The sequence below is a fragment of the Oryzias latipes genome, chromosome 20 (assembly GCF_002234675.1).
Source record: "Oryzias latipes chromosome 20, ASM223467v1".
NCBI lineage: Eukaryota > Metazoa > Chordata > Actinopteri > Beloniformes > Adrianichthyidae > Oryzias > Oryzias latipes.
In genome coordinates this window covers 1,549,603-1,837,960 of record NC_019878.2, presented here as the reverse complement: position 1 = coordinate 1,837,960, position 288,358 = coordinate 1,549,603, and the positions used below count along the sequence as shown (strand labels likewise).

The following is a 288,358-nucleotide window of genomic DNA, read 5'->3' as shown; positions in this document are numbered from 1 at the left end:
TATAAATTATATAAAAGCTACTTAGATGCTACTAAAGGGTATAGAAAGCACTGTGTCATGTGGGTGCCGACGACCTCACCAAGATGGCGTCGGATTCCCAAGCGGGCGTGTCTCCTCTAGCGATATAACTCATTGGTTTAGCCAATAAGGAGCTTCAATGGCAGGTTGGTTGGAAAACATGTAGGACACCAGCCTTCAAGGCCTGGAGTTTGACACCTAAAGAGGAACCCTAACAAAACCACAAAGAAGTCATTTCGGAACAAGAAAACAAAGAAATCCAGAAACAATCAAAAAGGAATTGTGAAGAAATCTAAAACCATGAACACACCATGAAGGAAATCTGAGGGAAAATGCCTAAATGGCAAAGTAGCCTTGAAGGAACAAAAACCTTAAAGACACAATGAGACTATCGGAAGCTAGGAAGGACCAAGAAACAATAAATGAATAATGAAGGAATTGTGAATGAGCCATGAAGGTACTGCAATAGGGAAAAATTATGTAACTTTAAAGGAATTCTCACCTGCAGTCTGAGCTTAGTTCCTGTTCTTCCCACCTGACAGTCATCACGATCCGTCAGAAGCCCTGTTTCTCTTCTGTGCATTTTCTGAAGATGTGATGTTGATGTAGAAGAACAAACAATAATGTAGAATTTTAACAGAGAAAATGATTGAAATCTGTATTTTGTTGTACCTCTAATAATCTTTTCATTTCAGATTTTCAAAATTCTTGGTATTTAACCACACTGTCACAAGAACAGGCAGATGGTTGGATCCGAATGCAGCAGCTTTACTAGCTCAGCTAAAAGTCCACAAAGCTGGTGGCAGCCAGGAGTCGATAACAGGCATGGGATCATCAGAGGAGCCACATGGGGGTCAGGATCCAGGCAAGAGTCGGGGCAAGCGACAGGGGTCAGGGTCAAGAAGATCAGGTCCAGATACAACGCTCAGTAAGAAAGGCAAAGTGGCACAAACAATACTTCACACTGAATGAGGCTCAGTACGGTGTTTTAGTATGCTGTGGTTGATGAATGAATGAGAGTCAAGTGTGCAACGCTGGGGTTGCTGGGAGTTGTAGTGTGGCTGGAATTCTGGAGATGGTTCCCGCTGGTGACCAGAGGGGGAGACAGAGCTCTGACAGTATGGAGTTCTGACTTCTGACACACACATGATTCTTTTTCATTTTTAATGTTATTTTGTCCAAATCTTTTATGTTAATCTTGTTTGATTTGATTATGAAATTTGTCTTATTTTTGATAAGTCTTCAGACAAAAGGTTCTGGATTTCTACAAACTAATTAGAGGACTTACATGATGTGAAGTATATAAAGTAAAAAAAAAGATAAAGAATTTAATTCCAATAACAGCAGAAACCTAAAATATTTAAGGAGCAATCAATCACAATCAAAGGTAATCCAACACAGTGAATTGACATCCACATCAGAGTGATAACTCTGACAAAACCTCTGGAGTTCTATCACTTGAATGCTGACATAAACAGGTGATTCTGACAGATTCCTCTTTTAAAGTGCAAGTCCGACCCCAGACCTGCTAACCTGTCTGTCAGGTACATTCTGCAGGTCAGGGGTGGGGGGATGAACCAGGTGTGTCGGGGACCTGTGAGCAGCCTCAGATGTCTCATCTGCAGTCACATGATGGATGTTGTTTCCTTGTCCTGGTTGCTGATCCGCAGAAGGAATGTCAGCTACGTTAACACCCTGAGGCAGGCTGCCAACTGGCTGCTCCACCCACTTGTGATCACATGACCTCAGAGCCTGTTGAAGGAGGTCAAAGCTGCAGATGCACACTGATCCCGGGGGGTGACTGGGGGGAGCTGCAACCCTAATCAAGTTAAAGGAGAGGATTTCTGAGAAGGTTCTGCTTTGGGTCCAAATGTTGAAAAGTGAACTGAGAAACACTGACGGAGCATTGCAGCTCATCCCACACACCTCCTCACTGCCTGAAGGAAAGAGAAGCAAGAAGATCTTTTTGCTTCTGTGCTGCAGCAGATCTCTGTGACGTGACGTGGATAAAGCCAAAGCTGTAGACTGACTTACTCATGCTAACCAGCTAGCCAAAATCCGTGCACTGTAGACTCGACTCCATTAGCAAGGAGATCCGTGACCTAAGAGCTGATGTGAGCGAGTTACAGAAGATGTCAAGAATGAAGTCAACAATTTGAAACAATAAATATGTCGACAACTGGCAACAAAAAAAGTCTGCAAACACACGGAGCCCAAATTAACGAGGCAGAAGAACGCAACGCACAAACAGAACTGTGGAACATGGAGGTGAAGGAGGCCCTCTCTAAGTCTCTAAAACAACAAAGAATATTGTGGGAGAGGATCATTGACATCGAGGGAAAAAGCAGTCATAATAGTAGAGGATGAAAAAAAGATGTCAGCGTCAGACTACTTTATAAAACTCCTCATGGAGAAACTCTCTGTGCTTCCAGAAACCAACGTTCAGGTTCAACGTGTCCACCAAGCACTCACCCGAAAGCCAAATCCCTGCCGAGGTCCATGTCTGTCAATTTTCTTGAATTCACTATCAAAGAATTGGCTCTTAAAGCAGCCGGCTGCTTTAAGAATTGAGGCAAAGGGGATGCAGCTGGTTTTCAACCATGATTACCCGATAGAGGTGCAGCGGAGGGATACAGAGCCCTCCGGCGCCATAAAACTGAAGTTGCAATGCATTGACAGCAATGCACTGGCAACTATTGAGGATGTCATTGAGTGGTGGTGACGTGCGAATTAGAAGACTGGCTGTCTGAGTTCTTTCATTACTCACTACTTAGTGCACTATTTAGTGCATTTGTCATTTTGTGGTGCTGTCCGAATCCACAATTCCAAAATGAAGTCACTAGAAATTTCCCAAAACCCAGTGTGCATCGATGTTCACTAGATTGGCGAACATAGAACACAATGCATTGCATTTGAACAACGTTTGCTATCAATAAACTATCAACAATTTCACCTTCAGAAATCAGTGAATTCATAAATTCACTGATTTCACTGTGAATTTAGATCATGTATTTCTGATCTTAGCAATATTCCGCAGGTGAAAAAAGGCAGTTCTACACGCCTGAGATATGTGAGCCTTAAATGATAAATCCTGGTCAAATAAAACCCCAAGGTTTCTAACTGTGGAATTGGGGGCTATACTTATGCCATCCAGGGAGACTATCTGATCAGACAGAGCATCTCTGAGGTTTTTAGGACCAAGTATAATGACCTCAGTTTTTTCTGGGTTCAAGAGGAGGTAATTAATTGTCATCCAGGTCTTGATGTCACTGATGCAGGCGTTCAGTTTCTCTATCTGGTCATTCTGGTCAGGCTTCATGGATAAATACAACTGCGTATCGTCGGCATAACAATGAAAATTAATGCTGTGTTTCCTGGTTATGTTTCCTAGGGATAGCATATAAAGCATAAACAGGATCGGTCCCAAGACTGAGCCCTGTGGGACTCCATAGTTAACTCGAGTGCACTGAGAGGAATGGCCATTTATATTAACAAACTGATACCTATCGGACAGATAGGATTTAAACCACTGGAGAGCAGATCCTCTGATCCCTATGTCCTGCTCTAATCTATGGAGTAAAATACCGTGGTCGATAGTGTCAAAGGCTGCACTGAGGTCCAACAGGACCAGAATAGAAAGTAGTCCCTTTTCTGAGGCCAATAACAAGTCATTTGAGACTCTAACTAGTGCAGTTTCCGTGCTGTGGTGGGGTCTAAACCTCGACTGAAACTCTTCAAAGTGGCTGTTGTCCTGTAGGTGGCAGTAAAGCTGCTTAACTACAACTCTTTCTAGGATTTTAGAAATAAAGGGCAGGTTTGATATCGGTCTATAGTTGGCCAAGATGCTAGGATCCAAACTGGGCTTTTTCAGAAGAGGTTTAACAACTGCATATTTAAAAGACTGTGGCACGTAACCCGTTTCCAGAGAGGTATTTATCATCGTTAATATGGAATCATTAATTAGGGGGAAGTTTTCTTTAAAAAGTCTGGTGGGAATTGGGTCTAACAGACAAGTTAAGGATTTGGAGGACGTAATAACCCTTGTGCTATTCTATGGGGTCCAGATGACCCCATCCTTACATTGACATGTTCTCCCTACCATGACAAAGGTGGATAAAGGTGGAAAGATTTCATGTAATCCATGGACACCAGTGAAGATCACAAATCATTGAAGAAAAAAGGTTCAGCGCACTGTCTAGTGGGTCTAGATGACCCAACTCCCAATGGTAAAGTGCCTAGGATAGCAGAAGGGATTACTGATGTTTTTTCCTCTTGATCCACAATAGTGAAGCAGTCTAATGTTACAGAGGTTTCTATAGATGCCTTCACTTCTACCGCGTCAGCCTGCTCTGGGCTGATAGTAGGAATAACTTGATTCAACTTATGTCTAATATTTGAGATTTTACAGTCGAAAAATGTAAGAAAATCCTCAGAGGAGAGAGTAGCAGTGCAAAATTGGAGCAATGAATATCTGTGACTATCGTCCTGTTTATATAGACAGGAAAAAGAGAAATACTTTATGGAGATGAAACATAGGAATGTCATGTTTAAAAACAACATTGTGGTGTTTGTGTGCTTTTGCCCACTCTCTATTCTTCTACAATTAGGCTGAGTCAGCTGTCTAGGTGCTGCACTTTGTATGTGATGTGTAGTAGATGTGTAGATGTCAAAGACTCCATGGACTAAGACCTTTTCAGACTCTGTATGTAAACCTACTTTTACTGTCTCCTGGTTCTGAGAGCTGCTCTGTCTGTAAGCCTGTATGTTGTTTGTCACAATTATTTTCATTTGCTGTCGTGTTTTTTGTCTTTGTCTGTTGTTGGTAAAATGACTAAAGACTAAAGATTAAAATGACATCAGCACCAGTCAGCTCTTAAAATAGAAAAATGGCCATGATAAGCATATGTTGTGCATCTTCAGACTAACTATTGTTTATTTCAGAGATTTCTGTAAATTATCCAGAATGTCCAGGCAGTTGTTTTTTTTTATTATTCACAAGCTTTTGACAGTGTCTGAACCTCTTAAGCATCCACAGCCACCTGACCTCCAAATCTGCTGATGCCTCGTCACATGATAATCAAGTTTCTCATCAGCTGACTGTTAGTAAACACAATGGAGGGAGATGCTGGCAAGACCACATGTGGGCACGACAGAAGAAGAGATGAAGGCCGTCTGGAGTCCCAGAAGAATAAAGCTCTGCTTCCAGAAATGACAGCATGTCAGAACCACAAAGGAGAGATTCCTCCAAAGATAGAATTGTGTCAGAAGATTTGAAAAAGCCTGTTTGGTCCACTGAAGAAGTTTTGATGACCTACTGGGACCAGGCAAAGAGAACTGAAGCTGAGGCAAGGAGAAAGGAAAGAACTCGAGAAAAGCAGTTTCTGGAGAAAAAAGAAGACACCCGTGTCCTTTGTATGCTGGACTTGGCTTGGTGTTGTCAAAGTTAATGAGGCAATGGAAAGTCACAACAAGCAGCCTTGTTTGAGCCAAACAATGGCAGCTCTGCTCAGGTAACCTGAAGCTGTGAGACACACCTGGATGCGCACTTGTCCTCGTCCTGTTTGCTGTAAACACAGAGCATGTGAAGTTTCACTTTCTCCTGTAGCCTAGCCTGAAGATGACGTTTGGCTTGAACCTGCGCTATACCACCTCTGTTCCCATGATGCACTGCAGCCCTCACCTGCTCTGTGACACAGCTGCTTCCTAAACTGCTCTGGGTGGACGAGCGTCTCCTTTGTCTTTGTCTTGTGCTTTTTGCAGCTCATGCACCTTAAAAAGAGTCAGGTAAGGGCGGTACGTCCCAGGAAGATAGTCTTCACCAAGAAGAAGATCGTATGAACCTTAACTTCAGAAGTGACAGACAGGCTGCCACAAAGGTGAAATCTGAAAAGTGGGATTTACCTGAAGGGGTTCGAGCTGAAACCTCTGTGACCTTCAGCAAAAACAGGAGGGTGAACGGGTGGAGAGGGAGAGCAGATGGTCTCTGAACCCTCAGAGCAAACATGAGGGCTTTCGACCACAAGGAGGAAGAGTGAAGATGAAAGCTGAGACAAAAGTGGAAAGACAGAGGAAAAGTAAGGAAACAAGAGGAGAGGAAAGGAAACAAGAGGAGGCAGTAGGAGGCAACCGAACAAGTGAAGGAAACAAGTGAAACAGAAATAAAATACAAGATAAGACAAGAAAGAGAGACAAGATAAGAGGGAAGAAGGTGAGATGAGGGTGAGGGAATAAAAGCAGGGAGTTAGAGGCATTGAACTCCCCGCTAACAAGTTAGAGTATGGGGTAAGGAGACGAGAGGGGTGAGGAGGAAATTAGAGACGGGAGGAAACAAGAAGATGAAGACGAGTAGACCCCCCCCCCCAAGGAATTAGCATGAGTAGCACCAAAGAGGTTTTATTCGCTTGTGCCTTCTTGTTTCTTCAATAGCTTATTTTGCTCAATGCCATATTTATATTTTATTTATCAGTTAAAATCACTTGTTTACACGTTTTATGTTATTTAAGCTATACTGTATTTAAAATTTTTATAATTGTCTTTTTTTTGTATTTGTTTCTTTAATTCTTTTTAAGTATTTTGATGTTCAGTTCTATCATGTAAATGGAAAAATCTTGCCTAGGGCACCAAATGGGTTAAAGTGTGGAGGATTGTGCTTTCAGTTCAGGATGTTTTCCATTAGCTGTCAAAATTAATGATAAACTATCCCATAAGTGGATTATGTTCATGAAGGACAAAACATTTTTTCTTCTTTGAACATCAAACGTTTGCATAAACACTTGCAGTTTCACTTATCGCTGATAACTTTACTTTAAGTGATGTTAGCTGATTTGAAGGTTTATTCCAAGCTTTTCTTTCAGAAGTTCTGACCCAGGAAGAAATCAGAGATAAAAAGGTTCCAGGTTACATTCAGGAGAGGGATTTTACCGTAAAACAGAGTAGAAAGACAGGAAGAACAGTCGATGTCTGGGACATCACGGAGGATCAAAAAGGCTGCCAAAATAAAAGCACTGAGTAGTAATAAAACACCCATGAGGCCTTTCAATATTCATTATAAACTATATACTATGGGGTCTGGTTCTGATTACCTGGTAGGTGGACCTGTTTTAACTGAACAGAAATGTGATCCTGGACTGCAGCTGCAGTGGGGATCAGAGTTTGGACCCCCTAGGGTCAACGTTCTATTACGTTGCCTAAAGAAGCCAAAAAAAGATGAAAACATTTACAAGTGTCTGCATGACACATACTGTAACAAATGTAGTTGCTGTCTTATTTCTTTTTTTTAACTATCCTTAATCCCCTTTTTCTTCCATTTCTTTGGCTCATTATGTTGTGTTTGAATTTGTTTTTTGACCTGCTCTGTTTGTATTTTTCTGAAAATGCAATAAGGTTGTCAAAAAGAGGGAGTCTTCACAAATGAGAGCAATGTGGACAAACGATTTGGGACCTTTTATCTCAACAGTTGGTTGGAAATGTGCTACAGCACTGCCTGATGACACGATGGCCTTCTCCAATAACATCCTTTTTGTGTGTATTCCTGCCAGGGAGGACACAGGAGTGATGACACAGGATTCCCAGTGTCCTCCTTAATGACTGCTCCGCTTATGGAGGGACTAGAAAACAGAGTCCTGATGACTTTCCTGGAAACTCCACATTGACGGAGACATGTGCATAACACACAGATTCAAATCCAAACAAGTCATTGAAAAAAGCCTCTCACAGCAACAATCAGATCAAATCAAACTTTATTTATAAAGCACTTTTCATATATGTGCTATACATTAAAACTAAAGAAAATAAATAATAGAAAAACAAGCACAACAATTAAAAGAGCCCCCTCCCCGTACCTACACACATCAAATCTTTGAATCTGAAATCACCTGGTCTTTGTAAAAGATGATTGGGAATACACGGTGCATGCTATAAATTCTGCACATGCCATTATTTTTTGCACATGCCATTATTTTTTTTTGTTATTCTCAAAGGGTAAATGATGGAAATAAAACCAGATTTTTTGTTGACATGTTGCAAGAATCTCTCATCTGTAATCTGAGGCCTTTTGAAGATTTTTCCATGTTTCCTCGGCTTCCTTTTGCACAACAATAGAAGGTTTTAGCTGGGAGCCCAAACTTCCAATCCCCACTGCAGTTAAACCAGCGGGCAGCCTTTCCACACAAACAGGCACAGACTCCTGCAGGCAGATGAAAGCTGCGGCTGATGGAGGTGAAGAGTCTGAGTGGCAGCTGCTTCCTCATTCGCCTCCAGACTAAAACATCCAGCCACTTGTTACACGCCGACACACACACCCGACCTGTTCTATGGAGCTCCTAAAAACATCGCTGTGTACATTTCCACAGCTAAATTGTCTATCATTTTATTCAGTTTAAAGAAAATGACCTCTTTGTTTTGACATTACTGAACAAACATGTCCCTGTGAAACAAAACTGCACTTTTTAGGCTGTAGTTCTGTGACAGAAGACATTCAACAGTACCAGAACTCACAAAAAGAAACACACACAACACATACACACTAACACAGACACACAGAAACATCTGAATTCAAATGGGTATTCAAATACAAATTGTTAAATATATGGGAGTTGAGACAAGAGTGCTAACCACTGCTCCACCAGCCCATTGAATCTGTTTATTCAAATAAACACAAAGCTAATATGGTATAACAACAGAAGGACAGCCTCTGTGGTTAATTTGATTTTAAATTAAAGATAATAACAACATAACTGTTTTTAAAGAAGAAAAATGTAAACATTTTTCACTTTCTGTCTAACATTAACTTTGTAGAAAAACGTACTTCTCGTTTTTTTGGCTTTGTTTTTATACTGTCACATCTTGGTTTTGGGCTTGAACTTTGTCAAATATTTTATTTTGACTAAAAGTAAAAACCCACAAGCAATCTAGTTTTGTTCGGTGTAAATGTAGGATGTTGGCGCCATCTGCTGGGGACCCACAGTTCCTGCAGCTCTGCTCCCCTGCTGCCCCTTACTGTCGATGAGCTGACGTGTGTGTTGTGCATTCACCTCTTCTTATTCACCCCTTTAGTTTTTAAGAAGAGGCTCAGGACCCACCTTTCTAATCCAGCTTTTAGTTGAACTTTTAATACATATTATTTTATGTGTTTAATTTATGCATTTAAACTTATCATCAATTTTATGTTTTTATATTTATCTTGTGTCTTTAATTTTAGTATTTCATCCTGATTTTAGCCCCAGTGTTTCTTGTGGGGATCTTTTCTTCCAGGGCTTGCCGGCTTGGTTGGTGGTTGTTTCTACGGTTGTTGCCCTGGAGTCTAACTTCACATCCTCACGGCTGTGAAGTGGACCCCATTGCTGTCCAGGTGTGGGGGAGCACTGTGGTGATGTTCCTACGGCCAGGCTGGTATGAAGAGATTCCCAAATACTGGATCCTCAGAGCAGAGCCAAGCCTGGAGTTTTGATTTTGATTTGAAATGGTTTATTTCAAGCAATCAAATAGAAATAATACACAAAAACAATATAATCATCAGTCATACATTCATACAGTAACTAATCAAACTTAGGATAATTAGACATAATTAATAAATATTGCTTGAAAGGGAGTGGGAGGAAGCGAATTTATATAATCCCACCCCGATTATACTGTAACCATTTTATTACATGATTTATCAATATCCGGTTCCCAGTTTTTATCAGACAAAATTAATAATCATAAGGTATCAATAAAGCACATGCCAAAGATGAATTACTTAAGTACTACGTCAAAAATAACTAATTTAGAAATCAACATGGCAAATGCAGCACCTGAAATATATGCAGATTATGTTGCTTTTAAAAGCCAGTCATATGAATAAAACATAATACTATATCTGTAGCAGACACAACACTGTTTCAGGAATTTTTATAGCAAAATTTCATCAAGTATCAAAAGTTAAAAACATGTCCAAAATTATGCTACATTAGGAAAGATTTTTGAATCAATTTATCAATTTTAGGAGCTAGTGAAGTAATATCATCAAAAGTCAATCAATTTAACAATTTTCAAAAGTGATTAATCATTTGTTTTACTCTTTTTATATATATATATATATTTGTATTTTTTTTTTTTTTTTTTTTATAATAAAGTAATGCTGTAGGGAAAAATAAAAAGGGTCCATAACTGTCGAATTGTCCAAGGTTGGCATTTCTTCTTTTACTGATAACAGCTGATCTCCTGGGTTCAAAACAGAGTTAATAGTTTTCTTCCATGTTATGTCTGCAGACATTAGATTCAGGTCCATATCCTTCTTCAGCTGATATCAGCTGCAGTGAAAGTTGAGGTCAAGTTTTCTGCAGGTCAGAGCTCTGCTGTTATTCAGGTTACGTCAGACATACAGAGAAAGTGAGGAATCCAGGTGTCATATTTCTTGAAATTATTTGGCTCTTTGATTTATTACTCCACGTTGTTTCAGACGACCGTGATCAAACACTTCTCAAAGTCTTTCATGGTGTTCACGACCAGAACCTTGGCCCGGTCCGGTGGACCGAGTGGTTTGACGTAAATCCTGCAGCCTTTAACCCAAGTGTTCTCAATCTGCTTACGCTTCCTGAGAAGCCGTGCATGTTTTGAGATTTCAGCATTCCTTCTTGTCAGATGGTCGTTCAGATAAGCAGCCGAACCTTTCAGTTGTTTCCTTTGGGTCATCAAAGCTAGCTTGTGTTTGTGATTCACAAACCTGATGAGGATCGCTGGTTCATCTCCTTTCTCCTGGGGAGCAGGTGGCAGGTCTCGATGGTATTGAGATCCAGGGAAATCCCTTTAGATGTGAGAAATGAATGTATTTGCTGTTCCAGAGACACTCCACCGCTCTCCGTATTAGCTAGCTAGCATTAGCAGTGCTAGCTCCAGCTGCATTCAGCTTCGCTCGAGGCTTGATTGGTACTCCAGTGAGAATGACATTATTCATCCTTACTTGCTGTTCCACATCGTCCAGTCTTTTCTCCAGAATCTCGACCCGGTTTTCTCGCTGCTCGTTTTGAGCCCGAAATCTTCGGAACTCTTCCATCATCTCCCAGAGTGGTGTTAGCTTAGCCGACACTTGATCCATAAAACTTTTCAGCGTTTCTTGAATAATGTCAAGAGACTTTTTGAGATCTTCATATTCCTGGGGTTTCTTCGGGGGCATGGTCAGCTCTCTTTTTTGGAGAAAAATCAACTTTTTAAGTAATTTGAAGATAGTTGTATTCGCAGAGAGGCACGCCACGCATCCTGCTGTATAACCCCGGAACCGGCAACCGGTCATCGGGAGTTTCTTTTAGTTTTTTTTTATATTTATTATTATTATTGTTTGTGGGGTCACAGGTCATATGTGTTAAAGTGGGTTGGGTTTTATTGTAAAATTGTGTATGTAATTTATGTTAAAGTGCCTAGAGTTTAGCAAGCCACGAGAAGCGCTTTTTTATAACTAAAGTTTGATTTGATTTGATTTGTTATGTACTCTTAGCTGCATAATGAACGCTGTATTGCATACGGTAGAGGAGCATCAGTTACCTGTAGAATTCAAAATATTGATCCTGTTGTTCTCTTAGTCAGTCATACCGATAAGAAGCAGTTGGATAAAGGTCTGTACTTCACTCGTATCAGCTGTATCTTCAGGGAAACTTTAGCAACAGATCAACATGATAAGAAAAGCACTATCTAAAGTTTAGCTTTTTTGTCTCAGTGTGATGTGGAGATGTTCTAGAGTAGACAAAGTGAGGACTGGCAAGAAGAGACTTGATCCCTCCTTTCTTTTGTCTTGACTCCACTCTCACTTTGACTTATTTTGCCCCTAGCTTTGCCCAATTTTTACGAGATCTGCTGTTGTTCTAGTTTCTGGCTGGAGGCGTGAAGCCTCTTTTCAGAACATTGGAGCTTATTTTTAATGGCTTGGTTTCTTATAAGTGAAGCTTGGTGTGGACAGGTGCAGCTTGGATTTTGAAATGATAAGCTTGGTTTTGGTTTCAGATGCATTCAGCTTAGTTCCTTATGATTGTGAACCATGGCTTTAAATTGACATTGCTTGGTTGCCAGAGGGTGATGTTTTAAATTGGTCACACTTATTCATTTTGCATTTTAGCTTGCGTTAAGCCTGATTTTTGATGGGTGGGTCTTAGTTTCACGTGGATGAGACACATTTTCTGAACAACCAAGCTTGGTCTCATTTGGGTTTTTGATATATAGAGCTTAAATTTAAAGGAATTGTGCTCTTTAGAAAAGGTGAAACTTGGTCCAAGATGGTTTGGTTTTGGTTTTGGGTGGGTACAGCTGAGTCTTGGATAAGTTGCATTGTGTGCTTTTATTTTTATTTGATATCAGATGGGGTTATCAACATTTGGTTGTGTGGGGCTTTCTGGGAAACAATAAATGTTTACATTTAGACACCCCTGCGATCGTCACACTTTTTCCGTTTCAAACTGACCCTGGCCCCCGATCAGAGAATGGAAACGTCATGTGGCCCTCACTGGAAAAAGTTTGGGGACCCCTGCTATAGAGGAATTAAGCTCTGTTTTAGATGAATGAGAGTTTGTTCAAAATCAAATCAAATCAAGTTTTATTTTATAAAAAGCACTTTTCATGCATCACAGCTCAAAGCGCTAAAACAGAAAAAAAAAAAACCAACTATGATTAAACCAATGATTCAAACTTCTGATCTCTAAGACGTTCTCTGCCATCCAGGACTTAATGTCTAGAATACAAGAGTGTTTATGGGTTCAAAGTCATCAGGAGACACAGCAATGTAAAGCTGCGTATCATCAGCATAGCTGGGAAAGGCCGTTCTTGCCCATTGAACTGAATTATTGTAGATTTTGAGGTGTTCTTCAAGTCATCAGTCTTCCGTGGCATTTTAGGAGTAGTTCTTAAGGTTTTGTCTTGAATTGAACCACTGCATCAATGGAAGATTGCAGTCTGTTATTAAAATGATCAAGCATATAATCAAAGGATGCAGGTGAAATCTGAGCAGAAGTTTGTTTAAATATACCAATAAAACTTACAGCCACTTCAGGAGTTATGTACCGTTTCCTCACAGTTCTCACTGAGGCTTCCTGCGTGATTTCACTGGTGACATTAAAAACCCCACAATGGTCTGATATAGTCAAGTCAACAACAGAGAACACTCCGCCGGACAATGACAAGGTTCTCTGTTGTGAGTTGATTGTGGGACAATGTTGATGAAAATCCATGCTGCTCAGAAAATGTAAAATCTCACAGGCAAGTGGTGCTAGTGAGATGGAGAATAATAATAAGGAGTAGGACGTGTTTTCTGGGCTACTTGTTGCACGCAATATGTTTTCATATTATCACCATATTTAAACTTCCAACTCCTTTATTATATCGTTAGACTCATTTTCACACAACCCTATTTCCTTCCTAAACTAACAACTGGACAAAAAATGTCCAACAAGAATGCACGAAGCGTGAAGGGAACAGCAGCGGCTAGCGCTAGCTGCTCAAAACCCAGCAAGATGAATCTGTCTTCGGTGTCTCACAGGGAAGTCAAGGACGAGGATGAACTGAGAGAGCCAAGCTACGGATCACGAGGTCCGTATTACCGCCATGGAAAGTTCAGTAGCGGGCCTCCAGCTTGAAAAGGCAAAGCTACACGCTAAGCTGTTAGATCTTGAGGGAAGAGCCAGAAGGAATAATGTACAAAATTGTAGGTGTTCCGGAAAGGGAGGAGAAAGGGAGACCTACTGAGTTTGTTACAAAATTCATCCCTAAATTCCTGGCGGACAACAACTTTGAAAAGCTGGTTGTTATCGGCACGGCGCACTGCATCCCACAGCCCAGATCCGCCGACGGCGCCAGACCTAGAACTATAATCACCAGAGTCCCCTTCTATCAAGACAAAGAAAATATCTTGCAACTAGGGAGACAAATCAAGAGGGATCTTGAAGGCCACAGGATTTTAATTTTCCCCGATCCTGCATCCTCACCAAAGGGGACAATCTAGCCCATTCACTCTTCAACTTGGTGTCCGACAGGGGGACCCTCTGTCACCTTTACTGTCACCCTGGAACCCCTACCTATAGGAATTAGGGAACATCAACGTATCACAGGAATAAAGCTGAATGGAACTGAGACCCGAATTGCTCTCTATGCAGATGACCACCTGGTCTGTCTGTCAGACCCAGTAACATCCATCCCCATTCAATTCCAATGTATAAACTCTTATGGGAAGTTCTCCGGGTGTAACATAAATTGGGAAAAGGGTGAGTTTATACCATTAGCTGGCCAGTTTACAAATGATTTTCTGAACAACCTTCCCATTAGGATAAAAAATGACTGCTTCACTTACCTGGGACTCAAGCTGACAAGAAACCCAGAAGAGCTCTTCAAATTAACTTTTACAGAGGCCCTAGAAAAACTTAAGGTTGATATTCAGATCTTAAAACTATTACCCTTGTCTATGATCAGCAGGGTGAATGCAATTAAAATGGTCAGCTTACCCAGGTTTCTGTATCTATTTCAAAATTTACCAATATATTTGAATGCATCTTTTTTCAAAAAAAGTGTACTAAATAATACTGCCATTTATTTAGGGCTACAAACCCACAGAATATCTAAGGCTCACCTGCAGAAACCTTCTAGAGATGGTGGCCTGGGTCTGCCAGACTTTAGACACTGCTACTGGGCAGCTGTGAGTATTCTGATGTGGAGAATAATCCCTTATGGGTGCAACTGGAAGCTAACACTGTAGGAAAGTCATCACTCCCAGCCCTTTTGTTTTCAAGCTCTGCCCCAATATCCAAAATACATCAATATAACTTTATTCTAAAAAATTCCCTTCTTCCTACTACGAATAAAAACAGCATGCCAGGCTCTTTGTGCCTCAATGCAGGCTCCCATTTGCCGAAATCATGTATTCACCCCCGCCAACAAGATGGAGCATTCACTGTCTGGAAAGAGAAAGGTTTTAGATCTTTTTCAGATCTGTTTATTGATGGCCATTTTGCTTCATTTACACTCCAAGTAAAGTCCCATTTCTTTCGTTCCCTTCAGGTCAGACACTGTGTAAGGGAGTGGTGTCCAAGTCTTGATCTCCCCGCTACACCCCCCCTCTTTGACCTCCCCTCACTTCCCCCTGACTCCAAGCGAATCAAATCTAAATTTGTGTCTTGTTTTTCTGTGGGTCTCTGGAATGAGGCACTGTCAAAACCTACCTCTGCTCCATCAGTTCTCAACTCAGGTTAATTCAGTTTAAGGTTCTGCACAGACTGCATTCCAAAACGAAGCTGAACGGCTACTTGTGACAGGTGCAAAACATCAGAGGGTACACTGGGTCATTTATTCTGGTTCTGGCCATCGTTGCACAGTTTCTGGAGTAAGATCTTTAAATGCTTTTCTGATGCATATGACAAAGAGATTCAGCCCAATAGCCACCTGACCATCTTTGGATGTTCTTCACAAACTTCCCAACTGCCACAACATACCGGTATACAGACAGTGCTGCACTTGGGAATGGTGGTGGCCAAAAAGCTTGTTTTTCTAAACTGGAAATCAAAAACTTCTCCCTCCTTTTGAACATTAGCCGGCTGAGATCACATATGCCATCGGGCTAGACAGGTTGAGGTTCTGCAGATTTGGCTCACAGTATAGATTCAACACTGTTTGGAAAACCCTTCTGGCTCACTACAACATAACTAGAACTACAACACTGAACAACATGACTCCAATTGGAGAGGTGCTGGATCTGGGTCACAAATGTAATTTTGCATCTCTTTCTGGTAAAACTTATGTCTGACTGCAACATTTATTTGTGGATTTTTCTTATGGGTCAGTATGGTAATCTGGCAAGCTTTTTAATATTTTTTTATTTTTGTTGTGTTTTCTACCATATTTTCACTTAAACTTCAAAATAAAATATATAAAAAACGGATTAAAAACTCAGGCATAGGCAACATGTAAATTAAAATAGCTGGTTATTAAAATCCCCTTTGTACCTAATGTGAAGATATGATTAAAAAAAATCAGAAAATTCTTCAACAAAACAGGAAGGAGGGTTCGGTGGTCTGTACACTGTGACAGCTAAAACTCAAATGAACAATATTTGCTGAGTGCAATATTTTCAGATGATCAATATTAACGCTGAGAAGATGGGAGCCACTATTGTTAGGGTGTAAACCGTCTGCTTTGAAGAGGTATGGTCTCAAACATGGGGAAGTTATAAATGTATGGAATACTAATTTGAAAGCAGTCTCCTTTTTTGTAGATTGGAATCACCGCTGATGACTTCCATGCACTTGGAAATATTGATTCAGATATGGATTGATTGTCCATGTCTATATGTTGATATCAGATGGGTAGTGCTATGTTTCAGAAGCTTTGAGCTTAGTTTCAGATGAATTAAGATTTGTGATGCGTAGTTGAAGCTTAGTTTTGGTTTGAATAAGAATAATATGATCAGTAAATATTCCTGCTGTTCATGTACAGTGTTATCACCAAAGCTGGAGACTCAGTCTTAGGCTTTCCAACGCAGGAAGAAGACCATAGAAAAAATGTGTTCCCCTAACGAGAAAAAGGAATGTCTTTTAAAGCTACAATCTAAAATCCTACTGAAGATCGGATGGAAAAGTTTGAAATTCTGTGTTTCATCAGCTGCTTCTCTTTCCGACAGAGCATTCCTTTTGGATCAACATGCACATGTCTGCAAAGAGTAACTTCAGCCAATCAAAGCTCAGAGCAGCTGACCGACAGCAGCAGCTGGGAGCTCCTTTAAAAACAGCCTGTCCTCTTCAGAAAGCTTCAAGGGTGGAGATTCTCAAAGGGGTTGCTCACTGATCGACTGATACAGACATAACCCGTTTAGCCTTGTTCTCTCTGGTGGTGAGTCCGGCTGCTCTGAGCGAATCATCTGGAGGTAAAACTGTTTTTGGATTTTCAAAGTGATAGCTCAGTGAGCTAATTCTGTGGCTGACGGAGAGAGCGTTTCTGAAGAATTTTGGCTACTTGCTTTTTTATTATTGTTATTTGTTATTTTGTCATACTGATTCTTTTCCCTAAAGGATCCTGGATGTGTTCAGACTAAAATATGCCCTCAAACTCACATACAAACTTCCCGAAGATGAGAAATGTTTTCAGATTGTATAATGAGTCTCTAGTGTTGGACAGACTTTGTTTTTACAGTAGAGCGGATCCAAGGATCTACTCCACAAGTCCCATGGATAATTTTGTGTAATGTGCCTTTTTCTTTTTATGTATGCATCATTAAAAAACCCTAAAGAGCAGAAGAAGTAGAGCTAAATCAGAAAAAATAACAAGAGCTGAGACTGATATGTTTACATTAATGGTGGTTTATTTGTTCCCACAACTGAAACATATGTGTATGCAGTTTCACACAGGCAGGCACTTTATGCTGCCTTCACAACCAACAGGATTCGCCACGCCACTTCAAATACCTGAACTTTGGTGTCAACATTGTGTCAACCAATCACAAGCGGCTGGGATAGGCTCCAGCAGCCCCGTGACCCTGAAAGGCACTTGACGGCCTAGAAGATGAATGAATATATTTATTGGTTTTTAAACACAAACCAACCAAACAAAATACAACACTTGGCCCATGAATGCTAGGATAGACTGCATGTGCAAGGAGTCATAATAAAACGATACAGAAAAATGCAGGAAAATGTGGTAAAGAAAACAATGCATCTAAAATATATTGTACATGGGTGCAGTTACTATTAATTACAAATGCTCTCTTAAAGGTTTTAGCAACATCAAGTCCAAATACAAAATGAAAGGTGCCCATGTTTTCACAAAAACATCCTCTTTGTGATGCAGTCAACAATAGACACACAGTACACTATAATACCAAGTATTGGTAAGACCATTAACAATTGAATCAACCAATCCCAAAAGTAAAAGCAGAGGGTTGTTATTTAAGTCAGTAGACAGTAGACAGTGGGCCGGATTAAACCATCTGGGCCGTATGTTTGACACCCCCTGATCTATCTTTGCAGTTCTCATCACCTATCTTGATACTAAATTCCATATCCAACCATTCTTGCAAGTGTGCTGTGTTGTTTGCATGATGACCTTAAAGAATATTGTAGAACTTAGAATGCTAAGATTTGGTCAGTAAAAGCTTTTTCTCAATATCTGTACGTCCTGAGACATTGATTGTGTTATTTTGCTATCAACAAAATCCCCGACCTGCAAGTATCTGTAAAATTCTGTTTTAGGAATATTACCTTTTTCAATCAGTTGACTCTTTACATGCCCAAGTATGGGCATGTAAAAGCTTGATTCAATTAACAACTTGAATCAAACAGCTTAAATTTGGTTGAATATATACTTTTATTGATTAATCATTACACCAATAATCTGTGTTTACTGCTATTAAAAAATTAACATTGATAAAACCTGTAGTTCCGGCGTAAACAAAAATTTACTTTCACCCCCGATGCTTGCTGCTTTGTGATGGTATTTTAGCAGCAGCTCTCTCAATCCCATGTATTTGTCTGTCAGAAACCTTTGTCATTCTGCCTTCATCTACACCAGGGGTGGGCAATTCCAGGCCTCGAGGGCCGGTGTGTCTGCATGATTTCCAGATAGTCTTGCCCTACTCATGGCTAATTACCTGGTTCAGGTGTGTCCAGCCAATTAGAACATGCCAGAGCAGGGTATGCTGGAAAACATGCAGGAATGCGGCCCTCAGTGCCCACCTCTGATCTACACCAAACCGTATGTGCTCTGAATTAGCTACAAATCTCTTAATAGTTCGATGATCACGCTTAAGTCTTCCTGAAATAGCCAAGGTTATCCTACCTAGTCCAAGGCATTGAACTATTTCATTTTTTTATCAGCAGAGGTCCTTTTTCTTTCTCATATTGCTTGAAAGTGTTAGCCCGCTTAATAATGTGGAACTATCTTTTTGACACTTAAATACAATTTGCACAATTTGGAATGGACTGTGTGTCTTCAACCTACATTCACATATCCCAAAATTCCGCTGCGCGACAATCCAAATGCAAGTTTTTCAACAATTTCAGCATGTGGTCACGCAGCAGCAATTGTAATTGGAAGGTGGCAGTAGTATTTTTACACACAGCGGCTGCGGACGTTTTACGAAAAATGTAAATTTTACAGGCAGCAGCGCAATAATTGACTGACAGGAGGGGCTCCAAGGTCCCCAAAATTGTCTAATGATTGGTTGATTTCAGACTGCCACCCTCAAGCCACCCCTTTGCCCCCGTGCTGCCATCCCACTGCGACCGTCCGATTGTTAGAACTCTTGTAACAGCACAGCCACTCGACAAGGGCTGTTGACATGACCAGATGTCCATCTGGCGATCCTGGCACCAATGGGTCCTGCATATAAATGGGGAAACGGTATTTATGCTCCAATAATGTACTGATGCTTTTCATCAGATGAAGACTCCTGCTGCAGTTGGACCGCTTAGACCTTCGTTTTTTGGGGCACAGGGGCTTTGCCCTTGCTGGGTTTATTGGGAGGCAAGATGTCTAAAAAATGTAAAGTGACAAGATTATAATGTGTGCTCAAATTCTGAGTAACAAATAACCAGTGGTGCAGAAGGGCCGGCTCTTATATAACCTCAGGATACCAGGTGGCTGGTGGCACTTTATATGGACATTCCCCGTCCAGAGACTTTTCTTTTCTTCTTACTTGTCCGGTCCAACAGCTGGACAAACAGATGAGAGCTGAAGGCCTCTTGTGTTGGACATATTTAACTTTAACAACAGGGGTTATAAATCTTCTGAAAAACCAGAGGGATGTCTGAATAAACCGCACGGAAATGGAAAGGAGGGAAGAAGAGAGAGGGATGTTAGAGAGGGGGGGGGGGGGCAGGAGCGCACCTCAACCCCAGCTCAAAGTTCCTGGATGCCACACACCTGAGTCTCATTTATAATCACTCACAGTATACTTAAGCACTGTGCTGAGCCTCACTCAGTGTGAAGTATTGTTTGTGCCACTCTGCCTGTGTTACCAAGTGTTATATTAGGATCTGATCTTCTGACTTCCTGACCCTGTTTTGTCTCTGATTCTGTTTGCCTGCTGCCTGTCCCGAATCTTGCCTGGATCCTTTCTTCTCTGTTGCCCCATGCTCGTCATTGGCCCCCTGCCTGCCTGTCCCTGATTTAGCTTTGTGGACTTTTAGCTGTGCTAATAGACCCTAATGCAATTGGAACCAGGTGTCTTCCCATTTTTTTACAATTTGTGACTGTAGCATCAGTGTCTGACAGAATCTACGATTGTACTGGTACATTCACTCTCTCTGAATTTGTCTGTTAACTTCTGACCCAATTTTTTCTTTTTCCTCTCCGGTGACCAGCTTTCCTCTCAGAGCATTCATCTGACTAACCTGACCTGCTTCAGATTTCAGAGGTTGTGTTGACTTTGTGCTTTCATCTTACAGGAGATCTTCAGTCTTCCATGAGCCCAGCAAAGTGGTTAAGATTCTCCCTGAAATCATAGGCAATGGATGTCTAAAACCTACCGAGAGTATGGGAGGAAGACTGTGCCGTGAGGAGTTGAGAGAGGAGAAGAAAAGGAGCCCTACCAGAGACAGTCTGACATCATCAGAGAAAGTCAAAAGATTTATTGTCAAACAGTTTGGATACAACGTCCTGAGCCTGGCCCGCCGCGGCCTGAAGGTACACACAGGAGGCAGTAGAGGGAGTTGTTGGTCATTCATGAAGATCCGAGCTTCTTCAATCATCTTGCCTCCTTTGTCATGCAGGAGATGCCGGACGAGCTGTGGGAGCTACTGGAGCTGGAGAAATTGAATCTATCTCTAAACAACCTAAAGACTGTCCCGCCTCAGCTGGCTCTGCTCTCCAACCTGGTGGTTCTGAACCTTTGGGGCAACCAGGTGAGGTCCACTCAGGTCTGGAGTAGTTTCCGCAACAGAAAGAGATAGTCCTGCATCAGCCAAATCTAGACACAGATTAATTTCAGTTCTCAGAGTTTTCTGCAGCTCATACACTGTTCACTTTGGGAGCTTGGCTCACCTGAGCTCTTCAGTGCACCTGACTTAACTGGTTCAAGTCACTTCAAGTAGTACACTTACCCTCGATTTACACTGGTCCGACTTCCTGACCGTCAGTTGGTTTGCATTGTTTCTGTTGCATCTTTGGTCTGTCCCACCTCCCCCTGTTTCCTGCTTCTCCTGCTATTTGGTGTAACGTTGATGCATCAAAGCGTCGTAAATAGAACTCCTACATGAAGCTTGCATTGGGGTGGGGAGAGACAGATGTCAGATGCAGACATGATGGAGGCGATGTAAACATTCAGACTGATTAATTCAATTCAATTCAATTTTATTTGTATAGCCCAAAATCACAACAACAGTCGTCTCGATGGGCTTCGAAGTAAAACATGAAATCAAAAGGATCACGAATACAAAGAGTTCAATAGAAAAATACTAAAATGAACTAACAAACTGACTAAGCTATACTGGCATCCCTGCCCTTAGACCCCCCTTCGCGGTAAGGAAAAACTCCCAAAAAACCGGATTCCGGAAAAAACGAAGAAACCTCAGGGGTGCCTTAATGATTGTTCAATTTTTTTGTGGTAATGCAATACAACAGAGACGGAGTGAAATCAGCCTTTAAGAGTATTTGAGTAACTATATTTGAGTATAAGTATAAACGTAGCAAGTAAACTATGAAGGTGTAGTGCAGGAAGTATACTAACTGAATACTGCAAAGGTTTTGTCCCACTTAGCAATCATGCTAACTCCGTGACACCTGAATTTATTACCAGCTAAGAGAAAAACAATATTGTTTTTGCTTGCAAATAGATGCTAAATATAGCTAAGTTTGGAGCCGAAGTATTTTAATACGCACCAACAGGCGTTAAAGGGTTAATTTATTTCACCCCATTTGAAATCCAATCCTAAACAATTGAACGACATGTGTGGAACCTGTGCTTCGAGTTTAGTGGATGATTAGTCTGTGAAACTCACTTTAAAACATTCATGTCCTGCAACATTTGTGCAGATTTCTCCACAGTTTTCTAATTTTTTGAAATCCTGTTGTTGTGGGTTTCATGAGCTGGAATATCAACTTGTGTAAAGATAAACAAATACTTAAAATCAATTAAACAGTGGGCCCTGAATCTATGATCCATGCAAGTTTAATTATTCAAATGAAATTATGGAAATGAATACATTTTTTTGGAAAGGGTCTGTAAATGAAAAACTCAAATGGAACATTCATACAGCATGTAAAAGCTTTACAGAAGATAAAGACTCAATAAAACTAAGTTGTTGATTTGTAAAGGTTGTTTCTGATTTGTAAAAATGTATTAAAGGCGACACTGCAGGATCTTTTTGATGAAATGTCATTTAACAATAATGATTGTTCGACCTCCTTCCTCCAAGTGGGTGAACCCTGTGAAAGGCGATCTTCTGCATTCGTCTTAGGGAAGCTGGACGTCCATGAAGGTTTTTACCGTGGCCTCCGGACTTCTCCTGCCTCCTCTGGAATTCCAGAGGTGACCAGGTTTTCCCTCATGCTCCAAGCTTGAAGATCCAGGAGGGTTTCTTTGATGGTTCTTTCTCCATGAAGGTCGAGCAGTGTCCCTGCTGAGGGTTTCTAGGGGTCCAGGCCGGTGCGAGCTCACTTACCTGCTGCTGGCTGGACTCCAGACTTCTGCAGGCTTGGAAGTCTTGGTGTAGACCTTAAGCAGATTCAAGTGAGGATCAATGCTGGAGAGCTTTTTATTAACAGAGTCCAGGATGCCGCTGAAGCTGCTGTCTGGAGAAGACAGGGTGACTGCATTTAGAGGATGGAGAAGTGGTACTTGTCTTTCCCATAACGGTTGTACTAAAGCAATCCTGAATGTAAACCTGCAGGTCCTCCCGGCCACTAGTGGGTGAACAATATTTTACAGGTTTTGTTAGTTTTTGGATCATCTGGTGTTAAATGAAATAGGATAAAAATGTTTTTTCAACTCCTTGCATGCCACCATGTTGAACCGCCACGGTTGTCCTGTCGGGTCTTGTAACACTACAGCATCACCTCTCTCTCATGTACTCACTGGCCTCTGCCCCCCCCCCCCCCTTGGGGTGAACCTGAGCTGTTCTCTTTACGGCAAGCAAACCTCAAATAGTGATTGTTCCGGTGTTTTCTCAGCCGTCAGTGCATGTGTCACTCATCACACTGTCATCTTTGTGTTGTTGTTGTCTTTGTGCAGCTTAGCAGCCTTCCACCGGAGATCGGACAGTTGAGCAGACTTCGGGTTTTGTTCATCTACAGAAATAATCTGACAGAAGTTCCTGAAGAACTAGGAGCCTGCACACAGCTGGAGGTAGAGTACCAAAAGAGATTTGTCTGCTTCTTGTTTATGAAGAAATGATTTTTATTTCTACTTTACAGCAAACAAAAATGAAAAATAACTGCATAAAATTACAAAGAACATTGCCATAAGATTGTTTCAGCACATTTAAGGTAACCATTTATTGCATTCATATTCGCTGTCTTTTGCGACATGCATATTATTGCGATAAATTTGCGTATATTGTGCAGGCCTAGTTAAGACGCATTCATTCTATTTATTTTCTTTTACTGAAGGATATTTTTTGTGGAAATCAGACAATGTTAACTGTTCCATTTATATATTTTAAGTTACCAAAATAAAAGCACAATGAATTTGTTTGGGTAAAAGCAACTTAAATATGAGATACAGCTGAGGTGCTTAACATTGTGATCATTAAATGAACTAAATTTGACTATTTTATTACAATGGAAGGATTATTGATATTCAGAGCCTTTTTTCCAAGTTATACTCTTCAAAAGAAAAGTGTTCCAGTACAATACCGGGATACGTATTGAATCGCCAGACTCTTGCCAATACACACCCCTAGTAAAAACCACTAGGAGCTTACAAACAAAGGAAAGGTTTCAACTGAGCTCTAAGATTAACAGAAGGGATGAACGCTTGTTTAGATGGTCCAGTTAACAGCAGTGTTGCTGCATTCTGGACATACTGCAGGCGATCAGTGAACGCTGAGTGACACCAAAGTGAAGCATTACAATAATCAATTCGAAAGGTAATTGCCAGATCACCGTTTCAAGATCGCTGCGGATCAGCTAAGTTTTTGCTTAAAGGCTCAAGTGTAAGGATTCAGTGGTTTGGTTTTCTTTGTCATGTTTTTGGTTTTCTTTTTTGTCAGTCACTCCACTTTCAGGTTCATGATCCACAGCTGTCTTCAGTTCAGTTAATTGCCCTCAGCCTATTCAAGTGTCTTGGTTTCTGTTCATCCTTGTCAGGTCATCTGCTCTGTTTTGTCAACGGTTTGTTTCTCCCCATAGTTTTGTCATGTTTCAGTTTGTGTATTAAATGTTTTATTTCCTGTCACCAAGCTTGGTCTCCTGCATTTTGGATCCTCCACCATCAGTTCATGACAGAATGACCTGAACCATATGGGATGCCAGGGCCTTCTGGAAGTCCTCCTGTTGGGAAAGGCGGGCTTCCAGGCGTTGCAGAATGGCTGTTAAATTTTGCTCTCTGCTGAGTCCATTCTGGCCTGTTTGTACTGACAAGGCAGAACACAGGACTGGACTCAGATGAAGAGTTTAAGGTTATTTTAATTCTCAGCTTGAGAAGTTGGCTAAGCTTTGAGCCATGAAGACACATGACAAACAGGCACTGGACAAAGGGAAACTCCGGCTATAAATACATGAGGAGGGGAGGCACAGGTGGAAACGATCAGGGATGATGAGGCGCTCTCAGCTGTGGGGAAACAAATAGGGCAGGGAGAGGAAGGTCTGAAACGAGATTTGGGTTAAACCTTCAGAATAAAACAGGAAGTGTCACACGACACAACACAAGTGACGGACAGGAACTTGACGAGACATGACATCAAGTGTTAAAAGCTCATTTTGAAAACACTTTCAATCTGTCAAATTTAAACCATGCCCAAGATAACCTGTAGATTTCTAATGGGACGGTCAGCTGTAGAGGTGTCACCAAATGAATGGTAAATGATGTATATTTGCACAGAAGGGCCAAAGCGCTGTCCAGTCACAGTCCCATTCACATATGCACACACACTGATGGCGGCTCTGCTGCTGAACAATGGCGTCAACCTCTAACCACCAGGAGCAACGTGGGGCTCACCGAGGACACTTGGCATATGGCAAGGGGAGGCAGTTTTAAACTATCGGGGGTCAGTCTGGAAGTTCTCATTCTCATGTAACCACGTACTGGGGTGATAGAAGGTTGCAATGCACCTTGGGAGGGGGGGAGGTTCAACAGGGGTCCACCCCTCACATTGGTTGCCACATGGATTTGGACCCCTTTCCTCTCAGTTTTAACTGCACCATAGGCATTTAGGGACCCTTGGTGGGAGGGTGGACATCACTGTGAGCGATCAGGAGATGTCCTCTCAGTGCCCTACCCGCCAATTTTAACTGCCCCCTTTATCACACACATTTCAGTGTGTGTGTGGACAGATCCCACCCCTTTCGACTACCATCTACACCTGACAGTAATGATGATGAACCTCCAGTGTTGTCCTGCCGTGGCGCCTGAGAGCAGAGAGTTTTTGGTTTGGCTACTATAGTGAAATGTAAAACTTTAGTCACATTTATATGGATGTATTTGTGTAGCACAATTAAAAATAAAAGTCAAAAGCAGAAATGCTTTTTCATTTTCTAAATGAAGCTGCATTTTTTGACTCAAAATTGAAATGACAAAGCAATCCGTCAAAATGCTTTTTCATTTTCTTCTTCAACACTGCTTATTCTGTCACTTCATTAAAATGATAAAGAAAATGTCTAATTAGATAATTAAAATGGATTGGCAGAAAGGATTTTTAATTTTCTAAATGTAACTGCATCAAATGACTCAAAATTAGAATGAAAAATCAATACTTCAAATTGCTTTTTCCTTTTCTACCTAAAAACCGCTTATTCTGTTTCATAATTAAAATGAAAATGCAAAGAGGGGATTGCATTTTCATTTTCATGTCCATAATGTGTCGGATAATTCAATTCCTGTCAGAATTTCCTGTGGGGAGGCGGGGCGATGACTTCAGTGCTATCTTCGTGAGTCTGGCTGCTAACAGACACATGCTAGGAACAGTGCAGCCAGGCTTGTAGCTTTGTGTTAGCAGCAGAGGAGGCCTTTAGCTCTCATCTGTTTGCTCAGCTGTTGGACAGGACAAGTTAAAAAAAAAAAACTAATAGGGGTCTGACAGATAGCTAAGCCGAACATTAAATCAGACATCTAATTAAATTAAACCTTTTTTTTTTTAATTTGTTGATAATTCTGAGCGATAAAAAAAATAGATTGTCAAAGAAGAGGAAAAGACCAATCTGGTTAACAATTACGAGGTGTAATATGTGTCATCTGCCAAGAAAGATGTTTCTTTGTCAGCCAGCTCAATTTAAGGTAAGTCAGAGATAACAAAGCTTAGCAGAATACTGTTTTTTTTTGTAATGTGTCCAGACCTGACCTGTCCAACATTCACAATTAAGTTTTAACCATCTACTCCAGGTGCTGAGTGTGGCCAATAACCAGCTGTCCTCACTGCCTGCTTCTCTGTCCAACCTGAGCAGACTGAAGAAGCTCAACCTCAGCCACAACCTCATTGCTCACGTCCCAGGCTGCATCTACAACATGAAGACTCTGGTAGGTCATTCATCTGATGTGTTTTCTTCCCCCTGGCCAACTTTAGGCTGTTTCACACTGTAGTGTAAAATGTATCCCATAGGAAAAATCTGTTGCTCATATGTTGCTTGATCTCGTCTCTTGAGATCAGTTTGAGCGTCTCATATTCGTATCATTCAGTGATCATTTGCTTCTTAACTCTTGCTCCTAAGGGTCCCTTAGGAGCAAGAGTTAAGCTATAATGAGAAAAGACATCACTGAGACAAATGAGGTTGAGTTGAGACAACTGTTAGAGCAATAATTAAGAAGTGGGAGAGACGAACCTAAGACGTTCATGAGACAAATCTGAGAAGAATGAGTCCTAAAAGAGATCTCATCATTGTCTGTCTGATGTCTCTTTCATGTCTTAATCATTTCTCTTAAATGTCTTACCAAAGCCGTTAATGAGAATGATATTTGAGATGTATTTGAGAAAGAAAAGAGAAGTTATTTTTATAGCAGTGGTAGCCAATCCTGGTCCTCAGGGCCACCATCCAGTAGGGTTTAGATGTTTCTTTGCTCCCCAGATGTGAATCAACAGGTTATTAACCACCTCCTGCAGAACTTGAGGAGGCAATTCAACCACTGCAGCAGATCTGTTGGAGCAGGAAAACAGCTAAAACATCCATAACAGTGACCTTCAAGGACCAGGATGGGAGACCACTGATATACAGTAACAGTAAAAACAATACTAGAAATGTAAATGCTTTACACTTTATTTGGGCAGCACCATCATCAGTACAGCATTTGAATTGTGGTAGCAGTATTAAACACTTTTTAAAATATTAAATGCATTAAGTACATGAACCGTGGCGTACTCAATGTGGCTGACATGATGGTAAAGAAAACTTCCATATTTTAAACAACAAACACACTGACATCACTGCTGAGGTACAAGGAAAAAAACAAGATTATGTAACCACATAAAAAAGTACCTGATAAAAACATTCTCCTAAACTTGCAGCCTACCAAATCCATGGACCAATTTGAGAACCAGATTAAGATAAAAAATAAGAAAAAAGATGGAAGAGAAACCAGTCCGCATACTGTAGATCATAGCAGTGGCCTTAGAACCTGCTCTGCCCTACATTTGTTGACAACGGCTTTCTTGAGCTTGGCCTCTTCAATTTGTTCCCAACCAGGTAAAGTGGCACATCTTAGGACATCAGCTGTAAGACAAGAACATTAAAATCTGGCATGAGTAAATTGATAATAGACCGCACATAACAAACAAAGATAACACTTCAAGCTAGAAGCAAACTGTAGTTTTATAAAAGCAGCTGCATAATGCTACCATAAGATTACGTTTCTGTCATCCCTAAAAGCAGCCACACGTCGCCTGAGAGGACATCTGTTTCAGTTAAAAGAATTGAAATGCAGCATTCTATGGGCATTAACTATTTAACAAATAAGGTTCAAATCTGTTTCATTTCATTTTTTATGATACAGTCCAGATCAAACATTTAAGAAATGATCAAGTCACATTTTGCATGGTTGGCTCTTAACAAGGGAAAAATAATACCCATGTCTTAATTGGGACGCTGAGGGCTGATCGTGTCAGACAGCAAACTGTGGAATAAGATATTTCAACGAATATATATTATGGTATCATTAAGAATTTTGTGGTAAATATTTTTTGGATTGTTCAGAATATTTCCATTAGTTTTTTAAAGTAGAGCACTTTGGCTTAGGTCTTTGTTCTGTTTGAGACTGAAGAATTATCCCTTAGTGGTACAAAAGTAAAGATTGGAAAAAAGTCTGTTATACTTGGAAAACTTCATAAAGCCACCCTTTAAATTGTATTTTATTTCTTTTAATGTGACACAATCTTACTATTTAAATCAAATTACCCCAAAATAAGGATTTTCAAAGCTAAATTTTAGGTTAGCCAGGGCTGCTCATTCCTGGTCCTTGGGATCCATCACCCTGACTGTTTTCCAGATCCCCAAGCCCTGCTAGCTGTTGATCAGCTCAACCAGATGTCTCCACATTCTGACTGAATGAACACACCTGGTCCAGGTAATCAGCTGGAAATCAGGCAGGCTGGTAGATCTCAAGGACCAGGGATGAGCAGCCCTGAGTTAGATTAATAAAAGATTAATTAGAATAATTAACTGCAGGTCATGATTAACTAACCAAACCCAAAAATGAATCGCATGACAGCACTCATAAATATGTACCTTTGCAGAAACTCCAGGGTTGAAGCCAGCTCAGTTGGATAATGACTGTTAAAGCAGAAGTAGCTTCCGAACATCAGTCATAGTGCTGCAATGTTGTTGTGTACGATGGAGCGGTCCCAACTCAGCATGAACCTGTCCTAAAGACAGAACAATGGATAAAGTAAACATGTCACTCATGTACAGTGTACAAAGACAAAACCTTTAGAATAATTTAACACTGGAAACTTTACTTACCACATACAATAACAGTTGGAGTCAACGGCACCTGCTGCATCTGGACCTCGTCTGCATCTTCTACAAGAACATGGCATCCTCCTCATTAAAGTAGCAGAGCAGAAGAAAGCGCATCTCTTTAACATCTCATCTCTTCTGAGCAGCCACTCTGCTCTCCCCGCATCATCTGCAGCCTTTTAGAGTTTGGAAAAACGTCTTGCTTTCATCATTTCTGCAAAAAGAGTGCAAACCATTTCCTTCCTTAGTCTTGGGCCAGGTCTCTTTCCCCTCTGCACAAATTCCTCAGAAAACTTACTCCATGGAATTTCAAAGCTGTCCTCCCAGTCAATGTATGTACAGTCCTCGGCTTCTGGAAGATGTGGATGACAAACTTCTCGGTGACTATAACAAAAGTGATGATGATTGTGTTGGTGAGGTCTCAACAGATGACGATGTGCTGTTCTCTGGCGTTTGGTCTGCAACAAAAAACAAACAAACAGTATAAGTGTATTAAGTTTACACTGTACTGTCAGTGTGTTACCATTCATATTCATATCCACTTCCGTGCATTACAAAAACTCATTTGTAATGTTTGACACTCACATTTCAATTTCCAGAGAGCAAGACGTTTCCGGGCTTGAACAGGTCTCAAAGCTGGCAGCAAGTCAGCCTCTTCTATGAATCGTAGATCCTCATACAACTCCATTTATTCCAATGGACTGCAAGTGTTCTTCCAGGATGTCTTTTGTGGCTCTGGTAGGACCTCCATAATGGCAGTGTGGAGGAACATGGGTTCTGATTCACTCATTTTCACGTGTATTTAGATCACCTTGAATCAGAGAGGGGAAAAAAACATCATGTACACACATTTTATACAGCACAAAGTAAGATCTGGAAAGGTTTTTAAATATGATTTATGATTCACTAAAATCCTCGTACATATCAGTGTTGACATTTGTTGGCTTAGCTACATCTGTGCTCTCTAAACATCTTCACCACTGACAGAGGGCTGAGAACATCCCTAATCTAACTAACCTAACTTAACCTAACTTCCCTAATATGCATACTTACATTTTCAGATTATGCTTTCTAGACATGTGAGCAGTTAATGATGACTTTACTTTAAACACATGTCCATAACCAGTTTCAAAAGATGGCATGCCAGGCCAAACGTCTGCAAGATGATCTTTTAAACAAGATAAAAGCTTTTTACAGCGTAAAAATTGAACATACAGTGAAACTGCACATTTTGAAGTTTGGAATAATGGACTGTGGTGTCGTCACACTGTGAATGGGATGAACCCTGCAGACCCTTAACTGAAGAGCAAAATGTCTTCCAACGGTTACTTAGCACTCACGCGTTTGGAAAAATATCGAGTCTCATTCTGTAAACTCTGCACTGCAAATAACTCTTCAATGTCTCTATTTTTTATTACAAAAAGCACAAGTAAACCTTTGTAAAAAGTAATAATTACTTATACAGCCAAAGCCACCGCGAGTAGCCCAGACGTCTGCATTACTGGCGGAGCTAGCTTAAAACACCTTTAGCATTCAACTGAGTTCAGAGTTGGAGGGAAGAAATCGCAAACTTACCGTGCAAACTTCAAAGATTTTACTTGAATCTTTTCCAGACAAGCAAAAAAAATGTTGGAGATTCATCACACGGATTGTTAAAACGCAGAAAAAATACGACAAACGGTCGTCAAAAGTCTCTCGTTCTCTGCACTTCTCCCGCTTGCAGATTCCGGCCCGTTGGTGACGTCAACCACAGAGTTTTCCCTCCCACCGTGATCAGCCAATCAGAAATCTGTGTCAAGTGAGGCTGTGATACAGTTTAAAATTCAAATCGGGTTCCTCCAGGCTTCTGTTTGTTCAATATGATGCAGACTAAAATCAAGAAAACTTTCAGCTTGTAAGGCTGCATGAAGGGTGATTTTTAAAGACAAAGATAAATTAACTCAAACTGAACCCCATAAATCTGTACCGCCCTAAAGTTGATTTATTAATTTGATTATTTTTATTTGTGTATTTTATTTGTTTGTTTCAAATGTAAAATCTATTTTTTGTTCACTTTAAGGTGATCCAAATATGATCCCAAATGTCCTTTATTTAGTTCAGACATCAATGTGTTAAATGTTTTATACCCACCAACATATAAGTGTGCGTATATGCACTTGTGCGTGTGTGCATGTGTGCCAGTGCATGCGTGTGTTTGTGTTTAACTAAACCTAGCATCATTAACCCAACATACATTCTTGTTCATTTATGTTTATCTAAGCAGTCAAAAAAAAAGTTTATTAAATCGACACTGCAACGTTGTCTTGAAATTTCATGTTTTTTAAAAAGTTTCAAAAATGTCTTTTGAGGACATGACCGTCTTAATGATTTAACTTTTTTTTCTTGAAATTGTAATTAAGTTATATAAATATGTAAGCAATAAACAACTTTTTTAAGTTGAACATAAATAAAATAAAATATATTATTTTCTAGAGATGAACTGTAATGGTGTCATCATGAGACTCATTTTAGGGCTTGTACTACTCTAATTTTTCTTTTTGCTGAGACAATAAAAAAAAGGCTAAAACAAGATCTAAATTATTGAGCAACGAGAGACAGAACCATTGATGTCTTTCACTGAGACATAACTGAGATAGGGATTTGAAGTAAGGATATCAAATAGGCTATATGCACACGGAGGTGATGACGTACTTCCGCTAAAATCTCAGCCTGCTAAGCCATTTCCGCTCGCGCTGAGGCGATTGTTTACAAAGCGATATAACAGCAACTACAATATGACTAGTAAGAAAACGTTCAAATTTCAGCGAACAATCTATAGTACAGCCGAGCATTGCTGTGTGCCTCTGTGTCAAGCTTCGAGCAAGTACAACAGTTTACTTAGTTTTCATACATTTCCATCTGACGCGGAAATCAGGCGAAAATGGCTTGTAGCTATCCGGAGGGACAAATTCACAGTTACTCCCCATACCCGAGTATGTAGCCGACATTTTAACAAGGGTGATGTTCGTGAGCCCTTATCAGAGACGGGGAGGCGGCTATTAAACAAGGGAGCTGTCCCAGCACTGTTTGAGTGGAACAATTTCACCCTTCCCACTTCACGACCGGGGGTGTGGGAGAGGAGAGAGCGTCCGCCTCCGATGACGGAGGATGACGGCGACGCAGGCGAGAAAGCTGATATCCCTATGGACCACGACTACGCTTCAGCTTCAGATCCTGCAGTTGTTGATTTAGCCCTTGATGACAACATCTCTCTCAGAGATGAGATTCTCAAGCTGAGGGAACACGTCGAGAAGCTGACAATGAATCAGCGCTTTGGAATTCATCGTTTTGCTGCCTCAGACAAGGACATACGTTTTTTCACAAGGTAAGATATCAGATTGTTCTGTAGTAACGTTACTTTTGCAACAACAGATATAGTTGTGTGTGTGTGTGTGTGTGTGTGTGAGAGAGAGAGAGAGGGAGAGAGGAAGGCTAACAGAGTTGTATATTTGAAATGCTTCCAAGTAATATCATAGTATACACTGATATAATATTTAAATGATTATATCTGAATTGTATTTATTTAGATTTGCATCCTATGACCTGCTGATGAGATTCTGGGCCTTAATAGAGCCATCACTGCCAAATATGGTCAGTGTGACACAAGCACAGAGAGGCACCTTTACAGAGCCAAGTTCCACTGTAGTAAGTAGTTATTTACATGGCCCATACAATAAAACTTAAAGGGATAGTTCACTTCAAAATTAAAATTCTGTCATCATATACTCACCCTCAAGTTGTTTCAAACCTGTATGAATTTCTTTCTTCTGCTGAACACAAAGGAAGATATTTTGAAGAAAGAAAGAAATTCACTGAGTATATGATTTTCATTTTGAAGTGAACTATCCCTTTAACAAAGATCAGGGCTAATAGAGGTTGAGAGAAACATAACGCAAATTGTTTTTCTTTTGAACAGACTCGTTTCCTGCAGCCCATGGATGAGATGTTCATGTTTCTCAATTACCTGGCACTGGGTTCAAAACAGCGTGATCTTGCTGACCGGTATGGAGTCCACCAGTCCACAGTCAGTCGGATCATTACAACATGGAGCAACTTTCTGTACACTGTGCTAGGGTCTGTGAGGATCTGGATACCAGAGGAGAAAATAAGGGCACATCTGCCAGCTGAGTTTAAGGACTATGCAGACACTACAGTCATCCTGGACTGCACAGAGCTAAGGTGCCAGTGCCCTTCATCACCTCTTCTCCAAAGTGAAATGTTCTCAGCATACAAGTCCCACTGTACTCTCAAAGGGCTGCTTGGAGTGGCTCCTCATGGGGCGGTCACATTTATTTCTCAACTGTACGCTGGTTCCATCAGTGACAAACAGATCACGCGTGAGTCTGGAATTCTCTCCCTTTTGAGACCTGGAATGGCCATCATGGTCGACCGAGGTTTTCTGGTTGATGACCTTGTACCTTGCAAGATTTATAGGCCAGCATTTCTCTCTGGAAGATCCCAGATGTCTGCCTGTGAGGTCAGGGAGACCCAAGCAATTGCACGCCTCAGGGTGCATGTTGAGCGCCTCATACGGCGTGTTAAGGAACACAAGTTCTTTGACACAGAGATTCCACTTCGGCTTTTTGGCAACATTAATCAGCTGTATACTGTTGCATGTCTTCTGACGAACTATGAAAACGGGCCTCTTGTAAAGGCTTGGGCAAAGAATCCAGAGTAGCAGCAGTAGAAAAAAATAAAAATTAATAACCTATGACCATTTGTATAACTACTTTCTTTAAATGTACCTTTGTAAATTACTTTGTATAAATTGAATTTTATAATTAATGTTATGTATGCACTGCTGTACATTGCACATACTCTTTGAATAAAGAACTACTGAATTATTTGCATGTTATATGTACTTTACCTCACCAATGCTTTTAAGCCATCTGTAATATAAGAATAATACTTTCATGCACAGTGAATTATTTACTGAATAACATTTATTTAGGGCTCCCAATTTACAAACAACAGTTATAAAATAATATTTTTAGGTAACCAATTATCAAAAAAATTAATCGGAAGAACATGTAACATGTAATTTAATAATAGATTAGTATTAATACAACAAGAAACATAGTAATACAATTAAGAAAAAATATAAAAACTTGAATCAATATATATGTACAAATATTTTGAAATGGATTGAACTAATAAGAGTTACTGCCAGTAAGAGAAATGGAGAAAAGAGAAATTAACAGCACTCTATAAAGAAGTGTGACAGGCAATCAGAATCTAATTATTTAGGGAAGCAAAGAGGTAACAATAAAAATAAAAAAAATCAATTTTTACTTTCATTGTTTTGGTGATTTCATTGTCTCTGGGAATCCTCTGAATAAACATGTCCTCCTGTGTGTAGACAACAAAGTCACACCAGTCTAAACCAGAAATCAACATCTGGCCCTGGATTTGCCAAAAGTAGGAATGAGATTTCCTTAATGTGTGTGTGCCCTCACTGATCTTAATATATGGGCAGTCAACATAGCTTGCAACATTGGGGCATTTAATTTCAACAAGGCCAAACACTGTCTGCCCCTTTGGATCGTACACAAAGTACCCTGTTAAAAACATTAGTTACCATGGATCTTGGCTTATGCCACTTCTGTTCAGTCTCTGTGCAGCTGTGTGTTGGGGGAACAGAGGTGATGCTAAGCTGGCAATAATGTGCAGTCTGGTACAACAGTGCTGCCACATGATTACACACAGCTGTACCTGCCACACAGGTACACTGGCAGCTTTGTAGATGCACAGGACGGGCATCCCCAAGCACAATCTGAAAATACACAAATCTGTTATAATAGAATAAAAGTGCAGTTTTTTAAAAAGAGAATACATGAGTACAGTGAGAATGTTTAACAAAACAAACAAATTTGAACCATCGACATATAATTATTAACTACTAAAACAATTAATAACTACTAAACAATTTGTATGAGCTAAAATTGTAGCCACAATATTATTTATATTATTATTTATCTCACTTTACTCATCATCCCCAACAGTGGACACAGAACGTGTGTCAATGCAGTGACAAAACGGAACTCAGTTTCTGTGAATCCCAGTGATTAGTGTAACTCCCCTCTGGATACATCACGGACACAAGGCGTTCTGTGTTGACGGGCGTTTATTGCACACAGGTGCCATCAAACATGCCGTGAGAACTGTACAAACATATAAATAAATATAAATGAAAATATTCTCACAGAGAACAAATTATGTCAATATACATCACATACATGATATAAACTGATATAAGACTTAGAAAAAACTCAATTGAATAAACTAATTAACATAATCTGTCATACCTCGTTGGCCGCAATACCACAAAGGGGGTTAAAAGACCTTTCTGCAGCAACTCTTGAAATGACCCAAGTCCTTTTCCATGTAAAGGGAATAAAGTTAAACTCTTCACACTTTCTTCTTGTTATAACGTAAATGGATGCTGACACTTTCTCCGTAGTCCATGCGCTCTGTCTGTAGCGTGTTACAACAATAACGGTCCTGACGGAAACAAAAATCAACTCAAAAGTTCCATTAACTGATAACGTGATTATTACCACTCCGATAATAATTACAAGGACTGTTTAACAGCAAATGAACATAAAATATGCATCACTGAAATTAATATGTAAACTTAAACTTAAACAACTTGCAAATGCCGTTGCTGGCAGTTACACTCCCACCAAATCACTTGTGATTTCTTAAAAACTGAAGAAGGTCAAATAAAACACTCAAGAGTTTTAATGTAAGTAGTTTTTACTCATGACTCTGTGTTATTTGCTTCAAGGAGTGTTACTGTTTTAGTGATAGGCCTCTCCAAATATACTGGCTTAGTGAGTCGTTTTCCCTGACCATCAAGTGCTGAATCACTGATCAACAATTGCAGTTTCCTAACATGACCATCTGCACTAGGAAAGACCTTTGTAACTTTAGCCAGTTTCCACGCATTTCGAGGCACGCTTTCATCTTGAAGAATGACTATGTCGTTGACCTTCGAGTTTCTGTGGGCCTTGTGCCATTTTTGCCTCTGCTGGAGATTTAGCAGGTACTCCTTTTTCCACCTGGACCAGAACTCATTCGCCAAAAACTGCACTCTGCGCCATCGTTTGCGAAGATAAACATCTTCTGTCATAAACTGTCCTGGTGGTGGCAAGATGACTGAGGATTTCATTGTCAAAATGTGGTTGGGTGTGAGAGGCTGTGGTCCAGTGGGATCATTAAGCAAGTGCGCCGTTAAGGGCCTGCTATTTATGATTGCCATGACTTCATAAAAATATGTTCGCAGGGACGAGCTATCAAGTCTGCTGGAGGACTGATGGAGAATAGATGTTAAAACACTTCTTATTGTCCTGATCTGCCTTTCCCAAACTCCGCCCATGTGGCTGGCAGCTGGTGTGTTCATGACAAACTCACAACCCAATCGTTTTAGGGATTCTTGGTCCATCTGTCTTACAGTCTGCTGAAGCTCACGTTTTGCACCCACAAAGTTAGCACCCTGATCAGACCGAAGTTGACGCACATTTCCACGAATGGCAATGAAGGCTCGCAAGGCATTGATAAAAGAATCCGCAGTCATGTCATCGAGTACTTCTATGTGAACAGCACGAGAGCATAAGCAAGTGAATAGCAGACCATAACGCTTCAGTTCTTTCCTTCCTTCCTTTATGTAAAACGGGCCAAAACAATCCATTCCACAATAAGTAAAAGGAGGCGTTGTTTCTACTCGATCATGAGGTAAGTCTGCCATTTTTTGTACTTGAGCACTTCTTCTTAGCTTTCTACATTTGACGCACTTGTAGATGAAGGAAGACACTGCGTGACTACATCCAAGTATCCAGATGCCATTTGATCGAAGTTCATTCATTGTTATGCCACGACCCTGGTGATGTACTTGTTGATGATAGTGTTCAATCAACAACTTTGAAATGTGGCTGCTTTTTGGCAAAATTGCCGGATGCTTGATGTATGGATGCAGGGTAGAATGTTTCAGCCGACCTCCCACTCTCATTACTCCTTGTTCATCCAAGAAGGGATTCAGTGTATGCAGCCGCTTAATCCTGTCTTGTGTTGTCATCTCTCCTTTGTGTTGGAGGTTTTGGATTTCTTCAGGAAATGTTTCTCGTTGAACAATGCTTATGATGGTAAGTTCTGCTTCTTTTCTCTCCTCCAGACTCGAAGCTACGTTGTTTCTTAATGACAAACCCTTGAACTCTCTGACACACCGCCTCAGTCTAGCAATGCCTTTGACTAACCTTCTCCAACTGGAAAACTTTGAAAAGCGGCTTGACAATGAGTCCTTTGCAGTCAGTATTTTGTGCACAATGACCTTTCGAAGTTCTGGGTCTTCAACTGTTATGTCTCCCACCTTAATGTCATCACTGGGAAGCTTCTCACACCAAAGAAAATCTGGTCCAGTGAACCAATTGGAAGAAACAAGCCCCTTGACTGTGCAGCCCCTGGATGTATGATCAGCAGGGTTTTCTTCAGAGGTCACATGTCTCCACTGACTCGAATTAGTGCTCTGCTTAATGGCCTGAACACGGTTTGCCACAAATATGTGAAATCGTCTTGCATCATTGTTGATATATCCCAAGACGACCCTTGAATCAGTCCAGAAGAAGTCTTGAGTCTCAATATCCAACTCCCTTCTGAGAAGGTTACTGGTTCTCACAGCAACAACGGCCGCTGACAGCTCGAGCCTTGGGATTGTGGTGACCTTCGAAGGTGTCACTCTGGCCTTACCCATAACCAGGGAGCAATGGACTCGATGTGACACGCTGATTGCTCTCAAGTAGGAACAGACTCCATACCCTGAAGCACTTGCATCTGAGAAATGATGCAGTTCATAACGCTGAACTTGTCCAAAATTGTCTGGAACATAGCATCTCTGAATTTTTATATCAGCTAGGTTCTTCAAGTCCAAGAGCCAGGACTCCCACCGTGGGAGAAGATCTTCAGACAGTGGCTCATCCCACCCAATGTTGTTGCGACACATCTCTTGAAGTATCTGTTTACCAACTAGAATGAATGGTGCAACAAACCCAAGTGGGTCAAAGATAGATGCCACAGTTGACAATACTCCTCTTCTAGAGAGTGGTCGCTCATTCACCTCAACCTTGAATCTGAACTGATCTGAGACTATGCACCATTTGATTCCAAGAACTCTCTCCATTTGTAGCTCACCCAGAGCTAAGTCTTGATTTTGTGTTGTTTCAGCGCACTCCTCCTTGGGAATTGATGCCAGTACCTCAGTGCAGTTTGAAATGAATTTGTGGATCCTTAGTCTGCCAGAACTGCAGATCTGTCTTGCTTCCTTGATCAGCGTTATTGCTTCGTCCACAGATGTAACGCTCATCAACCCATCATCCACATAAAAATTTCTTTCAATGAAGCGAATGGCTGCTTGACTAAAAAATCCACGCCCCTGGGCTGCAACGTGTTTAAGACCATAGTTTGCGCAACCAGGTGATGAGGCTGCTCCAAATAGGTGTACTCGCATACGGTAGACTGTTGGCTCAGTGTGAAATTCTCCGTTGTCCCACCAGAGAAATCTCAAATAATCCTGATGTTCTGCTCTTACATGAAATTGATGGAACATACGTTCAATGTCACACATCACCGCTACTGGTCCCTTGCGAAAACGGCAGAGAACACCTATCAGACTGTTAGTTAACTCTGGCCCAGTAAGCAGATGGTCATTTAATGACACGCCTTTAAACTTAGCGGAGCAGTCAAAAACCACTCGTATCTTCCCTGGTTTGTGGGGATGATACACTCCATGGTGAGGAATGTACCAGGCTGGACTCTTGTTGATTTCATCATGTGGAACCTTTTCTGCATCCCCATTTGATATTATTTCAGTCATGAAGTTTGTGTAATCTTTATGATATTGCTTGTCCCTCTCAAATCTCCTTTTCAAACATTTGAGGCGATGATTTGCACATCCTTTGTTGTCTGGCAGACTTGGGTTGTCTTCCTTAAATGGGAGAGGCATCTCACAGTGACCATTTGATTTCATTTTCAGTCCTTCTTCCATGATTGACATAAATCGGAGATCTTCTTGAGAGAGCTGAGCTTCTTCTGCAGATCTCTCGTTAAAGTCTGACTCAAGCATTTTCATCACATCTGGTGGAGTGATCAACTCTTTGACTTGAGTTCGGCATATGAATCTAACTTCATTTGTGAGTGTAGCAGTTGGCTGAAGATCAGGGATCACCTGTCTTACAACAATCTTGTGGCTGTTTCCAATTGAATCATTATAGTCCGAGCATGGACTGACACAGCCAACTATGCTCCAGCCCAGATCTGTTCTTTGAGCGAACGGTTCATTGTCATTTCCTGACACCACTTCTCTGGGTAACAAGGCTTGTGGACAGTTATACCCTATGAGCAGTCCAACATCACACTCTATCAATGGAGCGAGCTCTTCTGCTAGATGTTCCAGATGTGGCCACGCCCTTGCTGTTTTGGGTGTAGGAATGTGACTCAGGTTAGCAGGAATAAACTCTCTTGAGTAAGTTACTGGGAGAGGGATTCTCTTTGATGAATAGAAGCCTCTAACTTGCAGACCAGTTAATCTATGGCTTGGAATGACTGTGTTTCTTGATGCCAATGTGGATAGTTTTAACTGCACTGCCTCTTTGTGTAACTTCAGCATTTCTGCCTTTTCTTGCAAGATAAATGTAGTGTCACTTTGATTGTCTAGGAGTGCATAAACAAGAACTTCACTCTCTGGATCACTTATGGTTGACAACCAAACTGGAACAACTGTAGATGCATATAGACTGCTTACATCTTGCACCACTCGATTTGAAGTTGCATGGCTTGATGCTTCGTTGATCTGTTCAAACTTGATCCTTTCGCTTGATTTTTCCTTCTCCTTGTAGTTCTTACTCTCTTTTTGCTCTGTCTTTCTGCTCGGTTTGTCACGATCTTCATGTAGACATGTTGGGTGTTTACGTTTGCAAGTAACACATACGCTTCTTCCTTCACAGTTCTTTGAATGATGCCCTGTTCTCAAGCATCCAAAACACAGTTTTTTAGTTTTCACAAACTGAACTCTTTCAGAGATTGGCTTCTCCATGAACTTCCAACATGTTTGAATATCATGATTCAATTTCTCACAAAAAACACACCCCGAGTGTGTACCTTCTTTGGAACTGCTCAATAACACCTTTGCTCCAACATTGTGAGTCTTTGTTGACTTAACCCTTTCAGTGTCGTTAGACTTTAAAGCGTGAAGAGAAGTCACTGGATTGCAAGCTATTTTTGCCTCTCTGCCGATGAATTCAACAAACTGACTGAAGGTGGGAAATGATTTGTTCTCCTCTTCAATCTCCATCACCTTCCTGTTCCATCTGGCAACCAGCCAATCAGGAAGCTTGGTGAGAAGCTTCTGGTTTTCATCACTGTCATTAAGGACTTCCAGGCGCTTTATTTCTGACATTGCTGCTTCACAGCCTCTTAAGAAGTCTGAAAACTCTCTTAATTCTACACTGTCCTTGGGTCCTATTCTTGGCCATGAACTGAGTTTATCCTTGAAAGCTTTAGCAATCACAAAAGAGCTTCCATATCTTTCCTCCAGAATGTTCCATGCTGCCTGGTAGGCAGCATCTGTACTCAAGAGGAAATAACTCTCAATCGCCTTTCTTGCTGGTCCCCCGACATACTTGCGGAGGTAGTAAATTCTTTCATTCACTGAAATTTTCTTTCTACCTATCAGCGTTTGAAATGACATTTTCCACTCGTTGTATCTTAGTGGGTCTCCAGCAAAAACAGTAGGTTCTGGTACTGGTAGACGGCTCACATTGATAGACTCAGCTATTGCTTCAGCGAGAGCTGTTGTAGTGTCCTCTGGAGGTCTTTTAGGTTGCTTTTGGATGATATTGTTTGTTGCTGCCGCCTGCTGCTCTGTCCGTTTCCTTAAACTTGTCACACATTTGATTTGCACAGGTTTGGATTCATAAAAAGACTCAATTTCTTCTTCTGAGCTGATTTCTTGTTCATAAACCTGTAAGCGTGCCTTTGCAGCTTTCATCCTTTTAACAGTCTCTAAGCGTTCTATCTGTCTGCGCTTTTCTTCTAGTGCATTTTGTCTCGCAGCATTCTCTGCTTCCTGTAATGCAATTCTTTGTCTTTCTTGTGCTTCAAGCATTTCAAGTTCTTGCGTTTCACTATCTATCTCTTCTAAAACCTTTAGAGTAGCTTGGTTAGCAGCTAACTCTGCTGCCGCCTCTTGTTTCCTTACAGAGGAGACACTTGAATGTTTTGATCCCATGCTTGAGGTGTTTACTGACCTTAGACTCGGTGAGCTCGAACTGCTTTTCCGGGATAGTGCAGATGAGAGCAAAGAGCCAGCCTCCGCCCAGTCCACTTGTTCTTTATTAACGTCTGGATTCCCCTCCATCTCTTGAAGATGGGAATGTCCACATCCAAGGATTTTCTTTGATACAGCATCGCAGGTGTCCACTCTACGTCGGGTTTCACTGTCTGGAGTTGTGCACTGTCGTAGCTCTTCATAAGCCCTTTTTGCATCTGTTGACAAGGACTGTATCTCGGTTAAAAGATCTTGTAAGATGTCACGTGAGGGAGCACCATCAAGCATTTTCTTAGCTTCCTTGGCAACAACCTTCCACTTCTCATAACTGACAGTAAAGCGATCCTTAAGTTTCTTTGATTTATCATCATAAATTACTTGAGCTTTCTCAGTAAGTTTACGGGTTCTTTGGCTTCTTCGTGGTGCTTCAGAAGAAGCTTGAGGCTCAACTTTAACTTCAGAGTCATTTGATATAACATTCTTGTTGGATCCGCACTCATCCATAATGGGAAATGTTTTCGTGTGCTTAATCTATCTAAAGAAAAATGCAGCTAAATTAACCAGCTTGAGTTGCTTGAGAATACTACTGTAGTAAAATAATGAAAGAAAATAATTATACCTAACGTTACTTCTTTTCTTCAGTTAAAAAAATGTACAAGAAATATAACCAAAATTTTTGCAGCACAAATTAACTTAAAACCTTTTGGCGATAATTTAAGAACACACTTTCTCTAACCAAACTAATTGTGTGCTTGCTCTTTTAAAGTTCAAGTAATATAATAACAGAACTAAGTCAAAATAACTTCAACTTAAACACATGCTGTACACCAGAATACTTATTTAGCACTTATAGAGTTTCTTTAAGCAAGCACTGAGTTAATCCACTTCTATACATTTAACTTAATTTAAAATGCATCTCTTCTTGGATTAGTCATGCACTGCCCTTTTTAACTCTTCTTGCAGCTTGTTAAGATTTTCCGTGTATGTGTCGTCTTAGCCTTGATGCTGATGTACAGACAGCCTCGGGAAACTTGCTTGCAGCTCCGTCAATGGCGGGCTCCTTTCATCACGTTCCACCTCACGCCGAGCGGAATCGAGTTCTCACTGTAACTCCCCTCTGGATACATCACGGACACAAGGCGTTCTGTGTTGACGGGCGTTTATTGCACACAGGTGCCATCAAACATGCCGTGAGAACTGTACAAACATATAAATAAATATAAATGAAAATATTCTCACAGAGAACAAATTATGTCAATATACATCACATACATGATATAAACTGATATAAGACTTAGAAAAAACTCAATTGAATAAACTAATTAACATAATCTGTCATACCTCGTTGGCCGCAATACCACAAAGGGGGTTAAAAGACCTTTCTGCAGCAACTCTTGAAATGACCCAAGTCCTTTTCCATGTAAAGGGAATAAAGTTAAACTCTTCACACTTTCTTCTTGTTATAACGTAAATGGATGCTGACACTTTCTCCGTAGTTCATGCGCTCTGTCTGTAGCGTGTTACAACAATAACGGTCCTGACGGAAACAAAAATCAACTCAAAAGTTCCATTAACTGATAACGTGATTATTACCACTCCGATAATAATTACAAGGACTGTTTAACAGCAAATGAACATAAAATATGCATCACTGAAATTAATATGTAAACTTAAACTTAAACAACTTGCAAATGCCGTTGCTGGCAGTTACAATTAGCGTACATATTTAAATATCGATAAATATTCCAACACACCAGTGTTATTTATGGTATGGTAAATGAAATTTGTCTTTAAAATAACCTTTAGCATTATTAGATGCAATGATTCACAGAAACTTTGATCTGCCAAACGTAACCTGTCTCATGAACCATGAACCAATCTGCGCTGAACCTGCAGTATAACTTTCTCTTACGCTTAAGCTGTGAGGCTTTTGGCTTTTCCTCATAGATCTGTAGCACTCAGCCCTAATCGTTACCTCTCCTGTGCTTGAATCCTTGTTTGAAACTGACATTGACAAAGGCGTTAGGAAAATTGGCTGTGATTGACACATAATAGTAAACATAGCCTACGCTGCACCTGCTGCGCTAGCACTAGATAGCATGCATGCTATGGGCATGTAAACACAGAACACGTCCAGATCTTACCTTCAAAATTGTGGATGTAGCTTGACACATACAATTTGAAGCCCTTCTCTTTCTTGGTTGTCGAAGTGTGACATAACTTTTGTATGATTCGACTCACGTCGTTGACCGTTACCTTTGGGACATCTTGAAGGGACCGAGTGAAAAATGCCATAGTTGTTATTGACGCTATGTGCGCCGTCGACGCCGGATGTAACCTGGCTGGCCGACTTGGAATGCGGAAGTGAGTGTGCATATAGCCTATTGAGACATACTTGAGCGCAACATAATATGGCTCATTTTTCTCTCAATTGAGATCTGGAGAAGAGACAGTTGTGAGAGAATTTTGAGATCTCAAACAGTGCTCACTGTGAGACTTATTTCTCAGGAGAAATGTTTGAGAAGAATGAGAAAAGCAGTTTAGTCTCAAACAGTTCTCATTTATGTCTAGGAGACGTAAATGTGACAGAAACGAGATCTCATCTTCAGTTTTGCTTTGCTATGGGATAACACTATAGAAGTAAACCAGAATCTAAACTGGACCTCCATCTGACAGAATAGGGACTAAACATTGGAAGCATAGTCAAACCACTAATTCCACTTAAAAACGGCTCATTTTAAACCAGACCAGCTCTTGTAAAACACTCACTACCGAACGTGTGGACAATTTAACCCTCAAGTTCTGATGAGTCTCAGACATTCTTCTGTTAATCCAGGTATTCCTGGATCTGTCCTGTAACCATCTGGAGAATCTTGCAGAGAACATCCAGACCTTGGTTAATCTGAAGATCCTCATTGTAGAGGGAAACAACCTTCACTCCCTGCCCAAAGCTGTTTGCTTTCTCACCAGGTAAGGCTGCCCAAAGAAGTGACACCACCTGGACTGTTAGCGGAACTCAGGACAGCCAAACAGTGTTTGTTTATTACGTGACCGAAACCGCATCATTGTGTGGGTGGAGTTTACGTGAGGGGAGCTCTGTGATCTGCATCTATGTTAGATGCAGATTATTAAATCTGACCTTCCTTTATTTAGGTTCTCACACTCCAGGGCTATTCTGATGCATGACGATAGAAACCGATTGACTTTCTAGCCTTTTGACTTTTGTTGGAGACCCAATCTGCTTCCACTTCCTGAGAAGCCTGGCATGTTTGGAGATTTCAGCATTCCTTCTGGTCAGATGGTCGTTCAGATAAGCAGCAGATCACTTCAGATTCTTCCTTTGGTTCATCAGAGCTAGCTTGTGTTTTTGATTCACCAACCTGATGAAGATCGCTGGTTTATCAATCTCCTTTCTCCTGGGAAGCGGGTGGCAGGTCTCGATGGTATTTAGATACAGGGAAATTCCTTTAGACGTGAGAAATGATTCCACTTGGTGTTCCAGAGACTCTCCTCTGCTCTCTGTTTCAGAACAACTGTTAGCAATGCAAGCGCAATTAGCATTAGCAATACTAACTCCAGCTGCATTTTGCTTTACCCGTGGTTTGATCGGTAATCCAGTGAGAATGACATTATTCATCCTGGCCTGTTGTTCCATGTTGTCCACTCTTCTCCAGAATCTCGAACCGATCATCACGTTGCCAGTTTTGAGCACAGAGTCTTCGAAACCCTTCACTAGCTCCGTGAGATGAGCTAGTTTAGCATGGATTTCGTTGATTGCAGCTTTAAAGTCATCACCATTACTTGTTGCTTGGTTTTTTCTTCGGAGGCATGGTCGGCTGTCTTTCTTAGAGATAATCTGCATTTTGTAGTCGATTGACGATCGTTGAAATAACTTTAAGTTGCTTGAAAATCTCTTGCCCAAGGACACTTCGACTCATGGGCGTGCAAGGCGGGAATCGAACCTGCAATCTTACGATCATGGGTCGACCGCCCTACCGCTGCACCACGGCCGCCCGATAGTGGCTTCCACGCTCACTAGTCCTCGGCCTGGTTCCTTGCGGCTAGCATACATCTTAGCATATAGCTTGATTTCATCCATGTAGAGCACATGTGTCAAACACAAGGCCCGCGGGCCAAATGTGACCCGCCATGTCATTTTATGTAGCCCACGAGAGCATAAAAGATTTTAATTTCTTGAAATAAAAATTGGTGTGTATTTATTCATATCTAGGTGGAATTGGACTTGAAATATTGGATTGGGCAAGTATATACCTAACTAACATTAGGACTTAAACACTGTCCATATAACCTAACCTGACAGAATCAAATTTAAAAGGATTTATGCTAGAGTAACAAGCAAACATATGTTTTCTATGCAACTGTAATCATCACTTTAAAAAGTTATAACAAATAAATAGAACATTATTTAACATTAAGGAGTAGATAAATTTATTTTTTATTTACATTTAATAACATGTATAAGTTACATCTGGCCGTTTGAGGACAACCACTATGCTGATGTGGCCCTTGGTGAAAATGAGTTTGACACCCCTGATGAAGAGGAGGTGACTGATGTTGGCCCCATTTCTGAGTTGGTATCCATAGCCAGTCTTGTTGATTATTTGGCTGAGGGGGTTCAGACCTATGCAGAACAGCAGTGGGGACAGAGCATCACCTCGGTATATCCCACATTTGATGGACACTTGTGCAAGTGGTTTCCCATTGGCTTCATGGGTTCACTATCACTGGTTGCGCAGTGATAGCAGGAGGAGTTCTTAGTGAGAGACTCATAGCCAAGCTATATTTAAACTCAGCCATCTGCATATCATCATAACGAAAAGCTTCCTCTACCTGAGACATGAACTCCTGCGCTGTCTTTTGGTCCATGTTGGATGAAACGTACTGTCAGGAGTTTGAGTACTTGGGATTTAGTAAAGGAACCAGAGCTGCAGGGTAATGACTGAAACTTGACACAAGAGGGCATGTAAGCAGACTTGAAGGTGACAGGCAATGGGAGGGGGAAGGAGACGAGGCAGGGTCCAAAGTTCACTAAAGGGGCGAGGATGAGGAAATCCCTTCACGATGAGAGTTTGCAGCAGACAAGTTTCTTAAGTCTTCCTGGAAGAAGAACTTGGCGGCATGGAATGGAGATCACAGAGGGAGAACACAGGCAAGTAAATAGGCTGCTGCTCAGGTGAAAGCTCAAAATCCGGCCTATATTCCCGCCATTTTAGGAAAGGCAGGAATATAGGCTGGTGGTCGGCTGAAGACTAAAGAGCACGGAGCGCGAGAACAGGCTAGTAGTTGAGCAGAAGAGAATCAACACTGACAAGCAGCCGCTGCAAGCCACTGCTGCCCACGAATGTTAAGATCTGAAAGATCTTTTCCATCATTTGGTTTTTTTACACGCTCATAGACCATCACATGATCTCTCAGCTTCTGCAGGGTAATGATGACGGAACCCAAAATGTTATAATAGGGGGCAGAGACTCTGAATGCCATGAGTAAAATCGGGAACAGGCCTACATTGCAAAGATGACATCAGAATAATTATCCAGAAAATATGTATTTCGTGTATGATGTATCCGACTGGAATAATTCATTAGACAATCAAAACAGGGCCATTACCCAATAACTATTCATCACCATCTCCGGTAAATGCCCCCCCTCCAATCTGACAGCAAAATAAGAAGCAGAATATTATAGTTCACCAGCAAAGTTCTTCATTGTTTGGAGGCATTGCAGAGCAAGGGATTTTAGAAGCAACATGTATGATGGCTTTTAAAAGCTGGAATGTGTTCTTTAAAGTGCTCCTGACCTGGTTTTATTTAACCAGGCTATAAATCTGGCGGAATATTGAAATGACAGTACTCCCATCACTCAAGTGAATACTTTTAACAGTCGTAATCTTAAAAAAAAAAAGAGTCTCACAAAGTTACACCGCAAACACAATAAAACATGCAAACATACTCCTGTGATTTAGTGGAACCAGACAAACGACTCTGTTGTGTGCTATGATTTTCAGTTGCAATACATAGTCAAGAGACATACCCATTATCTCATGGTTTCCTGTGAAAGGATGATTGTTGGAGATGGAGCTTGCACCAGAGCAGTAGTCAAACACCTTGGTGTTTGTTAGGAGTGAAAATAATGGTATCTATCTAGGGCAGGGGTGTCAAACTCATTTTCACCGATCAGCATAGTGGCTGTCCTCAAAGGGCCAGATATAACTTATACATGTAACTAAATGTAAATAAAAAATAAACGTAACTACTCCTTAATGTAAAATAATGTTATATTTATTTATTCTAAATTTTTAATGTGACAGTTACTGTTGCACAGAAAACATATGTTTACTTGTTACTTTAGCATAAATCCTTTTACATTTGCTTCTGTCAGGTTAGGTTAAATGGACAGTGTTTGAGCCCAATCCCATATTTCAAGTCCAATTCCCCCTATATATGAATAAGTACAAACCAATTTTTATTTTTTATTTTAAGGAATTAAAAACTTTTATGCTCTCGCGGGCCAACTTAAATGGCGGGCCACATTTTTGGCCCTTGAGTTTGACATATGTCATCTAGGGGAACAGCATAACCTGAATTTAACACTCAGAATACGCCTACTGGGAAGTTACTCAGTGAGTGATTTTTTTTTGTGGGTCACCAGCATTGCCTCTTTCATAGATGACTGTTAACCCTTGTGCGATCCTAGACACTTTACCATTGGGAGTTGGGTCATCTAGACCCACTAGACAGTGCGCTGAACCTTTTTTCTTCAATGATTTGTGATCTTCACTGGTGTCCATGGATTACATGAAATCTTTCCACCTTTATCCACCTTTGTCATTGTAGGGAGAACACGTCAATGGAAGGGGGTGGGGTCATAGGATAGCACAAGGGTTATAAGGCATTATTGCCACCAGGTTATGATTATTCATTGGTAGCCCTTTGAGGACCAGAGATTAAACAGTACACCATCCCTCAAAGTTCATGTGTCACATACATTTCCTTTAAGTAATGCCTGCTGAGAATCTCTTACGTGCCATGCGCATGTTTGCTACAGGATAAAATAGCGCCTCGCCCATAGAGGTCACATGCAGGTAACCAAGGACAATGGGCCAAACCACTTTTGCACTACCATTGAAATTTGGTCACAAACCTGCCCCCAAATCTAGTTACATGAGCATGCAACAACTCCGCCCACTATTTAACAAATGCGTGGTCACACATATGGTAACAACACGTCACATACACACGCAAAAGTGTCCCATGTATGGAACTTGTTTTAACCAAATGTACTTGTACTTCAGGTTGGAGCTGCTAAATCTGGACTTCAATGATATCAAGGATGTTCCCCAGGTAAAAATGTGATTGTAATGATGACAACAATGAGGACTATGATAGGGAAAATGTTAATGACAATGATGATGATAACTATTATTGCACTAATAAAGCGATTGTGATGATCAAATAATTATGAGAAATAAACAAGAGCTTGATCTGTGTTTAGGAGATGCACCAACTGTTACAGCTGCAGAAGCTAGCTTGTCATCCTCTTGACAAAGGTCTCCACATCATCCACAACCCACTCCTGAAACCTGTGAAAGAGGTGCTGGACGGAGGGCTGGGTGCCCTCTTCAACTACCTGAAAGCCGGTTAAGACTAGGCTGAGGCCTGTCCATCCAGCCAATCATGTAGAAGCTGTATGCAAATGACGTCACTGTGAGGAAGGGCTGATGTCTGCAGTGGACTTGTACTGCAGGAGCTTACTCAGAAATTTGCTCCTAACTGAGCAAGAACAGGCGTATTTAAAGTTTTGGGGTTCATAAAGGCTGATCGGGTTAAGTTCAATCAAGTCTGACTACGACAAATCATACATATGGAAAGGATTGCAGCTCAGGATTAGGGATCGCCATGACAACAGGTCAACTAAACCTGAAAATGTCAGCAGAAGAATAGAATTTAAAGTGCTTTTACTCTAAACCTGGACATATGACTTCAAAGCATAAAAAAAACTACTGAAGCAGCAAAGGAAAGGAACATGCAAGCAAATCATGCTGCTTAAATGAACTCATGAAATAAATGCAAGAATAAAGAGTTTTATTTATAAACAACTAAGCAATTTCGTCTGATTTAGAAGAAACAATCCTAAAACTTTGTGGTTTCTGGTTGAGCCATTACAATGCTATTATAAATGGTAAATGGTGTATACCTATAGTAGGGGTGCAGCAATTAATTTCAACAACAATTTGATTCGAATAATTTTTGGTTGATGATGCAATTCATATTGATTATTGGTTCTTTTTAAACAATTTGATTTAGTACCATTCTCTGACCTAAAGTAGATCCAGAACATCTTTATCCCAAACTTCCAGCAGTGAGACTCAGACAGAAATTCCTGCTACTGAACAGTGAAGTTTTCCAGATTCTTGTGTTTCTTCAAGTGGAAATGAAATATGTGTCCAAACAAACAAGTAAACTAGAATGAATGTCAAATCCATTCACATGTTAGTTTCCTAAAGTTCACCACTGTTGTTTTTCCACATCCAATGAATCCAAAGGGAACATTCTTAGAACATTCTAGACACTGGATGGTCACATGACTTTATTCAAAGTCTGTCCACACATTGGACTGGAATGATGGTTGATCAGTTTTTGCTGCATCATGTGTGTCGTCCGCTGTGATTGGTCGTTTTTTCCTTAGAGTAAAACTACTGTGTTTCAATCAAAACAATATTTTCCAATACCAGTATAATCAATTTACTTCATTCTGAAACGATTTTATAATGGTATAGGTCAATCTGATTCAATTTGATCTGCCTCAGAGACAGATTGATCTGGTTGGATGGTAGGTGTTCCGTCTCACCCCAGGGGAGGCAGAAAATAGGCAGCATAAAGAATAAATTAAATCCGGTTGGGTTTAGACTGACAGGGCAGCCGTTTATCAGATGGAGAGATGCGGGAGTGATTACACTGGAGTTAAAGTTGATCATTAGTAAAAACTTATATTCTCAGGCACTACTCAGCAATAAATAAGAAAACCTAAAGTGGAACTTAAACCAAAGGGACAGTACTAAGACAAAAGCATAAATGAAAAGAAGACCACAACCAAGAAGGAAAACCAGGCCTCTTCCACAGGCTCCTGTACAAGTCTGACAGCAGGGAACTGGAACAGGGGCAGCTGAGGCTTTCATGCTTCCTGCCCATCATGGTGATTGGAAGAAGGAAGGAGGCCGCAATCATCTCCTGCAGGAGGTGGAGTCAGACGGCGTGGTGGAGTAGGCCTCTGCATAGGATGAACCCATCCACAAAATACACACAAAAGGCCTGAGGCCATAACAAGAGGAATATAAATAGATTGATTGATTAATTGTTACGCCCTATTATATAGCCCAATCAAAGCATGATTGATTTGGCTTTACGCCTGATGTGCTTCTTGACACTACCCCCTGCTTTTACCAGGACATCAGACTGACATAAAAACACTGGACTGTGGCCCCTTTATGGTTTTAGTTTGTAATAAAGATCACAGTTTTTTGTATTTACTTTATTATTATTGTTTTTTTTCTAATTTTTAATAACAGAAAATAGGTGGAGCCTCAAAAGTATCTTTTTGACTGTTGTCGTTTTTATCTTCACATGTTGATCATGGAGAGGATGATTTAACATAAGAGACCTTGTTTCACAATAAAGACTGTCATTCATATCATTGTCTGCATTTTAGGATATTTATAACAATCTACCTCAAGGTCTATGGACAGACCTTCAGTTGTAATTGTCTTCCTAACTGGCAGACATTGTGTTGAAGGTGTGTAAGCAGACTGTGACTTTGTGAAAACGTCAAAGTGAAATGTATTAAATCCAAAACAAATTTCTGTGCCTAAAGGTTCTTACAACTCTAAAATGTGTTGTTTCCTCATTTCTTAAGACTTGAGACAGACCCATCCTTTCATGTGGATACATTTTTATACCTTGTGCGATCCTAGACACTTTAACATTGGGAGTTGGGTCATCTAGACCCACTAGACAGTGCTCTGAACCTTTTTTCTTCAATGATTTGTGATCTTCACTGGTGTCCATGGATTACATGAAATCTTTCCACCTTTATCCACCTTTGTCATGTAAGGGAGAACACCTCAATGGAAGGGGGGGGTCATAAGATAGCACGAGGGTTAAACAGACTTTGTGTCAGTAGTGAAAACACATGTGGCGTGGACTCAAAGGGAAAGACTGCTGGATGTGTCCGGTTTGAAGCTTCAGACTTATCGAATCCACGGTTTGTTTTCTTTGTTTCCACGTTAGTTTTCTCCTGTGTTCTTACATGCCTTCATAGATGTCTGCAGATGAACGTCTGACCTCACACCAACAGAACATTCAAATAGATGCTTTATGATGCTTTCATTAAATAAAAAATTGTTTGAACTTCACAAAGTCAGTGTCTTAATAACAGAAACCTTCTGCAATATTTTACCATCATTTGACCCAACAGGTTTGTTGTTCACCTTTCAGCACATTCCATGAGAGGTCGGCTCAGTGAATCTGTGGTTTGGCAGAGTGTTTTACTCCAGATGCCCATCCTGACATAAGCCTGAACTTTGGTTTGTTTTTAAGGCAGCAGTGCAAATGGTCTCTTGCCTGAGGACCCACACTGGATGTTTTTTGCTCATTGTGAGCCTGGGAAGCGAACCCCCAGTCTCCTGCGCGCCAGTCCTACACCCAGCCTGTCTGAAGCTACCCTGCAGGAGGAGGCAGGGCCCCAAAATGCACAACATCCATTTATCCATCCATGCTAACCACTTCATATGTTACTCAGACTCAGTTTCTACATTCAAAGTTAGACTGAAAACATTCCTCTTTGGACAGGCTTAGTATCAGACTAGTTAGTATTCAGAGATTATTCAACTTAATGTTAATGTGTTGAAATATAAATTGATAGCAATTTGTTTTTAGTAGCTGCTAGAAGTTGAAGCTGGGGTAACTATGGTGCACTGGGGTTCTGTCCTCTTTTCTCATCTACTTCTACCCTTCCTCTCTTCTCCATTCTTGATCATTATTCATCATTTACTTCTCCATGCCTCTGTTTGGTGCAGTCCGATTCAAGTACTCTCCCTCTTTCCCCCTCCCCTCCTGGGGAGTGGGAGTGCTTCCAGACTCCAGTTGGCTCATCCGTGCTCCAGTTCCTGACCGAGTACCTCGTCTCTGCTCCTGCTCCTACACCTGGCTGTGGATCCTGTCTCCGGCTCGACTCGCGCCCCGACTGTCCCCCCAACTCCATCTGGATGAAGCTCGTCTGCTGGACTTTAAATATGTAGTTGTAGAAGTAGATAAGTTAATTCTTCTCGATGAGTTCTGGTAAATCACCTGTCGGTCCTGGGGGAGGATCCCTCCTTCATGTGGACACCCCTGAGCTTTCTTCGTTTTTCTGGAATCCGTTTTTTTTAGGAGTTTTTCCTTACCGTGAAGGGGGGGTCTAAGGGCAGGGATGTTAGTTTAGTTTAGTTTAGTCAGTTTGTTAGTTCATTTTAGTATTTTCCTATTGAACTCTACAGTGTATGTATTCATGATCCTTTTGAGTTCATGTTTCACTTTTTCAATTACCGATACGAAGCCCATCGAGACGACTGTTGTTGTGAATTTGGGCTATACAAATAAAATTAAATTGAATTGAATTATTAGAATAAAAGATAATTAAAACTGTTCCTCAAATCTTTCACCCATGCATTACATCAAAAACCTCAGGAGGCATCTTTATAAATCAGAGTTTTTTAAATAAACTCCCTGAATAATATTTTGAATTGCTATATCTCTGTGTTATAGTGTTCCTGCAGGATCCAGTTCAATGTGATTTTACATAAACAAAAAAACTTTATGAAATGTTCAAATAACTGCAACATTGTTTGATTGAGTCTTCATTCTGTGTTAAATATTTAGGACATTTCAAACACATTTCCTGTAGGACCCATTTTCCTTTTCCTTTAATTTTATGATGACAAATGGGGGCCAAATGTTTTGAAAACCAAACTAAAAAAACAAAAAAATCTGGTGTTGAAACTAAAATAAATAAAACAAAAAACAGACTTGAAAAAAAAAGGAATGATCACATTTTCTGTTTTTAAGTTTTAAAACTCACATTTTAACTTTCAAATCTTTTTTTCAGTTTACATTTTTTTTAAATGTTATTTTAAGTCAGAATTTTTCAGTTTCAACTTTTGGCCCCTTTCTGGCTTTGATGAAGGACCAATCAGAATGAAGGAAGGACCAATCAGAATGATGAGGCTGGCAGCTTCACTTTCATTGCATTCACTGACAGTGGAAACTTGGATAATTACTGCCAGAAAATGTAAACACTAACTATTCAAATGGTCGTTGTGAACAAAGTGGCCAAAACACAGACAAATTCTTCCTTTATAGTAATTCATCCTATATTTTTCTATAGTAACCGCTAAATTCTTGAAATAAGACGACTCAAACGCTAAACATTTGAAGGTATCATTTCCTACTGTTTTGCCCAAACAACGTGCTGCTCTGCCTAAAAAGGATAAATTAAATACATGAATTAATCCTCACAACATTTAAACCTTTTAAGCAGCGGATACCTCAGTAATCACACGGATTTGTGATTTCCTCAACAACAGAGAGCTTCCCCCGACTGGATTACAGCGCAGAAAAATAAAAGAACGTCACCCAAATGCAACAATGTTGTTGTTGTTACAGACAATGCAAATCGATTAGTGATAGAATAAAAACAACACAGCTTTGAGTCATTCTCTCTGTTTTATATTTAATATGTTGGCAACAAGAAAAGAGAAGTGAGAGCATTTCACTCTGAGGAGATGTCCCGGGCTGCTGCAGCCGCTGTAGCTGCTAATAAAGTGTCAGTAAGTAGTGCTGTTTATTTGAACACTGGGGAGTAAACAGCCATCAGCCCGTGGTGTTCACACCGGACCAGCACCAGACAGCATGGGTAGGGGGGGGGGGGGCTTCTTCTTTGTTTTTTTACCAGCACATGTCTGCCACCCACAGTTGGAGGAGACTTTGTCTGAAATGTCAAAACGGTGTAAATCCACTAGTGACAGCTCTATTCCTATGAAAAACTTAGTGTCACAGAATTCCAGGCAAGCAAAAAATGCAATTATTAACTAGATTTATACCATGGTCCGGCTGAACTCTCAATTCTGATTGGCTGCTGGGTGTGGATTAAAGAGTGATAATGCAAAGGGATAACGCACACCTAAAACAAGAAGTTCCAGTCTCAAATCACTGCGCTGGCACAAAACTCCAAACATACGTTGAGATACATTATTCTACAGTTTACAGCGAGGCAGCAGAAAAGATCCTTGGATGATCTGTTGCCTATCGACTCCTGCCTGCCTGACCCTGATTTAGCTTTGTGGACTTTTAGCTGAGCTAATAAACCTGCTGACTTTGGATCCAGGTGTCTGCCTGTTCTTGTGCCAGGTATACAGCAGTAACCTCACAAGTTAAAAATTGACATCCTTAAAGAATTTTGTCTGTCAAAAATGCCATGGGGTCAATGAGAGAACTCGTTACCTTTTTCTGATATTTGGGGCCGCTGTGAGAAAACAACATGCTTCACGGTTTTTAGAGTTAGATTGCACAAAAGCCAGAAAAATGCCTATGTTTTGATGTAATAACATTTTCTGTGAGGGTTACAATGCCCCAGATTTGTTAAAATGAATCAACTTAACCCTTGTGCTATCCTAGGCACTTTAATATTGGGAGTTGGGTCATCTAGACCCACTAGACAGTGCGCTGAACCTTTTTTCTTCAATGATTTGTGATCTTCACTGGTGTCCATGGATTACATGAAATCTTTCCACCTTTATCCACCTTTGTCATGGTAGGGAGAACACGTCAATGGAAGGGGGGGGTCATCTAAGATAGCACAAGGGTTAAAGCGTTTAATTCCTGTCACTCTTTCTCACTCTTCTGCACTCTCACTGCTATTGAATTTGATTCATAACAGAAAACTGACTTAGAGATGACATGAAGACTTTAACCTTGAATACCTCAAAAACTGTCAGGAGTTCTAAAAATAAAAATACAAGTTGCTTAATATTGAAAAAAATTAATGGTTTCTGTCGCTTAAAGTCTCCTTGGCCATCTTCTTTTCGTAGAGCTGAAAGTTTTTAGTTGAAAAAATAGTCATCATGCTATTTCTCCTCTGAACAGTAATTACGGATAAAACAGTTGGCACTTCAGTGTTTTGAAAAGGACGCTCTCCACACGTCACTACTAAATCTGACTCCCCCAGCCCATGACATCTCCTCAGAGTAAAATGCGGTCACTTCTCCTCTTTTGTAGTGTCCCTTTTCCACACTAAGGTTCTGAGACTTAATCCCTTTTGGGGTTCTTTATTTTGGTTACTGTAAGCCGTAACAGACGGCGTACAGATTGCCCAGCAACACTTACAGACAGACAAAATGCTCCCCAAACGTCTTAATTCCCTCACTCTGGCTCCAGCCCTCTCCATTTCCCTTATTTGTCCAATTGCTGAACCCAATTAGTCCATATGCCTTGGTGAAATATATGGAAACTTTCTGTAGCAGAATTAAAAATAGAAGTCAAAACCAAAAATGCTTTTTCATTTTCAAAATGAAGCTGCATTTTTTGACTCAAAATTTAGATGAAAAAAAATTCTTCAAAAATAATTTTTTAATTTTTTTCTTCAACACTGCTTATTTTGTCACTGATAACTGATAAAGAAAATTGTTTTTGACATTTCATTTTCACAAAGTTCTCTGGTAAATGTGTACCAAAATTCATTCAGAATGGTCTAATTTGACAATTAAAATGAATTAACAGAAATGCTTTTTCATTTTCTAAATGTAACTGCATCAAATGACTCAAAATTAAAATTAAAAATCAATACTTCAAAATGCTTTTTCATTTTATACTTGAAACCACTTATTCTGTGTCATAATTAAAATGAAAACGCAAAGAGAGGATTGCATTGTCATTTTCACATCCACCCTGCGAATAGTGTCGCATAATTCAATTCGACTTAGCATTTCCAGAGGGGAGGCGGAGCGATGACGTCACTGCTATCTTCCTGTGTCCAGTTGCTAACAGACAGACATGCTAGGATCAGCTTTGTGTTAGCGGCAGAGGAGAGGGATTTGTGACGGTTGTGCTTTTCTGATGATTTTATACAGCTTCTCAGGACTGTGTAGCAGCATTTCCGCCTTCCGCGGTCCTCCTTCAGACGCAGCTTTGTCTTCGGACCGGCAGCCGCCTTCGCATAGCGGAGTGTGAAGCCCCGCGATCCTAAGCTCCTGATTGCCGAAGGCGGAAGTGCTGCTACGCAGATCTGAGAAACTCTAAACCATCAAATGAATTTGTGTTTCCAGTGGTGTCCAGAACAAAATAAAGGCTGATGTAATTCCCACATATTTACATCCAAGGTTCTCATTGCCACACTGAGTTTTAAGTACCACCACGGCCCTTAGGTGGTGTGCAGGAGTCACACTTTCTGCAGATTTCTTCCCAGTCTCGATGACTTGGTCCCAGTAGAAGCCTTGTCTGAGCCTGCAGAGAGTTTTGGAGACCCAAAAGTGTCCGGAACCAGGGGCCCCGTGCATAACTTGAAGAACAGTGAGCCGCAGACTCTTTGGCACCACCACCTGACAACTTTTCTCAGCTGCAGCTGGCCTTTTCCAGCCTTTCTGCAACACACCATCACAAAAATGTAAAGAGTTGGACTGGGACCGCAGACCTTTAGTTGTTTGAGAAAGCATGGAGATTTCCTCCCAGGATGGCCTTCGCTGCTCCTCGACCCATGAGAGGACATGCTTCATATCAGCATCTTCCTGCTGTTGACATTTCCACCCTGCGGCATCAACAGTGGTGAGCGTTGTGGCTCCTGTTGAGGGGTGAGTCCACAGCAAAGCACATGTGATTTCAGCCGCTCACTTTTTTTGTACATCTCCGGCGAAAGGGCCCCACACAGCCCCGGTGAGGGAGACCGTCCACCCACCTGTCCAGGCCCAGAGGATGCCCCCCCACGGGGGTATCCCTGGTGTCAGGGCCCCCAGGCCATGGTGCATGCAGGCTCAGCCGCACTGGACGGCAGCCAACGGGGCCACCGGACGCCAAGACGCGAGACAAAGATGAAGCCAGGACCCCGAGGACCCAGGAGCCGCCCACCACCCATCCAGAATCCTGTCACCACAGGCCAAAGGAGGCATAGGCGCCTGCCGCGAGAAGCCTAAAGACCACGACCCAACCACAGCTTGACCCCCACCCACTACACTACCTTTACAACTCTACCACCCCCCTCAAGCTACACCTCCCTCAGTCCACCTCTCGTATCTGCCCCCGGTTTTTCCCCCACCCTACAGAAGGGAGGGTGATCCCCAGTGAGGTAGCCCCCAGGCCTGTCCCCAGCCAAGCACTCTCACACAGATTTTCCTGGTTGCCCCCTGCCCCCCGTCACCACACAGCAACCCCGTCGCCCGACCGACCCCTCCCCGGCAATGCATGCTCAGCCAACTCAGCCCCAGCCAACCAGCCAACAGGATCCCCACAAGCCCGGCTGCGCAGAGACGACCCAGGCAGGTGAAAACCGGCCGCCCCTCCCCGATTCCACCTATGTATTGTAGTGTGGGTGTGCAGTTTGTGTGCTGCAGGTAAAATGGAGGGTCTGTAGCGGGGTGGCAGACCCCACTGCTGCCAAACAGCATAGCTCCCCCCACCCCGTGTCCCTTTTGTGTGTGGTGTGTGTGTTGTGTGTGTGGTGCCAACATGTGGTGTGTGGCGTCTAAAGTGAAAATTTAAATTCATTCAGGGTCATCACTATCTGGAGCCTGGAGGAGCTGGAGAAGATTTTACCCACAGCAGTCTACACAACGTTACAGACTCCTCTGTGCATCTGGCTGTATCATCGTTCTGTTACCACCTGGGCTGCATTTATCTTACCCTCAGTGTGCTCGTCCTTGGGTTGTCCGATACCTCACCCTACTGACAGAGTGAATTACCAAGACAGCATCTATGCACCTGCTGAATAGTTTGTTCTAGGTCTTATTTGAAATGAAGCTGCTTGCTGGCCCACGAGGAGTTACGGACCAGACCAAAACATTCTTTAACTGCTCCCAAAGAGAAAGCCGTAGACTGAAATGACCATTTCGATGAAAATGTTTGCATACTTTTAACTACATTTTAGGAATAAATGTACATAAATAGTTTTACATGAACAATGCCCCTTGAAGACTTTTTACAGTGTAGGTGAAGGGAAGGGTAGATTGTGTGATAAAAGAGAGGAAAGGTGTGTGTGTGTGGGGGGGATGATTAAGGGAACAGGGAGGGTACAAACAGAACAAACCCATTACAAACATGTGTGCAACTGCTTATAAAAGAGACTGGTGGTGATATTAACTACAGTGGAAAACCTTTATGCCCCGTGAGTCATGCCCAGTGCGTCCATCACCTGTGTGAAGAGTGATAGTAGTGTGGATACAAACAGTTGTAACATGTTTACATACACCACATACAAACACACATAGTTTAAATTGTTTTAGTTCAATTACAATTTAAAAAAATATTTCTATTTGCTAAATGTCAGAATAATGAGACTAGGGTTTTTTACACAAGTTTTTCTTACTTTTATCAAAGTCAAAAAGTTTACATATGCCTTTAAACATTTTGAGAAACTCCAGATGATGATGTAATCTCTTTAAAAGCTTCTAATAGGTTTATTGACAGCATGTTACGAGGGGGAATGAGGGAAGCACCCAGGCGCAGAGAGGAGGAGGAGGCAGAAGGTTCCAGACAAACAGGATCTTTAATAACTTAAATTCCAAAAAAAGAAAAGCTACACAAAACTCCACAGCAGCATGCAGGCAAACTCAAAACTTGAATTACAATGACACAGGGACCCGAGAACAAACTATGGAGCAGCACAGGAGGAAGGGAAGGACAGGACTTAAATACATTCAGAACAGATGAGACACAGGTGGAAACAAGGAGGGCAGATGGGGACCAAAAGTAAAACTTGAAACAACACAACAGGAAGCCTTTCAAAATAAAACAGGAAACAAACTCAAAACATGACACAAACAAAAAAGAACCAGAACACAATGGCAGAGAAACTGACACCGTGACACAGCATTTGAGTTAATTAGAAACGAACCTGAAGATTTATAGTGGGGCACATTTGAAACACACTTGCTTGTTTGTGAAGCATCATGGGACAGTTGAAAGAAATCACTAAAGATATTAAGAAGACTATTGTGGATTTGCACATCCTTGAATGCATTTCCTGATACCTGAAGACGCCACGTTCATCTGTTCAGGCAACTGTATGCAAGTTTAAACATCATGGGAACGTCCAGCCATCGTATTGCTCAGGAAGGAGACGGGTTCCATGTCCCAGAGATGAATGTACTTTGGTCCGATATGTCCAGATGTTGTAAAGATGCTGGCTGAAGAGGGTAAGAATGTGTCATTATCAACAGTGAAACGAGTGCTGTACAGACATGGGCTGAAAGGCTACTCTGCCAGGAAGAAGCCATTACTCCAAACGAAACATAGAAAAGCCAGATTCAAGTTTGCTAATGCACACAAAACTTTAATTTCTGGAGACATGTCCTATGGTCTGACGAAACTAAAATGGAACTGTTCAACCATAATGACCATTGTTAAGTCTGAGGGAAAAAGGGGAAAGCCCTTTGGGCTCCCTCCCATGGGCAGGGCTGTAAAACATGGGGGTGGTACCATCATGTTGTGGGGTTGTTTTGCTGTTGGAGAGACTGGTGCATTTCTCATGAGGAAAGAAGAGTATGTGGAAATATTGACGCAAAAACTGAAGACGTTAGCCAGAAAGTTGAAGGTTGGGTACAAATGGATCTTCCAAATGGACAATAGCCGCGGTTACATGGGCAGAATATCTTGATCGGATCAATGGTCGGGTTAAAATTCACCCGTGCACATGGGCACACTTTCGGTCAGAATGAATGATTTGGGCATGCGCAGTAGTGTGAAATCACCCGGATGAGGAAATAGGTCCCGTTGTAAACAAACAGCTGCCACAGACAGACAGCATGTGCAGCAGCTCCGTAATACGAGACGATCTTCCAAACGTGCTTTTATTAATGTTATGAATATTATGAAGCGCCTGTTTGCTCATCCTTATATTTAATCCGTGTGGTCAGTGCTGTTTTGTGGAAGAATTAAGCTGGAAGAAGGGTTAGGGCAGGCTAACACGGGCTACCATCATTAGCCCTGATGGACACAAAATCCAGGACCGTGCGAGAAACGAAGCAATCTGCGTCTTGGCTGCACGTAAATGTGTGAATAACATCAGCCTTTATTTTGTCGGGACACAACTGGAAACACAAATCCACGTGATTGTTTGAACGGTTTCTAAGGACTGAGCGACATTTATTTCTGCTCTGAAAAGTTCACACAGACCGCCCCAAAGCCACTCTGTGAGCTAGTGGCCCGAGCTCTGTTCCAACACGGTTCCTGCTGAGTCCTGCAGCCGCTAACCCAGAGCGGCGGGACGGCTCGCAGTCTGAATTCTCCCACACATAACAAAACAACAAGACGCACACGTAAAAAAGCATCCTCCCCCCCTCAGACACAAAATTATTAATCCGGCTGCTCTGCTCACTCGGGTGCCTGTGGACCGAGTGAGCTTCGGGGGGCACGAAGCGCTCCTTCCCCGCATGTCCCTCGTGAGGGGTGTAAGAGAGGGACGAGAGCGGAGCGGCGCTTTTCACGGGGCGTCCGCAGAGCAGCTGGTCGGTCCCATATGTGCTCCTAAGCTTTCTCTCAGCGAAACACCGTCTATGCATGACGTAACCCAGAGCAGTAGTGACACACGATTGGAATGACCGTTTACATGCACAACGATCGGATAAACGATCGGTATAACCCTTCTTTCTTGATCAGAAATAAATTCTGATCCGAACGAGTCTGATTGGGGCAGAGTATTCCGAACGGCGCGTTTACATGACGCTTTTTCTTTCCGATCAGGCGTTCATTCCGATTACTTTTGCCCATGTAAACGCGGCTATTGACCCCAGAGAGTGTCAGAAGTGCCTGCAGCAAAACTTTAAAACCAAAGGAAAGAGTAGAAGCAAAAGCTAAAACTGAGGAAACAAGCTAAATGTCAGAGCCCTGTTCCCAGAATCCACCCCAAATAGTAGGGGTGTAATGATACACGTAACCGTTTTGGTACGGCAGTTTGTGTTCGTTTTATTTATTTACCGTTTCGGTACGTTGTCTCTTTTTCCCCCCGCATATGCATTGTAACAACCCAGCTGCTTTGTCACTCGTAACGAGCTGCTAATGAACTAGCTGCTAATGAACTAGCTGCTAATGAACTAGCTGCTAATGAACTAGCTGCTAATGAACGAGCTGCTAATGAACGAGCTGCTAAGACTGTCCTTACCCCAAACTCCACACAGCCTCAAAGAGTCTCAGAGAGAGTAGACTGAGAAATAGATTACTCCATCTCTATTCCAGCATTTATTATGAACTCACACGAACAGCGTATCAACATGAACCTCACTTCTCTTCACAGCCCTCTGTGATGGTGAACACACAAGATTTCACACTTCCCATGAGTCTTAGTGGCTATGGGCGGGGCTAACCCCCAGGTCGCCACTGTATTAACTTTGCGCCGAGGCAGAAGTAATGTTTGCCGTGAGTTTCTTCCAAGAGGCTATTAGGTGACGGACAGTTAGCATGTCAACAGATGGCTAATGCAGAAGCCAGGCCAGAGATGAGGACCCCCCCCCCCCCCCATCTCCTTACGCTCTCCTGTGTGTGGGGAACACTTTGGCTTTGTTGTCAGCATCGATGAAGAAAAAAAAGACAATTGGATGAGTTGAATGCTGTGTGTTGACATTGTTACACAAAGATAGCGTATGCCACAGTAACACATCTAATCTGTTAACCAGTGGTGCAAAAAGTCGGTAGGCAGCATATGCGTCCCATAGGGGCGCCGGCCAAAGTGATTGGGCGCCGCAGCCGCTCCTCCCTCCTCGGGTCTAAAAGCGCAATCCAGCACGTGTCCTCGAGAACGTGCTGGATTGCGCTGGAGCGGAGACGTTTGTGACGGCGCGCTGTTGATTGTTTTTACTTGAACTGTGTGATCATCTGATGACAGGATTAAATGGAAAGGCAAAAGAAAAAACAATATGGGATCAAAACAGAAAATGCAAAAGGGACAAAGATGTGGAGTGAATGAAGAAAAGTTTCTCTAAATGGTTGAGAGACAGCAGGTACGTTATAGCAGTGATAAAAACAGGCTTGGAAACATTCAGGTTAAAACTACTATAGCAAAATGGTCACAATTGTCTTGCAGCGGTACTGAGCAGGATTTACTGTATCAATAATCATAAAGAGAAAATAAAGGAGCTTGTTTGGGCTGATTTTGTTTTAAATAATTTCTTTAACTAGATGTACCAAAACAGTGAAAAGGTTTTTATCCCTTGACTGAAACCGCACTAAATGATGATAAAAGCTGCTCTTATGGGCAGAAGGGAGAAGTATGTGTGATGTGGGTTAGATGGTGATTCTGTTTCTTTTAATGTTGTTAAAAGTTTGGATAACGACCGACCGGTACAGAATCAAAGATGGGCGGGGCTTTTTTCGTCACCTGTGTGAAAGCAAAGTCTAAGAGGCCATTCAATTGGCTGAAATCGAGCACGCCTGCTTTGCTGATGAGTTTGATTGACAGATTCATTAGCCAATGGTGACATTGGTTAACCTGCCCATCTTTGATTCATAGATGGGCAGGTTAGCGTGTTAGCTTTAGCATGGCTCCTGTAGGTTTATTGTCTTCGTTCTTTAAAAATTACTGGCTTGTGCAACTTTATTGTGGACTTTGAAGCAAGGCAACAGTGGTTGAATGCAGTTGGCATTGAATGCAGAGAATTGTCTCCTGGTGATGGGATTTGCAATGAATGTTTCACTCAGGATAGATGCTAATACTTCATCCTTATAGCTATGATGCTAGTCATCCAACACCAGTATATATGTTTTTAAAAAAAAATTATTTGTCTGAATTAAATTATTATATATCTTTTACAGAACGATTTGTGTATGTTTAGTCTGTTTTAATGTTATAAAGTTCTTTTTACAATCTTTATGCTTTGTGGTTGTTTGTGCTAAAAAACGTCCACACTTTAGATGAGGTGCTGCAAAACAATTAATAAACTATTAACAAAGTTAATTAATACATTTGTAAAGCTAATAAGCAGTTTAGTAATATGGATTTAGAAGACAATGGTCTGACTTTAGATGTTAATAAATCTTATTAACACTTTCAGGTATTTGCAAGACATCTATAATGCTAATAAATATCGTACTAGCATCTGACACATTAATAAAGCCCATTAATTTGTTAAGTTAGTTAATAAAACTTATTAAACTTATGAACACTTCGGCTTGTGTCAGGCATCTATAATGCTAATAAATATCTTACTAGAACCCCAAACAATAATAATACTTCTTAATTTGTTAACAAAGGTTGTTAATAAATCTTATTAAGCTTATTAACACTGACACATTTGTTAGGCACCTATAATATCAGTAAATGCATCATTAGCATCTTGAAAACATCCTAACAACAATGCTTGTAAATGTGTTAACTAAGTAATTTAATAAACCTTATTAGACTTATTGTACTAATAAATGTCTTACTAACACCCTATAAATTCATTTATAATGCTTGTTAATGTGTTAACAAAGCTTGTTAAGGAATCTTAATATAAAGTGTTACCAAAATATTTATATTTTTTAAATATAGTTTAGTCACTATATTCTTTGAAAATCTTCCTAACACAAAGTTTATATCAAACAGCTGTGAGGATAGAGAGAAAGACGAGAAGAGGGAGAAAGAAGGGCAAAGCCAGTTCAAACCAAGTCAGTCATTTTTAAAGAGTATTCTTAAATAAATAAAAAATGCTTTAGAAAGATGTTTAATTTATTTAACCATTGGGGTCCAGATGACCCCACCCTTACATTGACATGTTCTCCCTACCAGGACAAAGGTGGATAAAGGTGGAAAGATTTCATGTAATCCATGGACACCGGTGAAGATCACAAATCGTTGAAGAAAAAAGGTTCAGAGCACTGTCTAGTGGGTCTAGATGACCCAACTCCCAACGTTAAAGTGTCTAGGATAACACAAGGGTTACAACATGAAATAATTGTAGCGTGGCCGTATGATTTAGTGGAGAAGAACACAGAAAGAGGTGAAGGAGACAGACATGAGGTTGGTGATGCATCTGATAGAAAAGAGAGCAGAGATGACTTCAGGGAGGAATAATTAAACTATTAAAGTCACAAAACCCTAGATGCTCATTCTGCTTTAAACTTCTGCTGATCACCTATTCTGGGAAAACAAGTGCAGACATACATGACAAGTCAGTCCCAACAGAGAAGAACGAGGAGAGAAGTTCAGATGATGATGGAGAAGAACAGAGAGGTACAGAGGAGGGGGCTGGGGCAAGGCATAACTCAGAAGATCCTTCTGAATGACCTTCAACACACAAATTTGGAGAATCATTGAGGCAATAATAGTTGAAAATGGCTCACAAAAATGTTCTGCTGGGTCATATCCAATCAGATAAGAAATAATGAGATTTATACATTTAAACAATAAAAGTGTTGTGTGGATGATTAGATAGCCTTAGAAGGGTTGGATGGGGCTTTTATTATGTGCATTTATGTCTGTGTGTGTGTGTGTGTGGTGGGGGGGGGGGGGGGGTTAATGTGGCCACATACCCCTATGAAATTAGGTAGTTGTGCCCCTGCTGTTAAACTTGAAACGGCATCACCGACTGGAACAATGGGGTCTACAAGAAAAAAAATGTGCAATTTAAAATGTTTAGTTTTCAGGCCAGTGTTAATTTTCCAAAGTTTTTGGTTCCTGGCAGCTAATCCTTTTTCTTATTTTATCAAGCAGATCAGCTACATAGTAGGGCTGGGCAATATGGCCTAAAAATAAAATCTCCGATTTTATTTTTTCTAATTCGATTTCCGATTTTTTCCCCGATTACCCCCCCCCCCCCACTTAAAGAAAGTAATAAGTACAACCGGTAGACAAATTTTGCTTATTTTTAACCCTTGTGCTATCTTAGATTCGTTCATTCATTCATTCATTCAATTGTTTATTTCAAATCAAAACAAAAATTACATAAAATAAAACAAGTCAATACAAGACTTTGAAAATTTGATTTGAAAGGGGATTGGAAGAAGCTTATGACCCCCCCCCCCCCCCTTACATTGACGTGTTCTCCCTACCATGACAAAGGTGGATAAAGGTGGAAAGATTTCATGTAATCCATGGACACCAGTGAAGATCACAAATCATTGAAGAAAAAAGGTTCAGAGCACTGTCTAGTGGGTCTAGATGACCCAACTCCCAATGGTAAAGTGCCTAGGATAGCAGAAGGGATAACCCTTGTGTTTTAACAATGGGATGAATAATAAATAAATTAACACTCTTGGAATCAAAGTCCCAGCTGTGTTTTCAGTCACTCTTTGTAGTCTACACTAAAAGGTGACAAACATTCACCTTGAGAGTAGCACCATTTTCTAAAGGATTAACAATACAGCTCATATCTGGGGTCTAAGGTTATAATTCAATTAATAAACCCCGTCTTCTCCACGGTTTATATGGATACCATGTCTTTGGCGGCAAAGTAATCGCTTCGGTGATTGTTCTCCACCGTGCCCCTTTCCTAGTGATGGGTACCGAGCCCCGGTATTGAACGAGCCCCAGATCAACATTCTTCAAGACCGCAGTATCGTTAAGATCCAACCTCAACGGTTCTACTATCTGTACTGGAGAAGTCACTTTTTTTGGTCTCCCACAAGATATAAAGTAGAGCTGTGACGGTGTGGGATTTTTGATCACCGCGGTGATGAAGCAGCAGGAGTCGCGGTCAAGCGCATCCCCCCACGCCCACCCCACCGCCACCTCGCCGAACACAAAATCTCCTGGTGGTTGCGTCGCAAATTAATACAATTCATAATTGCAATGCAGTAATCTTTATTAACAAATAACAGTAAGAACTAACTAACTTATGAACTAACCATATAGGTGTTGTAGAACGACTATGTGTGTGTGTGTCAGCGCTCCGTGTGTAAGAGGAAAGAGCGCATGCCGGAATAGGTTTGTTGTGCTGCTGCCTTTGACTGTGATGGGCTTTAGGCAAATGTTGCAGCGTGGGGGGGGGGGGGGGGGGGGGGTCGCTTTCTCTACGTCTGTGCTGTGGCAGTAAACCCATTCCAGTTCCAAACTACAGAGGATTTTATTCCGTTGTGAACAAACTTACCACTCTCACTCTCAGCCATGTTGTCGCTTGGTGTTTCGTGTGTGCTATGATGTTGTTGTTTGTTGCTTGCCATACCGCTGTGTGAAACTAACACTACGGAAGCTCTGGGGAGCCAAAAATGTGCCATTACACAAAACTCGATTTAGTTATTTTTTAAATCGCCCGTCACAAAAAATCAAATGAATTCATTCAATCGATTTCTCGCCCAGACCTACTACATAGGTCAAATGCATTTTGAAAGTAAATTTTTTCTACCTTAGCTTTTTGTACCGAAAAAATACCAAAAAATAGAGACAGATAGATAAAAACTGTATTAATCTCCCAAGGGAGAAATTCAGGTGTCCGGCAACAAAACAAACACAATAAATAACAATAAAATATTAGTTCATTAGTTCATAAAATAGCAGTTTATATCAGGCAGATTAGTTAAACTGAACCGAAATGTACCGAACCGGGCCCTATGAAATTCTGAACCGAACCGACTTGAAATGTTAGCGTATCGTTACACCCCTACCGAATATCATCTGTCAATCATAAAACTCCACCCTCTCATTAAGCAACAAAATAAATGCTGTTTTTAAAAAAAATCTAAAAAATTAGAAAAAGAGTCAAATATGCAACCATTGATAAAATGGTCAAAACTAAAAAAAAATCACTTGAAACTGGAAAAAAGATATGAAGGTGAAAACTTTAGTTCTGAAACTTAAAACTGAAAGACAATCAAGGTTATATTCTACTTGCATGAATCATTGTTCACTTTTCCCAAGTCTGTTTGGGGTTTTATTTATTTTGAATTCGATTTCAACACCAGTTTTTCAGCTTTCAGTTTCAACTTGTGGGCTTTTGGTTTTTCAAACTTTTGCCCCCTGGCTTGTCACCATGAAGGGCCTAATTTTCCCTAAATACAGCTGCGGCAGGAAAAGGAAACTAACATCAGCCTCTTAGAATGAAACGGAAACGTAGAGGCAGGAAGAGCATGTCAGACGGTGGGTCACCTCCATCAGCTCTTCTCCAGCTCAGGTCACGGGTCACTTCTTGTGGGAAAGAGTCAGACTTTGTTCTGGTTCTTCTATCCAGTCGGTCCAATTCTACATTTACAGTTTTCCGGATGAACATGCTCTGTCAAAGCGAGGCTTTCAGGTTTTCAGCTTTGCTGCTCTGGACCAGGAGAACAATGATGTTCGCCCGGGAAAACGCAGCATCACGCGGCTGTGACCAGCAGAGGGCAGCCCGCGTGCGCCGCCCGTCTGCGCGCGCTTCCTCTCCTCAGAACCTCAGAGTAACGTACAAGAGCCGAACTGGGCAGAACCCGACAGAACCGCGAATGATCAAGCAAGTCTGTAGTTTAGGTTGGTTCCGACCCGCTTTAAGAGTCGGAACAAATAAACTAAGAAAAGTTTGATGGGGGAGGGGGTGACGCAGATCAAAGGTTCCGAGCGTACAAGAAACTCAGGAGGGGTGGAGCCCCGCCGAACCGAGCCGCCCCTTCCCTTTCTCTCTCTCGGTTCCTCGGTGTCTGTCGCCTCAGTTACTTCACGGCTGCTCAGCAAACGGACTCGAACCGGAGACCAACTGTGTCCGCGCGCTCACCTGGCCATCCAGCGCTGTCCCTGCGCGCGTGACCCCGCGCAGGACAGAAAGACGGAGGAGGAGCGGCGGCGGGGGCTCTCCTCCTCGCATTTTCTGGCGAACATGGAGAGGACTGGAAGTTTCCTGCTGCGCGCGAGCCTCTGTCTGCTGTCGCTGGGACTCACGGGCGCGCGAGCCCACACCTTTAAAGGTAAGACAGCCCGGGTTTGGGGGGTACCGGAGACTTTAGGAGGAGAGGGTACCACGAAGAAAGGAGTTCCTGCGAAGGAATCCAAGTTTCCACCCCCCCCCCCCCTCCCTCCGTCAGCACCGCTACTCTGCCCCCCCCCCCCCCCCCCCCCCCGCACACACGCAACAGTATTATTGAACTGGTTCGACATGCAGAGCCTTAGGGGAACCGGAACCAGCAGACAAAGAAGAAACCGGGTCTGACCCACTCTGAATCTTTGAGGAACCAGCAGAACCAAAGAGCGTGTTCTGGACCAGAACCGCAGAACCCAGAGGGCAATTAGATCAGTCTGGTATTGGAATGACAGAAGCAGTTCTATTCATGCTGGCTGGGTCCAGGTCTGTGTTGTTTACAGCCCGTATGCTGCGTTCTAGATCTTCTGTCTATTTGGAGTGTTTCTTTCCGAGTCAGAACTGCAGGTTCTGGCTCTGGGACTGGCTCTGGGACTTGATGCTGGGCTGCATTCTGTCCTGGCCATGACAAATGGACTCCTTTGCAGGTCCGCACTGATGCAGACCACTTCAGACCAGTCCAGACTACTGCTGACCGGGTTCTGGTTCAGGTTATCTTGGTTCGGTTTTGGATCTTTGACCCTTTTTGGGCGGGCTTTTGTGTCTTTCATGCAGACGGCTTTTTTAGGCTAAAGATGTGAAGTGAGATGGTGTGCTGCAGAATGGGTTTCCTTTGAAACATATGTGAGTTCTGACTCGACCCACTGAACAGTAGTGTTCTCCCAAATTCAGACTGATTTGAAAATGAAGAGTTCCGGTTGGAGACCGGATTACCAGAGACAAAGGTGAGGGGGTGTCGGGGCGCAGAGAAGGAGGCATCCACATTTATGGCGTCCGAGGCAGCTGTAGTGGAAACGGACCTGGTGTCCCCTATAAGACGGGCCAAAGGACAGCTCCTGACCCCCCCGGAGTACACGCTAAAGCTAGGTCTAGATCCAGCCGCAGACGCTCAGCTGCACCCTCTAATAAACTGGGAGGGGTCCCACCAGAGTTTGGACCAGAACATCAGCAACGTTCAAGCTGCTTTATTTCTGTACCTGTCTGTCCCCAAGTCTGGACGTTAGGGCAGCTGTGTGTGTTAGTGTGCTTCTTTTGTTCAAGTGTGTTTATGATTTTTCTGTGACTGTGTATTTGTGTGTGTGTTGTCTGTGTGTCTATTGTGATTTTTCCACGTACAATAAAGTTTTGGTGTTTCCATCGTTTCCAGGTTTTTGGATTAGGTTCATGTTTGGGACTCAGGAACGGTTTCGATTTCAAACCAGATTTAACCCACGAAAAGAAACCCCACAGCTTTTTTTTGATCCGTTCATACATCTCTGAGAGCCTCCGAGAGCCCCTCCCAATCTACAAAAAAAAGGGGGATCTCACATTGTGATGTCACAAAGTGAGGAACCGCCCCTTCCACGAAGAATCTGTTCTGCTAGCCCCGCCCCCAGGCTAACAGACACACCCACTGGAGTTAGTGGTGATCGGCTAGTGGGGATTTACAGGGCCTGAACCTAACTTTTTTAATTGGGGGGGTAATAATTTGCCTCAAATAATTACACTTTGAGGGGGTCATTATTAGTGAGCTTGACAACAAATCTTACTCTGCCTCAGAAATCTTACCTCAGAGTAATACACCGCTTTAATGGGATGTCCTGTCATAATAATGCGTGGAGTTTGTTGAATCCAGGCTCTTTCCCTGCTTTGACCCTAACGACACGGAAACATATTTGTCTTCAGGGAACGCAGTCTAGGAAGAAATTCTACCGCTTAGGAGATTCAGATTCTATTTGGACGTCGAACAACCACATCTGATGCTGACTGTCGTAGTCTCCTCTGGTCAGGGCTGCATCCCTGCTCTTCTCTCATCTCCACGCTCGTCTTCCCTGTTCTGTGTCGCATGCATCACTTTTCTCTTCACAGCAACAGTTTTGTTGACAGAAATTGTACATGAAAAACTCTGCTCATGTGAGCCATGTCTGTGCCGAGTTGCTGCTATCTGCCATCTTTTTCTTCTCCTCTTTGATATTCACTAAATTCCCCCTCTGATGAAAATTCTGGTTTTTTGAGTTGTAGACATGTTCTTGTGGCATTTTTCTTATGACAGAGAACAAATGTAATAAAAAATCATTTGAGGTTTTCTGAACAATTCTCCTTTTAAATCGCTGTCAATCAAACTGTTGCAGAGATACTTTTTCTGATTCAATAAGCTGTTATGACGTCACAGCGGCCCAGGAGCACATGCGCATCGCTCATATTTGAAATAAGTCCTAAATGTGTTCTCTGCGTTAGTGTTCTCTGACTGAGTTTGAAGGCTTGCTGTCCCGCAGGGTAAAAATACAAACAAGAATAAAATCAGGGGACCTTCTTTATCATTGTCTCGATGAAAATAGGAACATTTACCAAAAGTTCTGGAGGCCCGATCAGGCTGGCTCCCCATCGGGCAGCGGTTCCCTGCCTGGCCGCCAGCAGTCGGGATCGCTCCAGCGGCCCTGCGACAGACTGTCCAGGGTGTAACCGCCTTTGCCCAGCAGTAGCCAGGACGGGTTCGGGAAACCCGCTACCCCAAAAGGGAAACAGCAGGTTAAGGAAATGGATGGAAGTTCAGGAGGAGAGTTATCGGATTGATCCACCATATTGGATGTGAAGTTGAGTCCCTGATTGGTTGATGCAACGCAACAACCTTGCCAGAGTTCAGATTTGTAACTCTGACCCCCGCGGCACGCTGCTTAGATCGCATTGGTACCATTGACCCAACATTGAAACGGGCCACCCACCGCTGACTCGCCTCCTTCTTCAGTTGAAACTTATGATGAAATGCAGAGAACTGAAATGTTATTCTTTAGTGTAGACGTCTGAAACAGGGTGGGAAAAGGGCAGCGAGCCGACAGAGACAAAGAGCTGAGCAGAACAGGATCCCAAACATCTGAGCAATTACCTGAGGAAGATTTACCTGAGGAAGACTTAGAGGGCATAAAAGGAGCATTTACCTTCTGTTTTAGCTTTGACCCTTGTGTCAATGATCTAGGACGACCACATTTATGAGGCAGGGTCGCTCAGACATCTGAATTGAAAAAGGCTGTTACTGTGTGTTTCAGTGGAACATCAGTCTGAACAAAGCTCCTTATTAAAATACTTTGATTTCAAAGTATTGACCACCCTGAGCCAGAGTTAACGCAGCAAGGATGCTGTCTTTTCAGGAATCAGCATCAGTTTCCTGTTTGGACACTCAGATGTTCCTGTGACAGACTCAGAAAGACCAGGGGGTGGGGGTGGGGGTTGCCGGAAAACTGCAGAATCCACCTTTAGTGCGACACAGAGGAAGACACGTCTGTAATTACAGCCCTGCTGTTAACTCAGCAACACACAGGCAGCCTTGCTTCCTTCTGACCTGCTCTGTCAGGATCCAGGACTGGACTTTACCGGTTGTTGGACTTGAGTGAGTGTGTGTGTGTGCGCTCGTGCTGTGATGTATAATAATTATAGACGTTTCCTGCACATCTGCACATAGACATCAGGAATCTAACCGTTTCTGTTTGAAGCTGTGGGTTTCTGATCTCCCCCTCCCTCTGTGTTTGCACTCGGTATCTGTCTTTGCGCAAGCAAATACTATTCCTCTGACTACACTCATCGTTCTGCTCTTCGTCATGTGTGCGCTCTCTGTTTGCACTCATCTTCTGATAGCAGCACATTTTCATTTGGTATGTATTGGCACTTTTAAGCTGACTGTTTGCACGTATTTACATGCCTGCCCAGCACCAACACTGATGGGAATTCTTCATGCACATTGCTGCATTGCATGTAAAGTGTGTCCAAGGCTAAATGTTGTTGGTCGCACGTATGGCCCTAACCATAACCCTAATCCTAATCCTTCCTCTGGCCGTGCAACCGAGAAAAAGTTTAGCCACACATATTTAGAAAACTACATATTCATAGTCGACTTGCTGTTTGTGGTTTTTATGATTTTCATTGGAGAGTGTGTGCAAACGACAATCATACTAGAAGTGGCCAGCGGCTTTTATGATCCGGGCTTTTGCTGCCAAGAACTGAGGAACCGGTCTCCTCTTCAGAGTCATTAGGTCCAGACCTGAAGAAACGTGTCATGCCAGTGTTTTGGAGGTCCAGTTTGAGATCAGCCAGCAGGTCATAAGGTCATCAGGTCAGGACGACGACACCTGACTGATTTGATGATGACTCAACCTGCCGGTCATGATGCACAGTGACCAACAGTTTGTTTCCTCAGGGATGAAGAACTGAAGATGAGGGTCTGTTGTGTGTTTGGACTTCCTGACCTGTATTTGTCTCATGTGTCCATGTTGAATGGTGGTGAGGGGAGGCTGCAGCAACTCCAGAAAGGAATCCTGGGACCAAGGCAGTGTTATCAGAGCCAGTGGCCCTCAGGATTAATGCTGAGTCTGCAAACGCCTCTGGGATTAAAAGAAGCGGATTAAGACTCCTTTGTTTGCTGTGTAAAATGAGATAGGAGATGAGGAGGATCAGAATCCTGAGAGTGAGCAGGGAGCATGGAGTCATGGCTAAGCTCTGTCACACTGATTCTAATCAGCTAGGATCCTGAACGCATCATAACACAATGCACTGAGCTCCCGCCACAGACCCCAGACAGGCGGAGGGGCTTCTGCTTTCAATGAAGAAAGCAAAGAAAGGAGTGTGGATGTTCAGGAGGAATATCAGTGATATATTTAACACAGAGACCAGGGCTCTTGCATCCCTACAGTGTGGTTGTTTTTGGCTTTAGTTCTTTAGGTTTTGTCATTTATGTTTAGATTTTTTAAACAGAGTTGATCTTGGATTAGAAAAAGAACCTATGGATGGTTTAATCTACTGTCAGGGTGGTTTAATATGAAAATGAGATTAAAGCACTCATTCTTATCTTCTGCTGAAAATCAGTATTTAGTTGCTGTATAGAAAGGCATTTAACTGAAATGAGTTTAAAAAAAGGATTGTACACCAGTTTGTTCAGTTTACATTTGATATTAGAGTAGGACGGAAAGTGTCATGTTTGGATTGCATTTTCAACTCTGTAACACCAGAGCTTTAGCGCCAGTATTGACATTTTTTGGACTACCACGACTCTTCAGCCGTTGATCCAATAATGGAATCTAACAAATTCTGAAGCTGAGAAAAGCAGCCGTGTGCTGATCTTGTAATGAGTTATTATAATAGAAACTGGGATGAGAAAAAAGACAGAAAAATCCTCCAGATCATGTTAGCCTTTCCCAGCTCATGAAGAAGCCTACTTAGGATCTTATGTTTACCAAAAAGCCAAAAAGAATTAGACTTATCATTAATGAATGGGAACATGATCACAGTGTCATATGCTTTACTAGAAAACAATCTCAATACATTGTGGATCATAACCCAACAAACTAAAAGCCAAAGACAGAATCTGGATTTAGCTAGAAGTGATTGAAATGTGTTTTTTGTTGTTGCCAGCGGTTTCAAACTGTGGATTTAGGGTGCAGGACTGATACACTGAAGCACCTGCAGTCCTTTTGCAGACAGGTGTGTTTCTGGGCTGCGCTGCTCAGACTCTGGACGTGTCCCTCCGGGTGAAGCACGGGGACGGACAGACATTACTTGCTTCACGCCAGCACGGGCAGTGTGGGCATTAGCGCGCCGCCTGCCCGCACAGGGCAGCTGATGGGCAGCCTGAAGAGGCTGCTGGGAGGTGGGGGGGACTCACCACTGCAGAGTCGGTGGGTGAGGGGTCTCTGCCCTTTTCTACAGATAAAGATCCTGGTGAAGGCTGCAGCAATAGTGAAGTGAATGTGAGAGACGGCACCGCTCCTGCCTTCCTTCAGGAGGCTACAGGTGGTGTGACTGTTCGTGTGGAGGATGATGGCAGTGCTTCTAACCACCTTGGTGGTGATAGAATGGGCACAGGGGCGACCGAGGAAGAGGTTGAGCGCGCAGATGGACAGTCGACCATATCTGATGAGGTTTCTGCTGAGCTTCCTGCTCCTGCCACTGCAGACATGGACTCTGACTGCATGTCTGGCAGGATCCCAGTGATGACGTTTATTCCCTTCAGGAGATTCATCACTTCCTTGTTGATTCTTTCTGTAGACCGCTTAAAGTGGCAGACGTGAAAAAGTTTATTCTGACATCACTAACTCTACAGAAATTGGTTGATCTTGATACACTTGATGAGAAGAAACGGTTTAGGTTAAAAAAGCGTGTGACTGCCATTCGTAAACAGTTAAAGGCTGGAAAAGCTAAAAGTTCTAAAGAAATGAATTAAAACCTTGATGTAGTTATGATGTCATAACGAACATGTCACATTTTGACTGTCAAAATAGTTTCATTACTGTAGAATAATAATCAATTTACATATAAGTTTTGGATAAACAGTGTAGATTACCATGTTAAACTTTCAAACTGCTTTTTTGTATTACTTACCATTTTTACTGTCGCTTTTATGTAGGGATGGGTACCGAGTCCCGGTATTGAACGAGCCCCGGGTCAACATTCTTCAAGACCGCAGTATCGTTCTGATCTGACCTCAACGGTTCTGCTATCGGCACTGGAGAAGTCGCACAAGATATAAACGTTATCTGCCATATTTAACTCACCAAGTCAGTCCATTTTCCGTTAATTAATGATTATATTAATTTCTCTATTCTCGCTGAAGAGGAGAGGTCTGTCTGGTTATTTGTGTGCTCGGGGGGCGGGGCTGTTGCTCAGACAGAACGCGGCGAGCACACAGGAACGCCACCAAAGATATACGATGGCAGAAAGAGCTAAACGGTCCAAAATGCGTCTCTTTCCTCCCTGAGCTGCAGATCTCTGTGGTAAAATAACTATCATGTTCTCAGATTGTGGTGGAGCCTTTAACACCGTCAGGTAGAGGACAGCGTTAACGCAGAGGGGGCGTGTCTGCGGCTGTGAATGCCGACCAGAGCATAAAATTAATTAAATTTGCATCATGGCGCCCCCACTATCCTGTCAACTGTCTGCTATGATGACCGTATGTTGAGCTGTCTGTGTAGAACACGCTGGAGGGAGGGGGTGGGTTGCTTGCGGGGGAAAACAACGAACAGGTAGAGAGGCGGGGGCGGGGCTTAGACTCGCCGCTTATGATTCCAGACCCGCAAAAAATTAACAACTGCTTCCTGATAAAAAAAGAGTTGTTATCCATAAAATTAATATCATTTATTGGGTTCACTGGATTTAAAGAAAATAAATAAATAGACAGGAGTCTGCATTAAAGTGAATTTGTTTCCATCATCTTAACTCTGGTGTTTGACAGACAGAAAAGTCTATTCAAGGTTTTGAAAAATGGACAAAAGATCAAAGGAAACATCACGCTCACAAAGAACACAAATAACCCTCCTGTCCCTATTCACATAAATATTCAAATATTAAATAAAATAAACTATGCAACACCGCACAGTGGAGAAATGTTTACACAATCCATGCTTGCAACACCTTATTATAGGCGTGTGCCAAATTATCGATATGGTGATATCTCGCGATATTTTGTCCCGTGATTGATTCTCAAAGCGTCTTCATCAAGTATCAACCTTTTATTTATGTTTGAAGACCCTGTAAAACGGTATATTAATCATCCCTTGGTAAGAAGATTCTTCGGAGGGTCGAATGGGGGCGATCGTTGCGAGATTGGCTGTTACGGACGAAGAAGAACACACATTCAAACAAAGATGGCGGAGGGAAAAAAACAAGGAGAATAGCGAGAGCAGCAAGTTAAAAGAGGTGCCGGCAGCATTGAAGCTGCATCACGCGGAGTTGTGTGAGAACGCCGTGACTGTTGCTGGGCTGAAGCCGACACAGCCCGGCGCAGATACCTTTTTCCAGGTGAAGCTACCGCCGTCTTCTGCCAGAGCAGAGGCAACAAACGGGATTGCTAAATGTGGCTCTGTCCCTGCAGCGAGGTGGAAAACGAGGGATTTGGGTTTTTATTGAATGAAATAGAGCCACGCTTTGACATTCCCTCTCAGAAATACTGAAACAATGATCCCTGCACTGTACGCCCAGACCAGAGCTATGGCTGAGATGGAAACAGCAGAAAGGGGCATCCCTGCCCTTAGACCCCCCTTCTCCTCAAAAGGTAGATGAGCGGCTAAAAGGCCTGTGGTTCTGCAGAAAAGCGTGAACAAATAAACATGCATCACATGCAGCTTTTCTCCAAACGTGTTGTTCACAGAGATGTTTACTTTTAGATGCACTTTAAGTTCAGGTATTTTATCCCTGGTCATTTATTTTGAAAGCAGTTTATGCCTTAATAACTTAAAGGAAAGTTCCTAGCTACTTGATTTTCTTTTTCTGGGAGGTTTTATTTTTGTTTACACCACATTTGCACTAAATGGTGTCATTTATTTTTAACAAAGACAATATAATTTGTTCACAGAATCTGATTTACAGCCATGTTTTTAAAATAATGCGACGGCTATAGCTTTGTTTTTCAAAGGTTAATACCAATGTGCCTGGCAGCTACTTGACTTATTCATTTTTTATTCTGTTTTCAGCAGTTTTGTACTAAATAATGACTGCTTTTCATGTTCACTACTGTTTTAACCAAATTTTACAGATGTCAAAATGAAAATTGTCATTGTTTGTCAAACACAGAGTATTACTGATTTCAGCATTAGCCGCGTTTACATGGGCAAAAGTAATCGGAAAGAACGCCTGATCGGAAAGAAAATGCGTCATGTAAACACGCCGTTCGGAATACTCTGCCCCGATCAGACTCATTCGGATCAAAATTTCTTTCCGATCGAGATAGGTGGGTTATACCGATCGTTTATCCGATCGTGGAGCATGTAAACGGTCATTCCGATCGTGTGTCACTACTGCTCTGGGTTACGTCACGCATAGATGGTGTTTCGCTGAGAGAAAGCTTTGGAGCACATAGGGGACCGACCAGCTGCTTGGCGGAGGCCCCGTGAAAAGCGCCGCTCTGCTCTCACCCCGCTGGCTCTCTGCCTCTCCCCCCTTCACGAGGGGTATGCGGGGCAGCAGCGCTTCGGTCCACTGGCACCCGAGCCCCGGTGAGCGAGCAGGCGCTTCATAATATTCATAACATTAATAAAAGCACGTTTGGAAGATCGCCTCGTCTCGTGTTACAGAGCTGCTGCAAAAGTCTGTGGCAGCGGTCTGTTTACAACGGGACGCATCTCTTCTTCCGGTTTTTTTTTTTTTTACCACTACTGCGCATGCCCAAATGATTAATTCCGACCAAAGGTGTGCGCCATGGGAACGTTTGTTCTAATCGGAAAAAGGTTTTCTGATCCCATGTGCACGGGTGAATTTTAACCCGAACATTGATCCGATCAAGATATTCTGCCCATGTAACCGCGGCTAATGTTACACAGAAGTCTGCAGGGCTCCAGACTGCGACCATTTGGTCGCATTTTGCGACAAAAATTTGAGAGTGTGCGACTGAATTTTACATCCAGTCGCACATGCGCGACCAGTAAATTTGCCTCCCCCACCCTTCGTATTTTTTATACATCAAACGTGGAAGGGGCACGTCAATGATCAATGAAATAATCAATGAGACGCAAGCCACACGGACGCAGGCAGAGACACACACTCGCGCACATACTCATGAAACGCGAGCACGTACACTCTCGCGTGATACCTGTCTGTGAGGCGGCCACTGCGTGAGAGAAGAATAGGGAAAGCCACTGTGAGTGGCTAAAATGCGTGGAGGGGGCGGGGCCTAGAGATAATCGAGCGCGCGTAAACATCTGTGGGAAGGAAACGGAGACAAATATCACAACCTGATATGTGCGTCTGAGCTATGAGCAACTATTGATTCGTTCTTCCGACCTGCGGCTAGTGTACCAGTGCCAGAGTGTACAGCAGGGGTCTCAAACTCGCGGCCGCAGGCTATTTGCGGCCCCCACGATGATATTTTGCGGTCCCCGCCTTAATATGAAGGTTTAATGTTACTGCAGCCCGCCAGTTTGTATGAATGACACTTTTTCATCGTCGTGCACGGAGCTGACCAACCAATCACAGTGGGGTATATGACTCTTGGGGGCGTGACAATGACAGGGTTTGAAAGCAGGAAACCTGACAGCCCCCTCCCTCCCCAGACCACATTAAGAAGTTCCTTACTTTCCTTTTGAACGTATTTATTTGCTCGTTTCTAAATACATGCAGTCCGTGCTGAACTTTTCTCTGGGCCGCACAGACCCGGAGGAAGGTTTAGGTTTTGGTTACGGCGGCGCATCAAACGGGTTACGGCAGCACACCGCTCCCGTCCCGCGGGAGTCGGGTCAGCTGAGGAGAATAAATGTCCCACACCTACATGCGTGACAGCTAACGGGGCTTGAACTTTAAACACGCTCGAGCAAAAACAACATTAGTTTTAGACACACTGAAAATACGTGGGGAAAATGCAACGATAGACGTGTTTGAGATGAACCGGCACCTCGCCTGGATCATTGGGGACACCAGGCGGGGGGGCTGAGAGATGAAAGCGAATCTGCAGCAAGACTGAAGGACAACAGTTGGAGTTGTCCTTAACATTCAATTTAGTTTTAATATTCTTCTCCCCCTTAGTATGATCTGTGTTATTATATATTTTATGATTATTTTAATGTTTTGTGATGTATGTAGCCTTTTTTAATGAATTGGTATTTTAAATTATTTTAATTAATCACTCCACTACAAAAACCATCAGGACACATGTCCCATAATGCATTGTTTTGTAGTCTCTAGTTTCCAGCTGCGTTCGCTCAGGTTTGCCCCTTGCTCCCACCCCTTTCTCGCGATATTTTTGTGATGATTGACAGTTGATGTTGGAGCAAAAACAAAAATATATGTCTCACACCAGGTGATCTGCGCAGCGTTGAGTCCACCTGGGTGATCTCAAACACGCTTGTTGTGCATCTTGGCTGCACCTATTTGGTGTCACAAAGATAAATTTCCATCAGTTTTCTTTACTTATTTGTACTGTCATGACAGCGATGGTGCTGTCAGTTTACCTTCTTGTTGCATCTTCAAAAGTGCAGAATAAAATGTGACACTGCATTTGAAACAGCACATTGTAATTTCTGCATCTATTATTAAAGTATTTATTAGTAATAAAGTGGAAATTAGTAGATTTGGTTAGAATGTTGATTTACGGTATGCGCCCCTAAATTTTCTGGTTGCGCCCCTAAATTTTTCAGTTAGGGGCCACTGTGCTCCTAGTGAAAAAAGTTAGTCTGGAGCCCTGGTCTGTTATTCATTACACCAAATAGAACACAGGTTGTTTATTATCATGGTGTTTAAAAAAAAGGGGAAATATTTTCCAAAAAACTGTTTTTCAAGTTCTTCTTTCTTAAATTTTGATATATCGTGAGTTGTTAAGAGACGACATATATCGATTATCACAATATCACCATATCGTGATAGTATCGTTATCCTGAGCAAAGAATTGTTTTAAACAGAAAATACATACTGTTGTAATTCCATCATTGTAAATTTGGAAAAACTAAATTTACCAATGAATGGCTTAAGGCCAAAAATCCCTCAATCTAGGTGCTGTTTTTTTCTAAACGGTGAAGTGGTGCTTTTTTGGTCATTAAAGCCTCTGTCACAACTGCCCTCAGGGGCAGATACAGGCTGCCCGTAGGTGAAAAAGGGGCAAACCTGTCAGAGCCAAGCGGCCTGCAGGACATTTAAGGTTTGCAATATGAGCCCTGAAAGGTGAAAATGTTCACGCAAAGTTTTTCCTTTTCACGTTGTTTTACTGGCAGCGTCCAGTTCTAGTGAACACTTCAAAACACGTACGGGTAAGTTAGGGTACATAAGGGTAAGTTAGGATAAGTAAGGCTAAGTTAGGTTACGTTAGGGTAAGTTAAGGTAAATAAGGGTAAGTTAGGGTAAATACGGGTAAGTTAGGGTACATAAGGGTAAGTTAGGATAAGTAAGGGTAAGTTAGGGTAAGTTAGGGTAAATTAGGGTAAGTTAGGTTACGTTAGGGTAAATACGGGTAAGTTAGGGTAAATAAGGGTAAGTTAGGGTAAATATGGGTAAGTTAGGATAAGTTAGGTTACGTTAGGGTAAGTTAGGTTATGTTAGGGTAAGTTAGGTTAAGTTAGGGTAAATAAGGGTAAGTTAGGGTAAATGAGGGTAAGTTATGGTAAGTTAGGATAAGTAAGGGTAAGTTAGGGTAAATGAGGGTAAGTTAGGTTAAGTTAGGGTAAATAAGGGTAAGTTAGGGTAAATGAGGGTAAGTTATGGTAAGTTAGGATAAGTAAGGGTAAGTTAGGGTAAATGAGGGTAAGTTAGGTTACGTTAGGGTAAGTTAGGGTAAATAAGGGTAAGTTAGGGTAAATCCGGGGAAGTTAGGGTAAATACGGGTAAGTTAGGGTACATAAGGGTAAGTTAGGATAAGTAAGACTAAGTTAGGGTAAGTTAGGTTACGTTAGGGTAAATAAGGGTAAGTTAGGTTACGTTAAGGTAAGTTAGGGTAAATTAGGGTAAGTTAGGTTACGTTAGGGTAAATGCGGGTAAGTTAGGGTAAATAAGGGTAAGTTAGGATAAGTTAGGTTACGTTAGGGTAAGTTAGGTTACGTTAGGGTAAGTTAGGTTAAGTTAGGGTAAATAAGGGTAAGTTAGGATAAGTAAGGGTAAGTTAGGGTAAATGAGGGTAAGTAAGGGTACGTTAGGATAAGTAAGGGTAAGTTAGGTTACGTTAGGGTAAGTTAGGGTAAATAAGGGTAAGTTAGGGTAAGTTAGGGTAAATACGGGTAAGTTAGGGTACATAAGGGTAAGTTAGGATAAGTAAGGCTAAGTTAGGGTAAGTTAGGTTACGTTAGGGTAAGTTAGGGTAAATAAGGGTAAGTTAGGTTACGTTAGGGTAAGTTAGGGTAAATTAGGGGAAGTTAGGTTACGTTAGGGTAAATACGGGTAAGTTAGGGTAAATAAGGGTACGTTAGGGTAAATAAGGGTAAGTTAGGATAAGTTAGGTTACGTTAGGGTAAATTAGGTTAAGTTAGGGTAAATAATGGTAAGTTATGGTAAGTTAGGATAAGTAAGGGTAAGTTAGGGTAAATGAGGGTAAGTAAGGGTAAGTTAGGATAAATAAGGGTAAGTAAGGGTAAGTCAGGGTAAAGTTGGTGAGTCATTTGAGTCCGGATCCGGTACTTTTGCAACAGATAAAAAAAAAAGAACAAATTTAACAAACAAATCTGTTTTTCTTTTCTGTTTTTATTAACCTTCTTTTATCACTTAACTCTTAAACAGAACACGTCTATGAAGTAGCTTCAACAAGTAAAAATAGTGCAGCTGTAAACTAGAAAAAATAATAACTATTACCAAGTAAAGACTGGAGATAATTAGTCATGTAGAGAAAGTGTGGTGTTAGGATCTTCAGAACTATTGAACATTTTTGATCAGATGTGATTCATATCACCATCAAAAATACAAACATTAGCCTAATGATAATCTTTTTAAATGGTTTTTGTAGCATAAATGTGATGATGAGCATTCAAAACTAGCTCATATTCATGGATCATTTTATTAGGCTAGGTTGCTTTTTTAGAGGATTCTCTATTTAACCTCTTAGGACCTGGCCTCCACACGCATGCTCATCACATTTTGGGTTATTTTATATCAGTAGTTAATTCTGCTTAACTGGGGCTCCGTCAAAGAGAAATAAAAATGTGCCTTAAGACAACCCGATAGAGACACTTTTGAAAAAGACTTGCTTAACTTAGCTTAGTTTAGCTGTTTTTGTGTGCTTTCTGCTCAAACTAGCGCCACAATAACATGTTGTCATACGTTCACAATATTCAAACTCGTAGTAAAGTATTTGTCTGAAATAAGCTTGAAATATGAAGCGCCGATGTTGATTGGGCTACAACATCCGATTTCCATCAAGTCATCGCGTGATCTGGCCCGATCAGGCATTTTAGGGGTACTTATGTATCCATGCACACCCCATGCGTGTGCACGGATCCTCATCTTCAAACATGGTTCCGGAGCCATGACTGGTTCTGGTGCTTTTGCTGGAGCTGCATCTCGTTTGTTTACCCGGATGCAGACTTCTGGATGTGATGCTCTCGACTAGCAACGCTTCCTTCGTGCCCTGCCTGTCATGCTGGCACTGTTCCTCAGGAATCTGGGCAGTTTTGGTTTCTCCAACAAAAAGCAGGATTTTACTGTTGAAAGAAGTGCCCCAGCTGGGGGTGCTGGGTGGGGGTACAGGGAGGCATTTCCCAGATGAACCAAATTATTTCTGCCACATCAGAACAGTCAGATTAGTGTGTTTGTGTAATCCTGTTCAGAGATGTCGGTGTGATTACTGTGGCTGTACAAATCCCTGATCATGTTCATGAGTTGACAGAGAAGATGTGTGTGCAGCATTGAGACGGGGATTAGTGTGTGTGTGTGTGTGTGTGTGTAAGTGTGTATTATCACTTTAATCTTTGTTAAGATGCTTCCTGCCTGTTCAGCAGGTCTCCTCTCTTACACCCAGCCCGGTTCTGTGTTTGTGTCCGTTCTTGATGTTCTGTGTCTCTCTGTTCTTCTGGACTCTGCTCTTTGGACTGGTTTTTGGTCTCTGAACTGCGGTATCTGGACTCTGAAATCCAGCTTTAGTTCTGGATACAGTTCTTGATGCTCTGGTTTCTGGTATGTGGACTCTGAAGTCAGGTCTTTAGACTGCTATCTAAACTCTAATCTTTGATTGATCGGTGACTTAAGGGCCAGGTGCCGTGTTGGGCTGCTGTGGAGTGGAGGGGCCGGTGTTTTGCCCATAGCCTGCTGGGTCCTGCACGGTCCCTGAAGACCGCATGACCCGGGCCTGCTCCAGAACTCTACAGAACTGCTCCGCTGCTCCTGGTCTGGTGGAATTTTTCCTAAAATTTGAGGACTGATGTGAGGCTGCAGCCCCTGATTGGTAAAAAGAGTCAATGTAAAGATTGAGCCAAGGAAAACAGAAGCATCCAAAGCTTATGGCTGCTTTGGAGAGAAAGGCCTCATAACGCCCAGATGAAAGCGCTGAAGTATACAGGAGGGCTGGCTGTTCTGCTTCTCTTAACCAAACCGTCGTCTGCATGATGACTTCATGTTTCAGATCTCGTTCTCTAAAATAGCAGCTGAGATGAAGATAATTTCCCTTGAGCGGTGCGTTTATGTGCAGGTGGAACTGTCACACACGTCTTTGTGTGATTGTTGTCCGGCATGATGAGATGAATATTAATATTAAATACGCTAAGATAGACTTTAATAGCAGAACCTGTCTGTCTGTCTCTCCTGCAGTGAGATGCTGGAAGGAAAGCTAAATATTTTATTGAGGTTTTACAGCGTTCTCTTTTTTTTATCAGAATTATGATAATGATCTGAAATGTGCTACCAGCTAACAGAACTTAAAAGCACACACACACACACACACAGCTTCCTGTGATGTGTGTGTTTTTAAAGCCTTCAGGGACTTTAGGCCCAAGAGCTGCTATTTAACCCAATTTACTACAGTAAATATTCATATGCAGTTAGTGTGTGTGTGTGTTTAAATATTAATTATGTTTCAGCCTCTGAGCTCAGCTATATATTCAACTGTGGGAGTTTGAAGGAGTAACCACACCAGCAGGCCGACTGAGTCTGATTGGCTGGGTTGGTCCAGTTGGTTTCTGTGTTTATGGTCACTCGCTTTGAAGGTCAGTGTGTCTTTGGAGGGTTACAGTAGGGTTCTGTACAAACACAAGGGTCCAAACGGGAACCTGGGAGGGTTGGGTATGGACAGGCTGTGGATGATCCCCCCCAAAGCTGCTAGGTCGTGACCTGACAGAGAAGACGGGGGTGCGTGTTTTGGTAAATGGGAGCTGACGGCCTCCTGTGGTGTGAGGCGTCTTTGTGGTGAGGACGAGCGTCTGGGTCAGTGTGAGTCGCAGCCATGGGCATTGTGGGTACTCACTGTGCACCTTGCTCTAACAACTGATTGGCCGTTTGTGTGTCATAGCGGAACTGCAGCAAACCAAGACTCACAGGTGGGACCAGCCCAGGTGAGAGAAGGTTATGGAGAGGCTCCGCCTCCTGTCGTCCTTGTGCTGCTGCCGTGCCATGAATGTGTGTTCCTTATTTTACTGTGTGGAGCTCTGACCCAGAAACAAAGAACCTGCAGCAGAAGTGCTGCTTGGCACGTGCTGACATGGGCGGGGCTTGTTACAGGTTGCGGCGGCGCCTCCTGCCTGTGTTTTTTGTGCTCTGGATGTCTGCTGTGCGAGGATATCCTTAGCAGGCTGTGTTGCTGCATCTACAGAGGAGCAGACCTTTTCAGCCTCTCTGTGTGGGGGACGGATGACCTTCAGCTGCTGGGTAGGAGGGTTTGAGCCTTCATCAGCTGGAGGTGTCATCCTCGACACGTCCCCCTCCAGTTGTGTGTCGTTGTGCAGGGAAAACCAGTCCTTATTTCTCCTTTTTGTTGTGGCTATCTTGGCTGTGGCCTTAGACGGACGGACGTCCATCCTCAGAACCTGGAATCGGTTTGGTCTGTTCCCTCTGAAACGTTTTAGCAGCCGGTGGAGCTGCTCGGACCTTAAATAGACATTTGAGGACCAGAATCCAGTTTTCACCTGTGGGATGCAGACAGATTCAAAGAAACCAGGACAAGTGGGGGATGGGGGTCAAAGAATGCAGATTAAGATTTCAAGAATTTTCGTGTCTAATCTGAGTGTTTCTGGGTTTATGAAATGTTTTAATCTGCTCCATTGGGATTATTGAGAATTTTAATTATAACTGTCCTCCTACATATCTGTCCATCTGTTGTCTTGCAAATTCTACATCTGTACAGCCAGGAGTCAGTCAAGTCAAGCTACAAGAACCTTCTCACGCATCAGTTAATCTAAGCAGACGTCACTGCGGATCTAAAGAGTCCGATCTATGAGGGTCTTTGGCTTTTTTTCAGAGGAGTCTCTATCTCACACAGATGCATGTTGGGTATTTCCAATTCTGAACTTGATTTCTTCATTTAGTTATACACTCTGACCTCCTGAACTCTACTCTTAACAAACGCCCCTCGGCAGGAGGGCAGGGTTGGTGGTCCATGTTAAACTCTGGGGTGCAACAAAGTCCGGGCCCCCTGTGTCCCCCCCCGGTGTCCTCCCCGGTGTCCCCCTCTGTCTCCCACTCGGTGGCAATGCTGTAAAATTTCTTCTCTATTTCCTTCTGCTGTACTTTCTTTGAAGAAAAGAATTCTTGGTCCATCCGTGCAGAGACTCTGGTCTTCACTTTCTAGTTCTGTGTCCTTTCTCATTAGAGCTACGTCTTTTTGTCCTTTTTTATTGCCTTTTAACATATTTTTAACAAACATAGCAACAAGACTGATCCACAGTTACAATCATTCTTGCAGCAATGCAATCCAAGACAAAATTCTTCTTACAGGGTTTAAAAAAATATCAGTTTGGAGGAAAAAGAAAAAGATAAAAATAAGCAGGGAAGTGGTACTGAAATGCCCCGTCATCAGTTTTTACCGGATCGCTGAGTTTAAGCCTTAACGGTATTGTTAGCGGCGTGGCATCAGCACGTTGGCGGATGGCAGAGGGGCCACCAGCATAAAGGTTCAAAGTGTGGCTGTAATTTTTCCAAAGTAAATGGCGTACACTTATGTAGCGCTTTTCTACCCTCTTTTGAAGGCCCAAAGCGCTTTAGAAGCACAGTTCCATTCCCCCATGCACACACACACACACACACACACATTCACACACTTGTGGCGGCTCCGCTGCCGAACACTGGCGCCAACCTTCCACCAGGCAAGGTTCAGTGTTTTGCCCAAGGACACTTCGACACATGAGCGTGCAAGCCGGCAATTGAACCCGCAATCTTACGATCACAGGTCGACTGACATACCGCTGCACCACAGCACATGCCGTCTCAGATGTGGCTTAAAAAGGCAACACCTCTAATCTGTCCAAACACTACAAGCTTTCATAAACGGTATCTTTTCATCTGCGCCTGATTCACAATGATTTTGATAAGGCAATACTTAGAAATACAGTTTTCTCCATATATGTCCTCCATCATGAGAAAAATGCCATGAAAACATCTTCAAGCACTGAGGAACAGTTCTCAGTGATGTTCTCCAGATCAGGCAGTAGCTCCTCACCTGATCCTGTTCGGTTCTATAGACGTGCTCCGACCTGCTCCAACACCGCCCCCTTCCATGCCCCCCCTTCATGGCCATCTTCGTCTGCTCCAGCTAAAGCCCAAAGGCAAAGAGGAAGAGGAGGGGAAGCAGGAAGGTTTGTGTGTATGTGTGTGGATGTTAGTGGGTAATTATTAGTAATTAGCATTTTATTCTAATACTGTCATGTAGACAGCCTGAAGAACACTGATACACACACAAACTGACACTTACACACGCACCCACACAGCCACACACACACACCCTCACAGACACACACACACACAGCCACAGGCTTCAGGCCGACTCCTGCATTATTCATTTTCAGCCTGAGGCGGGTTATCTCAGTGTGCTAATGCTAAAGCTGCTAGTTACTGCTCCTGCTGGAGTTTATACACACACACACACACGCACACACACACACACACACACACACACACACACTTTGGTATCGGATAACCTTCAATGTGCTTTTTTTTTTTTTTTTACAGCTTCAGTTTAGTTTGTTTCTGTGGACACGAGCACACACAGCCTAAGCTGGCCTTCACCCCTGAGCCACACAGATTCATCTTCAGCATCAGCGAGTGCAGCAGGGAACCCTCCTCCTCCTCCTGTCTGCCTCAATGTTGTCTGTCTGTCACGTAAACTGTTGTGTTCTTGCTGCCATCTTGCCTCATCCTCACTGTCAGCGTGTGTGTGTGTGTGTCCCACCTGCTAAATGCCACCACTGATACCACAGGCAGCATCTGTTTGTCAGTGTATGTCAGTCAGACGTGCACACACACATGCACGCATGACCCAAGGCCCATCGTGAACTGCATGTGTCACTGTGTGTCTCATCCAATCAGGTCTTAGGGTTAGGCTAGCTTCACCTATGCTAACACCAACTCCAGCCTCACGCTCTAGATAACTGAAAGCAAGCTTGTGTCTGTGCATGTGCGCGTGCATGTGAATGACAAAGACAGGAAGCTGAGCCTTTTCCTGAACAAGGAAGTGTTCTGTACGTCATCTCGGTGACCTGAGACCTGTGGCTGCTCACAGCAGGACCGGATATGACAAGGGGGTCACTTCTGATGGAGGTTGCCGCTGGCATTCAGGCCACCACCAGCAGGTTCCTGACTGCGACAATGGAGGCCCTGGCCTCAGTTAGCTCTGTTCCTGTCTGAAATCCAGATGGGCTGAATATGACGCGAAGCTTCTGCCGCAAAAGATGGAGATCCTTTTTTAAAGTTCCTGCTACCCCCAGGTTCTATTCAAGGGGATTTGACCCGTTTAGTGACTGCTGCTGAAAGAAATGTTCATGAACTGTCTCTGCTCTGGAGACAGACACAGTCTGATCCCAGTGGAGACTAGCCCTCCAGTTTTTCTCAGGGTGGAGGAGTGGCCTGTGAACCTGATAAGTGTTGGTGTTTTTCTCTGTGGAAATGCTGAGACATTCCTTTGGTGTGGTCTGCTGTGAATCATGGCACCACAAATAACTAAAGTGGACACAACAGCCTTAAAAATGCCACACTTCTCACAGGTGCCCATTTGGGGGCGCTTTTGTCTGAAATAACAAAAGCCAAGATGGAAAAAAGCTGGAGGAAGAAAAGCAGCTAGTCCTGTTCATCCTTAAATAAGTGCTAGTTCCTCACTACACTGTGGTTACCCATCAGACATTTTCATTTTTTCATGGTTTCTGTTTCTACAGCTTCAGACAGTTCTTGTTCAATGTTTCTGCCTATGTCTATGCAGCTCCTCTCAGGTGTTTGCAACAAAAACCCCAAACGTTCCCTGATGTTATTTTCTAGGATTTTTTGGTGTTGTTGTTGTGTTGGGAGCCAGTGGACCTGCAGACATGTGACTCTGTTCAAACATTAAGTGCAGTGAAGTTAATTTTCCTCTGACTGTTCCTTAACTGTTCCGGTTCCTCGTTCCGGTTCCGATAACAGCTAGCCTCTACATGTCTTTGTGTTTGTGTATGTGTGACTGTGAGACTGTGTATGCATGTTGTGTATTTGTCTGTGTCTATATGTGTGTACATTAGTGAGAGTGTTGTGTGTGTGGCTGTGTCTTTGTGTTGAATAGGTTTGTGTGTTTATGTCTGTTTGTGTTTGTGTGGATCAGTGTCATTATACAGTGGTGGACAAAATAGTTGGTACCCCTCAGTTAAAGAAAGAAAGTCCACAATGCTCACTGAAATGACTTGAAACATTCAAAAGTAACAATAAATTAAAATTTATTGAAAATTAAATAATATAAATCAGCCATTACTTTAGAGTTGTTGATAACAGAATTATTTAAAAAACAAACTAATGAAATAGGGCTGGACAAAAAAGATGGTACCTTCATAAAAGACTGAGAACTAATTACCTAGAGGGTCATGATGAACTCAGGTATGTCCTTTAATTGACATCACAGCTGTTTTCAAACCTAGAATCAGTCAGTCTGCCTATTTAAAGGGAGACAAATAGTCACGTTGCTGTTTGGTGAAAAGGTGTGAACCAGACTGAACATGGACAACAGAAAGCCAAGGAGAGGATTGTCCCAGGACATTAGAAACAAAATTATAGACAAACATCATGAAGGTAAAGGCTATAAAACCATTTCTAAGCAGCTTGAAGTTCCTGTGACCACAGTGGCACATATAATTCAGAAGTTTAAGACCCACGGGACAGTAGCCAACCTCCCTGGACGTGGCCGGAAGAGGAAAATTGACGACAAATTGAGGAGACGGATAGTTGGAACTGTATCCAAAGAGCCCAGAACAACCTCCAAAGACATTAAAGGTGAACTCCTAGATCAAGGTACATCAGTGTCAGATCGCACCATTCGTGGTTGTTTGAGCCAGAGTTGACTTCATGGGAGACGACCAAGGAGGACACCACTGTTGAAAGGAAATCCTAGAAAAGCCAGACTGGAATTTGCAAAAATGCAAAAAAGCTTTTTGGTAAGGCACATCAGCTCTATGTTGGTAGACTCAAAAATGAAGCATCCAACCAAAAGAACACTGTCCCTACTGTGAAACATGGAGGAGGCTCAGTTCTGTTTTGGGGCTGCTTTGCTGCATCTGCCACAGGGTGTCATGAAGTTGTGAAGGTAAAATGAAATCTCAAGATCATCAAGGCATTCTGGATAGAAAATAGCTGCATAGTCTTAGAAAGCTTGGTCTCAGTCTCAGGTCATGGGTCTTCCAACAGGAGAACCATCCAAAACACACAGCCAAAAAACCCCAAGAATGGCTAAGAGGAATGCGTTGGACTATTCTGAAGTGGCCTTCTATCTTCTATCTTCTATCAGATCTGAATCCCATTGAACATCTGTGGAAGGAGCTGAAACATGCCATTTGGAGAAGACACCCGTCAAACCTGAGACAACTGGAGCAGTTTGCTCATGAGGAGTGGGCCAAAATACCTGTGGACAGGTGCAGAAGGCTCATTGACAAATACAGAAACCGTTTCATTGCAGTGATTGCCTCAAAAGGTTGTGCAACAAAGTATTAAGTTATGGGTACCATCATTTTTGTCCAGCCAGATTAGTTTTTTTTTTTTTAAATACTTCTGTTAATCAACAACTCTAAAGTAATGGCTGATTTTGATTATTTAATTTTCAATACATTTTAATATATTGTTGCTTTTGAACGTTTCAAGTCATTTCAGTGAACATTGTGGACTTTCTTTCTTTAACTGAGGGGTACCAACAATTTTGTCCACCACTGTATTTATTTGTGTTTCTCTTTTTCTCTGCATATGTGTATAGATTTCTGTATTAGTGTGTGCATGTTTGTGTGTCTGTGTGTGTTTATCTATGTATCTCCATGTTGTGTCATGTGTAAATGTCTGTGTTTTTGTATTTCATTTTCTGTCCCTCTTTCTGTTTATGCATCTATTTGTGCCTGTGTGTATGTTGGTGAGTGTTTGTGTCTCTGTGTATTTACATGTGTGTGTTTGTGTCCATACCTTTGTGTCAGTCTCTGTTTGTTGCACTCATCTTATCTCAACAGCTTTCTAGAGGTTCATTTCCTGCATCAGTTCGATCAGGAGTGAGTGATTATCACACCCTCAGCTTCCAGCTTCAGACTCATCTCACCCTCTCCTCACTCCAGATGATTCTTATCATACTCCACCTTCAGGATGATCCCCCCTCTGTTCCTCTTTTCATTCACGGTTGGTAAAACAGCCTGAACCTCTGTCGAATCTACAAGTCTTGCTCCCTTTCCATCTGTTCTTTTAAAAAAGCAGGTTATTCACATTCTTCTTTACAACATGGCCCATGACAGATAGTCATATAGTGCTTTTCTACCATGCTTTTAGGCCCCATAATGTTTTACAGTCACAGTCTCATTCACCCATGCACACACACATCCACACACTGATGGCAACTCCAGGACGGGCAACGTGGGAAACCGAACCCGCGATCCTCCAATGAAAGGTTGGCTCGATCAACCTCTGCACCACAGCCGTGTCATGTCTGTTTTTACCAGCCAATGTCTGTCTGTGCGTCCATCCATCCATCCATCCACCCAATCAATCAACTGTCCATCCATCCATCCATCCATCCATCCATCCATCCATCCATCCATCCATCCATCCATCCATCCATCCATCCATCCAATGAACCAACTGTCCGTCCGTCCATCTATCCATCCATCTGTCCATCCATCCATCCATCCATCCATCCATCCATCCATCCATCCATCTGTCCATCCATCCATTTATCCATCCATCAGGTCATCCATCCATCCAATCAACCAACCGTTTCCATCTGTCCGTTCATCCATTCATCCATCCATCAGTTCATCCATCCATCCAATCAACCAACTGTCTGTCCGTCAATCCATCCATTCACCTCACTGTATCGGTGATGCTGTGATCATCGCACGTCACCGCATCTTCCTTTTTTTTGTGTGTGTCTGATTTTAATTAACTGCTTGCCATGTTTCAGTACTTGTTATGTTTACAGATGATGTTAAATTAAATACACACAAACACAGGCATAAAACACAATAGCGTAATTAAAACAGTTGGAGTTAGTTATATTTTAATTGCAAGTATGCCTACGGTAGCTTCATATGGAAGAGGCAATATAACGCTGGCAGCGCTCAAGAAAAATGGCCACAAATTTAGTGTCTAAACCAAAAACTGTGTCGGCTATTTGGGCACACTTTGGCTTTGAGGTAGATGACAAGGCACAGCCCGTGAATTTGGACAAGGAAGTTTTGAACCTTTCCTGCGCTGACTTTTCTCTTTCTGACCGTGGTCGGAAAGACGCAGGGGAGATCCCCTCTCCAGGGCCAGATGCGGATCTTCCTTCGGGGTTCACTTCCCCGTTGGGACCCTCAGAGCCTCCACAGCGGGTTAATAAAGAAAAACGGAAAACTTATTTTATTACCATTCTGCTTCCCTGTAACATCCAACATGAACGCGCACCCCAAACAGTTCCTTTTTTGCTGCACGCGCCCTCTCCTCTTGTTACACATGCACGCACGCGCAGTTTCAGCACATACACATCCTCATTCTACAACAGAAGTTTCCGTCTCGCGAGGAAATACAACAAATTTACTGCGTTGTTATTAATAACTTTTGTTGTATTCATTTCCATTACAAGCTGCGTTCTTATCTTGAGTGGGCAATGCAGATTTTGTGTTGGGGGGGGGGCTCACAAGTGTCCCGTCACCGCGGTTCTTGCTGCGGTGATCAAAAATCCCACACCGTCACAGCTCTACTCCAGAGTGGTTTAACAAGGAATCAGTCACCGATCTTCTGGGGGAAACCTTTTATTACTGTTCTCCTTCACTCCGTAACACCAAACATGAAAGCGCACCTCAGCACGCGCTCTGTTCCTACTCATTCTACAACACCTATATAGTTAGTTCATTAGTTACATAGTTAGTAGTTAGTTGTTACTGTTATTTTTTAAGAAATAATACTGCATTGTATTCATGTGAGACGCGGCCGCTGGGGGATTTTTCGTTCGGCGGGGGGGTGGGGGTGCAGTTAACTGCGACAGCGCGACTCCTTCCTTCATCACCGTGGTGATCAAAAATCCCACACCGTCACAGCTCTAATCTATCCATTCATCCATCCATCAGTCCATCCATCCAATTAACCAACCGTCCGTCCAACCAAAATTGCCGTACCGAAATGGTTCGGTACAACTACGTGTACACCCTTACACCCCTAGTAGCTCCTCCCACATGCGGCGGGAGCGTCTGGTTTATAAAAACACTTTTGGACCAGCAGCGACTTTGATGCGGGTTCAAACAAAGGCTCAGAGAGATGATGTCCGGCAGTAGCACCACTGCTTTTCACTCCATCTCCCATGATGCATTGTGATAATGTGACGGCGTCTCTCACTGCGCTGCTGTAAACTGTCATGAAGCACAAGAACAATTTGCAAATCTTTTTGATAAAATCAGAGGTAAACAGATTTGTGTTAGAGAACAGAGGAATTCCAGTGAGAGATTCCAGAGTTGTTAGTCCAAATCATCTTTAGGAAAGAAACAACTGCTTTCTGATCATGTCTGGTTTGAAAGCCAATCTTTATTTCAGACTCCAGTCACTTTTGAAAACCTTGAAGTTTAAATATAAGTAATAACAAACTAAAAGAAACGACATTAAAGTTAAATGACCAATAGACACATTGAACTAAACTAAAACAATTGAATCAGCCAAAAATAAAGAAAACTTTTTTGTTCAAGTTACATTTTTGATTTAGACAAAAGGATAAACAATTAAAACTTCAGTGTGTTGACATTTTGTGTACAACTGAACTAATAAACATGAGTATAATGTTGGTCTCTTTTCTGTACAATTTATCAAACATGATGTGATTATTTATTCGTTCAAAAACTGCAGTTCCTCATGCGCATGCATAAAATAACATTATTATAAAAGAAAATCACTTTTCAGAAAGATTGTTATTGCTTTTATTTTATTATATTTATTTTATTTTGAGGTTACATAAAACTTCAACTGGAGGGAAAAGCAACTACCTGGGCAAATTGTCAACTAATCGAGTTGAAAATTATTACTGAAAACTTTCACAAGCTTTATCGCAACTTTTTGGAAAAACAGCTTCAGGTTTTTGCAACCAATCAACCCATGCAGCCTGTTTTTAGGAGGAAACCGGCGTGTCTGCAGAAAACCCTCACATTCACGGGAGAGCATGCAAACTCCACACAGAAAGGTTCCAGTGGGGATTTGAACCAGGGCGAGAGCGCTGTCCACTGTGCCACCGTGCAGCCCCTTCCCAAAGTCCCAACAATCGAATTGTACCACACTCTCCCTTGTTTGATCTCTTTGCATTTAATCGGACTGGGGACTGCTGTGGCCACTGGTGACTGCAGTTTTCAATTTGTTCTTAAATTTGCAGTAGTCTCACTAAATGCGCTGCAGTGCAGTCCAGAGGATAAGCGATCTGTTGGTGTTCTTTTTTCTCTGCACTACAGTCCAGAAGGGTCAAATTTAGCCATGATTCCGCTCTCTAACAGGAAGCAGAACCTATTTTTCGATTTCTATTTTCAATCAAATTCACAAACTGACAAAACCTGTTTGCAGTATTTTTGATTTTCAAAAAATGAGAACATGAAGGATATAGAATTCATTGATTCAGCACCAATACATTTGTTTTTGGTTAACAAAAGAGCTTGCATAATGTTAAATATTTACTTCCTATCCTGCTCTCAGTCCTCTCTGACTGCCGCTCTTAGAGGTTGGGGTTTCACATTGACACATCTTGATAGAAGAAAGGACAAAGAGCATGTTTTTACATGGAAATGAGGACTTTAGTCTGAAAAACCTGTGGGGGAAAAAGACTGGCAATATATATAGTTTTGTTTTCATTACTGCGTCCCCTATGAGAGAGCGCCCTGGGCGACTGCCCACATGCCCATAGGTAAAACCGCCACTGCACACAGCTTGGTTAAGTGGTTGATGGATTTGTTGATTGGTTGGTGTTGTTGTTTGTCGGTGGATCTGCCAGGAAGCGGCAGTCAAGCCTGGGGTGCTGGTGTTTGTTGTGTCGTGATCCTGCACCACTCCATCCTCAACCTTTTGCTTCCCGCGTGTCTTCCAGCCTATTTCAGCTCCATGCAGCAGATCTTTGTCACCGTTGGTAAGGCTCAGATTGTCTTCCATTTACTTCCAGTTTCTTGATTCTAAAAAGTTATCAAAAATACAATTTTTTAAAAACACCTGTAGTTTTTCTTTGTAAAACAATGGAATGGTCGATATTTTAGTAGTATAATAGTAGATTTTTTTTTAATCTACCGACCAACTTGTCTGGTGAATCAAAAATGAGATTTTGGTCTCTGGTTGTGACTTCAAACTTGGAGCATCAAACCAAATGCAGCAAAATCCGTTTCAAGGCTGTGGCTCCCAAAAATGCTCTTTCGAGTGCGTTCTAGTATTTCTCTGCATGAGATCCTCAAGCTAGTGCTCGCTCACAAAACATCTGATGCTTTGTTCTACAAACATTTTTACAGCTTGGATTTAGTAGAATTTTGTGCTCAAGTAAAATAGTTTTTGTTAAATCTATTCCATCATTTGTAATTTTAAGGAAAGTTAAGGAAGTAAAAGCAAGCAGAAAAAAAACGCTTGAAATCAAATTTGTGGAAGATTTTTTGTCTTGGCCATACCGCCCAGCTCTAGGTGGAGGATTGTTTTTGTCTGAAACAACAATCCCTTTTCCTCCTTTGGATGTGGGACTTTTTTCCCCTTTCAGATGCTTTGCTGGTTTTCTTTGTTGCTACGGTCTTTTGTCTCAAGGCTCCTGGAAGACGTTCCTATCCAGGACTCGTGAAAATGTTGGCCTTCTCATTTGTCTTACTAGACATTGTGAAAAAGTGGATATCCAGCTGTTTTCTGTGCTTCTACTAGCTTTTTAGGAAATTCTGCTGTACCATTCCTAAGCAGCGTGCATTACTGGGGTCCACTCTCATTTTACATCCTGCCATGGCATGTGAGGGGTTAAATCTGCTGCCTCCTTTACAAGTTTAAGGAAATGAGCAGCGAGTCATTGAGCAGCAAGTTATTGATCAGGCAGCAGGAGAATAAAGAGGGCAGACAATCAATGGCTGTACATTATGATTAATTACTGCTGTTGTTTGTCTCACATGCGTTAGAGCGTGTGTGTGTCCTCGGGGTGCGTTTTCTGCTTCCTGTCATCACTCTGTCATCTCACAGCATCGGGGGGTTTATGTGAGGGTCCCTGGAGCTGCGCGTGTTTTTGTCTCATTTCCTGCTGAGGTGAAGAAGAAAGCCGACAAGCATCTGCTTTGTTTTCCTCCAACCAAACCAGGCCGAGCTAACAGAGCGAGACGGATGGGAGTGCCAGAGGAACCAATGCAGAAATGCTGCTGAGGCTCCAGAGCACTGAGGGCAGAGCCACATCCACACTGGAATGCTCCAACAGAACACTGAGGGCAGAGAACGTCCACATTAGAAACGGCTCTTATCATAGGATGTGTTACACGTGTCACCATGGTGACCACATCCCCAATGGGATGCAGGTGAATGTAGTACTGACGGCTCATAACAGAAAACAACCCAGAGACCCGTCAAAAAAACAGACAGACTGTTGTGTAAATCAATTAATCTGTGTTCTTGCAGTTTTTAGAAGTTCAAATTTGTTGTTAAAAATGTCGCAGACAGGGTCAGAAAACTGCCGTGAATGTTTTGTTAATGTGATGCTATTTACTCTCACAATATATTTGTTACATTACTTTAAAATAAAAATGGTTTATCCAACAGTTTCATGCTGTTATTGTGCTTGGAATTGTGTGTCAAACGTGGAGGCAAACCCAGCAGTTAGGTCATTCCACTGAAGTAGTGCTTCTTAATTAGTCACGCTAATGGCGTATACCGGGGTAACATGTAGGAGTATTGACGAAGACCCCCCAAGCCTAGTATGTTGGTCGTCAACAAGATCACAAAAAAACAGAATAACTTCCTCACCATAGATTTAATTCCCAAATCATAATTTTTTCATTAAGTGAGGGGGTCCTGACAGAAACTCTAAGCTGCCCCTGGTTTTGCTGGATGACAAGAGTGCTCAGACAAAGACACCAGCTTTTAAAAGCCCCTCAGGTGGGCCTATCTGGTTGTTGGTTAGTTTTTGGGCGTTTCAACAGTCAGGGAAGAAAGGAACCGAGTCCCTTTGACTGACTGACATCAAATAAAATGGAAATGATGAAATTCTGTTAATTGTCATATGTCTAAGTCTTTAAAATTGCATATGACCCCTCCCTGAGGGAGCAGTTAGATTTTGGCACAGCCACATTTAGAAACGGTTAAGGGTTTAACACCCCCAGTCCAACAGCTTTTCTTAAAGGGATCTTTCCAATTTAAAGTTGATGCGTGTGGTCAGCTGAAGTTTCAGATGCCAAACCATGATGCATCATTTGCAAAAGTTTCTAAGACTGCTGAGGGCTTGTTTTTGATAAAGTGCTCTATAGGTCTAATATACTGTAAAACAGAAACAAGTTTTACATGCTGTAGTGTGCAGTTGCTTAACCAGTCATTTTCTGCATGAACACACTTCAGAGATAACAGCCAAACACCGACTACTGGTTGACAGACGAGTCGCTTAGGACTGCATGTCACACCACACCAACCTGTGCACTGCCTGGATTGATTACAAGAAAGCTTTTGACTCAATGCCACACACATAGATCACTGAATGCTTGGAGCTGTACAACATCAACAAGACTCTTAGAGCCTTCATAGAAACTCAGGTTTGCTATGAAGGCTGGCCTACAGGACAGCACTGAAGCACTCATCCTGGCAGCCGAGGAACAAGCCCTGGGCACCAGAGCCATAGAGGATCAGATCTACCACACCAGACAAGACCCAAGGTATAGATCTACAACACCAGACAAGACCCAAGGTATAGATCTACAACACCAGACAAGACCCAAGGTGTAGATCTACCACACCAGACAAGACCCAAGGTATAGATCTACCACACCAGACAAGACCCAAGGTATAGATCTACAACACCAGACAAGACCCAAGGTGTAGATCTACCACACCAGACAAGACCCAAGGTATAGATCTACAACACCAGACAAGACCCAAGGTGTAGATCTACCACACCAGACAAGACCCAAGGTGTAGATCTACCACACCAGACAAGACCCAAGGTATAGATCTACAACACCAGACAAGACCCAAGGTGTAGATCTACCACACCAGACAAGACCCAAGGTATAGATCTACCACACCAGACAAGACCCAAGGTGTAGATCTACCACACCAGACAAGACCCAAGGTGTAGATCTACCACACCAGACAAGACCCAAGGTGTAGATCTACCACACCAGACAAGGCCCAAGGTGTAGATCTACCACACCAGACAAGACCCATGATGTAGATCTACCACACCAGACAAGAGCAAAGGTGTAGGCTGTGCAAAGAGTCGCCTGAAACAATCCAGCACATAACTGCAGGATGTAAGATGCTGGCAGGGAAAGCATACATGGAGCGCCACAATCAAGTGGCTGGAATAATATACAGGAAAATGTGTGCAGAATATGGACTGGAAACCCCAAGGTCAAAATGGGAAACACCTACAACGGTTGTAGGGAATGAGAGGGCAAAGATCCTGTGGTATTTGTTTCTACAGCCCAAAACCGTTCAAGCTGTTTGTCATTTGCTAGAGAACACTAAGCTTGGCAAATTCGCCACTGGTGCCCTGTTCTCTTTACAGATGTGAGCAGATGCACACTGAGTACGTATGACAGACGTAACAAAGTCTGGAGACACCAAGGAGAACTTTCTGCTGCTGCGACATCGTCCAACATGAACGCTCTGGCAGTAATGGGTTGGGGTAGTATTTCTTTGGAGGGCACAGCTGTCCATATGCCCAACAGACGTAGCCTGACTGCCAGTAGGTACCCACATGAGATTCTCAGACCCTTTTTGAAACCATCTGCCACCTCATCAGAAGCATACCCAGGCGTTGAAGGGAAGTAATAAAGGCCTGTGGAGGCCACACCCACTATAGAGCCTCATTCTGACTTGTTTTAAAGACATTTATTCCAAGTTTGATTGGCCTGTAGTGCGATTTCCCACATTGATTTTTAAGTCTGGTTCCACATCCAGACATCCATAGGCTAATAAATTTAATTTTAATAATTTTTGTGTACCGTATTTTCACGACTATAGACGCACTTTAAATTCTAAAAACTTCTTCAAACTGTAGGGGGCGCCCAGTGAGGCAGTACGCCCAATGTGTAGTTATGGGGCGTAGAAGAAGGCAGCGTGAGAACGGGGGAGAGTAGTATGGGCCAGCGTAAGTGAGTCTGTAATCGTGCATTCAGTTTGTGTTACCCAGTTAGGGAGAACAGTAAAAAAAAAGGTTTCCTCTAAAGAGCAGAGACTGGTTCTTTTTTAACCCACTCTTGAGGCTCTGAGGGTCTGAACCTGCCCGCGCCTTAACACAGCTGCGCCTTTTGTATGTGTGAAAGACTGAAAAATCCCCTGTAACTGAGACCGCGCCCTAAAACCCGGTGCGCCCCATGGTCGTGAAAATACGGTAGTTGTGTTGTCAGCAAATCTTCAGTTCTTTTATACCAAATTCCATTTTTATCAATGTTTTTCTCCCTGATTTACTTCCTTTAACAAAAATGACAAATGATGGAATAGATTAAAAAAAAACTTTTTTATTTAACACCTCCTTTGGAAATTGGCTCTAACACAAAGTTCTACTAAATCCAAGCTGTAAAAATGTTTGTAGAACAATGCAACACTAGCTTGAGCATCTCAAGTTTGTGTTGTTTGTGGTTTGATGCTTCAAGTTTAAAGCTACAACCCCAGACACCAAAATCTTATTTTTGACTCACCAGACAAGTTGACCGCTAGATAAAACAATCTACCGACTAAATGATTCCATTATTTTACAAAGAAAAACTACAGGTGTTATTAAAAAAAACTGATATTAGCTTAAATGCAATCAGGGACTTTGTCAAACATCTGATTAAAAACAACCGTCTTCATTCTTTCTACTGACTTTATTCACAAACATACAGAGTAAAATGTTAAAACAGCTGTAAACATCAACCAGTATGAACTGTTTATTTATTTATTTTTGTTTGTCGTTTGTAAAAGTTAATTCCGACCACAATTTTGGGTACAAAGCAGCGAAGTCTGTGGGTGACAAGAGGGTATTCCAGGAAGCATGTTTAAACTAGCCTGACTTTAACCCTGAACTCTGGCTGAAATCCACCTGAACTTGCTTACTCTGGGTATGTCGGTTCCAAAAGACCGGATATGAGTTAGCGTAATTACACTCGACTTGGTAACCCTGGGTAAATGCTGTAATTACTAGATAATTACTTAATGTATGACTTGTGATTCGGCGCTCTTTGTTATTATTCTTGTCCTCAGCATTAGGTCACAATGTTTACCGGCATTAAAAACATTAAGTCTCTAACATTTATACCAAATTAAAGATGAAGGTTGAAAATGTATAAAGCAATAAAATATCGTGAAAATCAAAACATTTTTTAACAGTAAATAGAACAGATTATTATTTTCTGAAGGTCTTTTATCCTAACTCAAGAATCAAAGTTTTTCAAATATTACAACCAAAATTACGGAAAAGATTTTGAATGAAGATCACCCGTGTGTTTTTTTATTTTTTATTTTATTGAATCCAGTACGCTTCAATACGTTACCACAGTTTCGTCCATACCAACAGAAACGGTCGTTGATATGGCAGCTGCACTTTTAACGGCAAGCCAGACAAACTTGGATGTATCAAAATGTGTCTTGGTTTGAGTTAGCGGCACCGACTATAATAGTCTGACTGAAACGTGTTTAGTTTTGGTTTTGGAAATTCTGTGAAAGTTTCTGATGTCAAAAAGAAACTGGACATGCTGGTGAAGAGAGCTAGCTCTGTCCAGTTGATGCATGGCTTCAGTCTTGAGTTATGGAAAATATAAAATATTTGCTTTTCAATCATTTTTTATTGTGCTTTGATGTATTTTTTGCTTTCAATTTTTTTTTTTTGCTTTCAAAAACTTTTTTGGTGTTTTTTGCGTTGTGTGAAATCTCGCTTTTGTTCTATCTTTGATTTTTCTAACCACTTTTTTTTTTTTTTTTTTTTTTAAACTTGTCCTGTCCAACAGCTGGGCAAACAGATGAGAGCTGAGGGCCTCTTGTGTTGGACATATTTTATTTTAACAAGAGGGGTTATTAATCTTCAGACAAACCAAAGGTATGTCTGAATAAACCCCTTTTGTAATTGAGGCCAAACTTTATTAATTTCAATCATGTTTGAAAATCTTTGGTGTTGGACCGGACGGAAAAGGTGCAAAGGTGAGCTAACACCTGTGCTCAGGTGAGTGTTTATGTTCTTCTAAAATTGATGGTGGAATGTGAAAAGAAGGAGGAGGAGTGCCCAGCCACCCCCACACCCAGACCCCCGCCGCAGCAGCAGCGGCAGCCGGAATTCCCCCAACGCCATACGGGAACAGGCAGGGAACAACCGCCCCCCGGGCGACCAAGACCGCCACCCAGGCCAGGGCCAGCAGGACCGCCGCGAGGCCCCCAGAGCCAGAGAGCAGGGAGGCGCGGAGGGAAAGAGAGCGCCGCCCCAGCCCAGCCAGGAAAACAGCCCCCCCGCCGCGCCGGAAGAGCCCAACGCAGGGCCCCACCGGAGAGGGATGCCCACAGCCCCAGACGAGCACCCCACCATCACTTTGAGCGTGATTTAACGTGATATGACTGCCACCGCCAAAAACGTTTTTACATGCGTTGTGTGTCATCTCGCTTTTTTCCTATCTTTGATTTTGCAGAGTTAAGGCCCGTACACACCGGGACGAATATTCGCCAGGCGTTATTCGCCAGCGTTTTTCGCCACGTTTTTTGTGTTCACACCCAGGCGATTTTCGCTGATGATGAGTGGAGTGAACATGCAATTTCATTCCCTGACATTAGATGGCGCTTAATGTAAAACAGAAATACTCCTGTACACAAGGTGGCGCTGCGCAACTTTACGCTTCTTAAAGTCGCTTTTCACTCAGAAGAAGAGAGCAAGTATTTACACGCTTGTCAGAATCAAACAAAGAAAACATGAATATTTCAAGCACCAGTAGCTCCAACTGGTGCTTGGTTCGGGGATATTTTAGAATGTCCGTCATTATTTCTTTGCGGCTGTGTAGACGCTACTTGGCGTCTCAGCAAGGCAGTTTTGTGTTTGAGCGCCCCCAAGTTGTGTTTTACTGTAACTTCAGAAGCTCCAGACACGTGAGCAAAAGCGCCATTCTCATTGGTCGAGTAGATTTCGACGCGACGCGTCGAAAAAAAAAAACGAACCCGAGGCGTTTTTTTTTTTTGACGCTTTAACGCGTGGCGTTTTTTCGCGTCGGTGTGCACACTCACATTGGTGCCCTTTGTTTAGTCACGAGGCGTTAAACGTCGGCGAAAATCGCCGGCGAAATTCGTCCCGGTGTGAACAGGCCTTTAAGTTTCAGTTTGATGTGACAAAGCTGCCATCAAACAGCTGCTGATTCGTCCAGATTCTAACCAATCAAATTTATCTAACATGGTGTCTGCTACCAAGGCTCAGAAACGGAACCAGCTCTTTTTACCCTCAATTTTGTCTTTTGGATGAAGATGTTTTTTGTTTTTTTTTTATATTATTTTAACAATGATTTATACTTTCTTTTTTTTTAGCAATGATTAATTTTTATTAAGTAAGATTTGTGAATTTATGGCTGAGGATCTCCTGAAACTGTAAAGTTTATCGGCTGACATTAAATCAACAGATCTGTGAATACTGCAGAGCAAATTATTGCTAAAAAGTGTGATTTTCTTTAAGATCTGTTTAAAACAAAACAATAAAACATTTAAAGCACATATTATTTATGCTGCACACGTGTTTGGGATCAGATGAACAGCAATAATAAGTAAAAGAATGATGGCTCACCACAGTAGAATTAATGTATTTAACAGAAGAAGCATTTTTACATTTTATGTCCATTTTCACAGTGTCTCATGTTTTAGAACTCGTGATCATTTGTCCAAAGTTGAAAAAAATAGTCATGAAAAATGCTATTTTCTCTTAATATTTCAACATTTATTGATTAAAATAAAACAATAGTTCAGATACAAATCTTAAACTTCCTGCTGGACGGAGTTGGAGCTCAGACATTTATTTTTTCTGCTGCAGACATTTTAAACACGTTGGTCGCTACACTGACATGAATAAATATTAAACTCGGTTTTAATTTAGCTGCTTTGCTGCTCCTTCTGGGTTTAACTCTGAGAGAATGGTTGAAAACGGCAGAATCCTGTTTGAACAGAACCCACACAAAGTCCATGTCTGCCTCCAAGCACCGTCAATATCAGAGAGACACCTGATTGGTTGGAATCTGGACCAATCAGTTTGATGATTTGATGATTTCAGTTTGCCACGTCAAACCGAAACTTAACTCAGCAAAATCAAAGATAGGAAAAAAGTAAGATGACACACAATGCATGCAAAAACTTTTTGGGCAGTGGCAATAGTGGCATTTTTATCATGTTAAGTCGCGCTAAGAGTAGTCAGCAAAATCAAAGATAAGAAAAAAGCTAAATTTGACACAACGCATGCAAAAACATGTGTTCTGCAAATGCAAAAAAAGTTTTTGAAAGCAAAAAAAAATATCAAAGCAGAATAAAAATGATTGAATAGCAAATATTTAATATTTTCACTTGCAACTTAGAAAGCTTTGTGTGCAACATGGTGGCAGAAATATCCCTCCATATTGAGTGGCTGGTGTTGGTTTTGATGGTACGTGGTGCCTCAGGATATTTCACCGATTGTGATCTGTGTGTTTATTATGTTTGATGTGAAGTGCTGCCTTGGTTTGTTGTTTTCTGTTCTGAGCAATATTAATAACTTGCCCCCCCAGAAAGTATCAACATCCCTCAGACCAGTATTTTTCATTATGTGACCTGCCCAGTGTTGCCAGATTAGGTGGTTTCCCGCCAAGTTTTTTTCGTTTTTTCAATTTTACGGGTAAATTCTGCTTTGGCCGAGTGGAAAGAAATGGGGCCGGGTTGGGGTCAGTTCGACACTTTTATTGAGATAAATTTCAGCCAGGGACTTGGAAGGTGACGTAGTGCCTCACCTGCCATCTTTGGATGTAAACTTATAATAAAATAAATATGTCTCCACTAATCTGTGCTATAAATGTCATTGACGTGATTCTTACAATTTTAATGATTTTGATTAGTATAATTGCTATATCATGCATATTTCCAGCTCAATTACAGCACAGGCTGTAAGGTGAGGCAAGTTCTGCCCCGCTTTAGATTGCAAAATCAAATGCAAACTGGGTTGAATGCATGCCTTTTGCTAACTCTGCATATGCTAATAACGTAATGCTTTATTGAAATATATTTATACTTTGTTGAAATTTCTATTACCGTAATTTCCGGACTATAAGCCGCTACTTTTTTCCTGCGCTTATAGCCGTGCGGCTTATTCAGTGGCGCGGCTAATTTATGGTTTTAATTGGCGGCCGCGATGTACGTATTTTCGGACACAGTGAATGGTTTGAGTTCTCTATCTAACACCAAGCACAAGTCATTTGTTTTTCAACACACCTCTTAGCAGCCAAACAGCATGGACCTCACTTCAGGTCTTAGACACTTCAGTCATGGTTCAACAAAACGAAACACGCATGCCCGGCCGCATCCCAGAATCCTTTGGTGCCATTAGACCCAACGTGCACATGATCGCCACTACATTATGATGCAGCTTTCAAGTTAAAAGCAATCGTTAAAAGCAGCGTGAAAAAATCCACCATCACCAACGGGTTTGGAAAAGCTGGTCAGCTGCGTGACGGAGAGAACAGCGCATGGAGTGAATTTACCTCTGAGTCATAGTGACTCGGCTGGCTGCACGTAAATATGTGTGAATAACATCAGCCTTTATTTTGTCGGGACACGACTGGAAACACAAATTGACGTGGCCGTTTTAACGGTTTCTAAGGACTGAGCGGAGTTTTGCATTGAAACGCTCACAGCCTCCGTGTGAGCTGGACACTGTGTGTCGTGTGAGCTGCGGGGCCGATGGCAGTCTGAAGGCTCCCACACGTAACAACGCATCCGCCCCTCATACACAAAACGTACAGTATTAAGTCCGATTGCTCTGCACAGACACGATTTGCTCCGTCCACCGGCGCAATGGGGACGAAGCGCTCCTCCCTGTAGCCGCGCTGGCCAGAGCTGTCGGAGTAGATAGGAAGGGGAGACAAGGAGCGCGCGGGAGCGCGGAGGCGTCGAGCCATTCTGCAGGCTGCAGCCAGGGCTTACTCGAGGCGTCCGCGGAGCAACAGTGTTTATTGTGGAAGGAAACTTCTGACCCACGCGCCGCGAGGAGGCGCGCGTATCGCGCTGAGGCGCGCGCTTTGTTAGTCGTCGCTGCTTTATTTTACTAGTGTGTTTTTTAACCAGCCCTGTTACTCCCATAACGCTGCCGCGACACAAGCGGAAGGAGAGCTTTACCCGTTCACCCCTCCATGCACTGCTGATACTTGCTCATTCTTAAACACGTACAACAGAATGGCGAGCCGGGCATTGGCCCCGCCTTTAGCCCCTAAGACTCATGGGAAATGTGGGATCGTAGATGTAAATTTCCTCATCATAACTGAGGGATGTAATGTTGACTATATGGTTACTGTTTGTAATTTTATGTATGATACCTAGATTGTCAATAAGTTAAAAAAAATAAATAAATAAAAAAATGAATAAAAAACCCATAACTGAGGAACTTGTGAACAGAATAGAGTTCCATGCTGTTTGGCATATGTAGATATACTCAAATACATGAGCCTGAGGCAAAGCTGGCTCCACCCACTGTGTGCTAATGAAGCACTCTTAATCTGGGAGTCAGGACGTGATTCGTCAGGATGACAATGTTGCCTAATACTGCCTAATACATGCGGCTTGTACTCCGACGCGGCTTGTGTATGTATAAAAGTAGTTAAACACGTGAAAATGGGTGGGTGCGGCTAGTAATCGGGTGCGCTTTGTAGTCCGGAATTTATGGTATATGTCCTCATTTCAATTCAATAGGTACTGTACTTCACATATGTCTGTCATTTATTTTGTGTTTGGATCTGAAAAAACGGAAGGTGAGGCAGGCAGTAGGACGTTTGCAATAAAGTTCTTTAGTAGTCCTTTTTATGTTTTGCTCTTACTGAATGTAATAACGGTGGATGTAATATCATTCAAAAATGTCTCAAAATAGAACTTCCAATTAAAACCTGAACCATAATGGATGACCGATGTCGGACCAGCACATCGTCATTTAGACTGAGAGACTTCTAAAACTTCTGAAAAGGACTTTTACACCAAAGTCAGAAAGATTTTTGTCCAGAAGCAGAGGAGTATGGACTTCATTTACAAGGGAAGGTTAGACAGTTTGCAGCTTTTGTGTGCCTGTGTGTGTGTTTATTTGTGTGTGAGAGAGCGTGCATCCTTTGGGCTGTGTGCTAATATTATAGTCTGTAGCGTTCACCTGGATGTCTTTTGGAGGCATACTAAAACTATGTACATTTTACATTCTTCCTATATGCACCTGCTATGTTCATAACAAGAATTCTGTTTTGAGACTCAATTAGTAGCTGGCAAATACAGTAGTTTCATATGTTTGTTTCACACTTTCAGGCAAATAGTCCTGCTTAACTTTTGGGTGTTTTTTGTGGGGTCTGGGGCTTTTTAGATGACTTTCAGGCTGAAAAACGGTCCCTCTATCTGTCTAGCAGCACTAGGTCTGCAATTATGTCAAAGAATTCAGCTGCTGTATCTAGGAGAACAATAGAAATGAGTACACAACACAGGAAAGGCTAAACCAACAGCAAAGATTTGACATACAATCATTTACACATAGATAGTTTAAAACAGTGTTTTTCAACCAGTGTGCCGCGGCACACTAGTGTGCCGTGGGAGATGGTCAAGTGTGCCGTGGGAAATTACCCTCATTAATCATTCACTGATCTAAAAACATTTTCCATCTCCAGGAAATCAGCTCTTTGTTCATCCAAACAGGCCCTGATAAAACACTAAGTAGTGAGGAATATAAAAGATCTTAAAATAACTTTTTCTTTGTGTTTATTTGATTCTATTAAAGACATTTTGATAAGAATGACGGTATTTACCTGCAGCTACAGCGGTTTGCGGAAAAGTCTCGCCCCTTTACCTGTCTCCACCAATCATTGTTGAAGGCTTAATCACATGTCAGCAGTCTGACCAATCAGAAGTGGTTAAAGTCTTCACTTCCTTGTTCTTAATTCTGCTCATAAAGTCTCTCAGTTCCAACAAAAATACCATCTAAAGCTCGTCTTTAGCGGTGTAGCTTTCCACAGCGTCCGGTGTCAGACCGTGAACAAAACAATGAAGCTCACAGACGCGAGTCTTTCTGCCCTTTTTCGGCAGTTTTCACACTACATCTCCCATGATGCATTGGCTTAAAGGGCCAGTGTCCCAGCGCACAATGAGTGCGCGTGAAATGTCTAGAAACCTCAACGGACAAACAGTTTCTAAATTTTCTAATTTAACTTTTATTTCATCTCTTAGAAAGAACAGCCGCAACTTCCTGCTTTTTGGGCCACAATTATCACAAAATGCACGTGAGATTGCGGCGGGGGGGGGGGCTGTCGATCAATAGAGACCATGAATTTCTGCTTATTTTTTTTTATTTTTTGGATGCTGGTGTGCCGCGCGATTTTTGTCAAGGTTAAAGTGTGCCGTGGCTCAAAAAAGGTTGAAAAACACTGGTTTAAAACAAAGACAGCATGAAAAGTTCTGACAAACAACAAGACTGCTTTGGTTCGGTCAGGTTCAGGTAAGATCTTTTCTGGTTTCAGGTTTGGAACTGGGTATGGATCTAGTCCGGCTAAGGTTTGCTTTGGATTGGTCAGTCTTAGGTTTGGGTTTGGATCTGGGGTAGTTGAGTCTGAAATGGGTTTTGGTTTACTTTAGTCTGGTTTTGTCAGGCTCTGGTCAGTCTGGTCTGGGTTTGGATTCAGGTTTGGCCAGACCAGACTTTGAGCGGTCTGCAGGTTAGCTACTGGTGGAGATGGAGCCGCTGGAGCTGGATGCTCCTTCACTAGAGAGATTAGAGGATGTGCAAGCCTTCACAGACACAGTGTGTGTTTGTGTGTTTCTCGTGTAGTTGCAAATTCATTGCAGCAGATTAAACAGATTGTGTCTGGTATCAGTTGATGAGCTAACACTGCCCGGCGGGACCTTTGTGTGTGTGTGTGAGTACATGTGTGTGTGTTTAATGAGCCTTCTGCTACAAAGAAAGAAAATGAGCCTTCCAGCTATTTAATGTCAACACTTTTGGATGACACACACGCTCACACAACTGTGTGCTGTCACACGCACACACACACACACACACACACACACACTCTTAGTCATTACACTAAAGAGGCTGACGAGGCGTCAAAGCCCCTGATGCTACAGAATATATTTACACTCCCACGTGCACAGTGCTGTGTGCATGGCCATGAATGGAGGGATTTAGCATCTTTTGAGTCACAGGAAGGAGGAGGGTTACGTGTGTGTGTGTGTGTGTGTGTGTGTGTGTGTGGAGGCAGCAGCACAGAGCATGCTGGGAAATTTAATGAACTGGAAGTGGATCCCTCTGAAGTCTGCAACGTAGCAGCGTTTTCATGCCGGTACAGCTGCGGCTCCGGCCCTGCCACCACACAGGACCAAACGCTCACGCGTGTCTGCAGAATGTGCTGCTGTGACTCCTTTACTCAGCTGGAAGACTCGCACTTTCAGTCTTGAGTCCATCTTGTGATGCTTAAAATTCTCCATGTACTGATTTTGTGATGGACCTAGTTTGTGTAAAGTGTCTAAAATGATGCTTTGTGCTCATTTTTGTTTGCGTGTAGGTTTTGTGCAGAGGCCACTTTTTATACTTTTTTTTTTAAACTTGTATCTTATGTGGTATGCAGTAGACCTGCTAAGATTTAGTGTCATAATTAATATGTGATAATATAGCTGGAATAAAATGCCATTGCCTATGTCCTTTTTATTTAGATTTAAAAATATAAAGGCTAAAAAGAAAGGTTTAGCTTAGTTTCCTCTGTTCCAGTTTTTTGCTGTACCCTCTTGTTTTCTGCATGTTTCTGTAGAAGTATTTGATAATTTTGTTGCTCAAAATAAGGTAATAAATGACGGATTTCATTTTCTGTTCTGCCAAAGTATCTTAGCATCACATTAGTAGTGTTTTTACGACAATATAACAATCTGGCTAATGCTCCTGTTAGTTGAGTTAAATGTGAGAGATAAATGAAGTAGCTTGGTAAAGACCTCCACATTTGTATTTAAATGAATGTACAAGCCTAACATGATGAAAACAACGGTGGTTAAATCTATACAAGGAAACGCCCTCTGCTCCCTGAATCTCAGCATCCATAATCCTCTTTTTGTGTTTTATCCTGTCATTCCAGTTTGTAGAAGAGATTCTACCAATACAAATGCAAATGAAGGCTTTGGGATTCCTATTCAGGCTTCAAACCTCCAAGATTGTTGGTAGAATTTGCAGGAGAAAAAAAAAACATTTTTGTATAGTGATGCTGTTCTGATCCGCTTCCTGAAACAGCAAAACAGACCAGCTTTGATTTGATATCATTGACAACATTTCGTATTCTTTATTGGAAGTTTATTGTTTTTGTGACAAGAAGACCAGTCAGACTGAAAATGGGGGGACGGTTGCTTTAGAGATGAATTCTTACCTTGTATGATAGAGAAAGAACAAAATCTTTAGGAATCATCTGTAGATGAATGCAGATGGACAAACCAAGAAGACAAACTCAAAAGACCTGTTAGCAAGGTTGTAAACGTTCCAGTTCTTACGCTGCATTCACACTGGACATGAATTGCTCATCAAATTTGTGTTGGCGCCTGTCCAAAAATGTGCTTGTAGCTGCAGACGTGTGTAGGAGGAGCTACCGGCAAAAGTATTGATACATGGATAGGTGTCTGTGTATGTCTGATTAAACTGCATGGAAGACACAGAGAATGTTGAGAGATCAGATGTATTTATTTTAAAAAGCTGTACAAAGCATTGATGATCACATCTGCATGTCTTCTCATGAGACGATTCAGCGTCTCTCCCGGTACGGTGAGATTCACTTCTGCTACCAGAGCCAGGTCTGAATGACGGCCCCTTTCCGCCGCTACTTAAGTGTCTCTGTGACCCACTATGATTGCTGGTTGCCGGCTTAGCCAGCAAGCGTAGCGTGCTCCACTAGGCAGCGCATAGCGGACTCTGCTGCCCAGGACCTGGCATAATGACTGTGATCATTTCAGCCCCATGGGCCCCGTGACAGAACAACGACCTGTCCAGGTTGTATCCCGCCTTTGCCCAGCAGTTGCATGACAGTCTCCGGCAACTATGCGGCCCCAGCAGGTTGAAAAAAATGGATGGAAGTTCAGGATGAGAACGCTCGCATTGATTAGCCATATTAGATTTGTATTCTTCCCGCCGATCAAGTCACTAAAAACGTCACATGCCCCAAGCTGAATCCCTGATCAACCTCCCCAAAGTTCAGATGTCTGAACTCTTGAGGCGCTGTGTCTGACGCCCAAATAGCCCCACAACCCTCAAATCAGGCTGCTGCCAGGCTGACAGGCCCGTCCGATGCTCGAATCGCTCTGCAGGACCTTGTCTGTACATTGACTTAACATTTAAACTCATCGTGTCAATGCAGCATTAATGAACTGGCAGGTAGTCTGTGTCCAGGACAGCAAAATGGGTCTTTTACTTGGCCTGCGGGCAGAGTACACAGCAAAGACAGAAGGTTGACAGGTTTAACATCAGTCCACAGAACAAACAAATCCAAACTTTTGAATATGGTCAGAGGCCAGCAACATGACTTTGAATTACCATAAGAAATAAACTAGTTGATCTAAAACGAACTGGTGTGGATGCAGAGAACCAGAGACCAATAAACACTCAGCTAGGCAAATGAGGAGCATGAGCTTGATTTCCTAAAAAGATTGAAAGCCCAGAAAAAGGTTAAGGGAGATCACGGAGTGGGACAGGTTCATGACATTGTCGGACATTTAAGTTGTTGTAGTCGTCTGGGGGTACAACCATTCAACCATTGAATTGTGCTGCAGTGATCAGGTTACAGTTCAATATTAGTTGATGCATGATGACCTCTGGAAGCCTAAGAACATAAACAGAAAGAGTGTCATGACCTTCATCAATGCAACTGGGTGGAGATAGAGGACCCTTCTGACCCGTACATGGAAAGTTCATTGATGCCCCAGAGAGCCCCCTGGGAGTTACAGTCCTTTCTGTTGCCGTCCTTCTTGGTTCTTTTAATAATAGCATCTTTGCTTTTGTCTGTATTTCAGCCTGTCTGTCTGGCCAGTCCCCTGACTGTATGCTGTTGCAGTCCAAAGACGACGACTTTGACTGGGAGAAGGGAGACTCTGGGGACTGGACCACCAGCTCCTGGATTCCTGCAGGTACTGTCTATGGGTCTGTCTATCTGTCAGCTGTAACCAAAAGGCTCTATATTCCACGGGTTTCCTCCAGAGAGCTGCTCTGGACCCTCTAAAGGAGTTCATGAACATGGCTTTAGGTGTGAGCCGCCCCTCGTGAAAGGGAGTCTCCAGTCAATCAGGATTGTGCATGCTCAGGTGGATGGTGTTTGTAGTTTAATGCTGTTGGAACTTCTCGACCCAGGACAGGGTCCTTAGCTCAGCTGCAGTAGTGAGCGATAAGAGCCGCTACCAGGCTGCTTGCTCTGCTATAATGAGGTATTGAACCGCTCACTGGGATGTTTGTACCTGCAGCCTTTGTCTTATCTGCTATTGACCTGCCACACTACCTCTGAGTTATGGACAGACCACGCAACAGACAATGAGCCCCGGCCGTAAAGCTAAGCCCCGTTTGTCACATACTCAGGGAGGTTAGGCTGCTGACGAATGACAATGCAGCACTCTTAAATCACTGAGCCAATCACGCGTAAGACAGGCTGAGCGAGGACACACAAGGAGGAGGAGGTTACTGTCCTGTTCAACATGAGTTACAGAGATGGAGAAGGAGGAGGAAACGGAGGTTACTGTTTTTTTTAATGAGCTAATGTGGGGAGGAGGAGAAGCAGAAAGAGGAGGTTTCTTTCCTGTTCACCGTGAATTATGGAGGGAGATGGAGAAACTTCTGTTCAACATGAGTTATTGGGGGAAGGAGAAGAGGTGGGTGGAAGAGGTTTCTGTCCTCTTTCAAATGACATTTGGGGAGGAGAAAGGGGAGGTTCCTGTCCTATTTAACATGGATCATGTAGAAATAGCTGAGGAGAAGGTGGGATCGGTGGGAATTGCTCTGTTTAGGATGAGTTTGTGGAGGGGAAGGAGGAAGCAGAGGTTACTGTCCTGTTCTACCTGAGTTTAGGGGAGGAATAAGACAATGAAGGAAGAAGAGGTTCATTCACTGTTTAGTCTAACTAAGGAGAGGAGAGGAGGAGAAGGTTACTGTTCTGTTAGCTCAGAGGGGTGGAGGAGAAGAGGTAGAGACGTTTTTTCAGGTTTAACTAGCATGACTGACTGTTATCAGACACGGGTTATGCTTAAACATACCTGACGCGTTCCATGGTCATCAGGTGATTGTGCGTGACGTGCATAAAAACAGTTGATTGTCACTGAGGCGGAGTCACCTGTCAGGTGTGTTTAGACTTAACCTGTGTCTGATAACAAAAGAACCAACAAGTCAGTTTGTAACTACAGACACTATGAACGTGATTGACTATTTAGCATGAGTTATGAAGGGGGGTTTCTGTTCTATTCAACATGAATTAAGCGTGGTAGAAGAAAGAGGAGCAACATGTTTCTGTCCTGTTAAAGTCACGGGAGAAGGAGGCAGGAGCAGGTTACCGTGTTGTTCACTACAAGTTATCAGAGGTGCACAAGGAGAATGTTACTGCCTCTATTCAGTGATGAAAGTCTTCCGGGAATTCCCGGAAATCGTCCTTCGATCGGTTTTTGAGCAAACCGATCGTATCTTCCGGGAAATAAAGACCTGATCACCACGGACAAATCGCTTTCCGGATGAAAAAAATGTCTGAAATCTGCGAATTTTCGCTTTGTTTTCTATATTTCTCCGTGGATTGCTTTCTCTGTGGGCGCGGCTATCTTGTCTTTGTCTTCCCGGCCTAATTGACCAACGACGGGACGTTTTAGTTGCTTTCGGATGAGAAATGAACTTTCTCTCTGAACTGATGCTTTATTCAACCCATCGGGACGATCAGCATATATATATATCGCCAAATCTTGATGCGATGCGCCGCATGACGTAACATACAGTCCGCTTCTTCTGAGTTTTTCTTGATCTGACTGCAGAATAACCGACCACATTGATCAAAACTGAAACATTTGAATACATTTCTCTATCTAACTTATTTGTATTTCCTAATTACCATGATTTAGTTCAGTTTTGCTCAAAAACATTATTGACATCAATTATAATTATAAGTATTTGGTGGTTTGGACCCACACTCCCTTAAAAAAATTTTTTTTACAATGTTTAATTTTGTTTGTATGTTTATTTTGATATTTCCCAGATAACTAAGTATTGGTGTTAAAGAATTGATGTATTATGTTATAGAAAGATAGTTTAAAGCAGATCCCATATTTTGATGTAATTATAGTTTGAGAAAACAGTATTTCTAAAGCAGAAATAATGTATAAATAACTGAGGTACTTTCACAGAATATCATAGTTACTGGTGTTCTTTTTGCCATTTGGGGCTTTGATGTTACTACATTTTAGCAATTGTATGTTTTGCAGCTTTTAGGACAAGCATAGATTGTAGGATTGTGTTACTTTGAGCAATTATCCAAATTCTTTTTTAAGACCAGCAAGTCCTTATTGGCAAGTCAAACTAGGGGTCTGAATGACAAATCATGATGCTCCAATTAGTCTTAGTTTCTTGATTAAGAAGTGAATAACTTGCTGCCAAGACCATGTATTTTTCAAAAGTTTCACTCCGCGCCCGCCATACCGCTCAAAGAAAAGTTCAGGGGTTTTTTCCTTGCCTGACTTTCATCATTGTCTATTGGAGCTTCAGCATCCTCTGACTCCTCCATCAGTTTAGTGGTCTACCACTTAGTGGCCGAGTTGCTGTTGTTCCCAAACTCTTCCATTTTGTCCTGATAGAGCTGACAGCTGACTGTGGCAGAGTAAAGACATTTCACCTCTGGATTTGTTGCACAGGTGGCGTCCTATGACACGCTGGAATTCACTGAGAGCGGTCCATTCTGTCACAAATGTTTGTAAAATAGTCTGCACGTCTGAGTGATGGTTTTCTACACCGGCTATTAGGACACCTGATTCTGTTCATCTGGATGGGTAACCAATACTTTTAGTAATACAGTGTACCTGATGGAGTAGCGAGAGGTTTAGGGAGAGCTGGAAAACAGACGGGGTGGTGGATCTAATGGACCAGTGCTGGGCGGCTGTAGGCTCCATCTTATGACTCCCTTAAACCTAAAGCAAGTAGCTGATTTACACAGATACACACACCCTCACACAAAGATGCACATGCAGTCACACAATGTTCAAAGAGGAAGCTCCAGCTTGCCAACATTCAGATAAACCTTTTAACTTTCTAATTAACCCAAACACACACACTGCAAACACACAATGTTTCTGTTTTTTGTCAGACAAACTTCAAACATCGTCACGCACAGAGAAGCGCACACACCTCTCTGGTTTGTGTGTTCATGTCTTCCTCGACCTCTCTGGCTTGCTCACCTGTAAACACGGCTCATCTGCAGCTGTGTGTGTAATTTGTGTTTTGATTCACTTCAAAGGCGAAAACTTTCTGCGTGTGTGTCTGTGTGCCAGTGTGTGTGCTGATTGGAATTGTAACACACACACTCACAAAGAAAAGTGCTTTTGACCTCCAAGCCTTTAATATAGAAAAGGCATTGTGGGAGTTATCACACTACAGACAGGGAGTGTGTTTGTGTTTATGGTGTGTTTGTGTTAGGCTTGGAGCTACACTTTGTGTGTATCTGTGTCTGTGCTTCCTGTGTGCAGCTGGCAGAGAGCTGATAAGAGCCCTATTAGAAATATTAATACACCCTGAACCCACAGAGACACAAACAGCATTCCTGTGTGTGTCTGGAAATGTCTCTGTCTGGTTGTGTGTGTCTAAATTCCTCTGTGTGTGTCTGTGTATGTTGTGTGCATCTGTTTTCTCAAACTTGTTTTTATTTGCTATGGTTCTCAACCAGAGAAAGCTAGTCGGTCCTCTCTGGGTGGGTGGATTGTTGCTGCCCCGGGTGTGGGAGTTTAAGTATCTGGGGTCTTGTTCACGAGGGAGGGAAGATCGGAGGATGAGATTGACAGGCGGGTGGGAGCAGCGTCCACCGTTAGGCGGTGGGATTGTGTTACCTTCTCCTACCATAGAAGCTAACCGTGTTGTTATGTGTATTTCTGTTCTGTTAACTCGCTGTTTTTGTTATTTATATGTGATCAAGCCAGGCCATGCTTTTACACAAGACCATGTTCTTGAAGATTTGCATCTGGACAAATAAAGGCGTACTTCTACAATAAGAATGACTCCAAGGACTGAAGAGCAAATACAGTCAGGACCATCAATATTTGGACAGAGACACATTCTTTCTAATTTAGTTTCTGTACATTACCACAGTGACTTTGAAATAAAATAACTCAGATGCCACTGAAGTGCAGACTTTCAGCTTTTATTCAATGGGTTGAACAAAAAGATTGTATAAAAATGTGAAAAACTAAAGCATTTTTTAAACACAATCCCTTCATTTCATGGGCTGGTAAGTAATTAGACAATTGAAATAACTGCAAACCAAATGGTCATTCCTAATATTTGGTTGAAAAGCCTTTGTTGTCAATGACAGCCTGAAGTCTTGAACTCATGGACATCACCAGATGCTGGGTTTCTCCTTCTGAATGCTCTGCCAGGCCTTTACTGCAGCGGCTTTCAGTTGCTGTTTGTTTGTGGGCCTTTCTGTCTGAAGTTTAGTCTCCAACAAGTGAAATGCTGCTCAATTGGGTTCAGATCAGGTGACTGACTGGGCCATTCAAGGAGATTCCACTTCTTTGTTTTAATAAACTCCTGAGTTGATTTGGCTGGATGTTTTGGGTCGTTGTCCATCTGTATTATGAAACGCCGCCCAATCAGTTTGGCTGCATTCACCTGGATCTGTGCAGACAGTTTGTCTCTGAACACCTCAGAATTCACTGTCCTGTGTCACGTCATCAATAAACACTACAGTCCCTGACAAAAGTCTTGTCGCTTCTCCATTTTGTAGAAACAAAAGCGTCTAACCTCACTTTTAATGAATCCATTGGTTTTAGAAATGTCTCATATGAAAGCTAAAACCCTCCCAACCCCTGAAGAAAGATTGATCATTTAATGAACACAAAGGTCACATTTTGGCAAGACAAAAGTTTTGTCGCCTGCAGAGAGTAATGAGAAAATGTAACAAATAATTTACTTCAAAAACAAAAATATGTTGCATAACATCAGTGAATTAAGTAGTGCTACTGTGAGATCCATATTTAATATCTTGTATGACTTCCATGAGCTTGAAGGACAGCATCCATGCGGTTTCACAATGATTCATACAATTTATGGATGAAGTCATCAGGATAGCAAAGAAAGCAGTCTTCCATGCCTCCCAGAGTTCATCAAGATTCTTTGGTTTGGTCTTCCATGCTTCCTCTTTCATTGTACCCCAGACATGCTCAATGATGTTCATGTCTGGTGACTGGGCTGGCCAGTCCTGGAGCACCTTGATCTTCTTCGCCTTGAGGAACTTTGATGTAGAGATGGAAGTATGCCATGGAGCACCATCCTGCTGCAGAATTTGACCCCTTTAATGGTTGGGAATGGAAGAGGTAGCTAATACTTCTTGATATTTTAGGCTATTGATATTGGCTTCCCCCCTGCAAATGTTTCGCACACCCCCATACAGGATGTAACCCCTGACCATGATTTTTCTGCCACCAAACTTAACTGTTTTCTGGGTGAATCTTGGGTCCATGCGGGCTCCAGTTGGTCTCCTGTGATGTAATTCAACTGAAGACTCCTCTGAGAAATCCACCTTCTGCCACTTTTCCAGCGTCCATCCTTTTAGCAGGCTGTGCAAATGCCACACGATTTTTCAATTGCCTTTTGTTTAGTGCTGGTTTCTGGGCACTGATTGGACCATGGAGGCCATTTTGAGACAGAATTCTACTAACGGTTCTGGTTGACACAGGGACTTGAGGCGACCAGGCCCGGTGGAGCTCTGCTGCAGTGGAAAAGGGGCTGGCCTTGGATTTTCCAACCAACAAACGGTCCTCCCGAGCAGTTGTCTTGCGGGGTCTGCCGGACCTGGGCTTGTCAAAAACATCTCCAGTCTCTTCAAATCTTTTTCTTATTCTTTGTACTTGACGCTGAGACACATTGAAGGTGTCAGCCACCTCAGCAGTGGATCTGGTCTTCAGCCTCTTGATAATCAACGCTTTGGTCTCAGGGTGAATCTTAGGCATGTTGTCAGAGGTCAAGTTGCAGTTGATGTGAAGGTTCTTTTTATACACACCCACTAATTGATTGATCAGTAATTGATCACAGGTGAGGCTGTACTCTAGGATTGGGTGCATCATATGACAAGGCGACAAAACCTTTGTCTTGCCAAAATGGGACCTTTCTGTGTTCATTAAATGATCAATCTTTCTTCAGTGAAGCAATTTTATTTTAGTATATTGAACATAATTTGGGAGGGTTTTAGCTTTCATATGAGACATTTCTAAAACCAATGGATTCATTAAAAGTGAGGTTATACGCTTTTGTTTCTACAAAATGGAGAAGCGACGAGACTTTTGTCAGGGACTGTCCCAGTGCCACTAGCAGCCATGCACGCCCAGACCATCACACTGCCTCCACCGTGTTTTACTGATGATGTAGTGTGCTTTGGATCAGGAGCTTCTCCACGCCTTCTCCATACTTTTCTCTTGCCATCATTCTGGTAGAGGTTGATTTTGGTTTCATCTGTCCAAAGAATGTTTTTCCAGAACTGTGCTGGCTTTTTTAGATGCTTTTTAGCAAAGTCCAATCTAGCCTTCCTATTCTTGAGGCTTATGAGTGGCTTGCATCTTGCAGTGTACCCTCTGGATCTACTTTCATGCAGTCTTCTTTTCATGGTAGACTTGGATATTGATCCGCCTACCTCCTGGAGAGTGTTGTTCACTTGGTTGGCTGTTGTGAACGGGTTCCTCTTCACCCTGGAAATAATTCTGCCATCATCCACCACTGTTGTCTTTTGTGGACGTCCAGGTCTTTTTGTGTTGCTGATTTCGCCAGTGCTTTCTTTCTTTCTCAGGATGGACCACACTGTTGATGTTGCCACTCCTAATACTGTAGCAGTTTCTGGCATGGTTTTTTTTCTGTTTTCTCAGCTTAATGATGGCTCCTTTCACCTGCATGGAGAGCTCCTTTGACCGCGTGTTGTCTGTTCACAGCTAAATCTTCCAAATGCAGAACGAGTCCTCTAATCAACTCCAGGCCTTTTATCTGCTTCACTCATAATGACATAACAAGGGAATTGCCCACACCTGCCCATGCATTAGTATGGAAGTCAATTGTCCAATTACTTACCAGACCATGAAATGAAGGGATTGTGTTTAAAAAATGCTTTAGTTTTTCACATTTTTATGCAATCTTTTTGTTCAACTCATTGGAATAAAAGCTGAAAGTCTGCACTTCAATGGCATCTGAGTTGCTTTGTTTAAATTTCACTGTGGTAATGTACAGAAACTAGATTAGAAAGAATGTTTTCAAATATTTATTGTCATGACTGTAAATGCCATCTAGTATTATTCTGTTGTCCCTACATCAATCCCCAAAGAACTCATGCTTTGCCTGAGTTAAAAAAAAAATAAAGTTAAAATTCATTCATTTATGTCTAAAACATCCTGTAATTTTGTAAACTGAGAGACATTTCTTTGTTTCTGAGATAAGTATAGCTGAGTTTCATCAGCATAAAATTAAAATGTATTCTGTACTGCCTAATAATGATGCTCAATGTAGGATGTAGGATACTTTATGTATCATTTTTGGACTAAGCAGGAAAGGACTGAGCACAGACGCCTGTGGTACTTTAATGGATTTAAAAATCAACCATTCATGTGTTCTGTTCATCCTTTGTCCATCTGCAGAGGTTTGATTCTGCAGTCAGTAGTCCTGTTAAAACTGCAGGAGTCAGAGAGGCTGAAGAAAGAGAATAGCATGATCTATTGATGCTAGAGAAGTCTGAACTGTTTGCTGGGAAAGATTTTTTCCATACAAAGTTACCTGGGTGCCAAAGACAACTTCTAACCAAATACTATTACTGAAGATCCAAAAACATTTGGCTCTAAGATGGTCTCCAGGACAGACCAGGGCTTGAGAGACCGAAGATGTTTTCTCTTCCGTCTCCAGCAGAGAGGAAGACGACTCTCATGTCTTCCTCTGACCAGCATATACACAGTCCTGCATGATTAGCTGTTTAGTCGGATTTGGTACTATAATGTGCTGCTTTTTTATATCCTCTTTCTTTTTCCTCTTGTAACTACATGAAGTGTGTTTTGAGATTTGTCTGTCACCCCAAATGATTGTCTTAATAATAATAATAAAAATAAATGTAAAGTGCCTTTTAAAACACCCAATAACACAGAAATAAAAACAAGTGTTGAAATAAACAGTTAAAAACAGGAATGGAGAAAAGGATCTTTATCTCATCTACACTTAGATGAAATCATCTGTTTTACAGGGAGAGTTGTTCTGAACAGATGAGTTTTGTGACATCATTTAGAGACAGGAAGTGACAAAACTGAGCTCCCCATGGTGCTGAAGCAGATGGAGGGGGGATCTGGAGAGATGGGGATCTGGAGGAGGTCAGACAGATATTAGGGGAAAAGGTGGTTAGTGGGCAGAGGGATTGTTTAATGTGCGGGTTAACTCCATAGGAGTTCAATTATTACTGGACCTTCTTTTGATGATTACTTTAGTGGTCACTCCTGCTGATTCTTGTAGTTCTGACTGGTCTTTGCATGACGTTATTGCAGCTTGTTGAGGCTCAGGTATTCCTGACTTGTACAGAAACCAGCCTTCTGAATATGCTGCAGATCGTCTCACATCTGCGCTTTAGAGAGTTTGAACTTCCACTCTCATCCTGAAATAAATCACTTTAGAGCAGGAAAGAAAGACACAGGCACATTAGGAAGTGTGCTTGTGAGATGGTCCTCAATGCGATGCAGCTGCCTCTCCTCATCTCAGTGCAGCTCTGGTAATAGAATACCCCCCCCCCCCCCATGTTTGTGTGTGGTTGGTGTACCACAGGCAGGACTGGGCTGAGAATGGGGCACAGGTAAGGGGGGCAGGAGGTTAACAGGACTGTCTGACTGTGGAACACGCACTCTGTGTCTGTTTGTGTCTTAAACTGAATAAAGTCAGCGCCCCGCGTGTCACAAGGTGATGCAGAGATGCCAGCTTCAGGCGTTCAAAGGAAATGCAATGAAAGGCTCTTAAGGGAACTTTCTGTGTGAGACATTTTAATCACAGTGTGTGAATGCACTCATCAGAGATGCTGATCTGCATCCGCCTCTTCATCACTCTGCATTGTCCTCACTGCTCGCCTCTAGCCTCCTTTTCCTCCCCAGTCATGATTGCGCCTCTTGTTTTTCTAATCAAGTCTCCTCAAGGTGCATTGATCCACTGGCACACACATACACACACCTACACACACCCACACACACACACACAGACACACACACATGCACATGTACAAGCATGCACACTGTTCAGGCCAGCCTGTTAAAGCATTGATAAGAGGGAGGTGCAAAAAATGAATTCTTTATCCAAGTACGCTGGGGCAAAAAGTATTCAGTCAGCCACCTATTGTGCAAGTTCTCCCACTTAAAACAATGAGAGAAGCCTATAATTTTCATTATTGGTGACTCTAATCTATGAGAGATAAAATGAGAAAAAAAAATCCAGAAAGTCACATTGTCTGATGTTCGTCTGAAGAAAAATTTAAAGAATTTATTTGTAAATTCCATCCATCTTCTAAACCCTTTTTATCGATTTCGGGGTCACTGGGCTGCTGGAGCCTATCCGGGTCACTTGCGGGTGAAGACCGGGGACATCCTGGACCGGGCGCCAGTCTGTGACAGGGTCACAATCACCCATGCACTCTCACAGTCACACCTAGGGACTATTTAGAGTAACCAATGAATCTATGAAGCATGTTTTTGGACAGAACATGCAAACTCCACACAGAAAGGTCCCCCATTGGTGTTCTGGTTCATGCCCCTCAGCTGGGTCTTGAACTGGGAGCCTTCTTGCTGTGAGGCAAGAGTGCTAACCACTGCTCCACCATGCAGCCTTATATGTAAATTATGGTGGAAAATAAGTATTTGGTCAATAACAAAAGTTTAACTCAATAATTTTCTTGTATATTCTTTTGTTGGCAATGACAGCGGTCAAAGGTTTTCACAAAACTGTTGCTGGTATTTTGGTCCATTCCTCCATGCAGATCTCCTCTACAGCAGTGATGTTTTAGGGCTGTTGCTGGGCAATACGGACTTTCAACTCCCTCCAAAGATTTTCTATGGGGTTGAGATCTGGAGACTGGCTAGGCCACTCCAGGACCTTGAAATGCTTCTTATAAAGCCACTCCATAATGGCTCCATTCATTCTTTCCTTTACACGGATCAGTCGTTCTGGTCCCTTTGCTGAAAAACAGCCCCATACTATGATGCTTCCACCCCCATGCTTTACAGTAGGTCTGGTGTTCTTTGGATGCAGCTCAGCATTCTTTCTCCTCCAAACAGTAGAGTTCTTCCCAAAAAGTTCTATTCTGGTTTCATCTGACCACAGGACATTCTCCCAATCCTCTTCTGGATCATCTAAATGCTCTCTAGCAGACTATAGACGGGCCTGCACATGTACTAGCTTTAGCAGGGGGACACGTCTGGCCCTGCAGGGTTTGAGTCCCTGGTGGTGTAGTGTGTTACTGATGGCAGCCTTTGTTACTTTGGTCCCAGCTCTCTGCAGGTCATTCTCTAGGTCCCCCGTGGGGTTCTGGGATCTTTCTCACCGTTCTTGTGATCATTCTGACCCCATGGGGTGAGATCTTGGGGGGGCCCAGATGGAGGGAGATCATCAGTGGTCTTGTATGTCTTCTATGTCCTAATAATTGATTTCTTCACACCAAGCTGCTTATGTTACAGATTCAGTCTTCCAGCCTGGTGCAGGTCAACAGTTTGGTTTCTGGTGTACTTAGACAGCTCTTTGGTCTTTAGTGGAGTTTGGAGTCTAACTGTTGGAGGTTGTGGACAGGTGTCTTTATATAGATAACCAGTTCAAACAGGTGACATAAATACAGGTAACCAGTGGAGGACAGAGGATCCTCTACAGAAGAAGTTACAGGTCTGAGAGATAGAAATCCTGTTTGTTTGTAGATGACCAAATACTTATTTTCTACCATAATTTACAAATAAATTCGTTAAAACTCAGACAATGTGGTTATCTGGATTTTTTTCTCGTGTTTTGTCTCTCATAGTTGAGGTTTAGCTATGATGAAAATTACAAACCTCTCTCTGTTTAAGTGGGAGAACTTGTACAAGTGGTGGCTGACTACTTATGTGCCCCATTGTATTTCAATCAACTCAGAGTGTAATACATCAAAGTCAGCATCACATTCAGAAATGTATGTTTGAATCTGTGTTTGGAGATAAATGGAAATATTTAGTTCAAGAACGAAATATTTCCATAGAACTGAAATGGAATTGTTTTACCAGTCTGGTGTAGGCGGGATCTCTGTTATCCTACCCTGGTCTGCTGGGGGGGGCACAATTTCACAAAGAAGCTGTTTTGGAAGGCTGCCTCTGTAATCAGCTGCAAACTGGACACTGTTAAAGCAGTGATGGAGAGGAGGACTGTGAATGAACTCGTATCCATCATGGAGAATCTGGAGCATCCTCTCCATCCGTACTAACGAACAGCAGAGCGCCTTTTCCAACAGGCTAAGGCAGCTTTGCTGTCACACCAACCGCTACACGAGATAGTTCCTGCCTCACTCCATTGGACTTTAGAACCTTTCATCCTTAATTCACCCTTTGACACAGAATGGTGAAAGCGGTGTGACATTCAAGAGGTTTTTCTCTTAGAAATGTTTGGTTCTGGCTCCACTGAACACAGAGAGACCATTATGAGGTGCGTCTGTCCCCCCAATACAATCGCATACCTATCTCCAGCTCTAGCTAAGTTTTTCACACTATCCCTAACATGTTGAGTTTATTTTCATCTTCCTCCTGGAAAAAGACTTCTGTTGATTTTTAGTTTTTATTTCTGTTTGTTTGTTTTTTCCATCTTGAAAGGTTTGGTCAACTTTTAATAAGGCACCTTTTTATTCAACTGTAGGTTTACAATAAAAACACTTCTACTTTAGAAGAGAAATGCCGTCATTCTGCCTAAGAAAGACGAAAATGTTCTCTTTTCTTTTTTTCCTTGGTAAACATGAATTGAGAGTCGACTCATCTAAGTTAGCAGAATCCATGTTGGTTCTGGTGTGTGCTGATTCCCGGACTTCTCTGTTGTGCTGCAGGTTCCTCCTTTCTCTTTGTAAACACGTCCAGCCGGTACAGTGGGCAGCGCGCTCAACTCCTGCTGCCACCCCTCAAAGAGAATGATACGCACTGTCTCAGCTTCTTCTTCTACCAGGCTGGGGGCCGCGAAGGAATTCCACCAGCAACCTTAAACGTCTATGTCAAAGGTACCCGTCTTTATTAGATGGAAATTTATAGGTGAGGATGACATAGAATAGTCACATCTACGTTTGTCGTGTCCTCAGAGAACAATAATGCTCTGGGAGTTCCAGTTTTTAACTCTTCTGGTCCTGCCTACCACATCTGGAAGGAGGTGGAGCTTGCTGTGTCCATTTTTTGGCCCAATCAGTACCAGGTAACGCACACATTGACATACATAAGGTGATAGAACACCCCTGTCATCGCAGCAGGAAACAGCAATTAACAGCATCACTATGACAACATCACAGCCAAATGATTAATGACAAAGTCAAGGAGGAGAAAGAAAGGAAGAGAGGAGACGGGAAGAGCACATCAAACACATGATGAACACAGACAAACTCTGAGAAAACGAAACAAAAATAGAGGAGAGAGGTGACAGGAAGTGAATATGGAAGGAAGATGGATTAGGGCTTAGAAGAAAAGCAGGAGATGGATGGACAGATGGATGGGGATGGAGGGAAGGAGGATTTCTTCCTCATAATAGGGCTGAGAATGTACACAAACACACACAGACCATGAGAACAAACATTTCTGTAGGGTCAGGTTCAGCTGGGCTATACAACTGTCTTCATGCTGCTTTACCCTCTGGAGATGAGCAACCGACATCAGGACTTTACCTGCAGAATCCCTTTGACATTTAGCGGGTGCAGCAGTGAAGAGTTTGTAAATAAATGACTTTGGTTCAACGTGGAGCTAACAGGTCGACGTTGTCTTCAGAACGTTCCCCATAAAGATGGCTTTGTTTTATTCTAAGCTTTCTGTTTTGTTTATGTGTCACAAAAGCTCCCAAAAGCCCAAACTCTGTGGGTACATGAGCTTCGAGGTACATCACGTTACCTGGAAGATGCATAGTGGCCCTGCTTTCATGTTTGAGATCATTGGGGACCTCTCAGCAGAATGTGTAGCAGACGTGGGCAGAGCTCTTCATAAAGCTTCACTCCTCTCCTCATGTCTGCTCTAGCTGGTGCTGGAGGCGATCAGCACAGGACAGAAAGGACTGTTGGCCATCAAGGACATCTCACTGCAGGGACATCAGTGCAGTAAGTACAAACGCACAAACAGACACGCTCCGCCCTGCCTTAGTGCATGTTCCTAATTGGTTAACAAGGTTTTCCTGCTTAATAGGATAACCACATCAAAAGTTGTGCATACAGCTACAAGGTCAATGTGTGTGTGTGTGCATGAGTTGTGCTTGTGTGGTATTGCACTATGTGCTTGTGGAGAAAGCAGACCTCATTGAAAAATAAACTGATTAGCATGGACTTTGATCCATCCATCTGTTTTTCTACTTTCTCAACGTTTGAAAGTTTGGTGTGCGTGAAACTTGCATTTCTCGTCGGCATCCCAGAGCTGAACCACCTTCACAACTCTTACTGACACACACACATACACAAGCACACACACGCTGGCATAGACGGGCATCCACACACACACAATCACACGGATGACGTCATCAGCATCTGTAACATGTGCATCCATCCACATGTGTACCCGCAGTGAGAACGCCACACTTCCTGCATATCAAAGGCGTGGAGGTGAACGCAGGTCAGACGGCCTCCTTCCAGTGTACCGTCAATGGACGACCACAGAGCAGCGTGCTGCTGTACCTGCAGGTGAGCCTCCACGTTGTGTCTTTGTGTGAGGGTCAAGCATGGCTAAAACGTTTGCTCCTGGTCTGTAGGGAATGGGCAGCCGTCAAGCTGTTGTCAAGGAAACGAAACCAGTGAACTCTCGCCGATATGTGGCTTCCTTTGACGTGGAAAACACAACAAAGGGCGACTCTGGACGCTACCGCTGCATTGCCCTATCAGAGCGAGGTGTAGGTGTGTCCTCCTACGCTGAGCTCACAGTCAAACGTAGGTATTCTTCCTGTTCTATCAGTAAAGACTTTTGAGCTTGAGTAATGTGAAGGTGTTCACAATTTGTGCATTCCATTTGCATCGGCATTGGATGACAATGTAACATAGATTTAGCATGTTAGCTAACATATTGCAGCAATGAAGTCAACGTGTAAAAATTTGAGTTTTTGAAAGAAAGAACTGATGTGAACTGAAGTAGTCGTAAAAATACATTCAGACAACTTTGTTTGGTCTTTTCAGTCCTCACCCAACAGAGGAGCTAACCTTTCACCCCCCCTCTTTTGCCGTGTTTAGATGAACGGTTTGGTTTGTGCAGTCCAGTCCTCTCCACCGTCTGTGAGGGGAGTTCAGACTATTATCCAGAGCACATGCAGGCTGAGCAGCTGCAGTGGGCTGAGCCATTTTAGCTGGTCTCAATGAAAACAGGATATGTGTCTTCAGTGATATCTGTGGACTCTTTGGTTTGTTGCAGCAGCACCCTGGTCTCTGTTCTTCTCTCTGCCACATTTAGTTTATATAGCTCAGCATAAAAGCTCATCTAATGACCACATCTGGTATGTAGCCCAGTCACTCTCATTTAGTGATGTTTTCATTTGTCATGGATGAAGCAGCTCTTCTACTCTGTTGGTCCAGACTGAGGTTCTGTTCTTTCAGCTTGAAGTTCTTTCTCTGTGCAATCTCCGGATGCAGTGTTCGGGTTGGAAGTTTTGACAGTAGCTCCGTTTACCTGGACAAAAGCAATCGGAATGATCAGAATAAAAAAAGGATTCATGTAAACACGCCGTTCAGGATACTCTGCCACGATCAGACTCATTCGGATCAAATTTCCTTCTCGTGGAGACAGGTGGGTAATGCTGATTGTTGATCCGATCGTGGTGCTAATAAACACTTTATTCCGATCGTGGATCACTACTGCGCTGGTTTAGATCATGCATAGACGGTGTGGCGCTCCAGACGAGGCTCGGACCGCGGCCCATCCGAGTGGCCGGACTACGGATAGCTGTGTCTCCAAGTAGGAGGCGCGGCTTTGGGGCGGTGTGTGAGCGAATAGAGGCGGCTTTTCAAAGCAAAAATGCCGCTCCGCTCAGTCCTTAAAACTGTGTGAAGGAAACACAACCATGTGAATTCTTGTTTCCAGTCGTGTCCAAACTAGAGAAAGGCTGATGTTATTCCCACATATTTACATGCAGCCAAGATGCAGATTGCAGCATTGACCGCATGGATTTTAACCGTATTAGCCTAACCCTAACCCTTCATCTGGGTCCGTGCTGCCAAGAATAAAGCAATGGCTGCAGGATTTAAAAAAAAAAATCATGAGCGAAAAGGCACCTAATAATAATCATATCGGTAGTAAAATCATGTTTAGAAGATCATCCCGCTCTGTGCTGCAGCTTTATTGGTTTACAACAGAAAAAAATGTCTCTTCTTCTACGCTGGTTTCCGGTCTTTTAGAGAGTTCTACACGTCACAATGATTTGTTCTGATCCAAAGTGTGGCGTATGTAAACACTTGTTAGAATCGGATAAGGTTTTTCTGGGCCCATGTATCGGTTCGATCCTAATCCCATCTTTGATCCGATCAAATACATTTTGCACATGGAACCGCGGCTACTGTAAGCTAAGATTCTGTTGGTCCATGTTAAGGTTGAGTTTTGGGTTTAGGTTCCTTTAGTCCTGGTTGAGGTTCTGTTAGTGGGGGCTGAGGCACTGCTAATGTGGCCTAAGGTTACTTAGTTTTTCTTGGGTTTAGACTGAGGTGCTGTTGATATGGATTTTGTCAGTTTCCACTAAGGATTCATTCGTCTTGGTTAATGGTGTGGGTTGAAATTCTATTGATGTGGGCTGAGGTCTTTTGTTACCAGCTGAGGTTCTGTCAGTCCAAGCAAAGGTTTTTAGGATTAACTTGAAGTTAATGTTGTGCCTATTGATTGGTTCCAGGCTAATACAATAATCTAGCTATTTAAGGTTCTGTGTGTTTAGGCTGAAGTTTTATTTGTAGGGGTTAAAATTCTTTTTTATTGGGCCATAGTTCTGTAGTACCGGGTTGAGGACATGAGCAGCCAAATCTGTCAGTCACAATCAGCAAAGCCGCGCAGCAACAAGCTGCAGGTTTGACGCTGAAAGCTTGTTTGATTTGTCTGCGATTGCATCTCTGGGTTTGTGGGTCACATGATTGACTCAGGTTGAACTGTTACTCATCCTGATAGAGTGGAACCGCCTCACAGGTAAACTTAACCTTAACCTGACTTCAGAATCCTTGTATCCCATGCACACATGAAGCTCTTCATCTTTGAAGGATTAAGGCGAAGTGGGTTAGGGAAAAGTGGAGCAGCACCATAGAGATTTGTGTAATAGAATCTAGGTCTGCAGTGATTCATTGAAGGTCAGAGTAATAATGAGCTTGTTTGCTCTTTTGGCCCTCGTAAAGAGAAGGCTAGGATGTGTACACCTGTGCACGTGTCTGTGTGAATATCTGACACTGTTCTTTTGGTCCCTCAGAGCCCCCAGTGCCGATCGCCCCACCACAGCTGACAGCTGTTGGTGCCACTTACCTGTGGATCCAGCTCAATGCGAACTCCATCAATGGGGACGGACCCATCATTGAGAGAGAGGTGAGGGCTCCTTTGTTGGATCTGGCCCCTCCCCAAGTGACCAGTCTGAAGGACACTGGGAGATTTCTGGACCCAAACCTCCATTGTGTTTACCTACATTTGGCCTAGAGTGTCTGTGCTGTCTACAGACGCCCCTCTTCCATTATCCTGGCCATGTGCTTGGCTCATTTGTTTGACTCAGAGAACAGCAGACAAACGGTGGGGAATGTGCCACGGGTCCAGATAGTTCTTTAGAGCAGTGGTCTCCAACCTTCTTCAGGCCAAGGAGCAGTTTAATGTCAGATAGTATTTTCACAGAATGGCTGAAGTGGGCTTCCTGGTTTTTTTAGCCTCCAGTTTCTCTAAAGCTTTGAGTGTAAACTTTGTCTTCACCCTCTGTAAAATATATGCAGCTGCTTTAAACTTTATTTGTTCACTAGATTTCACGTAGGAACCAATAAAATGTCGTCTAGATTTTCCTTTAACCCAGAACTGTCAAAGTGGAAGCTAAAACATCAGGCGCCAGCTTCAGCCCTGGTTGATTTTTAACACACAACGGATAAATACAACAAAAACGTCACAACAACTTCTATTTTCTAAATATTATAATAAATGTGGATCCACCGATTAAAAAAACTTTATTGGCAGCATCTCTGTAACATTAGACAGCTGGGTAGTGAATATTCTGCATTATTATTATGGTCTGTGGGAACAGCTGTCAAAAAATACACATCTTTGGAATAAAGATTCCTGGTTTTAGTCTATTACTTGCAGATTTTTTATTTTGAAGGCTCTTCTTTTGTTTTCTCATTGGCTCTTTTTTCCCAAAATACATTTTTTTAAACAAGTTGTTTTTTTTAAAACTTTGATAGCTTGAGGCCTTCAATGTTAGCGGTCGGTGCAGCCGCCTCAAGAAAGTAGCGGATGTTTTTCAGCACGTGACCGAGTGAATGTGTCGGATATGGTGGAGAGCATCCAGTAGTTTTTCAAAATAAAACTTCCTTCAGAATCAGATCAAAAATAAAACAGTTGTGTTCTTTTCTGTGCGGCCAGTACCAACTGTCCCACAAACCGGTATCAGTCCGCAGCTCGGGGTGGGGGACCGCTGCTTCAGAGAAAGACAAGGTGGGGTGGGCAGATGTTCCGCCCAAGGTTTCCAAATGAGCGGTCCGGTCCGGTCCGGTCCAGTGCAGCCGGTATTTTCCGTTATAAAATGGACCCATTAAGCTAGACAGAACCGTAGCATTTTTGGACCCCCGTTGGTTGTTGGTTCTTAGAAAAATGGAATGGACTGTTTAGGGCGGAGCTACTGTTGAAAGCCATTGACTGGCTGAAGGTCATTATGACAAAAGAAAGCGACTGTATTCCTCTTTGCCGCCTGCAATCTTCTCTCAAACGACATAAAATGCTTAGTATTAACGAAGAACCAAAAGCCAAGCAGAAAAAATGAGCTGCTTTTTGTTGCTTTTGGTGGCTTCACCCCGCATTCGCCGTGCCGGTCCAACTTTGAGTGGGAACGCTCACCTGAATTGCCTGGACCATTCTAAACTGGACCAGACTGCTCAGTGGAAACAAAGCTTTGGATGAGCACAACTTAGCTAGACCCGACTTAAAGTTCTGACCTTCAGCACCTCAGACAGCTCCGACCTGTGCTTATATTTGGTTTCAGGTGGAGTACCGGACTATGGCAGGCACGCTAATTGACACTACACCTGTGGATAAGCCCACCCATAAGATTGGACACCTTGACCCTGACACTGAGTATGAGATCAGTGTCCTGCTCACCAGACCCCTGGAAGGAGGCACAGGAAACCCTGGACCTGTTCTCAGAGCCAGGACTAAGTGTGCGGGTGAGTCAGATCAGGTCACATGACTCAGTCTTGCAGACAATCAGGGCAGTTTGCTGTATTTGGGTTTGTTCTGGGGCTGCACGCCCGCACACCTCACAAGATGATTAATGCTTCGGTTGTTAACAGGCAGGGCTAAGCTGTGTTGGCGTAACAGTCCCACTCTGATCTTTCTAAAAGTATTCCCAGTGACCCTGGTGTGGTTTTCCTGGACAACCGGGTGGCAGCACATGTCACTGTTCTGTGCAGCAGCTCCAGCAATTCCTTCTACGCCATCTCCAAAGCATCTTGAAGGGTACAGGAATGGGGACTGGTCATTCGTCAGCTCGCTCTAAACGTCAACATGTGAGGATTGACCCTTTTTGTCAGGGTTTCAGTCTCAGAGGCCAAAACCTGGAGGGGCTCAACTGTCAGTCTCCGTTTATTTATCAGCTTCGAACACGAAACAGCAGGCTGGTTAAAGTGTCCAAAAGCTGCCGAAGAGCTTGAACTAAAGCTCTGTTTTCACTCTGTTCTGCTGGACTGAGAACCAACGGACTCTTCATCTGTGAGGCACACAGCCAGCTGAAGCGCCTTCATGTCCGGTGATCAGCCCACGGCCCAAGCCAACAGTTCAAATTGGGCATAGAAGGTTCAGGCGTTTTCATCAGTAGCTGCTTGCACAGAGCGCCACCATCTTTCTTTATGTCTGATTGGATGTCACTTCCGTCTGGTCTTATGTCTCTTCCGTGGGCATCTTTTGCGCCGGCACCATCGTAGGCTTTATGACTTGCCTTCCTCATTCATTTATTCACGCATCACACCCATCCCTACCCCTTATATTAGCTCGCTCCTCCAGCCCCTATCCACACTAACCCAATCACAGTCATCTTCCATACAGTGCACCAATCTAAACACACAGCCACCTAACACTAACTGAGATTAGCAACACACAATACATTAACACAACTTAGACAACGCTGGTCACTACAGCCTTTTCCAAAATCTATTGTAATCCATTTATTGTAGCAAATGATCCTTTACTACATCGCGGGTCACCTTTCTCAGTCTTGCAAATGTTTCTGTGCCTTTTTGTCCTCTCTCTCCACAAAGCACTGTATTCTGCATCCTGATTGGCTGATTATCTTGTCAACCACTCTCATTCAGCTCGCCAGTCACAGCACATAAATCTTTGACCGCGATCATGTTTTCATTCTGTGATGGTGGATTTATTTTTCTATGAAGGTTTGAACTTTGAGATTTTTAGCAAGAGGGAAAAGTGTGAAAATGTTCATGTCTGCCTAATTTTTTATTTTTTTTATTTTCTATTTTTTTATAATTTTTATTTAAGTGAGACCACAAAAAAACTAAACTAAACTAAACAAAACAAAACAACAACAAACTCTGGAACAAACAGATTTGACAAACACAGACAACTACCAATACTAACACATGAAGGCAGGAGATAAAAAAATAAAAAAGGAAGTGTGTGTGTGTGTATGTGTGTGTGTGTGCGTGTGTGCGTGCGTGCGTGCGTGTGTGTGTGCGTGCGTGCGTGTGTGTGTGAGATTGAGGTTCACTCTGCCTTTTGGCCTGATGGCCCTCGTCTGTTTTCTAAGTCTCTCTTATTTATTCATATTACTGCCTCTCAATTATGAATAAGCCTGGATGTGCATGTGTGTGTGCACGTGAGTGCACATGTGTGAGTTCAATAATAAATGGCTGTGTCCATCATACATGCCTTGGCGCTCAGTGAGGCGTCTCAGTGTGGTGACAGACAAACAGTCTTCCTCCTCCCCATGACTCGCTGTAGAGTCTCTGACCTGCTGGATCCTGAACGGCAGGAATGACCTACAGGTTCAGAATGAACTAGAGCACTCTGGCATGGGGGGCCGGGACACGCGCAGTGTTTGGTTCTGCTCCCCAGACGGGTTCTGGGAGGTCCAATGAACCTGCCACTGGTTCGTGACTCCAGGTCAGGATCATAATAGGCCTGCACAACAAATCGCAATTTTAACTGATAAATAAAACAAGATGAATTCATAGGACCTGAATAAAACGGTATTTCATAAATATAATAACATTTGAATCCACTGTGTTTTAGCAGCGTCATATTACAGAAAACTGTCTCCTGCCAGATGCTGAATCCTCATGAGAGCTGCAGCTCTAATGTCAATGAAATAAAATGACAATAAAGACGTGTTCATAACTTTATAAATAACTTTTATGCTATTTCATTTTCTCAAAGAAAAATCCGAAAAAAGTTCAAAAAGTAAAACAGTTTGCTTTGAGTTCTTAGAGAATTCACAGGATGTTGACAAAAATGTTCATCAATTGATGTTTGTTCTGTAAAACCTGAAAACAGAAAATATTTGCAGGACTTTTTAACTGGAATGGATGATGATAGCTCCCCATGACCTCCGATCACATCTCTACGTTGACTTTACATTGGAACTGGTCGCCGCCGACCCGTGAATAGAGCTTTACGACCAGAAAAAAGATGATGGTAATTGGAAGGAGGTACATTTCTAAAGAAGAAAACCTTCCTGCAAACACAAACAGCATCTGAGCATTGGTCATAGAATAAAAGCTCCTGTGTGTTTTTGTGTTAACATCCATTAAAGTGTATCTGGTGTCGGTCGGGGCTTTCAGCAAACATCAGATAAATATTGCACTTCTTTCTCTCTTTCCACCTCTGATTTTCATGCTTCGTTCCTTACTGTCATTTCAGCTTTTATCTCATCTATTTCTGTCTGTGCTTTTATCATTTTATTTCTCTGTCTGTCTGCCCCCACTATGTTCCTGAACCTCCATTCAACTGCTCTTAAGTACTGGACGGGCTCATCAGGGTGTAGGTTAACATCTGGATTTTGATTACACACTTGAAAGAAGGCAACACACAAATAACTTTTATAGCTGAGGGGCCAGGGTTGGTTTGGATGTCCTGACCAGGAAGTTGCACATTAGATGTCTGTTTATCATTTTAAACCAACCACAGTCCCCATCCCCACCCTGGACTGGACTCGCTGTTTTTCCGCCTCACTGTCATTTCAGTTTTGGTCACTGTCCTTGCTCATCTCCATCAGTTGTGTACTCTCAGGCAGGCTGAATCAGGATTTGCAAAGGCCTGTACCTAATCACAGGACATGAACCTGGAGCCGGTCCTGTCATAAGAGGAATCAAAACCAAGACAGCAATGACATCTTCATTTATGGACCAGAAAGAGTAGATAGGCTCTGTAAGGTGGAGGAAACGTCCTCATCAGTGGTTTTCAGGCTTGTGTTCTCTTAAGGACTCGCTGGATTTTCTTTCTAAGGATCAACAAGATGATTAAGACCTTTCTTGCAGCACACCGGTTGGGTCATGCTGGGCTGGCCCCACCTCAGGTAGACGGCTCGCTGTCTCAGGCTGTGTTCAGACCGGATACATTTGGTTCGCTGTAAGGGGAACCAAAGTTGATTTTCCGATAATCCAGCTCAAATTTTCAGCCTGAAACACCCAGGCGGACTCTCAGACCCATCTTTGGAGGTGGTCTTGGTTCGTTTCCAATCAGACTGAGCTTCGGTTTTGCTCTGAGATTCATCAGTCTGAATACGATCCGTCTTCGGAGCGTAACAAGTTAACCAAAACGGCCACCGTAGCTGGTAGTCACATGATGTAAAAAGCGTAGAAAAGAAGCCGTGGACAATTGTGAAGCAACGATTGTCGTGTTATCAAACAAAAAAGGGTCCAACTGTTTTTAGAATGTCTATTTTAACACCTGAAAACGATACTTCCATGCTTTTTTCTGTCTTGTTACACGTCACGCGCACGGTGCTGCTGTGACATCATCCTAAAAGCTACTTCATAGTTTCTTAACAGAATTCTGTGAAAACAATGTCATAACACCACAACGATGAGACACATCCACTCATTGAAGTGAGGTCGGATTAATGCAGGCTCATTGAAACAACTTTCAACGTGACAGATATTGTTTCTCATGGTTTTCCTGTCAATCTATATGTCATAAACACTCATCAGAGTACCTTCATAGTCATCTTCTTGCCATTACCCACCCTGCAGCAGGACCCCATTGGACCAAAAAAAGCATATAAAAATTGTTATGCCTGACGTTGATAGAGGCATTTAAAATTGGTCAGTGAAATATGGCGTATACTTAAATAGCGCTTTCCTACCTACAAGGTCCAAAGCGCTTTACAGTCACAGACCCATTCACCCAGTCACACACGCATTCACACACTGGTGGCAGCTCCACTGCCAACCACAGGCGCCCGCCTACCACAAGAGGCAAGTTCAGTGTCTTGCCCAAGGTCACTTCGACACATGGGTGTGCAAGGCGGGAATTGAACCTACAATCTTACGATCATGGTCGACCGCCAACATTTGAATAAACTATCTCGACAAGGACTACAAAGACTTAAATGATTTCTGTCTCTGGTTGCTTTGATCCGGCCTCATAATTCGTGACCAATGAGTGAAGAGATCTTTAGTCATGTGGTTTTGTTCAAAGCTTTAGTCTGGAACAAGAACGTCCCCTTGACGCCAATCTGAATACAGAGCATACGCAAGGTTCAGGACTTGATCTGGAACAAATAAACGCGGACTGGTTCTAGACCAACAGATTATTCCAGTCTGAAAACACCCTCTAATTCCACTCTACATACCCTATCACCTAACCTGTGAATAATGTTTTGGACTGTGGGAAGAAGTCAAAGTGCCCGAAGGAAACCCACGCATGCACAGGGAGAACATGCAAACTCCACACAGAAAGGTCCAAGCTGGGATTTGAACCATGGCCTTCTCTCTGTTAGGCGCTAACCACTGCACACTAGTTCCTCTCATAACCTCTTTTTTGTCTTTACCATGGTTTTCCCCTTGCTCTCAGTGCTCAAGTACACCTAACATGCATGCCGATACAAGGGGCAGGGTTGACTCCAGTAACAGCTTGTGCTCTCAGGACTTCTATTAATAATAATAACAATAATGGATTGGATTTTTCTGCTCTTTCCCAGACGCTCAAAGTGTTTACAATGTTCTGGAGTCCGGGATCATGTGCTGCCTTGCTAAGGCACCCTTTGGCAAAGCTTCAGGGATCACACTGAAGCGATCCCAACCACAGCCGTACTCTGGGGCCAGATAGGTTCTGGCACAGCCTAACTGATGTGCTGAGAGTTGTCTCAAAGGCTGATGGGAACTCAGCTGGACAGTGAATGCATCATTCCCTCTAAAAGTTCTCCTGAGGATCTTTCTGTCCTTCAGACTCTTTCTGCATCTACAGTCTTCAGGAAAAATCCCTGACAGCAGCAGCTCAATGGAAATGTCATGCTGAGGGCACACACATGTACATGTGTGCATGCAAGCATTCATACACTAATATGCTCAGACAGAAAGGATGGGATTTAAAGGGCCTATACCAGGGGTCGGCAGCCTTTACCACTCAAAGAACCACTTGGATCAGTTTCCCACAGAGATGAAACACTGGGAGCTGCAACAGCCTTTGGAAAACCTGGTGTTTCCAGTGAACGGCATCATTTCACTGGTTTTCACTCGTTATTCACTACTCAATCAACCACATTCAACATGTACTGTCTTTTTATAAGAACTTTCCATCCCATAACAGACTCTGGTCTGTATTAACAGCTGCAGACACGCCCCCTTTGCGTTCACGCTGCTCTCCTCCTCCCTCCCACTCCCACATCCCGACAGTGTTAACGGCACCACGACAATCTTAAAACAGAATAATTGTTTTAAAAAAACCACTGGGAGGAAATAGCCAGGTTGCCGACCCCTGGTCTATACCATGCAAAATCAACATTTTGAGCTTTGAACTGGTTTCTTTCCTATCTTACAGATCAATACTTTTATGTAAGTTCAAGAAATCCTCGAAACAAGTTGTGGGGTTCCCCAAGAGTTGATTTTAGGTCCAATACTTTTTAATTTATGAATGTTTCCTCTTGGGGAGGTCATCAGGAGACACGGCGTTGACTTTCACAGCTACGCTGATAATACACAGCTTTACATCGCCGTGTCTTCTGATGACCTTGAACCTGTTAACACTCTTTTAAACTGGATTTTAGATATAAAGTCGTGGATGGCAAAAAACAGCTCAAGCAGGACAAAACTGAAGTTTAAATCATTGGTCCTGAAGAAAAGAGAGAGATGATTTTAACAAACTCAGGAATTTTAAACCATTTCATTAGCTGCGTTTACATGGACAAAAGTAATCGGAAAGAACGCCTGATCGGAAGAAAAATGCGTCATGTATACGCTGCCCCGATCAGACTCGTTCGGATCAAAATTTCTTTCCGATCGCGCTAGGTGGGTTATGCCGATTGTTGATCAGATCGTGTTCCATATAAACGGTTCATTCTGATCGTGTGTCACTACTGCTCTGGTTTAACGTCATGCATAGATGGTGTTTCGCTCCACAGAAAGCTTTGGAGCTCAAACAGGACCGACCGATCACAGACAAGGTTCACTCGTGTGGAGCAGCCGGACCTATAGCTTTGTGTTTGCGGACGGGGCGGTGGTGCTTTGTTTGTTTGCGCTCCGGGGGGGAGGGTTCCGACCCGCCGCTCTGGGTTAGCGGCTGCCGGACTCAGGAGAACCGTGTGTCCGGGCAGAGCTCAGACCATCAGCTCACTCAGCGGCTTTGGGGCGGTGTGTGAGCTGTTCAAAACAGAAATGTCGCTCAGTCCTTAGAAACAGTTCAAACAATCACGTGGATTTGTGTTTCCAGTGGTGTCCAGGCAAAATAAAGGCTGATGTTATTACCACATATTTACGTGCAGCCAAGATGCAGACTGCGACATTTCCCGCATCAATTTTGTGTTCATCAACAAGGTTAATGTTGTTAGCGTGTGTTAAATTTTGAATTTTAATCCGACCATTGATCCGATTAAGATATTTTACACATGTAACTGTGACTAATGTGTACCTTTTGACTCTGAACTGAGTTTTATTCCTCACATCAGGAACGTTGTGAAAACAGGATTCTATCATCTTAAAAACATTGCCAGAGTCTGCCCATTCCTCTCTCTCTTACAGCACAGAGGTGGTAATGCTTTTCTTTTTGATTATTTTAATGCCTTGCTCTCTGGTTTACCCAAAAAGTCTGTTTCAAACCTACAACTATTACAGAACCTGTCTGCTTTTAAGATACTCACGGACGCTGCGTCCTCCTGCACTGGCCTATTAGTTGTTCCTAAGGTGAGGACCAACACACATGATGAGGCCTCATTCCACCATTACGGTCCTCACCTCTGGAACAGCCTGAGAACCTCAGGGCTGCAGAGACTATAGAGGTTTGTAAGAAGAGGCTAAAGACCCATCCTTTCAATTTCTCTTTTACATAACTTTTGTTATTGTTTAATTAATCATTCATCCATCCATCCATCCATCTTCTTTACCGTTTATTCCCTTTCAGGGTCACGGGGTTGTCGGAGCCTTGGGCGTAGGCAAGGGACGCCCTGGACAGGTCGCCAGTCTGTCGCAGGGTGGAATATCCTCAATCACACACCCATGCACTCTCACACTCACACCTATGGACAATTTAGAGTTGCCAATCAACCTATGAGGCATGTTTTTGGACAGTGGGAGGAAGCTGGAGATCCCGGAGAAAACCCATGCATGCATGCACGGGGAGAACATGCAAACTCCACACAGAAAGGTCCCCCATTGATGTTGTGTTTTTTCATGTCCCCCAGCCGGGACTTGAACCAGGGGCCTTCTTGCTGTGAGGCAAGAGCGCTAAGCACTGCGCCACCGTGCAGCCCTTAATCATTCATTCATTCATCTATCTTGTTAACTGTTAAATCCCTTTCGGGATCGATAGGGAGCCTATCCCTATCCACTTGCGGGCGAATGCTGTGGACATCCTGGACTGTTCACCATTCTGTCGCAGGGCCACAATCACCCAAACATGTGCTCTCACATTCACACCCAGGGACAATTTAGAGCAACCAATTAACCTATGAAGCATGTTTTTGGATGGTGGGAGGAAGCCGGAGTCCCCGGAGAAAACCCACACATGGACGGGGAGAACATGCAAACTCCACACAGAAAGGTCCCCCATTGCTGTTCTGTTTCAGGCCCCCCAGCCGGGACTTGAACCAGGGGCCTTCTTGCTGTGAAGCAAGAGCTCTAACCACTGCTCCACTATGCAGCCCATTCCTTAATTATTAAATCTTTATCTATTTATCAATTTATCTATTGTCCCTTTTTAATACAGTTTTTACTTAAACTGTATAGCAAATTCCTTTCTTTCAAGCATCGACTGACTTTTTCCACTAAAATTTCGGAGGAAAACGTTGGGAAAGTATTAAATATTGACCAGTTTGAACTGTTTATTAGTTTACCACATGCACTCTCATTCACATTCTTCTGTTTGCTCTCCACCCCAAGTCACCACACAATGACACTTGTTGTCCGGGGGCTACTGTGTGGTGTGTTATCTGTATTAGATACCAATTTGTAAAGTTTGGAGGTAACCTTTGAGTTGTCAAGGTCCATGAATTGTGTAACTGTAGGCGGGAGTTCTTACCTTGTTGTAATCCCCCCCCTCCTTTACATTTCTTTAATTGTTTTTCTATTTTTTTGTAACCTTGTTCCCAATCTCTAATATCCCACTCTCTCTCTTTCAGCTGGTCCAAAAAATGGGTTGGGGTTAGCCTCAAAGGCAAAAGGGGTTTATACAAATATACCAGTGATGGGCCGTCAGGGCCTTCAAGGCCTTCTAAGAAGGCCTAAGAAATAGCTGAATCATGTGTCAATCATATTTTGTCCATGCATACTCATTAAATAATCCAAATGTTCTATCCATTCCCTTTAATATGTTTATGGTGGTCATGCTGCTTCCAGAAAGACGTATTTTCACAATGGAGCATTTAACCAATCGCATTTCAGCTGTCCTTTGTTGCCAGGCAGAGTAAGAGCAAAGAGGGCTTCCCTCTTTGCTCTTACTCACACAACTCACACAACTCACACAACTGGACAGACTGGGCTCTCAGCACTGGCCTTGATGGAACAAAAAAGACCTCTTGCATGGTCCGTCACTGAAATATACACTTGGCGTGAAGAAAGCTTCATTTCCCTCTACTGTAACAGTGACATCTGTCAGACTCTAGAGGCCCTCAGCTTCAGCCTGTTTGCTCAGCTGTTGGACAGGACAAGTAAAAAAAAAGACGAAGATCTTTTGTGATGCAGTAGCAGCAGCTCTGCAGCATCAAGCTTTTCTGACTGTAAACATTTGTGTGTGTGTGTGTGTGTGTGTGTGTGTGTGTGTGCACGTTTGTTGGTGCCAGATCCTCTGCATGGCCCGCGTCAGCTGGAGGTAGTTGACATTCAGTCCAAACAGGTGACTGTTCGCTGGGAGCCATTTGGATACAACGTGACTCGTTGTCACAGGTACAACCTGACAGTGCAGTACCGCTACAGGCCTGCAGGGGGACCCAGCAGGTAAGCAGGAGCCCAGCTGTGGTTAACAGTGCTTCACAAAGCAGGCTTAACTTGTGTCCTGTACAGGGAGCCAGTGAAGGAGGAGGCTCGAGAAGAGGTGGTGTATGACACTTTGAGCAGCGTGCACACCGTGCGTAACCTTCTGCCTTTCACCAACATCAGCCTGATGCTCGTCCTGAACAACCCTGAGGGCCACAAGGAGAGTCCAGAGCTTCTTGTGCTGACTGATGAAGATGGTACGAAAGCAGGACTGCCACTGACCTGCAGCAGAAGGAGGTGGGGTTCATTTGATGTGAAATAAATAAGGGTTGTCATGGTGATTCCAGTTCCCGGGGCCATTCCTGTGGAATCCATCCAGGGCCGGAGCTATGAGGAGCAGATCAGTCTGAGCTGGAGGGAGCCTCTGCAGACCTATGGCCTCATCCGGCAGTACGAGGTGAGAAACCCTCCGAGTCTTAAAACTGATGATCAGAAAGACGTGGATGCAGGGATGATGATGATGATGATGATGATGCAGGGATCAGAGCATCGGGGAATGCTGCCAGCCTCCTGAGCTAGTTTGTGTTTGAGCTTTACTGTGGTGGGACCGTCCACGGTTGGACATGTTTCACCTACGCAGTTAGCGCTGGCCAGAGGAGCTGTCCCTAGTGGGTTTCAAACTCTATGTAGCCGCTGTCTCTCATGTTCTCCCCACTAATGAACAGAATTTTGGTGTGGGAAAATAGCAGAAAAAACAAAAACATCTGTATGCCACTGGCACAGGAGCCATGGAAATGTGTTTGGAGACTTTCAGGGGGATAAGTTTGGTCTTTACCCCACAAACATGTTATCAGCCACAAAATCAATGATATCCCTTTTGAAATACTGTGAAACACTTTTTACATGAGATGACATTTTTTTAAAGTCTTGTTTTTTTGGTGTTGCACATTTACTCAGACATTTAGGAAATATTTATCTGTGTAAAGATGATAAATAATTTTATGGTCATATTAATTTAGGATATTTTAATAATGGGAAAATTAACATTGAGAAATTTAAATAGTTAATTTTCTCATATTTATGAATAAATATTAGACAAATGTAAATATGCTAGCAGGGTTTTATGTTTTTCACAAACTGTAAAAAAGTATTAAATTCTGCATTAACAGAAACACGTTTAATACCGTTAAAGTTTGGTTTCTTTTGAACTTCAGAAAATAATTAATTATTTTCTAATTTCTTGAGTCTTTCCGCCTCCAGGTAAGTTTAATAACCTGTGGTTTTACTCTAATAAATTTGCTCTACAGATGAAATGTCATTTATTGTAGGATGTTCTGGATGTGCGATATTTGTCAGTAGAAGTCGTACAAAACAACGTCCAAGGTTTAGATGAAGCAGACAGCCATCGCCGCCTTAGCCGTTTGGGTATCTAGCATCGGTTAGCACCACCTGCTTGTTCCTCCATTAAAAAAAGAAATCCCATTTTCCTCTTCCATAGATTAACTACAAAGCCCTGAGCTCCTTCGACACCGACTTTGACTTGTCCAATCAGAGCAGCAAGATCTTCAAACTGGCCAATGAGACGACTCACATGTTTGGCGGCCTCTACCCAGGCTCCACCTATTCCTTCACAATAAGAGCGGCCACTGTGAAAGGCTTTGGCCCTCCAGTCATCACACAGTTCACCACCAGGATTTCAGGTACGCCGGGGGGGGGTGTCATTACAAATGTGAGGATGAAAGGATAAAAAATACATGTTTCCAGCAGTTTCTTTATTGTTATGAATGACAAAACAGCCGTTGTTTTAGCTGAGGTGCTGCTTAGTGCTTAAAGAAGCTTGGATTGATGAATTCTTAACCCCTTGACGCCTGACTTGTGTTCCAATTCTGATAACATGTTTTTTATTCTTCCATCCATCCATCCATTTTCTGTACTGCTTTGTCCCTTTCGGGGTCACGGGGCTGCCGGAGCCTATCCCGGCTACTTGGGCGTAGGCAGGGAATGCCCTGGACTGGTCGCCAGTCTGTCGCAGGGTAGAACATCCGCAATCACACACCCATGCACTCTCACACTCACACCATGGACAATTTAGAGTTGCCAATTAACCTATGAAGCATGTTTTTGGACAGTGGGAGGAAGCCGGAGACCCCGGAGAAAACCCACGCATACACGGGGAGAACATGCAAACTCCACACAGAAAGGTCCCCGATTGATGTATTTTTCATGTCCCCCAGCTGGGACTTGAACCAGGGGCCTTCTTGCTGTGAGGCAAGAGCGCTAACCACTGCACCACCGTGCAGCCCATTTTGTGAATGCTAAATAAAGTTAAGATAGTAAATTTGACTTGAGCACATTAAATAGATATGGTTGCTAATCGGGAACAAGCAGCATCTACCGTATGATTAACAAAATACTTTTTACCCATCTTCAGCAGGAAGAGATTTTTATTCATGCAACACAGTTTTTTCCAGAATTTTCACTTTAATGACTGACAGAACTAATAAACTATGAACTACAACAAAAAACACAAAACTAAATGGAATTGTCCATTTAATCCAGAAAATATCCGTTGCTTCAGTCTGGTTGTGAAATGCATAAATGCTGTTTTCTTGTGGGCACAAATGAATGTTGCATTCTCCACATTTGAGTCTGGCTCTTATTGTGAAAATCTCCAGCTTTGACACCCATTTACTACCACATCTCAGCATCTGGGAGGACTTCCTGTGCTGGAATGACTTTGGCTGGACCTCAGCGGTTCTTCCTCTCAAACTGCTGTCCAACAGACAGGAGGAGCTGCTGGATTCCCAGCTGCTGCCTCGTTGTTCATTATGCGTCTCATTGTCTTCATCACTGCTGCTGATTTTATCTCATGATGTAGAAAAGAGAAAACAATTTAGAAAAGAGCAGCATTTTCATGGATTCCATGTATTTACACAGTCATTCATAAAGATCATGATCTAGGGTTGGTGGTCTTGCATAAAAACTCAGGGATGCCACTGGGCCCAACACAGCAACCGTCACTGAGGGCCTGGTTCCCCCCACCAGGGATGGGGTAGGGGACAGAAAATCAGTGGTCCAGCCTTCCTTCTGGAACGTGTGTGTGATACTTGCCGGCCGCCTGCCCAGACCCTGGCCTGGATCCTGACCATCCTGTCTCTCCTCTGATGCGCTCATGCCTGTTATGGACTCTTGCCTTCCTGACCCTGATTTAGCTGAGATTTAGATTTTGCTTTTAGCTGAGCTAATAAACCTGCTGCATTTGGATCCAGCCGTCTGCCTGTTCTTGGGACAGTTGTTATTTTTTTCTCATTTTCAATTCCTGCCTAACTCGATCAGGCTCCGGAGACAACAGAGGACGCTGGACATCTCCATTCATTTAACTTATTTTATATTCCACCAGGAATAGACGAGAGCTTGATAACCTTCAAATAAACAGAACATAATTAAACAGATTTTAGAAATTAGGGATGGCCCGTTTGACCCGGACGCTTTGGCACTTGTTTCACGTTCGTAAAGTAGAGTGGTTTGGCACAATGTTTCTGGGCGTGTGTCAACTAGCGCAGATCACGTTGTAGATGAAATATGAAGCGGCGAATGCATTGTCTGGTGGAACCAGGGTTTAGATGTCACTTCTGTTTTAACAGTTGGGCGCTATTCTCTGTAAATATAAATGAATCCCAAACAACGTTTCCCCACCAGTTCTGTCGTTTCCCCTGTATCGGAATCAACGTCAGTTCATCGCACTGTACCATGGTTCCTGGTAAAAAATGTTTTGTGAATAAGGATCATTTTAACTTGGTTAGATAGTTCAATGGTCCATGTGTGTTTTATGGATCTGGAGAAGGCGTTCGACTGCATCCCCCGTGGTATCCTGTGGGGGGTGCTCTGGGAGTATGGGGTCCGGGGAGCCTTACCGGGGGCTGTCCTGTCACTGTATGACCGGAGCAAGAGCTTGGTTCGCATAGCCGGCAGTAAGTCAGACTTGTTCCCGGTGCATGTTGGACTCCGGCAGGGCTGCCCTTCACCGGTTCTGTTCATAGTTTTTATGGACAGAATTTCTAGGCGCAGTCAGGGGCCAGAGGGGGTCTGGTTTGGGGACCACAGGATTTCCTCAGATGTTGTCCTGTTGGCTTCATCAAGCCGCCTCCAGTGTGCACTGGGGGGGTTTGGGGTTGGGTGTGAACCGGCTGGGATGAGGGTCAGCACAGCTAAATCTGAGGACATGGATCTCGACCGGAGAAAGGTAGTACGCCATCTCTTGGTGGGTGGAGTGTCCTTACCTCAGGTGGAGGAGTTTAAAAACCTTGGGGGTCTTGTTCACGAGTGAGGGAAGATCAGAGCGTGAGACCAACAGGCGGATTGGAGCAGCTTCCGTAGTTATGCAGTCGCTGTATCGGTCCGTTGTGGTGAAGAGAAAACTGAGCCAGAAACCAAAGCTCTCAATTTACCGGTCGATCTTCGTTCCAATACTCACCTATGGTCATGAACTCTGGATCATTACTGAAAGAACGAGTTCCCGAATACATGTGGCTGAAATGAGCTTCCTCCGTAGGGAGGCTGGGCGCTCCCTTAGAGATAGGGTGAGAAGCTCGTTCACCCGCGAAGAGCTCGGAGTTGGACCGCTTCACCTCCACATCCAGAGGAACCAGTTGAGGTGGCTCGGGCATCTAGTCCGGATGTCTCCTGGACGCCTCCAGGGGGGGTTTTCTGGGCATGTCCCACTGGGCGGAGGCCCCGGGGAAGACCCAGGACACGCTGGAGGGACTGCGTCTCTCGGCTGGCCTGGGAACGTTTACCTGAATGGCCGGGGAGAGGGAAGTCTGGGCATCTTTGCTTAGACTGCAGCCCCTTAAACCCTGATTAGGGTTTTAGGGTAAGGCTGATTAGTACCAGAGGGGCTATGGTGATGGTGCGCTTTTGCTCCACATGCCTTATCTTCCACACAATGATCAAGGAGTCTTTCTTCTGTCTCCACTCTCAGCTCCGGTAATGCCAGCTTACGAACAGGATTCCCCTCAAAACCAGACTGAGACCACTGTGACGTTTCTGCTGAAACCCGCCAAGAGCCGTGGTGCTCCCATCAGGTAAGAAGAGACCCTGAATATGTAACACAACCACACATGAAGACACCAACAACACTATCATGCAAACAGGTTTAAACAGTTCCTACTTTCTACATGGTGTTGGAGAATACAGGGTCCTCGCAAACGGTTGTCCCGTCAACAGCTGTCTACCTAAAACAAAGATTTTAGTCAGCAGGGCAAATCTGAGTCTGCTGCTATTATAAGGATTACCAAAACACATTCACTAATATTCATGGTCACACACATTTAAGGGCTGCACGATATGAGGAAAACCCGCCATATGCGATGGCGATATAACTTGCGGTATATGAACAAACAGCAAAACAACCAAAAACATCATTTCCATTTCACTGAAACAGTTTAAAATTGTACTCCAAATGAGCCTCGTCTACATAGGTGAACATCTAACATAAAGGGCTCCATCCGATTGGTCAGCAAACGTGAAGGCGTCCATCCGATTGGTCAAATACATAAATGAATTTATTTGATTCTTTAAATACCTCAAGCTGCCATAAGATTGTTTTAGTACATTTAAGGTAACCATTTATTGTAATTTTCGCCATCTTTTGCGATATGCATATTGCACAGCTTGATCTTGTGATAACAATACATTTGCGGTATATTGTGCAGGCCTAACACATTTACACACAGCCTTACCTTGAGCCCAAAACTAAGCCTATATTTGTGGCCCCTCACACAAATCTTTTAGTTCCAGAGCTTTAGCTCCATGTTGACAGTCTCTGAAATGCCCTAACTTTTTGACTGTTTATTCATATAAACAGATTCTTATGCTGAAAAAAGCAGCTTTTTATCGGTATGCAACACTGTACAGTACTAAAATGTTTACACACTTACCAAAAACAAGGTGATTCTGAAGCCAATGCTTAATGCTGACATGCGACACTTGACTGGTGACAGCTTCAGTATTAAAGGGTTAACCTGTAACACCCTAGAACAAAAAGTTCAAAATAGAGCAGCAGAGCAGACAGCTCAGAGCTGAAGGCCTCTTGTGTTACAGAGATTTTACTGTCACAATAGGGATTATGAATCTTCTGACACACAAGGCGTATATTTCAATAAACCCCTTTCGGATTTGAGGCTAAACTTTATTTATATTAATTATGTTCTTATACATTTCTTGTTGGACCAGACGAAAAAAAGAAGCGAGCGGGATGTTTGAAATGGGGTATAAAGGAACAAAAGAAAAGGAGAAAAAAAAAGGCGGTTAAGGAAGTTTGAGGATAGTTTAAGTAGTAGAGAGGAGGTAGAATCACAAAGCGACAAGATGCTGGAGGTTAATCATCATAACTGTCAGATGTAATGTTAGTCAAAATGGGCGGGGCCTGTCCAGAGGCACACAAGATGCTCACAAACATACCTGTGTGCCCAAAACATCTTCACACACAAACATGTCACCACATACACAATACAACTAAAGTTTACACACACACATACTTATGTAAAGTATGTGCGTGTAAAGCATATCATAACATCATGCGTACCATTAGTACAGAGGTGAGCTGACACGTGTCCTCAGGTGAGTGTTTGGGCTCTACTTTGTAAGGTTGATGAGATATAAAAAGAGGTGAATTGCCCGGTCACTCCCACACCAAGACCCCCCGGCAAAGCAGCAGTGGCAGACGGGGCCCCCAGACATCTGGATCGGACGCCAAGTCGAGGGAATCCACCCGCCCGTTAACCCAGGTAACCAAGGATCGCCACAGGGGCCCCAAGCACCAGAGGGCAAGGGGGGCACTGGGCCACAGAGAGCATAAGACCCAGCCCATCCAGAGAACAGACCTCCCGCCACACCAGGGGGCTCAACCCAAGACCCTACCCACCGGAAATCTCCCTCCCAGCTCCAGACGAGCATCCCTAACTCCAACCCCAGGCACGAATAAGGGCCCCGCAAGAGAGACCCATTCTAGGCAGCCACCCACCCGACCCACAGGAAGTTCAACAGAGAGGGCCAATCCCCCCCACCAAAGAGGACATCCAAAAGAAGTGGAGGTCCCCCGTAAGCGTGGTAAACATGTGCCAACCAGGCTCCCCCCACGGTTGGATTTTAGAGAGACCCAGTGCTCGAGGGCAAGGACCAGAATCCGCACCACGTGGACACGGACACCCCCAGGCTCAGAGTTGACGTGATCCCCGGCTCCTGGTCTAGCCAGAGAACTCAAGGATCCCACCAGACCCAAGACGCCGGCACCCAAGGGACACAGCCACCGTCACTGAGGGCCTGGTTCCCCCCACCAGGATGGGATAGGGGGCAAAAGATCAGTGGCCCGGCCTTCCTTCTGGAACCTGTGTGTGACACTTGATTTATAACTGACGCGATACATTTTCTGCAAAGCTGTGTGTACTTGTAATGGCGTATTCCCATGTACACTCGAATATCAAAAACACATGAATACAGAACATTTTATGCATGCACAACTTAAAATCACAACAACTTCAAACTAACTAGGATTTCAAAAAGGCCCCGAAGCTTACAAATCTTTAAATAGTACTCTAAATCACCTGATACAAACAGGCAAAAGCACATGTGCATGAGTTTTTGAGACTCTTTAACTTCTCCAGATCTGTGCAGACATGATGCATTTAAATGCTGGTAGAATGCTGGGTCATCAGAGTGTTCTTATCAACCTTTCCCTCTAATCTTATTTTCTTCTATAGGTGTTGCTGAGCTAACAAATACTTAAAAAAAGGAAAGAATAGGATTATCTCAGCACTCGAAGTTTCCCCTTTAAATGCTTCACTGAGACAATGAACTGTTATGAACAAGGGTGCAAACTCAGGTTCAGGCTCGGTTGACCACGGAGATGCACCGCCATTCCAGTCTTCTTGCCTCTCTGTCTGCCTGTGTTCGGATTCTTTTGGAAAAACTACCAGTCCACCTAAATAGCTTTGATACTTGGAGCAAGAACTCCAGCAGGCCGTCTTCCTCCTCAGTGTCAGAGCTGGAGTCTTCATCATCAGTGTGGTCCCTGAAGCATCACTGCTCAAAAGGTTTCCTTCCTCTCCGGTCTTACCGTCCGTTCTTTAGGCAGGACAGAGACACTGCCAATTGAAGGTATATTTGTTCATCAAATGTGTCATAAAAGCAGTACCTTGGTGGTCTTTGCAGAACCAGCAGAGTTCTTCAGAAAGGTCTGTTGAAACGCGACAAAGCATTTTAGTCTCACAGCAGTTTTTATTATCTTTCAGTCTGAATTATGCAAAAAGGTAAAAGGAAGATCAAAGTTTTATTGATGCAGATGTCATTAAAGCCCATCCTAGTGCTCATCAGTCTGAAACTGTAGCACAGCTCCCACAGATTGTCAGGTAGATTTAAGGGAGGCGGCCAGGCTGTCAGAAACAAACAGCTGCTGTCTGCTGGCCTTTGAAGGCAGCCGCTCTCCTCCTGCTAAGGGAGCAAAGATTTATTTTTAATTAGAAGCTGCTGTCAGCCGGACGGCATGATGAGTTTTCTGTCAGAAGCCATTTGTTTCTGCCGCTCTGTCCTTTACCTGCATGTGGGTTTACAGCCGCACATGAATTATCCTTTTAATGTCAGCCTGTGATAAAGTTCCTGCCGCCCCCCACAGGAAACTTCATCAAATTGAAGGCCAGTGTGATGGGGGGGATACAGATGACCTTTTGATGGAGCTGAGTAATGAAATAATAGTGTGTGCATGCTCATAGCTTTCAGTGGTCTCCAGTGCCACCCCAGCTCAGATCCCTGGGGGGCTCGCAGGCTCATTAGAGCCAAGTTCTGGCCCCAAATTGATTTCTGGACCTGCTTTATCCTGTTTGCTGTCATTGGCTGGAGCTGGTGATAGTCATTGTCTGCCTGTGCAGGGTTAGTGCAGCCTTCAAACACAGTTTGCCTTAAGCCGATGCCCCCCGCCTGTGGAAAACACTAAGAAAATATTTATTTAAAACAAGGGGAAAATGCACAACAGAACATCCATCATGTGAAAGGTTGAAGCGTGTATTGTGTCAGGTTAGAGCAAAAAAGCTCATTTCTGTCATTAGTCCCAACGAAAGGAAGAACGGGAAAGTCCCAAGTGAAGACAAAACCGGAGAAACTGCTGACATTCAACAGAGTGGGATGATGGGATGAAAAAACCAAAAGAGCTTTGAAACTAGTTTAAGACTAGCTACTCACACCAACTGGACCCCTTCAGTCCACTGATCCTCTCTGAATGTGGGGGTGTGAACAAGCAGGAAGGGGTGGGATGTCTGTCATTTCCCCACAAACACCTGAGGAGAGCAGTGACCTCTGATCCGTGGTTACCTGGGGGGTGAGGAGTGGGCTCATGATGGCTACACTCTGGCTAACTGCTCCAGAACTGCTAACACATCTCCAGCAGCAGTCTGCTGATCCTCAGTGGGCCTTCGGCCATTCAGCTTAGATCCAAAGCAGCTGATTCGTTTGGTTCCAGGTCAGTTTGCTGATTGGGTTCCACCAACCGCTCAGATCTTTCTGTGCTGGCACTGACTGGCTGTCTGGGTCTCATTTCACTTGGATGTAGGAATGACTTGAGCTTAGTTCACTGAAGAACCATAACTGTGTGTTCTGCCGTTACGCCCAGCTTCTGCTGTTGGTTCCATTTAGAATCCAAAGGCTGTAGAAGGGGGAAGGTCACACTGGATCATCGCTTTTGGTCATCTGGCGGTTGAACTTTCAATGGCTGCACGTTTTGTCTGTAGAGCCGCGTAACAAACGTGAGAGTTCTGTGCGGAGAAGCCTGAACGTGTCTTAATGTGTGTTCACATAGACATGTCATTGAAAGTGGTCACTCCAAGAACAAAACACTAAACATTCAAAGTTTTGGCTTTATTCAGTAAAAGATCCAAATCTGCTGGTGTTCAGGTTTCTCACATTCACAGGGCTCACTTAACACGTCTGTAGAGAAGATCAAACGGTTGATATGAGATGTACGTTGACTTCCAACCTTTATGACGGATCCTTCAGCAAAAGAGAAGCGGTGCAGTGGTAGGGCGGTCGACCTCGATTCCCGCTATGTGTTGGTGTTTCCTTGGGCAAGACACTGAACCCCAGGTGGAAGGTTGATGCCAGTGTTTGGCAGCAGAGCCGCCACCAGTGTGTGACTGTGTGTGACTGTGTGTGTGCATGGGTGAATGGGTCTGTGCTTTGGGCCTTCAAAGAAGGTAGAAAAGAGCTGGAAAACTATACACCATTTACCCAAACCGTCGCTGCACCTTCCTGTTTGCAAATGAAGGACTGTGTGTTTGCAGTAAGTACCAGGTGGTGGTTGAGGAGGAGCGCTCCCGCAGGCAGAGGAGGGGGACTGCTGAGATCCTGCGCTGTTACCCAGTTCCTATTCACTTCCAGAACGCCACGCTGCTCAACTCCCAGTACTACTTCAGTGCTGAGCTGCCGATGAGTGAGCTGCAGGCCCCCAGGCCCTTCTGTGTTGGTGAGTTTTCCATTTATCTGGTGTCCTATCAAACTGACTAACTAGCCTATCATGACTATCATGAGGGTCAGGACTCACACCAGGGGTCCCCAAACCTTTTTCTTGTGGGGGCCACTGAACTTTTTCTTTCTCTGAAATAGTGTACCAATCGCAGAGTGAGTCTGAATGTAAACATTTATGGTTTCCAGAAAGAAAAAGATATTAATCAGAAATAATATTAATTTTAAATTTGAAATATAAAATAACCTGATAATTCTATCTGTGACCTTCACAGAATAAAAAAGCATTTAAGTACAAGCTTGAGTTATGGTGGTTTTAGTTATTTCTACATCCTTATTACATAATGTGACTTATTTATCCACTTTATTCTGGATCTGATCAATTAAGTTATTTAAATAAATGTTTCTATTCATCAAAATAGTCATGCTTCATTTTTTTTTGTGCCTCAAAAAAAGAGATCAAACAACCGAGAAATTCTTTATTTATCTAATAAGCATCACTTTCACTAAGAATATGTTCATCTGCACATTCTCCTATTTCTTTATGTTCAACTCCATTCAGAAGAAAACGCTCATTTATCAGCTTCTATCAGCTCCATTTCTCTATATTTATCAGGGTGGAGAAAACAAACACGTTTAGTTTTATTCATTTAATTGTTATTATTTTCAGAAAATGGTGATGTGTTTGAAATGTAAAGAGTACACTTTTCTGAATGACTTTTCCTTACTGTCACAAAGTATCTGACAGAAGTCATCAACCAGCAAAGACACCCCTAAAAAGCCTCTGTTTGACAAATTGTTCTCTGATTTGTCAGGACAGAATAATACTGCTGCATTTCAAATATGTAACCAATAAAGGCTGTGCTCTCTCGTCCCATTGAGACTTTGGAGGGCAGCAGCTCCTCGCACATTTCACAGTTTTCACAGGAAGAGAAATGAGCCGCTGCGCTGTGTCCGGCACGTCTGACCTGTCGTTCAGTGCTAATGACAAAAGTCCAGTTCTCTTGTCTTCTTCTGCAGCCGGACATATCTATGCTTGACCTCGTCACCACGGCAGTGGCCCCCTGTTCAATGTCAGAGTTACATTCTGATGATAACTGGTGACGGGGAAATCCAGGAAGTAGGATTACAGATTTTTTTAGGGCTGCAAAACTCCTCACTACACACTTTATCCACTTTTCTCACACAGGCGTGAACATTTTCACACTTTTGCCTTTGTCTAATGAATCACTGAATTAATGCCATAATTTGACCCTCCTGGTAAGCAGTGATGTGACACGATAAAAGGAAAGACTTTATCTGTTTGATTCTGCAGCTGGTAGTCCTGTTAGAAGATCACTGGACAAGAAGAATAGAGCTGTCTGATTTTCTGATGCTGGAGAGGACAGAACTGCATGCTGGGAAGGAAAGGAGACCCTAAGCCTCCAGTTACCCTAAAGATGATCCGCTGATGGTGACGCTATGCTGTGTGAAGTTTAGGTTAGCCTCAGCTCAAGCATTTGTCAGGAAAAACAATATTGTAACAATAATTGTAACAACAGAAGTTCTGCAGACATGAAAGTGGAGGTTTGCCATTCATCCAGCATCCTTCAACACTAGCAGTAACTGCTGACAACAAGGACGGCTAGAGCTAGTGCTGCTTCAGACTAAGAAAAACCCCCCAGAGGAACTGACACAGGGGGCGGAGCATCAATTAAACTGCAGGAAAGTCATAGAAAACATGTCTACTGGATAGTTTTGCCATTTAACACATTCTACTAACAATGGTAACAACAATCATCAATGTGTCTTCTGCCCCGTCACTCAGTCTGATGGTCTTAGTTCATTGACTGCAGTAGTCTTTGAAGCAAATTTCTTGATTTTCTTTGTGATTTTCTATCTCACTGTTGGTATGAACTTCTATTTGGACGACAGACTGACAACGTCAGCAACGGATCAAATTCTTTTTCACACCAGTGTAGCCTGGAGGAGACTGCTGCTGAAGACAGCTGGTTGGTCAGCTTCAGTTAACCTGTTTACCTCTGTCATTGTTCAGGTGACAACAAGACCTACAGTGGTTACTGGAATGCTGCACTGCTGCCTCACAAGAGTTATGGGATCTACTATCAGGCTGTGAGCACGGCTAATGGGGTGAGGACACACTGCACAGGTGACACTTCTCACCTGACACGCCTCATCATCTTCATCGTCCTCATCTGGCCTGATTTTTTTTTTCTGTGTAAAAGATTCATAGATACGCCTTTATTGTCGCTGTCCACTTGGACAATGAAACTGAAATAGTCACCATTACAGTGCAAAAAGAAAACTAATAAAGTATAATATAAAAAATATCAATATGTACAAAGGAAATGTGCAAGTATGCAAAATATGAAATGTGCAAATATAAAAATATCTGTAATTCTCTGCAGAGTGATATGTACAGATAAGTCAGATGTGTAAAAACAGTGTGGAGATGAAGTCCTGACAAGTTTACATAAAAAAGAAATAAGCAGAGATGTAGATATCCATACATACATATACACATATATATAAACATATACATTGGCATGTATCATGTACATGCTCACGCATACATGCACACGCATGCATGCTCACGCATACATGCACACGCATACATGCACACGCATACATGCACACGCATACATGCTCACGCATGCATGCTCACGCATGCATGCTCACGCATACATGCACACGCATACATGCACACGCATACATGCTCACGCATACATGCTCACGCATGCATGCACACGCATACATGCTCACGCATGCATGCACACGCATACATGCTCACGCATACATGCACACGCATACATGCTCACGCATACATGCTCACGCATACATGCTCACGCAAACATGCACACGCATACATGCACACGCATACATGCTCACGCATACATGCACACGCATACATGCACACGCATACATGCTCACGCATACATGCACACGCATACATGCACACGCATACATGCTCACGCATACATGCACACGCATACATGCACACGCATACATGCTCACGCATACATGCACACGCATACATGCACACGCATACATGCTCACGCATACATGCACACGCATACATGCACACGCATACATGCTCACGCATACATGCACACGCATACATGCACACGCATACATGCTCAGGCATACATGCACACGCATACATGCACACGCATACATGCACACGCATACATGCACACGCATACACGCTCACGCATACACGCTCACGCAAACACGCACACACATACATGCACACACATACATGCACACACATACATGCTCACACATACATGCTCACACATACATGCACACACATACCACAAAAGGTTGTGATTGAACACAACTGACTTTGTTTTGTGTGATGGTCAATAATTAAAATTTAGAGCTTTAACTTTTGTGTACATTTGTAAAAAAATGGTTTCCATTTGTGTGCACCTTTGTAAATCAGTGAAAGCCCCTAACAGAGTAAAGCCCAAAGGTGTAAAAACAAAGACAAATTGTGATCTCCGCTGGTTAAATTCCCTCTTGTCTGACAAAAACACATCCATGTGCGTGTACATGCATGCACCTGTGTGAATGTGTGTTTGTCATACAACTGGTTCAGTTATGTTGATAGAAACTAATCTGCTGCTCTGTCCATCAGGAGACGAAGATCGACTGTGTGCGCGTGGCCACCAAAGGTAAGCTGTTCCCACAAAACTGCTACTGTTGTGATTATTAGTTTCTGTTACTGTCGACTTTTTGAAAGACTATGAATAGGAGATGATCTGAATTTGAAAAACTGTACACAACAAATATTTTAAAAGCTCCTATTTTTTTAACTCTGAAATTCCACTTTAACAGAATACTGCTCTACCTCTTTTTTAAATTATACCGAATACTCATACATATTATTATATATTATATTTTTACCAATGTAAACATTTACAGGCTACCTTTACTCCAACCGTGCTGCCTTTGTCAGTGTCCTTTAAGGCATTTAAGTTTAGTAGAAAATGCTGTCGATGTTGTCTGACTGTAGGTTCAGAACTTCAGAGCAGCTCTGCAGAGCCTGCGTGAGCTGCTTTAGTGCTCTATTCAGATGAAAACAGTTGAGGGCATGGCATTCTGTGGTTTATGTCCTGCATCTTGTTGACACTTTTACATGTGGTTTGGTGGTTGGAAGTCTGGTGCTGCGTGTGCTACAGATGTTGGTCATCATTGTTTGGATGCAGAGTCATGAATGGGACTGTAGGTTTGTTCAGACTGAAACTGAGCTGGTTCAGAGTGTTCTGATGTGGATTCTGTCGTCAACCGCAGAAAAGCGAGGTCTGGTAGACGGAAACTCTAAATCCAATACAAAGATTCATAGAACATGTCAGAACTCAGAGTAAAAGAGAAGATAGTGGGACAGAAGTGTCCCACAGATCCCAACAGGATGGGTGGTGGGCTGCAGGACGGCCTGTTTTGGCAAGTGACCAATTTGAAACCCCTGTGCTTTGGCGAATTCTCTCTATCATGAAAGGGAGCACTTTTGGAGGTTCCAACTGCAGTTAAGCTGATACTGAAACACTTAAAACACAGCCTGAAAAGGAAATGAAGCCACACTTGAAATGGGAAGACAAACTGACTGCGAGCAATAAAAACCCAAACTTTCAGAGACTGAAGATTAGCTTCAAAAGAAAGAATGCTACAGATTATTATGAACTCAAAGATGGTACAGTATTCCCCCCTTAGACCATGTGAAGTCCTGAACCCCCCCTTATCATGTGGGTTAGGGACCAGAGACAACCACGAATAGAACCTTAAACCTGAAACATGAACCATTGCGTGTTTCATGACTTGCATGTCTGTGGATGTATCATAGGCCGTCACAGAACACGTACAATGGAGGAGATAAGTATTTGAGCCCTGTCTGATTTAGTTGGTTTTCCAATTAAAAAGAGTCTGGCCGTCGGTCATCCTAGTGGTGGATTCATTTGAACACTGAGTGAAGGAAAATCCCAAAGAAAATCAACTTTAAAGAATTTATACACATTTCTTTGAAGGAAATAAATCTGGTCTCTGTTCTGTCCTCCATTAAAAATGGGTTGTTACTCTTCCTTTTTGTGTACCGTAATTTCCGGACTATAAGCCGCTACTTTTTTCCTGCGCTTACAGCCCTGCGGCTTATTCAGTGACGCGGCTAGTTTATGGATTTAATAGGCGGCCGCCATGTACGTATTTTCGGACACAGTGAATGGTTTGAGTTCTCTATCCAACTCCAAGCAACAAGTCATTTATTTTTCAACACACCTCTAAGCAGCCAAACAGCATGGACTTGACTTCAGGTCTTAAACACTTCAGTCATGGTTCAACAAAACGAAACACGCATGCCCGGCCGCATCTCAGAATCCTTTGGTGCCATTAGACCCAACGTGCACGTGATCGCCACTACATTATGATGCAGCTTTCAAGTTAAAAGCAATCGTTAAAGGCAGCGTAAAAAAATCCACCATCACCAACGGGTTTGGAAATGCCGGTCAGCTGCTGACGGAAAAGCTGCAATCTGCAGCTTGGCTGCACGTAAATATGTGGGAATAACATCAGCCTTTATTTTGTTGGGACACGACTGGAACACAAATTGACGTGATCGTTTGGACTGAGTGGAATTTTGCTTTGAAAAGCTCACAGCCTCCGTGTGAGCTAGAGACATGTTCTCCTTGCTGCTCGTTCACATTGAGCTGTGGGGCCGATGGCAGTCTGATGGCTCCCACACGTAACAACTCATCCGCCCCTCATACACAAAACGTACAGTATTAAGTCTGATTGCTCTGCACAGACACGATTTACTCCGTCCACCGGCGCAACGGGGACAAAGCGCTCCTCCCTAGAGCCGCCCTGGCCAGGGGTGTCGGAGAAAATAGGAAGGGGAGACAAGGAGCGCGCGGGGCGAGCGCGGAGCGAGCGCGGAGCGCAGAGGCGTCGAGCCATTCTGCAGGCTGCAGCCAGGGCTTACTCGAGGCGTCCGCGGAGCAACAGTGTTTATTGTGGAAGGAAACTTCTGACCCACGCGCCGCGAGGAGGCGCGCGTATCGCGCTGAGGCGCGCGCTTTGTTAGTCGTCGCTGCTTTATTTTACTAGTGTGTTTTTTTTAACCAGCCCTGTTACTCCCATAATGCTGCCGCGACACAAGTGGAAGGAGAACTGTTCTTCCGTTCGCCCCTCCATCCACTGCTGTTCCTTGCTCTTAAACACGTACAACAGTATGGCGAGCCGGGTTAGACCCGCCTTTAGCCCCTAAGACTCATGGGAAATGGGGGATCGCGGATGTAAATTTCCTCATCATAACTGAGGGATGTAATGTTGATAATATGGTTACTTTTTGTAATTTTATGTATGATACCTAGATTGTCAATAAGTAAAAAAAAACTAAAAAAAATAATATGAAACTTGTGAACAGAATAGAGGTCCATGGTGTTTGGCAGTTGTGGGTGTATCCAAAAACATGAGTCTGAGGCAAGGCTGTCTCCTCCCACAGTGTGTTAATGAATTGCACTCAGTTTGGGAGTCAGAACATGATTAGTCAGGCTGACCATGTTGCGTAATGCATGCAGCTTGTACACTTTTGCGGCTTGTGTATGTACAAAAGAAGTTAAATACGTGAAAATAGGTGGATGCGGCTTATAATCGGGTGCGCTCTATAGTCCGGAAATTACGGAAATTTATTTTGGGAACTCAACATTGAAAAAATACAACCCCCCCTCCCCACAAACAGAAATAAGATTGAAATTTCTGAACACGATGCAAACATGTTCTGAACACGTTCTTAACGTAAATGCTTGGAATACAATATAAGATATATATTCCAGCCAAGTGGCTCCAACAATCTCAAAGAGGCTGGGACCAAGTATTGGTAATACTTCACGCCAAAATGGTTTAACATCTTGCAGTGCTGGCTAAGGACCCCTGCTTAAGAAGGCACATGTGCAGGCCCGCCTGAACACCTTCATGATTTAGAGAGTGACTAGGGGAAGGTGGTGTGGTCAGATGAAACCAAAATTGAGCTCTATGGCAGGAAGTCACTATGGAAACGCTATGCTCTGGGGTGTTTTTCTGCACAGGGCACATAGATACTTGACTGTGTTAATTGGAGGATGGCCTTCTCACCCTCCACAGTCAGTTTCTCATCCAAGTTTAGGTCCTCTACCATGACCTTGGGTCCTGTCTGGTGTGGTAGATCTACACCTTGGGTCTTGTCTGGTGTGATAGATCTACACCTTGGGTCCTGTCTGGTGTGGTAGATCTACACCTTGGGTCTTGAATGGTGTGGTAGATCTAAACCTTGGGTCTTGTCTGGTGTGGTAGATCTACACCTTGGGTCTTGTCTGGTGTGGTAGATCTACACCTTGGGTCTTGTCTGGTGTGGTAGATCTGAGCCTCTATGGCTCTGGTGCTCAGGGCTTGTTCCTGAGCTGCCAGGATGCTTCCAGTGCTTCAGTGCTGTCCTGTAGGCCAGCCCTTTCTAGCCATTGGTAGGACTTCTTGATATCGGCCACTTCAGTTATGGTCCGGTGGTACATCCCATGCAGGGGTTTGTCCTCCCATGGTCTGTCCTCCAAAGGTCCACTCTGACTCCCTGACAACCTGCAGCAGGTCTTTTGTCTTGTTTCTGTACTCGTGGCAAACAGCAAACTGCAGCAGTAGGTCTGAATTCTTTCTGTTACTGTCCTGAGGAAGTTAGTAAGGAAGTATTATGGGAGATGAGTAGACTTGTTCTCTTTGGAAATACAGTCATTTTTGAGCTCTTTGACATTAGAACAATGAGGATCTTGAAGCCCCACCCTCTGTGACTTCTTGACTATGCAGAGACCAGATGGTTTTTGTCAGCACACAACCACACAAGACGCTAAACCTGCAGTCTGTAGGCTGAGCCCCACTGTAGTTTTCAGTCCAACCATGTTAAAGTATTGAAGAAGTTGGATGGTAGAGTTGCTGATGCGTAGTCTAGAGATTGATACCAATACTGACTATTAGAAATCAATAAGGCTGCTCTGCGACATTTGGGTCCAATATTCAATTGCAGTAAAAGTGAAAATATTGGCACCAAAATAATAGAATGATTGAATGATACAAAAAACAACAATTAACTCTGTTTTTTTTTTTTAAGTACATAAATAAATCAAATAAACAGCTCCAAGAAGTGCAGGGAGTATCAGGCTCAGCAGCATCTTTTATGTTTTTTTTAAAAGTTAAATAAAAAGTTCCCTAAAGGTTTTATAGAAAATAAAGTAAAAGTTGAACATTAATGAAAGGACTTTGCTTTTTAATAAGTGCAAACAAAATGTTCAGGGAGTTCCTTGGTACTGTAACGTGTCTTATGAGGTCAAATAAATATGAAAATCAATTTATGGCTTCCTGAAGTTTTATCAAGTAAATATAACAAAGTTAGAAACAACTTGAGAAAATGTTACTGTTGATAGTCAGTAGTCCCAGGTGATGTTTTAACATAGACCTTCCAAAAGATGAATTCACAGGACCGATGAGGATGAAGCACAAAGAACTGTTCTCAGTTATCCCCAACTTACAGAGCAGCTGAGACGCTCGGGGCTCATGCTGCTCTGTTTTTCCCAGTGTGGGGAGGACAAGAGATTAACGGTGTTAAAAGTGACAGCCCTAGTTTCTAGCATGCAGAGGACTGAATAGTTTGCATAACCATTTAGACTGAATGCCGCACCTGAGCCACAATAATCAGTTCAATATCAGGCTGTCAGAATAAAAAAGCAGATCCCAAAATACATCAAAATAACAAATATCAGCCTGATAATAATCAGATGACCCCTAGTGTAGTCACTTTTGAATAGTGAGCAGGGGAGGGGGCTGAGGACACATCCCGGGGTGTTCCAGTGTTTATAATAAGACCAAATGAGGGAATGTCCCTCATCCTAATGTTGTGTTGCTCTAAAAGTCCTGAAACCTGCACCATATTGAGCTGCCCAAGCTACATTTCTAAAGTTCTGGGGTAAGTTTGAATGGAACTAATGTTTTGAAGGTGAAGCTAAAGTCCGCCCACCTCTTTTCCCTCTCTTCTGTTTCTAATGTCTCCATGCAACAGCAGTGGATTGGTAAGGTTCACTGGTGTTTGCTGGATCAGCACAGGAATAAAATCCCATTTGGTCACATGTGTGAAGCTCTGGAAGTGTCCTGATAGAAAGAGCACTGGATCGATATCACTGAATGAATACAGTTGCTTATTTGGGGACAAATAAAGAAAAACCCAATTCCACAAGCTGATCCTTGTTAAGCTCCACGCTGCTGGATGTTCACACTGTCTGTCTGCTGAAGGAGCATCCATAGCTGCTGGTAGATCTGATCTATAAGGCAGGAAGAGCGGCAGCAGCTGGTGTGTATGGTCACCACATACACCAGCTGTAATAGGCTTCTGCCTTGACATTGGTTGGGGAGTTGAGGTTAACATCTGCAGATTTTGTCTCTGTTTTTGCTTCCTGACTGGTTACTAACATCTGAACACTGACTTACTGATGAACAAGTCTTTTCTGTTGTTTTCAAACTAAACTCTTTCCAATCCACTTCCCTGCTGCTTCTAGCTGCAGCTAAATGTTTATGATAGAAAAAATGAGAAAGAAGTCATGAATTTCAGAACATTGAGCTCTTCCCTCACTCCTGCATTGCTGAAGTCAATTTTACTCAGAAATAAAACAAAAAAAACAACCCCAGCTGAACTCAGAACAAGTCACAATAAGTCCTTGAACAGGCAGCAAACCTGTAAAAGAGAAATGGAAGGAAACAAATTGATTGTATCAGAGAACTGGACTGAGCGAGTGTGACGGAACCCAGAGAAACCAAAGTCCACTCACCCGCACTTTCTTCACCATACGGACCCCGCCATTGGGAGCCAGATGACGTCAGTAAACAGGGATCGTTCCAAGTCTTTCTGAGTCAACGTTTCTATGGCAACCACTCACTATTCCACACCCCTTCCATTGAAAGCAGGCTTCAGGAGAATCTGGGCCATCGGGCATAACAGCTGTTTAGTTCTCTATGGAAGTCTGTGGGATTTTGGCTTCCTGGAGCCAGCAGGTACTTCCTGTTTGGAACGCCAGGGGTGGGGGTGGGGAGGTTGCTGCTCATTCCAGTTCTGTTATACAGTCAATGATTGAGATGTTATCATCCTGTGCCTCGTGACAGTCATAACAGGTTGTAACAGTTGGAAGAGTTTGGAGACTCAAACATCAGTTTTCTCAGCATAAAAGATCAAATGTTTTTTGACTTGACTTCAACCAGAATTTAAATGAAAAAATGACAATTTAAAAGAAGAAATGAATGACACTGTAACCAGGATAACCAAATGTCCACAAAAATTGAAAAGATAAGAACCCTAAGAACAGTGGGTTAGCATTAGGACACAAGACCTGCTCATGGAAAGACTACGGGATACAAAGACCACGTTTGGCAAAAGATAAAACCAACACAAATCAAGTTTCAAAGGCATCAAATCTGACTCAAACAAAATAGACAACTTTCCACAAATTCTCTGAGAGGGTTTACTCTGCCCCATTGGGTCTTGTTCTGATCCAGTAATGGTTTCCTGCAGTGGTCCACTCGATTGGGTCGGTGTGAAAGCTTACCTGAATGTTGGATTGGACCAGACGAGATCTCTAGCAGATTGACGGTCTCTGTTTAGCTGCTGAACCAGCAGAGGCTGTTTTCTGACTCAGACCCCAGTTAGTTTACCGTGATGAGCTTGGAGCTGCAGCAGGAGGGGAGCAGGATGCAGCTCCACACTAATTACTCTGCTACTACCTTCTGCCTCTCTGTTTGCCTGTCTGTTTCTCTGCATGCCTTCTTGGACAAGCAGCCGCCATCATCATCACTCAGCTCACCACGCCGTACGTTGGCCTCGCCCCGGCAGCCGGCGACAAGCAGCTGACAGGTCAGAGGACGCACACGAGCACACACTAATGCTGAGAACATGGAGTGGAGTCAGAGATGTCCTAAGGACTGGGGTCTCACCAGAATGCAGTGCTTTTGAATTATTATGCTGATTGTATTTAAGTGTCAGACAGATAAAACTCTTTGTTTTGTTGTTGTTGTGTTTTTTTTTAACTTGTCCTGTCCAACAGCTGAGCAGATCAGAGCTGGAGGCCTCTTGTGTTGGACATATTTTACTGTCACAACATGGGTGTGTGGATCTTTAGACAAACAGAGTATAAGGGGTGGGGAGCAGTTAGTAACAGTCATAACATCACATAACAGAGTGTCAGAAGTAAATTGCAAGACAGAGCTATTTACAGGTTCTAAGTATATTCATCCAAAGACCACCTCTCTCACAGGGCGCACAGACTGACATGCAGACCCCAGAACCAGCATGGATGAACCTTATCCGGATAGGAAAAAGGACCTTCCGTCACTGTAGAAGTTCAGCAGGAAAGTGATCATTCATGCTGAGACTAGTTCCCTTCAGTTCACGTCTGTGGCTCCTGACAAAGTCCTTCTGTTTTGGTCTGGGTCTTTGGCTGCTGGACTTTGCTCCCCCCAAACCATGGACACAGTGAAACTGATTTTGTTGACTGTCTTTGGGGATTTCAAGTTGGTCTTTGATGAAAGTTTTCAGGGTTTTTCTCAACCATATCTCTGAGCATTTAATTTTTGGCAACAAGCTCCATGACTTGATTTTGGCAGAATGTATTTATTCATGGACTCCAGGATTCCTCTGAAGCTGCTGCCGGTAGAGGATGCAGCTCCGGGCGAGTCATCCTAACGTCCACGTCTTCCCCATTACTAACCGCTTGAAACACACGTCAGCGTAACCCTTGTAATCTTCCAGATTCTAACTCTAACCCCCCAGACTCAATTTTTCAACGTCTGTAACAATTCTTTTCTGTATTTGATGGTTAAGGAAGTTAAAGGGAAGCTCGCTTTACCGGAGCAACGCAAATGTGGTTGCACTACGGTCGTACAGCACTTCCTGCTTACTTGTGTGACACGTGTCTCCTACATGATGGATTTTTTTGTCTTTCATGGATGATTTTGAGTCTCTTGGCTCTTTGCTTCACTGACATCAATCTCTGACAGCTGTGATAATTAGTTTGCAGGTGAGTTCAATTAAAGGAAAAAGTACTAAACTAACGTTCCACATTATTACGTAGACCAGGGGTGTCAAACATACGGCCCGCGGGCCGTATCCGGCCCGTCAGGTGGTTTAGCCCGGCCTACACATGAAGAGTAAAAATCATAAGGATGTTTAAAAAAGAAAGCAATTTTCTAGTCCATTCCTGTGGCGAGTTAAGATTTCTTAAAGAAATAACTGAAATGCGCAATTCCGGTGAAAACAGGTGAAAATGCGTATCTTTGCACCTGCCAAAAGTGAAACCTAATGGCTCTGTGTCTTAATAAGATGTAGTTTGGTTCCCCGCCAGCCCCACTGCTGTTACATTGTTATAAGGATGATCAGTAGTGACACACTAATGGCCAAAATGTTGTCAAAAAGAAAAAAAAGGTTGAAGTGAAGTCCTGAGCTTTCCCGGAAAATGGAAAGTGTTTTATTTGTTCATGGAGCTGAATGCAAACCTGCATGCTTGGTATGTCATCAACAGGTTCTCCAAGAATATAACATTCAGCACCACTATGAGACTGTCCACAAAGAAAAGTTTCACCATTTGCAGTTAAGAAAAAAAAGATTTAACAACTATTAGCTGGACCGATGAATAACCATCTGGATTTACTGCAGCGTGACGTCAGTGATGGAGCAGTGAAAGCTAGCTACCTTATTGCAGACATGTTGGAGCAAACATCCAATCCATTTTCTGATGGGGAACTTATTGAAAAATGCTGAGGGCTGCAGAAGTCTTGTTCCCAAAAAGCAGTCGACCTTAAACATGAGTCTGTCAAGATTTACGATCAGATCCAACATCTCTGAGGAAACATGGGCAGCCATATGAAGGAATCCAGTCATTTATTGTATTTTCAGTCACTATTGATGAAAGCACCAACATCACAGATATGTACAGCTGTGCATATTTATTAGAGGTGATGAAGAGACGTCACAGTGGAGTTTCTAGAGTTGATGGACACAACAACAACTGATGACATAGTCAGCTCTCCAGTTACTGTGCTGGACGATGTTGGAGTGAACTGGTCACATTATGTAATTTTGGTCACTGATGGCGCTCCATCAAAGGTCAGGAAGAAGGCAGGTGTTGCCACAAAATTCAGGCAGAAACCAGGAAAAGATTCTTATAATAATGAATGATAATAATAATAATAATAATGGACATTTCATTGTGTTTTGCACACTTGAATGACAGTTAATGTGTTTCTGATTTGAATGCTGATATTGATGGTCTGGTGACGTTTCAGGAGAGAATGGAGGTTAACTCCAAACTCTTATGTTCACAAATGTTTGCAAGTTTAATTTAGTGTAATTTTGTCATCGTTTGGACGTTTACATTTTAGGAAAATGTTTCATTTTTTTCTGTAGCCCCTCTTGAATTTATTATCAGGATTGCTTCAGTGTCAGATTTAAAATATTCAGTTTTTAAGTAATATGGGGTAAGAAAGGATCTCTGCTGCTTAAAAGCCTGAAATAGTTCAATGCCTTAGACAAGGTATGAAAACCGGGGATATTTCAGGAAAACTTAAGCGGGATCATCAGAGCACATACAGTTTGGTGCAGATAAAGGCAGAATGAGGACGGTTTCTCCCAGACAAATACATCAGATTAAGGGCCAGAGTCATGGGGAGAGAGCTGGTCAGCCCCCTTAGGGTCCCTGAAGACGTGAAAATGACCTCTGAAAAGTAGGTGGAGTTTCTGTCTGACCACTTTATTCTGTGGTACAAAAAGAGGAAGCGTGCTTTCTGTAACCAAACCATCTTCATGCATGATGAAGCACCATCTCATTCTGCCAGGAATACCGCTGCATCATTACTTGCTATGGGCAGAAAAGGAGATAAACTGATGGTGTGGCACCCATCATCCCCCATTATCCTTTGACCTAAACCCTATTGAGAACCTTTGGAGCATCCTTAAGCTAAATATCTGTGAGGGGGGGGGGGGCAGTTCACATCCAAACAGCAGCTCTGGGAGGCGATTCTGACATCCTGCAAAGAAATTTAAGCAGAAACTCTTCAAAAACCCACAAGTTCAATGGATGCAAGAAATGTGAAGCTGCTATGAAATAAGAGGTCCTATGTTCAAATGGAACTTGACCTATAAAGATGTTTTTATTGGAATAACTTTGGATTGCAGTAAATATGACCTCCCCAATGGAGAAAAGCCCTGTCCTCTGCCGCTAACACAAAGCTACACTGCTCCTAGCATGTGTCTGTTAGCAGCTGGACACGCGGAGAAAGCAGTGATGTCATCGCCCCGCCTCCTCGCTGGAAATACTAAGTCAAATTGAGATATGCAACAATGTTCACAGGGTGGATGTTAAAATGAAAATGCAATCCCCTCTTTGCAATTTCATTTTAATTATGACACAGAATAAGCGGTTTTTAAGTAGAAATGAAAAAGCATTTTGAAGGATTGATTTTTCATTTTCATTTTGAGTCATTTGATGCAGTTACATTTTGAAAATGAAAAAGCATTTCTGTTAATCCATTCTAATTGTCAAATTAGACATTTCTGAATGAATTATGCTACACATTTACCAGAGAACTTTGTGAAAATGAAATGTCAAATACCATTTTCTTTATCATTTAAATAAGTGACAGTATAAGAGATGTTGAAGAAGAAAATGAAAAAGCATTTTCAAGGAATCCTTTTTCATTTTAATTTTGAGTCAAAAATTCCGCTTCATTTTGAAAATGAAAAAGCATTTCTGGTTTTGACTTTTATTTTTAATTATGCTACACAAATGCTTCCATACTACTGAGTCCGTCTACATAAATTCTATATACATTCAATATTTTCTTGATATGGAATGTCAGGCTACAAACTACAAATACTAAAGGGTCCTAATTTTCCAAGATCCCTAATAAAGAGTGCAAAAATAGATTACAGATGCTATTTATTGAGGGTTTTCCCAAACTGATTGTAAATAGACAACAGGCCCAAATGTCAGTATTTAAATGAGGAGTTAACTATAAGTTGTTATTATTAAATCAAAGAGAAAAGAAAAGGAGAATAAGCTGCTGGAACAAACGAAACAGTGTTAAAGATGGCCTGACATCCGTTCCACATGGGTTGCAGGTTCTCTTCTCTGCCACGAGCTTCGATGCGGTACAATCAGACCATGACATTAACCAGCTGCTCAGTCTGTGTCCACGCTGACTATGACTGATGAGGGGGTGGGGGGCTGTTATTGTCAGCTGCCCCAGAGTGCTGTACTCTTCCTGGAGAGGAAGAGGAGGGCAGGAGAAATGAAGGAGAGGAGGGAGCGCTGCACAAAGGAAATGTCCAAGGTAAAAGTGAGCTAAAGCACAAGCTTAAAATGATATCTAAATTCAAATAAGCTATTTGAAATAAAACACCAAGTGGAAATGTTCAAAAGTAATTCAAGTTACATGGAACTAATTTGAAGAAAAAAATCTATTCAATCTTATTTGGCTGATATTGTTTAAACTCCTCACTTTCTACACTTTTCTCAGACAGACGTGAACATTTTCAGACTTTTGACCTTCATTGTCCAGTTTTATGGAGTGAAAACCAAGATCTGCTGGATTTCTGTAGATTTGTCAAGCTGAACACCACCAATCAACCGCCAATTAAGACGCAGAACACAATGCACTGGAAAAAAATCATGCTACAAAAAATCTGCAAAATGGTGTGACAGTGAAAGGGGGAACTGTGTTACAGCAAAACTTAAATTCTCTTTTACTAATAAAGTGAATTCATATAATACATTGTGCACTTCTGAATTGACTGTGGAATCATCTGCTAAAATGAGAGCATTCAAAAACTATTGATTTAAATTCTTCTGTCAGAACAACGCTCTGTCATCTGTGGTATGTAGATGTGAACATTTGAAAATGCACCTTTATGTGACACAAGCTCAGGGTGACGTACGGTCGGACAGTTTGCAGATGGACAGCGGTCTTAGCCGTGTGAAGAGGGTTACAAACTACCAACCTCCGTCCAGAGAGGCGGCACCACGGACTGTTTGTCTGTCTGTGTGATCAGACTGCAGATGAACAGGTGGACTCACAATGACACACACACGGAAAAACACACACACTATGTCACAGTTTGCAAGAAGGAAATGACATTGAAATATTTAGCGGTTTACAGTTGTAATCTTCTGTTTCCACATGCACAGAAGTGGCTGCGGCACACAATAACATACACATCCTTACATTAACGCACGCACACACACACACACACACACACTGATCCACCTCCCACTCAGCCCGACAGACTGGCAGCCTGAAGCACAAATGCAGCTTCAGTGCGGCCTTCGGTGACACACAAAGACACACACACTCAAAGTGAAGGACACCTTACACACCAGCAAAGGGCGTCTTCAAAGTGTGTTGATGGTCTTAAAGCTGAAAACTGCAAATGTGCACATCTGAGGGGAGATGTGTGTGTGTTTGTGTGAGTGTCTGCATGAATGCAATGTGTCTGTGTGCATGTGTGTGTACATGGTGGGGGGTGTAGGTGTGAATGTGTTTGTACTTGTGTGTGTTTGTGTGTTACTGTGTGGGAGTAAAAGTATCTCTGTATGTTGTGGTGTGTTACCTGTGTATGTTTGTTTAGCTGTGTGTGAGAGGGTGTGTGCGTATGTTTGGTGGGGTTGTGTGTGGAAGAAGTGTGGGTTTGTGTAGGTCCGTTTGTGAGATAAAACACCGACACAACAGATGTTTTCTGGTCTGACCTTGAGAAGACCGAATGAAAACAGAAAACAGGGATGTTTGAGTTTCCCGTGCTGAGGAGAAGCAGCAGCAGCAGCAGCAGCAGCAGCAGCAGCAGCAGCAGCAGCAGCAGCTTCTTCTCCAGGTCAGGACCTGCTTTTGCTATAGAGCAGACAGGAAGTCGCTATCCCTGAGAGACGACGTCTGGACCGAGCTCTTCTCTCCTTTTAGCACACAATGGTAGTTTTGTTCTAAGCACCCTGAGTCGTCAGGATGCATGAAGTAGTGACACGGTCCTCACAAGTTCACACAGACACACACTGTGTGACTGATGACTGCTGTCAATCTCTACACTGTAAACCCGAGCGTTCAGAGAAATTAAATATGATGAGTAGCTAATACTCAAAGTTTTAAAAAAACTCTTCTAACTCAATCATATAAAGTTTGTTCAACACATCCCCTGTTTTGAGTATATGTAACTAATAATTTTTAATTTAAAATAGAATATGTTTAAATTAAGTAAATTAAACTTAAAACATAATTAAAGTGTAATATATAGATTTAAGTATTGCATCCTGAATTTCTCATCTCTCTTGTTTCAGGTGGATTAAACAATTCCTTGCCCCGCATGCTCTCAAATTTTTATTTTTATTTTTCTAAATGTTGTAGCAACCTGCAGCCCCGCCTTCAGCCCCTAAGACTCATGGGAAGTGGGGAATCTTGGTGTGAAAACCATGAGTGAGAGGGCTGGAAGCAGAAGTGAGATCCATGCTGTTTGGCTGTTTGTGTGTGTGTGTTCAAATAATTGGAAGAAGCGGGCAGAAGCAAAGGTTCCTTTGCACAACAGAAGTTATTCTTTGATAATATACTTCTTGTAGGATTCAAATTTAAATGTGAATTTAAAAGTTTATTCCTTTTTTTAAATTCATAAATATAGATAAAAGTACTTTTATTAGTTTTATTTAGGCATTGCACAGAAAGGAGTCAGTCATTAATATTGTTAGGCAGGTGTTGACAACATTTTGCTGTACAATCTAAAAAGAGCATTTGGGCTGTAGTTGGAAAGATAAACTTTTTTCCATTGTTCTAACTTAATTATTTGGTTTGGTGAAAAAATAACCTTTTTTTTTTAGTTCATTCAACTTAAGAATAACATGTAGTTGTCTGATGTAGTTATTTTTACTTTCAATCAACTTAATTGAATTAAGTTGGTGTAACTTTGGTGTAAATGCATCATGATGTCATAACGTAAGGCAGCGCAAGGAATTATGGGATACCATTTTCTTTGCCAATCTGGGCAGATTGGGGTTTAAGTGTGCATTTTTGTCCATGGTTTTTGTTGTGTCGCTGTTTTACTCTGTTTTAACTAGTAATTTAAACTATGCCATAAGTTAGAGTTTGGTAAAGGATGATGACCAACCCCGTAGAGCACAAAACAGTGTATGTCCCTTTATTAAAGGCAGAGTTCACCACAGCTGAGCTCCTGTCTTGAACTATGTGACATTGCTGGGTCATTCATGCCTTTGATGTGAATTAATCAAGGTCCAGTAGTTGAAACTTTAGAAAAATGAGCCAATGTATATTGTTGCAGCAAAATTTATAATATCTTTTTTCAGTTAGACTAACTTATCAATTTGAGTTAAATAGCCATAAAAAACTAAGTTGCATAAACTCAATTCAATTAGGTGTTACCAACTGAAGTAATTCAATTAAGTTGGATCAACTTTTTTTCTTTTTAGAGTGTTTTAAGTTACCATTACTCTATTTTTTAGGCAATCATTTGCCTAAAGAAAATAAGTTTTGAAAAGCATGGTTTTGAGTTTACTGACTCAAACAAATTGATTATCCCTGTACAAGAAGGTAACTAATAAATATCGAGTTCTGTTAAGATAAAATTTTTGTTTTTCCCTATTTTTTTAAGTTATGCAAACTTATTCCTGTGGCTTTGAAACTCAAAACTGCGAGTCATAGTGACTGATGACAATTAAGTTGTCTTAATGTGTAAATGTAAGTTATATTTAATGCCAATATTTGACTTGCACGAATTGACACTTTTAATTTAACTGTTATAAAGAAATACAAATAGCACACAATTAAATCATTTATGTTGTGGAAAACTCAGACTTTTTAGTTAATCAACTCAAAAAAATTGTGGCAAATGATTGCCTTAATTTTTTTAAGTTCTGGTAACTTGTTCGGGTTTACAGTGTAGCGTTGTGAATGCTTCTCATCTATTGGGTCACCTGGACAGATGTTAGACCACACACACACACACACACACGATTATTACAGAGATTATTACATAAAGCTGATACTCGGTTGACATCAGTGGTGGGACTGAGTATTGGAGATTCTAACAACATTGAGGTTGTATGGAACTTTAACATTTGCAATTGATCACGTTGGGGCTGCAGGCTTCTAGGCCTCGAGGCCTAAAAAACCTCCTCACTTTAATATTTCCTTGGTACATCTTGGTAAGAGTGAGTGAGAAATAATGCCTCCCAAACCAAGTAAAACATTGCTTGATGAGGATGCTATTGTGACCATGAGTACACTGAGCCATTTAATGGATCAGCAAAAGGAATTCTACAAAGAAATGCTACAACAGCAACAAGAGAACTTCAAGAGTTTTATTCAGATCATCATGGATGGAAATACAAAAAGGTTGGATGGTGTTATCAAAGAAGTCCATGAACTGAAAACAAGCCTACAATTCACCCAGGGCATCGTGGAAGAGGTGACATCTACATATAAAGGTACTGATGTAAAAATCAAAGCAATTGAAAATGACATTGCAAAGCTCAAGAAGGAAATGGAGGACTTGTTTCATAAGTTGGACTATCTTGAAAACCAGTCAAGGAGATCTAATCTTCTAATTGATGGGATCGCAGAAGAAAAAGGAGAAACCACTGGTGGATTAGAAATCAAGATCCAACAAATGCTGTCTGAGAAATTGGGTCTAGATGGCTCAAACATTGAAATTGAGAAAGTACATCGACTGGGAAAGTTTCAAGACGGACGAAGGCCTAGAAAGATTTTTGTCAAGCTTCTCAGGTTCAAGGACCGCCAGCGTATACTTTCCTCAACCAAAAAGTTAAAGGGAACAAGTATATATGTCAATGAAGACTTTTCAGATGTGGTGCAGCAGAGGAGAAGGGAATTGCTGCCCCAGCTGAAAGCAGCCAGAGAAAAAGGGGAAAGAGCTGAGTTAAGGTATGACAAACTTGTTATCTGGCCTGTAAATGAACAGAGGCAATAATCGGATTAAATGACCTAGAGAACTGTCTATTGTCATGTATGTTCAAAGTTTTGTATTAATGCAAATATGTTGTGTTTAGTTGCAAATGGGCCACAAAACAGGTATAGTTTTAGCACACTTAAATATATGTAGCTTGAGAAACAAGATTAATGAAATCACACAAATATGTTTGACTGAAAATATTCATGTCTTAGCCTTATCTGAAACACACCTAGATAGTACTTTTGAAAACTCAATGCTAAATGTTGATGGGTACAGATTATACAGAAGAGATAGGAATCAAAATGGTGGAGGAGTAGCATTTTATGTCAAGGAGAATATTGTTGCTACCCTAAAATCAGAGTTAATGAGCAGAGACATCGAAGTAATATGGTTGCAAATTAATCTTCCATTTAGTAAACCAACACTGGTCGGTTGTTGTTACAGACCACCTAGCTCCAATGCAGAATACTTACAAAAAATATGTGAAAATATGGAAATGGTCTCAAATAAATGTGGGGAAATGTTTCTTCTTGGGGACTTTAATATAGACTGGTTTTCAAAGAAAAGTTTTTTGTTTGAAAAGATCATTACAATGGCTAATACATGTAATCTTAAACAGGTCATGACACAACCAACTAGAATTGCTATGGATAATTCATCTAAATCAACCTGCATAGATCACATTTACACTAACGTTCCTGATTTATGCTCCCAGGCAGTTTCTATTGGAGTAGGGTGTTCTGATCATAATTTGATAGCCATTACAAAGCAAACAAAAATGCCTAAATCCGGTGGAAGAATCATGTATCGCAGATCCTATAAACATTTTAATCCCAATCTATTTATTGATGATATCAAAAGTTCGAATTGGTCTACAGTTGTGCAGGAAATTGATGTAAATGCTTCTTTGAACATTTTTATGGCAACGTTTGGAAAGATTGTTGAGAAACATGCTCCACTTCGTAAAAGAACGGTAAAAAGTAATAGTGCTCCATGGTTAGATGAGGAATTATTATCACTCATGAAGCGGAGAGACAACGCAAAAAAGGTGGCTTCCAACTCTAAACATGTAGAGGATTATACAAACTATCGCATATTAAGGAATAAAGTTACAAAATTAAACTTTTTGAAAAAAAAAGAATATTTTGGACAAAAAATTTGTGGTTCCATGAATGACAGTAAAAGATTGTGGAAAGTGTTACAAGAACTGATGTGCAAAAAAACAAAGACTTTTAATTTGAATATGGAAATTGGTGGCATTAGTGTCAGTAAACCATTTGATATTGCCAATCATTTGAATGACTTTTTTATTAACAAAGTTGAAAAGCTGAGATCCTCTATGGTAGCACAGGATATAAGCTCTCCTTGTCAAAATATTCAATTGACAATGGAAAATAAAGCTTGTTCCTTGGTGTTCGACACTGTTAGTGAGAATAATGTTCAAGATTTGCTTCTCTCATTACCTGACGATAAAACACCAGGTATTGATTACATTGATGGTAGAATCCTTAAAATAGTTGCAAATGTTTTGGACAAACCAATATGTCATATTTTTAATAGAGCACTGATCAGTGGTGTGTTTCCTGACCAATGGAAACAATCAAAAATTATACCTCTAATTAAGGATGAAAAGTCAGAGTTTACTGCTTCAAACTGCAGACCAGTTCATGTTCTCCCTGTTTTGAGTAAAATTTTTGAAAGGTTGATATTTAATCAAATGCTACATTACTTTATCTCAAATGATCTGTTTACTAGTGCACAGCATGCCTACAGACCAGGTCATTCAACCAATACGGCATTAGTACATATGGTAGACCAGTGGTTAACACATTTGGATGATAAAAAATATGTGGGTGCGGTACTTTTAGATTTCACAGCTGCTTTTGATGTAATCGACCATGATATTCTGTTGGCAAAGCTCAAATGTTATGGATTTTCACAATTGGCTCTTTCACTGATAAGAAATTATCTTAATGGCAGAACACAGAAAGTCCTCTTCAATGGCAGCTTGTCTGAAACAAAGTTTATGTCATGTGGGGTTCCACAAGGTAGTTGTTTGGGTCCACTTTTATTTTCAGTGTTTGTAAATGATATGTCCCAGGAGATTAGAAATGCAGAAGTGGTGTTATATGCAGATGATGCGACTTTATTCTGTGCATCTACTACTGGGCCAGAGCTCAATACAGCCCTACAGAATCAACTTAATTTAGTCACCAATTGGGTTAAGTTGAATAAATTGGTTCTTAATACATCTAAAACAAAATGCATCGTTTTCGGTACAAAATATTTATTGAATGCACCATGTTACCTGAATTTGAGGATTGACAATAGTTTAGTTGAACAAGTGACTAAAACCAAGCTTCTGGGCATCAAATTAGATGATCAGCTCTCTTGGACAGATCAGATTAATCACATAGTATCCAAGATGGGCAGAGGAATCGCCCTGGCTCGGAGGTGTGCGCAATATTGTCCACCTTCAGTCATGAGGACAGTTGTACAGTCTTTGGTTTTGTCACATCTGGAGTATTGCCCAGTCATTTGGTCTAGTGCGACACAGGGGCATCTAAAAAAATTACAACTTGCCCAAAATCGAGCTGCCAGGGTGGCTCTTGGTTGCTCTTTTTGGACCAATGTGAACGAGATGCATACCATTTTAGGTTGGTTGATGGTAAAAGACAAAGTACAACTCAGTCTTCAATGCTTGATGCACAATGTCATTTTTAAAAAATGTCCACAATATTTGGTAAACAAAGTTTTATACAGTGGGTATTGTCACCAATATCAAACTCGTCAGGTCAGCTCTGGTGATTTGATTGTTCCTTTTTCAAGATCTAACTATATGAGAAGAACAGTGCTGTTTAGATCTTCTGTTGCATGGAATCAAGTGTCTGTAAGGACAAGGCTTATTAGTAACAAATATCATTTCAAAAAGATTTTAAAACTAAGATACATGGACCACTTACAATAACTAACAATTTGAATGATATGCTATGTATTATTGTTGAGGTTATGTTGCTATGTGTTTTGATATGCTGGTATAAAAATGAAATTGTTTTAACTTATTTTAACATGTGAAGCTTTTAAGGTAAATATGATGAATTAGTCACTGTATTTTCTGAAATCAGTTTTGGTTTTTGTGAAATTGGTAAAATGTATGTATTTTTTTGTGTATGGACCCCAGGAAGACTAGCGACCACTTTGTGGAAGCTAATGGGGCTCCAAATAAATAAACAAAATAAACAAACGCACACACACACACACACACACACGGGGGTAACTGGACTTGGTGCCTGACGTCCCATCACATTATACAGTGAGAAGAGAAACTCTTTGCTTTATCGCATCTGTGTCTCCACTGGTCGCCTCACCAGCTTATTCCACTGGTTAGAACCCCAAGTGTAGCCATGCTAACGTGGTTACACTCCTCAGTTTCCTCATTTTCCTTTTGTTGTGACAAGGTCCTTTCTGACTACAGCCTGCTTCAGGCCACATATTTTCTGCTTGGTCCATCAGGGACTTAGCAAAAACAGCTAAACTGCTCTCAGCTGAAATCATCACAATTCAACCATTGAGCAGTTTCTTCATTTTTATTCTTCTCCGTTTTCTTTTTTTTAGTCTAACTGTCTCACACCAAAGGTTTGAGGGGTTAGTTTTCACTGGTTGATTACAGTAACTGGAACTTGCTCACTGCTGCAGTGTTTCTTTGCTGCTAACTCCTTGATCATTCTAGTGTGTCAACAGACATGTCTCCAGTGGTAATGAAGCCTTTAACGCCAGGGCCGTCCTACAGTGACAGGAAATGACGGATGCTCTTTGAGCTATTGGGACTATTGGTCCAGTTAAGTCATTCCAACAGATTCTGAAAGCTGAGAACAGCAGCATTGCGCTGATATGTAACATTTTACTATTGTAAAGTGTTACATTTCACCTCAAAGCTGCTTTTCTCAGCTGTCAGAATCCTTTGAAATTCCATTAAGCGCGTAGTTCCAGTAATTCAAAGCGTGTTAAGCGTCTAAACAGGGTTTATATCTGTCAATAGCTGTCCATCAACACCATCTGGTATTGGGAAAGAGCCTGGTGTTTTGTGGTTTTACTGTTGGTCTTACTTGATGTGTTCCTTGGCCAAAAAATGAGTAGAGTAACAGGCGATGATGGCGACGGTGGCTTCAGGTTTCTTAATCCCTTCATGCCATATTTGGCTAATTTACAACCAACCATTAAAAACGGTACAATCAATTAAGGCATGAATGGGTTAAAGCGACCACATTGTCATCACAGCGACTCACAGTGTGAGCTTCTGCTGCAGACCACACCCCCACAGCTCATATGCATCGGTTTCCGGTAGCAGTTGTTCAGGGAACATCGTTTATGCCTTCAGGAGCTGCAACCAGAAAACCAGAACCAGAACAGGAAAAGCAGTCGGACCACACGGTGAAAATTGCTGGCTCCATCGCCGGGCTCCTGCTCTTCGTCATCATCTTCCTCGGAGTCATCCTTCTGATGAAGAAACGGTAAGAACACATAGACCTTATGTCTAAGCGCGGGAAACTTTCTACTTTGAATTTCATTGTCTGTGCTTTCGAGCTAACCTTTGAAAAATGGCGATGTCCCCAAAGCCCCGCCTCCTGGACTTCAACTATTCGTAGTAATGCACCACCAGCAACTCAGAACTAGGTTGTGACATTTTGCCGTTTTTATTTTGACCTACTAAAATATAAATCCATGTTATTATCTTTGTCATTTACTTTTGACATTGGATTTTTCCGATGCAACAATATTTACTTTTAAAAAAAGTGCTGCAAGCACTTGAAAGGAAAACTAAGATTTTAAACATTTAGACCAAATATCTGAACGTGCAATGTGTGACCAATCAGCATGCACACAGACACACCCACATCCACTGAAAGCATCATCATGGGAACCACGAGAACGTACGGTTAAAGCCACTCAGTGGTCAAAAGGATCTGGACAGAATAGCAGACTAAGGCCTTTATTTAGCCTGCAAACTAATGCAGACTCAAACATGGAGGCTAATAGCTGGATGTGTCCATTCATTTTGTTTGGCGTAGGTTTGAAAGCATTTGACAAAAGTCCCAAACAGGCAACCAAATGAAGCTGTTCTGCAGCAGATCAGATCTGGACTCTGGAAAATATTAGAGAAACCTCCATCTCTTTGTCTTTGTAATATTGTGGAGGATTCAAAATAGAAACTATTGTTAATAAACAAGTTTAATAACAGAAGCTCATTCATAATTATGTAGGCCGTCAGTCATATAATATATCCTGGGTGCTCAATCCGTCAATCATGATCGAAGGAGGATTGAGTAGATCACTTGGCATCAAAGTTAAATAACCAAAAAAATTTAAATAAAATAAAAAGTCGTCACCCAATCATCATCCTCACCGTGACGTACGTTGCTGATTGACATGCAGAATGGTCAATAAAACATCCTAAATACATACATCACTGAACATGCCTGTTGCCACTAAACTGAGCATTGTGGCTGCAAGATGTGAGGAATCTTTGCAGTTTGCGATAACGGCCATCAATATTGTGATTAGGAGCCTAACGATCAATGGATGAACTGATTTATCTGTCCTATTCAAATTGTTAATGGAATTGACCTTTCTTCCTCCTAGATGTCAGAAAGGTGTGAGCGTTCAGCGTCAGACTCCTAACCACAGGTGTGGCGCCTTCATTTAGCCAGTCGCTCAAAATGAACCTAGAATAGAACGCGCGTGAAATCTTTCTTTTAGAGGCACACAGCCCGCTGCAGTGCAGTGGACATTACAAATAAATAAGTGCTAAACAACAATTCATAAAGAGGAAGTCTTTATTATGTTGTAATCCTAAATATTCATCTAAATGTATCACTTTGTATAAAAAATGTAATTTGGCTGTGTAATGATGGCCTTACCTGTCCCTTTGGCAGGTGAGGCATTGTAGATACAGTGAAGAGATAAGTGAAGGAAATTTAAATAAAAGGAAGAAAATGAATACGACTACCAGAACTGTAAAAATTAATGATCATAAAATATTAACAGGCTGAAAGTCCGTATTGCGCCTCAAAATAAAAATAAAAATCAATCATACAACATAAAATTCATTAAAATGGACTCCATCCACTCTTTTTATTCTTTGAAGTGTGGAGGTCATTTGATATTATCTGCATTTTAGTTCTTAATTGCACTGTCTACTTAAGTTGTTACCTTAAAGCACGTGTGTTAAAGTCGAGCCCCGCAGACCACAACCAGCCCGCAGATTTGATTTGATTTGAAATGGTTTATTTCAAGCAATCAAATAAGAATAATACACAAAAACAATACAATCATCAGTTATACATTCATACAATGACGAATCAAACTTAGGATAATTAGACGTATTAATAAATATTGCTTGAAAGGGAGTGGAAGGAAGCGAACTTATATAATCCCACCCCGTTATACCGTAACCATTTATTACATGATTTATCATTATCTGGTTCATAACTTTATCAGACAAAATCAAAAATCCTTAGGTATCAATAAATCACATGACAAAGATGAAATACTTAAATTATTTTGTAAAAAAAACAACTATTTTAGAAATCAACATGGCAAATGCAGATCAGTTATCCAAAATATGCAGATTATGTAAATTATAAAAATCATGTATTTGATTAAAAAATAATACTATATGAGAAAAATAGACATAACACTGTTTCAAAAACCTTCAAGTATCAAAAGTTAAAAATCTGTGCAAATTAATTTTTATTAGAAAAAATCATGGATCCATTTTTGGAGCAAGTGAAGTAATATCATTAGAAATCAATCATCTTAATTATCTTCAATAATGACCAAGGTTGGGATTCCTTCTTCTGCTGATTGACAGCCATTCTTCTGGGTTTAAACAGAGTTTCTAGTTTTCTTCACTGTTATCTCTGCAGACATGAGATTCAGGTCCATATCCTTCTTCAGCTGATATCAGCGGCGCTGAAAGTTGAGGTCAAGTTGTCTGTCTGCAGGTCAGAACTTTGCTGAAAATCAGACTTTTGGAGAAAGTGTTGTATCCAGGCGTCACTTTTCTTGAAATTATCTTTGACTCTTTGATTTATTACTGCATGTTGGTTCAGACGTCCGTGATCAAACACTTCTCAAAGTCCTTCATGCTGTTCACAACCAGAACCTTGGCCCGGTCCGGTGGACCGAGTGGTTTGACATAAATCCTGCAAGTGTTCTTAATCTGCTTACGCTTCCTGAGAAAGCTGGCATGTTTGCAGATTTCAGCATTCCAAGGATTCAAGGGATTCAAGGAGGAGTTATTGCCATTTTCAGTGAACACAGCAGTTTCACAGAATTTGAATTTGCTGTGGTGCTAATCTGCCACATAAAAGACTTAAGAATGGAAAAAATGAAAAACAGTAAGCAAAATTAAAAAATGACACAATGGTCAGAACAATACATGGAGATAAATTGTGCAAACTGAAGATGAAGAAGGAGCAGGTAGTGGATTGGTGACTGGACATATAGTGAAAGGTTTAGGGGGGAGGAGTTAAAAAGTGTTAATGAATCTGACTGCAGAGGGAAAGAAACTGTTCTTGTGTCCTGAGGTTCTGGTTCTGATGCCCGACAAGAGTAGTTCAAGTAGGCCATGTCCAGGGTGAGAAGGGTCGGCTGCTATTTGACCAATACGTCCCCAGGTTCTGGAGACGTATAGGTCCTGGAGAGATGGAAGGCTGTAGTCTGTTTATGTCCCTGGTTTTAGCTCCGGCGTACCACACGGTGATGGAGGAGGTGATGATGGAGTCTATGATGGTCGTGTAGAACTGCACCATCATCTGGGCCGGCAGCCTGGCTCTCTTCAACTGCCGCAGGAAGTACATCCTCTGCTGGGCCTTTTTGGGCCTGATGGACAGCTCCCATTTGAGGTTCTGGGTGATAGTGGTGCAGAGGAAACGGACCGAGTCCACTATGGTGATGGGCGAGTCTGTCAGGATGAGAGGGGATGAGGGGGCTGTGACTTTCCTGAAGTCCACGATCATCTCCACTTTCCTCTGGATGTTCAGCTCCAGGTTGCTGATGCTGCACCACAACACCAGCCGGTCCACCTCCCTCCTGCAGGCAGACTCATCATCGTTAGAGATGAGCCAGATGAGGGTGGTGTCATCTGCAAACTTGATCAATTTGACAGAGTCATGGCTGCAGGTGCAGCAGTTGGTGTACAGAGAGAAGAGCAGGGGAGAAAGTACACAGCCCTGTGGAAATCCTGTGTTGATAAATTGGGTGGTGGAGACATTCTTCCCCAGCCACACACACTGCCTCCGGTCCATTAGGAAGTCAGAAATCCACCTGCAGGTGGAGTCAGACACGTTTAGCTGGAGAAGCTTTTCCTGGAGCAGAGAGGGGAGGATGTTGATGCCGAGCTGAAGTCCACTAACAGAATCCTAGCAGAGGTACTGGGGAGTCCAGATGCTGCAGGATGAAGTGGAGGGCCAGGTTGATAGTGTGGTCTACAGACCTTTTGGCTCTGTAGGCGAACTGCAGAGTGTCCAAGAGGGGGGAGGTAAAGGACTTGAGGTGGGGGAGGACCAGACGCTCGAATGACTTCATGACTACAGACGTGAGTGCCACAGGCCTGTAGTCCAGTGTTTTTCAACCAGTGTGCCGCGGCACACTAGTGTGCCGTGGGAGATGGTCAAGTGTGCCGTGGAAAATTGCCCTCATTAACTGATCTAAAAGCATTTCCCATCTCCAGGAAATCAGCTCTTTGTTCATCCAAACAGGTCCTGATAAAACACTGAGTAGTTAGGAATATAAACGATCATAAAATACTTTTTTCTTTGTGTTTATTTGATTCTATTAAAGACATTTTGATAAGAATGACGGTAACGCGAAATAGCTGCAGCTATAACTGTGTAAGGAAAAGTCCCGCAGCTTTTACTGTCTCCACGACTCCACCAATCATTCTTGAAGGCTTAATCACATGTCATCAGTCTGACCAATCAGAAGTGGTTAAAGTCTCCACTTCCTTGTTCCAATTTAGCTCATAACTCACTCAGTTCCAACAAAAACACCAGCTAAAGCTCGTCTTTAGCGGTGTAGCTTTCCACAGAATCCGGTGTCAGACCGTGGAACAAGTGAACAAAACCATGAAGCTCAGAGACGCGAGTCTTTCTGCCGTTTTCTCGCAGTTTTCACACTACATCTCCCATGATGCATTGGCTTAATGAGTCGTCCTTTTTACACGTCTTGAAAACACAACGAACATACAGTTTGTATGTAACTTAACTTTTATTACATCTTTTAGAAAAACATCTGCAACTTCCTGCTTTTTCTGCCACAATTATCACAAAAATGCACGTCAGATTGCCGGGGGGGGGGGGGGGGGGGGCTGTAGATCAAAACAGACTATGAGTTTGAAAAACACTGCTGTAGTCATTGAGGGCAGTTATGCGGGGCTTCTTGGGGACAGGGACGATGGTGGACAGTTTGAAGCAGGCCGGGACGTGGCAGGACTCCAGGGAGGTGTTAAAAATGTCTGTGAAGACCGCTGTCAGTTCATCTGCACAGTGTTTCAGAGTGGCAGGGGAGATGACATCCGGGCCCGGAGCCTTCCGTGGGTTTTGCTTCCGGAAAAGCTTGAGCACCTCCTCTTCTGTCACCAAAAAGACAGTGGTGGGGGAGAGGTGGTCCGGAGGGGTCATACTGTCCTCAGTAAGAGTGGTGGGGGAGGTGTCCAGTTCTGATAAAACAACACCAGAGTGAAGAAAACAAATTTGATTTTATTGCTGAAAAGCAAAAATTTGATTCATATTTTCAGGTTTTTGTTAGTTTTGCAGCATATTCCTATTATGAATTTGTGCAATTTTAACAGGATATATTTCTATGGAGAGCAAAATCTTTTGCAAAATGATTGCAGTAAGATAATTGCAATAAGATACTGCAACTATCTTACTGCAATTATTGAAGTTAATTGATGTCTCGTTTCAGAGGTTTAATATTAAATGGATTGTCATTTTGCCGTGTTTTTACATCATTTCGTGTTTATATGTACAGTGGAGCAAAAAAGTATTCTGTCAGCCATCCATTGTGCAAGTTCTCCCACAAAAAAAATGAGAGAGGCCTGTAATTTTCATTATAGGTAGATATGAGAGACAAAATGAGAAAAAAAAATCCAGAAAATCATATTTTCTGATTGTTTTTATTTGTAAATTATGGAGGAAAATAATTATTGAAGTGTAAACGGGGCTGGGTCTTTCAGCATGACAACCATCCCAAACCCACGTTGTCCGGGTAACAAAGGAGTGGCTTCATAAGAATCATTTCAAGGTCCTGGACTGGCCTAGCCAGTCTCCAGATCCCCATAGAAAATCTTTGTATGGAGTTGAAAGTCTGTGTTGCCCAGCAACAGCCCTAAAAAAACACTGCTCTAGAGGAGATCTGCAAGGTGGAATGGACCAAAATACCAGCAACAGTTTGTGAAAACCTTGTGAAGATTTCCAGTAGTTGTTTGACTCAGGGCTGATACGGTCTTCTGATTGGGTCTTGGGGTTTTTGGGTTGTTCGGGCCGTGGAGGGTCAAATAAAACGACTCAACATATTTCACTTCACTTTTCCCTCCCTAATTCCAACGGTGTTAATTTCCCGCTAAACTTCATGTCCTACTTCAGACTTCATATTTGCGGTTCGGTATCTTAAAGTTAAAAAAAAGGTCACCTAGGTTTGTGAATTCTGTTCTTCGCATTTGACCCGTTCCCTGAGGAAGCGGTGAGCTGCAGACACCCCCCAACCCAACCCCTAATGCTGAGGGTCAGACAGGGAGGACTTGGGTCCCATTATTAGAGTGTTTGTTGGAACCCACAACCTTCCACTCTCTTCCCCTCTTCATCACGGCCGAATGGTGAAGTGGAAGGTAACTTTATAGGAGCTGCAGCTGCTTCCTTGATGAAGATGTTTGTGTTTGGGTCTCCTTCTCTTCATCTCAAACGTTCACATGTTCACCCACCACCACCACCACAGACCCCCCCCCCCCCCCTGAAGATTTGAACTCATCAATTTGGTTCTCTCCAAGACATTAACGTTTTTCTTTTTTCTGTTTTTCTTTCCCTTCATTCCACCCCTGCTCCACCCCATCACTCAGACGAAGAAATTATCATTCCTACTCTTACTACCTGTAAGTAACCTGTTTGACATTTAACCCTGACAACAACAAAACTGTTGGTGAGCAGAGCTAAACCAATCAGAGGCTCTCTGAAACTAGCTTTTGTGTGCTCTAACATTTAATCAGACAGGTGTCTTCCAATTTCTTTCATCACACTTTAAGGAACAAAACAATACTGGAAAATATTTTGACACGTGCACACCACACAGTAACAGGGACGTGTAACGTGTTGTGGTATCCATTACAGCTAACAGCACCCTAATAGATATTAGATTCTCATTCTTTGATTTAGTAAGTTCTCCCACTTAGAAATCATGGAGGAATCTGACATTTTCATCTTAGAAGCATGTTCACTGTAAGATACATCATCTAAAACTATCTGGAAATCCCATTGGAGGATTTTAAAATGTATTTGTCTGCTACTGCTACAAATAAGTATTTGAACAGCTGAGAACATCAATGTTAACATTTAGTCCTCCTTGTTCTCCTGGCTGTGTGCTTGGGGTCATTGTCCAATTGGAAGACCCAGCCACGCCTATCTTCAATGCTCTACCTGAGGGAAGGAGGTTGTTCCCCAAAAACTCACAATATATGGTCCTGGTCATCCTCTCCTCTATACAGTGAAGTCATCCCGTCCCATGTGCAGAAAAACACCCCATAGCGTGATGCTACCACCCCCATGCTTCACAGTAGGGATGGTGTTCTTGGGATGGAACTCATCATTTTCTTCCTCCAAACACGACGAGTGGAATTAAGACCAAAAGGTTCTATTTTTGTCATGTGAGGTGGGGTGGCTCGAGAGCCGGTAGGACCCAGACGCAGAGGCGGGAGGCAAACAGTTCCAAGGCCAGGGGGTTTAATAAACAACAAACAAAAGGCGCTGCAGAGCAGGATGACAAAACAAAAACTCACTGTGGCGTGGCATTAAACATGGCATGAACGGACGAAGACACATGAAGACGTTAAACACACGACCAGAAGTTAATGGACCAGCACAGGAGGAAGGCAGAGACACGACTTAAATACAGACAGGGCAGACAAGACACAGGTGAACACGATCAGGGCAGATGGGGACCAAAGGAAGTAAAGCACAAGTAACAAGACAGGAAACCTTTCAAAATAAAACAGGAAACAGAACCAAACAAGACAGAACAAGAACTAAAATGAAAAAACACGACACAACAAACTCAAACCATGACAATTTTGGTCTCATCTGACCACATGACTTTCTCCCATGATTCCTCTGGATCGTCCAAATGGTCATTGGCGTCAGACGGGTCTGGACGTGATGGTTTAAGCCGAAGAACCTTCTGAGTCATGCATGATTTCAAACCATGTCGTCTTAGTGGATTGCCCCGTAGACCTTTCCAGCCTTGTGAAGGTCTACAGTTTGGTCTCTGGTGTCTTTGGACAGCTCTTTGGTCTAGACCATGTTAGTAGTTGGAGTCTTACTGGTTGTATGGGGTGGACAGGTGTCTTTATGCAGCTAACCACCTCAAACAGGTGCTTCTGATTTAGGAGAATAAGTGGAGTGGAGGTGGACTATTTAAAGGTGGACTAACAGGTCTCTGAGGGTCAGAATTCTAGCTGATAGACGGGTTCAAATACTTATTTGCAGACCAATAAATAATTAAAAAAACCATCCAATGGGATTTCCAGATAGTTTTAGATGATGTCTCTCACAGTGATCATAAGATGATAATGTCAGACCCTCCATGATTCCTAAGGAGGAGAACTTACTAGATCACAGGGGGCTCAAATACTTATTTGCCTCACTGTACATACATAAACATGCACACACAGAGTCACATTTTCAAATAGTCTACCAGTGTGTGAATGTGTGTGTGACTGGGTGAATGGGTCGGTGACTGTAAAAGCGCTTTGTCCTTGTAGGTAGAAAAGCGCTATACAAGTATACGCCATTTACATAAACAAATACAATAACAAACACAGTCACACATGATCACACACACATACATAAACAAACACACTGTCACACAGGTTTGCATACTGCTGCATACATGCACAGTCATGCATAAAGTCTACACGCAGATACACACAAATACAGAAAGGTAAACAGTCAGACGTGCACACAAACACACAGTCACACATACATTCACAGTCACTCACAATGTCACACACATAAACGTACATTGTCACACACCCACACACAGACAGTTACATGCACACACACTATCATACATTCACATTTATGCTGCGGTCACACTGAGGGCGATTTGTGTCAGAGGCGTCTAGTTTCCGGGTTAAGTCAGTGTTGGACAGATGCAATCAGAGGCGCTATTTGAACTGTGGGTGCGGCACATTAGTCTGGCAGCTGTGTTTTAGGCGTTGCAGTGTGATTTGGACGTTGCAGCTTGTCGAGAGTTCAAATATCGCAACTTCGGCAAAGAAGACGTATCGGATCAACCATTTAGGGACTGAGCTGTTGGGTCGTCAGGTCTTCCATTCATTGTAAACTGAACTGCTGACAGGACCAGGAGTCTCTGACAGAAACGCTGATACACAACACTCTGCAGAGATTGTCTCAACCATTTGTTTGTATGTGACTTCATTTATATTTTTGCTTCTGTTCTTTTATCCTTTATGCATCCTTTTCCACTTCTGTTTGAGTTTGTGAGTGTTTTCTGTGTGTTTGCTTTAATGTGTGGGTCTGTTTGTGTGTCTGTGTGCCTCTATAAATGTCTGATTTTGCATTGTATCAAATTAGCTACTATGAAAAGTTTGAAGAAAAAGTCACAAACCATCACATTGTAACTAACAGCCTAACTGTTGAAATCCCTCTTCTATTACTCTAGCTAGTTACTGTGACCCTTACTAACTTATTTTGCAGTGTAACTCTTAGTTACCTCCCAGAACTTAAGCTTACGTTCAAGTCTGAGTGGTTGTATCTCTACTTTGTGTGAACCTGTGGGGGTTGTGTAGGAGATGCTTGTGTTCTCTTCTGAATCATGGAGGTGGAATAGCTGCAGGTTTACACTGTCTGCCGGAACAACAAACGAAGAGCAGGGAGACGTGAGGAGGAGGAGGGCAGCACCTTACTTCGGACGCTTTTATCATCCTCTTTCTTAACCTCAGTGTTCTCGCTTCAACCATAAATGTGTCTGTGCCTCTTTTTTTCCAGTTTTTTCTTCATTTCTGCAGTTTGCAGGTCAAGGTTAGGCTTAGCAGTGAGGGTACTTCTGTTTACGTGTCTGTAGGTGTCTGTTTTTCATTTGTTTGCGTGTGTGCTTCTTTGTGTGTCTGTATAGACATGTATTCCTGCTTTTTTTGTGGTTTTTTTGTGTCTGTATAGACATCTATTCAAGCTGTTTTGTGTGTCTTTATCATCGACTGTATAATATAACTGGACAAATCGTTTGACTGTAGTTTTACGCCAGATGACCTTTCTAACCCAAGTCTTTGCATTTATCTGCACTTGGAACCAGTAACTTATGGCACCTTTCCAGGCCGTCTCCCATCTGCAGACCGATCAGAACCGTCCCTGCTACACTTGCGAGATCAGATGAGCATGTCCGAGGTGGCATAGCCATAGCTTTGTGTCTGTTTTTAAGTCTATTTTCACTTGAGTTGTGTCTCTGCAAGTGTCTTTGTTTGTATGTTTGTGCATCTAGTACATCTGTTTATACCAGTGCTTCTCAATTATTTTTTGCAAGGCCCCCCCTGGAAAAAAAAGAAAATGTCCCACCCCCCACACACACATTTGCACGGTGACAATATATAGGTTAGTATCTATAAAAATTGTGTAAGTATACCTAAAATGTTAACATTAACAAAAGAAAAAAACAATATAAATCCACTTTCAACAAATATTACCTTTATTTTTCCACACAGAAACCCTGTTCTAGTCTAAAACAGAAAAGAAGCTTAAAGTGCCTGAAATAAAAAATCTGTCATTCTTTATTTAAACTTGAAACATTTTGACCAACTGAACCATTTGATGCTGAGAAAAATAATTCAATCAATAAATAACATTATATAAAAATTGATTTGAAAAATTAACAGCACCAATATATTTCATGTTTTTAGTCTGAAGAAATAGATGAAAAACATTGTGTTAATTCTTTTTCTAAATGATGGATTGATTATTTATGATAGGGTTGGGCGATGTCCCCTAAATTGGCAGTTGACGATGTTTGCAGTCAACCATCGGGATGGACGATGGTATCGTCGGGAGGGGGGGTAATTTTTCGTTATTATATAATTATTATTCGTTATTTTACTTTATTACTTTTTTTATTTATTTTATTTCCCAACTAATGAATCATCCGCGATGATCCAGTATAAACTGAGGGAAGTGACTTTAACAAAACAAAAACAAACAAAATAGAAAAGTAATCCGCTCCTGCACTTAATTAGTCAGTCAGGTGGACGGTGGAGCGAGCGACCACGTCTGAGCAGAGCAGACGGACTCATAACTTTGAGTTTGAGGGGAAGATGCTTTGTTACAAGTGGGAGACTAAGGACTGTGATCCGTCCCGCAGCTCTACGTGAACGAGCTACCAAACTCAAACCAGGTGTCCCGGTAAAAGTGTGTGTCCCGGGCGGAGCTCGGTCGGACCGTCAGGTCATACAGCGGCTGGGGCGGGGTGTGGCAGAAATGTCGCTCAGTCCTTAGAAACCATTCAAACAATCACCTGGATTTTTGTGTTGTTTTGTCGTGTCCCGACAAAATAAAGGCTGATGTTATTCCCACATATTTATGTGCAGCCAAGATGCAGCCTATCCCGCATGGATTTATGTTCACCCAAGCTAATGTTGTTAGCCCGTGTTGGCATACTGCTAATAAGTTAACACGGGATACTTTCCGGCTCCGTTCTTCAACAGAAAAAGCACTGACCACACGGATTAAAATTAAAATGATGAGCGAACAGGCGCTTCATAATAACCCTAACATTAATAAAAGCACATTTAGGAGATAATCTCGTATATTACCGAGCTGACGTATCTATGTATGTAGCCGCTGGGTGGAACTAAGATTCTTTTCCGGTATACTACTGCGCATGTGCGAATGATTTATTCCGACCGAAAGTGTGACCCATGTGAACGTTTTTTTATAAACCGAAAATGTTTTTCTGGGCCCATCTACATGGTTAGATTCAAATCCGACCATTGATCCAATCAAGTTATTTTGCACATGTAACCGCGGCTTATGGTGTCGACTCGCAGCGTGGCGGGGGCGTAGCATCACGATGGTGTCTCCCCATCGTGATGTCAGTCACCCATCATGATGGACGATGGTATCGTCCATCGGCACATCCCTAATTTATGATCTCATAAAGAGCCGCTGTTTTCCTGCATTACCTGCTGTCTAATGTCAAATACTGACACCAACTAAACCACAGGCAGACAAATGGAAGACATTGATGGAACATAAAGACACGTCATCAAAATGTCTACAGTAGTTAAGAATGAAATTATTAGCATTAGCTAAGTAATCTAAAGGCACGATGATCATGGTGTTGCGCAATCTAGCTCTCCACGTGCTCCGTTCCACCTCGCACCCTGAGCCCACTACCCCTCCCCTCTCCTTCTCACACACGCGTGTGACAGGAGCAGCTGCAGACACGGCAGATCACAGTTTTAGGCTGTTACAAACTCTGTCATATAACAGATAATAGGAAACCAATCGTGGCACAGATTTTTTCCCAAGCACTGAGCCGCTGTCACCACCGCCCCCACGTTAAATTTGCGCCCCGGGAAATTGCCCGTATTAGCTGTGCCCGAAACCGCCACCCTGGCATCGCATCGCGTGCCCCACTATTTGAGAAGCACTGGTTTATACTGTTGTTTGTGCTTTTGTGTATGTGTGTACACGTGTCTCACTTGGTATGTCTGTGTGTGTGTGTTCCTTTGCGTACTTGTGTACTTTATTGTGTGTCTGCATTTGCATTTTCTTCTGTGTGTCTGTTTGTAAGTCTTTTTCTGTGGTTGTACATGTCTGTGTGTCATTGAGTGTGCGTGTGTGCATTTGTGTCAACGTTTGTTCATCTCGCCTCTGTCCGTTTAGGCTTTGTGGTGTGTGTTTTGTATGTGTCTGTTTATTTGTCTTTTTTGTGTTGTTTGCATTTGTGTATCAGCAGTGTGTGGGTTTGTGCATCTATTTTTGTGTGTTTAAGTGTGTCTGCGCTTGTGTCAAATGTGCCTTTTTGTGTGTGACTGTGTTTGTGTGTGTGTGTGTGTGTGTGTGTGTGTGTGTGTGTGTGTGTGTGTGTGTGTGTGTGCGTGCAAGGGGGCAATCGGACAAATAGATTTTTTCTTCTGACTCAGTATAGAAAGAGAGTAAACAGGGAGATCCAGACGATTTGCAGTTTTCATGATAAAAGGTTTCTTTAGATGGTTTTTGCTCTGCCCCCCTGATGCGACACATCAGGAGAAACCAAGAGAGAAAATAAATCCCACCATTCCTCTTGAGAAAGTGGACAGACGGAGCTGAAAGCTCTCTCTTTTCCATTTGTCCCTCAGAAGTGGAGTTGAGCTGAAACAGAATGGTAAAAATGGTAAAGAGAAAGCAGCGTTCAAACACTGGAAGAGAATCTACACTGAAGGACTTGAGGAGCGAACAGCAGACATTTGTTAAAAAAGACGTTATACCAGCTGCCCACACAAACCACTGCTTTTAAACATAGCTCACGTTACGGACTGCAGATGTCAGAGCTTTTCCATCTTAAATAGTAATAAGCAAGACAAAGTTTGTAGGTGAAAGTATTTGGACCTAATTCTCCAATTACAGTTTTTTTTATCCACCCATTGCTCCTTCAGATGTTAGATTATTTTATCCTCTATGGATTATAGTGCAACCTTTTTAGAGAAGGCAAGGCAGCTTAACTTGGAAAGGCAAGAGCTTTGGCAAAAACACAGAAATAAATGACAATTGAAAAAACATGAATAAAATTCAACTTACAATAAAAGTATATTAAGTGTAAATGTGAGAGTTAAAGTAAGCGGCAGAGACAAATGGAGGTGGAAAACATGGTCCACTGGGACTCAATGTCTCCAGCCTCCCTCTGTACCTGTTTAAAGTTCTCCTGGATGTAGGAGTTAAAGACCTCCCCAACGGTGGGCTCTGCCAGATGTTCCTGGAAGACCCTCACAGTACATTTAGGTCTGCCAGGAACGTCCGGCCTCTTTACCCGCCAGGGAATCCAACTCACTACCAGGTAGCGATCAATGGACAGCTCTACTCCTCTTTCCTCGGGTGTCCAAGTCGCAAGGCCGAAGGTCGCCTGAAACGGCTGCAAAGTCGATCATCGATCTCCCCCGATGGTGTCCTGGTGTTGTGGACACCGCTGTCCTCAAACATGGTGTTTAAGGACAAACTATGATGAGCGCAAAATTCCAACAACAAAACACCAGTCGGGTTCAGTCAGGGAGGCTATTCCTACCCATCACACCCCTCCAGGTGGCAGTGTCATTGCCCACATGGAGGACGATGAAATCCCCTGTTGAGGCACTTTCCAGTACCCCTTCAAGAGACACCAAAAGGCCGGGTATTCCAAACTGCTGTTTGGCCTGTAGGCTGTGGCCACAGTCAGAGACCTGTCCCCCACTTGAAGGTGAAGGGACATGACCCTCTTGTCTAGCGGTGTGAGCTCCAACACTTGACGGATGAGCTGGGGGCTCACGAGTAAGCCCACCCTGGCCCGCCGCCTCTCACCATGGGCAACTCCAAAATGGTAGAGGGTCTAAATCCTTTCGAAAGACTGAGTTTTATACCCCAGACTCTGGATGGAGGTGAGCCCAACTAGATCTAGCCGGTACTCAATCTCCTCCCCAATTTCAGGCTTATCCCTTCCAGCGAGGTAACGTTTCATATCCAAGGTTCGGGCCGCCGAGGCACCCGCCTACAACTGCCAGCTAGACCCATTACACCGCCCCCTTCTGAGCTCTACTGCAGGTGTTGGGCCCACGGGAGAGTGGTCCCACATTGTTCTTCCGGGCTAGACCCAACCAGAGGAAACCCAGCCACCAGGCGCTCGCTTGCGAGCCACAACCCCAGGCCTGGCTCAAGGGTGGGGCTTCGGTGATACCAATCAGGGCGACAGAACGAAACATTGGATGGTACTTCCCATAAAGGGGTTCGATACTTTTGACTTATTTAATTATGTGTGTACCAACAAGAACCAAATCATTACAATCTGATGACAACAAATCTACAGACTAAAGGAACTTCAATCTATTGCCTTACCAGCAAAAATTATGGTGCGCTAATGTGCCTTAAAAAAATTCTTAAACCGTAGAGCTTCATTTGAAACATCACAAAATGCGAGTCCAAGTTTAGTAAAGATCTAATATTGGTCAACGATTGCAAAATACAAAGAAATCCAATGTTTGTGTTCTAATGTGAATTAAAGTTCAGTAAATCAGATTAGAAAATAAGAATACCCTCCACATATCTACAGATACAAATAAAGGAATCATTTTTTCACTTTACAGAATACAAATCCAAACATTCAAAGATAGGAGCAAGACGCCTTATTACATCCAACCTTTCTTTACATTCTAAAGTAAATATGAATAAGTGGGTGGTTTTAGAAAATAAGATGTTGGACCAAAAGTCTTTTCACACTGACTGGTTTTGTCTCCACAGGAAACTGGCCAAAAAAAGGAAGGAAACGCTGAACTCCAGACAGGAAATGACCTTGATGGTCCACAGCTCCCAACACACAACTGTGGTGGACTCACACGCACTGAACGGACACGGTGAGTACATGACTCCAGCGCACACGTTTGCACCTGCTGTCAGCTATGCACGTGTTTTAACCATCGAATGTAATCAGAAGATTTGCAGATCAGCCCCTACAAGATTTGGAAGGGAAAATTTGATTCACGAAACATAGAAAAAGAAAATTAGAAACATAAAAAAACAAGGTTATATTTGAAAAATCAACATTCACTTTTCAAAAAGTCTGTTTTTTAGTTTTATTTATTTGAGTTTCAACACCAGTTTTTCAGCTTTCAGTTTCAAGTTGTTGTATTTTAGTTTTCATAACTTTTGGCTGCCGTTTGTCCCCGTGTTAACAAAAGTGAGTAAAAGGATCATTTGACAGGAGCTGGAACAACAGTGGGGTTTTTGTTCTGGTTGATTGAGAGAAAAAACAAAACATTTTAGAGAGCCATTGTAATATTTTTTGAGCCATTATCTTAACACAGGAGTTGTTTTGGCGCTTAAGTTTCCTAACAGGGGCCTTTCTAATTTAGGTTTGCTAAAAGGACCTTCTTAGAAGTCATTGAAATAAGTTGTTACAAATCAGAAATAACTTTTATAGATTAGAAATGGTTCTTATTTATGTCATTGCTTTACAGGATCAGAGCCTGATTTGAATTGTCTGTGTTTAATTTTCATAAATCAGTGCGGTTTCCAAATGTTTCAATACACTAGATTTGTTGCAGGACACTGTGTGAAACATGTTGAATCCTAAATAATTTGATGAACTGCTCTCTGAATATATCAGGTAATTCAATTCAATTCAATTCAATTTTATTTGTATAGCCCAAAATCACAACAACAGTCGTCTCGATGGGCTTCGAAGTAAAACATGAAATCAAAAGGATCACGAATACAAAGAGTTCAATAGAAAAATACTAAAATGAACTAACAAACTGACTAAGCTATACTGGCATCCCTGCCCTTAGACCCCCCCTTCGCGGTAAGGAAAAACTCCCAAAAAAAACGGATTCCGGAAAAAACGAAGAAACCTCAGGGGTGCCCACATGAAGGAGGGATCCTCCCCCAGGACGGACAGGCGATTTACCAGAACTCTTAGAGAAGAATTAACTTATCTAAATCTATAACTACATATATAAAAGTCCAGCAGACGAGCTTCATCCAGCCGTGGTTGTGGGGACAGTCAAAGGCGCGAGTCGAGCCGGAGACAGGAACCACAGCCAGGTGTAGGAGCAGGAGCAGAGACGAGGTACTCGGTCAGGTACAGAGCAGAGACGAGCCAGAGACGAGCCTGAGACAGGATCCACAGCCAGGTGTAGGAGCAGGAGCAAAGGCGAGGTAAACGGTCAGGAACTGGAGCACGAATGAGCCAACTGGAGTCTGGAAGCACTCCCACTCCCCAGGAGGGGAGAGGAAAAGAATGACAATACATGAATCGCACTGCACCAAACAGAGGCATGGAGAACTAAATGATAAATTATGATCAAGAATAGAGGAGAGGAAGGGTAGAAGTAAAAAAAGGAAAGAGGACAGAACCCCAGTGCACCATAGTTACCCCAGCTTCAACTTCTAGCAGCCTTTTAAAAGAAATAGTTATTATTAAGTTTAATTTAAACAAATTAACATTAAGTTAAATAATCTCTGAATACTAACTAGTCTGACAATAAGCCTGTCCAAAGAGGAATGTTTTCAGTCTAGCTTTGAATGTAGAAACTGAGTCGGCCTCTCTTCCATGAGCTGGGAGTTTATTCCATAAGGCAGGGGCTTGGTGGCTAAACGCTCTACCTCCAACCGTACTTTTACTAATTCTAGGAACCACAAGCAGTCCTGCATTTTGCGAGCGAAGTGTTCTGATTGGTTGGTAAGGGACTATGAGGTCCTTAATATAGGACGGGGCCATTCCATGTAAGGCCTTATAGGTTAACAGGAGGATCTTGAACTTAATTCTAGAATCAACTGGGAGCCAATGGAGCGAAACTAACACAGGAGTGATGTGATCTCTTCTGCTAGTTCCAGCTAACAATCTAGCTGCTGCATTCTGAACAAGCTGGAGACTTCTTAAGGAACTCTTAGGACACGCTGCTAACAAGGAGTTACAGTAATCCAGCCTCGACGTAACAAATGCATGGATGAGTTTTTCAGCATCACTCTTAGAAAGTAGATTTCTGATCTTAGCAATATTCCGCAGGTGAAAAAAGGCAGTTCTACACGCCTGAGATATGTGAGCCTTAAATGATAAATCCTGGTCAAGTAAAACCCCAAGGTTTCTAACTGTGGAATTGGGGGCTATACTTATGCCATCCAGGGAGACTATCTGAGCAGACAGAGCATCTCTGAGGTTTTTAGGACCAAGTATAATGACCTCAGTTTTTTCTGGGTTCAAGAGGAGGTAATTAATTGTCATCCAGGTCTTGATGTCACTGATGCAGGCGTTCAGTTTCTCTATCTGGTCATTCTGGTCAGGCTTCATGGATAAATACAACTGCGTATCGTCGGCATAACAATCAAAATTAATGCTGTGTTTCCTGATTATGTTTCCTAGGGGTAGCATATAAAGCGTAAACAGGATCGGTCCCAAGACTGAGCCCTGTGGGACTCCATAGTTGACTCGAGTGCACTGAGAGGAATGGCCATTTACATTAACGAACTGATACCTATCAGACAGATAGGATTTAAACTACTGGAGAGCAGATCCTCTGATCCCTATGTCCTGCTCTAATCTATGGAGTAAAATACTGTGGTCGATAGTGTCAAAGGCTGCACTGAGGTCCAACAGGACCAGAATAGAAAGTAGTCCCTTTTCTGAGGCCAATAACAAGTCATTTGAGACTCTAACTAGTGCAGTTTCCGTACTGTGATGAGGTCTAAACCCCGACTGAAAGTCTTCAAAGTGGCTGTTGTCCTGTAGGTGGCAGTAAAGCTGCTTAACTACAACTCTTTCTAGGATTTTAGAAATAAAGGGCAGGTTTGATATCGGTCTATAGTTGGCCAAGATGCTAGGATCCAAACTGGGCTTTTTCAGAAGAGGTTTAACAACTGCATATTTAAAAGACTGTGGCACGTAACCCGTTTCCAGAGAGGCATTTAGGTAAGAGGTCTTTGTTTGTCTGCAGGAGTTTCACAAGGGTTTGTTTTTGGTCATAATCTGTACTGATGGTACTTATCTTCTGCTGTCTTTGTGTGAGTGTCTGTCCTTTGATAGTCTGCCACCTTCTTCAAGGACTCTGGTAGCTTATGAATCACACTCCAACAATTCAAACTCTAATGAAGGCAGAGCCGCCATGTACGACAGCTAGCAGGACAACCAGAAGCAATGTGGAGTTCTGATTCTTGTCCAGGGACTGTTGGGGGGCCCCCCCTGCTGACGGCAGGAAACACTAGAACCAAACCTATGATTATGCACCTGGAGCTTCAGCGCCAAGGTCACCCAACAGCCTGATGTGCTCATAAGACCGTTTCAGTCCCCCAATAATAATCTCTGTCAAAAAAGCACATAAGGCATTCTTCTGGAAAGCCAAATGAGGGCAGTGAATGTGAAGTTCATGAAGCAGCTGAAACAAAGGACTTGCCATGCTTTTGTGTCACTTTTTTTTTCCTAAAATCAAAAGGTTTGTGTAAAGGAGTTTGAGCTGCAGCCCACATCTAGAGCTTTTCTTCTCCGTATCTTAATTTCCTGCAGTTTCTAGCAGTTCTTGACAGGTGAGCGTCAGTGATCTCTGATGCTCCTCCCTGACCGTTTGGTGGACGTGCGCCGGTCCAGTGAAGGTTATTTCTGAAGCTTGTGTTTGTGTGCAGCTGTGTCGTCTCCGTCCTCCTTCACACTGAAGAGCAACACCATCAGCACCACCGGCCCCACCTCTTACTACCCAGGTAACTCGCACCCACTCCCTTTGACAGGTCTTTCATTATAAATCAGCAAAGCGTTGACCTGTTCTGCACAGAAACTGGGATTTGTGAAGGGGGGGGGGGGGGGGGGGTGAGATGTTTGAGCCAAATCTGCAGGCACAGACATGTATAAAGTGAAACAGGAGCAGCTTTCCTTCCTCCTTGTAAAGTGTCAGCTGTCATGGAAAACCTTTCAGGAGAGGTTCTGAACGGACCAGGCGGTTCTGAACGAGGATTGGTGAGCTAGAGGGAGACTGGCGGCAGCAAAGAGCAGACAGTCATCACTGAAGCTTCCAGTCCAGTGTGTGGGGGGGGGTCACATGAAATGCACTAATGTGGCTCCTTCTCTTCTTTGTTGCGTCTGTGTCCCTCTGTTTCTCTGTCCATTGGTCTGCTGCTGATGTTCCTGACCACAGACCCTTTTGTACCGACCGCCATTCTTGGTGAGACTGTTTTCCTGTTTTCCTCACAAACACAGAACCTGACCAGCTCAGACAGACAGGAAGCAGTCAGAGAAGTCAGAGAAAAGTGCAAAGAAGAGGAGGTTTTTTTTTTCTTTGGCTTCCATCCATCCCTGCTTGCTTCTCTTTTGGCTGCTTTGGGATTTAAGTTTTCATTTGTTTAGTTTCATTTTACACTTATAAATCAAATTCTTTACAAACAAAAACGTTTTTTGTCTTCTTCCATAGTTTTAAACTGATTTTCATGTAGGTCCAACAGTTTTTGTTACGGTACTAAAATAATAAGCGTTGTTTTTTTTATTTTGTTTTCTTCATTTATCTTCATGTTCTGTTTGGGTAAACTGGCGGTGGGCTCCACGTCATCATTGCATTCACAACATTCCTGCGTGTTGTGTTGATGTCATGTCTGTCTGTGACCTCCGACCTCTGCATGGAACCAACACACTTATGTGAATGGGGTGGGGGTGCAAAAACAAAAGCACAAATGTGGTTGGTAACAGCTTAGGAGGCGGGTCCTGGCCTTCAGCTGCAGGCTTACTGTTCATTTGAGGCTTGAGGCTGACATGACAGTTTAATGATGTGAACATGGGACGACTGCAGCACAGACTCCGCTCATCATCATCATCTTTAATGTTACATCTGCACGGAGGAAAGAATACCCCCCATCAATGAACAGAAAAATGGGTCAACGGCTAAACACTGCTGCACACTTATGATGTCATCACACACCAACACTTTCTTTCTTGAGAGTCATGCTTTGAAAAGATTTGAAAGTATTTAGTGTTGTTGAATAATTACTATTCCCATCTGTTCCTCACTTCCACCTCCAAGGTGTTTAAACTAAAAGTCTAGAGCTAAAAGCGTCGACAGAACCAGAGTTCTTCTTAAGTTACACCTGTGAGACCAGGTGCTCAGTCGGTGTCGTCCCTAGGGATAGGTGACGCTCTCATCTGTGTGGAGATTTTATAATCCTGTGTTATACCATGGTCCGGGTGAATACTCGATTCTGATTGGCTGCTGGGTGTGCATTAAAAAGTGATATACCACAGGATAACCGCACAGTGAAAAAAGAAGTTCCGGTCAGCTAGCTTAAATCTTCTGTATCACTGCGCTGGCTTGTTTAAAACAACCTTTAGCTTCATCATCTGGACAAAAACAAGCAGTAAGAGGAGAACTTTCTTTCTGAACTGATGCTTTATTCAAGCCATCGGAAAGATCAGCATATATATCGCAGAATCTTGACTGCAGAGGTGGTGCGGCGCGACGTAACAAATAGTCCGCTTTTTGTGAGAAAAGCCATCCAAATTGGAAAAAAACAAGAATTAAGGACTAAAAACTGGTTACTATTTATTTATTTTGTAAGTGACCATGGTGTAAGCGGGTTAATGGCCTTTGAAGTGTGCATTACCACTTTCTAACGCAGTTCGCGGAAGCAACCGTTCAGGCTTCCACGGCATGCGTTAAAAAGTGATAATGCACACTTCGTAGCCCCTTTAACCCTTACTTAACAAACATTAGCTGGCATAGCAGTTTTTTTGTTTTTTTTGCTGTAGCTGGAGCTGACATTTCATGTTTACCTCAAGGCCTGCAGTCCGTGTGATACTTTAACCCGTGTGAACTCAGGATCCTCAAACACTGAGTGGTGAAGACGATAATCTCTCTGCAAGACAGGATTAGAAAAAGGATTCAGTCAGTTGTTCAAGCCTAGCTCAATGCTATCATATGACAAAAAAAAAGATGCATTCACAAAGGGACCACCTCCATGTCACATATCCCATACACACGTGTGTGCTGGAATGAAACTAAGCATGTTAACATGCATAGAGCTGCAACACTGATTCATCCTGGTTTGATTTGTTCAACTAACTGCTCATAATATCCTGAAAGACGCTCTTGCTGCAGGTTGAGGCCTTTGCCTGAATGCATAGAAAAAGTAAAAACCTTCTTTGAGGTGAACAAAGTGTGGATTCCTTTGACTCAGCAGATCAGAAAAGCAAAACTGGGAGAGATTTGAGTCTTAAAGCTTTCTGATGTTTATTTTTGTTTTCCTTCTTGATTGCACTTAGTTAGTCTTTAGTCCGTTTCTGAAGGAAAGGCCTGGTCAGGCCGCTGGAACCCTCAAGTGAAAGAAAAGAACAGTGCAAAGTCATTTTGAATACAATCATTAGATTCTAATGCTAATTAGATTGCAGGTAACCAGGTGAGCCAGGTTAGGATAGATGTGTCATCAATTCCAATAGATGAACTGTTTATTCATGTTAGCTGTTTATGAGCTGCAGACTAGCTGAAGCTGAAGTTGTTGCTTATCTCGTGTTTCTTCTTCTCTTCTATCTTTCTCTGTCTAAAGTGCCAATTAATGGTAAGTGGGTAAATCTGGGGTTAAACGGGAGGCAGGGGTCTGTCATCACCACGCATGAGCCTCACCCACCACCTGCTGTAATCATTAGCGTGGCAAAGCTTCATTTTTACCCTTTGTGAGATTTGTGAAGTCACACTTCCAGCTCCTCCCACCATCTCACCTAGAACCAATCATCTGTCTTTCTCTGATTGCTTCCTTTTTTCCAAATGGTTACACCTTCATCTCTACGCCCATCTCCTCTCCATGATTGGTAGTCAGGGATATTGGTTCTGACTGGTCAGGCCCCCCTCAGCCTAGCCAATAGGAACAGAGTCAGCGAGTGTAGTTGAAGGTATGTCCAGGACAGCTAGAAAAACAGATATGGTCTGTAAGGACTCTGGTATCTTCTCTTTTCACACAGCAGCTCTAAGAAACTGGACCCGCTTGTGGACCACTCCTCATAGGTTCTAGAGCACTGTTCTTGCAGTACTGGAACTGGGAAGGCCAGTACCCTGTTGTACTGGCCACTAGCCACATAAATCACTTAGGTGTACCGTCCATCCGACTACTGTTACTGGTGGCAGCCGTGTGAAAAGAAACCATCATCATCCTCTTTCCAGACATTTGATCTGACGCCACGTCGTGTACGTGTGCCTCCATTTGTGTTGTCATGGAAACAGTGAGGCAGGTACAGATGTGGACCAGGACTCACTGAAAATTCCTCACTCTTGAAGACTCTCTGTGGTTTCGTCAGCTGCGTAACAGCATCTATGTTGTTTTTATAACGGTTGTTCTGTTTGTCCAATCACAAAACAACAGATGGAACTACATGAAACGTGACATTTTAGTGGTTTGATTATCAAACGTTCTGCTGTGTTACATCCGTCCTGGAAAGCTAGACTCATTATTATGAAGCTCTGAAAATGTTCTGGTGGATTTAGTGCTAAGAAAAAAAGGAAAACACGAGAACAGGAGAACCTAAACTTTGCCTGAGGGCATGAGAGTTATTAGAAAATGAAAACTATTCCTGTTCTATATCAGGTCATGGTACAGGATATATACTAAATCATTTCACTGTATAAGCTAGCATCACCATCATTATACATCCAAACGCTAGATGGCAGTTTCTGTAATACATTCTAGGATTTCCATCATGTGGCAGCAGTTTGCACTTATTGCATACACGAGTAATGGAAATATTGTCCTGCATTTGTGGTCTTTTTTTTACTTTGTAGCAAAGCTGTGAATCTGATGCAGCGCACTAGCTCAGCTAGAAGAGCAGGTTCGGTCTGAAGACAGTCATAGATCTTTCTCCGCGCTCCTGGTTTGCCTTCACTTTAGTTTTGCGCTTCCTAAAACTGCTCAGAGTCTTTCGAGAATGAAGCTGAATCAACAGAAATCACAGAAACACAGAGACACAGAATTTGTTTCCTCAGTGCTGGTGGTTCTGGTTCTATCTGACACAGCCTGCTCTGGTCCAGTGTGTCTTTGCAGCACAAGTGTCCAGCACTGGTCTGATCCACCTGTGCTCTCCACTCTGTTCTTTCTCCAGATGACAGCCACACCATGACCAGTGAGACCAGCAGTCTGGTCCAGTCCCACTACAAGCAGCGCGAGTCGGAGCGCGAGGCGCCGCCCTATCAGACGGGACAGCTGCATCCTGCCATCCGAGTGGCCGACTTGCTGCAGCACATCACGCAGATGAAATGTGCCGAAGGCTATGGCTTCAAAGAGGAGTACGAGGTGAGGAGCAGCAGCTCCTGTTCAGTTCAGAAACCCAAAGGCTTGTGTAGCGCACACTCTGCTTGGAATGGAAAGGTATTTAGGCTGAGGCCAACAAAGAGTCCCAGACAGTTTGGGTCCAATGGAAACAGATCTCATGAGACCGCTGTGGTCAGTGCTTTGCACACAGTCAACCAGCTCAACACACCCACTGACACAACACACAGACGTACACACGTCTGTGTGTACGTCTTACCATGGAAAATCAGCAACGTGTGTATTAATGAAAGCTATCATTTTTTTGACCTGAGAGCTGAAGGTCTCTGTGCTGCGTTTGTCACATTAGACGTTGAATTAAAGCCCCGAGCAGCAAAGCACGCAGGCAATACTCAGCCCCGCCTTTTTGACCCGCCCCTTTCTGAGTGAGCAGCTGCCACACCCCTCTCACCCCCCCTCTGGCCTTGGCCAAAGAAACTTGAGTTGTGTTCATAGACTTAACTTGGTGTAATGTGTGGGAAAATGTGAAAAATGGTTGCTAAGCAGTAGATGCTGTAGCCATCCGGGGTGGGGGCATCATTTTCATTCAAACACGCAGAAGAAGAGTTGCGGAAACAACCGGATACATGCAGTCCAGAACAGCTGCAGGACACGAAGACTATTGAAAACTGATGAAGATGAAGCCTTCTGGACCAAACCACAGCAGCCAGAACACAACGCAGTCCCAACCTTTCCCAGTCTGTGGACCTGTTCCCGCCTCCTCCCAGGCTCCTCCTCTCCTCTTTGGATATTGTCCAGACAGCAACAGAGGAGTGGCAACAAAAGAGCCAATCAGGATCCAGACGTGGTCCCATGATTTCTACAAGCCTTTGAAGTGTCTTTTCCAGCCAGATGGCTGGTGTTCAGTGGACAACCACACAGTCCGCACCGCTGGGAAGCACCTCAGTAAAATGGCTGTCTGAAAAGCAGAGCAACGAAAATGGAGGCTGAAAGGAAAAGGAGGCAGCGTGTGTGTGTGTGTGTGCTTATGCGGGTGTTCTGCAGTTTTCTTATATCAAAAGAAACTCACTAATGGATGTTACTTACCTGAACCCCCCCGCACACACACACACAAACATATATATTATAGATTTTTCCTCCAGCTAATGGGCCAAACTAGCAAATGGCTTGTGTATTTATTTGTGTGTCTTAATGTGTGTGTATTCAGGCCTGGTTGCCTGCTAGCAGGCTGCCCTCAGGGCTAATCCATTATACATACTGAATTCACACAAACACACACTCACAAACACACACGCGTGTTTTTCAAACTCGGTTTCTAGGGTGTTAATGTTGAGGACTTTTCCAGTGGCTGTCCTTTTGTCCACTAAATGAACACATTCAGACACAGGAAGTAAGTCCATTGTGCGTGAGCGTAATCACAGTTTGTTCCCGCCACGGCTGCAGATTCTTTGCACATGTTTGTATTTTTCTGAGTCAGGATGCTGCTAGAAACAGAACAGACTAGGTTAATTGCAAATGTGTGATGAGGGAACCGATCATGAGTACTGCTCGTATTATGATCTGGATGAAGGATTTGGACCTGCGTGGAGTAAGTGCCGAGCAGAAGCAGCTTCCCCAGCCTTCATTGAGTCTCTGAGGAAACCATGACCATGAAAACCGGAGTCTTCTGATCATCCAGATATGCAGCCTTCTGCTCCGAATTCATCTTCATCACATTTGAAAAACCTCTTCAGGTTAGATAAATATTGCATCAACAAACAGATGGGTCAGTCTTGAAAATGACGCCACATGCTTGGTGGTATTCCGGGCATGTCTCTGTAAGACCGCATTTTCAGAGGGAGCGGTGGAGCTTCAGATCTCCGGTTTTGTCAGAATCACTGCCTCACTTTAATCCAAACTGATGCTTTTCTGTGTTTCTGTGTGAGATAGAGTTTGATCAGAGCCATTCCTGACTCAATCCTGTCCAAACATTTGGCAATAAGTGTCAGAATTTTAGAGTAAGACCTGGATGCCTGTGCTTTGATCTGTTGATTTTCTTTAATAACAGTTGATCAAGTTTTAAAGAATCAACAGGATCAGCTGATTTCCCTCTCATGACTCTTGTCTCCCTGATCCCTCCATGCTGCTCCTTTACTAATTAACCTGATTGGACAGCTCAATGAGGTAAGATGCCTGCTGGGCTTTCTGATTTCTCTCCTTCTGTCTTTTTCTCAACCAGATCAGGCACTAGTTGCTTCAAACACTGCCACCTATTAGCACTCTAGCTCAATGTTAGGTGGTCACCCATCTCCAGCCTGTGCCTGTTTGTGTTTGGGTCTTAGCGGTCAGCATTTCTGTAAACCCTGAAAACTGAGAACAGGTAAAGATCCTCCACTTTCAACACAGTTGAAAGAAAGGATGAAGTAAACATAAACCAATTTGACCAAGCTCTATGTGTTCTGTGGAAACCTTTAGGATTTTGTGTCACTTACTTTGGATTTAAACGTTTGACTCCTAATTGAGGTTATGTTGTGGCTCTTTAAAAGAAGTAAACATACAAACGCATTTGATCACCTGTGGTTATTACAATTTAATTCACATCAATTTAGGGAAAATTATGAGATCCTTTCAACCAACCCATTCGTCCGTCTGTCCATCCATCTATCCAGGTGCCTACCACAATCCCCCCCCACCACCACAACCACCAGTCACCATAAAGTCTTTCCAGTGCGTCCTGGATCTGCTGGGGGGCCTCAGCCAGTTGGTCAAACCTGTCTCTGTCTCACACCCTGTCTCTAAGGAAAGACCAGCTGGTCATTCCTTAGAAAGGAGCTGATTCCTATGCTTAATGTTCCATCTGATTTCAAAAAAGGACCCACACCTCTCATCTAAAATGTTTTTGTCCATTTGCCTGAACTCCTGTAAGGTTTTTCACACATGGCACCATTTTAAACCTGTGTATAGATGCATGTCCACTCAGAGTGCAGAGCTTCTGCTGGAAACAAATCCATCTTTCCATCATCTCAATGTTGGTTCTGCAGGTCTGCTATTATGATGCTGTTATTTCCAGTTGTGTCAACCGATGTGCCAAAGGTTCTGTGAGTGTGGATTCTCCAGGCCTTCAGAGAACAGAACCCGTTAGTTCTGCTTCTCTGGCTTCATCCTTTACTTCTGCTTCAAAATCAAAATCTTATCCATGTTAGAAGGTTTGACGCTCCACCATTATTGCAGAACTGAGACAAAGCCCTGGTCTCAGGTTTTAAACTCTGAATCTCTTTTTTTCTTTCAGAATGTTTAATGTAGAACCTCTGAGAAAGATTTTACACAGACAACCTGCTTAACTCAAAGTTCTCTCTTATTTAAAATCCAGTCTGGAACAGAAACTGTGTCCGGTTTGTAATAAGTGTCATTCAGAAAACCCCAGTGCTCACTGACTTCCCTTAAAATATATGTATTTGGAAATTGGACTAGGAAATGAGGCAGAAAATGTCAGGCATTAAGGTGTTTCTTAAAATGTAAAAATCAAATTAAATTAAGGCCAAATCCAAATTGTTTCCCTACCCCTTCGGCTTCTCCCTACCCCAATATTATAATTTATAATTTTGTTTTGGGCAGATAGTGTCAAAATGTTTGGACTTTAAGCCCAGTCAATGACGTTATAATCAGTCGCCGTTCATCTACGTTAGCACTCAGCTGCTAGCGCTCAAAAAATGCATAACGTCGGTTTATGACTCAAAAAAGTCATGCGAAAAACCAAAAGTCATTGGTGGCTTCATAGAACACCAATGTGAAGAAATGTTTCTCCTCTGCGTCACAAGCACCACCTGGATCACTCTACCAGGGATGGGATGTCTGGCCCCAAGTCACCTTAGACTGGGGGGGTGAACAAGTTTGACACCAAGAGCCGAAATATTTAACTGTGAGAGTCAAAGAGTTACACAACACACTGACCAGCCAAGACGTACACACAAACACACATTTAAAGCTGTATTATTGTCCATAACACACTCCTCTCCCTACAACACAACAGCAAGTATTGTTCTTGTGTTTATTTCAAGGAAAGTGTCCACCCTGAATACACACATCAATGCAGCTTAGCCAGAGTTAACACAGCGACTACCCTGGAGGTCAGACACCCCCTCCACACACACAATATAGAAAACATAGTAACTACCAGACTGGTTCATCAGTGTAGCCCAGTGCTTCTCAATTAATATTTCCCCTGGGAAAAAGAAATTTCCCACACACACACACACACACGCACACACACACAGGTAATATATTATGTTAGTATCTATAAAAATTGTGTAAGTAAATATATATTCATGTCATGTTTGTTTTTCAATGTCAAGAAAGCACTTCTCACAGAAATCATCACACATTGTGTTGTTTTACGTTTTTTCTTCATTGTTTCCACATTGAAGTGTTAAAAGGAGCTCAGTTTAAGCAGATGATATACGTCCAGTCCACCACCAGATGCCGCTGTTCTGTGTGGTTTCAAAGCCCCAAATTGTTGGTTCATTTTTCCGCCACAATTACATGAACCCCGTGAACGCTTCATGGGGCTTCTACTCCCATCCCTAATAAATACTTGTGATTTAATGGAAACACAGCAATTGCAAAATTGTGTTTGTTTTTTTCATTTCTAGAATTTGGATAAAGTTTTGCACATAGTGTAGTGGAATCACAGCTGGTGTGTTGTTAAAGACCAAATCCAATGAAAGTTGTGTTTTTGGGGTGTTGAACATGTTCTAGAATCTTCTCACGATGTTTAAAAGAATGTAAGATTAAAACGGCATTTCTGAGTATTTCTTTATTCAAATCGTGGTGAATCAGGAGCAGATGAAAAAATGTGGTTGGAAAAAGTTTGCAGTTAAGACACAGCTGATGCAGTCGGCGGGCCATGAGCTTCCTGCTCTGCTCCATTCTGATGCATCCTCTATCAGACACATAGATCCATGAACGTCTTTGTTTTCCTCGTCTGAGCTGGAATCTGGATCAGAACTGGACGGATGGATGGCTCTGATGTTGATCACTATTTTTGATACACTGCTAACGTTAGCTTATACTCCCCCCAAAATCCAGAGGCGAGTTTCCGATGAACTCCTGCCGCTGTGCAGAAACTGTCCTAGAAAATGACACAGGTTTTAGGAATTTGCTTAAAAACTGCATAATCATAACTAAAAGACCACTGGAAACACTTTGACAATAGATGAAAAGATGATTGGAGTGGGACTCTAAAGTATTGGTGTAAACAGATTTTGCACAAGCTCTTCATCTTCAAATGCGAGTCAGAGTAGCTAATGCAATGCCTTCTCAACTGTTCTCTGACTCTGTGTGTGTTCTCAGGGGTTCTTTGAGGGACAGTCTGCTCCATGGGATTCAGCCAAAAGAGATGAAAACCGCATGAAGAATCGATACGGCAACATCATCGCTTGTAAGTATCCTTTACCACCGGAACACGCTAAAACACAGCTATCTTTGTTTGTTCTGAGCAATTAGATTGTGTTGTACCTGTGCTAGTTGCAATGACAATAACTGATGATAACGACAATTCATTCAGTCATTCATTCATTCAAACTTATTTTGCGGTGTGTGTGTGTGTGTGTCAGATGACCACTCACGTGTGCGTCTGCAGCATCAGGATGGCAACGGTGGTTCAGACTATATCAACGCTAACTACGTGGATGTGAGTAACTCTTAGTTTCGACAATAAGAGTGTCATCATCAGCTGATTCTTGGAACTGTTTGTCTCTTCAGGGATACCACAGACCCAACCACTACATTGCCACTCAAGGTGAGGCGTCCTCCTCTGCCCCATGTGCACGATTCTCAGTTCTGAATCCTGCGTGTTTCTGCCGTTTTGCAGGTTTTCTATCCACCTAAAAGCTGAGCTGATAGTAGTAGCTAAACTAATTGAATCAGTTAGTTCAAAAGGGGCCCAAGTCCAAGAGGTTTGTTTTTCCAGGAAATGATTTTAATTGCATAACTTAAAGGGAGGCTACACCAAATGATTCATACTTTACCCAGATTTAGCTCCAGTTCATAGCTTCCGAATGCTAGAATATGAAGCACCTCACTTTTATAATTACAGAGGACTAGCAAACTAAAGTCTCTGGACTTGGGCCCTTCTTGAATTAAACAGGGGAGCTGCCATATTGGATAACTAGTGCTGCCATCTTTGGGATAAAGCTAAACCCATGCAAGAGAGGCCCAAGTCCAGGAATTTAGCACTTAATGCATTTTAAATGTCAAGCATAGTCAATACATTACAACAGACTTGGGACTTTTTAGCACATAATCAGATAGCTTTTCCCTTGAAGACCATAGAACATGTAATATCTCTATTTTGAAAAGTTGTGGACTTGGGCCCCTTTTGAACTAACCGATTCAATTGATCTTAAAATTTATCACGAACCAAGAATTTGACACATTATCAGCAAAAAAATAAGTTAAAAGATTTTAATACATAAAAACATTTCATCAGAAAAGTTTATCTCATAATGTATGCATTGCATCATCAAGTCCTCAACAATTCCACCTGCTCTGAGATCCTGAACAAAAAAGAGGTGGTCCAAACAAAGGCCCGATCTCTGGTTAAACATACACACTCGCACCATTTGACAACATTGCACTGAAAGAAGGAGGAATGATAAATTGTAGTTTGACAAGATTCCTCAGCCGAATTTCAGAGCCGTGTAAATATTTTGCCAGTATTTTCATCTCAACCAACGATGTGATTTAATGCGATGGCAGATGGCTCCTGTCAGCATTTTCATTTTTAAATCACTACAACCACCAAAAGTATTCTCTTGATGTGGTTATTGCTCACATTTTAAACAGAGCTTTTGACATTGAAGCGATTCCTTCATATCTGCTTTAAAATTCTGTAGTTTATCTTTGTCTTACAAAACCTCACATGAACAGATTTTTTTAAAGGTTAGGGTAACCCTAACACTAGTTTATAGATCCTTGACTTATAATGAGTGTAAGAGGAAGTGACTTTAAAGGCAGTGTTCAGACCGCATGGATGCAAGACGTCAGTCCAGATTCCATAATGGACACACACAAACACACTCTGACGCACAAGTTTGTCTTCTAAACGTTTTTGTTGGGTTTTTTGTGAGTAATCACATTAGTGTGTGACTGGGCATACAGAGCTCACAAGTGTACATGTACAGTGGGGCAAAAAAGTATTCAGTCAACCACTAACTGTTCAAGTTCTCCCACCTACAAAGATGAGAGAAGCCTGTAATTTTTATCATAGGTAAACCTCAACTATGAGAGACAAAATGAGAAAGAAAATCCAGAAAACCACATTGTTTGATTTTAAAAGAATTTATTTGTAAATTATGGTGAAAATAAGTATTTGTTCATCTACAAGCAGGATTTCTATCTCTCAGACCTGTAACTTCTTCTGTAGAGGATCCTCTGTCCTCCACTGGTTACCTGTATTAATGTCACCTGTTTGAACTGGTTATCTATATAAAGACACCTGTCCACAACCTCCAACAGTTAGACTCCAAACTCCACTAAAGACCAAAGAGCTGTCTAAGGACACCAGAAACCAAACTGTTGACCTGCACCAGGCTGGAAGACTGAATCTGAAACATAAGCAGCTTGGTGTGAAGAAATCAATTATTAGGACATAGAAGACGTACAAGACCAATGATGACTCCCTCCATCTGGGGCTCCCCCCAAGATCTCACCCCATGGGGTCAAAATGATCACAAGAACGGTGAGAAAAATCCCAGAACCCCACGGGGGACCTAGAGAATGACCTGCAGAGAGCTGGGACCAAAGTAACAAAGGCTGCCATCAGTAACACACTACACCACCAGGGACTCAAACCCTGCAGGGCCAGACGTGTCCCCCTGCTAAAGCCAGTACATGTGGAGGCCCATCTAAAGTCTGCTAGAGAGCATTTGGATGATCCAGAAGAGGATTGGGAGAATGTCCTATGGTCACATGAAACCACAATAGAACTTTGTGGGAAGAACTCTACTGTTTGGAGGAGAAAGAATGCTGAGCAGCATCCAAAGAACACCAGACCTGCTGTAAAGCATGGGGGTGGAAGCATCACGGTATGGGGCTGTTTTTCAGCAAAGAAACCAGGACGACTGATCTGTGTAAAGAAGGAAAGAATGAATCTTTTTAGGAAGGAGAACTTCCACAATGGGTGGCTGGCTAAATACTTTTTGCCCCTCTGTAAATATAAGTGAAGACAGGAGCAGCTCAGATGAAAACTCAAGTCACAAACCTATTTGTATGGATGTCAGGTCCCATGCAGGAGACGGCATATGACTTCTGGAAGATGGTTTGGCAGGAGAACTCTGCAGCCATTGTCATGGTAACCAACCTGGTGGAGGTGGGCCGGGTGAGTCCACACACACACACTAACGCAGGGCGAGTACTGAGACCATGTGGCTGTTACTGATGGGGACTGAGAGTTCATTTCCCAGAATGCACTTCTTTTGTGCAAGATTCTGCTGCTCCTTTGTTTTTTTGTTGAAACTCAGACTCTCAATAACACTGCTGTGTTTGTGGCCTTCATTTCCCCTAAACTATACTGCAGCTTGAAATAGAGCCGACACGCACAGAAAGATTCTGAGGTGGCAGAGCATAAATGCTGGGTATGAAGCAGAGATCAGGAGATCTGTGAAGACATGGTCTGGATGACAAAGCCTCCTGCTGTTTGTCAACAGCTCAGTGGACTGACAGGATGTTCTCAGCGAGTCTAAGGAATCACTCTGAGCGTGCTCACAAGACCTGCTCATTAGAGAGCTCCTGCTAGGCTCAGATCTGCTCCCTGAGGAATTCTGCTCCTCTTCTAGCCCAATTACTATACTCACTGCTGCTCAGCGAACAGCCCGTCTTTCTACTCTCCTGAAGAAGAACCTGTTCGCTTTAATGACTTTCTATTCTGAGCGGCAGCCTTCACATCCTGTGTTCAGTTGTCGAGCGCCTGTCCTCTTGACGGCGACGCTACAGATGTGCACAGATTTGTCGCTGGAATCAGCAGAGCAGCTCAGTGATGCTGATATCACAATAAACCACTGTTGGTTCCTCCTGAAATTGGAGGATTTAACCCAAGATCAAGCACACACAAGTGGGCGCGTTTACCGTCCCAGCCCTCATTACCCACAAGGCACCAGAGATCTGCCTCCTCCTTTACAAAGGGGGATTGTAGGACAGATCTGGCTGATTATCCTCTGCTTTCTTTTCCAGTCACACTTCCTCCCTGCTCTGCCTCTGGCATGTGGCCTGTTGTTGTGGCAACAGTGTAATTAGCTCAAGTTTGATTAGCTGTTACAGAGGAGGAGATGGGGGTGGGGCCTCTAATGAGATTTTAATATCAGCTGCACTTGTTTGTGTTCTTGTTAATTTGATGAGTTCATTTCTAAACATTTTAATGTGAAGTAATAAAAGAAAAGCTCTGTGTGTATTTTTGTGACGTTTCTGTGTGTGTTTGTAGGTAAAGTGCTGTAAGTATTGGCCTGACGACTCTGAGATCTATGGAGACATGAAGGTCACGCTGATTGAGACGCAGCTGCTCTCAGAGTATGTGATCCGGACCTTTGCTGTGGAAAAGGTACAAGAACCTGCAAGGCTTTGCTGCACAGCAGATGAACAACACAAATCCAAAAACGCAAAGGCCTCAGTGGTTGATTGTACTTTAATACTGCAGAGTTATGTCAAAGACATGGTGCAGTGTCGCTGGAAGACTTGAATTGGTAGACAGCGCTTAAGAGTCAGAGGTACCACTAAGAGCTTTACGGAATTGGACCAGCAGTTCTGTGTTTTGTATCATTTTTTAATGGCAGTTTTTACCGTTAAGTTGTAACGTTGCCACCTTTGAAATACCGTTTACACAGTTATCGTGATTCCAGCTGATTCTGACACGGACAAAGCCAGTATGTTATACTTAACTCATGTGAAACATTGGACAGAATAGCACACGCTAAGTAACAGCGTGGGTTATTCTGCTGTCACAGCAACATAAAGGGTCAAGCATTAGTTCAAATCTATTTTCACTCCCACTGTTTTCGACAGATTTACATCATGTAAACTTGGTCACAAACTTGTGTTAGTCATTAAAGTGGGTTTTAGTGATCGCTATGGTAACTGTTTCTGTTTCATCCAATCTTAAACTGATCTAGAATCCGTGATTCACACGACTTTGAAAGATTCCCTGCAGTCACCGCACAAATACCATGTGACGTGTTACCAACCTCAGGGTCCGGTTGGTTTGTCTGCTGTGATTGTTTCGTAGTCAGACGTGACGAAATGAGCCGTGAACAAGCCGGCCTTTTAGAGATGGTTTAGAACACGGTTTAGAGGACTGTAACACCTCACAGGTCACCTGGGATTGCTAAACATGCCAGGATGCCATCCTGCAAAGCTAGGACTTCAGCTGTTTGTGTCAGAAGCTGAAAAATGTTGGTGTGAACCATATCGCAAACAACATTTACTTTAAAAAACAACCTATAGTGGAAAGTAAAAACTACTCTGCCTTTCTCTTCTATGCACCCCAAGCATTTCTTTTTATCAGGAACAATCAGTGCTACACAGTGTAAAGGCAGACAGGAGAACAGCTGGAATCTAGCACAGACTGAACATCATCAGACAGGCTGCCCCACCCGGACTAGTGAGCTCCTCTTACTTGGGTATCTCCAACTTTTCTCTTCAGAGGGGTGTCGCCGAGATCAGAGAAATCCGACAGTTCCATTTCACTGGCTGGCCCGACCACGGTGTGCCACTCCATGCCACCGGCCTGCTGGGCTTCATCCGGCATGTGAAGGCCAAGACTCCACCCACTGCCGGCCCCACCGTGGTCCATTGCAGGTTGTCTGTGTTCCTACACCAGTGATGATCCTGTTAGATGATCTGCAGCTCACTTGTGTGTCTGTGTGTTTTGGTGAGTCAGTGCGGGAGCAGGACGCACAGGCTGCTTTATTGTGATTGACATTATGCTGGACATGGCAGAGAGGGAGGGCGTGGTTGACATCTACAACTGTGTCCGGGAACTGAGAGCACGGAGGGTCAACATGGTCCAGACTGAGGTACACAACACCAAAGCACAAACACAACTGGGTTCTTTTACAAGAATGAGGCTCAGCGTAGCCTATGGTCAATGAGAAATGTTGACTAGAGGCAGAACTGGGAACTGTTCATAAAAGCTAATCAAGTTAAGCTGTACGTAATCTGACAAGGACAGTTCTGAGTTTTTTACACAAGCAAAGACAAGAGAAAGGCATCATCAGTGAGGTTGAGATTTAAGGATCACAATGGCAAAAGGTTAACGATAACGCAAACTTGTCGGTATTTCAGGAGTGGAAGTATGTTTCAGGGTATGTCAAGTTGCCATAGCAACTCATGCTCTGAACATAACCTGGTCTGGAGCAGGTTTAGTTGAAGGTTAGTTTGTTTTCAGAGAGGTGAAGCAGCATGGCGTGTCCATTTGAAGATGATTTAGTGGATGAAGAAGCCCAGTTAATACTTTTTCCACCATGAGAGGGTGATAAGGCCACGTATGGATGTTGGAAAGATAAACTTTATACTTTGATCAAACTTAATTATTTGCTTCAATAAGATACCATAATTTCCAGGCTATAGAGCGCATCTGATTTCTAGCCACACCCACTCAATTTTTAGAACGATTAACCACTTTTTACATACACAAGCCGCATTTGTATACAAGCTGCATGTTATGGTGATTTAATTGGTACATTACTGATTACCTTGACCCAATTACTGAGACACCATAGAAGTCTCAGAGAGGGAGGAGTAACCAGTAGTTTAGCCTATTTATTTGAACACACCCACATCTGCCAAACAGCATGAACCTCACTTCTGTTCACAGCTCCCTCAGTTATGGTGTGAAACTTCACACCCAGATTCCCCACTTCCCATGAGTCTTAGGGGTTTAAGGCGGGGCCAACCCCCAGTCCGCCACACTGTGTTGTAGATTGAGGATGTATATGTGCTGAAACCGCGTGTGTGTTTAAGAAGGAGCAGGGAGCTACAGCGGAGCGCAAAAGCAGCTCTCCCCTCCTTCCGGCAGTAACACGGAAGCAATGTGGAAATAACAGGGCTGGTTAAAAAACATACCAGTAAAAGAGAGCACGGTGACTTATAAGCGCACGCGGCACGCGCCTATGCGCGCTCTAAGCGGCTCTAATAGGCTCTGCGCGGCGCGTGTGCCAGAAGTTTCCTTCCACAACAGTGAAGGAAACTTCTGGCACGCAGCAGACCGGCTTTTCCAAACCCGTTGGTGATGGTGGATGTTTTCACACTGCTTTTAACAATTGCTTCTAACTTGAAAGCTGTGTCATATTGTAGTGGCGGTCACGTGCACGTTGGGTCTAATGGCACCAAAGGATTGTGGGATGCACCTGAGCATGGGTGTTTCTTTCATTGCACCATGACTGAAGTGTCTCAGAGCTGAAGCTAGGTCCATGCTGTTTGGCTGCTTGAGTGTGTGTCAAAGCAATTGTGCTCGTTGCTGGACATAGAATTATGCAGGCAGTCTCCCCTCTGAGGCCGTTAAATAAAAGCATAAGTTAGCCGTTTCACTGAATAAGCCGCAGGGTGGAAAGTTCGTGACAAAAGTAGCGGTTAATAGTTTGGAAAATACAGTAAATTTTTTTTAGTTCAGTCAGCTTAAAAATAACACGTAGTTATCAGACAGTTATTTTACTTTGATTCATATTAATTCAATTAAGTAGGTGTAACTTTGGTGCTGCTGTTAGATTGGCACCGCAAGGAATTGTGGGATACCATTCCCTTTGCCTGTGTGGACGGATTTGGGTTTAAGTGTGGGTGTTTAAACCAAATGTGTTTAGTTGTTTTTCTGTGTTTTGTCTATTTATTTGTCCTGTTATATTTAATTCTTTCTGCACCATGAGTGAGAGGGAGGAAGAGGAGGATGATGCGTTTATTTTGCACCACGAGTGCAATAGTATGGAATAAAAACAGAAGTTACAGTCAGAGACGTAATTAAATGCTTGGTATATATTGTAAATCCACACTGTATCATTTATTTTTATTTTATAAAAATGAGAAAATCTGCAGCCTCTAACTAAGACATGTGACAGTTCAAGAAATAGAATGAATTACGATGGAAAAACATTTAATTGAATTAGAGTAATATTACATTTACTTAGATAACTATGTACATTTGAGTTGTATAAACAACTATTAAGTTTATAATTTGTATATATATATATCACGATGAGAATTGAAATAAGATCAGAAACTCGTGCGTTTACTTTGTCTGTTCTTCTACTACAAGCAGAAACTCTTTCTTTTGATGATGCAGCCGTGTTACTTTTATATTGGACGTATAATCTTCATACGCCGTCATTAAAATCTCCGACTCCGTCTCACTGAAGTATAGCGCTCTCTTTTTTTCTCTACGCGTTTCCATGGTGACTCGGGATATCTATGATCCATTGAGAAAGTCTTTATGTACACGCTGTGCACGAGCATTAACCCAGGGGTACCAAGTGGAGCGTAATTACACTAACTCATATCCGGTCTTTTGGAACCAACATACCCAGAGTAAGCAAGTTCAGGCGGATTTAAGCCAGAGTTCAGGCTTAAAGTCAGGGTAGTTTAAACATTCTTCCTGGAATACCCCCCTGAGCTGCTGATGCTTTCACATCAGAGGAGGGATTAGGTTTCAGCTGCCGTTCATTCTACAGTCATGAAGATGTTTTTCATCCAAAAATTAGTTTAAAAAAAAGCAGCATACAAAGGGGGGAGGAATGGGGTGGGCAAAACCAAAAAACAATTTCACCCAAAGATGCTATGCATTTAGTTGTTCATATGAATATGCGTTTCCTTTTTTTTAGTCTTCATTGAGGTTTTTTACGTCTTTTCCTTTAACTCTTCGTCTGCATGTCTGCTCACAGGCTATGATGACATCCAGCTCTGCCTGACAGGAAGTCACATGCAGACAAAGTCATGGCCCCCATCCAACTTTTAATGTCACTGCTGCTGTTGTGTGTCATCATAAATCATACATGAAGTGACATTTCAGCAGCGTTGCTCCTGTCACTTCAACCTGGAGGAGGTGCAGAGCATCCTCTGACCCCGTGTGTCCTGCTCTCTGCTGCAGGAGCAGTACATCTTCATCCACGACGCCATCCTGGAGGCATGTCTGTGTGGGGACACAGCCATTCCAGCCAATCAGCTGCGATCTGTTTACTATGAGATGAACCGCCTGGATCCTCAGACCAACTCCTGCCAGATCAAGGAAGAGTTTCGGGTAATGCACTGACCGGACATGGGATTGGCTCAATGTGGTGGGCTTGGTTTGAGGCTCTGAATCTCTCTGTGCAGACTCTGAACATGGTCACACCCACTCTGCGGGTGGAAGATTGCAGCATCGCCTTGCTGCCCCGGAACCACGAGAAGAACCGCTGCATGGACGTGCTGCCCCCAGACCGCTGCCTGCCATTTCTCATCACTATTGATGGAGAGAGCTCCAACTACATCAATGCTGCCCTTATGGATGTAGGTGACTCGTGTTTGCACGAGCATTTGCACCAGGAGGCGAGTCGAGGCTGAGCATTTCAACTAGTTTCCTGTAAATGTTGTGATTTGACAGCACCAAATGACGCTTTCAGGCTCACGTATTGTTGCTTTTTACTGATTTCTGAGTGTTTTGCACTGAAATTGTCAACCCGATGATCTTGCCACATGGACTAGAAAGCTAGCTAGACTGAACTCTGAACAACTAAAATAATCTTCAAATGAATGATGTAATCCAGTCGAGTTGAGTTAGTAACCTGGAAAGTGAAGCCAAAAGTTATTACTGTAACAAATTTAAATCAAAGAAAAGCTGTGACCTACAGTATGTCCATCATACAGTATGTCCATCATACAGTATGTCCATCATACAGTATGCCCATCAAACAGTATGTCCATCATACAGTATGTCCAACATACAGTATGTCCATCATACAGTATGTCCATCAAACAGTATGTCTATCAAACAGTATGTCCAACATACAGTATGCCCATCATACAGTATGTCCATCATACAGTATGTCCATCAAACAGTATGTCTATCAAACAGTATGCCCATCATACAGTATGTCCATCATACAGTATGTCCATCAAACAGTATGTCTATCAAACAGTATGCCCATCATACAGTATGTCCATCATACAGTATGTCCATCATACAGTATGTCCATCAAACAGTATGTCTATCAAACAGTATGTCCATCATACAGTATGTCCATCAAACAGTATGTCCATCAAACAGTATGTCCATCATACAGTATGCCCATCATACAGTATGTCCATCATACAGTATGTCCATCAAACAGTATGTCCATCATACAGTATGTCCATCAAACAGTATGTCCATCATACAGTATGTCCATCAAACAGTATGTCCATCAAACAGTATGTCCATCATACAGTATGTCCATCAAACAGTATGTCCATCATACAGTATGTCCATCATACAGTATGTCCATCAAACAGTATGTCCATCAAACAGTATTTCTATCAAACAGTATGTCCATCATACAGTATGTCCATCAAACAGTATGTCCATCAAACAGTATGTCCATCATACAGTATGTCCATCATACAGTATGTCCAACATACAGTATGTCCATCATACAGTATGTCCATCATACAGTATGTCCAACATACAGTATGTCCATCAAACAGTATGTCCATCATACAGTATGCCCATCATACAGTATGTCCATCATACAGTATGTCCATCAAACAGTATGTCCATCAAACAGTATGTCCATCAAACAGTATGTCCATCAAACAGTATGTCCATCAAACAGTATGTCCAACATACAGTATGTCCAACATACAGTATGTCCATCATACAGTATGTCCATCAAACAGTATGTCCATCAAACAGTATGTCCAACATACAGTATGTCCAACATACAGTATGTCCATCATACAGTATGTCCAACATACAGTATGTCCATCATACAGTATGTCCATCATACAGTATGTCCATCAAACAGTATGTCCAACATACAGTATGTCCATCAAACAGTATGTCCAACATACAGTATGTCCATCAAACAGTATGTCCATCAAACAGTATGTCCAACATACAGTATGTCCAACATACAGTATGTCCATCAAACAGTATGTCCATCATACAGTATGTCCATCATACAGTATGTCCATCATACAGTATGTCCATCAAACAGTATGTCCATCAAACAGTATGTCCAACATACAGTATGTCCATCAAACAGTATGTCCATCATACAGTATGTCCATCATACAGTATGTCCATCAAACAGTATGTCCATCATACAGTATGTCCAACATACAGTATGTCCATCAAACAGTATGTCCATCAAACAGTATGTCCATCAAACAGTATGTCCAACATACAGTATGTCCAACATACAGTATGTCCAACATACAGTATGTCCATCATACAGTATGTCCATCATACAGTATGTCCATCATACAGTATGTCCATCAAACAGTATGTCCATCATACAGTATGTCCATCAAACAGTATGTCCATCATACAGTATGTCCATCAAACAGTATGTCCATCAAACAGTATGTCCAACATACAGTATGTCCAACATACAGTATGTCCAACATACAGTATGTCCATCATACAGTATGTCCATCATACAGTATGTCCATCATACAGTATGTCCATCAAACAGTATGCCCATCATACAGTATGCCCATCATACAGTATGTCCATCATACAGTATGTCCAACATACAGTATGTCCATCATACAGTATGTCCATCAAACAGTATGTCCATCATACAGTATGCCCATCATACAGTATGTCCATCAAACAGTATGTCCATCATACAGTATGTCCATCATACAGTATGTCCATCAAACAGTATGTCCATCATACAGTATGTCCATCAAACAGTATGTCCATCATACAGTATGCCCATCAAACAGTATGTCCATCAAACAGTATGTCCATCATACAGTTTGTCCATCATACAGTATGTCTAACATACAGTATGTCCATCATACAGTATGTCCATCATACAGTATGTCCATCAAACAGTATGTCCATCATACAGTATGTCCATCATACAGTATGCCCATCATACAGTATGTCCATCATACAGTATGTCCAACATACAGTATGTCCATCATACAGTATGTCCATCAAACAGTATGTCCATCATACAGTATGCCCATCATACAGTATGTCCATCAAACAGTATGTCCATCATACAGTATGCCCATCATACAGTATGTCCATCAAACAGTATGTCCATCATACAGTATGTCCATCATACAGTATGTCCATCAAACAGTATGTCCATCATACAGTATGTCCATCAAACAGTATGTCCATCATACAGTATGCCCATCAAACAGTATGTCCATCAAACAGTATGTCCATCATACAGTTTGTCCATCATACAGTATGTCTAACATACAGTATGTCCATCATACAGTATGTCCATCATACAGTATGTCCATCAAACAGTATGTCCATCATACAGTATGTCCATCATACAGTTTGTCCATCATACAGTATGTCTAACATACAGTATGTCCATCAAACAGTATGTCCATCATACAGTATGTCCATCAAACAGTATGTCCATCATACAGTATGTCCATCATACAGTATGTCCATCATACAGTATGTCCATCAAACAGTATGTCCATCATACAGTATGTCAATCATACAGTATGTCCATCAAACAGTATGCCCATCAAACAGTATGTCCATCATACAGTATGTCCATCATACAGTATGTCCATCAAACAGTATACCCATCATACAGTATGCCCATCATACAGTATGTCCATCATACAGTATGTCCAACATACAGTATGTCCATCATACAGTATGTCCATCATACAGTATGTCCATCAAACAGTATGTCCAACATACAGTATGTCCATCAAACAGTATGTCCATCATACAGTATGTCCATCAAACAGTATGTCCATCAAACAGTATGTCCATCATACAGTATGTCCATCAAACAGTATGTCCATCAAACAGTATGTCCATCAAACAGTATGTCCAACATACAGTATGTCCATCAAACAGTATGTCCATCATACAGTATGTCTAAATGAAAGTTGAGCTCGCTGCTAACATCTATAATTCTGTGTGGAACAGTGACATAACCTTCCACAGTCACACTACAAACAGCCCAGGATCCAAAGGCCTTTTACCTGGAACACTGCAGCATCACCAGTTTTCGATTGCATTTCCTTTTTCTCTTCATTTGCAAAAGACAGCAAACCAGGGTTTGTTGGAGAAGACTGAAAGGATATGATCAGTCTGTAATGCCCCAAAACTTTGATTTTAGTTAATGTTGTTAAAAGAGTGTAGCTTGACTACACACAATCATGACCCCAACACACAAATGCAAGCCACAAAGACAGGGGCAATGGATTTTGAAGACCTGCTGCAGAGCTCAGTGATTCAGCATTCAGTCTTTGCAACTCATTGCTGCTAACCACTGATTCTTCCTACCGTGATAAACAAATGCAGCAGGGATGCGGTAAAACCATAGCCTACTATTTTAGATCAACAGGTACAAAGAAAAAAGAACTACCACAAGGCTACCGAGTGTCCACCCTGTGACTGGAAGGAGTTGAAATCCAGGCTGAGTCATAACAAAGACTAAAAATGGGAGTTAATGCCTCCCTGCTTAACCCTCAGCATTAAGGGGTTGGATTGGGGGTTAAACACCCAAATGGTTCCTGAGTGCGGCTGTGTCTGCAGCTCACCGCTACCCCCCAGGGTCAAATGTGGGAACAAATTTCTCGCAGCTCAGTGCGTGACATCTGGGACTTTATGTGAACCCTTTGGAATTTCTGGATGTCTGCATTAATTGAATAGAAAATAATTTTTAAAATTCAAAGTTTTCATGTGTTTATTACGGTGGCCAACAGGGCTCACACTTGATGCAAAAGAAACAACACAACGGCATTACCCGAAGCACAACGAAATTACCCGCAACACAACCACATAACGTGGCAATAGCATTAACCTCAGCACAACGGAATTGTTTTTTTTTTTCCTACCGGCGGAAAAACCCCCAATTCCGTTTCAAACTATTCGGCGCTCCTGAGAGCTACGTGATTTTTGGACAAAATTAGGGAGTTTTCTTACTAGATAACGTAATTTCTTACAAATATACGTTTGTCTAAAAATATAAATTTACCCAGCTCTCCACATCTGCATCTAACGCTCTTTGTCTTTTCTTTTTCAAATCACAACTTTTAAAATATTAATTCACGTGAAAAAAGTCATAGATCAACGAGGAAAAAACACCAAAGGTTTCCGTTTATCTGAGCCAAGCTAGAAGATGAAATATGTGGAGCTTTTTGTGAAGCTTTATTTCCGGATTATAGGTTTAAAAAACAAAGAGATTCTGAACCTTTTGGCGACTCAAAATCTAATTATTTTCAGTCTAGTCGTCTTTCCGGGGTTCGGTGTCGGTAAAGCGGAGTTTCATATGTAAAATAAGGAGCTCAGACAGGTTTGGGTGTAGAGGACCGCTGCAGACTTTATTTTCCTTTTTATTCACAAACCCTGAAGTTCATTTGTCACCTTGCATCAAGAATCTGTCATTCAAACACCAATGTGGAAGTAAACAGTGTTACATACGGCCCCTCCTGCAGATGAAACGTCCCGTTTCAACATAAAACAATAGAGATGAATGAAAATAGTCTGTTATATTAACATTAGAATGTTGACAATCCCAAAAAGTGCTGCTCCTCCTCAGACGGAAGCGTCACACAGACGTAGAGATCTTGTCTTTAATGGAGGAAGAAAGGCTGAAGGTGGACATCTGCAGGGACACCGACGGCTTCATCGGGCTGCAAACCACCCATCAATAAATAAAAAATGATAAATCATAAATCAAACAAATGAGCTTCCAAACATTTGGAACGTTATCAATAAACATTCAGCTCACCTGTTCAACTAAGTTTAGTTGGTCTGCTCTGCTGCTGCACGGCATTCACTTGCTGCTGCACTGAATGCTCACTTCCACTTAAATCTCATTAAAATGATGATTTTTTTTCCGTACACTAAGTTACGGAAGAGGATTAGGACCAAAAAAAAAGGGCATAGATAATTCTGACTTTTTTTCTCAGAATTCTAAAACTCTGTTGCACCGAATAGTTTGAAACTGATCTTTTTCTTCCGCCGGTAGGAAAAAAAAGTCCTCATTTCCGTTGTGATGAGGTTAATGCTGTTGCTGCGGTAATTTCGTTGTGCTTCGGGTAATGCTGTTGCGTTTTTTCTTTTGTATGTAGTGTGAGCCCTGTTGGCCACCGTAGTTTATTAAACCCTGCATGTAATTATTTGGTGGGAAATGGAAGGGACCCTTTCAGCTGAGAAGCCCACCAAACGTTTCCTTGAAGTTGTAAGTCAGACCTCCTGCTGAAGCCGTTCGGTTGTTGATTTCTCCTGTGCTTTGGGCCATTATCCTGTTTTATACCACGGTCCGGGTGAATACTCGATTCTGATTGGCTGCTGGGTGTGCATTAAAAAGTGATAATGCACAGTGATAACGTACATCAAAAAAGAAGTTCTGGTCACATGGCCACAACGCCTTCTTATGCAGCATGTCTGCGTTTTGCCAATGAAAACAAACAACATCCTAACTTTTGCAAAGATGGATGTTCATTTAGTTTTTCTGGTCTTGGCCCCTTAGTTCCACTGAAAGAAACTTTGAATGCTTCAGGATACCAAAACATTTGGACATTTCCATTCTTCCAACCTTGAGGGAACAGTTTGGAGCGGCCCCTCCCTCTTCCAACATGACTGTGCACCAGTGACCAAAGCAAGGTCCATAAAGACATGGAGGACAGAGTCTGGTGTGATGAACTGGACAGAGTCCTGACCTGAACCCCATAGAACACCTTTGGGATGAATTAGAGCAGAGACTGAGAGCCAGGCCTTCTCCACCAACATCAGTGTGTGACCTCACCAATGACCTTCTGGAAGAAAGGTCAGAAATTCCTAGAAACCCTCCTCAACCTTGTAGACATCTTTCCCCAGAAGAGATGAACCTGTAACAGCTGCTGAAGGTTGAGTCACATCATACTGAACTCTATGGGTTAGGAATGGGACGGCACTTCAGTTCATATGTGAGTCACGGCAGGTGAGTGAATACATTTGGTAACATAGTGTTGCTCCAGGATTAATCATGAGTCTCGGGATTCACTTATATTTTTTCCCTGAACTGTGAATTTTTACAAATTGTGCTTAATAAAAGCATGAAAACATCTAAATCCGGGCTGCTCCCTGTTCCCTTCTCTACTTCTGTGCCAGTCCCAAGCCTGGTTAATTTGAGAGGGTTGCTTCAGGAAGGGCATCCGGCGTAAAACATTGCCAAGATAACCATGCGAATCATCCGCAATGAAAAGGCTGATTCGCTGTGGCGACCCCTGATGGAACAAGCCAAAAGAGAAAGAAGAAAAGCATGAAAACATCTAATTTTGTGTGATATGAGTAGACTATGTGTCTTTAAATTGATTTAAACATCAAAAGCTATTCTCTGCTTAATTCATGCAGAAATCCAAGTTGTTCCAACGGATTCACATACTTTTTCTTGCAGCTGTTTATTTTGTATTATGGTATCCAGTTGTGTAACAGGATGAATCCATTGTTTAGTCCAATTCCCAACAATGAATTTGTCCAATATGGCGCTGGCCAGCCTGTGGCGTTATGTTCCTGTACTCCTGACCAAAGTCAGCTCCTCTTCCAATGAACACACTGACTTATGGAAAGAGTTTCCATAGAAACATTCTTTTATTGGATTCTATTTTGAAATGTTCATACTCAGTATTTCCAACCAGTGTGCGCTGTATGTGTACATAACAAGACACACACAGTCACCTGACTGATAACAATAACCAACTACATACATGTGTGTCACTACAGAGCTACAAGCAGCCCTCAGCCTTCATCGTTACCCAGCATCCATTGCCAAACACAGTCAAAGATTTCTGGCGTCTGGTTATGGACTACAACTGCACGTCCATCGTCATGCTGAACGACGTAGACCCGGCCCAGGTGGTTCACACACCAACTCTGACACGCACACGCAGGTTTAAATCAGACATCTACAGACTTACACACCCACTCACTGAACACAGGCAAAGATACACACAAAGCTTTAGATACATGAACACATTCATACACACACTCAAATACAGGCACACACTGAGACACACACACGCTAAATCACTCAGCAGTTGTGACAGAAGACTGTGATTATACAAAAGTGACCTTATCTAAGGATGGATGTCCGTCTGTCTGTCAGCTGTGTCCTCAGTACTGGCCGGAGAACGGCCTTCATCGTCTGGGCTCGCTGCAGGTGGAGTTTGTGTCTGCAGATCTGGAGGAAGACGTCATCAGTCGCATTTTCAGGATCTACAACACAGCGCGGGTGCGTTTCTGGATGCTTGATTCCGGTTAGCTCTGGGGGGGCTCAGCTCCAGGTTTAGATCAGAGGTCAGCAGCCTTTACCACCAAAGAGCCGTGTGGATCAGTTTCCCACAGAAATGAAAACACTGGGAGCCGCAACACTCTGGAAAACCTGGAGTTTCCAGTGAACGGCATCATTTGACATGTTTTTAAGGTTCCTCTTAGATGTTCCTGTTTTTGATCCTCTGTCATTTATGGGTTCAGATGAGAACTATTTCCACAAAACTAGCAAATATGTCGTAATTAACCTGCAGTTGATCTGCTTCTCCTATAGATTTTTGTCAACAAACAACTGTTTTACTCATCTGGATCAGGATGTTTGGGCGAAAGCTGCGTGTTTATTCTGGGATGTCTCACCACATTTGAGACTTTGTTGTTTGCTAATTCCTCAGTACATACGAATCATTCTGCTAAAGTCGTGAAAGCAAACAAATCTGCCCCCCCGCTGCCATAAAAGGTTCTGTTCTGCTCCATCCTTGTTCTCTCTGGGTCGGAACATTGCTTTGATTACACGCCAGCGGGAGTCATGGCGGTGATGGAGGTTAATAGTGACATAGAACTTTACCTAGAAAATGTTTAAGTTTTAGATTTTTTTTTAAACCTAAAGGCCCGTACACACCGGGACGAATAATTCGCCAGGCGTTATTCGCCAGCGTTTTTCGTCACGTTTTTTGTGTTCACACCCAGGCGATTTTCGCTGACGATGAGCCGAGCGAACATGCAATTTCATTCCCTGACATTAGATGGCGCTTAAAGTAAACAGAAATACTCCTGTACACAAGGTGGCGCAACGCAACTTTACGATTCTTAAAGTCGCTTTTCACTCAGAAGAAGAGAGCAAGTATTTACGCGCTTGTCAGAATCATACAAAGAAAACATGAATATTTCAAGCACCAGTTGCTCACAGCCGCAGACACGCCCCCTCCACGCATTCACAGCCACAGACACGCCCCCTCTGCGCATTCACAGCCGCAGACACGCCCCCTCCACGCAGTCACAGCCACAGACACGCCCCCTCCGCGCATTCAAAGCCGCAGACACGCCCCCTCTGCGCACTCACGTTGTCTCGTCGACAATCGTAGAACAGAACAGCTCTTTTTTGCTAAACCACAGGGAGGAAGGAGCCGCAGGTTTCCGACCTCTGGAATAGAGCTTCAGTTCCTTGTTCACAGTTATGAATGTAAACAGTGCAACAAAACGCCCCTCTCCCCGTCAGATGCTTTGGTTGCATTTTCTTTTCTGGGAAATAAAGTTGAACTGAGTTTTAAACTTCCACTGTCAGATTCTCCTCATTTAGACCCCAATTGTTTGATTTGAGCCCCTCCCCCTGGAAGCGCCTGGGTCTGGACTCCACCCACTGCAGTCTAATGTTCACAAATGATCCTCTGCCTTTGATCTGACCCCCCCCCCCCGTGCTGTGCTCTGTCATGCAGCCACAGGACGGGTACCGCATGGTGCAGCAGTTCCAGTTCCTGGGCTGGCCCATGTACCGCGACACGCCCGTGTCCAAGCGTTCCTTCCTCAAACTCATCCACCAGGTGGACAAATGGCAGGAGGAGTACGACGGCGGGGAGGGCCGGACCGTGGTCCACTGCTTGTAAGAACACACAGATGCACACACACACATGCACACACAGATGCACACACAGAGGTACACACACAGATGCACAAACACAGATAAACACACATAGATGAAAACACACAGGTGCACACACACAGATAAACACACAGGTGCACACACACAGATGCACCCCCACACATACACACACAGATGCACACACAGATATACACACAGATGCACACACACAGATACACACACAGATGCACACAAACAGATACACACACAGATGCACACACAGATATACACACAGATGCACACACACAGATACACACACAGATGCACACAAACAGATACACACACAGATGCACACACAGATGCACACACAGAGGTACACACACAGTTGCACACACAGATGCACACACAGAGGTACACACACAGTTGCACACACAGATGCACACACAGAGGTACACACACAGATGTGCACACACACAGATAAACACACACAGATAAACACACAGGTGCACACACACAGATGCACACACACACATACACACAGATGCACACACAGAGGTACACACACAGATGCACACACAGGTGCACACACAGATGCACACACAGATACAAACACAGAGAGTTTCCTGAAGTGGTCAGTCCATAAAGGCATTCTCCATCAGCTGGTAGAACTGAAGGGGACATTCTGACGACCACAGAAACATCTTCCAGACCATCCAGCTGCTCAGTGAGAACATGACCTGGACAAAGGAGAGTCTCCACAAGCAACACTCAGAGCACACGAGGCAAACTCAGGTCTGGCCCAAGAGACCCTCATGTTTGGCCGGCATAAGGATGTTATCTGACCACTGTGAATTCCCACAATGCACTGGCAGTGGGTTTGCACATCGAAAGCTCCTTACGTCATTGATGAGCTTCATACAGAAGTCCTTTTACTGATGACTTAAAACATTTCATCCTGAGGACACCGAGCACTGATCTGGGTCTAAGATCAGACCCCTATATAGTCTCTGACGTGAGCATCCAGCAGAGCGGCAAACGGAGCTTCAGGTTCTGTTTCACTGCTGCTACACACACATTTGGAGATGCCGTCTGTTCTTGGCCTGTAGAAACACGTTTTCCGTTAACAATCAGAAACACTGTGATAGAAAATGTAGAAGTAAATGCAGCGGATTTTCTTTGAATTGAATGTTTAAAGCTGTCTTATGAGCTTTGTTTCTATTTTTTGAACTACTGTGAGACAAATTGTGCTTTAGTGCAAACTTTCTACTCAATCCTACAGACATTTGAGTTTTATTATTACTGTTAATATTAATGTATTTGTTGTTGACAAGTGGAAGATGTTTTCAGTAGAATTGACGATGAAAAGTGAATGCACTTCTTTTTCAGATTTATTTAATGATTAGAATTTCTTGCAGGTTTTGTTCATTTCAGATGGAATTTGTGATCTTTTACAAGTTATTGATAAAGATTGAACCAGTGTAATTGGTATAATCGTTTCGGAACATTGCTCCGCTGTATATTTGAGTTTGACCCCCTGACCCTGGCCTCCAGCTGGACCCTCTTCTCTCTGTGACATGGGTGGGGTTTTGGCTCCACCTAGTGGTAACAGGAGGAGCTGTCCTTCATCCGTCTCCTCTTCCTCAGGAACGGCGGGGGTCGCAGTGGCGTGTTCTGCAGCGTCACCATCGTGTGTGAGATGCTGCGGCAGCAGCGGTGCGTGGACTTGTTTCACGCCGTGAAGATGCTCCGGAACAACAAACCAAACATGGTGGACCTGCTGGTAAATGAACAGCTGTCGTATTGATTGGGACCATCAGGGCTCCTTTGGTTCTGTCTCTTTCTGTTCTTCTGGACTTGAAGGTGCCGTGTCTGATGTGCACGTGTGGTGTGTTTCTGCAGGAACAGTACAAGTTCTGCTATGAAGTGGCACTGGAATATCTTAACCCGTCCTAGACGTTCATCCATCTCCTCTTCTTCATCCTCTGGAGAAGCAGGGCCGCTGATGAGTGTGACGAAGAGGAGGAGGCTGTTTCTGCGCATGAACACACTGACAAACTCACAGTTTTCACTCTGTGGTCTTTTATTTTTGTCCTGTTGTGTTGACCAGTTCTATCTGAGATGTTGGACTCTGTCGTGATTTAAAAACTATGTGATCCAAGTTTTAGTCGGCCCCCTGAGGCCCCCCAGCTCTGACTGTTCAGACCTGCTTCATTCCATAAGCAAACTGTCTCCTTGCTGCTCCTCATCAGGATTTTAAGGCTTCCACTGAAAAACCAACCTGAGGCTCTGACATTGCAAAGGTTTTCCTGGAAGCTCCAGCTGATCTGCCCAAATCCAGGGCGACCTCGCTGGCGGCCCAGAGGTCATGTGCGTGTGCTTGGACCTCAGTTTGGAGCGTAGAGAAGGAACGGCAGCTTCTCTTTGCCATGGCAACCAGACAAGCTCAGCTGCTGTGACTGCGGTCCTCCCTGGAGACCTTTACAGGCCATGAAGGACTGGAGTGTTTCCAGGGCAACAACAAAAAGGATGTAGTTTTAACCTCTGCTGAAGGCTTCTGTTCACCTGTTTTACATGCTGGGAGGGGGGAAGTGTTGATAATGTACATAGAACCTGAGGAAACAGGAAGAAGAATATTTCACTTGTTTCCATGCTCATTCTTTTGAAGCTCGCACAGACAATCAGCACAATCCTGCTGGTCGTCACAGCATCTGTAATGAGACTTATTTATGTGGTATGATTCATAAATAAATACCTCTGTACACTCTTCAGCCTGACGTGCCACATCATTCTACAACCTGTGGGTGTGGGTGACAGAACAGAGCTCCGATGCTTCATTTTCTACTCTGACAAAGAGAGCGCTGAAGCGTCCTTCATCAAGGACGTGGCAGACACAGCAGCAAACATTCGCCATGGGACGTGTGACCAGGTGAGCAACAACACAGATCTGATACCAAGAGGCACGTCACACTCATGCAAGGCCTTTTGTTGACGGTGTCTGGTGGGGCTGGGGGGTGGGTCCGCCTTTGGGGTGCTGGCGTGGGTCTCGTTCAACCAGTCTATCCTAAATATTTGAGGTTTTGTGTGCAGAAGACAACCTTCCCCATTTTGAGGATGTTTCTTTTTCCATCCAATACTCAAGGTAGACAGTGTTGTTCTGATATAAAACCAATCTGTGGTCCAGATCAGCGTTTGGCGAGGAGGAAAACTGGACATGAGCTTCCAACACAGCAGCACCTGTGTGTGAAAGGAGGGCAGGTTTGTTAACACAGAAACCACATTTAAGGACAAATCTATCATTCAAATTTTTAAGGACTCCCCCCCCCACCACCACGTGGAGGAGTTTAAATACCTTGGGGTCTTGTTCACGAGTGAGGGAAGACCGGAGCGTGAGACCAACAGGCGGGTCTGAGCGGCGTCCGTAGTTATGCGGTCGCTGTATCGGTCCGTTGTGGTGAAGAGAGATCTGAGCCAAAACCCAAAGTTCTCAATTTACCGGTCGATCTTCATTCCAATACTCACCTATGGTCATGTGAGTTCTGGGTCATGACCCAAAGAACCAGGTCCAGAATAGCAGGGACTGGAATGAGCTTCCTCCATAGGGGGGCTGGGCGCTCCCTTAGAGATAGGGGGAGGAGCTCGGTCACCCACGGAGAGCTCAGAGTAGAACCGCTTCTCCTCCACATCAAAAGGAGCCGGTTGAGGTGGCTCAGACATCTAGTCCGGATGCCCCCTGGACGCCTCCCTGGGGAGGTGTTCCGGGCATGTCCCACTCGGTAGAGGCCCCGGGCAAGACCCAGGACACCCTGGAAAGACTACGTCTGTCGGCTGGCCTGGGAACGCCTCGGGGTCCCCCCCCAGAGGAGCTGGAGGAAGTGGCTGGGTGAGGGAAGTCTGGGCATCTCTGCTTAGACTGCTGCCCCCACTGGTACTGGATGAGTGGAAGAAGATGATGGATGAACATTTTTCTGCACGGTGGTTGGCACTCTTGCTTCACAGCAAGAAACTCCCGGTTCAAGTCCCAGCTGGGGGACCTGAACCAGAACACCAACGGGGGAGCTTTCTGCATGTTCCCCCCGTGCATGCGTGGGTTTCCTCCTCCTCCCAACATCCAAAAAACATGCTTCATGGGTTCATTGGTTACTCTAAATTGTCCCTGTAATGTTAGAAATGACCACTAGATGGCACTGGTAAGTTGAGCATGAAGGTATTGATGTGGAAAGAGCACGGAAGAGAGTTGATGAGTGACTGGAACTGGAATGTAACGTGTCAAATCTCTTTGGAGCCATGTGTTTGATTGAGATTTGCAGGTGCGGATTTTGTTTTCTATGTTAAGTGATTCCTCAATTTTGAAATCTTTCATTAAATGAATTCCAGGATATCTTCCTATAAATCTTAAGGGGGTATTGTAAGCGTCTGTGAGATTACCGGTAGTAATTTGTATTGTTAATAATTCAATTGTTGAACAGATTTAATGTTAAACCCGATGCTTTGGAAAATCTGTTCAACAATTCAAGAATGTTGGGAATTTGTTCCAAACCTCTGAGAAAAATGATGGTGTCATCAGCTAATTGACTGATTACTACTTCATCTAATATTGTGTATTTTTGTACGTTACCTTTGAAGAATGAAGAATGAATGAAGAATCATTTCAGCTGCCAAAAGAAATAGAAAGCAACATCCTGCTTTCTTACCTTAATTACTGCTGAGATGTGTGCCTGAGCTTGTTCTTCCATTGTAAGAACACTGTTGTTTTTTTTGTTTAGCTAAAATGAAAAAGCTGTGTTGTTTTTTAAGACGCTTTCTCCGCGAACTACAAATTCCCTTTAGGGTTGTGTGTAGGACTGTTGGCACAGAATTTTTCTTTTTTTAAAAGAAATTTAAGCTTACAATATTTGTGGCAGTTTCATTAAATGTTCAACAAATTACAAGTGAAATTGCAAGTGGAGGATTTAGAAAAGGAGCAGAAAAGCGAGACTTTGGCCCGCCCATGGCAGTAGCTGCGTCATAAAGTTGAGCTTTTTCAAAATGCAGTTTTCTTCTGCTCCTGATCCAGCAGGATTTGAATAAAGAAATACTCAAAAATGCACTTTAAATCTCAAATTCTTTATAAATGTCCTCCATCATGAGAAAAACGCTGCAAAAACATGTTAAAAACACCAAACGGGATTTTCGTTGGACTGGGTCTTTAAGCAGTCGAATGAAGTTCTGAGTTTGATGCAACAAAAAAATGAAGGTGTTCAGATAGAGCCTTCAGAAGATTCAAATCCGATCAAGAAATCAGCTTCATTAAAAAATAAATAATTAAAGGCATTAAAGCCATCGGTACGGGAGGCCGGTTGGAGATCCTTAAATACGTCACACAAGCATAAAGCATTACAAGCACCCTCTGTAAGCATGAAAACGCCTAAAAGAAGAGCTACTGAACTCTTAGCAGGCTGTCTGCATCCATGGATCACACCCTCCCCAAAAACCCACAATCAAACAAAACATGTAAAGAGGAAAAAAGAAGATTTTTGCCGCACAGCGCCGCCCTAATGGTGCTGCCACACTGAGAGTGCACTGCTGTTGGACCGATGCACTGCGCCTAGCGCTAAAATGGCGCCGCGGGACCTCAGATTCCATCTGGACATTGACTTGACTTGAACCTGGAGGCCTCTGTCACACGGATCCCGTTTGGTGTGATTGCAGCAGGAGAAACGTCATTTAACCTGCATTTCTAATTCCCGGTTTCCAAACGGGATTTGGATGCATCCATGGCCCACATTCCCATCACAGCTCCGTCAATAGATGAGGGAGAAAATCACTGTGCATATTCCAGTCTGTAATCTGTCAGTGTTACAGCCACAAACCTCAGTACTGCTGTCCTCCAACAAGCTAACATGGAATGCAATCTCCTCACAAATGTGGAGGCCAAATGGGCGGGGTCTGTGAAAGGTGCCCGAATCTTCATCATCGTACCAGTCCTTATAACGGTAACTACGCTTTTTAGCATGTTTGTATTTCTGTTGCATCCATCCATCCATCTGGGGCCGGGTCGCGGGGGCAGCAGGCTAAGCAAAGATGCCAGACTTCCCTCGCCCTGGCCACTTCCTCCAGCTCCTCTGGGGGGGATCCCGAGGCGTTCTCAGGCCAGCCGACAGACATAGTCTTTAGTGTCCTGGGTTTTTCCCCGGGGCCTCCGCCCAGTGGGACATGCCCGGAACACCTCTCCAGGGAGGCATCCATGAGGCATCCAGACTACATGTCCGAGCCACATCAACTGGTTCCTCTGGATGTGGAGGAGAAGCGGTTCTACTCTGAGCTCTCCATGGGTGACCGAGCTCCTCCCCCTATCTCTAAGGGAGCGTCCAGCCACCCTACGGCAGAAGCTCATACCAGCCGCTTGTATTCTGGACCTGGTTCTTTGGGTCATGACCCAGAACTCATGACCATAGGTGAGTATTGGAACGAAGATCAACCGGTAAATTGAAAGCTTTGGTTTCTGGCTCAGCTCTCTCTTCACCACAACGGACCGATTCAGCGACCGCATAACTACGGACGCCGCTCCGATCCGCCTGTTGATCTCACGCTCTGGTCTTCCCTCGACGTCCCATAGGCGCCAACCTTTTCTGGTTTCTGTAGAACAGCAGAAATGTTGAAAAACAAAAGTTATTTACAGAAATAAATAAAAACATGTTAAAAGAAAATGGCCCTGTTTTTACACATTTAGATTCCTGACAGTGTCCAGGCCAAAGTCTAACCAGTAACAACTGCCCTGGTGTTTTCCAGTCTTCCGTTGATTTTCGTTTTTGCTGTTGTTTGTGTTTTCTGTGTGGTTGGTTATTGTGTAGACATGGAGAAACATTCACAACGTTAAAGTCCTCCATCCATTCAGCTTCTTCAAACAACATTCAGCTTTGTGGACCCTAACCAGACTTTAAGCTAGAACATGCCCTTTTTCATACGTTCAGCTTGTTGTTTCTGTACTGTTTGTTGACTCTTGGACGTTTTTGAAGTTTTGCTTATTCTAGTTTTCTTTTTTTAAATGAATTTCACTTTTTTTTTTTTTGCTTTGGTTGACTTTGATTAGTCACCATTTTCTTAGTCTTATGGGTTTTTTTTAAATTCTTTGCTTATTTTATCATGATAAAGGTGAAGGTTTATCAATTATTTCAGTTTCTTCATTTCTTTCTTTTTCTTTAGCTGTCAGGGTTTTCACCGGACCGTAAATGATTTTCCTTGTTCTTTCTGGTATCTGGTTCCTTTTTCATCTGGATTCTTGGTCTCTCTGGGTTTAATAAGCAAACAAATCTTTTCCTATTATCTTTGAGTAGTCAACAATAGTACAATAATGCAGTCCATCTGAACACAGGGGGTTGACTTATTTTGCTGTAATAAAACATTTCCTCCAGGGATTTTTTCCAGAATTGTCCCAGGTTGGTTGTCTGATTTACAAAACAGGAAAATAGCATCATGGAATTATAAGTCTGTATTTTTATGGGTTTTTTTATGTGGCTGTTGCTGCGTGTTCATGTGTGGTTCACTGTCTGATAGGAGGTTTTGTGTGTTTTGTCTTGTGTTCTAACTGGTGAATTTCCTCAGAAATGCGCCTGTGTCACGACCCTTAACCCTTGTGCTATCTTAGATGACCCCCCCCCCCCCCTCCATTGACGTGTTCTCCCTACCATGACAAAGGTGGATAAAGGTGGAAAGATTTCATGTAATCCATGGACACCAGTGAAGATCACAAATCATTGAAGAAAAAAGGTTCAGAGCACTGTCTAGTGGGTCTAGATGACCCAACTCCCAACGTTAAAGTGCCTAGGATAGCACAAGGATTACAAGTTTAATACTTTGCTAACAGGACTGTCTGGATGTTAGGAACAGAGATGAAACAAATATCAGTGGTAATAACAAATTCATTGTGCATATTTTAAAGAAAGTTTTTATAAGGACCATTGAATCTCCAGAAACATGAAAATCCCATTTATTGGCATGATGCTGACACAAGAATAATATTTAACTCATATTGGCACAACTGTTAGGGGAAAACCAATGTCTGTATAGAAGAACTGGAGTGAGTAATTGTGACGTCACCCACAGAAAAGGACTTGCTGCCGGTTCCAACTAGAGTCCATGCAGTCGCTGTTTTTCCGGAATACGGCCGTCGTCATGTTGGAACCAGACATGGTCAGTAAGCAGTGATTGGTCACGTCTACGTTTCTATAGCAACCACTTTCTCCAATCAGGAGTAAGCATGTTAGAAGACCACACCCCTTCCACTGAAAGTAGGGATATAGAGAATCTGTCAATCAAACGCTTCAAACAATCAATGTGACACCGCCTACTTTTATTGGGGAATCTGATTGGTCAGTTTATATAACTTGAAAAACGTGAATATCGTGAAGGAAAAGAGGATCATCAAGAACAGGAAATGAAACTAGAAAGACTGAGTAACAGCTGATTATTTCTCTATAGACGTAGATGGGATTTTGGCTTCTTGAGACCTGCATCCTATATTCCCTACATTCAATGCAGAGATTTGTTTGTGTTTTAAATCACTAAAGTTTATGAAAAACAAAAATGCAAGAAAACTGTCCACTTTTATTGAAGATAACCTGCTGCTACTAGACAATCCATGTTATATTCTGACATTTGTATGAGAGCAGAATTCAATTTTTCTTCTATTTTTTTCATCTGTATTTCCCTCTGCTCTATTCCTGTTGATTTGTCTGTGATCTTCTGGGGCCAGTTGTTCAAAGGTAAGCTGATCGGATTTTGGTGATCGGATTGGATCAAATCTTCAAAATAGGTTGTTCAAAAGGGAAAGAAGGAATCTGAAATCAGATTAGATCACAGAATCCAATCCTAGTTCTAATCTGGATCAAACCTTCAGTTTGTGTTGTTCAAAACTTGTCAGTAGGATTTGGATAACTTTGATCCAAAGAAACTGGATTATCCTGATCCCAACAGGGGGTAGGATTTAAAGGTGGATTCCAGGACGGAAATGTAGAAAAACTTAAAAATTGGTCAAATAATACATTTGTTTCGTTTAATGTTTATACATTTATTTATATTTTGCAATTGACTTGTGTAACCGTTGTAACAGTGATGAAGTAGATACAGTAGACATAGGCTACCAGTTAAGCTATTCAGTAAAGTAAAGACAACCAAAGCAGAACTGCAGATCCGCCTCCTAAAAGCAGAGCTTGGAAATGCTGGTCTGTCCTCCTCAGATTAAAAAACTCCCTGAACATTCTTTATTTTGTTAACTATCGGACATTTAGCCATTTTATCAAAGACGTTTTCAAAATATCCACAATGTATTTGTTAATTTATATTTGTTTTTTTTGTGACTCAGATGAGGGGTCATAAAAGAAATTATGAATGGAAGTGGATGTTTGTTATTTTTGTGTTTTTTCTCAGAATAACAAACTCTTACAGTGACCCCATGTTGGCTCTTCTACCTGTTCTTTACACAGCTGGTAGCCCGTGTTGTGATATGTTGCCCCATTTAGAGCACAGGTAATCTGGATTTGGTAATCTTGTAAACTGTGTACCTGGATCAGGGTGATCCAGTCCAATGTTGCTTTGAAAAACCGGCATAAAAGTAAGACGGATTACCTGATCCTGCATAGGAGAAAATGTGATTTCCAAATCCGGATCATTATGATCCAGATTAAACTTTTTGAACAACTGGCCCATGAAGTTCCAACAAAAACAGAATAAAAGAGGTCCTGTACTTCCTGTTTGGAACGCCAGGGGGAGGGGTTGTTCAGTTTAATTCTCTCACACAGTAACTAGGGAAAACTCTTTTAAATATTCCAGTAATCTTTCTATCATTATTTTGATGCAGAACTGACTGACCTTTTTTTCATTTTATTTTTTATCCCTGTGTTGAAGGTTGTTATTCAGCTTGACGTGTGCTTCTGGCGGCAGCAGCAGGGGGCGACAGAGAGCCCAGCAGCCACTCAAACCGGAAGCGGAAGTAGAACGCAGGTTTCCGTTTGTGCCCGTTTTGTTCGACTGTGAGTTCGGGGGTCCTCCCGCTAACGTCACGGCCAACGGGGAGCGTGTGGGTCGACGTGATGTGACTGGTCGACAGTCGTTTCTGATGATTGATCTTCAGAAGAGCTTCGCGCGCTAACTTTGAGGACGTATCAGCGCTCTCCGCCAATCAGAACGGAGGGCACCCCACAGCACGTGACCATCCGCATGTGGTCGTCTGAGTCGACATGGAGGCGGACGTAGCAGACAGAGTTCTAGTGGGCACGAGGCAGGAGGTGCGCTTCAGGGAAGTGGGCTGCCAATGGGAGAGCCCGGCGGAGCAGCGGAGGGAGGCGGGCTGCCAGAGCGAGCCCACCCCCACCGCGGAAGCCGGCGTCCAGGTGGAGCTGCCGGGCCAGCCGGCCCGCTCAGGACAGGCAGGTGAGGTGAGCTGCACCCTGACGGGCGCAGGTAATCTGATTACATGGAGGTCACCATCCGTACCCCGGATGTTGGTCGTTCCCGCTTTCTCTGCTGTTGAGGAAGAACAAAAAACAAAAGTGGGTGATGAAGAATTCCCCCCAACATGAAACATAAAGGCTCTAAATAGACAGGAGATTGTATTAATGTAGTTTATTTAAGGTAATCAGTAAGGTATACCTAATCCACAGTAGACTAATAAAAAGCAACAGCTTTATATCTTAGATTTTAAAAAGATACCTTAACTTTTTGGATGTTATTAAACATTTCTCAGCATGTCTGCAGAGGCTAAAGAGAACAGATCCAGACAGAGAGATTACATTTTTAACACAAGGAAGTGTGATTGCTGAAAGCAATCAGTCATAAAACGCTTCTTCTAGTTTCTATAAGAAACTCCTGTAGTGTTTTAGTAAATGATTGGCGGATGATGACATCTCATTAAGGGCTTGAACTTTAATTCCTCAGGAAGTTCCTATGAGCAGAAGATGAACGTTTTTCATTTATCGTTCAGCAGATCTGATCAAAACGGTACGATTAGAAACTCCTGCATAGGCAATCACAAGGTGGCGCTAAACAAGAAGACATGTTCATTCCAGACCAGTCAAGTAACCATCGTCCAGTTTCTGCTCTGCAGCTTTAGTAGAGTTAGAGACATTAGACTGAAGGCAATATTCCCTTTGGCAGCGCCACCTATGGACAGTTGGTAGTAAACTTGTTGAGCCCATTCATCATTTCATAAGGACGTTTGAAGTTAAGTTGATTTAAGGAGTTGCAGCATCAGAAAGTTGACGACCACACTCGTCTAATTTGCATCAGATATTTTAGAAAATTGGTTAGGAGTTTTACTAAACGAGGGGAGCATTAAAGGTAAGAACTGACATTTGTAAAAATTAATTGTTTACCAAAATTCCAAATCTTTGGAAAATCTTTTCAGATGGATATGGGCGGTTCCGTTTATAAAAACGTTTAGTTGGCATCCAAAGATTCTGAGATGGTTTGTATGAGATGAAGGCCTAAACGCGTTTTGTAGTGGTAACTACACAAAGGCCACATTGAGTAAACTTCCATTTCCAGCCTTGTGAAGGTCTACAATTTTGTCTCTTGTGTCTTTTGACAGCTCTTTGGTTTTGCCCATGTTGGTAGTTAGACTTCTGACTGATTGTGGGGGGGGCACAGGTGCCTTTATGCAAGCTAACCACCGCAAACAGCTGCCACTAATTTAGAATCATGAGCAGAGTGGAGTTTAATAATTAACAGCAGAACAGTTCCAGATTATGTCCACTAGATCTGAGCTGAGGAGACGTCCCTCCAGCTGTGGGATCCAGTTTGTCATGGAAGAGACTCGGCCGGTGGTGGCTCTGGGTTAAGGCTGGAAGAGGACGGGGCTGACGGGTTCATCATAGCAGACTGTCATCTGCCTAAAGTCGGATGATGGGAAGTTTGTTGTGGAACCACAGAAAATACAGGGGACCAATCAGATGGACCCCTTTTGTTAGATGCACACCTCCTATATAGACGAGGGTCATTTGGAGTATAATTTAAGTTATTTTGACTCTTATTTAAATGAAACTAATAGTGAAATGGAAATGATTTGGGTCGTTTTGCTATTTGTTCATATTCCACACGTGATTTTGTCATTGCAATATTGACCACTAATATTGCAAATCACAAGCCCTAATTTAAATCAGTCTTCCAGCTTTCATGTTTGTCTGCAGGAATATTTGATCAAATTCAGCTCTCAAGATGATTGATCTGATCTGGAAACCTCAACCAATGCTTCCTCAAACATCAGACCACCTTTGTTCTGCTGTTTCCTCAAAGTTGCTGAATCCTCCGTTGCTTATTAAATGTGTTGCTGTCGCAACACATTTAATAAGTTCAGATCCACACAAAGCACATCCCTGCTGACGTGAAAATGAATGCAAAAAAGAGAGAAAGTATAGATAATTTACCCAATGAAAGATTCAAATGCACAATCAGACACAGATTCTGACCTGAACTAACCGCTGTTTCTGATCCAGTATCCATGTAAACAGAACGGTTCTGCCCGAGCCCTAAGTGTTGATGTGGACTTTGTGTGCAGACTTGTCTGCTCAGCTGCTCAGCTGCAACTCTGCCAACCGCAGCCTGGTGCTTCAACACAGCTCCACCAACCGGACCAGAACACGAACTGTCCGACCTGCTGTCAGGCTTTTAGCTGAACCCGTCCAGACCAAGCCCAGAGTCCGCAAGAGACTTTTGCCTCAGAGTTCTGATCCAGCAGAGTCGAGTCAGCCGACCCAGCGCCGCCGTCGCAGATCCACTGAGGTGCCGCAAGAAGAAGGGGACATTGGTGATCCCCTCTGGACTCCATCTGAAGGAGGTATGCTGGACAGTACCAGACCCAAAATAGGATAGGAATTGGTTCTGAAGCTAACTTCTCGAGCTAAAATCTGCTGTCCTGTGATAGTAGTGGGGCAGATCCAGAAACCCTAAACCAGTGGTCCCCGTGCCACAGACCGGTGCCGGTCCGTGGGCCGCTTGCTGCCGGGCCGCAGATAGAAAAAAATACGTACTCTAACTTAGATTATTTCTGTGTATTTTTATATGAAGGAAGTATTATTTTGAAAAAACTACCAGATTCTAGGGGGGTAACATTACACTAAAATCTCAGTTCGGTCCGGTTAAGTATTTCATGAGGCTCGGTTCGGAACATTTTCAGTTGTTTTTTTTAGCCCAAAAAAGACAGAAAAATGACTTACAAAATGCATTTATTGGTTTTACATAACCATAAATAAAATTGACCTCTGTAGCTGATCTGCTTGATAAAATAAGAAAAACTTTTAGCTGCCAGGAACCAAAAACTTTGGATAATTAACACTGGCCTGAAAACAAACATTTAACTTGCATATTTTTTTCTTGTAGACCCGATTGTTCCAGACGGTGATGCTGTTTGTTAACAGATTAGATGTGTTACTGTGTTACGCTATCTTTGTGTAACAATGTCAACACACTGCAGTCAACTTATCCAACGGTCTTTTTCCTTCATGGATGCTGACAACAAAACCAAAGTGTTCCCCCCACACAGAACAGCGTAAGGAGATGGGGGGGGGGGATGCTAATACAGTTGACATGCTAACTGTCACTTCCATCACCTAATGGCGCCTCGGCGGTTCAATACAAATACCTGAACCGTTACCAGATTCTGTTCACCACCTGTTAGTAGCTGAAAGCTAAAAACCAAACAAGTAAACGTGTCTTTAGGGAGAAAACTGAAGAAGATCCTTGAACTCAGAGACACAAAGCTGCTGTTTCCAGACAGAACCAGGAGTCTTCCTTCCTTCCCGATACGCAGCCACTGACTTCTGATGTTTCACATAAAGATACATTTTATTCTGATTCATTTATCCATCAAACCGTAAGGCGGCTAAAGTTAGCATCCGGTTGTTAGCATCCACTTGACACCGGTCACCAGGTGCTCGCCTTCTAGCACCAAGCCCAGGCTTGGCTCCAGAGTGGGGCCCCTTGACGCTTATCCCTGAGATATTACCAAATCTTTGTTATTCTCATGAAGGGGGCCCAGAACCACTCTGTCTGTCTCGTCACCTAGGACCTGTCTGTCATGGGAGACCCTACGAGGGCCAAAAACCCCAGACAGCTTGGCTCTTGGGATCACTCTGGAGCCCTAAACCCCTCTACCACGTTCAGGGGGCAGAAGGGTCATGAGTCGTACATTCTGAATTTGTGAAGCTGCTGTCACAAGAACATTGAGCTGCTTGGAGACGGTCCTATAGCATCTTTACCTTTGACAGCATCAAACAAAACTTTCTAACCGCCTGGGTCGACTTTTCTTCGGTTTCCTATGAACCACGTTGAGCGTGGAACGGAACACGGCGTGTCATCAGACAGTGCAGTGACTACCTGTAGCCTTTATATGGATCCACTGGCTCATTACAAGGTTGCAGACACCTGTGATTGACATCATCTTCAGTCTTTTCCAGGACTCCAGACCTGTTTAATGATTTTATTGTTGAAGCGTGGTTGAAAAGCATGTCTGACTTTCATTGGTTTCTAATCAGATACATTTATTATTTTAAGCTTTCTTTGACTGTTCCCACCGATTCTTCTCCTTGTGGAGCCAAATGATAAACTGAAGCGGACGGTTGCAGCCGGTTTCAAGTCTGCTCAGGCGGGGGCCGTTGTGGTTCTGGCTTTAGTCCCTCCTGCTGCTGGACTTCATTCTTGTCCTTTTGTCTCCTCAGGCGTTGACGCCGTGTCCTCACTTCCGCCGGACGCCCTGGATGGATCTCTGAAGCAGGAGCTGGACAGCACCGTGTGTGACGTCTGCGGCAAAGTGATGAAGAACAAGTCCAGCCTGGCGCGGCACTCCTTCATCCACACGGGGAAGAAGCCGTTCTCCTGCCACCTGTGTGAGCTGCGCTTCAACCGCCGCGACAACCTGCAGCACCACCTCAGCCGGCTACACCCCGACGGCGTGGCCAAGCTGGAGAAGCAGCGCGCCGCCACGCCCTGGCTCTGCGCCGTCTGCGGGAAAACCTTCAGCTGCAGGTCTCGGCTGCAAACCCACGAAGTCATCCATTCGGGCGTCAAGCCGCATCGCTGCGACCTTTGCCCCAAAGCCTACATGAGAACCAATGACCTGGAGCACCACAAAAAGGTGGTCCACTCTGACAGCAGCAGGCCGCAGAGACCCAGTTCGCTGCTCTGCCACCTCTGTGGCAAGGAGTTCAAGTGCCGCTCACAGCTCGCCGTGCATTTCCAGACGCACTCGGGCGAGCGGCCGCACCTCTGTGACATCTGCGGCCGCAAGTTCAGCCGGCAGTACCAGTTGAGGCGCCACAAAGTCCTGGTCCACAGTGGCCTTGGGAACGGCGAGGAGAACGTACCGCCTGACGCGCCGTACACCTGCGGCGTCTGCGGGAAGCGTGTGACGACCGAGGCGCTCCTGCTGGCTCACACTCGCATCCATTCAGGTGACAAGCTGCACCGCTGCAGCGCCTGCCCCCGCAGCTTCCAGCGTGTGGCGTTCTTGAGGCAGCATCACGCCCGCGTGCACCTGCGGGCTAGAGGCGGCGAGGTGCAGCCCGCTGCTCGCCGCAGGAGAAGCACGGCAGAGAGCGACGCCTTCCCCTGCCCCGTGTGCGGGAAAGTGTTCAGGTTCAGGTCCCTGCTGGCCAGCCACGCCCTGATCCACAGCGACGTGCGGCCCTTCGACTGCGACCTTTGCAGCCGCAGCTTCCGCCGCCTCAGCCACCTGAAGCGCCACCGCGAGGTGGTCCACGACAACGGCGCACGCCTGCCCGAGAGTTTCATCTGCCACATCTGTGGCGTGGACAAGAAATGCCGCTCGCAGCTCGCCAGACACGTCATCATTCACACAGGTGAGCGGCCCTTCACCTGCGACCTCTGCCCCGCACGCTTCAACCGCCGCGGCAACCTGCAGCAGCACAAAAGACGTATGCACGGCATAAGACAGCCCACTGCAGAGGAAGCCCCGCCCATTCTATTCGATGAGGAACAGGAAGAGGCAGTTGACACTGCCGAGGTGGCGAGCGGCTTTGAGGACGCTCCCAACGCCGAGCTGCTAGACGCCACATGAAGGTAGTTCTTCCCTAGAGACGGGAATGTCACAGTCCAGACTGTTCAGATGAGGACCTGATCCACTCATGCTCACAGTCGGGGAAAGGGGCGGGACTCTGAGCGTCTGCTGAGGTCCTACTTGGACAGGAAATGCCGTGGGTCATTAGTCCACGTTTGAATGAAAACGCCACTCCATCAGGGGTGACATGCTAACCAGCAGTCCACCTGCTGATTGACAGGTTTGAGCAAAAGGAGGGGCGAGGAAGAGTAGAGTCAATAAAAAACTGCAATCAACCGGGTCATGTGACTGTTTTTGGGGGTGGGGGTGTGGCCTCGGCCTCCAGGGGGCAGCAGCAGCTTTCTTCATTTGCCTTTGCAGGCGTCTCTGCATCCAGCTTCCTGTTCCTCTGCTTTGGTCCGTGTTCAAATCCCTCCCAGAGGTCCTGGAGTGATGACGATGCTAAATCAATACAACCTGTCCTTTTGGAGGACTTAGTGTCTGCAGAGCCGCAGACGTTCTTTTGAAATTCGCCTTTGAGTTGTGGGCGGAGTTAGCCTTTGCTCTTTTCCTATGATCCCTTAGTTTACAATCCGTCCCACTAGCTTACATCCCTCACAAGCTCAAGCTAACATTTCAGTCCAGTTCTGATCCAGATTCTGGCTCAGACCAGGAAAACAGAGACGTTCATGTTTGTCTGCAGATGGATGATCAGAATGGAGCAGAGCGGGGAGACTCTGGTCTGTACAGTCGTGGTCAAAGGTTTTGAGAACTACATAAATATAAAGTTGCTGTTAAGTTTTTACTTTGCACAAACTAATATTTGTGCCATTCTCAGGACTTTTTGGTCACGACTAGTTTCTGTGTGATAAATTTGGTCTTTTTCATCTGCTCCTGTTTCACAGTGGTTTAATGAAATACTCATGAATGGACTTGGAGTTGATCTCTAAGGCTGCATTTACACTGCAGGTCTAGATGCTCATATCCGATTTTCTGACTATATCCGATTTGTTTGACGACCCGCTTACATCATCTTTTAAAAGTGACCCGTATCTGATGTTTGCATTTACACTATACAATGCTGAAACTATCAAACGTGGACGTTCTGAGGACTACGTAGCAGAATTTCCGTCCTCCGCGGACCTTTTTCGGACTGTCGTGACTGCGGTTGTCATGGAGGCAAGGCGGCGACGGAAGGAGGCGTGGCCTTGGGCGCTCCTGAGGGGATGCATGGGGGAGTAAAAAGGAGGGCTGCTCGGCCGTCTTATGTTCTCTCTCTGAGTTTTGAATGAGGAAGTGTTTGCAGACGTGCTGTACTAACAGTTTGATCCAAGTGTTGAACCTTTCCTGCGCGATGACTTCTCTTTTCCGACCGTAGTCAGAAACACACGGGAGATTTCCTCTGGGTTCTCTTTTCCGTTCTGAACCCTCAGCCTCACCCAAAGACTCCAAAACTTTTGGGGGAGAGACCTTATTTTTAATTTATGGTTCTCCGACAGTCCCCCGCTCCGCACTCACAGGAGAGAGGGGGGCTCTCTCCTTACACACACACACACACGCGTGCGCGCGCTCACACACACACACACCCCCCATCATACACGCCCCCAAAGAAATAAACGGCTTCTAGCCTGCTGTTCCATAGCATCGGTGTCCCGCTTCATTAGTTACCGTTTGCGTCCCGACCGGGACCGGACATAACAGCGGTTTCCAACTTCGGTCTGAAGCCTGAGGCTGAAAGGTAACACGCTGACAGCAAAATCAGCACAAAAAGCACCTTAATAAGTCATGTGATCTCAGTTGGTGGTGTCCTGAATTGACGTCACCGAGGTACGATTCAATTCAATTCAATTTTATTTGTATAGCCCAAAATCACAACAACAGTCGTCTCGATGGGCTTCGAAGTAAAACATGAAATCAAAAGGATCACGAATACAAAGAGTTCAATAGAAAAATACTAAAATGAACTAACAAACTGACTAAGCTATACTGGCATCCCTGCCCTTAGACCCCCCTTCACGGTAAGGAAAAACTCCCAAAAAAACCGGATTCCGGAAAAAACGAAGAAACCTCAGGGGTGTCAACATGAAGGAGGGATCCTCCCCCAGGACGGACAGGCGATTTACCAGAAATCGTAGAGAAGAATTAACTTATCTAAATCTACAACTATATATATAAAGGCCAGCAGACGAGCTTCATCCAGCCGTGGTTGTGGGGACAGTCAAAGGCGCGAGTCGAGCCAGAGGCAGGATCCACAGCCAGGTGTAGGAGCAGGAGCAAAGGCGAGGTAAACGGTCAGGAACTGGAGCACGGATGAACCAACTGGAATCTGGAAGCACTCCCACTCCCCAGGAGGGGAGAGGAAAAGAGGGACAATACATGAATCGCACTGTTCCAAACAGAGGCATGGAGAACTAAATGATAAATTATGATCAAGAATAGAGGAGAGGAAGGGTAGAAGTAAAAAAGGAAAGAGGACAGAACCCCAGTGCACCATAGTTACCCCAGCTTCAACTTCTAGCAGCCTTTTAAAAGAAATAGTTATTATTAAGTTTAATTTAAACAAACTAACATTAAGTTAACTAATCTCTGAATACTAACTAGTCTGACAATAAGCCTGTCCACAGAGGAATGTTTTCAGTCTAGCTTTGAATGTAGAAACTGAGTCGGCCTCTCTTCCATGAGCTGGGAGTTTATTCCATAAGACAGGGGCTTGGTGGCTAAACGCTCTACCTCCAACCGTACTTTTACTAATTCTAGGAACCACAAGCAGTCCTGCATTTAGTGAGTGAAGTGTTCTCATTGGATGGTAAGGGACTATGAGGTCCTTAATATAGGACGGGGCCATTCCATGTAAGGCCTTATAGGTTAACAGGAGGATCTTGAACTTAATTCTAGAATCAACTGGGAGCCAATGGAGCGAAACTAACACAGGAGTGATGTGATCTCTTCTGCTAGTTCCAGCTAACAATCTAGCTGCTGCGTTCTGAACAAGCTGGAGACTTCTTAAGGAACTCTTAAGACACGCTGCTAACAAGGAGTTACAGTAATCCAGCCTCGACGTAACAAATGCATGGATGAGTTTTTCAGCATCACTCTTAGAAAGTAGATTTCTGATCTTAGCAATATTCCGCAGGTGAAAAAAGGCAGTTCTACACGCCTGAGATATGTGAGCCTTAAATGATAAATCCTGGTCAAGTAAAACCCCAAGGTTTCTAACTGTGGAATTGGGGGCTATACTTATGCCATCCAGGGAGACTATCTGAGCAGACAGAGCATCTCTGAGGTTTTTAGGACCAAGTATAATGACCTCAGTTTTTTCTGGGTTCAAGAGGAGGTAATCAATTGTCATCCAGGTCTTGATGTCACTGATGCAGGCGTTCAGTTTCTCTATCTGGTCATTCTGGTCAGGCTTCATGGATAAATACAACTGCGTATCGTCGGCATAACAATGAAAATTAATGCTGTGTTTCCTGATTATGTTTCCTAGGGGTAACATATAAAGCGTAAACAGGATCGGTCCCAAGACTGAGCCCTGTGGGACTCCATAGTTGACTCGAGTGCACTGAGAGGAATGTCCATTTACATTAACGAACTGATACCTATCGGACAGATAGGATTTAAACCACTGGAGAGCAGATCCTCTGATCCCTATGTCCTGCTCTAATCTATGGAGTAAAATACCGTGGTCGATAGTGTCAAAGGCTGCACTGAGGTCCAACAGGACCAGAATAGAAAGTAGTCCCTTTTCTGAGGCCAATAACAAGTCATTAGAGACTCTAACTAGTGCAGTTTCCGTGCTGTGGTGGGGTCTAAACCCCGACTGAAAGTCTTCAAAGTGGCTGTTGTCCTGTAGGTGGCAGTAAAGCTGCTGAACTACAACTCTTTCTAGGATTTTAGAAATAAAGGGCAGGTTTGATATCGGTCTATAGTTGGCCAAGATGCTAGGATCCAAACTGGGCTTTTTCAGAAGAGGTTTAACAACTGCATATTTAAAAGACTGTGGCACGTAACCCGTTTCCAGAGAGGCATTTATCATTGTTAATATGGAATCATTAATTAGGGGAAAAGTTTCTTTAAAAAGTCTAGTGGGAATTGGGTCTAACAGACACGTTGAGGATTTGGAGGACGTAATAATTGATGTTATTTCCGCTTGATCCACAGCAGTGAAGCAGTCTAATGTTACAGAGGTTTCTATGGATGCCTCCACTTCTACCGCTTCAGCCTGTTCTGGGCTGATAGTAGGAATAACTTGATTTAACTTATGTCTAATATTTGAGATTTTACTGTCGAAAAATGTAAGAAAATCATCAGAGCTGAGAGAAACAGGAACATGTGGTTCTACTGAGCGCTGACTGCGAGTTAATTTAGCTATAGTGCTAAAAAGAAATCTTGGATTGTTTCCATTCTCTGATATTAAGGTTGAATAGTACTGGCTTCTAGCTCTACGCAGAGCTTTTTTATAATTTAATAGGCTATGTTTCCAGGTATTCATAGACTGCTCTGAACCGGAGCGGCGCCATTCTCTTTCCAACTTACGGGTTTCTCGTTTAAGAGAACGAGTTTCAGCGTTAAACCACGGTGCTACTCGGTTTTGTCTGACGAACTTAGGTTTCAAGGGGGCAACAACATGGAGTGTACTCCTGAGGGCTTGTAAGGCATCATTAACAAAGTGGTCATTTATACTAGGACTGATGCCATGGGAGCTGGTCTCAGAGTATTTTCTCAGAATATCACTAAGTACTGGCTGAACTGTGTGTTTAAACTCAGACACAGAATGGTCAGTTAAGGTTCTTCTAAGCTGTTTCTTATTCACTGGGGCAGCAGGATGTTCTAATGTAAACTGGAAGGTAATCATAAAGTGATCAGAAATGATGGGGTTAAGAGGAAGGACACTCAGCTGGCTGATCTCTATCCCATGGGTTAGAACAAGATCCAGGGTGTGCTTATGACAGTGAGTGGGTTCATTCACACTTTGGGTGAAACCAACATCATCTAATAAAGCTGCAAAAGCCTTTCCTAGACAGTCACTGGGGTCATCAACATGAATATTAAAATCCCCTAATATTATAGTTTGATCAGAATCTAAGACAATAGTCGATAGGAAGTCGGAAAACTCAGTTAAAAATTCTGAATATGGGCCGGGGGGGCGATAAATAATTATGAGTAAAACAGGTTTTGGAGTTTTCCTGTTTGGGTGACTTAAAGACAATATGATGTTTTCAAATGAATTATAAACATTTTTAACTTTAGGGCTGAGAAGTAAGCTAGACTGTGATATTACTGCCAAACCACCTCCTTTCCCTGAAATCCTGGATTTCTGATAGTTAGCATAAGTGGGGGGGGTTGCTTCATTCAATCTAACATAGTCATCCTGATGGAGCCAAGTTTCTTTCAAGGCTAGAAGACTGAGGTTGTTATCAGTAATTAACTCGTTGACTAAGAGGGACTTGGAGGAAATGGATCGAATGTTTAATAAACCGCATTTAATGACATAATTCTGCTTGTGAGAACTGCTGTCTGTCACTTTAAGGTTTCTATGACGCGCTCCTTTCATTTGTCTTTCAGCACATAAGCTAAAGCTAGGACCTGCTTGACTTTCCCTGCATGGGTTTTGCACCAGCACTAACCCTAAGGGAGGCTCAGAGGAGCGTTTTACACTGCTGCTCTGCGCCCGGGTCTCGTCTCTGGATTGTCAGGTTAACAGACTAAGGCTAGCAGAAATGTTTCTAGAAAGAAGAGCGGCACCGTCCCGAGTGGGATGGACGCCGTCTCTCCGCATGAGACCGGGCTTCCCCCAAAACGCGCTCCAGTTATCCACAAAACCAACGCCGCTTTCTGGGCACCATCTAGAAAGCCAGCGGTTAAATGATGAAAAGCGGCTGTACATTTCATCACTACGACTCACATTTACTGGGGAATATCCGATTTGTCTGCTTACATGGCACACGCAAATGCACGTATCCGATTTGTTTCCGATTTATTTCCACATATGAGTGAGGCCTGTATCCGATCTGAGAAAAACGGAATCCATGCGCTTTTGTCCTGCTTACACGTTCACCGATCATATCCGATCTGTGCCACGTGAGAGGAAAAAATCGGAATTGGGTCACTTGAACAATGCAGTGTAAAGGCGGCCTCAATGTGCTGGTTCTGTTCTGATCAACTCCAACGTTCTTCTCGGCTGCTCCAGACTTCCTCATGCAAACCACAGCTCCTCTCTGGATCCTCTGGATCTGCAGAGACCCGGTGCAGATCCATGTGATCCTCTGCAGAAACCTCTGAGGTTCTGTCCCTGCATGAAACCATCCTGCTGCTCACATTAGAACTCCTCGGCTTTCTGCCACCTTTCCCTAAACTCTTCCATACCATGTGGTCAGTACCAACTATCTTTCCACTCTTCATCCTCTTCTTCCTCACAGATATTTGCCACTTTCTGCTCCACAATAGCCACCTGTATCCTCCACATTCTTCCTTCCACACCACGATAAAACAGCTTTAACCAGCCCAGACCTGCAGTCAGTCCCTCCATGAGGCGTTGAATGTGGGAGCCTCCTTCAGCCTCCTCTTCCTCTTCCTCCTCTACAGCAGAGCAGCTCACGCCCAGAGACCACGTTTGGTCTGGAGGTCACTGAGCGTGGCGTGCCCTTTGGATGTCGAAGCACACATGTAGAGGGTGATTAGACCACACTTGGATGTTCCTTGTTGAGGAGTGACGAGGCCTCACAGGAAACAATAACTGGGCTTTATGCAGCAACTGATGGTTTTTAAAGCCCAGCTGACCACAGCCTGCTTTCTGTACGTGAACCAAACACACGGGCTGTTCTGTGGCAAAAGAATACAAAGGTTTGACCACCTTTAGGTTACAGTCCCTGACAAAAGTCTTGTCGCTTATCCATTTTGTAGAAACAAAAGCGTATAACCTCACTTTTAATGAATCCATTGGTTTTAGAAATGTCTCATATGAAAGCTAAAACCCTCCCAAATTATGTTCAATATACTAAAATAAAATTGCTTCACTGAAGAAAGATTGATCATTTAATGAACACAGAAAGATCACATTTTGGCAAGACAAAGGTTTTGTCGCCTTGTCATATGATGCACCCAATCCTAGAGTACAGCCTCACCTGTGATCAATTACTGATCAATCAATTAGTGGGTGTGTATAAAAAGAACCTTCACATCAACTGCAACTTGACCTCTGACAACATGCCTAAGATTCACCCTGAGACCAAAGCGTTGATTATCAAGAGGCTGAAGACCAGATCCACTGCTGAGGTGGCCGACACCTTCAATGTGTCTCAGCGTCAAGTACAAAGAATAAGAAAAGGTTTGGAAGAGACTGGAGATGTTTTTGACAAGCCCAGGTCCGGCAGACCCCGCAAGACAACTGCTCGGGAGGACCGTTTGTTGGTTGGAAAATCCAAGGCCAGCCCCTTTTCCACTGCAGCAGAGCTCCACCGGGCCTGGTCACCTCAAGTCCCTGTGTCAACCAGAACCGTTAGTAGAATTCTGTCTCAAAATGGCCTCCATGGTGGAATCAGTGCCCAGAAACCAGCACTAAACAAGAGGCAATTGAAAAATCGTGTGGCATTTGCACAGCCTGCTAAAAGGATGGATGCTGGAAAAGTGGCAGAAGGTGGATTTCTCAGATGAGTTTTTAGTTAAATTACATCACAGGAGACCAACTTGTGATGTATGCGGGTTGTTTGTTATCGCGAGATACACACTAGGAGGGGGTGTTGTACATGTGGCTGAAGTGCAAGGTGGAGGGCGAGTCTGTTATAATAAAAGCCTGTTCAAACATCCGAGGTCGTCCTGACTCATCAATATTACATGGTGTCAGAAGAAAAGAATTCGGAAAGAAGAGGAAATGGCGCAGTTTCAACCACCACCGAATCTAAGTTTGCAAGGAAACTTGGCGGGAAACTGGAGTCAGCGTTTTGAGCTCTTCTGTACCGCCAGCGGCATCGCGGAAAAGTCTGAGAAGGTGCAATGTGCAACTTTTCTTCACGTCGCGGGAGATGAAGCGGTAAAAGTATACAATGCTTTTGAATTTGGAGACGACGAGAAAGACAAAGTTTAAGTTCTGAAAAAGAAGTTTAAGGACTATTGTGAACCTAGAAAAAACGTAACTCACATACGGCACATGTTCTTCACAAGAGCGCAGAAAAAGGAAGAAACCATTGATGCATATGTCACAGATTTAAGAAACAAAGCCAAGGACTGTGAATTCAAAGATTTACACGATTCCCTGGTATGTGACAGAATTGTGTGTGGCATTACGAATGACCAAGTGAGAGGCAGATTACTCAGAGAAGCAGATCTGACACTTGAAAAGGCCATTAATATTTGCCGTGCCAGTGAAATAACGACCAGCCAGGTGAAAGCTCTCACTGAAGAGGCAGAAGTGAGTAGACTGATGACAAAAGAAAATAAAGAACATTCAAACCTGTGAAAGCAGAGTTCAAAGAAATAAACTGCAATAGATGTGGACTCAAGCATGCAGTTAAAAATGTCCTCCATTTGGACAGTCATGCAATTTGTGCAAGAAAAAGAATCATTTTGCTGAAATGTGCAGATCACAAGTTCAAAGGAAGCAGCAAGGAAAGAGAGTGCATACAGTGGAGCAGAGAGAAAGTGAAAATGACATGTTTCTGGGAGCAGTAAACAAAGAGGAAAAAGTCATTTCTGTAATGGATTCTGGAGATACAAACACTGAGATTTGGACAGAAAACTTCAAGATCAACAAAAAACAGGTGTCATGTAAGCTGGACACAGGAGCAGATTGTAATGTTATGTCTGTGAAAACTCTCACTGCACTTGAAGCTGCAGGTTCATTGAAAGCAAGTAAAACAAAACTAGTTCCCTGTTTTGGTCACAAGGTGGCAGCAATAGGCAAGAAACAACTGATCTGTGAGTACAAAGGAAAAAAGCATAAGATTGAGTTTGAAATCACTCAGGAAGATGTGAGCACTAAAGTTGGAGGAACTACATGCTTAAAAATAGGCTCAGTTCAGAGAGTATATGCAGTTGGAAAAGAACAAGACATTCTCAAAGACTATAATGATTTGTTTGATGGTCTTGGTTGTTTGCCAGGTCAGCATCACATCCAAATAGACCCCTCAGTCTCACCAGTAGTACACGCACCCAGAAGGATTCCTGTAGCCCTGAGAGACAGAGTGGTCAAAGAACTGCAGAGAATGGAAAACATGGGAGTTATTATAAGACAGACAGAGGCAACAGAGTGGCTTAACAGCATGGTGACTGTAGTTACACCCAAGAAAATTCGGATATGCATGGATCCAAAAGACTTGAACAGAGCAATAAAACGAGAACATTATCCATTGCTCACTGTGGAAGAAGTTGTGTCTCGTATGCCAAACGCCAAATACTTCTCTGTGTTAGACGCTAACCAAGGATTTTGGCAGATCAAGCTGGATGATGAAAGCTCAAGGCTCTGTACATTTAACACACCCATCGGTCGTTACAGGTTTCTACGGCTACCTTTTGGCATCTCATCAGCACCCGAAGTGTTCCAGAGAGCGGTAGCACAAATGATTGAGGATCTGGATGGTGTTGTGAACATCATAGACGATTTGCTAGTATGGGGCGACTCGAAAGAGGAACACGATGACAGACTGAGAAAGCTGCTGGACAGAGCAAGACAATACAACCTGAAACTGAACAGAAGCAAATGTTTCATCAGAACTAATGAAATCAGATATATTGGACACACACTCACAGATAAAGCAACCAGATGAAGAAAAAGTAAGAGCAGTGACGCAGCTACCCCCACCTCAGGACAAACAAGAACTACAGAGGTTTTTAGGAATGGTCCAGTACTTGGCCAAATTCATACCAAACCTGTCAGACATCAGTGCACCATTGAGACAGCTGCTTGACGGAGACATAGAGTGGCACTGGGAAGAAGCACAGAAAACGAGCTTTGAAAATCTTAAACAGCTCGTCACCAAGGCTCCAACTCTGAAGTTTTATGATGTCAACAAGCCAGTGACACTCTCGGTTGATGCAAGTTCACAAGGCTTGGGAGCAGTTTTACTGCAAGATGGACTACCTGTAGCCTATGGGTCACGAGCACTAACAGATTGTCAGCAAAGATATGCTCAGATAGAAAAAGAGCTGCTAGCAATTGTGTATGGCTGTGAGAAGTTTCACCAGTACGTTTATGGAAAAGACATTCAGGTTGAAAGTGATCACAAGCCACTGGAGAGCATCTTTAAGAAATCTCTGCACCAAGCACCCATGAGATTACAGAGAATGCTCCTGAGATTGCAAAGATACAGCCTAAAAGTGACATACAAACCCGGCAAAGAACTCCATATTGCAGACACACTGAGCAGAGCATTCTTAAGAGAAAAAGAGGAAGATTTGATGGGAAAAGAGCTGGAGGTAAACACGATTACACCTCAACTACCAATGTCAGAGGAAAAGCTGAATACGTTTAAGAAAGCTACAGCAGAAGATCCAGAACTACAACATCTAAAAGAGAGAGTTCAGAGAGGATGGCCAAAAGAGCGGCATGCTGTTCACAAAGACATTCAGCCATATTGGACATTCAAGGAAGAGATCACATACACAGCTGGACTGATGTTCAAGGGATCAAAGCTCATAGTACCACAAAGGTTGAGACAAGAAATGCTTGAAAAAATTCACGAATCACACTTGGGAATGGTCAAGTGCAAAGAAAGAGCCAGAGACATTTTATATTGGCCAAATATGTCCAAACACATTGAAGAGACAGTGTCAAAGTGTGCAGTCTGTAACGAGAACAAGAACAGTAATCCAAGAGAACCATTACTATCACACCCAGTACCAGACAGACCATGGGAGAAAGTAGGCACAGACTTATTCCACTACAAAGGAGCAGAGTTTGTGTTATGTGTGGACTACTTTTCCAAATTTCCAGAGATCATGAAACTGAAAGACACTACCAGTCACAGTGTCATAGTGGCTCTGAAATCAATATTTGCCAGGCACGGGATACCTGATGTTGTGATTTCAGATAATGGACCTCAGTATGACAGTGCTGAGTTCAAGGACTTTGCTGAAAGCTGGGAATTCAGGCATGTCACATCTAGTCCCACACATGCCCAGTCCAATGGTCAGTCAGAACGAACAGTACAAACAATCAAAAATCTGCTCAAGAAATCAGAAAATGGAAAAGGAGATCCCTATATTTCACTCCTGGAGTTTCGCAATACACCACTGGAAAGTGTAGGCTTATCCCCGGCGCAGTTGCTAATGGGACGAAGACTCAAAGGAAAGTTACCAACTTCCACTTCTCTACTCACTCCAAAGGGATCAGCTCAAGCACAGAAACACCTAAGAGGAAGACAGGAGAAGCAAAAGCTTTACTTCGACAGACAGACAAGAAATCTTCCAGACTTGCATTCGGGTGAGAATGTAAGGATGCAGAGAGGAACAACATGGCAGCCTGCAGGGGTTCTCCACAAGCATGAGCAACCACGTTCATTTGTGGTTCGTACACCTGATGGAAGACTTTACAGAAGAAACAGGAAACATCTGAGGAGAACGGAGGAGAACACCTTTCCACCAGCAGAGGGACAGAGTCTGAATGAGGAAAATAACAACAATGATGAGAGTCAACATACTGAGCAGCCCAATGACAATGAACAGACTGTTGATGCTCATGACAATGAGACTCCTAACCAATCTAACTTTTATAAAACCAGATCTGGCAGACAAGTGAGATTACCTGCTAGATACAGAGAGTAAATTTCAGTTACTTAGCATTCTAAGGAAATGTTGTTATGGGTTGGGATGTTATATTTTTTAGTATAATGCAAATGTTTTATTTGTTTCATTACTTGTTAAAAAGGGGGATGTGACGTATGCGGGTTGTTTGTTATCGCGAGATACACACTAGGAGGCGGTGTTGTACATGTGGCTGTAGTGCAAGGTGGATGGCGAGTCTGTTATAATAAAAGCCTGTTCAAACATCGGAGGTCGTCCTGACTCATCAATATTACACAACTGGAGCCCGCATGGACCCAAGATTCACCCAGAAAACAGTTAAGTTTGGTGGCAGAAAAATCATGGTCAGGGGTTACATCCTGTATGGGGGTGTGTGAAACATTTGCAGGGGGGAAGGCAATATCAATAGCCTAAAATATCAAGAAGTATTAGCTACCTCTTCCATTCCCAACCATTAAAGGGGTCAAATTCTGCAGCAGGATGGTGCTCCATGGCATACTTCCATCTCTACATCAAAGTTCCTCAAGGCGAAGAAGATCAAGGTACTCCAGGACTGGCCAGCCCAGTCACCAGACATGAACATCATTGAGCATGTCTGGGGTACAATGAAAGAGGAAGCATGGAAGACCAAACCAAAGAATCTTGATGAACTCTGGGAGGCATGGAAGACTGCTTTCTTTGCTATTCCTGATGACTTCATCCATAAATTGTATGAATCATGGTCAAACCGCATGGATGCTGTCCTTCAAGCTCATGGAAGTCATACAAGATATTAAATATGGATCTCACAGTAGCACTACTTAATTCACTGATGTTATGCAACATATTTTTGTTTTTGAAGTAAATTATTTGTTAAATTTTCAATTACTCTCTGTAGGCGACAAAACGTTTGTCTTGCCAAAATGTGACCTTTGTGTTCATTAAATGATCAATCTTTCTTCAGGGGTTGGGAGGGTTTTAGCTTTCATATGAGACATTTCTAAAACCAATGGATTCATTAAAAGTGAGGTTAGACGCTTTTGTTTCTACAAAATGGAGAAGCGACAAGACTTTTTTCAGGGACTGTAGCTCTCCCTAACCCTAACTTCCAGGGAAGTTCAGGTCTGCCTGGTCTGCCGCTATGAGTCCCTATCCTGGACCTGCACCTGGACCACAGACCAGGTACAGCGTGGTTCACAGCTGCACCACAGCAAAGGTGGAGACGACGATGGACATCCTGAAGGCACACTTCCAGTGTCTGCGTGGCCCCCTGTGTCATCTTGGTTGCTTGTGTCGTCCTGCCCAGGATGAAGAGGCCCCACCCCCACCCCACCCTGATGAAGAGGTGCCTCTTCATGTGGTGATCACAGAGATGCAGGAATGATGGGGGACAATGAAGGTTTTTAATGTGTTGTGTTGAAAGGGGCGTACGTCCTGCATCACACCTCTGTGCCCCTCCCATTATGGAGGGATATTTCTGCACACAAACTTTTTAAGTAGCAAATGAAAATGTTAAATATTTGCTTTGCAATTATTTTTTGCTAATTATTTTTTAAAAACATTTTTTTTTTTTGCTTTCAAAAACTATTTTTGCGTTTGCAAAACACGTTTTCGCGTGCGTTGTGTCATCTCACTTTTTTCCTATCTTTGATTTTGCTGCGTTAAGTTTCAGTTTGCCGCCCTGCAGAAACTATGTCTTTGGAAACGACACAGGTTTTAGATTTAGCCTAAAATTAAAAGACCACTACGAAGGAATATCACATTTACACGAAATCTAGAGTACAAATAAATGTTAAAGCAGCTGCAGATATTTCACAGAGGATGAAGATGAAGATAAATTAAGTTAAGAGAAACTGGAGGGTAAAAAGAGGAAGCCCACTTCAGCCTCGTAGAGACCGATCCGTGAAAAAGCGCTTTAATGTCTGACAGTGCTGTCGATATTTCCCAACATCCTTTATTATGATTCTCACTCAGAAAGTTAAACAGTCAACAGGTGAAACCACAAAGTTCTCTAAAAGAAAGGGATCCTCAGACAAAGCAGTAGCTAAAATCCTTTTAATGCATCAGTGAAAGTAGGGCCTTCAAAAGTGAGGGAAGGGAGTGAAGGAGGTAAAACGGACAGAAGCATGAAGTAAGAGCTAAGCTGTTGGAGGAGGAGCTTAAGAGGACGAACAGATCCACCGTCACTTCAGGCGGAAGTCTCACACCTCCATGCTGTCGGCTTTCGGCCTTCTGGAGATCCACAGGGCAGACGGGTCAGGGGGGGTTTTGGAGGAGTAGCTACAGGGGAGAGTGATGGCATCATTAGTGCAAACAGCAGACATGCATGACTGGATGGAAAGTCCCTCCTTACATTCTGCAAGAAAGAAAAAGCCTACAGTTAGAAGGGTGAGGGCGAGTTATGTGTAAAGCTCTGTTGGTTCTCCCCCAAACATGAATCAGATCTCACCCCTACTGCGCTGAAACGTGCTGTCAGAAGATCTAAACAGCTGATTACAGCAGCGTTTCCCAAGCCTGGTCCTCGGGGAACACTGCCCTGCATGTTCTCCAAGTTGGCCTGCTTGAGCACACCGGATTCAGCTCAGAATGACAGTCCAGACAGGTGTGTTTGAGCAGGAGTGGACTCAATAATTACACACTGTTAGCCTAAAAAAAGCAGAGTTAATGGAACTGATTCCTCAAACAAAACTAGACCTGACTCTAAATACATTTATTTGGGGTGTCATGAAGAGGTCATTCAGGAGTGAGAAGCCTTAATGGCAGAGATGACCACTTTGCATTCAGCCTGTCATTCTGTTTACCACCTGTAGGGGGAGCCAGCGGTTTGCTCTGGCGTTCACTGGTTGTCACGCAGCAGATTCTTGTCAGGATCAGTTTTGGAATTGAGTCCAACAGTTTTCTGACCTGGCTAAGTTCTTCTCGTTAATTTGCATATTTTCTTTATAAATCAGTTCTTTACTTAAGTTCACTGTGGATTATTGCTCATTTTTCAATCTAAAGAAAAGGAATTAAAGATCTTCTCTTTGACTCTTGGAATGTGGATTTTTTCTGTTGGATTTATGAGGAGAGCTGCAGGAGCGTCAAAGCCGCGGACTTAACACTGGATCTATGCAAGGAGTCTTTGCTCACAGACAAACAAAAACAGTGGAGATGTTCACGAACAAAACTACTGCATGAATTTCAGTATGTCGCGTGTCGAGGAGTCAGTGCCTCACCGGGTAAAAGTCTCACATGTCCCAGGAATGGGTGGACCAAAGACCAAGTTTCTAGTACCATTTTATTATTTATAAGAATTTTTTGGTTTCCAATTCCCAATTGTTCAGTAATTTTTGAGCATGTGTTTAGGAACTGTTCCTGTTTTTCTTTTTTACACACACCACAGTTAAAAATACAAAAAGCACTCTAATTTATTATGTGTTGTCATGTTTTGATCTATTTTTTATGACAAGTACTTTTTGTTGGGTATATTATGTCGGGTAAAGATTACCCAGCAAAAGTGATGGTGTCACTTTTTATAGCGAAAGTGTTTCAGGGTTAAAGAAAATGACTATGAACACATTTTACTTTTCCAGTACTCCTTAGCTAACTGTTGTATGACTCAGAGAATCCCTGATGTGATTTTGGAACAGGTCTTGGCTTCCAAACGTGGACACTCTCCCTCTGGAAAGGCAGGAACACGTGCGCTACGTCTGTGAAGAGTTTCATCTTGTGCTGTGTAGCAGCTACTCAGTCATACAAACCTGTCACAGCATTGTCCTTAGCATCAGAAAGCAGAGTGTGTAGTTTTCTCTCGAGAAAGTACTTCATGAGGAGCTACCTCGTGGTAAAATGAGGTATGGAGCGACAGACTTAATGAAGATCTGTCACAGTCGGAGGCCACGGCAGAACTCTCCGGCTTCCCCCTCTCCTCTCAATTGGAGGGGTAGGGTTGTCTGAAATAGTCTTTTTAAGGGTTAACCCTCGCAGCAGAGGGATGCAGCCGACTGTTGATGATGTCATCGAGTAGGAGTAACGTCCGAATTTAAAGACACTATCTTTCTATGACTCTGCGTTTGGAGGGCTAATCGAGGGGTGGGGAGAAGCCGTAGGGGTAGGGGAGGAATTCGGATTCAGACTGAATCCAACTCTTGAGACTCTGTGGAACCTTTCAACTGGACCATTCGCAGCAGGTGTTGTGATCCTGTGGGTGTGCGCTCCTCCAGTGCCTGAGCCACACCTGCTCCTCATCTGCTGCTCTACATATTCTTCACATGGACCTCCAGCCGACGACAGACTATTGTTCACCTCTGGTAACACTCCTGGCAAGTACTATCAGAGCTAAAAGTATGTTTTATGTGTCCTAATCCTCCCGTTTCTTCTTGCCTTCCTGCCTGCAGAACTGCCAGCCCCCCATCCTCACTCTCTACACCTGTTCAAAATAAAACTTGTTACCCGGAAAGCTGTGTCCGCATTTGGATTCCACCTTCCCACCTGCCGTAACAGCAGGGTGGTAAAGCGAAGCTCTTATGTGCTTTATGTCCCTGGAGTGCAGGAACACAGCAAACTCAGCAGAAGGAAACTCACTTCCATTATCAGGAACAACAGTCCGAGGATTTCCAGACCTGCTAAAAACTGAAGCAAGAATAGAGATCACCGTCTGAGCCGTATCAGAAGCAGCGAACCCCATCCACCAGTCTGATTGCAAACTTTCAGCCCAACAGCATTCTCAAAAAGAGGCCACAACATCAACTGCCACATTGTCCCGTGACTAAGAAGGAAAAATCACCATTACAAGAGGAGCTGCAGGAGCTACAGTTTTATCACCACTTTGACATAGTTGACACCCTGTAACCCTTGTGCTATCCTAGGCACTTTAGCATTGGGAATTGGGTCATCTAGACCCACTAGACAGTGCGCTGAACCTTTTTTCTTCAATGATTTGTGGTCTTCACTGGTGTCCATGGATTACATGAAATCTTTCCACCTTTATCCACCTTTGTCATGGTAGGAAGAACACGTCAATGGAAGGGGGGGGTCATCTAAGATAGCACAAGGGATACAGCAGGCGAGCAGACCAGCGTGCCACGCGCTGACCACATGTTCAGCATCACCATGAACCTGAGGGAAAACAGCACCTAAGCCATAATCAGAGGCATCGGTTGAAACAGCAGGAGGTAGGACAAGACCAAGGCTTGACTATCAACCAGAGTCTTCTCCTCATCTCAAAGCTCCGTTGTTCTTCTGACACCTGAAACTCATCTCTTTGACTAAAACAAGTGCATGAAGCAGTGACGTCCAGGATGTCCTACGTGTTTTCAACCAACCTGCCATTGAACTTCAAAACTTTAATCTTTATTGATTTATATAGCGCCTTTCATTTTGGTTAAAAACACAAAGTGCTTAACCTAAAAGCAGATAAAATAGTCATAAAATGTGAAAATTATTTAGAACAGAAAATACAGACAATCACACACAGATGGGACCCCTCCCTCACCAGATACCCACCCAGTTCCACCAGTAGAACCCTGAACAGAAACGAAGAACTGCAGCATAAAGAAAAGGTCTGGCTCGGTTCTGCTGTGAGGAAACGGTATCATGGTGATCCATTTATTCCAAAGCCCAGCCCGACCGTGGGGGTCATTACCACAGCGGCCGCCCAACACACAGCAGTCTAGGGCCCACTCCATGGCTATTAGACCACAGAGCGGGACCCCAGCCAGCCAGCCCAGTGGATCCTGTCTCCGGCTCGACTCGCGCCCCCGGCCGTCCCCCCAACTCCGGCTGGATGAAGCTCGTCTGCTGGACTTTATATATGTAGTTGTAGATTTAGATAAGTTAATTCTTCTCTATGAGTTCTGGTAAATCACCTGTCTTTCCTGGGGGAGGATCCCACCTTCATGTGGACACCCCTGAGGTTGCTTCGTTTTTTCCGGAATCCGGTTTTTTAAAAGAATTTTTCCTAACAGAGAACGAGGGTCTAAGGGCAGGGATGTTAGTTTAGTTTAGTCAGTTTGTTAGTTCAATTTAGTATTTTTCTATTGAATTCTATGTATTCATGATCCTTTTGAGTTCACGTTTCACTTTTTCAATTACCGATACAAAGCCCATCGAGACGACTGTTGTTGTGAATTTGGGCTATGCAAATAAAATTGAATTGAATTGAAGATGGTAAATGTTTTTACATCAGTGAATGGGTAATTTCCCACGGCACACTGGTTGAAAAACACTGATCTAGATAATGAACAACATTCTGTGTCCCAGCCAGCACTCAGCTGGCGCTGAAGCCAGCCCATAAAACGACCTGCACAATCTGAACAAGCCATCATGGGGGTAAAGGCTGTCATATCTCTGCCTTCTCTGCCGTCTTCATGCAAAGGCAGCTGGAAATAAGCATTACGAGTAGGTAAAACAGTTGTATCTCTGAGTTTGGAAGCATTTCATCAATGTGTGGAAGTGGGTAACTATGACAACAGCCTGACACACACACCCCCATGTCCCCTGATTTCTTTTGAATGACAGCAATGGGAGAAACCCATGAGGATGCATCAATCGTTTCTATTATCCCAGCTTGCAAAAGTGTTTCAAGTTCTTCACTCACAGCATCTGACACTGACAGAGGTAGACGTTGCAGCTTCGGCCTGACTGGAGGGAAACTTTGGAGACTTTATGTATAAACTTAGCTGCCCATCCCAGAGAGCAACAGTCTCGTGGGCAGCGTTGTGTAGATTTGCAGACTGGACTGGAACACACCTGCATGACTGTAACTTTGGCTCAGGTCTGTGCTGGCGACTCACCTCCGGCTCATCATCTGGAAACAACACGTGCCAGAGGCCACCAGGATGAGCAGCAAAAGTGGGATTGTGGGAATGACAACGTACAGCAGCAACAGCCCTGAGGACGACAGCACACAGTAAGAACCCATTACACAACACAACACCCCCAAAACACCGTCCCCACCTGAAGCTCCAGCCACGGGAACCTTTGTGGGGGCATCCTCACCGTCTGCAGAAAGAGTTACCCCTCTGCCCCGTGCTGTGGATGCTTGACATTTAGGCAAACAGATAAACAAGAATAAACAGAGACACAAATGGACACAGACACAAACACAACAAACAAACAGACAGATATGCACACGCAGACATTTGCACAGGTCAAAGTTCAGTGGGTGTTCCATGGGACTCCTTGTGTACTGGTGGTGTTTTTGCTAACCTGTGTCTCGCCCTGCTGGGCCGTGGCTGTGCTCCTTAACCCGCAGGCTCTCTGGAGGAGAAGAACTGAAGCTGATTGGCTGAGCCTGAGGGTGTTGTGCCCGTGTGTTTGGAGCTGCTGGTTACCTGGATCATACTTGCAGATGAAGTTGTGTTTCATGTTGCAGCGATCGTCATTCCATTGGTAGAGATAAGCTCCGCCCAGACCCGGATGCGCAGTCGGCTGGTGGTACATGACTACGCAGGCCTCGCTCCCACAGGAAGGCTCATCAAAATACCAGTTCCTGTGCCATGGTCACAATGGTTACAGACGGCCAAGGTCACCTGGTGGAGCGGAACGCCACAATACCTGAAGGAAGCCGCACTGCCATCTGTCCAGTAGTAGAGCTGTGAACAGAAGGCCAGAGAACTGAGGTCTGACTGAGTCTGATTAGCCCCGCCCTCCCGTGTCAGACCGATCCAGAAATCTCCATCTGCCTTTCCGGCTCTCCCTCTTGCCCCGCCCATCGCTCCCGACCAAAGAGCCTGGAGAGAAGGACGAAGAGGAGAAAGGAGAAGATAAAAAGTAGAAAGAAAACAGAAAAGAAGACAAGGTTAACCCCTGTATGGTGTTCTTGCAGTTTCTGTGAAAATGGAGAAAACATTTCCAGAAGCACAAATAATTGACAGAAATCAAAACAAAATCCAATCAGCAATGTCCCACAGTACCTACCTTTTTCGGTTTCTCATTGTTTTTTTTTTGTTTTTTTCTTTTCTAACTTGTTCTGTCCAACAGCTGAGCAAACAGATAAGACACACACACCAACAAAAAAATGAGAGAAAATGTAAGACTAAGATGTATTGGGCTCTACGCTCAGAGCTGTGCGACGTCTTCGCTTTTAAAAGGAAAACCGCTGAGTTACTTCCGCCTGTGGCTAACTGCATATGTCGATTTCCCAAAAATGGAGAATGAGTCCATGTATCCATGGACTTTTGTTTGCATTGTGTGTTCGTTGTTGTGTGTTTGCCTTCCAAAAACAAGAAGACTGCACATCAATTACCATCACTGTGTCCCTGAATGTGCAGCATCAGCGCCACGAAAATCCTTTTCTAGCTTGTCCTGTCCAACAGCTGAGCAGACAGATGAGAGCTGAAGGCCTCTTGTTTTGGACAGATTTTACGGTTACAAAACCGGGTTGTGGATCTTCTGACACAGAAGGTGTGTATTTGTATAAACTCCTTTTGTAATTTTGGCTAAATTTTATTTATATTAATTCTATTTGTAACATTTTTTTGTTGGATCGGACGGAAAAGAAGAAAAGGAAAGAAGGGGGTGGAGGAAGGGAGGGGTGTTGGAGACAGGGGGTGAGGGCCAGAAGAAAGGGGGAGAAGGGGGAGTTAAGGAAATCTGGAGGATAATTACGGAGGTGGTCAAAATCATAAAGCAATAAGATGCTGGAGGATTATCATCATTACTGTCTGCTAATCAAATGTTACAAACATACCTGTTTACACACACATGTCAACATGGCCGACATGTCAATCCTTCACCCTCATTGAAGAAAAAAGGTTCAGCACACTGTCTAGTGGGTCTAGATGACCCAACTCCCAATGGTAAAGTGCCTGGGATAGCACAAGGGTTACAATAACACACTTGGGTCATTAATATTCAGAGAGATCTCTGTCATTTACATTCTTTTCCTGATGACCTGATCGAGTCATTAAATCCTGACGGGTGCAGGCCTGTAAGAGGGAACAACTACTCACTTCCTGCTGTCTGTCCTGGTGTCTGGGAAGAAACAAAATGACCAAGTAGTCTGTGATGACTGGGAAGAGCAGACTATGGATGCCATCTATTCTGACCAGGACTACTGCTCTACAAGTGAGGCGGCTTGTTTGGATTTATCCAAAGCCAAAACGAAGATCTGCGGTCTGAACCAGCGAGGCTCCGGAGTCGAGGGGGGGGGATGGTGATCAGCAACAAGTTTGCTTCCTCTGATGAAGACATCAGGTTCTATACAGGCCAAGCTATGAAGTAGTGCGTCATTCTTTCAGTTTTTAAAAGCTCACAAGTAGGGGAATACTTTGGTATAAATTGTGTTTGTGTCAAGTTTAACAAAACTAAAAGCCTGTTTGGATGTTTTTCTGAAAGAATTGTGACTCTGCATCAGACGGTGGTGGAGTTTCAGCCGTTTGTTGGGAAAAGTTTTGTGTTCACTCTAGCGATGATGTCACCCACTCTGGCTCTGCCGAGGTTATGCAATACACACTAATGTTAAAATCTGATGAAAGGTCAAAAATGGCAGAATTTAAAAAAACATTTCATTTATCCAAAAGAAAAGTAACGCCTGCATAGCCCCGTCCATCCTCCTTACATAGTGTCTCTTCCTGAAACGTTGTAGGAGGAGATACATTTTGAAAACAATGAAGTTGAAGCACCGTCTTCAACTTCCATTTGACTTCCATTATATTTGAAATTTAAACAACCTAATAAATTTAAAAAAACTATAAATATTTTCAAACTTGTTTGAAAATGGTAGAAAAGTCCACATAAGACAGAACATATCCATGTTTGAATTTTTTAACCCTTGTGTTATCCTAGGCACTTTAACGTTGGGAGTTGGGTCATCTAGACCCACTAGACAGTGCTCTGAACCTTTTTTCTTCAATGATTTGTGATCTTCACTGGTGTCCATGGATTACATGAAATCTTTCCACCTTTATCCACCTTTGTCATGGTAGGGAGAACACGTCAATGGAAGGGGGGGGGGGGGGGGTCATCTAAGATAGCACAAGGGGAAAAACCAGAAGTTCCAGAAGAAATTGCAGAAAAGAGCATGAATGTCCTTCATTCGCAAAGCATTTTGATACTGGCAGAAATCGGATAAAGTATGCATAAGAGCCGTGTGGAGGAAGAACGTACGGAAGAAAATAGAACAATGGTTTAAGTGTATCACAAAATCAAACTACCAAATAAAAAAAACAAGATATTATTCCTCTGAGTACAGTGGAGACTCATCCATTCACAGAGACATTTAAAAGAAGTGGAACCGAACATGAACTTTTCCATGCAACAATGTCTTTGAAAAATTTCCACAAACTTTCTAGAATGACTCTTTTTGATAACAGCAATGATAAAGCAGCACTGCGGTAAAGATACAAGCTATCTACCATCAGGACAGTGGGGGATAAGTGGGTACAGCGGCTCTCCCTGTTTCACATCCCTGGGCCTAATGATGAGCAAACTGATGCCATTTAGAGGCCGCTGTCCCTTTAGGCAGTATATAGCGTCTAACCTGCAAAACACTATAAAGATCTGGGCTGCCTGTGATGTCACTTCCTCTTAGGCTTGGAACTTACAAGTCTGCAAAGGGGCCCTGATGGAGGACCCGCCAAATAAATCAAGGGATGAGAGTCGTTCAGGAGCTGGCTTAGGGACTCAGTGGACACAACATTATATTTTTCACACAAGCTTGGACAGGAGCTCTTTAAAATGACTATTGTGGGAACAATACAGAAAAACAAACCTGAGCCTCCACACCAATGCTGACCATGAAGAACAGGCCCGTCAAGCCCTCCAAGTTTGTGTAGACAGCTGACACATCCCTGGTTTCCTATGTGCCAAAGAAAGGCAAAACTGTGGTACCCATGAGTACTCTGCACAGGGATGGGGGAATCTGTGACCAAGTGGATCAACAGCCTGAGATGGGCATGGATGCCACAAACGGAGGGGTGGATGACATGGACAAGCAGGTGACTGCCCACAGCTGCAAAAGGAGGAGCCTATGCTGGCCGCTGGGGGTATTCTTCAACATGTTAGCCCTTGTGCTATCCTGTGGGGTCCAGACGACCCCCCCCTTCCATTGACGTGTTCTCCCTACCATGACAAAGGTGGATAAAGGTGGAAAGATTTCATGTAATCCATGGACACCAGTGAAGATCACAAATCATTGAAGGAAAAAGGTTCAGAGCACTGTCTAGTGGGTCTAGATGACCCAGCGTTGGGTTAGATAAGGTTAGATAAGGTTAGATAGCACAAGGGTTAGACATCCCAGCAGGCACCGCTTTTGCCATCTGGGTGGCTCTGAACAAAGAGTGGAACAGAGGGCAGCTCCAGAGGAGACACCTCTTTCTTTAGAAACTGGAAAAGGCACTGGTAAGTCCTGAAATGGTTGTTCCAAGAACACCAGCTTCTGCAAACATCATGAGGAGAATCCAAAAGAATCCTCTGGCTCCATCCACTGAAACTACAGAACTACCATCTGCCATTCCTCAAAGAAGAAAGTAATGCAGGAAATGTCTGTTATTTGTGCAGGAGAGAGAGTTTAAACAACTTCTGATCTTTTCTTTATTCGAGGTGTTAACCAGAAATTCTACAAAGTGTTTGGACCAAAACCAGACAGGAAAACACAATAAGGTAAGAAAGACATGCAACTCACACACGGAAACTCTGCCTCTCATGTTTTATTTGGATTTTGTAAACAGGCAGAGTTAACCCTTGTGCTATCTTAGATGACCCCCCCCCCCTTCCATTGACGTGTTCTCCCTACCATGACAAAGGTGGATAAAGGTGGAAAGATTTCATGTAATCCATTGTTATGTCTTGCTGCTGCTGCTTTGCTGCATCCCCTTTCATTCTGCTCACCTGGCAGGTGAAGCCAATGATCTTGATCAGCACCTGCCAGGTATTTAAGTCAGAGGAGGCCACAACCAAAGAGGCATGCAGAGAGAGCAGAGCAGGAGGCTGAGGAGGCTGAGGAGGCTGAGGAGGCTGAGGAGGCTGAGGAGGCTGAGGAGGCTGAGGAGGCTGAGGAGGCTGAGGAGGCTGAGGAGGCTGAGGAGGCTGAGGAGGCTGAGGAGGCTGAGGAGGCTGAGGAGGCTGAGGAGGCTGAGGAGGCTGAGGAGGCTGAGGAGGCTGAGGAGGCTGGGGAGGCTGGGGGAGGCTGAGGGGGAGGCTGAGGAGGCTGAGGAGGCTGGGGAGGCTGAGGAGGCTGGGGAGGCTGGGGAGGCTGGGGAGGCTGGGGAGGCTGGGGAGCAGTTGTTTTTGTGTTGGAGCTGTGCTGGTTGGTTTGTTTCCATTTTGATTCCCTCTTGGTCCTCAGCAGTCTTATTCTGCTGGTTTTTTTATTTTAGTTTGGGGTTGGACCTTGGTAGTCCTTATTTGCGGGCTTTGTTTATTTACTTTCAATAGTTAGATTTTGTTTGGCAGCCATAGCAGGGAGCTGCTGACTCCGGTCAACGTGGCTGGGTCAGTTGTCTCCCTGACCTTGGCCAAGGCTCCAATCCCTCTGTTTTGTCTTTTTTTGGGACCAGCACAGTAATTATTTCTTTCTGTTTTACAGGACACAGGTTATTTCTACCATCTAATAAACTGTGTCCATCGTCCATATGTTTTGGCCCCTTTTTGATTTCCCCCTAGACTGGGACAGGTTTGCCGGTCAGGGCCGTAACACCATGGACACCAGTGAAGATCACAAATCGTTGAAGAAAAAAGGTTCAGAGCACTGTCTAGTGGGTCTAGATGACCCAACTCCCAATGGTAAAGTGCCTAGGATAGCACAAGGGTTAATGAGGCTAATGTGTTCAGACAGAGATCGCTTTTGTGTTCAACGTGTGTGAACTGGGTTGAAACATGTGTCTAATGATGATCAAACTAATAAAAATCAATAGTTATGAAACTTATTGCTTCAAATGTAAATGTGTTTTTTTTTCACCCACTCCACTTGATCATAAATGATTTTAGATTTAAGTATGTTAGTAAAAAAACTAGAGAGACAATAATTCATAAATGTGATCTAACAAAGTTAATTATTGCCATGTTTGCTGGTTGTATGACTTGTAATTAGAATGAAGCATCTTACCACCAAATTGTATAAATAAACCAACACCCAAGCATTTCCACCAGACCCATGAGCACCAGCTGAGTAACAAAATGTTAACCGCACACATGGGGTTCAGAAAAGCAGGAGGCAAGAGAAACAAGAGGATGAATGGGTGTTTCTGTTGTCTTACCTGCAGCAGGTGTTCAATGTTTTTCTGCTCAGATGGACTGTTGATGCTTAGCAGCGCCCCTTCGTCCGTTTCACAGGCCTGCTGAGCTTCTTTGAACGAAACACGGCTTGATACGTCATGAAAGTATGCAATTTTGTAGCAGGGATGCTGTGGACCATCCAAGCATACGGTCTGACCTGAGACACAATGCAAAGGTTTTCACCTGCCTGCTCAATCTAGTCACAAGTTCACCGACCTGCAGAAAGTAGGTTTCTGTCCTTCAGAAACCTACTGTCATCACTTTTTCTTGAGCGGAAGCTCCAGTGCTGACATTGTTCAACTGTTGATGGAAATGAGGTGATTCTGATGGATTCTGAAGGATGCTGAAAACCTAATGTTGATTTTTAAAGGTAAATAAACTAATATACAGTAATCGGACTCTTGTGTGGAGAACAGCAGCTATGTGTCAACAGTGTTGCTCTACTGTTTAGAATCTGTTGGAATTACATTTCTTCTGGAAACAGGCAACGTTGAAAAGTGTGTTATTTCCTGTCTCTAGCATCAGCTCCCTTTATTTAAGGGTTACAAGTGGAGTCAGTATTTGCCATAGTAATGCATTTTTGAAGAAATCCGATTTCTCTTAGACGTCTACAATAAGAGACGAGTTTTCTCGTTTTGAAAACCCAGGATCCCTGATCAGAAACTATTCAGTTAAGTCCAAACGAATTACCTTTTTTTGAAACACCAACATTCTCTCTGTGGCTTTGGCATTGCAGCACACAGACTGCTGTCCCAGAACACACATTTTGTGAGTGCTTGTGTGTGTGCGTCGCACAGACGCAGCAGTGATTAAGACACACTGCCTTGCTCAGAAGTAGGCCTACTTTAAGTGATTAGCTGGAAGCTCTGCTGCAGCATCATCATTTTGCTGCCACAGCCAGTAAAAAGCTCCGTGTTCACGTTTGGCCGTGCTCATCTGTGCACGACTGCCTGCTCAGGCTGGAGGCTCATGCGCTGCACTGAGAGCTTCAGAAACTTCTGTTAGGGACCAACCTGGAAGATTTGAACAAACGGCAGTTTCTGAAAACTTTAAATCTCCAGAAGAACAGACTCCTAAAACACTTTGTCTTTTAGAATGGATATTTGCAGGACTTGAAGCTGTGCTGCATGTGCGCTAATGCTTTTCCGCCTGAGAAACCTCCAGAATGATACATACCAGAAATGATACCTTTTGCTGTAATGTATTATTTTTGAAAGGCATTTTGATCTACTTATTGTTTTGCGCTGCAATGCACGATGCTAGGACACAATATTTAACAGGTTTTATTTAGCAAAGATTTCCACTTTCTAAAGAGAAACACGTAAACATGCTTTAAAGCTCAGCGTCAGTCATGTTTGTGGGTTTGTGATTGACTGCACCGTGTAAAAAATATTTCTCTATTGTTGTTCTCTGCTAATGCAGGACTGGGGAAGGTACCTAAAGTCATTTAGGAGAATGTTGGAAGAAAAACAGGAGAAGAGGGATCTGGAATCTGAAGAAAATGTCTGACTGAACATGAAAACATAAATGAGGATGAAATTAACCACAAAATCTACAGGAACATGAAATATGCTGATTCTGAGGGAGCAGAAGGGAACTTCTGTATGTAAAAAGTTGTCTAATAAAAGATTAAAGAAAAGAAACTATTACAGAAACACAAGAAAACCTCTGAGAGTCCACGACAGAAGGTCTTAAGGATGAAATAAGAGCCTCCTAAAAGCTCCAAAAGGAACATGGGAGACCACATGCAGAAACGAGAAAAAACATCTGAAAGAACAGCAGAAAATATCTAAAACAAGATGGGAGAAGGAACGGGGATGACGTTCTAATGGACGGATGGACAGTATGAAGGAACGCCACAAGACACAAGACAGGACATCTATACACACAAGAACTAGACAAGAAACACAAAAGAGCATCTGAAGAAACGTGAAACCTCTCTGAGAACATAGACGAACATCTGAGAGAACCTCAGAGTCTGAGGAGCAGCATCGCACTCACCACTCAGCACCCTGGCCGCCTTCAGGCGCGCAGCCACCATGACGGCACACATCAGCAGCATCGGTGGGCAGAGAGGCATCATCTTCAGAGAAATCCGTGAAAATAGAGGCTAAGTTTGAAAGTAAAAGCAGCTGCTGTCGGCGTCCTCTCATGTCGTGTTTGTGTGCTTCTGAGGTGAAGCACAAGGGAGAGAAGGCTTTCTGCTGCTGCCCCCTCCCCATTGATCGATCAGAGCCCCAGCTGGATCATCCTCTTTCATTACCCCCCTCCCACACACTCGTGTGCACTCGAACACACACACTTTAATTCACTTATCCAGCTGATTGGCTGCAGCTGAACAATGAGCAGCGTCTCCCTCTGGAACCTGCAGTTATGAGCAACACTTCCCCGGTATTGATCTGGACAAGCAGGAATTCTCTCAACATTTGTGCAGAGAAGACACATGCGCACACGTGTGTGCATTTTTGAAACAACTTTAAATGAAATCCCAAATGAGGCCTCATCACCTGGGGTGTTTGTGGGTTTATGTACAGTGGAAACATTTACATGATTCACACAAATGTCTTTTAAATGTTAAATAGTTGATGTTATAATGTTGTTTAAGTGTTTTAACATAGTTGGAATAAGATGATCGTTCGGGTCAGGCAGTCTGTGATGGTCAGAGAGGGAACAGGAAGCAGACAAACGACAATACTGAGACAGAAGAAATAAGTTAGTTGCTGAGGAGGTAAGAGTCCAGGAAATAGATGAGAAAGACTGTATGTTCATTTACTTGTTAATCGATTAAAGAAATATGTTGTTAACTGCCACAGCAAGAGGGCAGAATGAAGATGGACAAACTAAAATCTTTTTCTTGCTAAAGGGAAACTAGGCAATTGCTTAAGGCCCCCGAGCCACCAGGGGCCCCAAAGCCTCATGTTCAGACTCCTCTAAGGAGCATCAAAATGTCAGTTTTTACCTGTAGCTGCTAACCCTCATATGATTAAACAGAAACTGAAATAAACTCAACAGTAAGGTGTGGCTGAGGTTTTTATTGGTATTATCAGGTATTTGGACCACACTGTCACACAGTAACGTAGCTGACCTGCGACGCCCTCAGGTATGGAATGATTAGATTCCATTCAGCTTTATTGTCATTACATTGTTTGGTTCTTACCAGAATGCATTAAGCAGTAAAGTGCAGGATTAGAGACACTGAGCCTCGTGCTGTGCACACGCCGACTTCCGGCTCTCACTGGTTGACATTTTCAGTCCTGTTGGATCCCCTATCAAAAACACAGACCGTAACCACATGGAGGCATCCCAGTGCTGATGGGTAAAAGGCAGGGGAAAAAACTGCTGAGGGAAAAAAGCTAATGATAAAATTAAGTTATCTGTTAGTGATGTGGCTGTAGAGATGGAAGTAAAATAACCCCCCTCCCCCCCCCCCCCCCCCACCACCACACACACACACACCCAGTCCCCCACATGCTGGAGGAGTTTCAGAGCTTAAGGATCCCAGAAGCTAAGCTGTCTGGGGCTTCTGCCCCTGGTGGGGTCTCCCATGGCAGACAGGTCCTGGGTGACGAGCCAGACACAGAGCCGCTCAGAGCCCTGTCGTGAGAAGCTAAAAGATTCTGCTCTATCGCCCGGATTAGTGTCACCAGGACCCCATTCTTGAGCCAGGCTTGAGGTCGGGGCTCCCAAGCAAGCGTCTGGAGACTGGGGCTCCTCGTGTGGGCCCTGGTTGTTTCCAGCCTGAAGGAACGACGTGGGACCATCCTCCCATGGGTCCACCTGTAAACAGCTCAAAGGGGCCAGTGCAGCATGGTTTGGGGGTGAAAGGCAGGTGCCTTGGTGGCCCAAACCTTGGTCATGGAGTTGGCTTTTGGTACATGGATAGTCACCTATCTGGGGGGACGGAAGCTGAGCTTATGCGGGAGGCTGAGAGTTAGCGGCTAAATATTGTTGGGCTCACTTCCACGCACAACATGGGAGTTGGGAACTGTATCACGGGACTGGCAGACAGGGGTGGTGGTTCCCTTTTCAAGAAGGTGGAGCAGAGGGTGTTCTGGGGAGTCACACTCCTCAGCCTCGTTGGAAAAGTCCAGCCAGAGGGGTTCAATTTAAAATTAGCCTGTTTTGCAATATACTTCTACAGTACGTTGAGTGAGTCCAACCCACATCACCATGGTGACCAGATAAAGCTTGGCTGGATCTACATGGTCATTCTGAAGGCCTCTGGCCTGTGTGCACTCATTTCCTAGACTTTAATTGCAGGCCACACAATTGTCTAGCCAATAGACTAGAAAGCCAGATGCTACTGCAATTACTGAATGTATCAGAGTAATAGATTACTGATTACACCTATGATTCTGTTGTAAGTATTCATGTCTGTTTTCACATGTGAGCTGAATAGAAATGAATTTCTGCCAACATGAATCGATCCCAGATGGGCTTGTTTACCATAGCGATGACCTAACGAACACGAACACACAATCTGTCAATCTGTGCTCGAGCAAAGTGCGGCTGATCAATGCAGATCCTCCGTATCTGTAATTTGTGTGGCAGATTCAGGCAAGTGTCTGATCAGCGGGCAGCTGCTCTGACTGTAGGAGGACTCATTTACGGATGAGGTGGAGACCCTTCTGTGTCCATCTGACTTTAAAAAGGTTTGTCCACCTTTAACTGAGTGATCACCTGGTACAGCCCAGAACCCTGTTCAAGTTCATTTGACACAGCTCTAAATAACATTAATATTATACTGCCTTTGACCCAGGTGTGACATGATAAATGACGTTGCATTTCTTATTTTGCTCAATCTTGTCTTTTGGATGTACCAGTAGTTGCCTGTGTTTTTTACACAGTTTAACTGGGGTGTTTTCCAGGAAGCATGTTTAAACTACCGTGACTTTAACCCTGAACTCTGGCTGAAATCCGCCTGAACTTGCTTACTAACATTTGGTCAAAAAGCCACACTTAAACCCAAATCCGTCCAGACAGGCATAGGGAATGGTATCCCACAATCCCTTGTGGTGCCGATCTAATAGCAGCACCAAAGTTACACCTACTTAATTGAATTAATTTGAATGAAACTGTCTGAAAACTACGTGTTATTTTTAAGCTGACTTAACTAAAAAAATGATTTATCTTAACTAAAGCAAATAATTAGGTTAGATCAAAGTAATAAAGTTTATCTTTCCAACATCCATATGTGGTCTTATCACCCTCTCATGGTGGAAAAAGTATTATCTGAGCTTCTTCATTCACTAAATCATCTTCAAATGGACACGCCATGCTGTTTCACCTCTCTGAAAACAAACTAACCTTCAACTAAACCTGCTCCAGACCAGGGGGGTATTCCAGGAAGCATGTTTAAACTAGCCTGACCTTAACCCTGAACTCTGGCTGAAATCCACCTGAACTTGCTTACTTTGGGTATGTCGGTTCCAACAGACCGGATATGAGTTGGCGTAATTACGCTCGACTTGGTAACCCTGGGTTAATGCACGTGCACGGCAAGTACACAAAGACATTCTCAATGGATTGCCGATTTCCAGAGTCACCATGGAAACGCATGGAGAAAAAAAGAGAGCACGACAGACGGAGTCTGAGATTTTAATGACGGCGTATAAAGATTATACGTCCGTCAAAAAAGTAATACGGATGCATCATCAGCTAAAGAAATAGTTTCAAAAATAGAAGTACAGACAAAGTAAACGCACGAGTTTCTGATCTTATTTCCATTTTCATGTGACGCATATAATATAACTTATCCTATTTTGCCAACTTAGATGAATTACTTCTATTGGAACAAGTAATTGAGTTAAATTTATTCAACCTAATTTCTTACGTCTATAAAACTCAATAGTTGTTTATACAACTCAAATTTACATATTTATCTAACTAAATGTCATTTTACTCCAATTCAATTCATCTTTTTTTTCATCTTAATTAATTATAATTCTTGAACTCTAGCCGGCAGATGTTCTCATTTTTATAAAAATAAAAAAATGAAAGGCTATGCACATAGTGCATACAATTAATTTAGGAATTTCCATCATGGTCATTACATTACTGGACGTTTAGGGGTGCAAAATAAACTCATCATCCTCTCCCTTCCTCTCACTTATGGTGCAGAGACATAAGCTTAGTAGGACAAAATAACTCAATAGAACATGGTGAAACACAGTAAAACAACTAAACACATTTGGTCAAAAACCCACACTTAAACCCAAGTCCATCCAGACAGGCAAAGGGAATGGTATCCCACAATCCCTTGTGGTGCCGATCTAACAGCAGCACCAAAGTTACACCTACTTAATTGAATTAATTTGAATAAAAGGAAAATAAAAGTCTGAAAACTAGTTATTTTTAAGCTGACTTAACTAAAAAAATGATTTATCTTAACTGAAGCAAATAATTAAGCTTAACCTTCAACTAAACCTGCTCCAGACCAGGTTATGTTCAGAACATGAGTTTCTATGGCAACTTGACATACCCTGAAACATATGGAAGCGATTATGTAGCATAAATAAAAAGCAAAGTCAAAACCAGAAATGCTTTTTCATTTTCAAAATGAAGCTGCATTTTTTGACTCAAAAATATAATGAAAAAGCAAACCACCTAAATGCTTTTTCATTTCCTTCTTCAACACTGCTTATTCTGTCACTTAATTAAAATTAAAATGAAAATGGTATTTGACATTTCATTTTCAAGACGGTCTTTGGTAAATGTGTAGCATAATTCATTTAGAAATGTCTAATTTCACATTTAAAATGGATTAATAGAAATGCTTTTTAATTTTCAGAATGAAGCTGCATTTTTTGACTCAAAATTAAAAAGAAAAAGCAATACTTCAAAATGCTTTTTCATTTCCTTCCTCAACCCAGCTTTTCTGTCACTTAATTAAAATGATAAAGAAAATGGTATTTGACGTTTCATTTTCAAAAAGGTCCATGGTAAATGTGTAGCAAAATTCATTTAGAAATGTCTAATTTGACAATTAAAATGGATTAATAGAAATGCTTTTTAATTTTCAAAATGTAGCTGCATTTTTTGACTCAAAATTAAAAAGAAAAAGCAATATTTCAAAATGCTTTTTCATTTTATACTTAAAACCGCTTATTCTGTGTCATAATTACAACGAAAATGCAAAGAGGGGATTGCATTTGCATTTTCACATCCAACCTGTGCACCTTGTCACATTATTCATTTAGGAAAAGCATTAGCAGAGGGGAGGCGGGGCGATGACGTCACTGCTTTCTCCGCGTGCCGGCCGCTGACAGACACAGACACACGCACCAGGAGCAGACTGTGTTAGTGGCAGAGAAGACGGCTTTGAGTTGGTTGTGAACTTTACACAGCTTCTCAGGACTACATAGCAGTATTTTATTTTTGAGTCAAAAAATGCAGCTTCATTTTGAAAATGAAAAAGCATTTCTGGTTTTGACTTTGCTTTTTATTTATGCTACAGATTCGCTTCCATAGAAACATACCTTCATTTCTGGAACCGAAAGTTGAGGTTATCAACTTCCTTAGCCTCAAACTTATTGTGGGAGCTAGCATAACCTGCTTTCTGGAATACCCCCCTGAGCAGGCGTTGCTATGGCAACTTGACATAGCCTGAAACATACCTTCATTTTTGGACCTGAAAGCTGAGGTTATCCGCTTCCTTAGCCTCAAACTTACCGTGGAGTTAGCATTCTGGAATGCCCCCCTGGGTACTGATGTGATGTTTTTTCATCATTCTGTTACTTCTCTGATGTATGGCAATGTGACTATTCCTATGTTTTCTGTCTTCCTTGTTTGTTTCTTCTTCTCTGGTTCCTTGTTTCTCCTCTGCTCCACCTGATTTTGTCCCTTTTTTATGGCCCACTGAGGATATTGGCACTTGATCAAAGAATTTTTAACGTGTTTCTTCTCTTCCGTTTTGTCCTCCCTGTCCGTTACCACTTCTGCGTGGTCAAATTAAGTTCTTACTTCGGATACTTTGTGAGTGGTAGGGTGTTCTGATGTCGATGATAAACATTGATCTATGTGAGTTGGTTTCCTGTACACATTTATTTTCATGTCCCTATTTTCTGAGTGAGTGATGTTTACATCCAGAAAGTTGATGCCGTTATCTTTTCCTCTTCATGTGTGAATTTGATTTGTCCCGTATCGTCCATGGTGTTCAAGTGGTCTGTGATCTCCTGTGTGTGTCTATTTTTGACTTTTTCCAGAATATCATCAACGTAGCATTTCCATAGTGTTGGACAGCAGTGCTCCAGTGCAGGTGTTATTGCTTTCTTCTCCAGATCTTCCATGAAGAAGCTGCACATTGGCATGATAGTGGTCTCCCATGGGAAAGCCTTCCTTTTGTCTGTAGATGGTGTTGCGAAATTGAAAATAGGTGGATGTAGTGACCAAATGGAGTAGTTATGTGATATCGTTAACCGTGAGAGTTTTACATTTCCTTAGCGATTTGTCTGCTTAATTGTTCCTGCACTGTTTGTAGTGTGGCTTCTACTGGAGTCCCAGTGAATAGTGATGCTACATCATGTGAATTGAATATTTCGTTGCTTCCATCTTTGTGTTTTTGAGTTCTTTTGCCAGCTGTCTTGCTTTCTTACAATGGTCGTCTGTGTTTCCTAGGAGGGGTTTCAATAAGTCTGTAATTCATTTGGAAATATTGTAGATTACTGATCCAGTGCTGTCTATTATAGGCCTTAGTGGTGCTCCAGGTTAATGGAGATTATGTCAGAAAATTACTGTTTTTTATTTTTAGGATTTTTTAATATTTGAATATGGATCATAATTGGTCAAGAATGCTCAACAGCTCTGAAGCTTCTGTCACAACACGTTCTAGTAGGACAATGGGTCATGAGTAGTCAGTACAGAAAGTTTGGTGACAACAGCTTTAGTATATTCAGAGCTATTTATTCATATCTCTATTAATATTTAAAATATATATATATACAATAAAATAAGACGAAGATGGAGTTTCTCACATATTGATTGCAACATGAATATGCTGAGGAGTCTTCATTTCCAGCTCATATAAATGTAGACATTCATTCATTTTTGAGAGATTATTGATTTTTACAGAATGTTTTTTCTCTGAACTTGCACTTTGTTGACGGTCTCACTGCCGTGTCTCCGTTTACTACTGGAAGTTAACAATTCTCATTAAAAGGCACAAAAATGATATTTTTTCTTTTGAAATGCATTTGTAGTTCACTCTCTGTGTTAACACAAAATGATTGACCTACTTGCCGACAGATCTGTAGAGTCGAGGCAGGAAGTCAGAATCTGTGAATATGTTTCTAACTTTACCAAACTGATATCTTCTTATTTTCATTATAAAAAGGTCCCCTAATTTTATTGTTTTCATTTTCCCCTCTTGAGTTATGGCGGGACATTGAGCCTTAAAAGTGGGTCACACACAGAAACACGCGGAAGCAGCTGACATATAGACGGCTCTTAGAAGCTGCCGTTACCGGGAGAATCTTTGAATGATCTTGTGAACCCTGAATGAAGATGTGATCACCCATGTTTTTGTAGAACTCTTCATAATAAATAAAGCTGATCTCTCATCACCACCGGCATGCATTGTAAATGACATGAACACAGACACCGCTCCATGTAGCGATCAGGCTAAAATCATTAGCTGGAAGCTCCTCCCACACGTGACCGCGGGCTGCTAGCTGGCTGGCAGACAGAGAGGTGTCACCAGCAAAACAGTCCAAGATTCATTTTGTTTGCAGCTATTTTTTCTCTTTTGCAATGGCTGTTCTCAGCCACCGTACAGTAGAGGAGGAGCATTGAAGGAATAGAGACATTCACCAAAAGGAGAATTAATGAGCCAGAGTATTACAGCGCTGAAGGAAACTTTTGTTGGTTATTACAAAGCAGATGGCGACCACTTCACTCTCCTCTTAGGCGGCGAATTTTTGCCAGGTGCCCCTTATATATATACATGTCATGGGGAAATGAGGACGTACCCAGGCGCATGGAGGATGAGGAGGCAGGAGGAGGCAGGAGGTTGCAGGGGAACAGAGACTTTAATAAAAAAAAAAAACAAATAAAAAAACCACTGCATCAGACAGGTAAAGTCGAAACTTGAAATCTACACTACAAACACACAAGAACTCGGGGAACATTAACCTTTGGAGCAGTACAGGAGGAAGGGAAAGACAGGACGTAAATACATACAGACAAACGAGACACGGGTGAACACAATCAGGGCAGATGGGGACCAAAAGTAAAACTCGAAACAACAACAAAACAGTAAACCTTGAAAAAAAACAGGACGTGAACTCAAACCTATACCCCTTGTGCTATCTTAGATGACCCCACCCTTCCATTGAGGTGTTCTCCCTACCATGACAAAGGTTGATAAATGTGGAAAGATTTCATGTAATCCATGGACACCAGTGAAGATCACAAATATTGAAGAAAAAAGATTCAGAGCACTGTCTAGTGGGTCTAGATGACCCAACTCCCAATGTTTAAGTGCCTAGGATAGCACAAGGGTTAACTGAGCAATAAAAAAGGTGCATGTGACTCTGAACGCCTCAGGTTGGAGGCCTTTGGGCTGGAAGCTTGGATCAGTTCTGCAAAGTAAAATCACTATCAATTATTTCTCTTTATTAAAGATATAACTCAAGGGGTTGGAATGTATGTTTCTCACAAATGTCTGAGAATATAAACAGCACAAACATTTTTGGTGAAATATGTATGGCTTCAGACTGGAAAAATGGCTAAAGGTTACTCTAAGCATGGATCAGCCTTTCTGATCACATTATGGTGACTCTCTCAGGTGACACGTTGGCGGCTGATCCAACAGGCTCCAGGCGCCGGCACCCATGCAGACTTCTGTCCATTCCCATGTGAATCTTCTTGAGCTTGCAGGCCACACAGGGCATCAACATGAAGACCTTTCCCATGATGACACACACTGGCAGAACAAGGGCCACCATAAAGCTGGGAGGCAGGTAGAAGTGATAGGCATTCTTCTCAAAGGCTTGCTTCCAGCCAAACAGCAACCCGTGGAAGGTGGCGATGAGGAGGGCGATGTAACCCAGAGTGGACTGAAGCAGACACAAGAAGAATGCATAAATAATTAAAGCCGCAAGCGGCGCTGAATGGCCCGCAGACGCAGCCCACCTTCCACGCCTAACACTACGCACCACCGCCGCCATCACCGCCCACCTTTGATCAAGGATAGTCAAACTTGCATATGCTAGTTTTGCTAATGTGGCCAAAAGTGCTAGCAATGCGATCAACATCATCAACTCTCTCAGAAAAACACATTACTCGAAATGCTAATTATCCTAACAATGCTAGTTTTGCTAATGTGGCTAAAAGTGCTGATATTTTGATCAGCATCATCAACTCTCTCAGAAAAACACATTGCTCAAAATGCTAATTATGCTAACTATGCTAGTTATGCTAATATAGCTAAAAGTGCTAACTTAGCGATCAGTATCATCAACTGACTTCAAAAACACATTGCTCCATTGGTGAAAGCTATGTGTCATAAGTTGATTAAAAAAAACTCTTTTTTCAAAATGGCGGCATTTCTGTTGATTTTATCTCCATAGCAACCATTTTATGTTTTGGTCGCCTCGGGATGACGAACAGATCCACGTCAGTTTCAGACAGATCGGAAAAAGTAAACTTTTTGTTGTCCTTAGCAACAGTGGTTTTATGCTAACCATGCCCACATTCCTTATATGTCCATATCCAGTGTTTTTCAGTGTATTCAGTTTCAGGCATGAATGCATGCATTCAAATTTCACAGTAGTCCATTGAAAAACATAGAAGTTATAATAATAATAATAATAATAATAATAATGGATTGGATTTATCTGCGCTTTTCAAGACACTCAAAGCGCTTACATTATGTCCATTATTCATTCACTCCTCATTCATACTTGGTGACGGTAAGCTACGGTTGTAGCCACAGCTGCCCTGGGGCAAACTGACAGAGGCGTGGCTGCCATTTCGCGCCTACGGCCCCTCTGACCATCACCGGGACCATTCATGCACATTCACACAACAGTGCGGCACTTTGCTGACTCCTCACGTGCACGCCGTTCAAAATCTACAACTCCTAATTCCAACATTTTTTCCACAGTAGCTTTCCATTGATGCCCAAAAAGTTTCGAGACGATCGATGAATATTCCAACGACAAGTTTAAGTTTGAATATGGTGGTAAAGGTGTTTTTAATAGAAAATTCAAGATGGCGGCCTTTTCCCGAGGTCAAAGGTCGACGAAACTCCAGGTGATTGCAGACTTACGCTAGGGACATGTGAGTCAAATTTCATGAAAATAGACATGTAGGGCCCTTGGTAGGGGGGGTGCTTGGACATCACTGCCAGTAAGCAGCAGATGTCCTCCTAGCACCCTACACCCCAATTTTAACCACACCTTAGACATTTAGGGCCCCTTGGTGGGAAGGGTGAGGGTACATCACTGTGAGTAATCAGGAGATGTCCCCTCAATGCCCTACCTGCCAATTTTAACTGCACTCCCTTAGTACACACACCCTTTACTCCTCAAAATATACATTCAAACATAAACACACACACACACATGCACACACACACACCCTCACACACACACACGCACACACATTTTGCAAGGAAGTAGGGACCTAGGACCATCTGTCCCCTACCCCATCCCTGGTGGGGGGGGGGGGGGGGTACTGGGCCCTTGGCAATGGTGGCCGTGTCCCCTGGGTGCCGGATTCCTGGGCCCGGCAGTGCTCTCTCCGTGCAGGGAAAGGGTTCACATTACATCTGAGCCGGGGGTGTCCCTTATCCCTGTGGGGTGGGTTCTGGTCCTTGCCCCTGAGCAGCACCGCCAAATTTCCAACTGTGGTCGAGCCTGGTCGGGCCATGTTTACAACACCCCTCGTTGGCCCCCCTTTTCCCCGGGGTGCTCCCCTCCTGGGCGGGGGCGGCGGGCCCCTGCCTTGCTCCTTCCTGGACCAACCGTGGGCCGGGTGGGTGGCTGCCTGGAGTGCGGAGTGGGTCTCCCTTGGGGGGTCCTGGCTCGTACCTGGGGTTGGGGCAAGGTGATGCCCCGAACTCCTGGGTGTTGATGGGGTGCTCGTCTGGGGCTGTGGGCGCCCTTCTCGGGTGGGGCCCTGCGTTGGGCCCTCCTGGCGCGGCGGGGGGGCTGCTCTCCTAGTTGGGCAGGGGCGGCGCTCTCTTTCCCCCCATGCCTCCCTGCTCTCTGGCTCTGGGGGCCTGCGGCGGTCCTGCTGGCCCTGGCCTGGGTAGCAAGTGGTCGCCCGGGGGGCGGTTGTTCTCTGCCTGCTGCCGTGTGGTGTTGGGGGGTTCTGGCTGCCGCAGCTGCTGCGGCGGGGGTCTGGGTGTGGGGGTGGCTGGGCGCTCCTCCTCCTTCTTTTCACATTCCACCATCCATTTTAGAAGAACATAAACACTCACCTGAGCACAGGTGTTAGCTCACATTTTCACTAATAGTTTGCATGATTGAATGAATGAAATATTTCACACTAGTTGGTTTAAAGGCATAAGTCTGCGTGTGTGAACACTATCTGTTTTGTGTACATGTTGAAATGTGGACATTTTTACAGCTAGCAGGTGTGTTGATAACATTTGAGTGTGTGTGAACAGGCCCCGCCCTTTGAGATTTGTACTACATTTGAACCTTACCGTAATGATAAACATTCAGTAAACTTGTTGCTTTATGCTGCTTCATGGTCTTATCCCCCCTCCCCCTCCTATTATCACCCTCCAATCCCCCCCTCTCTTTAACATCCCTCTCTCTTCTTCCCTTCTTTCCTTTTCCGTCCGGTCCAACACCAAAGATTTTCAAATATGATTGAAATTAATTAAGTTTGGCCTCAATTACAAAAGGGGTTTATTCAGACATACCTCTGGTTTGTCTGAAGATTAATAACCCCTCTTGTTAAAGTAAAATATGTTCAACACAAGAGGCCCTCCTCATCTGCCTGCCCAGCTGTTGGACAGGAAAAGTAAAAAAAAAAAAAAAAATCATGAAAATCGCTCTAAAAAAAGTTCATTTTTCCATATTGTGTAAAAATCTCAAAAAAGCAGGTTTTGGCACAAAATGGCCGCCAAACCGTAGATTGTGTCGCCATCACGTAATGATTTCAAAACTTTGTTTGGATATACTCAACAAAGTTATCTGGGTTTTAGCCGATTCTTTAATAAAAAATCCGAATTTTTTTAGCAGTCATAACTTTTTTGCGATCGTTTTTTGTTTACCATGCCCACATTCCTTTATCGATTTTTTCCTATTTGACATCGTTCATTCCACCACCAAGTCTCCTTATCAACTTTCTTTCCTGATGACTCACCAAGTACACTCCTACCTGTCTCCCTGACCACATTAGCTGTAGTTCCCCAGTCATCTGGGGATTCCTCCTGACCAACCACAGCCTGTTTTTGACTGCTTCTTCAAAGTCATGCAACATTCCTCCTCTTTCAGCTTCCACCAGTTTGTCCTCGGCTCTGCCTTTGTCCTTTCTTTCTTCATCTTCTTCATCTCCATGGTCATCCTACACACCACCATCCTATGCTGTCTGGAAACACTCTCACTACCTCTAGTTTGCAGTCACTGATCTCCTTCAGATTACATGTCTGTCTGTGTGCTTCTACCTCCACTCTTATAGGTTATCCAATGTTCCTGTCTCTTCTCAAAAAACGTATTCACTAGAGCCATTTCTATCTTTTTTGCTAAACAAACCACCATCTGTCCTTCTACGTTAGTCTCCTGGTTACCAAACTTGTCCATCACCTCCTCATCACCTCTGTTTCCTGCACCATTCGTGTCCGTTTAAATCTGCACCAGAGACAACTCTCTCACTTCTAGAGATGCTCATCCCAAGAGTTTAGCTTTTTAGGCTCTTCTGTTCTTTTCTTTATCCGACTTAACATTAAGCTTTGGACTTTAGAGAATTATATATTGTTTTGTCTTCCTTCTTTAAGATTGTTTTTCAAGCCAAGAGTTTGCCGTTTTAATATCATACTTTTCACGTTTAGTAAATGCTTTTTAGACATATTTCAAAACACATTTTTATGCCTATCACACTTTCGCCTACAATTTTTGTAAGTGCTTGTATTTACATGTTTTATTCTTTTTGCATTCATTCTAAATGTGGAATATATTGTCTGCCCACTAATACAGATTGTTTCATAAAGTTGCTTTAAGTCCAATAGAGAAACCCTTATCTACAGAGTATTTTTGGCTGCATCAAAAATGCTTCAGTGGGACTTCTGGAGTTATATGTTCAGTCTTTTGAGTTCATGTGATGAATCAATGAAGACATAAAATCATGTGGAGTTGCTTGGCACATGTTCGGTCAAGTAGAAATAACTGATTGTATGTAAATGTTTTATTTTAGGTTATTGTGAATATATAATCCTTGGCATGGGTTTACAGCTACACCACTCTTTATTACAATAATAAAGCAGAGTTCTGCGCCGTGCTTAAAAACTCTCTTGGTGAACATTCTTACCTGTATAAAGCTAAATTCCCTCCAGTTGAGCGTAGTGTTGATGGAAGGAACGGATGTGATGGCCAGAATAGACAACAGCCCAAAACTCATAATCCCAAAGGAAATGTACATCTCCACTCTCCACACTTCCTCCTCATTCCAAGAATTTTCCACATGTGCATGGACCTGCCAACACAGAGCAAGGCAACATTCATTTCACAGATCTGGGATGCTAGTTTGAGTCCTGGGAAGGAAAAGTGCCACTGTGGACAACCACAGTTGTGAGAAAAATGGACTAAACATCAAACAAGACATTTCCCCGTTTCAGGACTAATACAAGTGTTCATATTCTGTAATTAGCACAATTGTATCAATGAAATCATTCAATTCAGGACAAACGTCCACTTCAAAAGATGAGAGGTCTGTAATGTTTCTCAAAGAAACACTGTGAGAGACAGGAAGGCAGAAACAGAACACAAAAATCACATCGTACGATAACTGCAGCTTTTGATGGGGCAGAAACTATTCCTTCTTCTTTAGGAAGCTCTTCTGTCCTCCACTCGTTACCTGTAATAATCACACTACTAGTTAAAGGACACCTGTCCACACTCTTAGAGACCCACTCCAGTGAAAATTGTGTTTTTGGTGTTTTGGACACGTTCTTAACCCTTGTGCTATCTTAGATGACCCCCCCCCCCCCCTTCCATTGACGTGTTCTCCCTACCATGACAAAGGTGGATAAAGGTGGAAAGATTTCATGTAATCCATGGACACCAGTGAAGATCACAAATCATTGAAGAAAAAAGGTTCAGAGCTCTGTCTAGTGGGTCTAGATGACCCAACTCCCAATGTTAAAGTGCCTAGGATAGCACAAGGGTTAAAGCATTTTCTCATGACGGAGGACACAAACTAAAGAACTGAGGATTAAAACAGCATATTTTTGTATTGGTGATGGATCAGGAGAGGATGAAAACATTCCGTCTGAAAAACTCTGATTTGTGGCGTAGCTACTGAAAAATCTCACTTCTTCGCTCCTCCTCCTCACCCACTCATGTACGTCTTTGTTTTCCTCCTCATCCAAACTGGAATCTGCCTTAGAACTGTACAGCTGGATTGCACCTATACTGCTCGCCATTTTTTTAGCGCCGTTGATGTTAGCTTGTGGCTACAGACAGCATAATCAGAATTAAAAGAGCCCTCTGCTTTGAAAACAGATCTAGAGATGATCAGAGTGGGATTTTTAGTGTCATATGACGGACCTCACTCCCCTTCATACAGTTGGGGAGGGGACAAACAACACCCACACTACTACATACATGTGGTGACGACTTTTCACCACATGATATAAGCTCCACCTTTTTTTCAAACGCACTTTTGGTTACGGGAAAAGACAACTTCAGACTGAACTCATCGGACACGAGTGCACACAACACGCATACAACATTCACGCACACAATTGTGATCTATATACTGCTTTCATGTAAATGAAATAATTACATAAACAAAGACATGAAACAGGATTGCCACTCATCAGGGAAATGTCTTGTTCTGTTGTTGATATTTTTGAACACTGACCTGTTGGTAAGCAGTGTTGAGCAGCAGGTACCTCTCAGACCGTCTGAAGGGCAGACAGAGGCTGTAGAGTCCATGGACAGCAGCCAGGAAAAAGCTGATGAGGCCAAGCTGCTTCCTACTCTGCAGCCAGCCTTCCAGCCACTTTGGGAAAAGTTTATATTTGGTACCATAATACAGCTGGTGGATCGCTGCCAGCTGGCCAGGCAGGTACACCAGGGCCAGGAGTGTGATAGCGACGGTGGGCAGGGTCCGATTCACTATCTCTATTGGGATCTTGTAGAAGTCACTTTGCTTGTATTTAAAGTACGGATGGATTATATCACGAGCAAAAGAATACGAAAAAAAGAAAATAGAGAAGGCCACGGCAGCGAGGACAGGACCTTTCCAATCGTGAAATAACCGCCTTGGAATATTCTCAATATAGCGGGATGAGGACAAAGTGCCCATGTCCACTGGCTGGAAGTTGAGTTGGTGGGCTAATTCCATAATCTGTTGTCGAGCCTCCAAAGAATCACTGCAAACAAAGACCTACGGAGGGGCAAAAAATATCAAAGACTCTGCAAGTTGTCCTTCTTAAAAGATAGACTTCTGGAGGGCCACTGTCCTGCTTGTGTTTTAATCAAGTCTCCCTTTCCCCACCTTGTTGGAAAATCAGACCTGATCCAGGTCATGCATGTTCATCATAGATACACTTTAAATGGGACAGAATCTAAAAAACAATCAAACCCAGAAATCACATTGTATGATTTTGAATATTGTATTTGCACACACACACAAAAAAAAACTCAATCATCTTAATTTGGGGCTGCTGTAGTACAGAGATGTAGCGGTGGACCTCTGATCGGGAGCTCACAAGCTTGATTCCCGCCTTGCCTGGCCATGTCAACGCATTCTTGGGCAAGACACTGAACCCCACTTATGCACTGTTGTTGGGAGTGGAGCCGCCATCAGTGTGTGTATGTGTGTAAATGTGTGTGAATGGGACTATGGCTGTACAGCACTGTGGGTTTTTATGGAAGGCAGTAAAGTGCTTTAAGAGTATTTACCATTTACCATTTAATTTGAGTCCCCATTTGTTTCGATGTTTTCATACCTGTGTACTTGCGTCTTGGGGGTAGTTCTGCTGCATGGCCCATGCTGAGATGACATTGAAACCTTTCACTACAACAGAGTCGGGCAAAAGTGAGGCCAGATACTCTGCATTGGATTCGGCATACTGGTTCCCCCTCCTGTTGTTGCTCACATCCACCAGGATCTTACCTGTGAAGCAGCAGGACAAAGAACAGACATCTGACCTGAGAACACATTGGAAGAGAAACGTGATGCAAATGCTGTTTAATGCAGCAGACTATTCAGTGAATTTGTTGAAGTTTTAATGCAATGCAGGCATTCATGTGCACGAACATAAGTGGGTCACATGGTGTCGGGCAGCACATAAACAAAATATAATTGACATTATATATGTTTATTGATGATCTGATTCTAAACTCAAGTTTGAAAACTCTCAGATTCTCTTCACCACTTCTGTCCATCACTTAGACAATCCCTTCAGTTGTTTTACCTTCCCTCCATTCTCTTCCTTCCTAAAGCTTCTGTTCCGGCTCTCACACATAAGACATTACAGCTAAATTGAAATTCCCAAATTAATAAAGACGGCAAAAATTCAACTTCTTTGTCTGGTTTCTTACTGTAGAATGAGTCAAAGAGAAAGAGGCCTTCGACTCCAGAGTAAAAGCTGCATTTAACGGACAAAACTAGGACTTTTACTTGAAAAATGGATTTACTACAGTGGTTTGTCCTACATATGGGGTTAGAAATCTGTCAAAAATCAAGCGTATGCATACAGAGAAACTTGTGCACAGACTAATACTTTGTGCACAATGTTGCAAAAAAATATCAATGCATTTGGTTTTACGTCTGACATGTCTGTTTGAATACCATTTTTCTTTGTTTTGAAGACAACTTTTTCACATTAGATGACTTTCAAAAATACACAATGAGTTAACAGGCATGTCTTCAGTCATGAAACATCGATCCAACAGCATGTATATTGACTACTACAGAGAAAAAAATAGCAGTCATGTCATAAAAGAGACAATGTAGTTCAAGAACAAAACCACGACAGAATAAAACAACGACACCACACTGAGCAGTGTGTGAATAAAGCTCAAACAGAACCACTTCTGTCATTCGTCAGTAAAAGAAAAACAAGAAAAAGAAAGAAGGTTAGACATAATGATCCTGCCGGTATCCCCCCCCCCCCCCCCCCCCCTTTAACTGCTACAGTCGGCTGCCAATTAACCTACTTTAGCTTTCCAGGTAGCCGAAAAGCTTTGTGTCATGTAATTCCATCCAATTGGCTAAAGTTCAGCTGTTTTGCGATTTAGCAGACAAAAGTTCTGTTGGTTGAACTTCCAGCGTATGATCAATGAACGCCCGATCTGTTCGTAGAGCCCGCGAACTATTTAAAGTATTGCGTAGCGACGCGTGAACACGAGGGTTCTCGACGCAGAACCCCGATACAGGGGCTTCCAGGCATTCACACAGACTTTTCATTGGAAGTGATGGCTTGAACACGAGTCGACACTGCCGGTGTGAATGGAGCTTCATAAGAGTCTGCTGCTCTTTTTTGGGCTGTTTTAACCCAATTCCAGGTCTAAAACCCTCCGCCATTGGTACGTTATTTACATCAAGGGTAAGTAAGCAAGTAAATCTTTATCTATACAGCACCCAGCGAGCGACTCAAGAAAGTGATTCACAATGTTTAAACAAGATTAAACCTGAGAAAAAAACTAATTGGATGGGATGCCAAAAGCAGCAAAAACCCAATAAACATAGTCAGGCATAAAACACAAGACAAAAAAAGTCAGCTAAAAGTTCTTCTTGAAAAGGACTAAAGGAACGTGTGAACTTTACCTGCCATCAGATGCTTGAGATCCCACAGCACCGAGTAGTGCTCACGGCGGATCGCCAGGAACACGATGTTCACCTTCTGTACAGCGTCTTCATAGTGTGTAACATCCACAACGTGAGGAAACGACTGAGCTGCTAGTTTGGGATGACGGCTCCCCACCACCACACAAAAGCCACAACGTAACAGCCGAAATGCCAGGCTCTTGGAAAAGTCACCGGAGCCCAAGATTCCCAGTGTGGTTGGAGCTGGCCTCAGACCAGAAGGTCCTAAATCTGCAGCTCTGCCTCTCACAACTTTAGGCACCCAGAAGGTCTGAGCTGAATGGAGGTGGTGGGCAGAGGAAGCAGACATCAAGCCAGGGCTCCTCTTGTGTCCTATTATGAAGGCAGAGTCCATTGTTCTGTTTGACTTTAGATGTGACCAGCCTGTAGGTGGAATAAAGGTATTATATTAGAAAAGTCTACTTCACAGGTGAAAAACTAGACTTCTGGAGGGCCACTGTCCTGCTTGTGTTTTAATCAAGTCTCCCTTTCCCCACCTTGTTGGAAAATCAGACCTGATCCAGGTCAGCAGCAGCAGACTGGTCAAGATGATGTGAGCAAAGCCAGCAGGACACCAGCCCTCAAGCTCCGGAGTTTGGCTTTAATTGGCAATGTCCATTTGATTGGGGTCTAGTCTATGACAAAGCAAAAGCAAAGAATGTACTGTATTTATTTACTGCATATTAATGCCCAAAAGTTATGGCTCTCAATAAGTGTAAGAAATCACAACTTTAACCCTTGTGCTATCCTAGGCACTTTGACATTGGGATTTCTCAGGAAATCCTCTTCACCTTTATCCACCTTTGTCATGGAATAACACGTCAATGGTCATCTTGACCCCATAGGATAGCACAAGGGTTAACATTGGGAGTTGGGTCATCTAGACCCACTAGACAGTGCTCTGAACCTTTTTTCTTCAATGATTTGTGATCTTCACTGGTGTCCATGGATTACATGAAATCTTTCCACCTTTATCCACCTTTGTCATGGTAGGGAGAACACGTCAATGGAAGGGTGGGGTCATCTGGACCCCACAGGATAGCACAAGGGTTAAATGGATGTCAGAAGACCCAAATGACATTCTATTCATACAACTGTAGGTAGAAGGAAAAACAACATTAGAAACATAACTGTATCATTTAACATATGTGTATTTATATATATGTACATATATTTCAGTCCAGTTCACAGGTATTTTTTTCACCTACAACTTTGTTGTACTTATTACCTTTATGCTTTTTACTGCAAACTATCCTTTAATCCTGCAAGAGTCATTTAACTGTTTAAAATATGTTTGCAGAATATGAACTGGAAACCCCAAGATCAAAATAGGAAACACCTCTGAAGGTGGTAGAGAATGAGAGGGCAAAGATCCTGTGGGACTTCCAGATCCAGACTGATAGGATGGTAATGGACAACTAACCAGACATTGTAGTGGTGGATAAAGAACAGAGGAAAGCCGTTGTGGTGGATGTGGCAGTACCAAGCGATGGGAACATCAGGAAGAAGGAACATGAGAAACTGGAGAAATACCAGGGACTCAGAGAAGAACTGGAGAAAGCCTGAAAAGTGAAGGTGCCAGTGGTGTCTGTGGTAATTGGAGCACTCGGGGCAGTAACCCCCAAGCTGGAGGAGTGGCTACAACAGATACCTGGAAAGACCTCAGACCTCTCAGTCCAGAAAAGTGCAGTGCTAGGAACAGCTAAGATACTGCAGGACCCTCTTGCTCCCAGGCCTCTGGTAGAGGACCCGAGCTTGGAGGAGAAAACACCCACATACATATATATGTGTGTGTGTTTAAATATATATCTATATATCTATTATTCCTTCACTATATATAGATATATATATAGATATATATAGATATAGATATATATCTATATATATAGATAGATAGATAGATAGATAGATAGATAGATAGATAGATAGATAGATAGATAGATAGATAGATAGATAGATAGATAGATAGATAGATAGATAGATAGATAGATAGATAGATAGATAGATACTTCTTTAATACTACTCAGCTTCGAGTTCCAACACTTGAGAAGGTTTAAATGCGACGTACAAAAACAGCAGTTTGCATTGACGTATTCAGTAGAACAAAAACATGAAAACAAATGTTTAGTCTCCCTGAAAACTAAGACCTGCACATGACCTGTAAATGACCCAATTCAGAGCTGTTCCTAAAGAAACTCCTGATCAGACTTCAGTTTACATGTATGTAATGCAGACATGATGGTGAGCCATGATCACATGCCGTTTTTAACATACTACAGTTAAATTATCTCTTTTTTTCTCCATTTGGCCCACATGATGAAGCCGCTGCTCTGAATGCTCAGAATAACAGACTGGATATCTGCAGCACCGGCACCGGTACCGGTACCGGACAGCCTGTCAGGCCGGTCGCTGTTCCAAAGAAGAAAGCGTGTACGTACGTGTACGCAGCGGGCGCGTCCTCAGTCTCCAGGGAGCTGCACTGCTGATGCTGCAGGCTCGAACGCGCGGAGACCCCCCCGCAGCAGAAACAGCGACGATCCTCCTGAAACACAACACCCCCCCGCCGGAATGAAGCGTCTCAGCCAGATGAGCTGCACGGAAATTACGGAACCAATTCCTGTGGATGTGGAACAGCACACCGTGTCCCTGATGCTGCCTTCACGGACCGCTGGAAATGTCCCAACTAAAGCCCCACCTGTAAGCACAGGCCGAGTTATTATTATTATTATTATTATTATTATTATTATTATTATTATTATTATTATTATTATTATTATTATTAGCGTAATTAGCGTTATTATTATTATTATCATCATTATTAGCGTTATCATTATTATCATTATTAGAGTTATTAGCGTTATTATTATTATAATTATTATTATTGTTATCATTATTATCGTTATTCTTATTCTTCTTATTATCGTTATTATTATTAGCGGTATTATTACTATAATCATTATTATTATTATCATCATTATTATTATTATTATAATTATTATCATTATTAGCGTTATTCTTCTTCTTATGATTATCATTATTATTAGCATTATTAGTGTTATTATTATTTTTATCATTATTATTTTTATTATTAGCATTATTATCATAATTATCAGCGTTATTAATATCATTAGTATTATAATTATTATTATTAGCATTATTATTATTATTATTATTATTAAATTGCAGAAAATTAAAGACAGAGGAAAAAATCTTCGTTTCACCTCTGCATATGAACAAAAGTCAAACTTCTTTCTTAAGTCGACAACATCAAACAGCATCGCGCCTCCAATTGAACATGAGGACACAGTGTTCGTCCCTCTGTAGTTTCTCACATCGCCTCCTGAAGCTCAGAGCTGCATGAAGCATTTCTAGAAAACTGACATTTGAGTTTCACAAACTCTTTTTCTAACTTGTTCTGTCCAACAACTCAGTAAACAGTGTTGTGTTGGACACATTCTACTGTTACAGTAAGACGTTCTGTGTCTTCGGATAACCAAGTTGTATATTTGTACAAACCCCTTTTGGTTTTGGTTTTTATTATTTTAATGTATTTATTACGATTTACGTTTTCTTTTTTTTTTACAGGGGGAAGAGAGACAGGGAAAGTTTGAAATTCTGATACTAAGACAGGCAGAGGACTTCTCAATACACTGTGGGTGAGGAGGAGGGATGAAGCAGCAGTGTGACAGTGTGCACGTGGGGGTAGAGATGCATGCACACTGCCCCACGTACTGCTTAGAATTAACCCCCACAAGTTCAGTTTTGGTCTCATCAGAACAAAGAATCTTCTTTCTCACTCTTTTGTGGTAGTATTTGGAACATAAGTCAAAAAATTCGAGAGGGGGGCGCAACTCATCGGTGGCTGGATGAATCACACTAATTGGGAGTCTTTCAGTCTAACAATCATCTCTGGGCCGCAGCTGCGAGCTCCCGTCATGGGCTACGTTCACACTGCAGGCTGAAACAACCCAATTCCCACTTTTTTGCCGTTATGCGACCTGTATCTGATCTTTTCATGACAGTCTGAACGACACAGATCCCATCTTTTCAAATGTGACCTCCGTCTGAACGGCCAGGCCACATGAATCTGACCCGTACGTCATAGATACGCTACAAACGTCATCATTCTGTGTTGAAGTAGGCGGGAACGAGAACGTAAACATCAACCATGGCGGACGATGCTGCTGAGACCAGTCAGTGGAAGGGAAGCGATGTCCCCGATTGGATTAATATTTGGGGTGACAGCTCTATTCAGGCCAAACTCCAGGGCTCTTATCGCAACCGGGCGGTTTTTGAAAACATTTCCAGCTAAATGGCCGAGCGTGGTCTTGAACCTTTCCCGCAATGACTTTTTTTTTCTATTTCTGACCGTGGTCAGAAGCGTGGGGGACAGAAGGAGGATCCTCCTTCAGGGTTCACTTCCCCGTTTAGACCCTCAGATTCTCCAGAGCGGGTTAATTAAGAGTCAACAGCATTTATTCTGGGGGAAGCCTTCTTTTATTACCGTTCTCCTTCCTCCGTAACACACAACACGGATGCGTGCCCCCGCCCCACACACACAGACACACACACAGCGCTCTACGCTCTCTCTCCTCTCTCTAACACACACGCGCGCGGCCCCAACACACACACATGCAAAAAGAGCTCCCCTGTTGACAACACTGTTGTTGACATCCATGCTAACGTTAGCTACTTCCACAAACAACAGTGACGTTGTTCACCGTTGAGGACTCTTCTGTGCATGCGGGTCACTTCTGGGTCATTTCACGGTCACACAGGAGATCACAAAAGTTCGCATTTAATTGAAAATGTGAACGACCTTGCAAAAAAATTGATTTTTTTCAAAAAAGCGGAATTGAGCATTAAGCCCTGCAGTGTGAACGTAGCCTAAGACAGGAGCCGCATATGTCAGAAGGAAAAGGGGAGGGGCTGTGGGTGCAGGCAGCGAGGTGAACATGGATCACAGCCGCGATTACGCAACTCCTGGATCATGGCGTGCTGTTGGATCACTCAGCTCATGTCAATATTTATGAACTATTGTAGACATTTTTATTATGTGTCTTTTCTGTGGTTTAGTTGGTGTCAGTATTTGACATACAGACAGCAGGTAATGCAGGAAAACAGCTGCACTTCATGAGATCAGAAATAAACTATAGATGTTTATGAATGGATGGAGGTTTTTGGAGGATTTCTACTGTTGGTCGTTCACAAAATTAGGAAAATGCCAAATATTTTGGAGTATTCAGTGATGAGTTCTATGATTTAGTTTGTAATGTTTTATAAGACCTAAAAATGATATTCATAGTAAGTTTTTTTCTTTTTTAGATTCAATCCCTCTGATATGTTTCACAAAGACACACACTGGGCGTCACACTAAGAAATGAACTTATTGCTAAAAATGATGCAGGAGTCCAGCTCTAAAAAATGATGAAAGAGCAAAGAAAACAGAATTATTTGATTTGTTATGTTCATATTTCTAGGCTTTGTTTTGTT

The 288,358-nt window shown here is 42.9% G+C and overlaps 7 protein-coding genes and 2 long non-coding RNA genes across 27 annotated transcripts; 4 read left to right on the top strand and 5 right to left on the bottom strand.

Annotated features, from left to right (window-relative positions):
• Window positions 1-16,744: 16,744 nt before the first annotated feature.
• Window positions 16,745-49,530, top strand: LOC101155758 (leucine-rich repeat-containing protein 30). The gene is made up of 8 exons (XM_004086855.4): window positions 16,745-16,885; window positions 20,403-20,640; window positions 20,727-20,858; window positions 23,186-23,299; window positions 26,492-26,626; window positions 44,247-44,380; window positions 48,723-48,771; window positions 48,923-49,530. The coding sequence occupies exons 2-8, from the start codon at window positions 20,491-20,493 to the stop codon at window positions 49,070-49,072; spliced, it is 864 nt and encodes a 287-aa protein (XP_004086903.1). The 5' UTR covers window positions 16,745-16,885; window positions 20,403-20,490; the 3' UTR covers window positions 49,073-49,530.
• LOC105353822 lies at window positions 27,343-31,029 on the bottom strand. 3 transcript variants are annotated; one of them, XR_002872313.1, is made up of 7 exons: window positions 30,631-31,029; window positions 29,641-29,866; window positions 29,354-29,513; window positions 29,059-29,269; window positions 28,825-28,961; window positions 28,655-28,720; window positions 27,343-27,813 (listed from the first exon to the last, which is right to left on the bottom strand). It is a non-coding gene; the product is annotated as an uncharacterized LOC105353822 (long non-coding RNA). The 3 variants fall into 3 exon arrangements; XR_002872312.1 differs by lacking the exon at window positions 28,655-28,720 and having other exon boundaries at window positions 30,631-31,026; XR_002872314.1 differs by lacking the exon at window positions 28,655-28,720 and having other exon boundaries at window positions 29,059-29,231; window positions 30,631-31,026.
• LOC111946580 lies at window positions 31,737-33,938 on the top strand. The gene is made up of 3 exons (XM_023949920.1): window positions 31,737-32,419; window positions 32,622-32,739; window positions 33,011-33,938. Exons 1-3 carry the CDS (start codon window positions 31,830-31,832, stop codon window positions 33,770-33,772), a joined length of 1,470 nt encoding a protein of 489 aa, XP_023805688.1. The 5' UTR covers window positions 31,737-31,829; the 3' UTR covers window positions 33,773-33,938.
• LOC111946582 lies at window positions 34,119-43,795 on the bottom strand. Of its 2 annotated transcripts, none has more exons than XR_002872316.1 (2): window positions 43,323-43,795; window positions 34,119-34,867 (listed from the first exon to the last, which is right to left on the bottom strand). It is a non-coding gene; the product is annotated as an uncharacterized LOC111946582 (long non-coding RNA). The 2 variants fall into 2 exon arrangements; XR_002872315.1 differs by having other exon boundaries at window positions 43,555-43,788.
• On the bottom strand, window positions 34,120-43,323 carry LOC111946579. Of its 2 annotated transcripts, XR_002872311.1 has the most exons (3): window positions 42,752-43,323; window positions 35,400-42,607; window positions 34,120-35,255 (listed from the first exon to the last, which is right to left on the bottom strand). XR_002872311.1 is itself a non-coding variant. In XM_023949919.1 (2 exons), exon 2 carries the CDS (start codon window positions 41,912-41,914, stop codon window positions 35,855-35,857), a length of 6,060 nt encoding a protein of 2,019 aa, XP_023805687.1. In that variant the 5' UTR covers window positions 41,915-42,607; window positions 42,752-43,323; the 3' UTR covers window positions 34,120-35,854. The 2 variants fall into 2 exon arrangements, 1 of the variants encoding a protein (XP_023805687.1); XM_023949919.1 differs by having other exon boundaries at window positions 34,120-42,607.
• Window positions 49,531-68,018: 18,488 nt separating the features above from the next.
• Window positions 68,019-224,704, top strand: LOC101160890 (receptor-type tyrosine-protein phosphatase mu). Of its 14 annotated transcripts, none has more exons than XM_023949897.1 (40): window positions 68,019-68,505; window positions 111,000-111,113; window positions 123,260-123,427; window positions 123,506-123,615; window positions 124,423-124,501; window positions 124,959-125,074; window positions 125,143-125,317; window positions 127,819-127,931; window positions 129,580-129,760; window positions 139,039-139,192; window positions 139,259-139,428; window positions 139,519-139,628; window positions 140,670-140,871; window positions 144,153-144,255; window positions 149,500-149,681; window positions 151,716-151,810; window positions 153,321-153,357; window positions 160,515-160,589; window positions 174,070-174,202; window positions 180,811-180,843; window positions 189,440-189,552; window positions 193,313-193,387; window positions 193,819-193,845; window positions 196,211-196,222; window positions 197,754-197,944; window positions 200,075-200,083; window positions 203,249-203,336; window positions 203,512-203,588; window positions 203,660-203,696; window positions 206,179-206,276; window positions 207,375-207,491; window positions 208,590-208,744; window positions 208,827-208,962; window positions 212,022-212,171; window positions 212,246-212,458; window positions 219,819-219,950; window positions 220,201-220,326; window positions 221,798-221,961; window positions 223,585-223,720; window positions 223,840-224,704. In XM_023949897.1, the coding sequence occupies exons 1-40, from the start codon at window positions 68,127-68,129 to the stop codon at window positions 223,891-223,893; spliced, it is 4,839 nt and encodes a 1,612-aa protein (XP_023805665.1). In that variant the 5' UTR covers window positions 68,019-68,126; the 3' UTR covers window positions 223,894-224,704. The 14 variants fall into 14 exon arrangements, with proteins under 14 accessions (XP_023805665.1, XP_023805673.1, XP_023805668.1 ...); XM_023949901.1 differs by having other exon boundaries at window positions 68,021-68,505; window positions 212,246-212,419; XM_023949905.1 differs by lacking the exon at window positions 160,515-160,589.
• A 7,173-nt stretch (window positions 224,705-231,877) lies between these two features.
• On the top strand, window positions 231,878-238,265 carry LOC101160639 (endothelial zinc finger protein induced by tumor necrosis factor alpha). Its single transcript, XM_023950277.1, has 3 exons — window positions 231,878-232,347; window positions 234,470-234,748; window positions 236,628-238,265. The coding sequence occupies exons 1-3, from the start codon at window positions 232,155-232,157 to the stop codon at window positions 237,983-237,985; spliced, it is 1,830 nt and encodes a 609-aa protein (XP_023806045.1). The 5' UTR covers window positions 231,878-232,154; the 3' UTR covers window positions 237,986-238,265.
• Window positions 238,266-251,718: 13,453 nt separating this feature from the next.
• On the bottom strand, window positions 251,719-266,029 carry chodl (chondrolectin). The gene is made up of 8 exons (XM_011473572.3): window positions 264,878-266,029; window positions 262,858-263,033; window positions 257,216-257,391; window positions 256,993-257,150; window positions 256,868-256,918; window positions 256,616-256,699; window positions 256,453-256,549; window positions 251,719-251,959 (listed from the first exon to the last, which is right to left on the bottom strand). Exons 1-8 carry the CDS (start codon window positions 264,957-264,959, stop codon window positions 251,881-251,883), a joined length of 903 nt encoding a protein of 300 aa, XP_011471874.1. The 5' UTR covers window positions 264,960-266,029; the 3' UTR covers window positions 251,719-251,880.
• Window positions 266,030-273,461: 7,432 nt separating this feature from the next.
• Window positions 273,462-285,547, bottom strand: steap2 (STEAP2 metalloreductase). Of its 2 annotated transcripts, none has more exons than XM_023950352.1 (7): window positions 285,304-285,547; window positions 283,363-283,500; window positions 282,827-283,249; window positions 281,004-281,170; window positions 279,911-280,438; window positions 278,357-278,521; window positions 273,462-273,930 (listed from the first exon to the last, which is right to left on the bottom strand). In XM_023950352.1, exons 3-7 carry the CDS (start codon window positions 283,218-283,220, stop codon window positions 273,637-273,639), a joined length of 1,548 nt encoding a protein of 515 aa, XP_023806120.1. In that variant the 5' UTR covers window positions 283,221-283,249; window positions 283,363-283,500; window positions 285,304-285,547; the 3' UTR covers window positions 273,462-273,636. The 2 variants fall into 2 exon arrangements, with proteins under 2 accessions (XP_023806120.1, XP_004086917.1); XM_004086869.3 differs by lacking the exon at window positions 285,304-285,547 and adding an exon at window positions 283,773-283,824.
• Between the last annotated feature and the right edge of the window lie 2,811 nt (window positions 285,548-288,358).

Excerpts from the sequence above, each read along its gene's own strand:
- LOC101155758 (XM_004086855.4), top strand. The coding sequence starts at position 20,491 with ATGGGAGGAAGACTGTGCCGTGAGGAGTTGAGAGAGGAGAAGAAAAGG. Across the intron at positions 20,641-20,726 it reads TGGCCCGCCGCGGCCTGAAG|GAGATGCCGGACGAGCTGTG; the intron begins GTACACACAGGA and ends TTTGTCATGCAG. Across the intron at positions 20,859-23,185 it reads TGAACCTTTGGGGCAACCAG|CTTAGCAGCCTTCCACCGGA; the intron begins GTGAGGTCCACT and ends GTCTTTGTGCAG.
- LOC111946580 (XM_023949920.1), top strand. The coding sequence starts at position 31,830 with ATGACTAGTAAGAAAACGTTCAAATTTCAGCGAACAATCTATAGTACA. Across the intron at positions 32,420-32,621 it reads GACATACGTTTTTTCACAAG|ATTTGCATCCTATGACCTGC; the intron begins GTAAGATATCAG and ends GTATTTATTTAG. Across the intron at positions 32,740-33,010 it reads CAGAGCCAAGTTCCACTGTA|ACTCGTTTCCTGCAGCCCAT; the intron begins GTAAGTAGTTAT and ends TCTTTTGAACAG.
- LOC111946579 (XM_023949919.1), bottom strand. The coding sequence starts at position 41,914 with ATGGATGAGTGCGGATCCAACAAGAATGTTATATCAAATGACTCTGAA.
- LOC101160890 (XM_023949897.1), top strand. The coding sequence starts at position 68,127 with ATGGGGGAGGGGGTGACGCAGATCAAAGGTTCCGAGCGTACAAGAAAC. Across the intron at positions 125,075-125,142 it reads GCGTGCTGCTGTACCTGCAG|GGAATGGGCAGCCGTCAAGC; the intron begins GTGAGCCTCCAC and ends CCTGGTCTGTAG. Across the intron at positions 125,318-127,818 it reads CGCTGAGCTCACAGTCAAAC|AGCCCCCAGTGCCGATCGCC; the intron begins GTAGGTATTCTT and ends TTGGTCCCTCAG.
- LOC101160639 (XM_023950277.1), top strand. The coding sequence starts at position 232,155 with ATGGAGGCGGACGTAGCAGACAGAGTTCTAGTGGGCACGAGGCAGGAG. Across the intron at positions 232,348-234,469 it reads GGCCCGCTCAGGACAGGCAG|ACTTGTCTGCTCAGCTGCTC; the intron begins GTGAGGTGAGCT and ends CTTTGTGTGCAG. Across the intron at positions 234,749-236,627 it reads CTGGACTCCATCTGAAGGAG|GCGTTGACGCCGTGTCCTCA; the intron begins GTATGCTGGACA and ends TTGTCTCCTCAG.
- chodl (XM_011473572.3), bottom strand. The coding sequence starts at position 264,959 with ATGATGCCTCTCTGCCCACCGATGCTGCTGATGTGTGCCGTCATGGTG. Across the intron at positions 257,392-262,857 it reads ACATTGAACACCTGCTGCAG|GCTCTTTGGTCGGGAGCGAT; the intron begins GTAAGACAACAG and ends CCTTCTCTCCAG. Across the intron at positions 256,919-256,992 it reads CATCTGCAAGTATGATCCAG|AGAGCCTGCGGGTTAAGGAG; the intron begins GTAACCAGCAGC and ends CTTCTCCTCCAG.
- steap2 (XM_023950352.1), bottom strand. The coding sequence starts at position 283,220 with ATGGACTCTGCCTTCATAATAGGACACAAGAGGAGCCCTGGCTTGATG. Across the intron at positions 281,171-282,826 it reads TCTCAAGCATCTGATGGCAG|GTAAGATCCTGGTGGATGTG; the intron begins GTAAAGTTCACA and ends GCTGCTTCACAG. Across the intron at positions 278,522-279,910 it reads TCAACACTGCTTACCAACAG|GTCCATGCACATGTGGAAAA; the intron begins GTCAGTGTTCAA and ends CTGTGTTGGCAG.